This window comes from Pan troglodytes, chromosome 11, assembly GCF_028858775.2.
Source record: "Pan troglodytes isolate AG18354 chromosome 11, NHGRI_mPanTro3-v2.0_pri, whole genome shotgun sequence".
In the NCBI taxonomy this organism is placed as follows: Eukaryota; Metazoa; Chordata; class Mammalia; order Primates; family Hominidae; genus Pan; species Pan troglodytes.
The window spans coordinates 41,438,553-41,726,910 of NC_072409.2; the positions used below are offsets into that span (position 1 = coordinate 41,438,553).

A 288,358-nucleotide genomic window follows, 5' to 3' on the forward strand; every position below is an offset into this window, starting at 1 on the left:
ACTAGAGTGCTTTAGAGCGGTATTCCTGGATAAAAAGCACTGATGTCTAAAGACATGGAATTATCGTTCTCAGTAGAGCAACATCAGTACTGAGAAGACAAATTCATCATCTACTGGTACCTACTTCTATGCCTGCAATAGGTATTTTTGTCTCAATTTTTAAATTATTCTTCAGCTTCCCAGCTGCTAGAAGTGGAATAGTCATCTTTGTGAATGAAAATGACTAACCCCTCCCAACAATTCCAACTCCCTCCCAATCAAGGCTCAATATTTCTCATTTGTTTTAATTTCAAAGGAATATATATGATTGTAAGACCAGGCACCTGTGGCTCACACCTGTAATCCCAGCACTTTGGAAGGCTGAGGCGGGAGATCACCTGAGGTCAAGAGTTCGAGACCAGCCTAGCCGACAGGGTGAAACCTCATCTCTACTAAAAATACAAAAAATTAGCTGGGTGTGGTGGTATGTACCTGTAATCCCAGCTACCCAAGAGGCTGAGGCAGAAGAATCACTTGAACCCCGGGGACACAGGTTACAGTGAGTCAATGTTGTGCCACTACACTCCAGCCTAAGGAACAGAGTGAGACTGTGTCTCAAAAAATATATATATGATTGTAAAATGACTTCAGTACAACAGTGTAAGGCATATTGTTAAAGAAAAAAGTGCTAAACCAAATATAATATATACTTTATGGTGGGAAAGAAAAAGAGAGAATAAGAAGCTCTATTTCTACTTGGTCTGATATGCATAAATATATCTGGAAAGGTGCATAAAGAAACCAACAACGCATATTATAGGGATAGGGATGAGGGTGGAGAAGCGACCCACATATTTTCAAACCTTTCATTTGTTATATTTTTTGGAAGAGGTGTGGAACCAGCAACTTACCTGTTGAAAAAAAGTACTTTGTTTAAATTATGACAAAAAGGCCTGGCACAGCAACTCACTCCCGTAATCCCAGCGCTGTGGGAGCCTCAGGCAACAAAAATTAGCAAGATGTGGTGGTGTATGCCTATAGTCCCAGCTACTCAGGAGGCTGGGGTAGGAGGATCGCTTCAGCCTGGGAGGCAGAGGATGCAGTGAGTCAAGATCGCACCACTGCACTCCAGCCTGAGCAACGCAGTTAGACCCTGTCTCAAATTTTAAAAATAAATAATAAATAATTTTAAAAATTAAAAAATTGTTCCCTACTCAGCATCCTAATGTCCCTATCAATGCTAGAGATCATTGCCAATATTCTTATAGCAATTTTCAGCCAGGGCTTCTCAACCTCAGTCCTGTTGATTTTGAAGCCAGTTAATTCTTTGCTACAAGTTGTTTATCAGCATCCCTGGCCTATTCACCTAGGCATGAAAATCAAAAATGTCTACTGACATTTGTCAATGTCCCCTGGTCCGAAATCTCCCTGAGTTGAAGACCACTTTACTAGACTCTCTCTATGCATATTGCTACATCTGCATATCAAAATACACATATGGTAATTTGTGGCATTTTTCACAGCTTTTCTTCATTCTTAAATTCATTCTTCTAAAATATACTTTATTTTGAAAATGATAAAACAAAAGCTTCAACTATGAACTGACAAAATAGAGGTGAGTTGGTACCGGTGGGCCAATTCTTAACATGGACATTTTAAAATGCTGTGTTCCATATTACATTAAAATGATTTGCAATAAGAAATTGGAAGGGGGCGCAAAGGAGAGTGCAAAGCATGTACTGAGGTCTTTCTACAGGTACGTGATAGAACGCTGATTCAGCATGATAAAATGTACTTTGCAACAGTGGCCTTCAAAGTGTGCTAGAGCAAGCATACCCCAAGGAACCTGTGAAAATCATTTTTTAATTATTCTAAACAGAAAAAGTGGTACCCACTTAAACACAAAGTAAAACTTCATGGTAAGATCTGCTGTAAAGCTACTTGCTGTAGCCCACAGATTCAGTTTGTTCAACAACCTCCCTCATTGACAGAAAAAGTCAGCAAATAAGACTTAGGACAAAAATGTTTTCTATCAACCTCCATGTGAAAGACCACAGCTTTAATGACTTTACAATCCTTAAGCTTAATCACTGGTCAGTACAGATTTCCATATCAAGATCAAGTCATGAACTGTTCACAATAGCTATTCTATACTAAGATGCTGAATGTTTTCTTTCCAGTATGTCTTCCTATGAGGGAAATAAAATAGCAGGAAGTTTTCCTCTTTGCCTGTGAGGGGATTTATGAAAAGCCTTCTAATCTACAAGTGTTCTTCTGCAAAACTAAAATACATTATGAAGTCAAACAGGTAAATTAACAACAAAACCAAACTGATCTCAACAGTCTTGTTTCCAAAGTAAAATCTATTAAGAACAAGTAATATATAAGCACAAGAAATTACAAGAAATGAGGATCACAGTTAGTTACAGATGCAAAGTAGTATCTAGCATCCCAAGCTTTTGGACATAATAATTAAAATCAAATTAATAAGTTAGTTCAAATATTATGTACAATTTTGATAAGCTGGTCACGTGTTATTTGAATACACACCATATGTGGTAAATCTAAAAGTATATTACCTTTTCTCCTCCTTTAATATTTGTAGATACACGCCAATATGGGAAAAAATGTATTTCCATTTATGTACTAATAACAGAGAATAACAGAATTTCTACTGTGTATATTTCACACTGTTAAAAAAAAAAGTTGGCCGGGCGCAGTGGCTCATGCCTGTAATCCCAGCACTTTGGGAGGCTGAAGCCGGCAGATCATAAGGTCAGGAGTTAGAGACCAGCCTGGCCAACACAGTGAAACACTGTCTCTACTAAAAATACAAAAATTAGCAGGGCATGGTGGCGCACACCTGTAGACCTGGCTACTCAGGAGGCTGAGGCAGGAGAATCCCTTGAACCCAGGAGGCAGAGGTTGTAGTGAGCCAAGATTGTGCCACTGCACTCCAGCCTGGGCAACAGAGTGAGAGTCCATCTCAATAAATACATAAATAAATAAATAAATAAATGGCCAGGCGCGGTGGCGCATGCCTGTAATCCTAGCACTCTGGGAGGCTAAGGCAGGCAGATCACAAGATCAAGAGATCGAGACCATCCTGGCCAACATTGTAAAACCCCGTCTGTACTAAAAATACAAAAATTAGCTGGGTGTGGTGGTGTGCACCTGTAGTTCCAGCTACTCGTGAGGCAGAGCAGGAGAATAGCTTGAACCTGGAAGGTGGAGGTTGCGGTGAGCCGCGCCACTGCACGCCAGCCTGGTGATAGAGTGAGACTCTGTCTCAAAAAAAAAAAAAAAAAAAAAATTAGGGTATATTTTCCTTTAAGAAAGAAAAAAAATAAATTGCCAGAAGTTTAATTTATAAAAGTTTAATATCGACTTATTTATAAAAATGAAAAAAGTTTTAAAACAGATCCCATACAATTATCATGTGGTCTCCCTACTGATCAGGAACTACAGAAGACACTTAAGGAAGGGATGCTGGGTCAAAAACAAAGCCTAACCCGCGGGATGTATATTGCTCTAAAAATCTGATTTGCAGGAAAACTAGTTGCTTGTCCTAGGTTTAAGCTAATTATAAAATCCGTTTTCTTAGTGGTCCAGATATTTTGCCAATTTTTCCATCTCAACAGAACTTCTGTTGATTTCCACATTCGTTACAGTCAACAAACGTTGTCATTGGTTCACCAGCACTGCAGGCTTGCACCTGTGTGGAAGTGCAATTCTTCTTTTTACATTTGCCACATGTGAGCGAATCAGGCTGGGTTCCACCTATCTTGGCCATCTGATGCTCTCTGATGGCTTCTTTCGTCAAGTTTTTTTGCATCTCTTTGAGCTCATCACTAGCCATTTCTTCTGCTGTCATTCTAGCAAGTAAGTCAGGAGGAATATTCCCACACGGTGCATTTTTCCTTAAATCTGGATTCTTTGCATCTGTAAGATTTGATATCTTACTTTGGACTCTATTTTTGTACTTCATGCCTGTATTCCCTCTTTCTGGATCTATAGCTTCCTCAATTCGAGATCCTAATTCTTCCTCATCAGCTCCCATTTCAATGCAGTCATCTCCTGTTCGAAGAGCTGCAGCAAGCATCTCCCTGTACTTCATCCGCACAGAATCAGAAGCGCTTCTTGCCAAGGAACAGATGAAACAAATATCTCAAGCATTTGTCTTATCCTTTCTGCCGCTTACATTGCCGCTGGAGCTACTTTCTTTTGCTATTCTGCGATGTCATTACAGGTTCTATTTGCTTTTCGTTAGGGTCTTTCTCACTTGATGGCTTATCTGGCAACTTTTTCCAGGATTTGACGACAGACTTTGCTAAAGATGTAACTTCCTCATCTGCACTCTGCTTGAGACTAACATTAAGTAACATTCCAGTTCCTGTGGACCGCAGTAATTCCAGAACATTCTGAAGCTCTGTTAACAAACCCAGTGCTCCGGCCGTGTTCTTCTCCTGCACCATCTTGTCCATCTTCTTGGCACTGCGGGCCACCTCATCTTCCGTGGCTCCGGCAGGTCTCCCCTGTGCCTAGCCCGCTGGCAAGGGGAAGTGGGCGAAGCTGGAGCAGAGGAGAGGGCGCGAAGCAGCCCCGTCGAGGCAAGACCCACCACCGCAGGTCGGGCCTAGGCCTCCTCCTAGACCAATCCCGCCGCGGCTCTTCCTTCCCAGGCAGCGCCATCCCAGCTCCGCACCTTTCCAGCTTCATTCAAGTATGACTGACAAATAAAAATTGTATATATTTAGGATATGCAACATGATTTTTTGTTTTGTTGTGTTTTATACAAATAAGAAAACTGCAGTTCAGAGAAATATTGCATTTTGAATGCCTAACTTTTCTGTCAATGCTTTCAACATTGCTTTTCTTTACTTTTGATTGACAAATCATAAACATTTATGGGGTACAATGTGATATGTGTATATATAGGATGATTAAATCAAGCTAATTAACCTATCCATCACCTCACTTCTTTTGCTTACCACAGAACCATCAAGTCCAAATCTCTTTTTTTTTTTTTTTTTTTTTTTTGAGACAGGTTCTCGCTCTGCTGCCCAGGCTGGAGTGCAGGGACACAATCTCGGCTCACTGCAGCCCTGACCTCCCAGGCTCAAGTGATCCTCCCACCTCAGCCTCCTGAGTAACTAGGATGACAGGCTTGTACCACAACATCCAGCTAATTTTATGTTTTATTATTTTTGTGTGTGTGTGTGGAGATAGGGATCCCCTATGTTGCCCAGGCTGGTCTCAAACTCTTGGGCTTTAGTGATCCACCCACCTTGGCCTCCCAAAGTGCTAGGATTACAGGGGTGAGCCACCATGCCTGGCCTCTTCTTTTTTAATGCAGGCATTTCTTACTATAAATTTCCCTCTTAGAACTGCTTTTGCTGCATCCCATAAGTTTTGGTATGTTTTGTTTCCATTTTTCTTTGTCTCAAAATGTTTCATTTTCCCCTTTGATTTCTTCTTTTACCCATTGATTGCTTAGAAGCATGTTTGATTTCCATGTATCTGTGAACTTTCCCATTTTTCTCCCGTTATTGATTTCTAGTTTCATAACGTTGTGGTCCAAAAAGATACTTGATATGATCTATATCTTCTCAAATTTATTAAGATTTGATTTGTGGCCCAACATTTGCTCTGTCCTGGACAGTGTTCCATGTGTGCTTAAGAAGATGTGCATTCTGTTGTTGTTGGATGGAATGTTCTATTTTTGTCTGTTAAGTCCATTTGGTCTAAAGTTTAATTCAAGTCTAATGTTTTCTTTCTTACTGTTTTCCTGTCTGAATGTTCTATCTATTGTTGAAAATGGAGTATTAAAGTCTCTTGCTATTATTGTATTGCTGTCTATTCCTCCCTTTAGATCTGTGAATATTTGCCTTATATATTTAAGTGTACCCGATGTTGGGTGCATATTATTTACAACTGTTCTGTCCTCTTTATGAATTGACTCCTCTATCATTATATAATAACCATCTTTGTCTTGTCAGTTTTTGACTTAAAGCCTATTTTGTCTAGTATAACTACCCCTGTGCTCTTTGCTTCCCATTTGCATGGAATATCTTTTTTCATCCCTTCACTTTCAGTCTGTGTGTAGCTTTAAAGGTGAAGTCAGTCTCTTGTAGCAACATATAGTTGGGTCTTGTTTTTTCTTTTCTTTTTTTTTTTTTTTTTTTTTTGAGACTCAGTCTCACTCTGTCTCCCAGACTAGAGTGCAGTGGCACAATCTTGACTCACTGCAACTCTGCCTCCCAGGTTCAAGCAATTCTCCTGCCTCAGCCTCCCTAGTAGCTGCAACCACAGGCATTCACCACCACACCCGGCTAATTTTTGTATTTTTAGTAGAGACGGGGTTTTGCCATGTTGGCCAGGCTGGTCTCGAACTCCCAGCCTCAAGCAATCCACCCACATCTGCCTCCCAAAGTGCTGGGATTACAGGTATGAACCACTGGGCCTGGCCTTGTTTTTGTATTTTTTAAATCCATAAAGCCACCCTGTGTCTTTTGATCAGCAAATTTAGTTCATTTACATTTAAAGTAATTATTGATAGAGAAGGATTGATTATTGTCATTTTGTTCATTGTTTTCTGGTTGTTTGCAGCTCTTTCACTATTTTTTTCCTCTCTTGCTGTCTTTATTTGTGATTTGAGGATTTTCAGTAGTGGTATGCTTTGATTCCTTTCTCTTCATCTTAGTGTATCTGCTAAGTTTTTGCTTCATGATTGCTATGAGGCATCTTAAAACATCTTATAGTTATAATAGTCCATTTTAAGCTGATAACAACTTAACTTTGATCCTGTATAAAAGCTCTGCACACACACATACACATTGTTTTTGATATCACACTTTACATCTTTTATGTTGTGTATCACTTAATGAGTTATTGTAAAGTTACTCTTAATACTTTTGACTATATATGTACCTTTACCAGTGAATTTTATACTTTCATATGTTTTCATATGATTAATTAGCAGCCTTTCATTTTCAGTTTGAAGAACTCCTTTTAGTATTTCTTGTAAGGCAAGTTTAGTGGTAATGGACTCCCTCCCTCTGTTTGTGTGAAGAAGTCTTTATCCCTCCCTTATTTATGAAAGAGAGTTTTGCCAAATAATGTATTATTATTTTGGTTTTTTAATAGGATCATACTATAAACATTGTTCTGAAGTTTGTTTTTTTTGTACTTACAGTTATCCTGCACACCTTTTCATTACACACAGATACAACTATACACACAGATACAACTCATTCTGCTTAACCATCACATGTAACCATAATTTAAAATCTCATTATTGATAAACTTATAGATTCTTTTCAGTTTTTTATATTATAAACTATGCTACAGAAAAATCTTTGAATATGTGAATATAATATCCATGCTTGTGTGACTACTTTTGTAGACTATAAGTGGATTTATTGAGGCAAACAGTATGTACTTTTTTACAAAGCATAAATATTCCCAATTTTTTGGTCAACAAAATTACATCAACTTACCGGTAAATGAGGGGACCCACTTCTCCACACTCACACCAACCCTAAATATTATTTAATCTATTTAATTTTATAAAACTTAGAGGTTAAAAATAAGAAGTTATCTTACTTTAATTTGCATCTTTTGGATTTGAGAGAAGCTGAGCATCTTCTCCTGGAATCTTGTCTCCTTTTGTTCTCACTGTGAGAAAAATAGTGGCCATAAGGTGGAATCCCTGGAGGAAGTATGGCTTCCCCTCCTAACACCCTGACTTCATCAAAGTTTCATCACATCGGAGGAGGAGCAATGAGATATCAGTGTCATCTAAGACAGAGGTGGAAAATTGAAGTGCTGGAGGGCCCTATAGGAAAATACAAATGTTCAAGCAAACCTGTAGATAGCATAGAGGACTTTGGCAACTGGAGGGAGCATGTCTTATCAAAAGGAATTCACAGCTGGGTGTGGTGGCTCACATCTGTAATCTCAGCACTTTGGGAAGCTGAGGTGGGCAAATTGCTTGAGCCCAGGAGTTCCAGACCAGCCTGGGCAACATGGCAAACCTCACTTCTACAAAAATATAAAAATTAGCCAAGCGTGGTAGCACACACCTGTAGTCCCAGCTCCTCAGGAGGCTGAGGTAGAAGGATCGCTGGAGCCCAGGAGGTCAAGGCTACAGTGAACTGAGATCATGCCATTGCACTCCATCCTGGGTGACAGAGTAAGACCCTGTCTCAAAAAATAATAAAAAAAAGAATTCGTGTTTTAAAAATTGTTCATGGTTGGGCACGGTGGCTCATGCCTGTAATCCCAGCACTTTGGGAGGCTTAGGCAGGTGGACCATGAGGTCAGGAGATCGATACCAGCCTGACCAACATGGTGAAATCCCGTCTCTATTAAAAATATAAAAATTAGCTGAGTGTGGTGGCGCGCACATGTAATCCCAGCGACTCAGGAGGCTGAGGCAGGAGAATCACTTAAACCCAGGAGGCGGAGGTTGCAGAGAGCTGAGATCATGCCACTGTGCTCCAGCCTGGGTGACAGAACGAGACCCCGTCTCAAAAAAAAAAATTGTTCATGATTGTGTAGACTCTCACAGGTCAGTGCGTCAGATCTGCACAACTTCCACCAATTTGCAAAATGTACTGGATTTTGGATTCTGTAGCAAAGGAAAAAATTTCTGTTTAAAATTCTAATTTTCAATTAAAATTTTTGACTTTTAATTTTTAGAAAACATGTGAAATACATTTTCTTCATTACCTGAAAAGGGATACCAAGTAAGAACAAGCATGAATTTGTCCAGAAGTAAGTATTAGGAGTGTGCTAATTTTTATATTAACAGATACCTATACTGAAACATATACATTCTGAGAATTCTTAAACCTTTCATTAGGTTGAACCATGTAAAATTGCACTTTTGGAGGTCGAAAATTTTCAAATTTTTGGTAAACCAAAAACTTACCTATTTTTTTCTTTTTTTTTCTTTTTTTTTTTTTTTGAGACGGAGTCTCGCTCTGTCACCCAGGCTGGAGTGCAGTGGTGTGATCTCGGCTCACTGCAAGTTCCACCTCCCGGGTTCACGCCTTTCTCCTGCCTCAGCCTCCCGACTAGCTGGGACTACAAGTGCCTACCACCACACCCGGCTAACTTTTTGTATTTTTAGTAGAGACGGGGTTTCACCGTGTTAGCCAGGTTGGTCTCAATCCCCTGACCTCGTGATCCGCCCACCTCGGCCTCCCAAAGTGCTGGGATTACAGGCATGAGCCACTGCACCAGGCCTCCATAGCCTGTTTATTTTAAGATGTCCATACCTTTCCACAGGAAGGTGGGAACAATACCATTGAAGTGTTAAGACTCACATGAATTTGTTTATTTGTTTTATGATCTGATTCAGGCTCTTGCTCCATCTGTTTGTTCAGCTAATTGCCAATCAGTGTGGGAGTTTGGGTAGTAGTTTTGGTAGAAGCCTAAATCAAAGCAAACAGCTGTATCTCTTACATGAAACGTCTGCCTACAGGGTTGATTTTTTAAAAAAAAAAACAAGTTCTACTCTTCAGAGAAGGCTTTTCAGCTGTGAATAGAAATGACTAGGCCCTGGCCGGCAAAATGTTCCATGTTGCTCTGAGGTATGAAACATTACCTGTTTGGTGAAGCCACATTACGTAACTGCTGAACCTGGGACTCTCCAACCAAATGATTCATCAGTTTTATGGGGCCAAATGATTCATCAGTCAACATCATTATTTTGTCACCACCAATTAGCATTTGCAGGGTACCCACACAGAGATGACACTGGATTTGATGCTTGACAGAACACAAGGAAGACAAAGAGTACAGCTGATAAAGTAAACAGTTGGAACTATACATTTGAATATGAAACATAGCACAGACATACCTGTAAATCCATGCCTGCCTGAGCCACACGTGGTGGAATAAACTCACGGAAACTCACCATGGAGCTTCACAATGGTTCTTTGTGTTGCAACAGAGGATGAAGCAGGTGCTCTTCCACAAGGAAGATGTGAGAAAGGCTCCAGGTCCCCTTGGGAATCCCAGAATCAGACCCTAAAACTTTGGAAGGGCCTTTGTTGAACACTGAGTCAAACTCCCCAGAATCCTTTTACAGAACCCCTGTCCAGCAAGTGACCAGTGAGTCTCTAAAGACTTTGAGAATTTGCAGATTCTAGGGAAGACTTCATAAGTTCAGAGATGGGAATTTTGGAGCATTCTAGAAAGAAATTCTGGAATACAAACAAATTTGGAATTATCATAGGAAGGCTATTATGCAATTATTTTCCAGTTAATAGCTCTTAATAAGAGATCTAAGGTGGCTATTGGAGTTGAACCAAGACAATCTTCTTCCATTGTTGTCATTCTAATTTCAGAGTTCCTTGCTGTTTTATTCCTCCTCAATTCCATTTTGGACTAGTTAGAGATAGAATAGAAAGAAAAACTGAGCCACAAATTCCATTTTTCCCTGCTTAAAGGGTAAACTTCTGCCTGAGAAGCACACTCAAGTTTTCCAGAAGATTCCAACAGGGGAGTCCCAGTTTATAAGCAGGTTGTGTGTCTTTGATGTGTGGTCAGTCAGCTGTGTGGAAAACAAGATGTATTTTCCCCCAAAGACGGTGCACTTAGTGGTTGGGTACTGAGGCTTGTACATGACAACCTGCTTAACTGGGCGTGCACCTGAAGGGTGGTGCCCTGTCAATGACATACAATGCAGCCTAGCCCTTGTGGGCCACAGTATTTCCCCAGGTAGCCAGGCACACACCTGTCCCAGTGCAGTAGGATCAAGGCCTCCCTCCCTCCCTGCTGCCCAGTGCAGGGCATTGAGAGATGATGAGCTCTTCTCAGCACCATGTCCTAACGGTGCAGGCTGGGAAAGAAGAGAAATGAGATTGGGGGGTTCAGTTAGCCTCTGGTGGTGAGCGGGGCTGGAGTAATCTTCTTGTCTGTCCAAGTAGGTTTTCCATTCCTCCAGCCTAACAGATTTGTCTAGCATTCTTTCTTTGCTAAGGATTTGAAAGTAGCCTTGGTGGAGAATGCCCAGCCCTGTGAGGTTTTCTGAATGTTTATAGCCAGTAAGGAAGCAGAATGTAATGAGATGGAGAGCCTCTCCTGCCCATTTGGCGATGTGGGGTTTCTGGTCCCAGGACCAGGTGCACAGACTCAGGGACAATGACAAAGGCCAGAGTCTACAACTCTGCAGCTGGGGAAGCCACCCAAAGATGGGAGCCAAGGAGCAGGGGTGGAAGCTGGTGCTCTGTCCTCTCCTTTCCCCTCCAAGGATCCAGCCCCTGTCCAGCCTGGGCACTGGTGAGAATCAGGCCAGTGTGGGTGCACCAGGGTGTGCTCCTCTGTGGCAACCTGGGCGGTGGAAGGGAGCAAGCACCTCCAGGGTGGTAGAGAACGAAGAACGGTGTCTCCAGCCATTGGTGGCTCCAAATGGGGAATTTGGTGGGACAAGATGCACTCAAGAAGCTTTAAGAAAAATAAAATCAACTTTCATATTATTCATTGCCTTTCAAAACATATGCTTCTATACATCTCTGATGAAAAAAATCAATGACCCAATAAAAAATGGGCAAAGGATATAAGCTGTCTATTTTAGAAGATATACAAATAGCCAGTGTGAAATTAGAACAAAACGCACTAATGATCAAATATGAATCTCAGAAGCATTGTGCTAAGTGAAGGAAGCCAGACACAAAAACATACACACATCTATTCTATGAGATTCTAATAAAGGCAAAGCCATAGGGACAGAGCTGATCAGTGTCTGGCAGGGTCCAGGCTTCTGTTCTTCTTCATATTCTAAATAATTATTGTGATGGTGGTGGTGGTGACACAATTGTATGCATTTTGTACGTATGTATTCAAAACTCATCAACATGTATACTTAAATTTGGTGAATTTCATTGTACGTAAACTATACCTCAATAAAGCTGATAATTAAAAAAAGATTTTAAAGCCTAATCATGGATATTAAACAAACACATAGTTTAACCTTGTTAGCTCTTAAAAAAGGTCCTTTTTAGGTCTAAAAAAAGACCCAACTCCTACCTGTTATATTTTATAAATAAGAAAATGGAGTTCCAAAGAGATTATTATTATTATTATTATATTAAATATCACACAGCCTGCTAGAGGTCAAGCCACATTCCAGCACTCAGACCTGTGTTTTTTCAGTCTTGTCTTTCTTTCTCTTTCTTTTCCTCTCTTTTTCTTTCTTTTTCTTTCTTTCTTTCTCTTTCTTTCCTATTCTTTCTCTTTCTCTCTCCTTCTTTCCCTTCCTTCTTTCTTTCCCCTTTCCTTCCTTCCTTCCTCCCTTCGTTCCTCCCTCCCTCTCTCTCTTTCTCGCTGTCTCTTTCTCTCTCTCTCTTTCTCTCTCTCTCTCTCTTTCTTTCTTTCTTTCTTTCTCATTCATTTGTTCCCTTCCTTTCTTTCTTTCCAGAGAACCTGGACCACGACGCAGGGCCTGATGCCAGCTTCACTCTGGATCTGCAGAGTCCTTCCTGCAGTGACCACCATGACTCGTTCTTCAGATGAGACTCACCCAGGTGCAGTGTGCAACAAGAGATCTTTTCAGTCTTTCTCTTTTGCCATCCTCCCTAGCACATTGAAACTATAAACTGTGTTCTCACACAATCCAGAGGCACTGTAAAATACCTTGCAGATATATAGTACTTTAGTTTCCAACACATGCCCATTGTGCTCAAAGAGGCAGAGCCAGTGGGAGATACACATGACAAGATTTATTGCAGGGAATTGGTTTATGTAATTGTGGGGCCTGGCCAGGCAAGTTCAAAATCTGTAGGGTGGGCTCTCACGAAAACCATGCTAGGACTGTCCAGTACAGCCAAGCACATGAGTGGAATTTCTTCTTCCCCAGGGAAGCATCAGCTTTGCTCTTAAAATACTTCAACTGATTGGATCAGGCCCACTCAGATTATCTGGGATGATCTCCTTTACTTAAACCTAACTAATATGGACTTTCTTCATATCCACAAAATCCATGCATACCACCTAGATTCGTGTTTGACTGAATAACTGGGAACTGTAACCCACCCAAATTAACAAGCAAAACTGATCATCACGCCTATGTAGTAGAGAAGGAAGATATTGCCATTTACTTTTTTCTACTGGGGAACTAGAAGCAGAGAGAACTAAAATTATTTGCCTAAGGACACACAGCTAACTCACTTTTTGTTTTTCAGTTGGAGAATGGATTAGCAATTCCTACTTGGTGTGATGTTGTGAGGAGTTAATTAAATCCATTCCAGTTGTGTATGTACAGACCCTCAATTTTGTATAAAAAACATCAGCCAGGTGCAGTGGCTCATGCCTGTAATCCCAGCACTTTGGAAGACCGACGTGGGCAGATCACCTGAGGTCAAGGGTTCGAGACCAGCCTGACCAACATGGTGAAACTTTGTCTCTACTAAAAATACAAAAAAAAAATTAGCTGTGTGTGGTGGCACATGCCTGTAGTCCCAGCTACTTGGGGAGGCTGAGGCAGAAGAATCACTTGAACCCGGGAGGCGGAGGTTGCAGTGCACTCCAGCCTAGGCGACAGAGGGAGACTCCATCTCAAAAAAAAAAAAAATCCAGCTATTAGGTCATGTTCCACCTATAAAGTGAGCTGATTTATGAGTTGTGAGGGTTATAGACATTCTCTTTAACTACAGAGGGAGTACACGTTAAAATAACTTTTTTCAGCAAGTAGTTCCATTTCCAGAGATTAGTTTTATTTCTATTTTTATTTATTTACTTTTTTTAGATGGAGTTTTGCTCTTGTTACCCAGGCTGGAGTGCAATGGTGCATTCTCAACTCACTGCAACCCCCACCTCCCGGGTTCAAGTGATTCTCCTGCCTCAGTCTCCCGAGTAACTGGGATTACAGGCATGCCCCACCACGCCCGGCTAATTTTCGTATTTTCAGTAGAGATGGGGTTTCACCATGTTGGCCAGGCTGGTCTCAAGCTCCTGACCTCAGGTGATCTGCCTGCCTTGGCCTCCCAAAGTGTTGGAATTACAGGCGTGAGCCACCATGCCCGGCCCAGATATCAGTTTTATAACAATATTTTTAAACATCTATAAAAACACATGCACAAAGATATTCATTGCAGTGTTGTTTGTAAGTGAAAAAAATTTAAATGTCCATCAACAGGAGAAAAAGAGATTGTTAAATGAATTACAATGTGGTCTAACAGTAGAATGCTCTATATATATCGACAAAGAAAGGTGTCCATGGTATATTAGATCTAAAATAAAAGATCTCAATAGAAGATCTGTTAAGTCTATTAGATCTAAATAGAAGAGTGTGTGTTATTTGATGCCCTTTATGATGTTAGACATTTTTCTGCTGCCTTTGGTGGTGGGCAGCAGATGGGTCCTTTCTCATCATTAAAATGGATGCTTTGTCCCTGAGGAGGAACTCTAAGGTGGTGGGGGTGTTTGAGTTGAAACTTCCAAGGCTGCAGGCCTCCAATAGCTGCCCCATCCACACCATGACCTGTTCTCCCCGAGTGGGAACCTCAGCCATTATTTGGAAATCACCAACAGGAGTCGCTGTGCAGGAGCCTGGGGTTCCACGGTGCAGTGACGCAACTCCTTGAAAATGGAGACCAGACACCAGGTCACAATAGGGTAAGCTAGAGCAGAGCTACCTGACAAATGGTTAGGGCTGAAAACCTGAATTGGCAAGGCACATTCCATTCATGATGAAAGGTGCCAGGATGGCCAAGCGCAGTGGCTCATGCTTGTAATCCCAGCACTTTGGGAGGCCAAGGTGAGTGGATCACTTGAGGTCAGGAGTTCAAGACCAGCCTGGCCAACATGGTAAAACCCCATCTCTACTAAAAGTACAAACATTAGCCAGGTGTGGTGGTGCACGCCTGTAGTCCCAGCTACTCAGGAGGCTGAGACAGAAGAATCGCTTGAACCTGGGAGGCGGAGGTTGCAGTGAGCCAAGATTGTGCCACTGCACTCCAGCCTGGGCGACAGGGCAAGATTCCATCTCAAGAAAAAAAAAAAGGCACCAGTAGCCTTGGTCAGAATGTCTTCGGAGACAATGGGTAGCATGGTGTACTTTTACATAACATCATTCAGGATTTCTCTTTTTCCTGATGGGATCTGGAGAAGAGTAAGTGGCCATACTTTCTGAGATTCCCTCTATCAAGGGAATGAGATGGCTTCATGGACACCTCAAGACCCTCTACCTCACACCTACTCCCTTTTCCATAGTGGAATTGGGAGCATAGTTGACAATTCTATTATCCATAGAGGACTTCAGATTCATTTAAAGGTCCATGTGGAATCCTTGGAGCAGAGAGAAGACTTCTGTGGACCAAATGTGCAGGGATTTTACCCCACCAGCAAGGAAGCAATCATTGCTGCAGTGGACACCAGCTGAGTGTCTTCCAATTCAATCGCAGTATTATCTACCTGGAGTTAGCCTCAAATCCCACAGGTCGAAGGCTCAGTCCCACAAGACTGTCCCCATTTCAGACACCAGTCACAAGTCTAGTTCTCCAGAACTTCTGAACAACTGGCTTCAAGATGGAGTTCCCATGACCCTCTTTTTGGGTTTGGTTAATTTGCTACAGCAGCTCACAGAACTCAAGGAAACACCTATTTACAATTGCCCATTTATTTAAAAGGATATTACAATGGATGCAGGTGAAGAAATGCATAGGGCACGGTATGGGGTAAGGGGTGTGGCGCTTCCACGCCCTTCCTGGGTGCGCCCCCTCTTCGAACCCTGTCCTTTTGGGGTTTTATGGAAGTTTTATTAAGCAGGCATGATTGATTAAACTATTGGCCACTGGTGTTCAGCTTAGACTTAGACTTTTCTCCCCTCTCCAGGCATGGCTCAAAGTCCAAATCCTAACCCTGCCTTGGCCTTTCTGGTGACCAGCCCCCATCCTGAAGCTACCTAGTGGCTACCAGCCACCAGTCTACTTATTTGCATACAAAAACCCATTATTTTGGTGTTTCTAAGGATTTTAGGAGTTGTAAGTCAGGAATTGGGTTGAAGACCAATCACAGTCCACCCCTGGTCTTTGAACCAGGGTCTCTTACAACCAAAGGACATGCAACTCAAAAGATACTGCTACATTAGTGGAATCCAGTTCAGTCACTAATAATTAGTCCAGTCCATCAGACTGTATGAATGTCTGCCAGGGCAAGGCCATTCAGGTTTGCAGGCTTCCAGTCCATCTTGCCAGGTTCCAAAAGCGAGTGGTCTCGGCACACACATCTTTCATCCTTTCAGGCATCTGGGATCATTGAGCTAAGAGACAGTACCATCTCTTGCGCTGAGCTTCTTTCAAGGTGTTCATGTAATATTGGATTTCCCTCAATTTATAACGCATTTATTCATTTCTTTACACTCAGCTACCATTCCTTTCTCTCCATTAATATCCAAACTTTTCCACCTTTGGAAGGGAAATTAAAATTGCCACTGTCTGTACTCTCCTCACTCTGGGAGACCGAAGCAGGCAGATCTCTTGAGCCCAGGAGTTTGAGACCAGCCTGGGCAACATAGGGAGACCTCATCTCTTCAAAACATACAAAAATTATCCAGGCATGGTGGCATGCAGCTGTGATCCCAGCTATTAAGGAGGCTGAAGTGAGAGGATCACTTGTTCCCAAGAGGTCAATACTGCAGTGAGCCATGACAGCGTGTGTGACTGAGCGAGACCCTGTCTCAAAAAAAATTATATAAAATTTTATATAAAAAATTTATATAAAGGCCAGGCACAGTGGCTCACGCCTGTAATCCTAGCACTTTGGGAGGCCAAGGCGGGCTGCTCACTTGAGGTCAGGAGTTCAAGACCAGCCTGGCCAACATGGTGAAACCCCGTCTCTACTAAAAATACAAAAATTAGTCAGGCATGGTGGCACACGACTGTAATCCCAGCTACTTGGGAAGCTGAGGCAGGAGAATCACTTGAACCTGGGAGACGGAGGTTGCAGTGAGCCGAGATTGGGCCTCTGAACTCCAGCCTAGGCGACAGAGCAAGACTCTGTCTAAAAAAAAAAAAAAAAAAAAAAAAATTATATAAAGTCCAGGCACGGAGGCTCACACCTGTAATGCCAGCACTTTGGGAGGCTGAGGTGGGCAGATCACTTGAGGTCAGGAGTTCGAGACCAGCCTAGCCAACATGATGAAACCCCATCTCTACTAAAAATACAAAAATTAACCAGGCATGCTGGCCCAGCTACTTGGAAGGCTGAGGCAGGAGAATCGCTTGAACCCGGGAAGTGGAGGTTGCAGTGAGCCAAGATCACACCACTGCACTCTAGCCTGGGTGAAAGAGCAAAACTCTGTCTCAAAAAATAAAAAATTATATTAAAAATTATGTATTATGTTTTTGAGACAGGGGTCTCTGTCACACAGGCATATCTCTCTCTCTCTCTCTCACCACAGTGGTGGTCTAGATTGCAGACAGCAATATTAGCCTAGTGAGTGCTTCCCCCCAGTCCACTCCCACTCCCACTCAGATGAGGTAAGGTTACATAGGTATAAACTAATGAACCCAAATTTTGTACAACCCACTTCTATCAGGCCCTTAGAAATGCCGGCATAAAGTTGAGAAACACAGCTACAGTTTGTTGCTTAGGAGTCATCCCTGCTTTCTGCACTTGTACTTGTAGCCCTCATCCTAGGACCACTGCATCAGGTAGGGGAAAAAGAAACCTGAGGTGATGTGGAGAAAAAGGAAAAAATCATAGTCATTATACTAGTGTACTCTTCCCTTGTCAAGAATTGCAGTCATACCAGCATCCTCCCTGCCCCTCCTTTCCCAGCTCCACTAGAAAAATAGAGGAAAACTGAATGGGGACCCTTCTTTAGCCCCACTCCTGATACGTATAAGCGCACACTTGTGAAGGCAGGTCAGCCAACCCTTCATGGTCTTATCTCTCCCTGATTCAGATAACCAAGGCCCACTCCACTTCCCTCTCAAACTATAACTCTGAGGGGGACCTCTCCTTCCCACTGTCAGACAGCACGGGCTGTACCGTGTGTTCCTTCCTCTGGAGAAATGATGGTAGGCTTCCACATCTGTGTAGTATCTCCTGCTCTGGAGATCACCCTGAGTCCTTGCATCTCCCACCAGGTAAGCCAAGCCCAGTCCCGAGCCAGCGTCCATTCCCGTCAGAACCCGTGTGTTGCCCCCAGGGCCACCCCATCAGTCTCACTTGCCAGCTGTGTTCAAGGCCTTCCCGCCAGGGAGCCTATCCCGGAGCCATCGGCAGTGTCTGTCTGTCTTGCGGGCAGACAGAACAGTTCTTACTGGCATTTTGTGCCTGAGAGGGTGCAAGAGGAACGTGTCTAGACTCAGCCCATCTCTGCACTGCTGTAGTTCCCATAGCCGCTCATTTCACGGACCCAGGTGGCCACCCTGAGTGAGAACAGCAAACAGGGATATCTGCCAATTCCAGGCGACTTTCCAACCTGGAAGGGAGATTTTCTGATGGGCATTCGATGTGTTACTTTCATGCACCCTTCAGATTTCCACAGGGCCATGCCTCATATGGGCATCCCTTTAATAGACCAGGTTTCCATTGCCCCTCTGCCTGACCATGTCGCCAGGCCATTGGCCACTGCCCATGAGTCAGTGAAAACCAGACACAGAGGCTTCGCCACCGCTCAGTCACTGCTAGGAAAGAAGCATGCAGGTCGGCCACAGAGCTGATTTGCTTTTGACTTCCTTGATCAGAGTGGCAGCTTCCAAACAGAATGTTGTCCCCTTGCCTGGAACTGCCGTCCACAAACCAAGCAGTTGTTTATCACTCAGTTAAGAGGTATTTGTAGGGCAAGTGGAAATCGGTACCAGCAGCTCTTCAGATGGTTTCAAAGTCAATCTTGGAGGAAAAGAGGCCACCTGCTTGTGGGGATGGTGGGTGCCTCCCTGCATTCCCCCAGTAGCATGTCCCTGTATCAACTATTTTCTTTTTTTTTTTTTTTTTTACACCAAGTCTCACTCTGTCACCAGGATGGAGTGCAGTGGCGCAATCTCGGCTCACTGCAACCTTCACCTCCCGGGTTCAAGCGATTCTCCTGCCTCAGCCTCCCAAGTAGCTGGGACTACAGGCGCATGCCAGCTAATTTTTGTATTTTTAGTAGAGACAGGGTTTCACCATGTTGGCCAGGATGGTCTCCATCTCTTGTCCTCGTGATCCACCTGTCTCAGCCTCCCAAAGTACTAGGATTACAGGCGTGAGCCACCACGCTGGGCCAACCATTTTCTTTTCATGATGATGGAGCTCTTCTGGGTACTGGGTACTCAAGTGGAGAATCTGTCTCTCCAGGCACTCCAGCTTCTGCTGTCTTCTGTGTGGGCTTGGGTAATCTTACTGGTTCCCCTTTAGCATGTCTAATTAATATTGTTTTTAGGATGGTTCACATGCCTTCTGTTTTCCAGAAATAAGTAGGGAGAATATTCCCCACTCACATACAATGTCTGTTCCTATAAAACATTTAAGTAAAGGAAATACAACTACTTTACATGAAGGCAGTGTAAACATTCCAACTTTCTTAATCTTATCAATGCTTACATTTTTATGTTCTAGTCCCAGGAACTTCGCTCTCCATCCCCAGACCACTTTCACCCTCTCTTATATAAAAGGCTTTTGGTCTCCAGCAAGGGTCTGGCCAAGTGACTCTGGTCTCTGCTTACCTTGATTAGCCAGTCTATTGCCCCAGGCAATTCCAGGTGGGATTTCTCATAGTAATCTTTTTGCCTTTTAAAATTCCTCCAAACTGGGGAAAATACAGAAAACTGGTTTGCGATCCTTTAATATTGGGGAATGGGGGCCGGACTCCCTTTGGTCCATCCAACCTTTGATAGTATTGTATTAAGACCTTTCTTTCAACTCCATCAAGTTATTTATTCATTCCATTTTTAAATAACCGTCTAAAGATTTCCACCCTGCTGGGATGAGTCCCGTGACTCTCTCCTTTCCTTTTCCCCTGTGTTTCACCTTTATCAGTTTTTAAAAACATTCACCTTATTTCTTAATAACATTTTAAAATGTTTTTATTTTTTAAATTTAAACATTTCCACTTCCTGGGATGAACCTCTGACTCTCCCTTTTGCCTTTCCCCGTTCTCTTGTTAATTACCCTAATGTTTTATTAGCATCTGTAAGCCCCATGAGGGAAAGCTGTGAAATTACGTAAGGCTTCTCTGACCATAGCTGGATTTTACAGCAATAAAGTTACACGAGGTGCCCATGTAGAAGGGGTCCCCTTAACCACAGCATTTACCATGACCTGGGTAACAGGCACATTCAGCAGGTGAATATTCATTCATCAGAAAACCAGTCCCACATGGCTTACATATGAAGGATATCAATTGCTTCATCTGGGTTGCTCCACTTGGCATTTACAGGGGAAGAGGGACAGTTTCCCTTCTCAGGGTAAACAGACCTTACAGTGGCTTTTTTCCAATCCACCAGGTTGGCTGTTTCCTCGGAAATAACCTCCTCTGTGTCTGCATCATACATAGCCATCTGTGATGTTCAATAGTGAACTGTGGGTCCCTCATCGACCCAAACATGCTCTTGCACCCTGTAGCATACAAAACCAAAGACCCTGCTCCTAAGTCAGTTACTTCAGAATCCGCTTTAGTAAAAGCTAATGATACTGGTCTCCAAAATGAACAATTCCTTCCACCATACCCTCTGGTTTCAACAGTTACTTGGTTTTGTCCTCCCCCCACACTGACTACTTTCTTGGTAATCATGGGTCTCAGAGGTATTTCTGTTGTCCCTGCATAATTTTCTCCTTTGTGCGTAGCTTTGAGGCTAGTGGCCAAAGCTCAGACTCACTGAAATCTGAGCTTGGTCTAGCATCAAGCTCTGACCCAGCACTCTCCTTTATTTTCATTTCAGCTGTCAGAAAAAGAAAAATATGAAAAAAAAATTTTTTGAGACAGGGTCTCACTCTGCTGTCCAGGCTAGAGTGCAGTGGCACTATCATGGCTCACTGCAGCCTCAGCCTCCAAGGCCTCCACCTCCAGGGCCTCCACCTCAGCCTCTCGAGTAGCTGGGACCATAGGTGCATGCTGCCACACCTGGCTATTTTTTTTTTTTTTGAACAGTTTTTGTAGAGACAGGGTTTCGCTACATTGCCCAGGCTGGTCTCAAACTCCTGGGCTCAAGCAATTCTCCCACCTCAGCCTTCCAAAGTGCTGGGATTATAGATGTGAGCCACTGCAGCCAGCCCAGAAAAAAATGTTTAGGCGATTCAAGATGGCTGCAGGTTGGACATATAGGCAATAGATACTAGACCTGTAAGCTAAAGCTCAACCCTCCCCTGCAAGGCTGGAGTCTCAAATATTTCACTGGCAGGTACTGATGACAACATTGCCTATCAGATGAAGCCCAAAGGCAGGATAGAATCAATCACCCCCCTCCAGACCCTAAGATGCCTGCATACTTCCTAAGCCTTTCAACCCATAAACATTAACTGCTCATTTGCTTTATCTTAGGTACAAAGCAACTGAGCACCAGTCAGAATTGGAACAATGTCACCTTTGCTTTACTCTTCCCGTATATAAAAGAACACATAAATAGAATTGGAACAATGTCACCTTTGCCCCCTCCTCCCATTCCCAACATGTAAATAGTGCACGGCACACATTCTCAGTTTGCACTGAGTTTCTGTTTCTTGGCTATTAGTCCTCAAACTTGGCTCAGGATAAAAGTAAGTTTCTTTAAGTTTATAGTGCCTGTTATTTCAACTTTTGGTCTGCATAGCTATTACAGATAACAATAACCAAGGGATTGAATATTTTGCTTTTTACTTATCAGTTTGCATTTTCTTATGCATCCGGGGAACCAACCCCCTGAGAGTTGGATCCATCTCTAAATTCCACCGGTGGCCAAATGTGGTGGCTCATGCCTGTAATCCCAGCACTTTGGGAGACCAAAGCAAGAGAACTGTTTGAAGCCAAGAAGTCAGCTGCCGTGAACCACAGTGGCACCACTGCACTCCAGCCTGGGCGACAGAGCCAGAGATCTTGTCTTTAAAAAAAAAAAAAAAAAATTCTGGTTGACAGAGCAGGAGCACCATCATCTCAGACAAACACTGCCTCTTTAAGTTCCAGCTCCCTTTCTAGCCTCATGCATTTCAAGAAAATCACTTCTAACAACAAGCAGCCAGAAAAGCAGACAATGAAACACAGATAAGACAGCTCTGGCACAGAGCGGGGAGTGGGGGAAGTCTCTTGGGTAACTGCCAAACTTCACCCTCATACAATGGGCCCCAGTAAAACAGTGGGTCTTGATAAGCACATTCCTTTCCCTGCAGGGGCACTAAGATAGGAAAGCTAAAAGCAGACTCGGGGATACGCCTGCAGCTGCAGGAAGATGTATGGGAACAGACACACAACTCTCCCTCCCAGATAAGCACAACAAAGAGATATAGAAGCAGTCCAAGCCTCTGATAAACTCTCCCATCTTGAATCCTTAAAAACTCTTAGTCTGTAAGAGAGTAGGGGCCAGGCACGGTGGCTCACGCCTGTAATCCCAGCACTTTGGGAGGCTGAGGCAGGCGGATCACCTGAGGTCAGGAGTTCGAGACCAGCCTGGCCAATGTGGTGAAACCCCATCTTTACTAAAAATACAAAAATTAGCCAGGTGTGATGGTGGGTGCCTGTAATCCCAGTTAATTGGGAGGCTGAGGCAGGGAGAATCCCTTGAACCTGGAAGGCAAAAGTTGCAGTGAGCCGAGATCATGCCATTGCACTCCAGCCTGGGGGACAGAGCAAGACTCTATCTAAAAAAAAAAAAAAAGTCCTTTGACCTAACGGCCAGAATCGCCTCTCAGGTTTATTTTCTCTAAAATATCAAGCCACCTTTTGTGTTTCTTTCTTCTTTTGTTAATTCTTACACCAGTAATTTTTACCTTTAGTAACTCAACAGCTCCACACTGTGCATGACCATGTGGCCACCCAGGAATCAAAGGATTCTGGTCTTATCCCTACCCTTGCATCCTTTCTTTCACCAAACCATGTGTTTCCATGAGCCAGAGCCAGTCTAACAAATCCCACTCCTCTGACACCAGATGTGAAACTGGAAAAACTCAAACTGTGTTTTTCTCTGCTTTCACACCAAAACAATCAACACAGAAGACTTCTGTGACTAAATAGGTGGTCCCCACCAGCAAATGAGCAATCAGTTTTGCAGTGGACACCAGCAGGGTGTTCTTCAATTTAATTCTGACACTATCTACCTGGAGACAACATCAGATCCCACAGGTTGAGGGCCAAGACCAAACCCCCACCCCTGAACCCAGCCAAAAGCTTGCCCTCTGGAACGTCTGCCCGACTGGCTTCAAGTGCATGTTCCCACAGTGCCCTTTTTGGGTTTGATTAATTTACTAGAGTGGCTCACAGAACTCAGAAAAACTTACTTACATTTACTAGGTTATTATAAAGGATCCAGTTGAAGAGACGCGCAGGCCAAGGTACGGGGGAAGAGGTGCAGAGTTTCCACGCCTTTTCCATGTATTACCCACCAGGAACCTCCGTGTGTTCAGCCATCTGGAAGCTCTCTGAATCCTGTCCTTTTTGGATTTTTATGGAGGCCTCATTATGTCAGCATGATTGATTAAACCACTGGCCATTGGTAATCAATTGAACTGTGAGTCCCTCTCCCCTCCCTAGAGGTTTCGGGGGTGAGGCTGCAAGTCCTACCCCTCTAATCCTGCCTTGTTCTTTCCTGTTACCAGCCCCATGCTGAAGCTATTGAAGGGCTGCCAGCCACCAGTCAATCATTAGCAAACAGAAAGACACCATTTTGGTGTTTCTAAGGATTTTAGGAGTCATATGTCAGGAAACAGGGTCGAAACCAAATATATATTTCACAGTTTCACAAGTGGGATAGCAGGTGGGCAAGAATGGTTAAAGCAATAAACATGGTCAGTATATAGAATTTCAATGGCAACAATTTTCACAGAAAAGTTACTCTGCCTTTGGATTGAATGTCACTTCTCAAAGATATGCCAATTTTCATGGGAGAAATTTCTATAGATGGCTGACTATATCAATACTTGTGTTCGCTCGTTTAATTTTTTTTTATTTATTTATTTAGACAAGAATCTCACTCTGTCATCCAGGCTGGAATGCAGTGGTGCAATCTCAGCTCACTGCAACCTCTGCCTGCCAGGTTCAAGCAATTCTCCTGCCTCAGCCTCCCTAGTAGCTGGGCCTACAGGCACATGCCACTATGCCTGGCTAATTTTTGTTTTTTTAGTAGAGACAGGGTTTCACCATGTTGGCCAGGCTGGTCTCGAACTCCTGACCTCAGGTGATCCACCTGTCTCGAGCCCCCAAAGTGCTGGGATTACAGGTGTGAGCCACCATGCCCAGCCTCTCATTTAATTTTTAATACTACCTTATGGGGTAGTTGATATTGTCCACATTTTGTAGTGGATGAAACCAAAGCTCTGAGAAAGTAAGTCAGTTGTACAAAATTTATGCCTACCAGAAATGGGATTGGAAATAGCTACATTCCAAAGCCAGTGATAATTTGGGTCAAGGGGTACTGATAATTGTTGCTCCTATTGGTTCATTTTCTACTGAGCTTCTTTTTTCACTTACTATTATTACTTTTATTATTATCTTGTGATTTCATTTCACAAAATTATAAGTTTGCATTCCAAAAGCACCTAGTTCCTGGCTCGATCCTCATCTTTGCAGGAGATTCTGAAGCTTAATTGCTTTACATGTTTCAGACTAACCACTGAGCTTTTTTCATTTAAAAATATTTAATTGATAAAGATTGTATCTATTCAAGGTGTACAATGTGATGTCACTGTTTCAGTGCAGACATAGCTGTAACATAGAGAGCTTTTAAAATGAAAGCTTTTGGATAGTCTGTCAGTTTGGTTGTCAAAGTTTGGTATTTCCAGCAAACACTTATTTATCAACTCACTCTTTTATTACCACAATCAAAATAATAAATAGTAAGAAGGGATAGCATACATGATTTATTTTTCAGCGCTTCTCCAATCAAAAAGAAAAAAACAAAAGTATAAAAACAAATGAAAGATCACAGAAGTCCCCAATTTTCTTCTCTTTCATCAGTTGGGCAAAATAACCAAATGTCCATTTTCAGATGGCAACTCCCCTTTGTGCTTACAGAAAGGCTTTGTTGCCTGTTGGGTGCAAAGCTTCTATCTCTGTTACCTAAGGTATAATGCCCTAGGATCTCCTAGATCCTAGGGGAAATGGAACATTATTATCTCAAATGGATTTATTATGCTGCATATTCTTGGATATCTCTAGATCAGATACTAGGTTAAGATGCGTCTTACCTTAAGTAGCCTCTGTGCTCATTTGTACCATTAACTTCATGCATCCTAAACTGTTTTCTTCTCAATGTCCCTCCAGGGCTCCCTGGGGTAGGAGCAGCAGAAGAGGGCCCCACCTCCCTGGGTGTGAAAACTACTGGGATCAGGCAGGAGTGGGAGCCACCTGGCCGGCCATCCTGAGAAGTCACCTCTACAGGCTTCTTGCATTGCCCTAGTGGACTCTGGCAGAGTTCTAGCATTCCTGCGGATGGGGTGCTGAGGCTGTACAGGATGCTTGCTGAAGATGCTGGCTGGCTCCTGGTTGTGGGGACTCTCTAAGAAACAGAGGACATCGGCCTGATGCATGGCTCACACTTGTAATCCCAGCACTTTGGGAGGCCAAGGCGGGCACATCACCTGAGGTCAGGAGTTCAAGACCAGGCTGGACAACATGGTGAAACCCCACCTCTACTAAAAATACAAAAATTAGCTGGGCATGGTGGAGGGCACCTATAATCCCAGCTACTCGGGAGGCTGAGGCAGGAGAAGAATAGCTTGAACATGGGAGGCAGAGGTTGCAGTGAGCAGAGATCGTGCCATTGCATTCCAGCCTGGGCAACAAGAGAGAAACTCCATCCAAAAAAAAAAAAAAAGAAAGAAACAGAGACTTCTAAGCTCCCTGAGGCATTTCTAAGCATCTAAAGGACAGCAAGGAGGATCTAGGATTTGTGTGTTGTGGGGGCAGAGGAAGTTTCCCAAGTTCACCTGAGGCCCACTGAGCTCTAGGCCAAGTGCCAGTTTCCATAAAGTTGTAGCCAAATTAGCAACAATTCCTCTCTTAGCCTAAAAATTGCCATTCTGTGATGCTATTTACTGGGCATCTATCATACACTGGGGTCCCCAGTGCTATAGAACAAAGTCTTTGTCCTCAATTCACTTGGTTAAGGAGAAAGAATATGCAACTTAGTTTTGCTTGCCCTCCCGGTGTAACTAAAACACTTTCCTTATATCATTCAAATTATCATTTAGTTCCATTTCTCTCTTTGAACTTGGAGAAAAACTCTTTTTTACCACTATCTAATTTTTCTTGGTCAAATTTCTCTCAGTTTCCTCAGAGCCATGCAACCATCACCAGATGCTAACTCATGAATGTTGCGTATCAGCAACTTTCTACACAGAGTGCATGGAAATTTAGAAGCTGGGGAAGTGTGCATGAGGAGAAGGGTGCTGTGCAGAGGTGTGGGTGGGTTGAGAGGACACGCAGGCCATATCCGCAGTATAGAAGCTAATTAGCCTGGGAAAGGTCAGCTTGTATAGTCTTTGCTCCATTGATAGCAAACCTGAGGTGCTGGCTGAGGGAACACAGGCAGAACCACCCGACTCCAAGCCTTGCCAAATCACCTGTGCCTTCTGCCATCGCCCGACTCTTCCTCCTAGAGTGGGAGATAAGTATCTGGGCAGAGGATCTTATGAACAGAAAATGCATTTAAAACAAGCAATTGAGGCTGGGTGCAGTGGCTCATGCCTGTAATCCTAGCACTTTGGGAGGCCAAGGTGGGCGAATCACCTGAGGTCAGGAATTCGAGACCAGCCTGACCAACATGGTGAAACCCCGTCTCTACTAAAAATACAAAAGTTAGCCAGGTGTGGTACCAGGTGCCTGTAATCCCAGCTCCTCTGGAGGCTGAGGCAGAAGAATCTCGCTTGAACCCGGGAGGCAGAGGTTGCAGTGAACCGAGATAGCGCCACTGCACTCCACCCTGGGCGACAGAGCCAGACTCCATCTCAATCAATCAATAAAGCAATTGTTCCTCCTCGGATCAGAACTGTGAGTTTTATACTGAACTGTTACATGTTGTTTCCTCTTTCTATCTTAGCAACGATCAAAAAAAGATCAGATTCCTTTTGCAGAGGGTGGGCTAGTTCTCCTAAGGAGAAGCTGGGTCCTCAGTGGATCCTCTGGATTTGAGGATGAAGTTTAGAAGTGCTTGGGACCATAGCTGTGGGTCTGATTTGAGGACAAGAAAACCAAAACAAGGGGGCAGCACTGGTGTGGGGAGGTGGGAAGGAGAAAACAAGGAACATAAAAAACAAAACCACCAGTATGGAGTTTGTAGCTCAGAAAAACTTTCAAGCTTATACGGAGAAGATTTCCCTGTTTTGATTTATAAGGGGATCATACAGAGAATCACGGATGCTTGATTATCTGGTTCTATTTCCTTTCTGTGGTCTCAAATTTTTTTAAAAGAATATTTTATGTGTTTGTTTTTCAAATTGGTGAATGAATAGACCTCACTTTTTATAATACCTGGGCTTCTCAGAACCATGAGTCACTGACGTATTATCATTGGAGCCAGGCTTAAAATCTGACATTTAATTAGCACAGGTAAGAGGCAGAGCCTTTGTCTCCTAGAAATGATCAAGCACAAAAACACCCACGAAGAACCGGGCAAAAACGCCCTCCTGGAAGCTGGTGGGGTAGGAAGGTGTGGAGGCCCAGTCCTGCCTGGGCAGCCTGCCTGCTGCGTGACTCACCTGTCTTTTATTCCTTTCAGTGTGAATCCAGCTGAGCCTCATTCACACTGAAGTGGAGAGACTGCCCTGGGGAGCCTTGGGGCTTTACCTGCACGGCCTTGGTGCTCACATTCCAGCTCTCTTAGTAGCCTCTGGCTCCCAGAGTCCAGTTTGCCAAGCAAGTGATGGGCACTGGTGGAGGGACCAGGCTAGAGCCCAAAAGCTCAGCTTCCTTGTCTAAGCCCTGATGGCCTAACGTGCATTAAGTTATTTATTCACTTTAGAAAAGAGCCTGTCCCCACCCTTGATTCTGTATCTCCCACTGCCCTGACCACCCTCATCTATGCCCTGACCTAAAATGGGGCATAGAAGAGCCCGCATCTCTTAGGGCAGTGGTTTTCAAAGTGGGTTCCCCTGCATCCCTTGTGAAGTTTTGTTTTTTTTGTTTTTTTGTGTGCGTGGTGGTTGTTGTTGTTGTTGTTATTTGGGGAGGGTGGGGGACGGAGTCTTGCTCTGTCGCCCAGGCTGGAGTGAAGTGGTGCTATCTCAGCTCACTGCAACCTCCGCCTCCCGGGTTCAAACAATTCTCCTGCCTCAGCCTCCTGAGTAGCTGGGATTACAGGTGTGCACCACCACACTGGCTAATTTTTGTGTTTTTAGCAGAGACAGGGTTTTGCCATGTTGGCCAGGCTGGTCTGGAGCTCCTGACCTCAGTGATCCGCCCACCTCGGGCTCCCAAAGTGCTGGGATTACAGGCATGAGTCACTGCGCCCAGCCCACCTTGGCAAGTTTTTAGAAAGCAAATTCTGGAACCCCGTCCCAGACCTACTGAATCAGAAACTGGGGGATATGTTCAGCAACCTGAGCTTTCAGGAGCCTCTGGGTGATTCTGATAAAGCTGGTGTTTGAGAACGAGCATCATAGGGTTGTTGGGAAGATGACCTCAGGAGCACGTGTGAAATGCTCAGAACAGTGCTCACACCTAAGAATTCTTTAGCTATTGGAAACCCAGGAAGTCACAGATAGAGACGCTCTTCCTCTGGAGCAACCCCAGGACAGGTGCATCTGCAAGCTGAGCCTCTCACAGCACAGAGCCTTCTCTGTCTTCACCACTCACTAAAGTGACACAGGGTGTCAAGGGGAAAAAATGCAAGTTCCTACATTAGTAAGGAAAGACTTTATTAATACAAGATATTGCAACAAGGAGATGCTCAAAGCCGAAACCAGAAGTGTCTCAGGAAAAGGGTGGGTAAGCAATGCTTTTTTATGCAGAGACCATGGGACAGCTGGCTGTGAAAAGAATAAGGAGGGGTTGTAAAAGCTGCTGTGTGGGGATCTTGAAACTTTTTTGTTTTTTGAGACAGGGTCTCCCTCTGTTGCCCAGGCTGGAGTGCAGTGGTACAGTCATAGCTCACTGCACCCTCAACCTCCTGGGCTCAAGCCATCCTCCCACTTCAGCCTCCTGAGTTGGTGGGACTATACGCACGCACCGCCAAGCTTGGGCTATTTTTATTTATTTTTTGTAGAGACAAGTTCTCCCTATGTTGCCCAGGCTGGTCTTGAACTCCTGAGCTCAAGCAATCCTCCCGCCTCCGCCTTCCAAAGCGCTGGGATTAGAGACACGAGCCAATCACTAGGCCTGGCCAGGGTCTTGAAACTTAAAAGGCCGTGTCAAGCATTGCAAGGGAAACACAAGGCAGAAAATGTTGCCAGTACTCAGGTACATGAGGCAGGGATCTGAGGCTGAGATGGAGCAAAAAAGTCACAGTGTGGGAAGTTCCCAGGGAGTGTAGGGTCCAACTCTCTTAGTCAAGCCAGCCTTAAGTTATTTTATTTTATTTTATTTTATTTTTATTTTTTAATTTAATTTAATTTTATTTTTTGAGACAGAGTCTCACTCTGTTACCCAGGCTGGAGTGCAGTGGCATGATCTCGGCTCACTGCAACCTCCGCCTCCAGGGTTCAAGCAATCCTCCTACCTCAGCCTCCCAAGTAGCTGGGATTACAGGCGCCCGCCACTAAGCCCAGCTAATTGTTGTGTTTTGAGTAGAGATGGGTTTTCACCATGTTGGCCAGGCTGGTCTCAAACTCCTGACCTCAAGTGATCTGCCTGCGTTAGCCTCCCAAAGTGTTGGGATTACAGGCATGAGCCATCGCGCCTGGCCAGCCTCAAGTTATAATAAACACAAAGTTTTCATCATCATTGTCAAGAAACTGATTTTAATTTTGCCACGTGTACCAGGATGTTTATAGCCCCCACTGACAACAGGTCTTAATTCCTGGCCCCTGAAGCTGTTATCTTAAACAGCAAAGACTTTGTAAATGTGATTCCATGAATAGTTCTGAAATGGAACAGTTATCCTGGGTTACCTGAATAAGCCCTAAATGCAATCACAGTGTCTTTATAAGAGGGAGGGAGATTAGACACAGACAGAAGAGATAGCAATGTAGTCACAGAGATTAGAGTGATGTGGCCACAAGTCAAGGAATGCGAGCAACCACCAGTGCTGGGAGAGGCAGGGCACAGATTCTCCCCTAGAACCTCAGGAGGGAGGAAGGGAGGGAGCCCTATCACACCTGGTCTTTAGCCCAGTGATGCCTGTTTAGGACTTCTGGCCTCCATAACTGTGAGGGAATAAAGGACTCCTGTTTCAAGCCACCAAGTTTGTGGGGATTTGTTACAGCAGACACAGGAAACGAATACACCTTGTTTCTTGAAAGGACTTTTTGAGGTTTGAAGAATTTTTCAGATTTGGCTGAGAGTTTGTGGATTACTGTTTTAGAGGAGGGGAGAAATTCCACCATTTCTCTTGTGAATTGGTTTCCTTGTTACTTGCTATACAAAGATGCTTCACCATAGTTCCATTTAAATATATCTGTCCTGTTCGATTTGCTATAGAACTGAAATTACTGTAGTGAACCACATATTTAAATATGGAAAGGCTGAACCTCAGAAAGCTGTTAGGAAAGCTAAGAATGTGGAAGTGAATGCTCATGCTACACCAGAAGAGGAGAACTGGTACCGAGTAAGAGCTGAATTCTCATTGATTGATTTACGTGCTTGATGAATTGGCTGATAGTTTAACTCTACAGGAAAAGCACAGTTACAGTAACCGAGAAAAGTAGTTATTTCATAAGTGGTTTTATATGAACCTCAAATCATAAACAGGCTGTTTGCTATACGATTATCAATGGTGACAAACCATTTTGCAAGTGGACAGTTTGCTGGATAATGCTTCTTAAGAGTAATTCTTGGCTCAGTGAATTTAAACAAATCGGAGGGGGTTATTATACTGGGGAGAGGTGTTAAGTGATGTCAGGGTCTTGAATGCCACCACACTAAGTTTGCCAGTTCCCCTATGGTTTAAAATTTCCGGAGACTGGGTAAAGAATTACATCCTCTTTTATTTATTTATTTATTTATTTTTGAGACAGAGTCTCACTCTGTTGCCCAGGCTAGAGTGCAATGGCGCAATCTTGGCTCACTGCAACCTCTCCGCGATTCTCCTGCCTCAGCCTCCCAAGTAGCTGGGACTACAGGCATGCACCACCACACCTGCCTAACTTTTTTTGTATTTTTAGTAGAGACAGGGTTTCACTATGTTGGCCAGGCTTGTTTCGAACTCCTGACCTCAAGTAATCCACCCACTTCAGCCTCCCAAAGTGCTAGGATTACAGACGTGAGCCACCATGGCTGGCCTATATCCTCTTTTAATAGTGAGTAAAAGAAAGCTACACAGATGCACGTGAGAATATACTTTCACAGGCACTGCGTTTTAAATAGGAATCGGGAAGTTCTGCCAACTCCATTTTATTAAAGGCATAACCAAGGCTTGGTTGCTTCACTAACATGTGACTGTTCTAAAAATTATCACTCATCAAAATTATTTTGCAAAGAAATAGGAATAGAAGAGTAGGGAAAGAAACAAATATTTAAATATAACTGTCCTGGCTAGTAATACCACATTTCTGTAATGCATTTTTTTACAGATGTGTATAAATAGATATAAATAGGTGTCCTAAGTTGGAGCAATAACGTCTTCCACCCTCTTGCTTATTGGCTTTCTCCCATATTTCTTCTGCATTTACATATTTCTGGTATAATTTTAGATTTGGGGCACACTTGGTTTGAAAAGGGTCTATGTTTTCTCCACTACTTTTGTCTCACATTCCAAAAAACAAAGGGGATGCCATTCTTCAGGGCAGCACCTGCCACTCATCTGCTGTCAGGCTATTGCTTAAGGCACAGATCTTAATGGCCTGGCAGGTTTCTCCACCCTACAATCTTAGGGAGTTGTGGCCCAAGGGCAACTGTAAAACCCACGTATTAGAATAACTTAGCTTTCTTGTGATAGACTGAGTAAACAAATAGACAATGGCCATAGTATATGGCAATAGAACTCTGACCCACAGAAGAAATGAAGCATGATATCTGCAGAGACCAACTCAGAACAGTCAGGACTTACTCAGTGGCTGACAGCTTCCTCATTTTTGCCTCTGCTTCCAACCCAGGACAAACCAGAAAAACCAAATATACTCCACAAACAAATCACATAAGACGCTCCATCTCTAGTTATCCCTCCTTCAGCTTCTCCATGACGACACTCTGCAAAGAGGACATAGCTGAAGTTGCCCCCTTTTTCCCCTAAAGCTTTTCTTCTCCCTTGTCTTTGAATTGTCTCCTTTGTTATAGCAAGTTCTGAATATATGGCCTCTGTTTGTTCTTATGTGGTGGTCTTCATTTATTTCCACATGTGAATGATGATTGTGTTCAACACAATGATTAATTTTTTAAAAAGAAAAAAAAACAGCTATTTGCAGTACAAGATGGTTTTTTTTTTTTTGAGACGGCAAATTTGCAGTACAAGTACAAGATGCTTTTTTTTTTTTGGGACGGCATCTCGCTCTGTCACCCAGGTTGGAGTGCAGTGGCGCATGCTCTGCTCGGCTCACTACAACCTCAGTCTCCCAAGTAGTTGGGACTACAGGCATGCATCACCATGCCTGGCTAATTTTTGTTTGTTTGTTTTGTATTTTTGGTAGAGGTGTGATTTCGCCATGTTGCCCAGGCTGGTCTCAAACTCCCAGGCTCAGGAGATCCACCTACCTTGGCCTGCAATACAATATACTTTTGTATTTTTTATATAACCACCTGACAGCTTTGGCCCCTAGTTGTATTTGAGAGGGAAAAGCTGCTATTTATTTAAAGGAAGGACATACAATTATTAATAAATTGATTTTTAAAAAGATGTATTTGCCTGATGGTGCTTCTGAAAAGTTGTCAGTTTGTTTTTAATTTGTTAAAAGAAAATCCATAGCCAAATTAAATTTAAGAGAATTTAATTGAGCAAAAACCAATCCGTGAATCTGGCAGCCTCCACTGCCAGAGTAGGCTCAGAGAGACTCCAGTGCAGCCACATGGGGGAAGATTTATAGACAGAAAAGGGCAAGTGAGGCACAGAAACTGCAGGATTGGATACAGCTCCATGTTTGCCTTATTTGAACATGGTTTGAACAACTGAACCTCTTTGATTTACAGAAATTCGGGGATAGGCACAAGAGCAGGCTACAGTCTGTTTACACCTCCATTTAGATTACAATTCGCTATGTACAGAGAAACCTTTAGGCCAAACTTAAATCACATGGGGAGGCAGCTTTAGGCTAAACTTGATTTCACAAATTTTCAAATTAACAAGTAAAAACTGTGGATATTATTCAATTTAATCTTTAAGAGTTTATTAATCAATATGCATTATAACTTCATTTTTGTAAAAACAAAAAAAGATATGCCTAGAAAAGGGTTATGGAGAGGGGACAAGGGACGTTTATTTTCTAAAACATATTTTTTATAATGGATGTTTTTTATATAACTTTAAAAAGAATTAGAAACGTTTCTGAATTATTAATGATTTCCTTAAATCTTTAGCTACATATATTTCTCCATAAAGAGCAGTTCCTCAAACTGCAGCACCTCAACCCTGATATTACATATTTTTATTTTTATTTTTATTTTTTGAGACGGAGTTTCGCTCTGTCACCAGTCTGGAGTGCAGTGGCACAATCTCAGCTCACTGCAACCTCCGCCTCTCGGGTTCAAGCAATTCTCCTGCCTCAGCCTCCTGAGTAGCTGGGACTACAGGCGCCCACCACCACGCCCAGCTAATTTTTGCATTTTTAGTAGAGACAGGGTTTCACCATGTTGGCCAGGATGGTCTCGATATCATGACCTCGTGATCCAACCGCCTCGGCCTCCCAAAGTGCTGGGATTACAGGTGTAAGCCACCGCGCCCGGCCGGTATTAAACATTTTTAAAGTAAATTTATTAAATCTCAAAAGAAGCACACTTTGAATACTGAGGAAGAGACGTTGTAACCCATAAGCAGAGAGTAGGTAAGTAAAAGCAATTTCCACGACTCTCAGACTGGGCGTAGTGGCTCACGCCTGTAATCCCACCACTTTTGGGAGGCTGAGAGGGGAGGATCGCTTGAGGCCAGGAATTCAAGAGCAGCCTAAGGAAACTTAGCCAAACTCCATCTCTACAAAAGAAAAATTTTTAAAGCAATTTCACCATTCTCAACGCTTTTCTCTTTTTTATTAACCAAATATTTCTGTAACTCTTTTTTGTTGTTGTTGTTGTTGTTATTGAAAGACATGGGAGAAGGAAGAATTCCTGAATGCAACAGACTGGGAAGGACGCACCACAAAACGCTCCGCGGTCTCTGGACACCCTATCAGCTAGTCCCGTCCCTCCTGGTGTCCGGTCTCGACCATCCATCCCGTGTTTTGGGAGTGCCTTTCCTTACCAGATTCTTCTAAAGCCCTGATGCACCCATCCTTAAGTGGAAGGTAATGCTTTTGCCGGGGGCTGTGCGTTCTTCCACTCCGTCCCACCTTTGCCGTGGACTAAACAGGAGCCACCGAACGAGAGTACCCTGGCTCCCGGCCCTGCAGATTTTCACCAAAAACTCTAGGACTAAGTTAAAGTAGGGACTGAAATACCACACAGAGCTCGCTGTAAACCACCCGCTCAGCGCAGTAAGTCGGGATAGTCAGTAGATCTGAGCCCTTGAGGGAGGCGCCTCCCCCTCCTCCGCGCAGCCCCCGGGCGCCCGGCCCAGCTTCCCGCAGCCAGGGTCTATTGAGGTAGGCGCGCCCAGACCTGAGACGAGTTGGGACTGGGCTGCGTCACGCGCGGGCTCTAAGCGCCCGGGGCCCCGCCCAGTGGCCGGCACAGCCAATCGCAGCGCGGGAAGGCGGTGGGGGCGGGGAAGGCGCACTGGAAACTTAAATCCCGAGGCGGGCGAACCTGCACCAGACCACGGACGTCTGTAATCTCAGAGGCTTGTTTGCTGAGGGCGCCTGCGCAGCTGCGACGGCTGCTGGTGAGCGTCCCCGACCAGACCGAGGGACAGGGCGAAGGGGGACTGGAGGAGGGAACCCCCCCTTTAGGGACACTGAGAGGAGGCGGGCGCGACCCCTGGGAGTGAGAGCTTCTGCCCGGAGCTCTGCCAGCCTCGAGGTGGGGAACGGGGGAAGGCGGTTGGAGACCCCAGGGGGGCGCCGGCACCACTGGGAGGGCCCGGGCGGTGCAGGTCAGTCATCCTGTGGGCTGAAGCCGGACCGGACCGGGCGGCTTCATGCCCCCAGCCTGGCCGCGGAGCCCCCGCTCCCTGCGCCGCCGCAAACATTCTCGGGGCGCGGCGGCGCGTGCAGAGGGCGAGAGCAGGCGGTGCGGCCCCGGTCCTGGCCCGCCCGGAGCTCCGGGAGCTGCCTGCCCCGGTCCGGGCCCTGGCCCTGGGGCCCCTGGCTTCCAGCGGCGCGGCCTCGTGACCCTGCCCCGGTTTAGGGGAGCGAGTAGCACAGACCCAAGTGTGGGACGGCGGGAATAGTGGGTGCTCTCCTTCCCAGTGTCTCCTGGAAAGGGATTCCCGAAAGGTTTTATTCCAAAAGGAGAGGTTGGAAGACATAGCTCATCTCCTGCTGTGTATCAGCCAAGAAGGTGTGAGGTGGTGTTCCTTGGGGATCCGCTTGCATCTACTTGGGATGGTACGTCTTCATTAGTGAGGTTTTGCCTGGATGACCTCAGTACAATTGGTGCAAAACCTGGACCAACTCTTTCCTAGTTTTCTAGTTGTTGCCTTAAGCTTCTCACCCGTCAGGTATCTTTCACACCCTTCTTATACCCTAAATTATCGCATATGCTGTTTCAACGCCTCCAACTCTGCAGGCTGCTTTTAATTTTGGTGGGCCCATCAAATACCTCCACTTGGCCTGTTTCAGCCTCTTCCACAGTCCTTGGGGAAATGCTAGGGAGAATAATTGAAATATTTTTATTCCACGGGGGCTGTAAGATGGCTTTTTAGGATTGGTCTAATCAGATACTCATTTCTTTTCTCTTTCTAGGTTTTGAAACATGAATCTTTCGCTCGTCCTGGCTGCCTTTTGCTTGGGAATAGCCTCCGCTGTTCCAAAATTTGACCAAAATTTGGATACAAAGTGGTACCAGTGGAAGGCAACACACAGAAGATTATATGGCGCGGTTGGTAACATCTGAAACTGTCCAGAGGGACTCTGGAGAGAATGGTCCTTGCTGTTGGGAGTTGATAGCCAGAGAGTAGCTTCTAGACACCAGACCTTACCAGGCAATAACCTAACAGCACCCATTATAGGTGCAATATGGGCATATATCTCCATTGTGTCTTGGCTTGGAGAACAGCTCCCAGAGAAGTATCAACCCATCCCTGGCCATGGTTTCTCTTCCATTTCTGCCCGCACATCGGCTTGGTGAACATGGGTTGGGTAAGTAGACATAAAGTCCACCAGCTATATGTTTGCCTCTAGAATGAAGAAGGATGGAGGAGAGCAGTGTGGGAAAAGAATATGAAAATGATTGAACTGCACAATGGGGAATACAGCCAAGGGAAACATGGCTTCACAATGGCCATGAATGCTTTTGGTGACATGGTGAGTGTGGCAAGGATTGCTGAACTCTGTGCTGCTTCTCAGTTCTTCACCAAAATAGTCTTGCTTTTAACATTTTATTTACTTTTCCTTGAAGACCAATGAAGAATTCAGGCAGATGATGGGTTGCTTTCGAAACCAGAAATTCAGGAAGGGGAAAGTGTTCCGTGAGCCTCTGTTTCTTGATCTTCCCAAATCTGTGGATTGGAGAAAGAAAGGCTACGTGACGCCAGTGAAGAATCAGGTGAGACAGCGTCAGATTCAGACCCTGTCTCCACAGGAAAGCCAAGAAGGAATTGGTGTCATTGCTGTGGTAGATGGTGGCACAACATATGGTGATGGGTTTTTTGTATTTTTGGTTTTTGGTGTTTTTTTTGTTTGCTTATTTGAGACGGAGTTTTGCTCTTGTTGCCCAGGCTGGATTGCAATGGCGTGATCTCGTCTCACTGCAACCTCTGACTCCTGGGTTCAAGAGATTCTCCTGCCTCCACCTCCCGAGTAGCTGGGATTGCAAGTGCTCACCACCATGCCCAGCTAATTTTTGTGTATTTTTATTAGCGACAGGGTTTCACCATGTTGGCCAGGCTGATTTCAAACTCCTCTCCTCAAGTGATCTACCCGCCTCGGCCTCCCAAAGTGTGGCGATGGGTTTTTTTTTTTTTTAAAGAATATTCAGATAATTCAATTATGGGGTACTGTATTTGTATTGGTCTTGTAAATTGACAGCTTTTTTTTCTCCCTTTTTAGAAACAGTGTGGTTCTTGTTGGGCTTTTAGTGCGACTGGTGCTCTTGAAGGACAGATGTTCCGGAAAACTGGGAAACTTGTCTCACTGAGCGAGCAGAATCTGGTGGACTGTTCGCGTCCTCAAGGCAATCAGGGCTGCAATGGTGGCTTCATGGCTAGGGCCTTCCAGTATGTCAAGGAGAACGGAGGCCTGGACTCTGAGGAATCCTATCCATATGTAGCAATGGTAAATGGAGCTCCTTATCTTGTCATTCGTGCTCTGCTTTTGGAAAGTGGAACACTTTCAGAGATAACAGATACTTTTTTCAGAATTCACATTTTATATGGTAGAATCTACATCTGCAAACCGTGAGTATTGTCATTATAAATTATTAGCCTTTGGCCAGGCGTGGTGGATCACCTGTAATCCCAGCAGTTTGGGAGGCCGAGACAGGCGGATCACGAGGTCAGGAGATCAAGACAATCCTGGCTAACACAGTGAAACCCCGTCTCTACTAAAAATACAAAAAAATTAGCCCGGCCTGGTGGCGGGCGCCCGTAGTCCCAGCTACTCAGGAGACTGAGGCAGGAGAATGACGTGAACCCGGGAGGCGGAGCTTGCAGTGAGCCAAGATCGCACCACTACACTCCAGCCTGGGCCGCAGAGCGAGACTCCATCTCAAAAAAAAAAAAAATTATTAGCCTTTGCACAGTTCTCTGGTGAGATGGTCAACAGCTAATGGTTACCATATAAGTAACATTAGATGGTTAACACATAGCTGTTCTTGCTTTTACATAACATGGAGAATAAGCAAACCATTCTACATATAATAGAACTTTATCCATTGTGAAAAATTTTTTATGGACAGATTGACCTAGGGGTTCTCATTGAAGAAATGTCAACTAATTTTTCATTTTCAAATCAACGAATAGCATTTTATTTCATGGGACGATTTATAAGGGTGTTGATTTGGAAATCCTAGGTTGCAAATTGCTGAGTGTTTCGGTTCTAGAACTAATGTTCCCCAGGAGGTAGATGGTAGTGATAAGTCTCTCCCCCTTTAACTTTAAAAGGATGAAATCTGTAAGTACAGACCTGAGAATTCTGTTGCTAATGACACTGGCTTCACAGTGGTCACACCTGGAAAGGAGAAGGCCCTGATGAAAGCAGTCGCAACTGTGGGGCCCATCTCCGTTGCTATGGATGCAGGCCATTCGTCCTTCCAGTTCTACAAATCAGGTAAGTGTCATTTTATTATAGAAATTTAGGCAGAATTGGGAAGCATCACCGTGATTGATTCTTGGATATGACATCCTGCTTTGCAGGAATGTAGTATTTTGAGAGTGAGCATTTAACATAGTGATGTTTGCATTTGACATGAGAAAATACTTAGTTATGTTAAACTTCTCATAAATATTTTTAAATGGCTATGTAATTGTATAGAGACAACCTAATTTTCCAAACTATTTTCCAGTTGTTGGGCCTTTTTTTCTCAAAGTTTTTTACTACTGTAATTAGGACTGTAAAGAATCCCCTTCAAGTTTTTGTTTGTTTATTTTGGTGCTATTTTAGACTGACATCCTAGGAACAGAAAGGGATTATGCGAGTTGGTATTTGGGCTCAGAGATATCTAAATCACCTTAGCTGTAAACAATAGGTTTTATCTTTTGGATTTTCTTTTTTTTTGGTAGAAAATATCTTGAACTTAGTTGAAGTTAGTTGATTTCTAGTGAGTCGAGGTTGACTTTTTTCCTTTATCAGCCATTACTGTTTTCCGGCCAATATTGTTTGGGTCCTTATTTGGCATTTGTTTATGACATTTTACTGAATTTAGAGATGCCTCCCTTATGGAGGGTGGTAGGGTGGGTTACTGTCACATGTCGCTTGGAGCTTCTCACCCCAGCATTGATTTTACTCTCCCAGGCATTTATTTTGAACCAGACTGCAGCAGCAAAAACCTGGATCATGGTGTTCTGGTGGTTGGCTACGGCTTTGAAGGAGCAAATTCGAATAACAGCAAGTATTGGCTCGTCAAAAACAGGTATAAAACTCAAAATTGAAAAGGGAATTTTTGTTCCAAATCAGTATTTGGATACAAGTTCACAAAAGCTCAATTTCAAAATTCCAAAAGTCCTTCTTCTACTTAGAGTGAACACAGAAATATTAATGTTTGATTATAAGATTCCGTACCAAGCTTTTTGGAGTTATTGCTATGTATTTGTAATATTTTATTACTAAGTTTTGAAAATTTTTAAATTCTGAAACACATTAGGCCTCAAGGGTTTCAGACAAAGGACTGTGGACCTGTAGGTTTGAGAGCTGATTGCTTTTTTCTGTCTAATTTTTCAAGAAGGAATAGTAAGCAGAAACATCTGCCTCTGCTGGTTCTTTGTTAAGTCTGAGAGATCATCCGGGAGTCCAGTGGTCTGTGTGCATCCTTCTATTGTCATTGGATGCCCTGTCATCGAATTTCACTCCCCAGCTCTCAGGCTTTGAAGGTTGTCAGAATCTATTTTCTCACAATTAGCATTCTTTAATTGAGATGTGACATAAGGTAGTATGTGGGGACAGACTGCTACAGTGGAATTCCAGTTCTGCCTCAGTATCTTAAATAGTTAAGGACCCACAATAATCAATATATTCATTCATTCATTTGTTTATTTATTTTTTGAGACAGAGTGTCGCTCTGTCACCCAGGCTGGAGTGCAGTGGCACGATCTCAGCTCACTGCAACCTCCGCCTCCTGAGTTCAAGTGATTCTCCTGCCTCAGCCTCCCAAGTAGCTGGGACTACAGGGATGTGCTACCATACCCAGCTAATTTTTTTTGTATTTTTTAGTAGAGACGGGGTTTCACCATGTACGCCAGGCTGCTGTCGAACTGACCTCATGTGATCCGCCTGCCTTGGCCTCCCAAAGCACTGGTATTACAGACATGAGCCACTGTGCCCAGCCAGTTTTATTTTATTCTGAGATGGAGTCTTGCTCTGTCACTCAGGCAAGAGTGCAGTGGTGCAATCTCAGCTCACTGCAGCCTCCACCTCTCGGGTTCAAGTGATTCTCCTGCCTCGCCTCCCAAGTAGCTGGGACTACAGGCATGCGCCACCACGCCTGGCCAATTTTTATGGGGGTTTTTTTGTTTGTTTTTTTCTTTTGAGATGGAGTTTTGCTCTTCTTGCCCAGGCTGAAGTGCAGTGGTGCAATCTTGGCTCACTGGAACCTCTGCCTCCTGGGTTCAAATGATGATTCTCCTGCCTCAGCCTCCCAAGTAGCTGGGATTACATGCCCGGTTAATTTTTTTTTTTTTTTAATTTAGTAGAGGCAGGGTTTCACCATGTTGGTCAAGCTGGTCTCAAACTCCTGAAACCTCAGGTGATCCACCCGCCTCAGCCTCCCAAAGTGCTGGGATTACAGGCATGCACCGTGCCTGGCCAATTTTTATATTTTTAATAGAGACGAGGTTTCACCAGATTGGCCAAGCTGGTCTCAAACTCCTGACCTCAAGTGATCTGCCCACCTCGGCCTCCCAAAGTGCTGGGATTGCAGGCGTGAGCCACTGTGCCCAGCCTCAGGACATTTATAAATGGATATTAACAGCACTTAGAATAGTGCCTGACACATGGGAAGCACTGTTTAAGTATTAGCTATTATTATTAATGGAGCCAATTTTCCCTTGATTCCTTGTATAAAATGGAAAACCTGCTCCTCTTTCAGCTGGGGTCCAGAATGGGGCTCGAATGGCTATGTAAAAATAGCCAAAGACAAGAACAACCACTGTGGAATCGCCACAGCAGCCAGCTACCCCAATGTGTGAGCTGATGGATGGTGAGGAGGAAGGACTTAAGGACAGCTTGTCTGGGGAAATTTTATCTTGAAACTGACCAAACGCTTATTGTGTAATATAAACCAGTTGAATCATTGAGGATCCAAGTTGAGATTTTAATTCTGTGACATTTTTACAAGGGTAAAATGTTACCACTACTTTAATTATTGTTATACACAGCTTTATGATATCAAAGACTCATTGCTTAATTCTAAGACTTTTGAATTTTCATTTTTTAAAAAGATGTACAAAACAGTTTGAAATAAATTTTAATTCGTATATAAAGGTGGGCCTTTTTTTAATGCATTGGCTTTTTGTGTAGTCAGGAAATATAATTAAGCTCTGAAATAATAACTTCATGTGCCAATGGTATGTTAGGAGAAAGATGCTAGCAGAAAGCTGGCTTCCTGGCTCTTGAGTAGTTATAAAAATACAGACTTTATATCAGCTGCCCAGTTACTGTGTGTAACCCAACTCCTGAATCTACCAAAATTTGATAAACAATTTGGAAGGACAAACCTACATTTTTTTTTTTTTTTTTATGAGACGGAGTCTCTCTCACTCTGTCACCAAGGCTGGAGTGCAGTAGCGTGATCTCAGCTCACTGCAACCTCTGCCTCCCGGGTTTAAGCAATTCTCTGCCTCAGCCTCCCGAGTAGCTGGGATTACAGGCGTGTGCCACCACGCCTAGTGTATTTTTAGTAGAGAGAGGGTTTCACCACCTTGGCCAGGCTGGTCTTGAACTCTCGACCTCGTGATCCACCCGCCTCAGCCTCCCAAAGTGTTGGGATTACAGATGTGAGCCACTGCGCCCGGCCCCTAAATTGTTTTAGTAAAGAAGAAAGCAGTTGACTTTTTAGAAAAGGAAATGTCTTCTTCCTTTGACACATAACCTCAAGATGGTTAGGTTACGTGATAAAAAGTGAAGCCGCTTGTTACTGGAGCCTCTCTCAATTGCTGGTGACCACTTTGCAGTCTGAGGAAGACGCAGGTGCAAGTAAGTTACCAAGGGTATTTTGTTTTCATTCCAAGTCTCTGATGACATATTCCACCTAGCTCTTCTAGAAAAGCTTATTTGTTAACTAGTGTTAGCAAAAATAAATGGTGTGGTTAACAAATCTCAGGCATTTGACAGTAGCTGGAGAAATTTGTTCAAGGTCCACAAGAGATGAGGCTGGGCTACAAAAAGAGGCCTCTGGCCGAAGATGGATAAAAGATCACAAGTGAAAGGTCAGAAGTCACTAGGCCAGACTCTGGCTACCTAATCCCTGAATTAAAAATAAACTCAAAATGGGGGGGGAAAAGGCTAAGCATATAGTTACACAGGTAGTAAATACAAATAAAACGATATTTTTGCATATTTAAAATACTGGAAGAAAGTACACCAAACTTGTGGGTGAATTATGGGTGATTATTTAACTCGTTTAGTGAAAAGCATGTATTTTTATGAGCAGGAGAAAATAGTAAAGATATACCCACTTTCTGCAGGCTAAAGGAGAGCCCTGTGTGTGTTTTAAAAGCCCATGTTTCCAGTCAAATAAAAAAATACTGGGGATGAGCTGGTGAAATTTAATCGAAAGGTGATCCATTGTGAATGCAATGGGAGGGAAGGGGCATGTGGGACTGTGTATCCCAAAAACCCTTCGATAGCCTATGTCCACAGCCATCTCTGGAAAATCCAGTCTACCATATTCAGTCTTGAGTTTTCTCTGAGAAAGGATTCCTTCGTCTTTGCAGCAGCAGGCTAAGACGGTACTCTCCACAGATTCTTGGAACAACAACCCAGGCTCTAAGGAAACATCTAGGCACTAAATTGAATGAAAGAGTGATGGCTTTTTATTCAAATAAAAAAATTTCAAATCTGTCAAAACAGCACCCCTCGGAAAACTAAAATAGAGATATTTCAAGATTTTATAATTTTCAAAGACCTTTGAAATATTTTAAACTTGTGAAAAGTTACAAACCTGATGTGTTGTCTAAAAGCGTTTTTCAAACAAGCCAGTAGACTTGAAAAATCTAGTCTGAAGCACAGACTTAACCAATATTTGCTGGGGATATGCCCCCAAATCTGGCCATAAACAAAATCTCTGCAGTACTGTGACAGGTTCATGATGGCCATGACGCCATGCTGAAGGTTTACCAGAATGAGAGCAAGGAACACCTGGACCACCCAGGGCGGGAAAACGGCTTAAAGGTGTTCCTAAACCACAAACAATAGCATGAGCGATCTGTGCCTTAAGGACATGTTCCTGCTGCAGATAACTAGCCAGACCCCATGCCTTTGTTTCGTTTCCGGAAGGAATACTTTTAGTTAATCTATAATCTGTAGAAACAATGTTTATCACTGGCTTGCTGTCAATAAACATGGGTAAATCTCTGTTCGGGGCTCTCAGCTCTGAAAGCTGTGAGTCCCCTGATTTCCCACTCTGCATGCTATATTTCTGGGTGTGTGTCTTTAATTTCTCTAGTGCCTCTGGGTTAGGGTCTCCATGACCAAGCTGGTCTCGGCAAATATTTCCTATACTCGAACATCTAAATTGTTTGTTTTCTTACTTGAATTGCAAAGGAAGTAAGGAAGGGTGAAATAGAAATGACTGAGCATATTAAGAGGGAGGAGTTTGCTGATGTGGGAGTGTAGTTATGACACTTGGGCATCATACTAGAGGCTATGGACTTAGTAATAAGGAAACATCCACTCAGCCCTATGTGTGGTTCATGTGTATGTTTTGCCTATGAAAGTTGAAACTGTTTTCTAAATGTTATTTCCTTTTGTAACTGATAAAATTTCTAAAAAACAAAGAAGAAACTTCTCTGTATTAAAAATAACAAACATTAGTAAATGTATATATACAGTCATGTGTTGCTTAATGATGGGGATACATTCTGAGAAATGTGTCTTGGGTGATTTCATCGTGACTTGAACATCATAGAGTACACTGACACAAACCTAGATGGTATAGGCTATTACACACCTAGGCTATATGGTTCAGCCTGTTGCTCCTAAGCTACGCACCTGTGCAACACATCACTGTGCTGAGTACTGTACACAGTTGTAACACAGTGGTAAGTATTCGTGTATCTGAACAGAGAAAAGTACAGTAAAAATATAGGGTCATAATTTTATGGGACCACTATCATATATGCAGTCACTGACCAAAACATCACACATCACATGACTTGTGTGTATGGATATCTCAATTGTAAACAATTTCACAAATGTTCATTATCTCTTTTTAAGTAAGTTAATAAGTAAAACTATTACTAAGCTGCAACGTGTTCTTGTTCTGCAGTGTATTTATTCATTTGGATACAGTTGATCCTTGAACAATGCAGAGGTTAGGGGCACCAACCCTTGTGCAGCCAAATATTTGCATATAACTTTAATTCCTCCAAAACTTTTCTACTAATAGCCTACTGTTGACTGGAAGCCTTGCTGATAACATAAACAGCCAATTAACACATATTTTGTGTATGTATTGTAAAATACTGTGTGCTTACAGTAAGCTAGAGAAAAAAATGTCATTAAGAAAATCATGGCCAGGCACGGTGGCTCACACTTGTAATCCCAGTGCTTTGAGAGGCCGAGGCAGGCAGATCACGAGGTCATGACATCAAGACCATCCTGGCTAACATGGTGAAACCCCATCTCTAATAAAAATACAAAAACAAAATTAGCCGGGTGTTGTGGCCGACACCTGTATTCGCAGCTACCCAGGAGACTGAGGCGGGAGAATGGCGTCAACCCGGGAGGCGGAGCTTGCGGTGAGCCAAGATCGCGCCACTGCACTCCAGCCTGGGCAACAGAGCGAGACTCCGTCTCAAAAAAAAAAAAAAAGGCAATCACAAGGAAGATAAATTATATTTACTAAGTGAAAGTAGATCATCATAAAGGTCTTTATCGCTGTTGTCTTCACATTCAATAGGCTGAGGAGGAGGAGTAAGAAGCAGGGTTGGAGTTGCTGTCTTGGGTTGCAAAGGCGGAAGAAAATCTGTGTATAAGTGGACCGTCAGTTCAAACCCATGTTGTTCAAGGATCTACTATTTATTGGGCTCCTATGCAATAGCACTGTGCTAGGCTCTGGGGACACGAGTGAAGCAAATAGTCACACTCCCTCCCTTGCTTACATCCTTATGTTGCTGAGCCCATGCATAACCTCTATTCTTGCCACCATGTCCACTTTGTTCGTGAACCCCAGGGTGGCTGGGGAAAGAGGCTGACTGGTATCCAGAGAAAGGTCATCCTATTCACTCAGTTATTAAAATCCTCCTCTGCTGAGGTCACCCTTTTGTGAGAATTCACATGGGATACAAATATCTTCACTTGTTTTTTTTTTTTTACCCATTCAGAGATATCTGTTCAGATAGGCGTTCCCCAGACCCCTTTATCACCAATTTGCCAATCATGTTCATTACAAGTCTGTGGTCACCCAGCCAAATCATTAACCGTAGCCCATAGAATGGTATATAATCATACACCTGGCTATTTCTTCTTCCAAGCAAAATGAACAACCAAGTACACTGCTGAAAGTTTTGTTTCCCTTCACCTCTGTTCTTCAAGGATGTCTCAGAAACGTGCTGTAATCCCGCAGCATCCATTGGTTGGTGCCTGGATATTGTACAGAACCATCTATAAATCAGGCCCAAGTTTTCTCTTCCTCACCCAGTTGATGATAGGGAACTCTGAGGCCATAGGTGTGGGCTGGGAAAGAAAACATGATGTAGCAGGAGTTAGGACTGTCAGTGTTGGGACCACTTCTTCCTGTAACTTACCTGTGCCTTCAGGGCCTCCTCATGCCCCATCACACATACAGTCATCCCTTGATATCCATGGGGGATTGGTTCCACAACCCCCTGCAGATACCAAAATCCACAGATGCTCAAGTTCCTCATATAAAATGGTGTAGTATTTACATATAACTTACACACATCCTCCCTTATACTTTATCTCTAGATTCCTTATGATACCTAGCACATTGTAAATGTTATGTAAGTAGTTGTTATACTGTATTTTTTTTTTTTAGGGAATAATGACAAGTTAAAGAAGTCTGTACATGTTCAGCACAGACTATCCTTTTTAAAAAAAAAAAAAAATTGGGCTGTGCGCAGTGGCTCACGCCTGTAATCCCAGCACTTTGGGAGGCCGAGGCGGGCAGATCATGAGGTCAGAGATTGAGACCATTCTGGCTCGCACAGTGAAACCCCATCTCTACTAAAAATACAAAAAATTAGCCGGGTGTGGTGGTGGGCACCTGTAGTCCCAGCTACTCGGGAAGCTGAGGCAGGAGAATGGTGTGAACCCGGGAGGTGGAGCTTGCAGTGACCTGAGATCGCGCCACTGCACTCCAGCATGGGCGACAGAGCGAGACTCTGTCTCCAAAAAAAAAAGAAAAAATTTCTACCCGAGGTTGGTTGCATCCCACACAGTTTGAACTGTAAGGGCTCACAGATGCAAAGGCAGGAGCTCAGCTTCACTCACAGCAGGATTCCTAGTGCCAAGAACACCATAGGTGCATAGCAGGTGATCAAAATAATTGTATGTGGCTGAATCAGTGAGAGGTAAGAGAGAGGACTTGATCCTAGCTGCAAACTAAGAGACCTCATTAAAACCTAACGTGGCTGGGTGTGGTGGCTCACGCCTGTAAGCCCAGCACTTTGGGAGGCTGAGGGGTGGATCACCTGAGGTCAGGAGTTCGAGACAAGCCTGGCCAACATGGTGAAAACCCATCTCTACTAAATATACAAAAAATTGGCTGGGCATGGTGGCGGGTGCCTGTAATCCCAGCTACTTGGGAGGCTGAGGCAGGAGAATCACTTGAACCCAGGAGGCGGAGGTTGCAGTGAGCCGAGATTGCACCACTATACTCCAGCCTGGCAATAAGAGCAAAAGTCCGTCTCAAAACAAAAAACACCTAACATGTGAGGCCCAGCATAGTGGCTCAGACCTGTAATCCCAGGATTCTGGGAGGCTGAGGCTGGAAGATTGCTTGAGCCCAGGAGTTCAAGACCAACCTGGGCAACATAGCGAGACCTTGTCTCTGGGAAAAAAAAAAATTACCTGGGTATAGTTACAGTCCTAGCTACTCGGGAGGCTAAGGCAGGAGGATTGCTGGAGCCCATGAGTTTGAGGTTACAGTGAGCTATGATTGCACCACTGTATTCCAGCCTGGGCAATGGAGTGACACCCTGTCTGTCTTCAAAAACTATATATATATATATATATATATATATATATATATATATATATATATGGTGTATGTGTGTGTATGTATGTGTATGATATCAGAAAAAAATAACGTATTCATGGTGGGGGAAAAAAGAGCCTGACTTTTGAGGTGTATAAGCATGGAGTCGGGTTCAAATCAGGCTCTGATCTTTCTGGCTCTGTGATATGGGGCAGGGCATATTACCAAGCTCAGCCTCAGCATCTCTACCTGTGAAATGGGCTTGATTCAGTACCTACCACACAGGGCTCCTGTAGTATGTATGAATTAATGTTTGTGAAATATTTAGCATGGTGCCCGACACATGGTACTCAGTAAGAAACAACTATTGCTATTAAGTGCTTTGCACTTTGGTTTTCACAGAGCTAACAATTTTTACTGTCTAGCTTTGTGTCTTTGAAAGATTTTTGAGCTCTGAGAATGACCTTTTAAGACCTCAGCACTTCTGGAAGAGGTCACACTTTGAGCTTCAATAGCTAGCATTTTTGTCAATTAGTTAACAGTGTGCTGAAAGCAAGTCCCTGTAGAGAGTGTTCACGGGCATGAGCCACAGGGAATACAATGTGAGGCCTGTGGAGGTGGCAGCAGAGGATGTCAACAGGGAAAGCACAGAGTACCAAAGACAAAAGTTGCCCAGGACAGTTCTGTGTTAGCTACCTGGTGGCAGCCTGGACACCCAAAGATAGAGCTGAAGACACCTCTAATACAAGAGGCGGATGCCCCGGAGACGTGGCTGATTCCTTGGCTAATTTCCTCAGCCCCACCGTTGTGCAGCTTTGTGACTTCCTGGAGAGCCTACATGCAAACAGAAAAGTCCCAGGATAAAGAAATGTGGATATTCCACACATTTTAAAAAGACCTGGAGGGATGAAGAGGACAAGCTGTCCCAGTAGGCCCCGGAGTGCCCTGGTTTTAACACTAAATGTCCGACATCCTGATAACCCTTACTCCCAGGCAAATCAGGCCAGTTGGTCATCTAATTGGAGGTTATCAAAGGAGGTGGGTTTTAGCATCCTCTTTCCTTTCCTGTTACATTGAGACCATGGGGTGCTATTGAATAAACTTGATTCGGTTTCTTCAAAAAAAGCCAGAAATTGATCTAATAGGTTTTGCTCATATTTGGTAATTGAATTGGACTGTATACAGTCTGCATGTTTACCTTATTTTCCATTATATAATGGTACCAAATATCACAATGATTTTTAAAAATTAATGTTTTTAGTGGTGGATTACTAGGTGTTGAAATGCTTTATAATATACTTACGAAAACATTTATACAAATAATTTCATCCTCCACGTGACATTTAGAAAAGTTTAGTCTGGCTGGGTACAGTGGCTCACTCCTGTAATCCCAGCACTTTGGGAGGCCAAGGCAGGTGGATCACCTTAGGTTAGGAGTTCGAGACCACCCTGGCCAACATGGTGAAACCCCGTCTCTACTAAAAACACAAAAAATAGCCTGGTGTGGTGGCGCACACACGTAGTCCTAGCTACGTGGGAGGCTGAGGCAGCAGAATCACTTGAATCTGGGAGGCAGAGGTTGCAGTGACCCAAGATCACGCCACTGCATTCCAACCCAGGAGACAGGGTGAGACTCTGTTTCAAAAAGAAAGAAAAGAGAAGAGAAAAGATGAAAAGGAAATGTTTAGTTTGAAATTCCGTTACCGAAAGTTCTCGGGGGTTGGGGGAGGTGGGAGGCAATATCTTTTTGCTATTATATTTCTTATAGTGCAGTGTCAGTGAAACTATGTCATCCTTTGTAAAATCAATAAAATCCCTGTCAATTTATCTGGCCATTCGATACTTTATCATCTATAATTTTTCAAGACATCTATTTGGTTGAAGTGTCTTCATCAACTGATGGACTGTACATCAGTCTGGTTTGGCAGTTTACATTGTATTTTCCTCTGAGTTTATCTTCTCTGTTTCATGGACTTCACTAGGGTCAGTGGTTCTTAAGTTGGATGATAAGAAACCCCAATCTTCCATACAGGGTACAGTTTGGCCATTGGTTTTAACTCAGGTCATGGCATAGCAGTTGCATTTCTATGGAAGCAAAGCTAACCTTGGAAATGGACTCTAATCAAAGACTCCCTAACATCAAACAAGTCATAACCACATTAAGTAATGTCTTAAAGGCAAAAATCAATAGTAATTCACTTTGAGCATTTAAAGAGTCAGGCTCTCAGTCACTGTCTTTGAGATTATGAGAGCATAGTAGAAAACAGCTTGTCCAACTGCCTTATTTAATAGATGAGCTCATAGAAATGAAGTAACTCAGTCGAAGTGACATTGGTTTTCATGGCTAAACACAGGAACTGGAAAATAATGGGAGTATTGTTAGAGATTACAATAATATTGAAATTTGACTTCAAGCTAATGAGTCAAGTATGAAGATATTAACTTCACAAACTCAATAGCAAACATGTCCTAAGAGATAAGACAATTTTATTTAGCACTATCTTTTTTGTAAAAGATTTATAATAAGAATAAAGAAAACAAAGTTTGTATGCTAAGAGAACAATGCAATACTTCCATAATTTCTTGAACAACTGTAGTGAAGCCAGAGTATCCCAAGCTTCCCCAGCCTGAAACAGTCTACCACATGAACGTGAGGCTGTAGCCTCACACCTCCGAGCACCTCCTCACCATCCACATCTGCTCATACCGGTGTTTAGTCCCTACCTGAGTGTCACCCTCGTCTTGTCCACGAGGACAAGCCCAGTGGACTCAAGTGCAAGTCCATCTGTATTCTTGGGCCTCTCTCTCATGATGGTGGCTTTCACTGTGATGCTTCCATGCCCTTTGAGCCCTGAGTGCAAGGCCAAGGTGCCCCCACAGCTTCCTAGTTGCTGCTGAGTTCCCCACCCCCCAGATGGGAGGTATGCACCTCCCATTCTGGGTCTCAATAGATCACCTGGGCCCTGGTCCTCTGAAAGCCTATTGAATACAAGTAAGTAACACAAGGCTGTTTTGTTCATTACCCTATAATTCAAGAAATCCAATTTGCGAGACAGAATTGACTTGAGGCCAAAAACTCCAGGGTCATTCTGCCCCAACTTGAATCCTGGCACCACTTACTGCTATGTGATCTCAGATGCCATAACTAATCTCTCTAATTCTATTTCCCTGCACTTAAAATGCAGGCAATGCCCCTGGTTTGCCCTAGTGACTCAATGACTCTGTATTAAAGGGCTTACTGTTGGCCTGTCATGTCTCAATAAATGTGTTACTGTTCTTTCTCTGTGTTGACACTGGATGTACAATTGCAAATAAAACACACACTTGTCTTTGGGATGCTTGCAGTCTAGTGGGCCAGTTGGATTTATTTCAGTTCAACTATTGGTTAACAGATGAACAATAAAAAGTATTGCTGTAAAAAAGATGAACGTCCAGAAAGAAAGAGCCTGTCTGGTATACAAATAATTGTGATAAATACAACAAAAAAATGTGCACAGGGTAAAAAGTAACAGGGAGAGTGACCAGGAAACTTTAAAATTATAGTAATGTGATCCAGGCTACATTCACTGGCACTTCCCAAACACTCTCCACAGGGGAACCAGGATGGGATCAACCCTAAGACCTTCTCACTCATCCAACTAAAGGCAGTGAGGAATGGGAACAGACAGAAAGGGATGGTTTAAGCCAACACTCAAAGTGTTAAAATCAAACCAGTGGAAAAGGATCAGCTGACCAGGCTGAAGGGAGAGGTAAACTAACCAAATGAGGTACCACATTGCTCAGCGAGTCAGCAGCAAAAAGACAAAGGTCTCGGCTGTGGCTTCCACTGGAGTTTGGAGGTACGGAATTTTCCTCCTATGCAGTGGCCTTCAGTGTTGTGCTTGTCGATCCTTAAAATAATGTTGATCAGGTGCGGTGGCTCGTCCCTTAAACCCCAGCACTTGGGGAGGCCAAGGCAGGAGAATCCTTGAGGCAAGGAGTTTGAGACCAGACTGAGCAACATAGTGAAACCAAGCTTGGCTCTACAACGACAACAACAACAACAAACTGGCTGGGCATGGTGGTGCACGCCTGTAGTCTCAGTTACTCTGGAGGCTGAGGTGGGAAGATTGCTTGAGCCCAGGAATTTGAGGCTGCAGTGAAGTATGATCATGTCACTGTACTCCAGCCTGGGTGATAGAGTGATACCCTGTCTCCTAAGGAAAAAAAAATGTTAATAAACTGTTTAACGTCCCTCCCTACACTTTTAAGTTGACATTTACATTTATCATTAGTTTGTGATAAATAATGTATTTTCCAGGATAATGTAGACTGGCTTTCAGTACATTTTTGTCAGACTTTTGAGGCCAATTTGGCTCTTTTGCTTAATGGAAAATGGGAGTGTTTAGGTCTCAGGGTGTGCTCATGAGCAGGCTGGGATGGGTGGGAGGCTTTGGTGAAGTGGCAGAAGGGTGATTGGACTGGGAGGAAAAGAGGAACTTGCAAAACAGAGACACTTCAGGGAGCAGGTTAGCTGTAGGAAAGGGTACACACCTAGGACGAGGGCCTGGAAATTGGTCATCTAAAAGCTATCCATGGCCACGTAACCCCTGAAAAGTCTTTCCATATTACATGGGGTATACATACCCCAGTTTGAACACCAACGCTTAAGTTCTCTCAAGTTCACAGTATATGCCAGGATTGAGTGAATTAAAAAGTATAGCATCAGGGTAAACAATGATAGTGCTAGGCAAAATTACTCAAAACGTGGAAACAAAGTAAAGAGATTCCACTTCCATCAATGTCATGCTATAAGACGATTGACAAACCCATCCAAGGGTCTTCTGACTCTCAAAGGGTTTTGACTATTTATTTTTGATGTTATTACTGATAGGCTCAGATATTTTACAGCCCTGTAAAGTTAGAAATTATCTCCTGAGAAACTGATGAGTTGGTTTTCTTTTCCATGGTGGAAAAATGAGATCACCCCAACTGCTACAGGTTAATTGCCCAAATAGGACATTAACTAGGGCTGCATCTAATGTGCCAATATTAATTCATCCTTCCATTTTGTTCACATTGACTGTAATAATCCTAGTTTTTCAAATTCTCTTTTGAACCCACTTTATGGGTTCCCTTATTACCGAGATAAATAAAATGTTGGCATGTGCTCACTATCTCTTTGGATAAGATTATGTTTTTTGTTTGTTTGTTTGTTTTTGTTTTTTGAGACGGAGTCTCGCTCTGTCGCCTGGCTGGAGTGCAATGGCGCAATCTTGGCTCATGCAACCTCTGCCTCCCGGGTTCAAGCGATTCTCCTGCCTCAGCCTCCTGAGTAGCTGGGATTACAGGCACCCACCACCAGGCCCAGCTAATTTTTGTATTTTAGTAGAGACGAGGTTTCTCCATTTTGGCCAGGCTGGTCTCGAACCCCTGACCTCAAGTGATCCACTCACCTTGGCCTCCCAAAGTACTGGGATTACAGGCGTGAGCCACTGTGCCCGGCAAGATTATGTGTTGTTTTTTTATTGTTTTTTGTTTTTTGTTTTTTTTTAAACATTCAGAGAACTATATGTTGACAGAAATCTAAACAAAGTGTACAGAAGGTGCAAGGAAAGGTTTTGCAATACGGAAAGGAAACTTGGGGAAAACCTGGTGGAGACCATACCTGAGCTGAGTCTTAACAGGAGTTAGAATACCTATAAACAGGAATTAGATAAATGGCTGGAGGAGAAGGAGAAAGAGGCTATTTCAGACTGAGGGAGCCTCACAGATGATGGGAGCCCAATGATATGGGTGTAGAAAAATGCCAGGAGATAAGGCTGACAGGTGGGGAGAGGCCAGAGCCTGAGGCATTCATGTCATGCTAACGCACCAGAGCCTTTTCCTTCATGAAAACGGGATATCTTGAAGAATTTTTAGCAAGAAAGTGATGTAGTAAGATAGATTTGTATTTTAGAAAGACCATTTTTTCCCCCAAACTTTTAGGTTCAGGGGTACATGTGCAGGTTTGTTATATAGGTAACCTAGTGTCATGGGGGTTTGTTGTACAGATTATTTTGTCACCCAGGTACTAAGCCTAGTACCCAATAGTTATTTTTTTTGAATCCTCTCCCTCCTCCCACCCTCCACCCTCAAGTAGTCCCCACTGTCTGTTGTTCGCCTATTTGTGTCATTGAGTTCTTATCAATTAGCTCCCACCTATAAGTGAGAACATGCGGTATTTGGTTTTCTGTTCCTGTGCTAGTTTGCTAAGGATAATAGCCTTCAGCTCCATGAGTGATCCAGCAAAATATATCATCTCATTCTTTTCTATGGCTGCATACTATTCCATGGCATGTATGTACCACATTTTCTTTATCCAATCTGTCATTGATGAGCATTTAGGTTGATTCCATGTCTTTGCTATTGTGACTAGTGCTGCAGTGAACATTCACATGCATGTGTCTTTATGATAGAATGATTTATATTCCTCTGGGTAATATACTCAGAGATGGGACTGCTACGTTGAGTGATAGTTCTGTTTTTAGCTCTTCGAGTAATCGTCACAGTGCTTTCCACAATGGTTTGCACTAATTTACACTCCCGCCAACAGTGTAAAAGCATTCCCTTCTCTCTGCAACCTTGTCAGAATCTGTTATTTTTTGACTTTTTAATAATGGCCATCCTGACTGGTGTGAGATGGTATCTCATTGTGGTTTTGATTTGCATTTCTCTAATGATAAGTGATATTGAGCTTTTTTTCATATGTTCATTGGCCGCATGTATGTTTTCTTTTGAAAAGTGTCTGCTCATGTCCTTTGCCTACTTTTTAATGGGGTTGGCTTTTTTTTCTTGTTGATTTGTTTAAGTTCCTTATATTAATAGAGCCTGGATGTGAGACTTTTGTCAGATGCATAGTTTGCAAAAACTTTCTCCCATTTTGTAGGCTGTTTACTCTGTTGACAGTTTCTTAACTATGTAGAAGCTCCTACATTTAATTAGATCCCATTTGTCAATTTTTGCTTTTGTTACAATTGCTTTTAGTGAGAAAGACTAATTTTGTGTGAAGAGTACATGCATAAGTGGAAATGAACCCAAAGATGTACAGCAAACTGCTGAGAAATGGGAAGGGTATGAACTAAGGCAGTAAGCAGGCATAGAACAATCTGACATATAAAATAAATAGGGCACAACAGTTGCTTTGATGGAGTGGTGAAAGAGATAGGAGGTGAGAAAGGGCATAAGCAAGATTTGATCATTGACTATGCGATGGTGACAAGGAAAAAGAGGGGCTGACCTACATCAGCAATTCCTGCTTCTGGCATAGAGATGGTATCACTTCTGTTGCGAAGACTACAGGGACAGCAGGCAGCATGCTGTATATATTTCTAGCATGTGAAACGGAAGTAGGGCAAGGAAAAAAGTCCTTACGTTCCTACTTTTTACATGGTTCACACACATTGTAGAATAAACCCTTTGCCTGGGTCACGTAAAATTCTACCTTTTTATTATTATTATTATGCTTTAAGTTCTAGGGTACATGAGCACAGCGTGCAGGTTTGTTACATGGGTATACATGTGCCATGTTGGTTTGCTGCACCCATTAACTCATCATTTACATCAGGTATTTCTCCTAATGCTATCCCTCCCCCTGCCCCCCAACCCACAACAGGCCCCCATGTGTGATGTTTCCTGCCCTATGTCAAGGTTTTCTGTCCTTGTGATAGTCTGCTCAGAATGATGGTTAACAGGTGAACCAGCCGCCTCGGCCTCCCAAAGTGCTGGGATTATAGGTGTGGGCCACCGCGCCAGGCCTGTAGTTTTTTTTTTATATTTCAGTATTAGGTGCATATCTTTCAAAATAAATAAACATAAAAAGCCAGGCTTTTCCAACTGCGTCCTACACATTCTGCAAGATATTAATCATGTGTCAAGAATAAAAAGTGTTGTGTTCAAGTACGTTTGGGAAACATTGCTATTATATTATTTTCTTCTTGGAGAACCATAGAAAAACTTGAGAGGTTGGCGGGTTGGCGCAAACCAAGACCAAAACTGAACTGCAATCACTACCAAACCCCCACGAGTTTGCCCCTCCCCGCTTGCTAGCCTCAGTCCAGATTCTCCGGAAAAAGAAATCAGTCGTACGGGCTGTCGAAATGACGTACTTCCCGCGCGCCGCGAAGTCCTGATGCCAAGGGGCCAGTCGCGAGGTAAAGGAGGGGGTCTCTGAAGTGGGCGTGGCGTCGCTGGAGGCTACTCAGGCGCGGGACTCGTTCTCGAGGCGGGAGCTGAGGTGCGGGGCGGGGCCTCCTGCCCGGCGCCGGCCTGTGGGGAGGCGGGGCGGGGCACAGTCTCTTAACCGTGCAGCCCGCCCCTGACGCCGCTGGTAACTGCGAGAGTCGGGGTCGGTGCGGTTTGCTAAGTGGTCGGTTCCTGGAGCTGCGGTCTTCTGCTAGCCTGATCCGCAGCTTCAGCCTCCGCCGCCTCCTCAGCCCTCGGCGCCGCCGCTGGCGCCGCCGCCTGACCCGCAGGCAGCCGCGGGCCGCAGAGCCCATGAGGGCGCGGGCACCGCCGCCGCCTCCGCGGCGTCGCCGTCGTCCCGGAGCGCCCCGAGCTGGCGCGGGCATGGCCGTGGCATGAGCGTGGAGCCGCCGCCGGAGCTGGAGGAGAAGGCGGCGTCGGAGCCCGAGGCGGGAGCCATGCCGGAGAAGCGCGCGGGCGCACAGGCCGCGGGGAGCACCTGGGTGAGCGCGGGCGCGGGGCCTGGCTGCCTGAATCCCGGGGAGGCTGGGTGGGGGCACCCAGGGCCCGCGAGTCCGCCGCTCCGGGCAGGGGCTTCGGCTCTTGGAAAGTCGGTCCTTTTCTGGGGGGGGAGGCGAATTCATCACGAATACAGGTTTTTCCTAGTGACTGCTCATCGCAGACAAAACTTTACAGGATTTGGTTATTGTTTCAAAAGGCGCTAGACATGGGACAGTGAATATAAGTAGTAATTTGGTTATTTCGGAGTTCTCCGTCCCTGTAACAGTTGGATCGGAGTTTTCCGTCCCTGTAACAGTTGGTAACAGTTTTCCTGGCGCAGTTTCTCTCCAAGTCTACATGGAAAACAGGTAGGGAGCATTTGAATCAGACCGTCGACGGGGAAGTTGGCGGCAGATGCCGGGCAGCGCCTTGCTGCTCCTTCCGTGTTCTCCCGGCGTCGGAGGGGCGGTCCTAGCGATGGGGAGCAGAGTTTCCAGGGGGCGTTGCTGGGGACCAGCCGAGGAGCAAGTTAGGCCGGCCTCTTTCTCCAGTTTTACTTTTGCTTGAGGTCGAGATGGCTTCTGACAATAATACAGAAGCAATTGAGCCCTGACTTAACTGGCCTGGTTTCGGCAGAACAGGCCTTGTCTGTGTCAGTGGTTTCATATGGTGGAATATTAAGCCTAGAGGGTTTGTCGTTTCTTCAAGGCCTAAGTTTAAAAAGGATTTTTTTTTTTTTTTTGGTCTTAGGACCTGAAATATAGAGAATGTTACAGTGAATAGAAACTGACACAATGGGAAAGTTTTTCCAAAGAAAAGTAGAAATTTTATGGAAATTAAATACATGTTTTTGGCTTTAGATTTTTAGCTTACATATCTGATTTTGTGTTTAGTTGAAGAATGCTAAGTGTTTACATGAACGTATTTGGGGATGTAAATCCCTATTAGTAGGTTGGGAGGGCAGCTGAAGCAGAAGGAGCAGTAGGTAGAAGGGATCCGGCAGAGCTGGTTTTTAGTCCTGGTTTTGCCTGAACAGTGCGCACTCTGGACAGGGTATTGAAACAGCCTTGCCCCTCAGTGCCTCCTCTGTAAAATGAGGACTTAGTTGAAGTCCCCTCCCAGCCCAAGTGACTCCCTATTTTGAAAAGCATTTCAAAGTTAAGATCGCTGTAATATGAGAAGCTTATCTTGTCGAGGGAGAGAAATTCTGTATAATTGCTTGCTCTCATTTTGATTCGCGTTAAGTAGACTTGTCCTCTTCCTGCTTGCTACACAAAACTAAAGCACCAGTTCCTCCTCCTGTCTCATGAATTGATGGACAGTAATTACTAACCAGTGGCCCAGCTAGTAACCTGCGAGGTAGCTTCCTTCATCCCTTCCCATACTTACAACAATCAGAAAGTCTAGCTAAGTTTATTAGATACAGATTTTAGGTTTTTATTCTCTCCTATGCATTCTTATGCTCAGAATTTCCTCAGCATTTTTGACCCAGACTTTGACTATCTCTTTCAAGACCCTTGCTCACCCCAGCGTCAGTCCACCTTGCACGTGGCTGAGTAGTGTGTTCTAGCATGTAAAGATGATCATTACTGCTGTCCTTAATGTTTTTCATTGGCTCCTTATGGCTTACAGAATAAAAAATAAATTGGCAGGTTGAAGCATTATTAGTATAGTGATTAGACGAGCATGCTTGAAATCCCAGTTTCCACAGTTCGATAAGTTAACGTAACTCCTGATTAATAATGGCATTTACCTCAGAGGGTTGTGAGGGTTGCTGCAACTTGGCATCTAGTAAGCCCCTTAATACATACTAATGTTGTTAGTATTTTGTAATATTCTTTGCATGTATGATTGAATGATCACAATCTATAGGTGATCTGACCGTGATAAAAGTAGTTGTCTCCCATTTCCTAGTGTTGACAGGAACTAGACCCCAACCTAGAAATTAAAGTTGCTAAATTTATGTGCTTAAGAGCAGAAAGTTGTGAGGGATGTTTACTCAAAGAAACCTAGACTCAGTTTATTCCCCAGTTCTTTCTCCGTTGGATCCTGATGGTAACCTAATTTTGGGCACAGGTAGATTCCTGCCTGGTCTTTCCTCCTCTCTGAGAACGCATGGAGTTGATGTTAATTGTGATGAATACTGAGTTTTCTTGGTGTTTGCTGTAGATAGTGGGAAGGCTAGCATGAGCAGGTAGCAGTGTTTTTCTGAGTGTGTGGACGTTGGGAGAACAGTGAATGCTTTTAATCATATATGTTTGTGTCATATGCTAGTACCCCTGAATTATGTATTTTTCCTGTTTGCAGTTTCTGATGTCACCTCCGGGTGCTGTGTCCTATAGCCCCTATATGAATTGATTTCATTGTAATGTGTTGGAATGTCCTTACAGCTTGGTTTCAATGACACTCATGATTTCAGGTTCTTAGATGCTACTAGTAATCACAGGGAAGATTGTCCAGTTGATAACTTTTTTCTTTTTTGTTTTCTGTGTTTTTTTTTTTTGAGATAGGGTCTTGCTGTCATCCAGGCCGCAATGGCCAGTCATGGCTCACTGCAGCCTTAAATTCTTGGGCTCAAGCAGTCCTCTCACCTCAGCCTCCTGAGTAGCTGGGACAACAGATATGTGCTACCATGCCTGGCTTTTTTTTTTTTTTTTTTTTTTAATTTATTTTTTGTAGAGATGGAGTCTTCCTCTGTTTCCCAAGCTGGTCTCAAACTCCTGGGCTCAAATGATCCTCCTGTCTCAGCCTCCCAGTGTTGGGATTATAGGTTAGAGCCATGATGCTTGGCCTGACAACTTTTTTCTACCTTATTTGGCAAAGAGATATATTGACCAGAAAAAGATACTGGCAGAGAGATGTCATAATCTGAAAAATAAAAGAGAATCAAGTATTTACTCCAAGAGATCATTTCCTTCTAGAAAAGGGAGGTGTGTCGCCGGGCACGGCGGCTCACACCTGTAATCCCAGCACTTTGGGAGGCCGATGTGGGCGGATCACAAGGTCAAGAGATCAAGACCATCCTGGCCAACATGGTGAAATCCTGTCTCTATAAAAATACAAAAGTTAGCTGGGCATGGTGGCAGGCGCCTGTAGTCCCAGCTACTCAGGAGGCTGAGGCAGGAGAATCGCTTGAACCTGGGAGGCAGAGGTTGCAGTGAGCCGAGATCGTGCCACTGCACTCCAGCCTGGCGACAGACTGCACTCCAGCCTGGCGACAGAGCGAGACTCCATCTCCAAAAAAAAAAAAAAAAGGAGGTGTGTGTTAGCTGTTTGCGTTGCTGTAAAGGAATACCTGAGAATACCTGAGACTGGGGAATTTATCAAGAAAAGTGGTTCTTTAGGCTGTACAGGAAGCTTAGCACCAGCATCTGCTTCTGGTGAGGGCCTCAGAAAGCTTGCGATCAGGACAGAAGGCGAAGGGGAAGCAGCTTATCACGTGTGGGGGAGGGAGCAAGAGAGAGAGGGGAGGAGGTGCCAGGCTCCTTTTAGCAATGAGATCTTGGCCGCGTGCGGTGGATCACTTAAGGTCAGCAGTCGGGGACCAGCGTGGCCAACATAGTGAAACCCCGTCTCTACTAAAAATACAAAAATTAGCCGGGTGTGATGGTGCATGCCTGTAGTCCTAGCTACCTGGGAGGCTGAGACAGGAGAATTGTTTGAAACTGGGAGGCGCCACTGCACTCCACCCTGGGTGACAGAGTGAGACTCTGTCTCAAAAACAAACAACAAACAAAACCAATCAGATCTTGTGGTAACTAATGGAGCGAGGACTCACTCATTACTGTGAGAAGGACACCAAACAACTGAGAAGAGATGAGCCCCCATGACCCAAACAGCTGCCACTAGGCCCCACCTCCAACACTGGGGGTCACATTTCAACATGAGATTTGGAGGAGACAGATATCCAAATGCTATCTGCCTTAAAAACAAATTGGGTAGTTTGGTTTTCTATTCTGTGGAAGAATTTGTGTAAGATTGGTAGTACAGTTCTAGAACTTTATAGTTCTTGGCCTTTTGGAGATTAATTCTAGAACAGCGTAGGTTTTCTGTTTGATTTTTAGTTCTGTCAGTTTCAGTAAGTTGTGTTTTTTTGGGAATTTGCCCATTTTATCTAAAATGTCAAATGTCAAATTAGTTGGCATAAAGTTGTGAATAATGACCTCGTAGGCTCTTTTCACCTTCTGTAGGGATTCTTGGTGTGCATTTCCTTTTTTTTTTTTTTTTTTTTTTTTGAGACGGAGTTTCACTGTTGTTGCCCAGGCAGGAGTGCAATGGTGTGATCTTGGCTCACTACAGCCTCTGCCTGCCGGGTTCAAGTGATTCTCCTGCCTCAGCCTCCCATGTAGCTGGGATTACAGGCATGTGCCACCATGCCCGGATAATTTTGTATTTTTAGTAGAGATGGGGTTGCACCATGTTGGCCAGGCTGGTCTTGAACTCCTGACCTCGGGCGATCCACCTGCCTTGGCCTCCCAAAGTGCTGGAATTACAGGCGTGAGCCACTGCGCCTGGCCCTTTTTTTTTTTTTTTTTCTTTTTTAAGAGGTGAGGCCTCACTCTGTCATCCAGGCTGGAGTGCAGTGGCGCACAATCATAGCTTGCTGTAACCTTAAACTCCTGGGTTGAAATGATCCTCCTGCCTCAGCCTCCCTAGTAGCAAGGACTATAGGCATGTGGCACTATGCCTGGCTAGTTTTTAAATTTTTTTGTAGAGATTGGGTCTCACTGTGTTGTCCAGGCTTGTCTTGAACTCCTGGCCTCAAGTAATCCTCCAGCCTCAGTCTCTCAGAGTGCTGGGATTATAGGCATGAGCCACCATGCCTGGCTGGTACTCTGCATTGATAACTTGTGCTTTGTCTTTCAAAAAATATTTAATTTTGTAGGATCTTCTGGATAAATATTCACAAATATTGCATGTGTTGATAATTTTATATCTTATTTTGATGTTAAATGAACTAGAATATCCAGGAAAGTATTCAATGGTAATGGTAAAAGTGCATACAACCTCCTCTACATAACAGGAATACATTAATTTTTTCTTACTGTTAGGTATCCTTTTGGCTGTATACACGTAAACGTGCTTTATTACCCTATGCAAGCATTTTTGAAATTTCTCAGTTTCAGCTGGACGCGGTGGCTTACGCCTATAATCCCAGCACTTTTGGAGGCTGAGGCAGGCGGATCACGAGGTCAGGAGATTGAGACCATCCTGGCTAACGCGGTGAAACCCCGTCTCTACTAAAAATACAAAAAATTAGCCAGGCGTGGTTGTGGGTGCCTGTAGTCCCAGCTACTTGGGAGGCTGAGTGAGGAGAATGGCGTGAATCTGGGAGGTGGACCACGCTTGCAGTGAGCGGAGATCGTGCCACTGCACTCCAGCCTGGGCGACAGAGCGAGACTGTTTCTCAAAAAAAAAAAAAAAAAAAGAAATTTCTCAGTTTCTTACATGTGTTCTCTCTTCCCCTTTCCCTCTTCCCTTCCTCCAGTTCAGCATGTCATAGAACTTTCACAAGTGGTTATGAAATCTTAGATATGCTATGGAGAAAGAGGTTATGGCATAGCAAGAGCATTATTCTGTGAGAATTGGAGAGAAATCTATTCTTAATGTGTATTTATTTATTTATTTATTTTTGAGACAAGAGTCTTACTGTTTCATCCAGGCTGGAGTGCAGTGGTGTGATTATGGCTCAGTGCACCCGGGGACTCCAGGGCTCAAGTGATCTTCCTGCCTCAGCCTCCTGGTAGCTGGGACTACACATACGTCCCATCATGCCTGGCTAATTTTTAAATTTTTATTTGTAGAGGTGTGCTCTTGCTTTGTTGTCCAGGCTGGTCTCGAACTCCTGGCTTCAAAGAATCCTCCTGCCTTGGCCTCCCAAAGCATTGGGATTGCAGGTGTGAGCCACCGTGCCCAGCATTAGTCTGACTTTTTTATAGTTAGCTTTGTATTTGCTAGTCTTTTTTAAACAACCTTATTCAGTTTAATTGACATAAAATAAACTGTATGTGTTTGGAGTGCACAGTTTTGTGTTGTGACATGTCTATACACCTGTGAAACCATTATCATAATCAAGATAGTAAACATATTCATCACCCTCAAATGTTTCTTTTTACCTCCCTCTACACCTCCATTTCCAGGCGATAATTTATCTACTCTGTCACTATATATTGGCTTGAATTTTCTTCCTTTTATTTATTTTTTATTTTTTTTTATTTTTTTGAGATGGAGTTTCACTCTTGTTGCCCTGGCTGGAGTGCAGTGGCGTGATAACGGCTCACCACAACCTCCGCCTCCTGGGTTCAAGTGATTCTCCTGCCTCAGCCTCCCAAGTAGTTGGGATTACAGGCATGCGCCACCATGCCAGGCTAATTTTGTATTTTTAGTAGAGACGGGGTTTCTCCATGTTGGTCAGGCTGGTCTCAAACTCCCGACCTCAGACCATCCGCCCGCCTCGGCCTCCCAAAGTGCTGGGATTACAGGCGTGAGCCACCGCCCCCAGCTGGTTTGAATTTTCTAGCTTTTTTTTTTTTTTGTTATTTTATAAATACAGCATATTCTCCTCTTTGGCTTTTAAAAAGTTCAGCATAAATTATTTTGAGATTTATCAGTGTTATGTAAATCGGTAGTTCATTCTTTTTAATTACTGAGTAGTAGTCCATTTGTGGATGAACCACGATTTGTACATTCCCTTGTTGATGGACTTTCGGCTTCTCACCAGTTTTTGGCTATTACAGATAAAGCTGCTGTGAACATCTGTGTGCCAATCTTTGTACAGAATACACTTTTTAAAAAGTAAATAGGAGTGAAATGGCTGGGTCATATGGTAGATGTATTTAACTTTTTAAGAAACTGTTGGCTGGGCATGGTGGCTCATGCCTATAATCCCAGCACTTTGGGAGGCCGAGGCAGGAGGATTGCCTGAGCCCAGGGATTTGAGACCAGCCTGGGCAACATGGTAAGACTCCGTCTTTAAAAAAATAATAAAATAAAATAAATTGCCAAACTAATTATTTTAAAAGTAATTGTACAGTTGTACATTGCAGCTAGCACTGTATGATAATTCTAGTTCATCCATATCCTTACCAACACCTGGCCAATTTTAGCCCTTCCAATTGGTGTTTAGTGATGTCTCATTGTTCTTTTAATTTGTGCTTCCCTATGGCTAGTGGCATTCAGTATCTTTCCATAAGTTTTTTTTTTTTTCCTCCTCCGGCAGAGTCTCACTTTGGTTGCCCAGGCTGGAGTGCGGTGGCGTGATCTTGGCTCATTGCAGCCTTGACCTCCTGGGCGCAGGTAATTCTCCCACCTCAGCCTCTCGAGTAACTGGGACTACAGGCGTATGCCACCATACCCAGCTAATTTTTAAATTTTTTATAGAGATGGGGTCTTACTATGTTGCCCAGACTGGTCTTGAACTCCTGGATTCAAGTAGTCCGCCTGCCTCAGCCTCCCAAAGTGCTGGGATTACAGGTGTGAGCCATGTGCCCAACTTCCCTAAGCTTATATGTCTTCTGTATATCCCTTTTGGCAAAGTATCTGTTCTTGTCTTTTGCCTATTTTTTGTTGTTGTTGTTGGTTGGTTGTTTTCGTGTAATTGAGTTTTGAGAGTTCGTTATATATTTGGGATGCAAGTCCCTCGTCAAATGATTTGCAAATACATTCTCTCTAGGCCGTGGTCCATCTTTTCATTCTCTCAGCAGTGTCTTGAAGAACAGGAATTTTAAACTTTGATGAAATTTATCAATTTGCTCTTTTATAGATCAGGGTTTTGGTTTCATATTTAAGAAATTGTTGCCTAATCCCAAATCATAGGAATTTCCTTCTATTTTTTCTTTTTTTTTAGACGGAGTCTCTTTCTCTGTCGCCCAGGCTGGAGTGTAGTGGCACAATCTCTGCCCACTGCAATCTCCGGCTCACTGCAATCTCTGCCTCCCGGGTTCCAGTGATTCTCCTGCCTCAGCCTCCCGAGTAGCTGGGACTACAGGCATCCGCCACCACGCCTGGCTAATTTTTTGTATTTTTAGTAGAGTTGCAGTTTTAGTAGAGGCGGGGTTTCACCGCGCTAGCCAGGATGGTCTCAATCTCCTGACCTCGTGATCCACCTGCCTCGGCCTACCAAAGTGCTGGGATTACAGGCATGAGTTCAGTCTCCTGACCTTAATATCCATCCACCTCAGCCTCCCAAAGTCTGGGATTACAGGCGTGAGTCATTGTGCTTGGCCTTCCTTCTGTGTTTATGGAAGCTTTATAGTTTTAGATTTTACAATTGGGTTTGTGTTTAATTTTGATTACATTTTTATATGGTGCAAAATAAGGATGGAAATTATTTGTTTATGAACAGTTGTTCATCTGCTGAAAAATATGTTTTTATTCATTGAATAGCTTTTACATCTTTTTTTTTTTTTTTTTTTTTTTTTTTTGAGATGGTGTCTTGTCCCATCGCCCATGCTAGAGTGCAGTGGCGCAATCTCGGCTTACCACAACCTCCACTTCCCAGGTTCAAGCGATTCTTCTGCCTCAGCCTCCTGAGTAGCTGGGATTACAGGCGCATGCCACCACACCTGGCTAATTTTTGTATTTTTAATAGAGACAGGGTTTTACCATGTTGGCCAGGCTGGTCTCGAACTCCTGACCTCGTTATCCACCCGTCTTGGCCTCCCAGAGTGCTGGGATTATGGGTGTGAGCCACCGTGCCTGGTCTACTTTTGCATCTTTGTCAAAAATCAATTGTCCGTATATTAGTCAGTCTCTGAACTCTTTATTCTGTTCCTTTGATCTATTTGTCTTTACATCAGTACCCTGCAGTCTTGATTACTGGAGGTTCATAAGACTTGAAAACTAACAGTCCCCCAATCTTGTTATTTTTTAAAGTCATTTTAGTGATTCTGGGTCTTTGCATTTTAGAATTAGCCTGGCAATTTCCACAAGAAAGCCTTTTGGGATTGTTATTGGTATTCTTTTGCCGTGAAGATCTGTTTGGAAAGAATTGATCAAGTCTTCTGATGCATGAATGTAGTATCTCTCCATTTATTTTAGATCTGTAATTTCAGCTGAGTTTTGTAGTTTTCAGTTGACATGTCTTTCCCATCTTTTGTCAGATTATTCCGTTTCATATTTCTTGACGTTATTGTAAATGGTATCATTACATAAATGTAATTTTTTAAAATTTAAATTCACAATTGTTTGTTGCCAGCATATAGAAATACGGTTGATTTTTAAAAAATTGTTTAATTGTGGTAAAATATACATAGCAAAGAAGTTACCATCTTAACCATTTTTAAGTGTAGACTTCAGTAGTGTAAGTATATTCACATTGTTCTGCAGCCAATTTCCAGAACTACTTCTTCTTTCAAAACAAATTCTATACCCATGAAACAACAACTTTCCATTTTTTGCCACCCTCCCATTCCCTGACAACCACCATTCTCCTTTGTTTCTATGTGTTTGACTTACTTTAGATACCTCATATACATGGAATCATACCATATTCATCCTTATCTTTTTGTGATTGACTTATTTCATCTTGCATAATGTCCTCAAGGTTTGTCCATGTGTGCCGTGTGTCAAATTTTCCTTTTTTTTTTTTTTTGAGACATGGTCTCTCTCTCTCTGTTGCTCAGGCTGGAGTGCAGTGGCATGATCACGGCTCAGTGGAGCCTCGACCTCCCCAGGCTCAGGCGGTCCTCCCACCTCAGCCTCCCGAGTAGCTGAGAGTACAGGCATACACGAGCAGGCCCAGCTAATTTTTGTATTTTTTGTAGAGCTGCAGTTTTGTCATGTTACCCAGGGTGGTCTCAAACTCCTGGGCTCAAGTGATACACCCGCCTTGGCCTCCCAAAGTGCGGGGATTACAGGCATGAGCCACCATTCCTGGCCTCTTTGCCCATTTTTAAATTGGGTCATTTGCGTTTTGTTTTATTGTTGAGTTGTAAAATTCTTTATACATATATTCTGGATATTAACTCCCTGCTATGGTGCGAATGTCTCACTTTGAAACTTAATTGCCATTGTAATAGTATTAAGAGGTGGGACTGTCAGGGCTATTGAAGAAAATGGTTAAAAAAAAATAGTGGGAACTTTAAGAAGTGATTAGGCTGTGAGGGCCCTGCCCTTAATTAATGGATTAATGCAGTGAGTTTTGTTATCCTGGTAGTAGGTTCCTTATAAAATAATGAGTTTGGCTCCCCTTTGTCTCTTTTTTGTCTTTCTGCCTTCTCCCTTGGGATAACGCAGTGAGAAGGTACTGGCCAGATGCTGTTCCCTCTCTCTTGAACTTCTCCTCCTCCAGAACTGTGAGCCAGTAAATTTCATTTCATTATAAATTACTCAGTCTGTGGTATTCTATTATAGCAGCACAAAATAGACTGAGACACTCCCTTGCAGGTAGTTGATTTGCAAATTTTCTCCCATTCCGTAGGTTACCTTTTGACTCTGCTGATTGCATCCTTTGATGCACATAAGTTTTAAATTCTGATAAAGTCCAGTGTATCTATTTTGACTTTGTTGCCTGGGTTTTTGTTGTCATATCCAAGAAGTCATTGCCAAATTCATACTATGAAGCTTTTGCCCTGTGTTTTCTTCTAAGTTTTATAGTTTTAAGCCTGATGATAGGTCTTTGGTTCATTTTAAAAGTTTGTGGTTTGAGAAAGCCCAACTTCTCTCTCTCTCTTTTCTAGTATTTTTAGTGTCATATATAAGAATCTATTACCTAATCCAAGATTTATCTCTTTTATGTTTTTAGCTCTTATGTGTAGGCCATTAATCCCTTTGAGTTAATTTTAATATATGGTGTGAAGTAGGGGTCCAACTTTACTCTTTCACATGCCAAAAATTAGTTGCTCTAACAGCATTTGTTCAAGAGACCATTCTTTTATGGCACCCTTGCTCAAAATCAGTTGGCCATACATGGCTTATTTCTGGAGTTTCCATTCTGTTCCATTGGTGTATGTCTATCCTTAAGCAAGTACCACACTGTTTTGATCACTGTAGCTTTGTAGTTTTGAAATCAGGAAGTGTGTGTTTTCCAATTTTGTAATTTTTCAAGATTGTTTTGGCTGTTTGGTGTTCTTTGCAATTCCATATGAATTTGAGGTGATCCTGAATTCTGAATAAGGACCTCCTTTTTTTTCTTTACTTATTTTTTTGAGAGAAGGTCTTGCTGTGTTGCCCAGGCTGGGGTGCAGTGGTGTAGTCGTGGCTCACTGTAATCTTAAACTCCTGGGCTTTTCCATTTCTGCAGGAAAGTCTTTGGGAATTTGATAGGGATTGTATTGAATCTGTAAATCACATTGAATAGTATTGATAGCTTAGTGATAGTAAGTCTTCCTTCCTGTGGACATAAATGTTTTTATTTAGGTGAAATTTGTTTTCGGTAACGATTTGTAGTTTTCAGTGTATGAGTCTTTCACCTCCTGGGTTAAATTTATTTTTAGGTATTTTTTTTTCTTTTAGATGCTGTTATAAATGAAATCACTTTCTTAATTTCATGTATGTATAGAACATATCATGTGTTTGTATCGTTTTTCTGCATTGTCTAATCTGCAGTTATCTTATTAGGCACATTTGGAGCAGTGCTCATTGTAGGACTAATTATTCTCCACTACTCAGGCAAGGTTTTCCTGATTTTGTACTCAGCACTATGTGAGTGAAGAAAGTTTTTTAAGGTTAGATGGTGGAAACATGCATAGGCTCAGAGTGACATCTGGCCAGATCTGTATACTGTTCAGATGTTTTTTCCCTGGTTTTTGATAGTTATGTCACATGCATGTGCTTATCAGTACCCTGCTGAATTCTTGAAGTGGATCTTCTGCAGATCTCTGGGCTTCTCTCTATCTCTCTTCCCTCCATTACTCTGTTCTGCCTTGATCTCCATTAGCTCTCACTTTCATGTCAACTCAGAAAGGTGTCCTCCAGGCTTTGTCTGGGTTCTTCCTACCAGAGCAGAGGCCTAGAATCTGTATCAGGCAGTAAGCTGGGATAATAGTACAGCACATCTTTTCTTTCCTGATTTTCAGGGATCTCTGTCCTTCATTGCCTGGCATCCAGTGTGTCTTGGTTGTATAAAGCAGAAGGGTAATTTTGATTACTGTTAACTATTTTTTTTTCCACTTTGTTAAAGATTGATTTTGTGGCTCTTTCTTGAGATGGATGAAAAACTCAGCTTTTCAGACTTTTTTTTCTACTATCCATTTATATTAATTTTACATTAACAGTTGTCTTCTCTCTGGCTTAAAAGTTTCTTCCTCTTACAAAATCAGTATTTCAATATGAATATTACTATTTTGCCCCATACTCAGTGGTTTTCTACCTTTTCTTTCCTTTCGCATCAGCCCTGGGCCATCCTTTTAATATTTTTGTGGAGAACACTCTCATGTCTACTGTGACATTCATTAAGGTGAGTGGGAAGGGGCACTTCCTAGGAAAGGCACTATGTATGATGTAAAAAAGTTTTTTCCCTCACCATCTTCATTTTCCTGTGCTTCCCACGTCCCTTTCTGCACTTACTTCTTTTGAAATGTACTGTTCTACTAGAAATCATATTAATATTGTTTATATACAGTATTAGACCTTTCCAATGAGGCAGAATAACTAAGCACCTAAAAACCTGGATGTTTTCCTGCCTTTTAAATTTAATCTTCTTAATTAAGTGAGTGTATCTCACCTGGTTTTGCTATTTTTTTTTTTTAGAATTCATGAATATTCTAATGAATGTTCTAAGGAATGTGATATGCTTTTATTGACTATGACTCATCAATTCTCATGATAGTTTTGAAGTAGGTGATAGAGCAGTGCATGATTTAATGGTGAGAAACATCAGTGCATGGAGATAAATTGACTTGCTGAAAGTGACCAGGCTGAGTGAACAGTGGAGCTGGGACTTTCCTCATCTCTGTTCTCAAATCTAATTTTTATTTGACAGCTTAGTTCCTTATGTTGCCTATATAGGCAATTTTGTTTTTCGTATTCAAGAGTAGAGGTAGGAAGAAGACTCCTGAGTTGTCTGAGCATTGTTTTTTGTTGTCATTTGTGTGCTGTCACAGAGTTAGGCATTGTCATGTAGTCACTCCGTGCCTAAATAGCTCCCCTGCTCTACATTGTCTATTGTTAAATTAGGTCAAGCCACGAGGAGATCTGAAGAAAAACTTAAAATTCTGTGGATAATGTGCTTCTTGGTAATTACTATTCATCTGACTAACTGCTTCAATTTAAAAATAGCAAAAGTATGAATTTTATATATTAGTAGTTCTTTGTGCATAGATCTTTGAAGTACTTAAGTAATTAATGAAAGTATCTTTTGCACGTAATGTAGAATACCTCTTTATACTGTGATGCAATAGAAGTACAGAAACTTCATTTAAGATCTGTAGCATGGTAATATGTTCCCTGAAGAAAAATAGTGGCTTTATATTTTAAATTATTAGTCAGCCAGATACATGTGAGTATCATGGGTCATGAAAAAAGAGTCATAAAATGTTGTGTGGTGAAATGTGAAGATTATTTTTAGCTTTAGGCATCTTGGATACTGCTTTGGAGAAATCTTCAGTTCTTAAATTACCATTCTTTTGTTATATACTCCTTGGGTGGGAAACTTATGGAGGCCAGTTAATGTACACTAAAACAAAGCCCATACCCATTGACCTGGCAGTCACTCTTCAAGGAACTTACTGTAAGGCACTATTGGGACAAGACCACAGAGGTATATTTGTAAAATATGTATGTGCTAATTGTATATATTCATGAAAGATTGTAATTTAAAAGGGACTTGGTGAAACAGTTGTGGCACATACATTAGGTGGAGTACTAAGCTGCCGTTAAAAGTGATGAAATGACTATATGCCTATTGATATGAATATGGTGAATTTATTTTTATGTAAATCGGCTACACAACTTTTATCACATTAAAAATACATTTATATATTTGCATGGAAAAATGTCTGGAAGGGTTTATACCAAACTTTAAAACACTAGTGATCATTGCTGATATTGAGATTTTTGTTGATTTTAATATAATTTCTTGCCTGTTTCTTTATTTTCATTTATATGTTTTCTACTAAACATGTATGAGTTACAAAGCCAAAAGAAAAAAAATAAAAAGACCAGTGGAAAGGATACATGACTACTGGAAGTTAGACACACCGTTGCCTCACAGACTTCCTGGTCCTGAGTGTTTGGGTTGCCTCAAGCTCTTTCTTGTTTTCTGACCTATCTTCCGTCCTTCCTCATTGCCTGTCTAAGGATCCCCCTTTTGTGTGAGTTGATCCTGCTTTCAGATATATATGCACTAGAGGCTATAAGGGGCCTTAGATGCCAGTCCTAGTTTTCTCAGTATATGTATGAGAGCACTAAAGGCCAGAAAATTGGTTAAAGACAGGAAGCTATTAATAGTTAGCAGCAGAGCCAGGAATAGAACTCAGGTTTCCTTGCTTCTACTTGAGAATTTTTTCCATATTATGTGTGCTCTTCGTAAGTAGGGTGATCAGACATCTCAATTTATGCCTTTTGTCTGCACTTAATTCTGTTTTTTTTTTTTTGAGACAGAGTCTCACTCTGTTGCCCAGGCTGGAGTGCAGTGGCGGGATCTCAGCTCGCTGCAACCTCCGCCTCCCGTGTTCAAGTGATTCTCTTGCCTCAGCCTCCCAAGTAGCTGGGACTACAAGCATACACCATCACCCCTAGCTAATTTTTGTATATATATATATTTTTTTTTCAGTAGGGACGAGGCTTCACCGTGTTGTCCAGGCTGGTCTTAAACTCCTGACCTCAAGTGTTCTGCCTGCCTTGGCCTCCCAAAGTGCTGGGGTTACAGGTGTGAACCTCCGTGCCCAGCCTATGCTTAATTCTTAAAAAGGACCCCCTTTTATTCCTTATTTACTTGAGACAAGGTCTTGCCCTGTTGCCCAGGCTGGAGTGCAGTGGTACGATAATGGCTCACTTTAGCCTCAAACTCCTGGGCTTAAGTGATTCTCTCACCTCAGCCTCTGGAGTAGCTAGGACTATAGGTGTGCACCACCATGCCTGGCTAATTTGTTTTTTTTTTTTTTTTGCAGAGATGGGGTCTCACTATGTTGCCCAGGCTAGTCTCAAACTCTTGGCCTTAGGCAGTGCTCCCACCTCGGCCTCCCAAAGTGCTGGGATTACAGGCATTAGCCACCATGCCTGACCCGTCTTTTACTCTTAAAAGTGTCTTGGCCGGGTGCAGGGGCTCACACCTGTAATCCCAGCACTTTGGGAGGCCGAGGTGGGTGGATCACGAGGTCAAGAGATCGAGACCATCCTGGCTAACACAGTGAAACCCCATCTCTACTAAAAATACAAAAAATTAGCCGGGCGTGGTGGCGGGCACCTGTAGTCCCAGCTACTCAAAAGGCTGAGGCAGGAGAATGGCGTGAACCCAGGAGGCGGAGCTTGCAGTGAGCCGAGATCGCGCCACTGCACTCCAGCCTGGGCAACAGAGCAAGACTCCATCTCAAAGAAAAAAAAAGGTTCTCGTTTGTGTGATAAATGTTTACCCCGCTCATAAGGGAAACAGGCATAATGGAAAGTGTCATACAGACTAACCCTGTAACCAGGATCCATGAATAGAAATTGGAATGGTTGGAAGGAAAGGCTGTTTGTAGAGTAAGGTGCTTTTCATATGTTGAATTGAAGGTGTTGCCAGGACATCTAAGTCATTATTTTCTAGTCGGTAAAAGTAGCTGAGACGTCATTTAGAGAGGGATATGTTTGTGAGCATTTTTTGTTTGGAGATGATAGTTGAAGCTGCATCAAGACAGTCCGTTCATTTTTAATCTTATTGGGGGAGGATTAGTGAGCTCAGCTTAGGAAGATGAAAGAATGGGCTACCCAGTATGATATGCGTGCCTGAGGACACATGTTGATCCCATATATGGATGTGCACATGTGACTGCTTTGATTTTTGTCTAGTGTAGACATGCCTGAACATTTATGTTTTGAAATATGGGATACTTTGTTAAATTTCTTTTCTTTCCTTCTCCTTTATGTCACAGACCATGAAACAGCTTTTTTTGATAGTGGCTGGAAAGTGTCGGGTAGTACTGATACATGCAAGGCTGGTTGATGAAGAGCACAGTCTCTAGGAATTAGGAGTACCTCAATTCAAAGGCTGCCTGTGTAACTATGCATAGCTTATTACTTCCTTTCTTCACAAGTTTAGACAAGTTTGATCATGGGAACAATGAGAAACTATGCTCATGATTGTTCTTCAGGAAGATTTATCTGATGCAGTGCCTGAGTGTGGAGAGACACAAGAGTTAAGTGATTGATAAGGAGGCAAAACCTTGGGAGAAAAGAGCTTCTGGACCAGGGTCTTGACCTAGTGGAAAAAGATTGGCTGGATGTGGTAGCTCACACCTATAATTCCAGTACTTTGGGAGGCAGATGCAGGAGGATTGCTGGAGCCCCAGAATTTGATACCAGCCTAATGTCTCTACCAAAAAAAAAAAAAAAAAAAAGAGGCTGAGCTTGGTGGTGTGTGTCTGTAGTCCCAGCTACTTGGGAGGCAGAAGGATCACTTGAGCCTGGGAGGTTGAGGCTGCAGTGAGCTGTGATCAGGCCACTGCACCCCAGCCTGTGCAACAGAGCGAGACTCTGTCTTTAAAAAAAAAAAAAAAAAAAAAGGAAAAAGGAAAGTGATTAATGTGAGAGATGTTAAGGAACTAGTAGAGGAGCTAGAAGCAGATTGAATTTTGGGGAATGAGAAAATGTAATCAGGTAAAAAATCAGTACAGTACTATCACTAGAGAAGTCAGGAGGAGAAATTAATTACTATGATTAGTTTTCTTTTGGTTTTGTTGATTTTGAGAGTGCTAACTGCACTTGGATGTGAACTCTTTAAAAAATATTTTGGCCAGGTGTCGGGGCTCAGGCCTGTAATCCTAGCACTTTGGGAGGCTGAGGCGGGCGGATTGCCTCTCTTCAGGAGTTTGAGACCAGCCTGGCCAACATAGTGAAACTCCGTCTCTACTAAATATACAAAAAATTAGCCAGGTGTGGTAGTGGGCACGTGTAGTCCCAGCTACTTGGGAGGCTGAGGCAGGAAAACCCCTTGAACGAGGTTGCAGTGAGCCGAGATTGCGCCACTGCACTCCAGCCTGGGCAACAGAGCGAGACCCTGTGTCAAAAAAAATTTTTTTTTTTGTAGAGACAAGGTCTCACTAAATTGCCCAGGCTGGTCTTGAACCCCTGGGCTCCAATGATCCTCCTGCCTTGGCTTCCCAACATGTTGGGATTACAGGCATGAACCATTGCGCCTCCCCCCCTACCCCCTTTATTTTTTCCTGACATGTGTTTTTGAGGCTGGATGGTGAGAAAATCTAGAGATAGGAATCAGGGAGAGATGTTGGAGGTAGAGACACTGGTTATTTGTATCAAAGTTGTAGTGTCAACTGAGCCCATAAGATTGAAAGAGAGCAGGAGATTGAGGGGTGGGAGAAGTGATACTCTAAAGAAACTCTTGGGAATGCTGACATTTCTGATATTTTGCTCTCCTGATACATGCTGTTCATCCTTATTATTGATACTTGCTCTTGATCCTTCCTAGTGGTGGGCTTCCTATTTTCAGCATTCAGACTATACATGCCTTGTACCTTTTCTTAACTGTGGCTCCACCCTGACTTCTCATGACTCCTTAGACTGCCTTTGAGGAAGATTATAGCTGTTGTTAAATGTGTGATATCTGTCTCAAGATCTTCAGTTGAACTGAAAGATTGCAGTATAGTGGGAGTATTTTCTTTGTTTTTAAAAGCTTTTTTTTTTTTTTTTTTTTTTTGAGACGGAGTCTCACTCTGTTGCCAGGCTGGAGTGCAGTGGTGTGATCTCGGCTTACTGCAACCTCCGCCTCCTGGGTTCAAGTGATTCTCCTGCCTCAGCCTCCCAAGTAGCTGGGACTACAGGCTTGCGCCACCATGCCCAGCTAATTTTTGTATTTTTAGTAGAGACGGGGTTTCACCATGTTGGCCAGGATGATCTCGATCTCTTGACCTTGTGATCTGCCTCCCAAAGTGCTGGGATCACAGGCATGAGCCACCACACCCGGCTTAAAAGCAATTTTAAGTTAAGATTACACAATGATCATCTTTAGTATTTCCTCCCAATTAAGGCATCTTATCTAGATTTTACTTTATAGGAATGGTCACATTTTGTGTCTGGGACTAATAACATGCTGCTACCACCCCCTTCTAAAAATTATCTCGTGAAAAGCTAGTGATTAATTCTCTTACTGAGGTGGTTATCTTGTCTGTCCATTAGCCTCTGAACTCTTCTTGGCCATCCATGTGGAATTAGAAAGCAGGCAGAGCCAAGGAGGAGGAACAGCCATGACACTGCATGTCCAGGGGAAATGACAGTCTATCTCCTTTTGCTTTCAAGTTGCTGATATTTACTGTGTATTGTGATCTTTGAGTTGGCCATCATGTGTGGGAACAGCTTCCAACCTTATCTTTTTTTGATGGACAGCAGATGACCTGATTGATTGAGAAAAGCCAGGTGCCTAGTTCATCTGAACTTTTTGGGTCATATTGAGAAAGTAGGCGAAGGGGTTGGTAGAGACTGCCCTTTTGCTCAAGTACACAGTAGCAGGTTAGAACTCCTTAGTGTGGGGAACAGGGTTAGTGGTCAAGTGAAGGCCTACGCTTTGCTTTGCCTGAGGAACTAGCTACATTTGACTCCTGTCACTTACTCAGGTTGCTGCAATGCAGGCTGGCTGCCATATGTATGTACTGATTCTATTTGTGGAAACATTTGGGCTGTATAAGAAAAGTAATGTATTACAGTGGTTAGTAGCACATACTCTGGAGGTGTGTGACTATCTTGGTGGAATACCAGTTCATGCACTTACTATGTGAGTTGGGAAAGTTGCTTAAATTCTCTGCATCTGAGTTTGTCATCTATGAAATCGGGATAATAATAGTTGCTATCTCAAAGGTTGTAGTGAGGATAAAATGAAGGTATGTATATATAATGTGCTTTGATTAGGGCCCCGCATAATATCTGTTGCTGCTATTGTTGCTGCTGTTATAGGATAATTATACTTTTTGCCCAGATATTGCTCAGGGGTCTTTGTAATATACTCAATAACCTCTGTCCTTTTCCTTCAGAGCGTATATTTCCATTTATAATTTTACATTCCGTGAAATGAGAGCAAGGACCGTATCCTGTTTCTCACCATTGTCCCCAACACCTAGCTGGTATAGTCAAGGTTAACAAATGTTTGTTGAGTGAATGAATCGTTTGGAGTTGAGTATTTTCACTCTTAAAGAATGTTGGACATATACACCTACTATGTACCCACAAAAAAATAAAAAAAAATCTTGGTAGAGATAAGAATATTTACAAAAACAGTTCTTGGCCTCTTAGTTTGCATTAATTTGGGTGGTGGTTAATAAATTGTTTGAAAAGTTGTGAAAAGCAGTTATTTTGTAAATATTTAATGAATGCTGCTTGGTCTGTCTAATGAGATAGGCATGCCGTTTATTCAACCATTTAATACAGTGCTGAGAAAATTTTTATAATTTTTATAGAAAAGTTATTTTATCTGGAGAGATAACCAGTAAAATTCTTTTTTCTGCTTGTATTCCAATATTATTATTAGGTAGGGGGAGAAATTGCAAAGTCTTCAAGTATATAGTCATTTGTTTGGTTTTTAAAATGGTTCATCTTCTTCATCCTTATGTTTATGTAAAAACTTTCAGATAAAGAATTTTTTTTTTTTCAAGATGAAGTCTCGCTCTGTCACCCAGGTTAGCGTGTGGTGGCAGGATTTCGGCTCACTGCAGTCTCCACCTCCCAGGCTCAAGTATTCCTCTCACCTCAGCCTCCTGAATAGCTGGGACCACAGGCATGTGCCACCAGGCCCAGCTAATTTTTGTATTTTTAGTAGAGATGGGGTTTTACTACATTTCCGAGGCTGGTCTTGAAGTCCTGAGCTCCTTTGCCTCCCAAAGTGCTGGGATTACAGGTGTGAGCCGCTGTGCCTGGCCCAGATAAGTAATTTTTTAGATGGAACATTTTACTAACCAGATAGCTATAAGTGATTTGGCAAAAAATAGCAAATATGTGAATTATGAAGATATTGGCAGCTTACAGTGAAACATACTTTTTTATATATGTCTTCACTACTAATACAGAAATGACTGTGAGTCTTGTGGCAGTACTTTTTTTGTTTGTTTTTTTGAGACGGTGTCTTGCTCTGTCGCCTAGGCTGGAGTGCAGTGGCGTGATCTTGGCTCACTGCAACTTCCACCTCCCGGGTTCAGGTGATTCTCCTGCCTCAGCCTCCCGAGTAGCTGGGACTACAGGCGTGCACCACCACACCTGGCTAATTTTTATATTTTTAGTAGAGAGGGGGTTTCACCATGTTGGCCAGGCTGGTCTTGAATTCCTGACCTCAAGTAATCCACCTGCCTCAGCCTCCCAAAGTGCTGGGATTACGGGGATGAACCACCATGCTTGGCCTTGTGGCAGTATGTTCAAATTAGGGAGCACTAGTTTTCCATTTGAATATATTTTAGAATAATTTTTTTTGTTGTTTAGAAGTACAGTAGAGTCAACAGTTTAGACAGTTATATTCTTGATTTCTTAACTTGCTCATAAAAATAAAACTTGAATATTTCATTTTAAATAAGTTAGCATTGTGCAAAATGCCTATACATGATGTATTTGATAATAAGGGGATTTATTATTGCACATAAGAACTCCAGGAATAGAGTGCTTAGCACAGCAGCTTAATGATATTGCTGAGGACCTGGACTCATTATATTCTTATTTGCTCTTCCCAGTGTGCTGGCTTTTGATCTTCAGGATTGACCCCTTGTGGTCTCAAGATGACTGAGCAACTGTAGCATGTCATTACACAGCAATGCCCCCAAATTGGAAGTAAACTGTTTTGTTATGCGTCCCTTAGAGAGTGAAAAACCGTTCACAAACCCTCCCACATGTCTTCCCTTATATCTCATTGACCACAGTTGGGCCATGTAGCTCATTCCTGTCTTAAATCATGGAATTATTATGGTTGAATTAGATTCATCTCCAGGACCTAGTGAGCTCTCTGGCCTGCAGTCTCAAGATGGTGACCATGGTCAGCTTAAGCATGCAGTTAATGGAACATGAACAAAACTGAGAAGATGTTAGCAAGCGATCCTCCTCAGCCTCCTGAGTAGCTGAGGAGTGGGCAGTGTAGGAAGCCAGCCTTTTCTGCCACAACAAATGTCTGTTATCTCTGAGTTCAGGATACGTTTAGAGAAATATTACTAGAGCCTGTCTTTGAAAGAGTTGTGTATTATAGGAGGAGGATGTGTGCTAAATGGAAAAGAAGCTATAGGGATATGGCAGTGAAGTACCTGCCTCTGCTCAGGCAAGTCATGGGATATCAGCAGCTGCTCAGATAATAAATTATATGGGTATATTTGTGATATACCCATATAATTGGTATTTGTGAACTCTGCATTGGGTTCTATTTATTCAAAGTGGAGTTGGCGCCAGGCGCAGTGGCTCACACCTGTAATCCTAGCATTTTGGGAGGCTGAGGCAGACGGATTGCCTGAGCTCAGGAGTTTGAGACCAGCCTAGGCAACATACTGAAACCCCATCTCTACTAAAATACAAAAATTAGCCAGCTGTGGTGGCACGCACCTGTAGTTTCAGCTACTGGGAAGGCTGAGGCATGAAAATGTCTTGAACCCGGGAGGCGGAGGTTGCAGTGAGGTGAGATTGCACCATTGCACTCCAGCCTGGGCAACAGATGGGGAGACTCTGTCTCCAAAAAATTAAAGTAAAATGAAAACAAAGTGGGGTGGGGTTGGCAAACTTTTTTTGTAAAGGACCTGGTAATAAATGTTATAGGGGTTTTTTGGCCATATGTTACTCAGCTATGCCAGTATAGCACAAAAGCAGCCATAGACAGACAATATGTAAATGAACGAGCATTGCTAAATATCAGTGAAACTTTATAAAAAATAAGCAGTGGACTAGATTTGAACTGTGGGCTGTAGTTAGCTAACCCCTGCTCTAATGTATTTTTTTTCTTTTTTGAGACGGAGTTTCGCTCTTCTTGCCCAGGCTGGAGTGCACTGGCAGGAACTCGGCTTACCACAACCTCTGCCTCCCGGGTTCAAGCAGTTCTCCTGCCTCAGACTCCCAAGTAGCCAGGATTACAGGCATGCGCCACCACGCCCAGCTAATTTTGTATTTTTAGTAGAGATGGGGTTTCTCCATGTTGGTCAGGCTGGTTTTGAACTCCTGACCTCAGGTGATCCACCTGCCTCGGCCTCTCAAAGTGCTGGGATTATAGGCGTGAGCCACCGTGCCCGGCCTCTAACATTTAATAGTACTAATTTTTCCTCTGTCCCTTTCTTTTTCTCCTTCAGGATGTTTTTATATTCTTGTCCATTTATTTTTTAAAATAAAACTTTTTTATAGAATAGTTTTATATCCACAGAAAAATTGCAGATAGCATAGAGTTTTCCTATACTCCATACCCATATTCCCTTATTATTAACATTTTACATTGGCATGGTACATTTGTCAAAATTAATGAGCCAATGTCCATGCACTATTATCAGCTAAAAGCAGCCAGGCATGGTGGCTCACACCTGTAATCCCACTACTTTGGGACGGTGAGGCCAGAGGATCACTTGAGACCAGGAGTTCAAGACCAGCTTGGGCATCGCTCTTCAAACAAGCAAAAATTACCAGGCATGGTGGTGTGTGCCTGTAGTCCCAGCTACTTGGGAGAGTGTTTGGAAAAAAAAAGAAAAAAAAAAAATCCACTGCCAAAGAAAAAACCCCTAAAGTCCATACATACTTTACTGAGATTTCTTGTATTTTACTGAATGCTCTTTTTCTGTTCCAGTATCTCATGCTACTACATTACATTTAGTTGTTGTGTCTTCTTGGGCTCCTGTGGACTGTGACAGTTTCCTAGGTGCTCCGTGTTTCTGATGTCCTGGACAGTCTTGAGGAGGACTCATCAGGTGTTTTGTAGAATGTCTCTCAATTGAGATTAATCTTGATGTTTTTCTCATGATTAGAGTGGAATTACGGGTGTTTGGGAAGAAGCCCATAGAGATGAAGTACCATTTTCATTATATCATATCAACAGTATGTGCCACTGTTGATGTTAACCTTGATCACCTGGCTGAGATACTGTTTATCAGATTTCTCCACTGTAAAGTTGCTCTTTTACCCGTTTCTATACTGTACACTTTGGAAGGAAGTCACTATGTGCAGCCCACACTTTCAGAATGAGTAGTTATATTCCACCTACTTGGGGGCAGAGTGTCTGCATAAATTATTTGGAATTCCTCTGCATGGGAGATTTGCTTGTTCTTTTCTATTTAATCATTTTATCAGTATGAACTCATAGATATTTATTTTGTACTTTGGATTATCCCCAAATCCAATATTGCTTTATTTTCTTGTTCAAATTGTTCTAGCTTTGGCCATTGGGAGTGCTTTAACATATATAACCCTATCTTTGTTTTTTTTTTAAACACTTATGTTCCCGGACCAAACTGAGAGTTGGGCTGCTATTTCTTAAGGCCCAATAATGAGATGCAGATGAACTGGGGAGGAAGAAAGTTTTTATTTCTGCAATGGGTTACAGGGAGAATACCTGGAAATTATCACCAGGCCAAATCAATATTACAAAGTTTCCGTAGCTTATATACCTTCTAAGTTATATGTCTACCTGTAAGTGTGCATTCATCTTAATGATTAACTTATTTTGTTCCATAACTAAGGTCTGAGTCTTGAAGACCTTCCTCTGGAGCCTCAGTAAATTTATTTAATCTAAATGGGTCCAGGTGCTGGAGTGATTACCCTTATCTTGTCTCCTGCTAAATCACGGAGGTTTGGGAGTTCCTTCACACCCCAATAAACTTGTTTGTGGAGGCCTGGGAAGTTTCTTTAGACCCCCAGTAAAACTTGTTTAATCCTAAATGGGCCTTAAGAATTCCTTCATTATTTTGTCATGCTTTAAGGCCCAGGAAAGGCCTAGGCAAAACTCTTGGTGGCTTTTGTTAAATTCCAGCCTTTGCATAAGGGTACTGGCTCTTCCCCCCCCCCCCCCCCCCCCCGTCGCGCCCTCCGAGATGGAGTTTTGCTCTGCTCTGTCACTGAGGCTGGAGTGCAGTGGGGCAGTCTTGGCTCACTGCAACCTCCGCCTCCTGCGTTCAAGCGATTTTCCTGCCTCAGCCTCCAAAGTAGCTGGGATTACAGGCACCTGCCACCACACCCAGCTAATATTTTTGTATTTTTAGTAGAGATGGGGTTTCACCATTTTGGCCAGGCTGGTTTCGAACTCCTGACTTCAGGTGATCCGCCCACCTTGGCCTCCCAGAGTGGCTAGGATTACAGATGTGAGCCATCGTGCCCGGCCGGCTCTTTCAGCTTTTAACATTTAACTTAACTACTCAGTCTGTACAGAAACAGTTGTTTTGGGGGCCTGAGTTAGTGAGACCTGGCCTGCCATGCTTATATTCTGGGATTACAAGATACTCCACGCTCCTCTTACATATTTCCCACTCTAGTCCCAGAATTAACTGTTTCTCCAAGGAGCCCTGGTTTCTTTTATTTGAGAATGGCATTTGAAACCAAGATGTGTCACACTAGATATGCTTATTGCTGTTGAGTTTCTAGGATGTAGTTTCTTTCAGGCTCTTTCAGCTGATAGAGTGAGGAAACAGGTGTATATAATACACACATTTGTAAGTATTTCCATTTGTGACCATCTGTATCTATATGAAGTTAAAAATGAGTTCATAATGATGTGCCCAACTCTAATCCATGATTACATGGATCATTCTTGCTTCCTTCTCTTGTTTATTTGTAACCTTCCACTCCAGCAGTGAGAAACCTGGCTCCCACCATCTGCCATCCAGTTTATTTAATTGGTCAATCCACAGCATACATGGTTCCAGAATTGTTAATCTTTATTTCCATGGGGTATAACTTTCAACCCATAGCATAACAGTGTTTAAGTTACAGAAATGCCAGGTGGTCGATCTAGGTCCTGTTTCTCGCCACACAGAAAGCCAATCACTGAGTTGAGTATTGCCAGGGAAAAAGCCTTTTTTTTTTTTTTTTGAGATGGAGTTTCGCCTTTGTTGCCCAGGCTGGAGTGCAATGGTGCGATCTCGGCTCACTACACTGCCTCCTGGGTTCATGCGATTCTCCTGCCTCAGCCTCCCGAGTAGCTGGGATTACAGGCGTGTGCCACCACGCCTGGCTAATTTTGTATTTTTAGTAGAGATGGGGGGTTTCCCCATGTTGGTCAGGCTGGTCTCAAACTCATGACCTCAAGTGATCCGCCCATCTAGGCCTCCCAAAGTTCTGGGATTACACCCAGAGCCACTGCGCCCGGCCAGAGAAAAATTTTGCCTTTTTATTTAGGTGTTGCCTACTGAAGAGAATGGGAGATCAGGTTCGAATCTGCCTCCTCGACCAACTAAAACTGGGGAGTTTATGTACCGAAAAAAGGAATGTAACTATGTGTGAGGAAAACAGCAATTAGGAAAAGGATAAGGAAGCAGTCCTGACCTATGAGGGGAAAGAGGTGTCTGGGGTCTCATTGTCAAATGGTGATTTGGTGAGTTTCAGTCCGTTGCCTGAGGAAAGAACTCATTGGAGACAAATATAAGTTTTAGGTTTTAAAACTGGAAGGGTCAGTTTCTATGTTTATTCAAAGACCTGTACACATAATTTCTATGGGGAAATTGAGCCAGTTTCATTTATGCGCAACTTTTTTTGCCTCCAGTCTTAAAGAAAAAAAAAACTGATAATATTTGTTGCTTATGATAAAATTCCAGCTTCCAAATGAAAAAAAAAAAAAAAGACTCCACTATTTCCCAGAGTTGCTTGGATCACTGCCTTTCCCCATACCCCCTTTAGTGAGGTTGTTTCATGTGTTTGTACTGCAATTAGATTCTTTTGCTACATTCTGCATTCCATCCTGGGATTCTCCACCTCTGAAATGTTTTCTAAAAGTTAACATGTACTGAGGCTCACTCTTGTTCTCTGAAGTTCTGCTGGTTTTGAAAAATGCGTGGTGCCGTTTACCTATCATTAAAATATCATACAGAACAATTTTACTACCTGAAAGTGTCCTGTGCTTCATCCATTTAACCCTACCCTCCAACTCCAGCTACCACTGATCTGGTACTATCTATAGTTTTGCTTTTTCCGGAATGCCCTTTAAATGGTATCTTGCAGTTTGTAGCCTTTCAGACTTGCTTCTTTCATTTAGCAATATGCATTTCAGATCCATCCTTCTAACAATCTTGTTGTTTTAATTTGCATTTTAAAATGACAGTGACACATAATGAACATCTTTTCTTTTCCTTTTTTTTTTTTTTTTTTTTTTGAGACGGAGTTTTGCTCTTTCATGTGGGGTCAACTGCAAAAGAAAAGAGGACCCTCAAACACAGGCTAATTTTTTTGTTGTTGTTTTTGAAACAGAGTCTCACTCTGTCACCCAGGGTGGAGTGCAGTGGCGTGATCTTGGCTCACTGCAACCTCCGCCTTCCGATTTCAAGCATTTTCTCCTGCCTCAGCCTCCCAAGTAGCTGGGATTACAGGCGTCCGCCACCACAACCAGCAAATTTTTTTGTATTTTTAGTAGAGATGGGGTTTCACCGTGTTGGCCAGGCTGGTCTTGAACTCCTGACCTCAGGTGATCAAGACCTGGGCCTCCCAAAGTCCTGGGATTACAGGCGTGAGCCACTGCGCCCGGCAATGATCATCTTTTTATAGGCATATTTGCCATCTGTATATCATCTTTGAGGAGACTGTTGCGGTCCTGTCACCCCTCCCCCTTTTTCTTGTTGACGATCGGGATTTATTACCTCATTTAACAAGAAATCTGATGGAAAGACAGTTCCAGGATTGGTCCTTGATTTTGCGTCAAGGACCAGGTTCTTTCCATCTTCAGTGTGTTGATTTGTCTGGCTCTCATGGTCTCAAGATGGCTGCCATAGTTCAGTTACAGGAAAGGGGTCCCAATCCAGACTCCAAGAGAGGATTCCTGGATAGACCTCAAACAAGAAAGAATTCAGGGCAAGTCCCTAAAGTGAAAGCAAGTTTATTAGGAAAGTAGAGGAACAAAAGAATGGCTACTCCATAGACAGAGCAGCCCTGAGGGCTGCTGGTGCCCATTTTTATGGCTATTTCTTGATTATATGCTAAACAAGGGGTGGATTATTCATGCCTCCCCTTTTTAGACCTATAGGGTAACTTCCTGACGTTGCCATGACATTTGTAAACTGTCATGGCACTGGTGGGAGTATAGCAGTGACGATGACCAGAGATCACTCTCATTTCTGTCTTGTTTTTGGTGGGTTTTAGCCAGCTTCTTTACTGTAACCTGCTTTATCAGCAAGGTCTTTATGACCTGTATCTTGTCCTCCCTATCTTCATCCTTTGAGTTAGAATTCCTTAACTGTCTGGGAATACAGCCCAGTAGGTTTCAGTCTCATTTACCCAGCTCCTATTCAAGATGGAGTCGCTCTGGTTCACACACCTCTGACAGTTCTAGGCTTCACATACAGTTAAAGTATTCCAGAGGCAGAAAAAGAATCTCTGCTCTCCTTTCTCTCTATTGCATTTTAAAAATTGAGATACATTCACGTACCATACAGTTCATCATTTTAAAAGTATACAGTTTGGTTTTTTAATATATATTCACGGTGTTGTAGAACTATCACTGTCTAATTCTAGAACATTTTCATCTCCCCAAAAAGAGTCCCTATATCTATCCATTAACTGTCACTCTCCATCTCTCCCTTTTCTCAGATCATTTGCCCGTTTTTTAATTGGGTTGTTGTATTAGTGACTTGTAAGGGCGCTTTCTATGTTCTTAAGTTCTTTATCAGATAAGATTGTTGCAGATACTTTCTTCCAATCTGTGGCTTATCTTTTCATTCACTTACCAGTGTCTTTTGCAGAGCAGAGGTTTTTAATTTTAGTGAAGTCCAATATATCAACTTTTTCTTGCATGTGGCATGACTTTAGTCTTGTACCTACAGACTCATCTTGAAACCATGTGACCAAGTTCACTTATATTTTCTCCTAATAATCCTCTAGAAGCTAATAGTTTTGCATTTTATTTTTAATGCATGATGTAGTTTGAGTTACTTATTTTTATTTTAGTTTATATGCATAACATAGTTTTTAAAGTTTCAGTTCAGTAGCATTAAGTACATTCACATTGTTGTGTACTCATTACCACTGTCTGTCTCTAGAATTTTTTCATCATCCCAAACTGAACTCTGTGCCCATTAAGCAATAACTCCCTAGCCCCTGGTAGTCACTATTCTACTTACTGTCTATGAATTTAATTACTGTGGGTACCTCATATAAGTGAAATTATGCCATATTTGATTTTTTTGTGACTGGCTCCTTTCTTTTCCTTTCCATTTCCATTTCACTCTTGTTGCCCAGGCTGGAGTGCAGTGGCGCGATCTCGGCTCACTGCAACCTCCGCCTGCCGGGTTCAAGTGATTCTCTTGCCTCAGCCTCCCAAGTAGCTGGGATTACAGGCGCCCGCCACCACGCCTGGCTAATTTTTTTGTATTTTAGTAGAGACGGGTTTGCACCATGTTGGCTACGCTGGTCTCAAACTCCTGACCTAAGGTGATCCACCCACCTCGGCCTCCCAAAGTGCTGGGATTACAGGCATGAGCCACCGTTACCAGCCGTGACTGGCTTATTTCACTTACTACAACGTCCTTAATGTTCATCCATGTTGTGACAGTCAGTTTCCTTTTTTTTTTTTAAGGTTGAATGATATTCCATTGTATACATGTACCATATTTTGTTTAAACATTCATAAGTTGAACACTTGGGTTGCTTCTACGGTTTGGCTGTTGTGAGAGAATTCTGTGAATTTGGGTATATAAAAATCTGTTCAAGTCCCTGCTGTTGTTTCTTTTGAATAGATAGCCAAAAGTGGAATTGCTGGGTCATGGAGTAATTCTATTTTTAATTTTTTGAGTACCTGCCAAACCGTTTTCCATAGGGGCTGCACCATTTTACATTCCTACCAACAGTGTGCGGGGCTTCTAATTTCTTCATGTCCTTGCCAGCACTTATTTTCTTATTTAAGAAAAAAATCACAGCTACTGTAGTCTGAATGTGTCTCCCAAAATTCATGTGTTGGGAACTTAATTCCCAGTGCAGGAGTAATTGGGAGGTGGCGCCTTTTGGGAAGGGTTTATGTCATGAGGGCTACACCATTATCAATGGATTAATGCTGCTATTAAAAAGGGCTTGTGGGAGAGGGCTCACCCGCTTTTGCCCTTCCACCTTCTGCTTTGTGAGGATGCTGTAAGACTGTCCACCCCAGATGCTAATACCTTGTTTTGGACTTCCCTGCCTCCAAAACTGTGAGAAAATATATGTCTGTTATTTATAAACTACCCAGTCTCAAGTATCCTGTTACAGCAGCACAAAACAGATTAAGACAGTAGCCATCCTAATGAGTATGTGGTGATACCTCATGGTTTTGATTTGCATTTCCCTAATGATAAGTGATGTGTATCTTTTCTTTTTTCTTTCTCTTTTTTGTTTTTTTGGGGGCAGATTTTTGGTCTGTCTCTTAGGCAGGAGTGCAGTGGTGCAATCTTGGCTCACTGCAAACTCCGCCTCCCGGATTCAAGCAGTTCTCCTGCTTCAGCCCCCAGAGTAGCTAGGAACACAGGCATGCGCCACCATGCCTGGCTAATTTTTGTATTTTTACTAGAGACAGGGTTTCACCATGTTGGCCAGGGTGGTTTCAAATTCCTGATCTCAAGTGATCTGTCTGCCTCAGCCTCCCAAAGTGCTGGGGTTACATACATACATGAGCCACTGCGCCCGGCCTATGTGTATCTTTTCATGTGCTTCTTGGCCATTTGTGTATCTCTTTTAGAGAGGTCTATTCAGTTTCCTTGCCTGTTTTTAATTGAGTTGTTATTTTGTCTGTGAGTTGAAAAAGTTTATTATATATTCTAGGTATTAATCTCTTATCAGATATGTGATTTGCATGTATTTTGTGCCATTCTGTAGATTGCCTTTTCACTGTCTTGATAGTATCCTTTGATATATGAAGGTTTTTCATTTTGATGAAGTTTGATTTTTATGTATTTTTTCTTTTGTTGGCTGTTCTTTTGGTGCCATATCCAAGAAGTCATTGTCAAATCCAATACCAGGAAGCTTTCCTCCATGTTTTCTTCTAAGGGTTTCATAGGTTTTGCTTTTATGTTTAGATTTTTGGTCCATTTTGAATTAACTTTTATATATGGTTTAGGGTAGCGATCCAACTTCATTCTTTTTAATGTGGATATCCAGTTTTTCCATCACCATTTGCTGAAAGACTGTCCTTCCTTTCTCATTAAATGGCCTTGGTACCCTTGTTGCATATCATTTGTGACATATATGTATTTACTTCTGGGCTTTTTATTTCCAGGCTTTTAATTTATTTTTTTAAAAGACTAGGCCAGGCGCAGTGGCTCATGCCTGTAATCCCAGCACTTTGGAAGGCTGAGGCGGGCAGATCACGAGGTCAGGAGATTGAGACTATCCTGGCTAACATGGTGAAACCCCATCTCTACTAAAAATACAAAAAATTAGCCGGGCATGGTGGCGGGCGCCTGTGGTCCCAGATACTCGGGAGGCTGAGGCAGGAGAATGGCATGAACCTGGGAGGTGGACCACGCTTGCAGTGAGCGGCAATCGCGCCACTGCACTCCAGCCTGGGCGACAGAGTGAGACTCCGTCTCAAAAAAAAAAAAAAAAAAAAAAAAAAAAAAGACTGGGCTTTGCCATGTTGCCCAGACTGGACTTGAACTCCTGGGCTCAAGTGATTCTCCTGTCTAAGCTTCCTCAGTAGGTAGAAATACAGGCACACACCACCATGCCCACTTGGGCTTTTTATTCCGTTGGTCTATATGTCTGTTTTTATGCCAGAACCACACTGTTTTTGATTGCCATATGTTTATACTAAGTTCTGAATTCAGAAATTGTGAGATAATTTTTTTTCTTTTTCAAGATTGTTTCGGCTATTGGGGATCCCTTAAGATTCTATATAAATTTTAGGATGGAGTTTTCTCTTCTTGCAAAAAGCATCATTGGGATTTTGATAGGACTGGCATTGAATCTGCAGATCACTTTTGGTAACAGTGATACCTTAACTATATTAAATCTTTAAATCCATGAACATGGGATGTCTTTATGTTTATTTATATCTTCTTTAATTTCTTTCAGCAGGGTCTTACAGTTTTAAGCATAGAGGTCATTCACCTTCTTGGTTAAATTTATTCCTAAGTATCTTATTCTTTATGATGCTATTGCAACTTGAATTTTTATTTTTATTTATTTATTTATTTATTTTGAGGCTGGGTGTCACTCTTGCCCAGGCTGGAGTGTAGTGGGGTGATCATAGCTCACTGCAAACTTGAACTCCCAGTTTCAAGTGATCCTCCCACCTCAGCCTCCTGAGTAGATGGGACCACAGGTGTACGCCAGCATGTCTGGCTAAGTTTTTTGATTATTATTATTTTTTAAACACAGTTTCACTGTCGTTGCAGGCTGGAGTGCAGTGGCGCAATCTCGGCTCACCACAACCCCCGCCTCCCAGGTTCAAGCGATTCTTCTGCCTCAGACTCCCATGTAGCTGGGATTACAGGCAGGCACCACCACACCCAGCTAATTTTGTATTGTTAGTAGAGACAGGTTTTCACCATGTTGGTCAGGCTGACCTCAAACTCCCAACCTCACATGATCTGCCTGCCTCGGCTTCCCAAAATGCTGGGATTACAGGAGTGAGCCACTGCGCCCAGCCGTTTTTTGATTATATTAGTAGAGACAAAGTCTCACTATGTCGCCTGGGAGGGCCTCAAATTCCTGAGCTCATGCTGTCTTCCTGCCTTGGCCTCCCAAAACATTAGGATTACAGGTGTGAGCCACTGCACTCAGCCCAATTTGAATTTTTTAAGTTTCATTTTAACATTGTTAATCTTTAGTGTATAGAAATGCAGCTGATTTTTAATGTTGATTTTGTATCTTGTAACTTTGTTAAATTCATTTATTAGTTGTAACAGGTTTTTTGTGTGTGGAATTTTTAGGGTCTTATGAGATCTTGTCATCAGCGAACAGAGATAATTTTACTTCTTCATTTCCAGTTTGGATGCCTTTTCTTTCTTTTTCTTGCCATATTACTCTGGCTAGAATTTCCAGTATTGTATTATACTGAATAGAAGTGGGGAAAGTGTGCATCTTTGTCTTGTTTCTGATCTTAGAGGAAAAGTTTCCAGCCTTTTTCCAGCCTTTCCCCATTGAATATGATGTGAAGTATGGGTTTTTCATATTTGGCCTTTATTATTTGAGATAATTTTATTCTTTTCTTAGCTTTCTAAGTGTTTTTATTATGAAAGTGTGTTGAATTTTGTCAGATGCTTTTACCGCATCAATTAAGATGATTATGTGGGTTTTTCCTCTTTATTTTAATGTGTTGTATTACATTGATTGGTTTTCATAGGTGAACTGTTATTACATTCTTAGAATAAGTCCTTGGTTATGGTGTATAACCATAATAAACTGCTTAATAAACTGTTGAATTTGGTTTGCTAATATTTTGTTGAGGATTTTTGCATCAATGTGCATAAGGAAAATTGGTCTGTAGTTTTCTTTTTTTTTTTTTTTTTTTTTGAGATGGAGTCTTGCTCTGTCACCCAGGCTAGAGTGCAGTGTGGCATGATCTCAGCTCACTGCAACCTCCACCTCCCAGATTCAAGCAATTTTCTGGCCTCCGTCACCTGAGTAGCTGAGATTACAGGCACGCACTACCATGCCCAGCTAATTTTTGTATTCTTGGAAGAGGCGTGGTTTCACTATGTTGGCCAGGCTGGTGTCGAACTCTTGATCTTGTGATCCACCCGCCTCGGCCTCCCAAAGTGCTGGGATTACAGGCATGAGCCACTGTGCCTGGCCCTATAGTTTTCTTGTAGTGTCTTTGTCTGGCTTTTTTAGAGTATGGCAGTACTCCCTGATCTGTGATTTTGCTCTCTGTGGTTTTGCTTTCCATGGTTTCAGTTACCCGAAGTGGGCTGAGGTTTGATAATCCTAAATGGAAAATTCCAGAAATAAAAATTCGTAAGTTTTAAGTTACACGTCACATTCTGAGTAGTGTGATGAAATATTTTGCCATCTTCATCTTGCTCCATTCCTTCGTCCAGCATTTACACTCTATATGCTGCCCATCTGTCAGTCAGTCAGCCATCAGTTATCGGATGGACTGCTGTATCACAGTGCTTGTGTTCAAGTAGCCCTTATTTTATTTAATAATGACCAAAAGCACAAGAGGACTGTGCCTAATTAAAACTTAAACTCAATCATAGGTGTGTGTAGGAAAAAACAGTATATACAGATGGTCCCAAATTTGATGGTTGGACTTAAGATTTTTCAACTTTACCTTGATGCAAAAGCAATAGGCATTGAGTATGCACCTCTACTTATGATTGGGTTGTCTGGATAAGCCCATCATAGGTTGAATATATCATAAGTCTAAAGCGACTTTCAAGTTAGTATATTTTCAACTTACAGTCGGTTTATTGAGACGTGACCCCTTTGTAAGTCGAGGAACAGCTGTATAGGGTTTGGTACTTTACGAGGCATCCACTAGGGATCTTGGAATGTATCCCCCTTGGATAAGGGGGCAACTACTGTAATGCTGGCTTCAGAGAGTGAGTTAGAAAGTGCTCCCTCCTCTTCATGTCTTGGGAAGAGGTTTAATTCTTTAACTCTGCTGGAATTCTGGGAGGTTTTTGATTACTGATTCAGTCTCCTTACTAGTTATAGGTCTATTTATATTTTCTGTTTCTTCATGATTCATTTTTAGTAGGTTATGTGTTTCTAGGAGTTTGTCCATTTTGTTTCATTTATCCAGTTTGTTGGCTAATTGTCTATGAGACTCCCTTATAATCCTGTTTCTGTAAGGTTGACCATTATTATCTTCTGTTCCATTTCTGGTATTAGTAATTCAGGTCTTCTGTTTTCTTGGTTTGTCCATTAGTTTGATATTTTCATTAAATCAATTTTGGTTTTGTTGATTTTCTCTTCCCTTTCCTTTTTCTGTTTTTTGTTTTGTTTTGTTTTTTGAGACGGAGTCTCGCTCTGTCACCCAGGCTGGATTGCAGTGGCACGATCTCTGCTCACTGCAAGCTCCCCTGCCTCCTGGGTTCAAGCGATTCTCCTGCCTCAGCCTCCCAAGTAGCTGGGACTACAGGCATCCGCCACCACGCCTGGCTAATTTTTTTTTATTTTTAATTTTTAGTAGAGATGGGGTTTTACCATGTTAGCCAGGATGGTCTCGACCTCCTGACCTCATGATCCGCCTGCCTCGGCCTCCCAAAGTGCTGGGATTACAGGCCACCGCGCCCGGCCTCCTTTTTTTTTTTTTTTTTTTTTTAAGGCAAGGTTTCACTCCCTTCTCCCAGACTGGAATACAGTGGTATGATGATGGCTCATTGCACCCTCAACTTCCTGGACTCAGGCGATTCTCCCACTGCAGCCTCCCAAATAGCTGGGACTATAGGTGTATGTGCCACCATGCTTGGGTAAACTTTTTCTTTTTTGTATTTTTAGTAGAGACAGGGTTTCACCATGTTGCCCAAGCTGGTCTTAACTCCTGGGTTCAAGTGTTCTGCCCGCCTTGACCCCCCAAAGTGCTAGGCTCACACTGCACCCGGCCTGATTTTGTCGATTTTTCTATATTGCTTTTCTATTCTGTATCACGTTTGTATATGCTCTGATCTTTCTTTCCTTGCTTTGAGTTTAGTTTGCTCTCTTCTAGTTTCTTACCGTGGAAAGTTAAATTATTGATTTGAGATCTTTTATAACCACACATCTACAGCTGTACACTTCCTGTTAAGCGCTGCTTTAAGCTGCATTCAACTGGTGTGTTACATTTTCATTTTTGTTCAAATGAAAGTTTTGTAACTTTCCTTGTGATTTCTTTTATCTGTTATTTAGGTGTATGTTTAAATATTTTAATATTCATGAATTTTCCAAATTTTCTTAAGTTAATGATGTCTAATTTCATTCTGTGTGGTCAAGAACATAGTTTGTATAAATTAACTCCTTTAAAATTTATTCAAACTTGTTTTACAGTCTTCTCATGTGCACTTGAGGATTTATATCATGTTGGGAAGAGTGTTCAATAAATGTCTGTTAGGTTTAGTTAGTGTACAGTGTTACTGAAGTCTTCTATTTCTTGCTGATCTTCTAATTGTTCTATCAGTTACTGAAAATGGGTATTGAAGTCTCCAGCTATTGTTGATTTGTGTATTTGTGCCTTTTATTTTTAGAGAGTATTGATGCCGGTAGGTGAGGACGATGGCTTTTTTTTTTTCCTAAACGAGACTGGAATCTCACTTTGTGGCCTAGGCTAGAGTGCAGTGGTGCAGTCATAGCTCATTGTAGCCTTAAACTCCTGCGCTCCAGCGATCTTCCTGCCTCAGTCTCCTGAGGAGGTGGTACTACAGACACATGTCACCATGCCTGGTTAATTTTTAAATTTTTTGGAGAGATCGAGTCTCACTGTGTTGTCTATACTGGTCTTGAACTCCTAGCCTCAAGTAAATCTCCCACCTGCCGCCTGAGCCTCACAAAGTGCCAGGATTACTGGCATGAGCTACTGCACTGGGCCTATTTTTTTTCCCCCCTAAGAGATGGGGTTCTTGCTGTGTTGCCCAGGCTGGACTTGAACTCCTAGGCTCAGGTGATCCTTCCAAATAGCTGGGACTACAGGTGCACACCACCGCTCCTGGCTGAGAATAATTTGATGTTGCATTGTATAAATGTTTTTAATATTGATTCTAAAGGGGTCCTATAAATCAATATGAAAGATTAAAGTCACCAATAAAAAATTGACAGAAGATGAATAGGCAGTTCACAGAAAAAGAAATGCAAATTCCTAATCATAGGAAAGAAGCTCAGCTTCATTGGGAGTAAGGGAAATACAAAATAAAATTAGATAACCATTAAAAAAATCAAATTAGCAAAAATTTTAAAATTATTATTATTTGAGATGGAGTCTCACTCTGTCCCCCAGGCTGGAGTGCAGTGGTGTGATCTTGGCTCACTGCAGCCTCCGCCTCCTGGGCTCCAGTGGTTCTCCTGCCTCAGCCTCCTGAGCAGCTAGGATTACAGGCACTTGCCGTCACGCCTGGCTAATTTTTGTATTTTTAGTAGAGATGGGGTTTTGCCATGTTGGCCAGGCTGGTCCTGAAATGCCTGCCTCGGCCTCCCAAAGTGCTGGGATTACAGGCATGAGCCACCACACCTGGCAAAAAATTAAAAAATTATTATGCAGTCTTAGGATATGGCAGGACAGGTATCCTCCAGAATTGTTAAGGAGACTGTAAGTTGTTCTTTTTTTAAAATGTTAATGAGACTGTAAGTTCTTTTCTTTTTAGCAATCTGTTTAAAGCTTTTTTTGTGGTTACCTTTACATATTATTAGGAATACCTCCCCATATTCATCACCCTACTGCAGCAAGGCCAATCTTGTTTTACCTGCATTTTCTGTATACTGGTTTATGTCTTGACTGCATTGAATCCAGGTTTTTTGTTTCACTTTGTTTTTTCAAAGAATACTTCTTAAGTGGTGGTATTTTTTTGTTGTATTACATCATGTGGCAAATGATCTCTGTCTGTGATGTTATGATTGATCAGGTTTCAGGTGTTATCAGTTTGATTATTCCCTTGTACCTTGTCAGCTTTTACCCAGTGATTTCAGTGGCCATTAATGGTCATGGCCTAGATTCACTATTTCAGTAAGGCTGTGAAGTGGCAGGATTCTAAGTTAATTATTCCTTTCTTCATTCGTTAGCCGATGTTTTTTTTTTGGGACAGAGTTTCGTGCTTGTTGCCCAGGCTGGAGTGCAATGGCGTGATCTTGGCTCACTGCAACCTCCTCCTCCCAGGTTCAAGCCATTCTCCTACCTCAGCCTCCCTAGTAGCTGGGATTACAGGCACCCGCCACCAAGCCTTGCTAATTTTTGTATTTTTAGTAGCGATGGGGTTTCACCATGATGGCCAGGCTTGTCATGAACTCCTGACCTCAAGTGATCCGCCTGCCTCAGCCTCCCAAAGTGCTGTGATTATAGGTGTGAGCCACTTCCCCTGGCCCAGAGTTAATTTTTGCTGTTACAGTGTTTTAGCTTTGTGCATATGGCACCTCATAGTTTAGGGATAAAGTAGAATTGTTGCTTCAAAGGGTAAATATGTAATTTGTCTAGATGTTGCTGAATTTTCTTGCATAGTGGTGTACCATTTTTCATTCCTATTTGCAGTTTGTGTTTCTTTTCAGTTGCTTCATCAATAGTTTACAAACGTTTGAATTTTTGAATTTTTAATGTCTGATACTGAGAACTTGTGTTTGAATTTAGCTTAATTTTGCATGTTTCTTAATACAAGTGAGGCTACTAAGGGACATTTGATTTCAGTGAACTGGTTCATATTTCTTGCCAATCTTTTTATTGGGCTGTTAGTCTTTTTCTTAACATTTTTAGAAGTTTTTTATATGTTAGAGATAGTTGATTAGGTGACATAAGATGAAGTATTTTTTTGACTCCTAATTAGTGAAACTTTAAAATTATAATTGGATTCTAAATTAGAATGTGTATATTCTTTGGCCCTGCAACTTCACTTCTAGAAATTTATCCTAGAATGCTAATAAAAGGATATTAATAGTCCCACCATTTTCACCCTTATGTGTATAGCCAAGGGAACTGGAAACATGTTCATACAAAAACTTGTACATCAATGTTTATAGCAGCATTATTCATAATAGCCAAAGATGGAAACAACCCAAGTGTCTATGAATGAATGGATAAACAAAATGCAGTATATCAATGCAGTGGAATATCATTTAGCTATAAAATTGAATGAAATACTGACACATGCTACAACATGGATGAACCTTGAAAATATGCTGATTGGAAGAAGCTAGACACAAAAGGCTACATGTTGTGTGATTCCATTTACGGATTCTATTTATGTATGATCCCAGAATAGGCAAATCCATAGAGACAGAAAGTAGATTAGTGGTTCTGAGGGGAAGTAGGGGGAGAAGGAAATGAAGAATGTCTCCTAATAGGTGTAGGGCTTCTTTTGGGGGGTGATAAACATGTTCTGGAGTTAGATAGTGGTGATGGTTGTATAATCTTGTGAATATTCCAAAAACTGCTGACTTGTGTGCACTTGAAAATGGTGAATTTTATGAGATGTGACATATTTTTAAAAAATAAAATGTATAACCTCATTCTAATCATGAGAGAATATTAGATTAATTCAAATTGAGGGACACTCTATAAAATTATTGGTGAAGAGTATACTAGTATTCCCTAAAAGTATCAAGATCATGAAAGTAAAAAAATAAAAGTCTTGGGAACTGACTTAGATTGGAAGAGCCTAAAGAAATGTGAGAACTAAATGCAGTGTTAAATCTTTGATTAGATTCTGAACCAGAAAAAGAAAATGGGAAAAATGGCAAAATTCAAATAAGGTATGTAGATTAAAGTTTTGTAGCAATGCTAATTTCCTGGTTTAGATAATTATACCATGGTTATAGAAGATTTTAACATTTGGGGAAGCTGGGTGAAGGATATACAGGAACTCTTGGTTTTTGCAACTTTTCTGTAGGTTTAATATTATTCCAAAATTTAAAAAGTTAATTGCAGCAGTTTTAAATAAGTGAAAATTCCATGTACTCCTATCAATATTCGATTGGTTAAAATTATGGCACATTCATACAATGAGATACTGAGTAGTTAGCTATTAAAAAGAATGTGGGCCGGGTATGGGGGCTCATACCTGTAATCCCAGCACTTTGCAGTAAGCTGAGATCACGCCACTGCACTCCAGCCTGGGCAACAAAGCGAGACTTCATCTCAAAAAAAAAAAAAAAAAAGCTAATTAAGAAACAACCCTTATACTTAATGGCTTAAAACAACAACCATTTATTACAATTCTTTGGGTTAGGGGTTTGAGTGGAACTCAGCGAGAGTTCTTCACTGATTTCTCTCGGTGTGTCTCATGCTTCTGCAGTCACCTGCAGGCCTGATTGTAATTGGGTCGTCTAAGATGGCCTTGCTCCTATGTCTGACAGTTGGTGATGGCTGTTAACTGGTTTGTTTGTGAGGCCTTGATAGGGAGAGTTTCTTATCCTCTCATATGCCTGTGGCAGGAAGATATTTCTCCTTGTGGTAGTCTTGATCTTTGGCAATCTAGGTTCAGAAATCCATGTTTTGTCTTCACCTGACTGTTGGTTAGAGGAAGTTGTCAAACCAGCTTTGATCTAGGGACATGGAGAAACAGCTTGAACCTTTTGATGGAATTGGCAGCAAAGTCATATTGTGAAAATGTGTGTGTACAGGAATGAGAGCAATTTGTAGCTCTTTGTTTTTGCAGTTCTTTGTTTTCGCAGTTTTCCACAGGAGTGATGGAATAAGATTTGTATTTTTAAAAAGTTCACTCTGAGTGTAATATCACCACAAGTTTGGAGGGGACAGGGAAAACGAGTCAAGGCAGGGTTAACAGGTCATTGTAGTAATCTGTGGGAGAGATGATAAATAAGAGCGTGCAAAGACATTATTGCACACTTTTCATCCTCTGCTTCTAAACATCTCTGGAATTGGGATATCTCAAGATATTCCATACGGATTTAAAGTCATCCGAGCTGCCCCTCAGGCCTTTGAGCATGTGATACCCATACCCATCTCTCTTATTATGTAGGTAAAGAAACTTCAGCCCTAGAGAAGTTAAGTTGCTAAGGAACACGTAATTCGTAAGGGACAGAGCAGTCAGATCTTGGAAACTTAGTTTCTTGAAGATCCAGTTGATTTTCTACTAAAGCTCCAGTGATTTGCGTCGATGGGATAGATCGAAAGTCTATAATCTTTTTTTCTTTTAAGATAGAGTCTTGCTATGTCACCCAGGTTGGAGTGCAGTGGCGGGATTTCGGCTCACTGCAAGCTCCGGCACCCGGGTTCAAGCAATTCTCCTGCCTCAGCCTCCCGAGTAGCTGGGACCAAGTAGCCCGCCACCATGCCTGCCTAATTTTTGTATTTTTTAATAGAGGTGGGGTTTCACTATGTTAACCATGCTGGTCTTGAACTCCTGACCTTGTGATCTGCCCGCCTTGGCCTCCCAAAGTGCTGAGATTACAAGCTTGAGCCACCGCGCCCAACCGAAAGTCTCTAATCTTAGCACCTTCCCCTATTAGGGAAAGTGAAGGCATCAAAGATAACACAGAATGAAGTTTTATTTTAAATGACAGAGGTAGGCCCTAAATTTTTTTACACATTTTTACACATTTTTTTCTATACCATTTTAAGATAATAGATTTCTTATATTTCTTTGCTAATTTTCATAATAACTTTCTTTTTTAGCTACAAGGCTTTGGCCGACCAAGTGTGTACCATGCTGCTATTGTCATCTTCTTTGAATTCTTTGCGTGGGGCCTGTTGACAACTCCAATGTTGACTGTAAGTATTGCTGAACTGGGTTTGTGTTTTATAAGAGAAAGAGATAAGTTCTTAGGCATGTATCACTGTGTATGTCTAGATACGTGTTTGGGAGTAGCTCTTGATAGTGATTTAAAACAGCTTGTTTCATTGTTTTTTTTTTTCCATTGTGGTTTCTGAACCACATGTAACATAAAACACCTCTTTAAATATTCCTGGGTAGCACTGCACTCCTATTGAAGTAAACTTGGGGGTGCTGTTATACAAATGAACTGTATATGTTTAGGAAGATCTTTAAGATACTCTACAGCAGCAACTCCCAAACTTTTTTAGCACTAGGGACTGGTTTCGTGGAAGACAATGTTTCCACAGAATTGGGTTGGTTGGGGGATGGTTTCAGGATGAAACTGTTCCACCTCAGACCATCAGGCATTATTAGTTAGATTCTCATAATGAGCGCAACTTAGACCCCTCACATGCACAGTTCAGAGTAGGGTTTGCACCCCTATGAGAATCTAATGCCGCTGCTGATCTGACAGGAGGCAGAACTCAGGTGGTAATGCTCGCTCGCCTGCTGCTCTGTGTGGCTGGGTTCATAACAGGCCATGGACTCATAGGGTCCTGTCCTACAGGAAATTGCAGAGCATTGTTGAAGTCTGTAACTTCTTTAGGAGGATGTTAATGGTCTTTGACTTAAGAACATAGTAAATAGCAGATTGGTGAGTACTTTGTAACAATGAGTAATAATTGTAGGAATGTCTAAATTTCAGTTTTTCGTAGCTTATCTATAGCCATTTCTTCAGAGGTGGTATTGAATATCTTAGCAAGAACTTGTACGTTTCATCTATGATGTGGTTAGAAGGAAGAGAGATGCCAAAGAAAAGATGGCGGGGGCAGATATTAGGTGGCTTACAACTATTTAACACTTAATTTTAATAAAATATTTTAAACTGGAGTTAAGTTTCAGTTGTCTTAATTATTCTTTAAAAATTATTGATGGGCCGGGTACAGTAGCATATGCCTTTAGGCCCAGCTATTCAGTAAGCTGAGGCAGGAGGATTGCTTGAGCTCAGGAGTTCAAGTCTAGCCTGGGCAACATAGCAAGACCCCATCTCTAAAAAAACAAAAATCAAAAAAAAAATTGGAGCTTAACTCTTCCTAATCATCATTTTGCCTTACTAAAGAATCTCTCTGGGTATGGATAATCTTTGTTCTTAAATAAGGTTTAGACAGCAGAGAACTTTAGACGGTGGCTGTTAGCCCGTTAGCCTTACATAAGACTTTGCTGTGAACCTTTTAAAGTTTTTAATTGTTCTGGCACATTTAAAATACAGTTTGAGGCCTGGTGCGGTGGCTCACGCCTGTAATCCCAGCACTTTTGGAGGCCAAGGCTGGTGGATCACCTGAGGTCGGGAGTTCGAGACCAGCCTGACCAACATGGAGAAACCCTGTCTCTACTAAAAATACAAAATTAGCTGGGCATGGTGGCGCATGCCTGTAATCCCAGCTACTCAGGATTCTGAGGCAGGAGAATTGCTTGAACCCAGAAGGTGGAGGTTGCAGTGAGCTGAGATTGTGCCATTGCATTCCAGCCTGGACGACAAAAGCAAAACTCCATCTCAAAAAAAAAAAAAAAATACAGTTTTATTCATTAAAATTATAACTTGGGTGGAACACAGGACTTAAAAATTGCCTGCATCCTTAATCCTTTTTTTCTTATTGCAGTAGTTTTTCCTTCATAGTAGGAAACCTATAGTAGGTTATTAGTTATTAGTTAATGAGGATAATTAGTCCCATTTTGAGTTTCATGAGATTCTAATTTTCCTCACTGTTTGCATAGTGCTGCCTGGGATATAGTTGGTGCTTAATAAATATATTCTTTGAACAAATACATGTGTTTGTTCAGGACACATTTTTAATATGAATATAGATAAACCAAATCACTTTTTTTCCCATTTAAAAAAATTATGGTAAAATACACATAACAAACTTACCATTTTCACTGTTTTGAAGTACACAGTTCAGTAGTATTAGATACATTTCATTATGTTGGGTATCTGTGACCACCATCCATCTCTAAAACTCATTTCATCTTTTAAAAGTGAAACTTTAGGCTGGGCGCAGAGGCTCACGCCTGTAATCCCAGCACTTTGGGAGGCTGAGGCAGGTGGATCGCTTGAGGATGGGAGTTCGAGACCACCCTGACCAACATGGTGAAACCCCGTCTGTACTAAAAATACAAAATTAACTGGGCGTGGTGGTGCACGCCTGTAATCCCAGCTACTCGGAAGGCTGAGGCAGGAGAATTGCTTGAACCTGGGGGATGGAGGTTGCAGTGAGCCAAGATCATGTCATTGCACTCCAGCCTGGGCAACGAGTGCAGAACTCTTTCTCAAAAACAAACAAACAAACAAACAAACAAAAAAACCCAACTCTGTGATTATTTGACTATGCTATAATGTGTGTAGGTGTGAATGTCTTTTTTGTTTATTTTACTTGGGGTTTGTTGAGCTTCTTGTTTCTGTAGATTAATGCTTTTCATCACGTTTGGAAAGTTTTCGACCATTATTTCTTCAAATATTTTTACTGTCCCTTTACTCCTTTTGAGACTCTCCTTATAGGTAAGTTCCCACCCCACCCCCCCGACAGAGTCTTGCTCTGTCACCCAGGCTAGAGTTCAGTGGCGTGATCTCAGCTCACTGCATCCTCCACCTCCTGGGTTCAAGCAATTCTCCTGCCTCAGTCTCCCGAGTAGCTGGAATTACAGGCGTGTGCCACCACGCCCGGCTAATTTTTGTATTTTTAGTAGAGACGGGGGTTTCACCATGTTGGCCAGGCTGGTCACGAACTCCTGACCTCCTGATCCGCCCGCCTCGGCCTCCCAGAGTGCTGGGATTACAGGCATGAGCCACCGTGCCTGGTCATAGGTAAGTGTTTTACACTTGATAATGTCTCATACATCTCTGAGGAGCTGTTTGTTTATTTATTTTTTTATTTTTTATTTTTTGCCAATTGTTTTCTATGCTTTTGTTTGAATAATTTCTATTTATTTGTCTTCAAGGTTACTGTTTCTTTCTTTGTTCATCTTAAATTGTCTGTGTTGTCACTTTAGTGGATTGTTGATTTTGATTACCAGATTTTTAACTGCAGCATTTCCACATTTCTTTTTTATAATTTTTGTATTCTATTTGAAATTTCCTATTCACTGAGTGATTCACATACTTTTTTTTTTTGGAGATGCAGTCTTTCTCTGTCACTCAGACTGGAGTGCAGTGGCATGATCTTGGCTCACTGCAACCTCCACCTCCTGGTTTCAGGCGATTCTCAGCCTCCCGAGTAGCTGGGACTATAGGTGTGTGCCACCACGTCCGACTAATTTTTGTATTTTTAGTAGAGACAGGGTTTCACCATATTGGCCAGGCTGGTCTCGAACACCTGACCTCAAGTGATCTGCCTGCCTCGGCTGGCCTCCCAAAGTGCTGAGATTATAGGCGTAAGCCACCACACCTGACCCATACTTTCCTTTAATTCTTTTTTTTTTTTTTTTTTTTTTTTACAAGTGGTGTCTCACTATGTTGTCTAGGCTGGTCTCAAACTCCTGGGCTCAGGCAGTCCTCTTGCCTCAGTCTCCAAAAGTGCTGGGATTACAGGTGTGAGCCACCACACCTGGTCTCTTCTAATTCTTTAAACATGGATTCGTTTGGTTCTTTGAACATATTTATAGTACCTGCTTTGAAGTTTTCGTCTGCAATATTCAACATCTGGGAACACTCAGAGACTCCTCGTGTTGACTCCCTTTTTTACCTGAGTGAGTTATATGTTCTTGTTTCTTTGCATATTGCAATCATTTTTTGTTAAAACCTGTATATTTAGATAATATAGTTTTGCAATTTTGGATTTTTTTTTTAAGAGACAGGTTCTTGCCCTGTTGCCTAGGCTGAAATATAGTGGCACAATAATAGCTCACTGCAACCTCAAACTTCTGGGCTCAAGCAATTGTCCCGCTTCAGCCTCCTGAGTAGCTAAGACTACAGTTGTGCACCACCACGCTTGGCTAAAGCTTCAACTTTTTTTCTTTTTCTTTTTCTTTTTTTTTTTTTTTGAGACAGTCTGTCTCTGTTGACCAGGCTGGAGTGCAGTGGCGCGATCTTGGCTCACTGCAACTTCCGCCTCCTGGATTCGAGCGATTTCCTGCCTCAGCCTCCCGAGTAGCTAGGATTATAGGTGCCCGCCAACATGCCTGGCTCTTTTTTTTTTTTTTTTTTTTTTTTGTATTTTTAGTAGAGACAGGGTTTCACCGTGTTAGCCAGGATGGTCTCGATCTCCTGACCTCGTGATCCGCCTGCCTCAGCCTCCCAAAGTGCTGGGATTACTGGCGTGAGCCACTGCACCCGGCCTTTTGTTTTTATTTTAGAGATGGGGTCTTGCTATGTTGTCCAGGCTGGTCTTGAACTCCTCCTCACCTCAGGCAGTCTTCCCACCTCAGCTTCCCAAAGCATTGGGATTACAGGCATGTGCCACTACACTTGGCCATGGGTTTTGATTTTTTTTCTCACCTTGAAGGTTGTTTTTGTTTTGCTTGTTTAGTAACTTGCTTGGACTAAATCTTTGAAGTCTCTACAGTATGCAGCTGCTGATGTCTCTTTTCAGTTTTTATTTTTATTTTTATTTTTAAGATTGGCTTCCTTGGGTTCTCTGTCTCCATTATTTAGGGATCAGTCAGATTGGTAAGAGATTATAGTTAAACACCTCGAGCCAGTAAACTTTCAGCTCCCTACTAATGGATCTGTATGTGAGCTGGAAGTGCATTCTTACTTCAGGCCATTTTCAGTTCTTCCCTGGCTTTTGCTCTCTGCCAGATTCTCTTGAAATCTCTGTATGTGCAGCTTCTGATGGCCAAGGATGTATGAGTGGCTTGAGTGTGTTCCAGTCTCTTATATGTGTGTGTATCGTCTAGAGTCAACCAATTTGGGGAGAGCTTTTCAAGCCTCTTGTGGCTGTCTCACCTCCTACAACTACGTGTTATATCCCTGGCCTAATCCACTAGTCTTCCGTGTTTGCCCCATTAACTTGACAACACTCCAAATCCAACGAGTCCTCTCAGGCAGCAGCATGCCCTGCTTAAACTAATACCCACAGAGCTGGGGTTGGGGGAGGGGCAGGAGTCTGGTAGCAGCTCAAAACTGAAAACCACCATTTCTGCCTGAAGTTCAGTAACTTAATAAATAAATGCTCCCAGTTTGTTTTATGCCTTTGGTTGAATTCCAGAGCACTGAAATAGGTTTATACAGCTGTACTGAAAGATAATTTGTTAATCTTTTTATACTGTCATGTCAAATGTGAGAAGTCTGACAATTTTTTTTTCTTGTAGATATTGGGTTTATAATACTTTTTTTTTTTTTTTTTTTTTTTTAATTCAAGGCCAGGCGTGGTAATCTCAGCACTTTGGGAGGCTGAGGTGGGCAGATCACGAGGTCAGGAGTTCGAGATTAGCCTGGCCAACATAGTGAATCCCCGTCTCTACTAAAGATATAAAAAGTAGCCAGGCATGGTGGCATGCGCCTGTAGTCCCAGCTACTTGGGAGGCTGAGAAAGGAGAATCGCTTGAACCCAGGAGGCAGTGATTGTGGTGAGCCGAGATCATGCCATTGTACTCCAGCCTGGGCAGCAGAGTGAGACTCTGTCTCAAAAAAATTAAAATTAAAATTAAAAAATAAATGAAAGAAATTTAAATCAAACCATTAGAGGGTTCCTATAATATTTCTGAGTAATATAGTTAGAAAATCCAGTGGATTAGCTGATATCTCAATACTTTATGCACTTTTCAATTTCTGTATTTCCCTGATTGTCCTAAAAACCAGAAAATAGGAAAGCTGTTCTCCTACCCTCGAAATATAAAATTATAGGATTTTGAGCTGTGTTAGGAGTTTGATCTGAGGAAAATATGATTCTATAGAATGATATATTTTCCTAAAGTTTCCTCATGGCTAAAATAAAATAGGAACCAGATACCTTTTTGTGTAAGCTTTTAATGGAAGTATAATGTGTACAGAAAGATGTACAAATTATAAATACACAGCTTGATGAATTTTTATACAGTAAGTACACTTATATATCCAGTACTATACCACACTCCCAGAAACAATCTTAAGTAATTTCTGTCCTTGTCGCATTTCTAATATGACAGTTTGGCCTTTGTGTTTGTGTGTTTAATATTATATAAGTGGAATCATACAATGTATACTCTTTGTTGTCTGGCTTTTTTGGCTTAGTACGTTTATGAGATTAATCCATGTTGTATGTAGCAACATTTCATTGTTGTATAGTGTGTTCTTACATAACCACATATGATTTTCTGTTATCTTGGGCAGGAAAGGATTAATTCAGCAGGCCCAAGTTGCTCAAGTCTTTCATGTTCCCAAGAGGACCATTTTCTGTGACTGTTCCTTGACAGGCCAGAATTGAGCTGTTGGAATATTTTGCATTTTGTGTGATTGAATCTTTGAACTTGACTGTTCCAGTTTGTGCAAACAGCATTATTTATGGTGAACACCTTTCCTTCTCATGAACTAGAGAGCTTTGGTAGCTGGTCATTCATTGTGTGCCTTGAAGATCACCCGCCAAGAAAAACCCTGGGCTCCTAGGCTTTTGTGAGCTTCCATAGCCGACAACACTTCACATAATGTTGTTATAGTTTCTCTTTTTCTTTTCTTTTCCTCCGAGACAGAGCCTGGCTCTGTTGCCCAGGCTGGAGTGCAGTTGCGCTATCTCGGCTCACAGCAGCTCCGCCTCCTGGGTTCAAGTGATTCTCCTGCCTCAGCCTCCCGAATCCCGGCTAGTTTTTGTATTTTTAGTAGAGATGGGGTTTTGCCATGTTGGCCAGACTGGTCTCAAACTCCTCGCCTCAAGTGATTCACCCGCTTCGGACTCCCAAAGTGCTTGAGCCACTGTGCCTGGCCATTGTTACAGTTTATTGCTGGAGGGATTAAATGCTTTATGTGTGACTCCACTGGGAGAGGACTCTTAGAAGCATGCACCTGGCTTCCTCCAGACTTTGCCTGATGTCCCTTTTGCCTTTGCTGATTTTGCTTTGTGTCCTTTTGCTGTAATAAACTGTAAGTATAACAGTTTCAGAGTCCTGGAATCCTCTTAGCAAATTGCTGAACTTAAGAGATGGTCCTGGAGTCTATTGACACAAATCCATTCTGGTGTTGGACATTTGGGTTTCCGGTTTTTGCCTATTACAAATATTGCTGTTGTAATATTTCTTGTATATATCTTTTGGTGAACATGTATACGTGTTTCTTGGAGTATATATCTGGGAGTAAAATTGCATGGTTGTGTTCAGCATCACTATGTAGTGCTAAAAGTTTTCCAGAGTGGGTGAACAATTTACTCTTCAGCCAGGCAGACTCCATGTCTTCACCAGCAATTTGAATTCTGGTAGGTACATTATGGTCTTAATTTGCATATTCCTAACGACCAATGAAGTTAACCCCCTTTACGTATAACATATATTTATTGGCCATGTGAATATCTTTTTGTTAAGTGTCAGTTCATGTGTTTCATCAGTTTTTTAAAAATTGGGTTGTGTCCCTTTTTCTTATTTGTAGGAGTTCTTTATATATTCTAGGTACAATTTTTTTCATGTGTACGTTTGTCTCTATATGCACACATATACTTATTATTGATATCTTTTCCTTATTCTTGGATTGTCTTTCTTCCTTTTTTTTTTTTTTTTTTTTTTTTTCGAGATGGAGTCTTGCTCTTGTTGCCTAGGCTGGAGTGTGCAGTGGTGCAATATGGGTTCACTGCAACCTCTGCCTCCCGGGTTCAAGCAGTTCCCCTGCCTCAGCCTCCCAAGTAGTTTGGAATACAGGCACGTGCCACCAAGCCTGGCTAATTTTTGTATTTTTAGTAGAGATGGGGTTTCACCATGTTGGGCAGGCTGATCTTGAACTCCTGACCTCAAGTGATCTGCCTGCCTTGACTTCCCAAAGTGCTGGGATTACAGATGTGAGCCAGAATGCCCAGCCTGGGATTGCCTTTCTGTTCTCTCTCTCTCTTTTTTTTTTTTTTCAGGGTAGGTAAAGTATTTTTATTATAAATTTCAGGATCTAAAAAATGATTTATTACATTTGCTAAGATTAAGGTGACCTTTAAACCAAGCCACGTGTGCCCTGCATAGTGACGTCGTGACCCTCGGGCATGGAAAAAGACACAGGTCTACCCAGATAACCCGGATAACCTTCTGAGGTCTCTTCAGCCCTTTTCGCTAGTGGTCACCCACCACTATGGTTACTTGCCAGCAACATCTCTATTGCTGGATGGTCCCTGTGTATAACCCTGGTCTAGTATATTTTTTCCAATATGTGACCTCAGTCTTACTACTGACTAGTTCTGTGGGTCTCTTGCTAGGTGGTAAGGATTTTTATACTTGGGCTTATAGAGGCAGTTAGATCATAACTTTTATGAAATATACAGTGTCCTAAATATCACTGAAATAAAAAGTAGGAAAAAGAAGCTTGAATTTTAAGACTGAGGCTGCTCTGAAGATTCTAGTTTGGCTTTCAGAGTTCAAGAATGGCGGCATCTTCACCTGAATTCTTCAATGTCAGGGCCTTTCTGTTCTCTTAATGCCTTTGGATGACACTAATTTTAATTGAATTTAAGTTTTTATGTAGTTGAATTTATTTTTGCTTATGGTTAGTGTTTTTAAAAAATCCTGTTTAAGACAACTTTTTCTACCACAAACCTTAATTGGTTTATTGTTCTCATGTAGTCCTATCATCCAAAAAGATCATTGTGTTTCGTAGGGGGTCAGTATTCACTTTGGTTGCAGAAGAATATATAGTTGAACCAGCATCATTTATTGAAAAAATTCTTCTTTCCCCACTGTACTGTGTCACCTTTGTCATAAATGAGACAACCGTCCATATATGGGTTTGTTTCTAAATTTTTTAGTATTCTGTTGAGCTATATTTCCTTGTGCCAACACCATCCTGTGTTAACTTCTATAGTAATATGTTTTTTTTTTGGCGGGTGGGGGGAGCCATGGAGTCTCACTCTATCACCCAGGCTGGAGTGCAGTGGTGCGATCTCGGCTCACTGCAACCTCCGCCTTCTGGGTTCAAGTGATTCTCCTGCTTTAGCCTCCTGAGTAGCTGGAATAACAGGCATGCACCACCATGCCTGGCTAATTTTTGTATTTTTAGTAGATACTGGGTTTCACCATGTTGGCCAAGCTGGTCTCGAACTCCTGACCTCAGGTTATCTGCCTGCCTCAGTTTCCCAAAGTGCTGGGATTGCAGGTGTGAGCCACTGCGCCCAGCCATAATATCTTGTATAAATTCCTTAGTGTGGTTCATTTTCCTCAAGATTGCCTTGGTCTAAGCCTTTTTTATGTCTGTATATATATATTTTATAATCAGCTCTTCAATACCCACAAAATAATCTGCTAAGAATTTTTATTATGATTGCATTGACTATAGATTGATTGTGGAAGAATGGACATATTGTTTTCTGCTTTTTTTTTTTTTTTTTTTCTTTGATTGAGAGTCTCACTCTGTTGCCCAGGCTGGGGTGCAGTGGCTAGATCTCAGCTCACTGCAACCTCTGCCTCCTGGGTTCAAGTGATTCTCCTGCCCCGACCTCCTGAGTAGCTGAGACTACAGGCATGTGCCACCACAACTGGCTTTTTTTTTTTTTTTTTTAAATAATAAATATGGGGTTTCAGCGAGGCTGGTCTTGAACTCCTGGTCTCAAGTGAGTATGTTGTGGAGAAATACTTTGAGACTGTCCAGATATCTTGTTCCTTTTCTGTTGTCCTACTAATTTTAGCATCCATAAATGCTTGTCTGCAACAGTTTTTACTGTGGTATTTGTCTAATGACATCTGTTTCCCTATTTTGTTCAAGATCAACCTCGGCGAAACCCCATCTCTACTAAATTAACCAGGCATGGTGACGCACTCCTGTAATCCCAGCTACTCGGGAGGCTGAGGCAGGAGAATCGCTTGAACCCGGGAGGTGGAGGTGGTGGTGAGCCGAGATCGTGCCACTGCACCTGAGCCTGGGTGACAGAGTGAGACTTTGAATCAAACAACAACAAAAAGACAGTATGTCTGTTCTTTCCCAATTATTCTGTGGTCAATGCAATCATAATCAAAATTCTTCGCAAGTTATTATGTGGCTATTGAAGAGCTGATTATAAAATATATGGAGACATAAAAAAGACTTAGACTAAGGCAATCTTGAGGAAAATGAGCCACACTACAGAATTGGTCATGGATGAAATCATGGGGCGTTGAAGCTGTCTTCTTGAGTTGAGTCAGTTCCTGAGTTGGGGCCACAAGATCAGATGAGCCAGTTTATCGATCTGGGTGGTGCCAGCTGATCCATTAAGTGCAGGGTCTGCAAAATATCTCAAGCAGTGATATTAGGAGCAGTTTGGGGAGGGTCAGAATCCTGTAGCCTCTAGCTACCTGATTCATAAACCATAATTTCTAATCTTGTGGCTAATGTTGGTCCTACAAAGGCAGTCTAGCGTCCAGGCAAGAAGGAGGTCTGCTTTGGGAAAGGGCTATTATTGTCTTTGTTTTAAAAAACTATAAACTAAGTTTCTCCCGAAGTTCATGCTATGCCCAGGAATGAACAAGGACAGCTTGGAGGTTAGAAGTAAGATGGAGTCGGTTAAGTTAGATCTTTCACTGTCTCAGTCATAATTTTGCAAAGGCTGTTTCAAGTTTACAGTCAGGCTGTAGCCAGTTTTCCACCTGTAGTCTAGATACCTGTGGTTACTAGAGTGTAGTTCTTCAGCCCAGGTGGAAAGCCTTATTCCCTAAAATTTAATGCAGGGACTGGTTATAGGCACTCTTGCTCTGTGAAAGTGCGGATATTCTAGAGTACTGAAGTACTCTATAGGATTATGTGGTCATAGGACTTTGTGCACTTTTGGCAGCCATAAGAGATCTGGGGCACCATCCTTTTTGAATCTCATTCCATTCAATCCTGCAAGTATCCCACTTAGAAGTCCCACAGTTTTCAGAGAACTATGCTTGTGATTGTTATCCTGGTGCCATATCTGTAGGTCAACAGCTTTGAGAGGAAGACACCAGGGAGCTTACTGTGTGACCTTTTAGTACCCTTTCATTTATGGCTATTTTTTCCTACTCCTCTGATTTGGGAGGTTTCTTTCTGGGTTCTGGAAAATGAACTTCTTCAAGGTCTTCTCTTTCACCTTCAAGTGCTACTTTTCTTCAGCTCTTTTTTTGTTGTCAGTCTTTTCTCATCTGTTCTGTATCATCCAGAAGCGCCTTATGATTCTTGGCTTTCTAGGAATGCTGTAAATTTAATTTCATGTTTTTTCTGTTATATCTATGGAAGTGGAGAAACACAGCTCTGTGTATGTTTATTACATGTAGATATTTCTAAGCTTTGTTGTACTGGAAGACAGTTCATTTCTTAAAACTTTATGGTTATTGTTTTAAAAGTGATAAGTGTCATTTTTTTTTCATTTAAAATGTTTCCTATTTTTTTCAGGCAAATGCCATTTTATTTTATGTTTACTGTAGTCCTTCTCAAGAATACTTAAAAGGGATATTTTCCTTGAGTTATTTTTATTTATTTATTTAGATAGATAGATAGATACAAGGTCTTGCTCTGTTGCCCAGGCTAGAGTGCAGTGGTGCAATCATAGCTCACTGCAGACTTGATCTTCCGGGCTCAAGGCAGTCTTCCCACTTCAGCTTCCTCAGTAGCTAGGATTACAGGTGTATGCCACTGTGCCTGGCTAAGCTTGAGATTTTTTTTCATACAGAGATGTTAAAAATGAAAGCTTTGATCTTCTCTATTTAATACACCTTTTATTATTAGGTTTACTTTATTCTGATAACATTTGTTGCCTTTTGTAGCTAAATTATTTACATACTTTATTTTGGTTTTTAAACTTCATCATAAGCCTGAGTAGAATATATCTGTTTTATTTACAACTGCTTTATTTTATGAAGGTTAGCCTTTTAAAATTATTAGTGACTTGTTTTACTTTTTTCTTTAGTAAGATTTCACTGTTTCCTTTTTTGGGGGAGGGTGGGTAGAAAACAGTAGAAAAGTTTTTAAAAGCATGGATTGAACATTTTTAGAGGAATTGCCTGCATGGTAGCTTGATTGCTCAGAAATGGGCCCATATGGTCAGAAATTACATGAGATCTATTTAGTGTGCAACTCATTAAGTATGTATTTTGTCATTCATCCATAGATACGGTTTTGCCAAATTAAAATGATGATCTCTTATTCCTAAACTGCATCACCTGTACAAAGGGAATGCAGGTTTGCATCATTTTCCATGTAGAATTCTAGCAGTGGTCTGAGGTCGAGAGGGTGAGGTTTGAGGTGGGGGCAGGGAAGGATCAGCACTGCTGCTCCTTTGACAGCATGAGAGAACCCTGGAGGTGTTGGTGCAGTGTTGACCAGCACTCACTCCACCCTGTATTTCCCACTGAAAGAAACTAAGAGGAAGCCTGTGGGGAAAGGGAGTCAGAGGAATGTCGATAGTCTCTTATCTCTGATCTGATAGAGTATAGAAGGGAGAATGTGGGACTGAGAGACAATGGGTTAATAATGGACATGATCAGGCTGGGAGCGGTGGCTCACGCCTGTAATCCCAACACTTTGGGAGGCCAAGGTGGATGGATCACAAGGTCAGGAGTTCAAGACCAGCCTGGCCAATATGGTGAAACTCCACCTCTACCAAAAATACAAAAATTAGCTGGGCGTGGTGGCAGGTTCCTGTAGTCCCAGCTACTCGGGAGGATGAGGCAGGAGAATCGCTTGAACCTGAGAGGCGGGGGTTGCGGTGAGCTGAGATTGCACCACTGCACTCCAGCCTGGGCGACAGAGTGAGACTCCATCTCCAAAAAAAAAAAAAGTTGACATGATCCGATAAGCATTTTTTAAAAATACGTTTTTGTTTTGCATTTTACCATGTTTTTGTGATGCATGTGACAAATCAAGTTATTCAACAGTTCTAGTCTTTATATTCTTTAAAGAAAATTTCTGTATCTCTGTGACTTACATTTATTATTTTTGGAAGATTTTTTCTTATAACTTTGGTATTTCACTTGAAATATTTGGTGTCCTTCATTTGCGTTTCTTTTTCTTCAGTACAGGCAAGTAGAGTTCAAATGTCAGTAGCTGAGATGACAAACTTTTTCTAAACCTTAAAAATAATGTTGTTAGAGGAAAGGTTGGAAATAATTTGTGAGTAGATTTTAATTTCCGTTTTTTAAAGACTTAATTTTTTAAAGAGTCATTTAAGGTTCACAGCAAAATTGAGAGGAAGGTACAGAGATTTCCCCTGTATCCCTTCCCCTACATATGCATACCCCCCCCCCTTTTTTTTTTTTACTATGGACATTCCTTTCTAAAGGGGTACATTTGTTTTATTTGATGAACTTACATTGACATACTGTTATCACCCAAATTCTGTAGTTTAGGTTTCACTCTTGGTATTCTATATGCTGAGTTTTGATAAATATATAATGCATGTATCCACCATCATAGTATCATACAAAGCATTTTCATTGCCCTAAAAATCCCCTGTGCTCTGCCTATTCATCCCTCCCTCCTTCACAGTCCCTGGCCACCACTGATCTTTTTATCGTTTCCATAGTTTTACCTTTTCCAGAATGTCATATACTTGGAATTATACAATACAATATGTAGCCTTTTCAGATTGGTTTGTTTCACTTAACTATGTGCATTTGAGGTTCCTCCATGTTTTTTAGTGGCTTGGTAGCTCATTTCTTTTTAGTGATAGTCTGGATGTACCACAGTTTGTTTATTTATTTGTTTTGATTTTATTGATATTTTATAATTTTTCATTGCAGGGCTCATTTATGTAGCATGCCATTAAGAGAGGCAGAAAATTTTTCCTTTAACTTAAATTTGAATTTGTCTTGATGTTTGTTTGCTTTTTGTAGGTTCTACATGAAACATTTTCTCAACACACATTCCTCATGAATGGTCTCATTCAAGGTGTAAAGGTAAGAAAGAATTTTTATGTGGTTTGTAATGAACCAAAGTCGGGAATCCTTGGTAGTTTAACTCTGGAAGTTTTAGTGGGACTTTGGGAAACAAATACTATTTGTTCTGGAGACTGAAATCTAAATTTTTAGCTGGGTTATTAAAAGTCACTTTAAAATACAACACAAATACATAAGGCATAGAATGGTTTACTGGCAAATAGCAGTGTGAATACTCTATAGGCCTAACTTCATTTTTATTATTGTGTACACAAAAGGGCTTAATTATTATGTAACTTTTAACTTCTCTGCCTATCAACAGAATGAAGTGGGCAATTGCTACCATCTCCTTTTTAGGTATACTAAAAAGAAGTATATCTGAGGAAGAAGGAAGCCAAGCTGGTAACACTGGCCATGGCTTTGTAATAACTCAGCCACTTGATTTAATTAGTCTTAATTCATTATGTCGATTTTAATATGATATATATAAAAACGGCTTTAAACCGTTTTCCTGTTTGCACCGAGAATACTCACCAGCGGTGCTGCATTTACTCCAAGATAACTTTGCCACAAAACATGTTGCTTTTATTATTATTTTTGCATTGCTTTAGTATATAGACTTTGGAAACAAAAGACATCATTCTATTGATAGCATTCTTTTTCCTCATTTTTTATTTTTTTTGAGATGGAGTCTCGCTCTGTCACCAGGCTGGAGTGCAGTGTGGTGAGATCTCGGCTCACTGCAGCATCCGCCTCCCGGGTTCAAGCAATTCTCCTGCCTCAGCCTCCCGAGTAGCTGGGACTACAGGCATGCACCACCACGCCCAGCTGATTTTTGTATTTTTAGTAGAGACAGGATTTCACCATGTTGGTCAGGATGGTCGCGATCTCTTGACCTCGTGATCTGCCTGCCTTGGCCTCCCAAAGTGCTGGGATTACAGGCGTGAACCACCGCACCTGACTGTTCCTCATTCTTTTAAATAATTTTTTTTTTTTTGAGATGGAGTCTTGCTCTGTTGCCCAGGCTGGAGTGCAATGGTGCAGTCTCAGCCTACCGCAACCTCCACCTCCTGGGTTCAAGCGATTCTCCTGCCTTAGTTTTCTGAGTAGCTGGGATTTCAGGTGCCCACCACTATGCTCAGCTAATTTTTGTAATTTTAGTAGAGATGGGGTTTCACCATGTTGGCCAGGCTGGTCTCGAACTGCTGACCTCAAGTGATCTGCCCACCTTGGCCTCCCACAGTCTTGCAATCACAGGCATGAGCCACTGCGCCTGGCCTGTATTCTGTTTTTGGTAGTGGTGTTTCCAGTTACAAACTATAGTAACACTCTATCACTGAAAATGTCAAATCCTAGAAAACGCAGCACTTCTACCTGTGATGTTAACATTGTTCTCGAACAGTTACCAGCTGAAGATTCATTTGATGAATCCACTTTTTTGAAATAGACAATTCTGATGATTCAGGTGATTCTGATGTTAGTTCTGTTTAGAAATAACTCCAAGAACACTTTTTATATTTTATTTTCACATTGAAAAATCAATCATATTTGCTTCAGCCTCAAAGAGTGTGTGTATGTAAAATCATATGAATGCTGGCAGTGAGCTGCACTTGTTTTTTCTAAATAGGAAAAGAGTTAAATAGGGGTTTAAAGTATAATAGTATTTTTTAGTCTCTTATAGTAAAGCATATGAGTATAGGGTCTAATTTGTGCTTTCCAGTTTAGATAATGTCAATCTATGCATAATTATACGTTGTACTGAACAACATACTTAAAATTATTCCCAAGGCTGCACGCGGTGGCTCACGCCTGTAATCCCAGCAGTTTGGGAGGCCAAGGCAGGCGGATCACGAGATCAGGAGATGGAGACCATCCTGGCTTAACATGGTGAAACCCCATCTCTACCAAAAATACAAAAAATTAGCTGGGCGTGGTGGCGGGCTCCTGTAGTCCCAGCTACTGGGGAGGCTGAGGAAAGAGAATCACTTGAACCTGGGAGATGGAGGTTGCAGTGAGCTGAGATTGCGCCACTGCACTCCAGCCTGGGCGACAGAGCGAGACTCCGTCTCAAAAAAAAAAAAAAAATTATGCCCTAGTAATGTGCTGAATTTAGCCATTGTAGTTCGTTATTTTTCATAGCTCTTAAAAAACATTCATATAATAAATAATGTTAAATATTAATAAATAATATTTATTATTTGCCTGTTTTCAAAAATAATTTGAGGATATTTATATGTAAAACGGCATTTTATTTATTTTTTATCATTTGGGTACTTTTTTTTTATAGCTGTATGTCTTTTTACTAAAGAAAAGCCAAGTTCAAATGCCCAACAGTAATTATGTTGAACACTTAGTACACATAAATAGACCAAAGGCTACTGAGAACACTGGACTTAGATAAAAGTGTTACAGGTATAACTACAACTTAATTTATGAATAAATAAGAAAAAAGTCCCTGGCTGAAAAGGATAGTGGAGATTTATTTCTCAATATTCTTTAATTTGGACCACCCCCACCAACTGAGCCGACGTCCCAGGGTTAGATCAAAATGACTGCTCTCCCCACCAGCAATTACAGTATTTGACACCACTAGCTCCACTGGTTCAGAGGAGAGAGTGTTTGGCCCGTGGCTCTACCTGGTTCCAGCTTCAGGAGGCCAACCCATGCCTTTGGTCACCTGAGACTTTTTAAACAGCATTGGCACTTGTAGCTGGTCTGAACCATTTTGAATGCTACCACCCAGCAGAGAGGAGGCTCTCATTAGATTCTAAATCTGCTATTTAAATTACTTTTCAATTAAAAAAATAAACTTATTAGAATAATGCCACCTAGGAATGTTGTTAATCTCTCCATTCAGCTTTTGGCTGATATATGAGACTACAAATATTAAATATAGCCTTTCCCACAGGTGCAGCTTCTGGGGATTGGTCTACAGTGTTCAGAAAGACACATTGCATAAAAAAAAGTCAGGCTAGGTCAGACACGGTGGCTCACGCCTGTAATCCCAGCACTTTGGGAGGCCGAGGTGGGCTGATCACCTGAGGTTGGGAGTTTGAGACCAGCCTGACCAACATGGAGAAACCCTGTCTCTACTAAAAATGCAAAATTAGCCGGTTGTGGTGGTGCATGCCTGTAACCCCAGCTACTTGGGAGGCTGAGGCAGGAGAATTGCTTGAACCTGGGAGACGGAGGTTGCAGTGAGCCGAGATCGTGCCATTGCACTCCAGCCTGGGCAACAAGCACGAAACTCCGTCTCAGAAAAAAGAAAAAAAAGTCAGACTACTGCAGGAGCTCCAGTGGCTTCTTCTGCAAATGAGGGCTTGGCAATTATCAGTGGACGGACACAGAGTGTCCAGCACCAGGCCATGGGCCTTCCTGCTTCCTGAGTTTCACAAGTAGGATGCACATGAGGGGTGCAACCCATACCTCTGTTGAAGGAAGGCTGTAGTACTTTCCAGGACACAGCCTGGACGAATGATGCCAAACTTTCTATGCACAGATGAGTCAACCACAGTTGAGCCAAGGTAACACTCAGGGATCTGGCTATCCCTAGTTTGTCCCCCATCATTGACCAAGGACAACTGAGGCCAGAGGTCTTATAACTCCATGGCATTCAGAGAACTGTCCTGGGAGCTGAGGTCAGCACTAGTGAGAGCAAGAGGATGCTCATACATCTTGGCCAAGTCTTGCATAAAGGCATAATCTGGAATCCGGATACCTTGTAAGAGGAGTAAAGGGGTTTAGGTCGTTGTTGAGCTCCTCTGAACGTTCCATCACCAGGGACACTGGTCCTGGCACTAGGTCTTTCAGGAGCTCCTGGGGTACTACTCTCATACAGCCAGTAACTTGGCCTTCCTGCAGCCCTTGAGACGGTACACAATGCGCAGGGCCACTGAGCAGCTTGCCGGGCAGGACAGGCCATGTGGCATATTGGTGGGATGGCTACCATGGTGCTGGTGTGCAGCTCAGCCATGGCTGAACACTCTGGGCTTGCCCCCTCGCTCTGTCCCACACTGGCAGCCACTGTGGCCCTCGGATCCCCCTGGACTGACTACAGATAACAAATACAGCCTTTCCCACAGGTGCAGCTTCTGGGGCTTGGTCTACAGTGTTCAGAAGGACACATTGCGTAAAAAAAAAGTCAGGGTAGGTCGGGCACGGTGGCTCATACCTGTAATCCCAGCACTTTGGGAGGCCGAGGTGGGCAGATCACCTGAGGTTGGGAGTTTGAGACCAGCCTGACCAACATCGAGAAACCCTGTCTTTACTAAAAATGCAAAATTAGCTGGGTGTGCCAGAGACATCCTCCCATTTGGGTACTTTTTATTATTTAACAAACACTGGATACATAAACAAGTGAAACACAACCTGGACATGATTTACAGACTTTCTGTTTCCAGTTAAAACAGAGAACTATGACTAAAGTATTAGTAGCATACAGAGTTTATGCATAAGTACATTTCTAAATAAAATTCCCAATTTGCCACTCTTTTGTTTGGAATAATCCTCACAAAACCATTAGAATCCTAAAGTAAAAATACATTTATTACTTACATCAGAAACAACGAATTCAGAATGGAAAGTAGTTAAAAATCTGAAATGTTTTTTCTCATAAACTTGGAAAGAAACAATGAATTCAAAATGGAAAGTAGTTAAAAATCTGAAATGTTTTTTCTCATAAACTTGGAAAGAACTACCTTCTACTTCCATAAATACATTATGCTTTATAACAATGTATTGTGTTGCCACATACAACAGACCTTTATGAACTGCTAATACAACTTTTCAGTCTCACTCTGAACAATTCTAGATTGTTGAGAAACCTTTTGTTGCTGTTGTTGAAGTATATTCTACAAATATAAAAGAAAAAATTGTGAAATAACAATTAGGGTAAAATTTTAAATTTAGCAAAAAATATTCTACATTAAACTTAAATAGTTTAAAAATCAATACTTTAAAAATTTTGTTTTTAACAACTATTATGACAAAATTTAGGTAATTTGTGTTTACCACTAATGTGCAACAATATAATCCTACCAGTGGCTGAATAGGAAATTTTAGCAATATTCAAGACTTGTCTTTTTTTTTTTTTTGAGACGGAGTCCCACCCTGTCGCCTAGGCTGGGGTGCAGTGGTGCGATCTCGGCTTGCTGCAACTCCCCGCTGTCCGGGTTCAAGTGATTCTCCTGCCTCAGACTCCCAAGTAGCTGAGATTACAGGCACACACCACCACACCTGGCTAATTTTTGTATTTTTAGTAGAGACGGGGTTTCACCATGTTCGCCAGGCTGGTCTCAAACTCTTGACCTCGTGATCCTCCCGCCTTGGCCTTCCAAAGTGCTGGGATTACAGGCGTGAGCCACTGTGTCCGGCAAAGACCTGTCTTATTTCTTGGTGGTTTCAATATCCACACAGATTATCCTTCCAATAATAGTGGTCTTTCAGTTCCTTGATCTATTTCACTCCACTCTGTTAGCCATTCACTTATAATAACTCTAACCATTACACAGTATTAATAACGGCAAACTTTCTAAGGGATAGGTACTCATTATTCCCTTTCATAGGTAAGTAAATTGAGAGAGAAAGATAATTTGCCCATTGTTTCACAGCTGCAATTGCTCAAACCAGAATTTTATCCCAAAAAGTATTGCTTCCAGCATCCAAACTCTAACCATTATACATATTGTTTCTCTATATATCCTAGTATTCAACCACTACCTCCTTACCATTCTAGCTTACTCTATTTTTTACTACAGCTCAGTATATCAGCACTGAAAACCCATCCTACCTGCCTTTCACTGTCACCCCTACCCCTGTATCCTCACTTTCATCTTTCTTGGCTTAAATTCTGTGGTCAATCATTATAATTACTGCTTTGCATATAAAGCGTGCCCTCTTTTTACTCTGTCACACTTGGTTGGCTAAACCCCAACACTTGAAAATTTAATCCTCCAGCTACTCTGTCTGTAGGCAATACCTTTTCCACCATCTAATGACCTTAACTGTGTCACTAAATAAATAGAAGCAATGCAAAGAGAAATTTCAGTCTGCCATCACCACATCTACTATCCACCTACATGTATCTGTTCTCATATACTCTACTTCCTCTCCTGTTTCTAAGGATGAACTGTCCTTGTTCCTTGCTAAAGCCAGCTTCTTCACATATCTCATCCATTCTCAAGAATTCAGCAGTTATGCCTTTTTTCCCCAGTATTTTAAATTTTCCCTCTAAATTATTCCTACCAGCATACAAGCATTCTAGTTCTCCAATCTAAAAACAAAACCTCTTTTCCTTTTCTCCTCAGGCTACTACCCCATTTCTTTCTTTGCCATGCTATCTTACATTCATTACAAGTAGACTTCCACACTCACTTTTCCACCAGAATTATTCCGAATCTTTTTCCTTCTTTTTTTTTTTTTTTTTTTTTTTTTTGAGATGGAGTTTTGCTCTTGTTGCCCAGGCTGGAGTGCAATGGCACGATCTCGGCTCACTGCAACCTCCGCCTCCTGGGTTCAAGCGATTCTCCTGCCTTAGCCTCCCGAGTAGCTAGGATTAGAGATGCGCACCACCATGCCCGGCTAATTTTGTATTTTTAGTAGAGACAGGGTTTCACCATGGCCAGGCTGGTCTTGAACTCCTGACCTCAGGTGATCCGCCCGCCTCAACCTCCCAGCGTGCTGGGATTACAGGCGTGAGCCACCATGCCTGGCCCCTTTTTCATTCTTAAAAGGCTTTCTTTACTTGCTTTCTTCACTTGACCTAGCATAGTTTTCTTTCTACCTGTTAGGCCACTCATTCTCAGTCTTCTTATACTCTAATTCATCTCTAGATGACTTATAATACCTAATACTGTGTAAATAGTTGTTAAACTGTATTTTTTAATTTGTATTTTTTATTGTTGTGTTCTTATTTTTAATTGTTTTCTTCCAAATATTTTTCACCCATGATTGGATGAATCTACAGATATGGAGCCTCCATATACAGAGGGTTGCCTGTGTAGAGATTTAAACTAGTTGCATGGACAATGGGCAAATGATCCAAACTAGATCGGTGATATTTCTCCAGAGGAATTTTCTGCTAGTGGTATTGCGATTTTCTCAGTCTACTGGGGTTACTTAACTTGTAGTAAGCCTAGGATTGCAAAAACTGTCCTGCTTACTACATTGAGACACCTTACTAAGAATTGGTGAGAGAACCCAGATGACACTATATGAACAACTCCTTCCCTGTGTCCATCTAGCTATGCCTGAAGCTAAACTTACCCACAGCTTCTTTTATATAAAGTATTAATAATAATCCTTCTTTTGTACGAGGAAGCTCTCTTCTTTCATTTGCCTATTAAACTTTCCCCTCCTTCACCCACCCATGTGTGCCCATGTCCTTAATTTTCTTGGTGCAAGATGATGAACTGCAGGTATTTCCCCAGACAACGAAGCTGCTTCACTTTGAGTCCCTCCTCTTATCAGTTTACCTGTGTCTGCTGTCCTGGGTTAATCAGTTGGTGGCTGATAGGGGATTGGAATCTGTTCCTTTTTCTTTCCAATTATGTGAACTTGGAGACTTCCGAAGTTGATTTTCTCTGAAAAGTTCTATTCAATTCACCAAACGTATTTGAAAACCAGTGTTTACCAGGCCCTGTGATAGGCACCACGGGTACAGAGATAAGAAGAAATGTCATCCTTCTGACCTTAATCTCAATTTTGAATCCAGTAGAGAAGGTAGACAAATAACAAGTGATTTAATGGAGTGCTGAAATTATAATAGAAGAGCTAAGAGACTAGATAGAGGAGGAGGTGCTTCTCTCCCAGGGTTGGGAAGAATCACTAGCAGTTTCCAGGCTCCAAGTGTGGGATGGATGTGCATGCAAAGGCCTGTTGGCACGCAGGAACATTGTATGTCCAGAAAACTGGAAGTATCGCATGCAGCCACAGCAGAGGATGTGTGTTAGGAGCCGGGTTTTGGAGTGTCCTATTTATGTGATGTGCTGAGGAATTTTTAAGATGTATCATGAAAATTCAGATACACAAAAGAATAGTGTGATGAATACCTGTGTACTCATCACCTATTTCATTATTCATCAGCATTTTTCTACTCTTGTCCATCCCTGCTCTCCCCACCCTGCTGCTTATCTGTAGCATTGAAATAAGGTGGCCAGCCAACAGAGTGACTGGCAAATAGTGGGCAAGCAGTGAATGTGAGTTCCTTGACTTCCTTTGCTTCTGTGTGGTGTTATCTATGTCAGGCTCTCTTCCCCTTAGTTTCAACTGTAGTTGTTGTTCAGGTTGGATTATCTCCTTCTTCCTAAACTCATCAGGCAGAGAGAACTTTACTTTGATTGACAAAGTTGACAAAGAATCTAGTTTTCTTTTGATCATTAAGCATATGTACACTCCTCTTCTTTATCCCTGTGAGGCCCTGGGGATAGTATATGGTGTACATTCATTTGGGTGTCATTGTACCAGTTAATGCAGTTTTGTGCGGAATTGATATGCCATATATATTTATTAAAGTGATTCAAATTTCTAGCTTCTTCCCGTATGCTTGGTGTGTGTTCATCTTAAGGGTCAAATGTGGGTATATATATATCATGTCATCGCTCTTTTCTAATTTCTTCTGGAAAACAAGCTTTTTTACTTCTTCCTTCCCTTTCTGATAGAACATTTACATTTTTGGTTATAATTTTATTTTAGATTTTATTTTAATTAGACAACAGTTTTGCTCTTGTTGCCCAGCCTAGAGTACAAAGGCGTGATCTTGGTTCACTGCAGCCTCTGCCTCTCGGGTTCAAGTGATTCTCCTGCCTCAGCCTCCTGAGTAGCTGGGATTACAGGCGTCTGCCACCACACCCGGCTAATTTTTTGTAATTTTGTATTTTTAGTAGAGACGAGGTTTCACCATGTTGGCCAGACTGGTCTTGAACTCCTGACCTCAAGTGATCCACCCGCCTCGGCCTTCCAAAGTGCTGGGATTACAGGCATGAGCCACCACGCCAGGCCTAATTTTATTTTTTTAGTTGTAGTTTGTATTTAATGTTTCAAAGTATTATTCTGTTTTGGGGGCAGTACAATGAATTAGAGCTAATACATTTAGAAAATATGAATTACAGGTAATTGAGGGATCAGATTATAAAACTAACCTTTGCTTTGGTTTCCTCTCCAGGGCCTGCTCTCTTTTTTGAGTGCCCCACTCATTGGTGCCCTGTCTGATGTGTGGGGGAGGAAGCCCTTTCTCCTCGGCACTGTATTCTTTACCTGCTTCCCAATCCCACTGATGAGGATCAGCCCATGGTGAGTGACTTGGCCCTTCACCTCCTGACTGCTTGTTTTGAGTCACATGTAAATTATATTTGCAGAGCACTTCTTAACTATTACAAAGCAGTTGTGCTTGTGTTTTCATTTGATCTCTCTGGTAATACTGAAAACCAGTTTGGACAGTTGTCATTACATCCATTTTATAAATGGGGTAGTGAAGACATTCTAGAATTAAGTCTGAGATAAGTTACTTAGGTGAAGAAATTTTATTTTTTCACATTGCTAGAAGAAACATGCTAGATACTAGAAACATGCTAGAAGAAAACTTGGATGAAATAATCTTTAACCTGGTATAGGGAGAGGCTTTCTAATTCTAAATCCAGAGCCAGTAAAGGATTAATAAATAATGTCTACAAATACCAAAAAACGTTTGCATGGACAAAGTGTACCATAACATCAAAAGACAAATGACTACAAAAAATCTTTATCACATGTAAATCACCATACTTCACTGATAAAGGGTTAATCCTGAGGCCGGGCATGGTGGCTCACGCCTGTAATCCCAGCACTTTGGGAGGCTGAGGAGGGCGGATCACCTGAGGTCAGGAATTTGAGACTTGCCTGACAAACATGGTGAAACCCTATCTCTACAAAAAATACGAAAATCAGCCAGGCGTGGTGGTCCACATCTGTAATCCCAGCTACTCGGGAGTCCGAGGCAGGAGAATTGCTTGAACCAGGGAGGCGGAGGTTGCAGTGAGCTCAGGTCGCGCCATTGCACTCCAGCCTGGGCAACAAGAGTGAAACTCCGTCTCCAAAAAAAAAGAAAAAAAGGGGGTTAATCCTTACTTTGTAAATGTTTTAAAAATTGAGGGGAAAAGATTAGAAATCCTATAGAAAAGTGGGCAAAAGTCATGCACAGACTCTTTACCAAAAGATGTATAAACATGAAAAGATGTTCGTTCAACTTCACTCATGGTAAGAGAAACGTAAATTACAACTACACTGAGATACCATTTCTCACCCATCAGATTGTCAAAAGCTTAACCGTACTCTCTACGGATAAGACTGTGGAGAAACAGGCATTTTCATACATTGTTGGTGGGAATGCAAAATGTTTTAAGTCCTATAGAGGGAAGTTGGCAGTATTTAATTAAATTATATATACACATACCTGTTGACACAGCAAGCAAGCGCAGGGATAAATAAGAATTTATCCCTTAAGAGTCACCTCCAGGCCGCATGCAGTGGCCCATGTCTGTAATCCTAGCACTTCGGCAGGCCCAGATGGGCGGATTGCCTGAGCTCAGGAGTTTGAGACCAGCCTGGGCAACATAGTGAAACCCTGTCTCTACTAAAATACAAAAAATGAGCCAGGTGTGGCGGTTGCCTGTATTCCCAGCTACTCAGGAGGCTGAGGTACGAGAATTGCTTGAACCTGGGAGGCAGAGGTTGCAGTGAGCTGAGATCATGCCACTACATTCCAGCCTGGGCAACAAAGGGAAACTGGGCCGGGAGCTGTGGCTCATGCCTATAATCCCAGCACTTTGGGAGGCCAACGCGAGGTCGGCAGTTCAAGACCAGCCTGACGAACATGGAGAAACCCCATCTCTACTAAAAATACAAAATTAGCTGGGCATGGTGTCACATGCCTGTAATCCCAGCTACTCGGGATGCTGAGGTCCTGAACCCAGGAGGCGGAGGCTGCGGTGAGCCGAGATCACGCCATTGCACTCCAGCCTGGGCAACAACAGCGAAACTCCATCTCAAGAAGGAAAAAAAAGTCACCTCCAGTGATACGAATTACAGGTACACATGATTACTTGTCAGCATTATTTATAGTTGCAAAATATTGGAAGTTGCTTGGACATTCAAGCATAGGAAATGGATTGAATAACACATGATGGAGTCAAATATAACCGTGAAAAGAATGAAGAAGGCCGGTCACGGTGGCTCACACCTGTAATCCCAGCACTTTGGGAGGCCAAGACGGCGGATCACAAGGTCAGGAGATCGAGACCATCCTGGCTAACAGGGTGAAACTCTGTCACTACTAAAAATACAAAAATTAGCCAGACGTAGTGGCACATGCCTGTAATGCCAGCTACTCAGGAGGCTGAGGCAGGAGAATTGCTTGACCCCAGGAGGTGGAGGTTGCAGTGAGCTGAGATCACACCACTGCATTACAGCCTGGGTGACAGAGAGAGTGTTTGTTTCAAAAAAAAAAAAAAAAAAAAAAAAAAACAAGAACAAATGTTTTAGGAAGATACTTTTAAGATATGTAAATAACTTTTTTTTTTTTTTTTTTTTTTTTTTTTGACAGGGTAGGGTCTTGCTCTGTTACCAAGGCTGGAGAGCAGTGGAACAGTCATGGCTCACTGCAGCCTCTACCTCCCGGGCTGTAGCCATTTTCCCACCTCAGCCTCCCAAGTAGCTAGGACTATAGTCATAGTCTGGCTGGAGTGCAATGGTGCAATCTCAGCTCACTGCAACCTCCGCCTCCCGGGTTCAAGCGATTCTCCTGCCTCAGTCTCCCGATTAGCTGGGATTACAGGCATGCACCACCACACCCAGCTAATGTTGTATTTTTAGTAGGGACGGTTTCTCCATGTTGGTCAGGCTGGTCTCGAACTCCCGACCTCAAGTGATCCACCCACCTCGGCCTCCCAAAGTGCTGGGATTACAGGCGTGAGCCACCGTGCCAGGCCCATGTTAGTTTTTTAATATTTTTTAATATGAGTGTGCATATAGTTGTTAGTATGTTATTTTATTATCTCTTAAATGACTACAGGATCTGTGGTTATATCTCCTCTTTCATTGCTGGCATTATTTTTTTGTTTTTTTGTTTTTTTGTTTTTTTTTGAGACGGAGTCTCACTCTGTTGCCCAGGCTGGAGTGCAGTGGCGCGATCTCTGCTCACTGCAAGCTCAGCCTCCTGGGTTCATGCCATTCTCCTGCCTCAGCCTCCCGAGTAGCTGGGACTATAGGAGCCCACTACCACGTCCGGCTAATTTTTTTGTATTTCTAGTAGAAACGGGGTTTCACCATGTCAGCCAGGATGGTTTCGATCTCCTGACCTCGTGATCCACCCGCCTCGGCCTCCCAAAATGCTGGGATTACAGGCGTGAGCCACCGCACATTGCTGGCGTTCTTAACTTGAATCTACTCTATTATTTTAGCATCAGAAGATTATGAATTTTACTGATTGTATTAAAAAACAATTTTAAGCCAGGTGCAGTAGCTCAAGCCTGTAATCCCAGCACTCTGGGAGGCCAAAGCAGGCAGATCGCTTGAGGTCAGAAGTTTGAGACCAGCCTGGCCAACATGGTGAAACCTCATCTCTTCTAAAAATCCAAAAATTAGCCGGGTGTGGTGGCGTGCACCTGTAGTCCCAGCTACCTGTGGCAGGAGAATGGCTTGAACCCAGGAAGCGGAGGTTGCAGTGAGCCAAGATCACACCATTGCACTCCAGCCTAGGCATGGTGAGACTCTATCTCAAAAAAAAAAAAAACAAAAACAAATTATATTGATTTTCTCTTTTCACTTTTATTGATTTCATCTTTTACCTATTATTTCCTGTCCTCTGCGTGCTCTGATTTTATTTTGCTCTTTTTCTGGTTTCTTTAGGTGAAAGCTTAAATTATTGATGTGAGACTTTTCTTCTTTTCTAATATATGCTTCTAACGCTGATTATTTCCCTCTTCACAATGCTTTATCTGTATCTTACCACGTTTTATATGTTTTATTTATATTTAGGTCTTTATTATTTTTAATTTCCCCCAAGATTATAACTCATGAGCTATTTAGAAGAATGCACTTCAATTTCCAAATGTTTGAGAACTTTCCTTTCCTTCCCATTTTTATGTAATTAAAGCTTATACTATAGACACATTAGATTAAAATTCAATTACACTTGTTTAGTTACATTGTATAGGTTGTTCAAGTATCATTGGAGCAAACTTTTCAAATATTAACTTTATGTAGTGGTTGTCAGTCTTTTGCACTTGTAGAGTGGCAAGTAAAAAATACCCTTGAAAATATGGCCCTCAGGCCGCTGGAGAAGCTCACAGAGACAGAAATAGTGGGAATTTTTTGAGTCCTCAGTGCTCATTACTTTCTAGGCCAGCACACAGGGATCCAACAAAGCCAGCGTTAGTGTTCATTAAAGGGCAGTGGGATAGAAGGATAGAGAATGCCCTGGTATCACCTAGCTGGTTCTAATGACCCATGCAGGATCCCATGGTATAAGCTGGCTTGTAACATAACTCGTTCAAGACTCCTGTGCATTAATGAGCGAATCTGTATTTGAACATGTTCACATGAACAGATTGGAAGAGACGATAAATTTATCATGAGCAATCCCTTTAGGATTGGTTTTAGGAACTTACTGATCCTGTATTCATCTTGGGCATTTGTCTGTTGTATTTGCTGTCACAGAATGTCTTTTAATCCCAAATACACTTCTACAGATCCATCCAATACAAGTCCCTAGTCGTGATCTTTGGAATGAAGTAATACATTTCAAAGAACATTAGAAGGAAGGACTATGGCAGGAGAGATGGAATTGGTCCTTCAGAGGACTGGGATGAAGATGAGAAATGAACCAGCATTAGGACAGCCTTAGTCTCAATACATTTGCCTAACATAAGTTCAAAGGGCACAGTTGTGTGCACAAAGTATCCTTGATGACATCATAACTCAGAATTCAGTAAAACAGCTCATCAGGTCCCTCACAGGGGATGTGCTAGGGTGGTGGCCACTCTTGAGACTCTGTGCCCAGTGATGAAAAATAGTATGAAGGTTGTTTAAAAACGAAAAATAGAATTACCATACTATTCAACAATCTTACTTCTCAGTATATAACCTGAAGAATTAAAGGCAGGATCTCAAAAAGATATTTGCACACCCATGTTTATTGCAGCATTATTCACAATAGCCAAGAGATAAAAGCAATCCAAATGACTTTGGTGGATGAAAGGATAAAATATGGTGTATATATGTGTATTTGTGTAAATATATGTAAAGACTAAGCAGCCTTCAGAAAGAAGGAAAACATGTCACATGCTAGATAGAACATGGGTGAACCTCAGGAACATTATGCTAAGTGAAATAAGCCAATCACAAAAAGACAGATTTTTTTTTTTCATATGAAATATTTAAAGTAGTCAAAATCACAGTAGTGGTTGCCAAGAGCTGGGAGTGGGAGTGGTGGTGGTGGGATTAGTGTTTAATATGTACAGAACTTTAGTTTTGGAAGATGAAAAATTTCTAAAGATTAAGAAGTAAGAATATACTTAACGTGTTAAGTATATTCACAATGATGTAAACATACTTAACATTACTAAACTGTATACTTTAAAATGTTTTAAATGATTTTTTAAAAAAGCAGCAGCATAGGAATAAATCTTCATGACCTAGCACTAGTTCATGATTTCTTAAATATGACACCAAAAGCACAAGTAACAAAAGAACACATAGATAAATTGGACGTCATCCAAAGTAAAAAAGTTTTGTGCTTCAAAGAATACTGTCAAGAAAGTAAATGATGGCCAGGTGCGGTGGCTCAGGCCTGTAATCCCAGAATTTGGGGAGGCCGAGGCAGGCGGATCACGATTTCAGGAGTTCGAGACCAGCCTGGCCAACATGGCAAAACCCTGTCTCTACTAAAAATACAAAAATTAGCCGGGCGTGGTGACACATGCCTGTAATCCCAGCTACTGGGGAGGCTGAGGCAGGAGAATCCTTGAAACCAAAGGCAGAGGTTGCAGTAAGCCGAGATCACGCCACTGCACTCCAGCCTGGGCAAAGGAGTGAAACTCTGTCTCAAAAGAAAAAGAGGCTGGGCACAGTGGCTCACGCCTGTAATCTCAGCACTTTGGGAGGCTGAGACAGGTGGATCACGAGGTCAGGAGATCAAGACCATCCTGGCTAACATGGTGAAACCCTGTCCCTACTAAAAATACAAAAAAAAAATTAGCCAGGTGTGGTGGCACGCACCTGTAGTCCCAGCTACTCGAGAGGCTGAGGCAGGAGAATGGCGTGAACCCGGGAGGTGGGGCTTGCAGTGAGCCAAGATCGCACCACTGCACTCCAGCCTGGGCAACAGAGCAAGACTCTGTCTCAAGAAGAAAAAAGAAAGGACAACCCATGGAATGGGAGACTATTTCTGCAAATTATATCCTGTAAAGGATTTAAAAATATATATATATTTTTTCTTTTTCTTTATATATATTATATATATAATATATAATATATAATATATAACATATATAATATATATAATATATAATATATAACATATATAATATATATAATATATAATATATAACATATATTATATATATTATATATAATATATAATTATATATAATATATATGTAATTATATATATATTACATATATATATAATTCACAGTAGCCAAAAAGTGAAAACAACCCAAATGTTCATCACCTGATGAATGAATAAGTTTCAGGATATCCACCAATGGAATATTATTCAGCAATAAAAAGGTTTGATGTAATGATAGATGCTAAAAACATGGATGAACCTTGGAAATATTTAAAGTAAAATAAGACAGGTGTGAAAGACATATATTGTATGATTCCATTCATATGCAAGTCCAGAGCATGTAAAGCTATATAGAAAGTCAGTTCGTGGTTATGTAGGCCTAGGATGTAGATCGGTGAGGGGCAGGGGGGGTGATAGCTAAAGGACAAGGGTTTTTTTTTCTTCTTCATTTTTTGAGATGGAGTCTCACTCTGTCACCCAGGCTGGAGTGCAGCTGCACAATCTCGGCTCACTGCAACCTCTGCCTCTCCAGTTCAAGCGATTCTCCTGCTTCAGCCTCTCATGTAGCTGCGATCACATGTGTGCCGCCATGCCCAGCTGATTTTTGTATTTTTAGTAGAGGCGGGGTTTCACCATGTTGGCCAGGCTGGTCTCAAACGCTTCACCTCAAGTGATTCACTCACCTCGGCCTCCCAAAGTGTTGGGATTACAGGCGTGAGCCACTGCACCCAGCCTAGGGGTTTTCTTTTTGAGGTGATAAAAATGTTCTAAAGTTTATAGTGATGATGCTTGCAAATTCTATAAGTAGACTTAATGCAGTGATGGTTGCAAATTCTATAAATATATTTAATGTGGTGATGGTTGCAAATTCTATGAAAAACCCAAATTGTACAATTTCAATGAGTGAAAGCATGCTATGTGAATGTCTTCATAAAGGTTTTATTTAAAAAATGAGCAAACGGTAGAATGTTAACATGGCCCACGTCTATGTGGTGTCTATATTGGTTTCTATTATATGTTTTCTATGTGGTTGAAACATTCCTAATAAAATGTGCATAGTTTTTTAAAAAAGAAAACACATCAGTGGACGTGAATGCAGGATGTCTTATGAATGCTCACACAGAAGCTCCCATTCCTGAGGAATGCAGGGAAAAGCAGAAGATGGAGTAGGAGTTGGCATGGCCCAGCTAGCTCAGATGACACACGATGGTCCCAGTGGCATGACTTGGTTTGTGTGATTTGTGCTTTGGGGTTTTATTTTGGCACATTATAAAGGAGTAAAGCCTGTATACAGTCAGTTTCTGTCTATTCTAATGAAGGGCAAGGGGATGAAGGGATTTACCTTGACTAACCATCCACTTACATTGATTAGGAATCTTGTGATCCTATCGTCACCCGTGAGATTTCTATGTTGTTTGTGTTTAATGTCAGAGAATATCTTTTAATCGCTCATACAGTTTATGCAAATACCGTATACGTGATAAACGTCCCTACAACATGATCTTTGGAATGAACTAAGACAAAGGAAATTCTGAGGAAGGACCATGGCATGAGAGGTGGAATTCATCCTTCCGAGGACTGAGATGAGGACGGAAAATGAACCATCGGTAAATACAACCTGAGTCCGGATACATTTGCCTAAAATGAGCTCAAAGGGCACACGTGTGCAGACAAAGCATGCTCAATGACATCATAACTCAGAATTCAGTAAAACCCAGCGTATCAGCTCCCTCACAGGGGATGTGCCAGGGTGGGGGCCACTGTTGAGAGTCTGCACCCAGTAATGGTCAGGGACTCAGTGACAATGACTCTGGCAGCCCTGGCCGGGTATCAGCCAATTGGCCAGGAGGGGGCAGCCTGGCCCAGATCCCCCAAACCAGGTGACTCTCACTAACATTGCCCAGGGCACCAAGACCTGAAGGACATCATGGGATGCTGAAGTTAGAATCAAAGTGCAGCTACAAAAGGGCAGCCACCTGGAGCAAGTCCATCCTGGTAGCTGTCAGAAAGCACTGCATGTTTACTAACGGGGGCCGGCCTTGCTCACATTGTCAGATGTAGTTTCTCAGGAGGCCATGGCTTCTTCAGGGATCTGTCGTCCAGTGGTGAAGGGAGTGGTTTCTGGAGGCAAACCTGCCCGGGGCCGCCCCAACTGCACTGGCTCCCAGAGAGTGACCTGGCTGCATGAGCAGGGAGGCCAAACCCACCGAGAGCCTCAGCATACCCCCAGCACCTGCTGTGAGCAAGCTGCTTGGCTTCCCCAAGTGTGAATATGACGATGTCATGGGTGTTTACAGATTCCCTTGCACTGTGTCCCACAGCAGTCCTGGTTCACGTGTGATACACTGCACTTGGCGTGGAGGTGTGCTGAGAGTCGTAAAGAGCCGAGCCTTTCTTCATTCTTTCCCATGGCTCTGATACAGTTTCCAGATACCAGTCAGGAAGGAAGTTCCTGAGATGATAGACCTTGTCCTAGTCACATAGGGCTGCTAGGACAAAGTGTCCTAGACTTGGTGGGTGGGGGAGGCGGTGCGTATTAAGAAACAAAATGTATTTGTCAGTCTGGAGGCTGGAAGTCCAACGTTAGGGTCACAGCAAGGTGAGGTTCTGGTGAGGGCTCTCTTCCTGGCTTGCAGATGGCTGCCTTCTCACTGTGTCCTCATGTCAGGGAGAGAGAGAGAGCGCTGGGATCTCTGCTTCTTACCATGGCCCTAATCCCATCATTAGGGCCCCACCCTCATGTTCTCTTCTAACCCTGAATAACTCCCAAAGGCCCCATCTCCAAATACCATCACGTTAGGAGTTAGGGCTTCAACACAGGAACTGGAGGTGGGGGGGACACATGTTAAGTCCATCAGAGCCCCCCAGTCAGCCCCACTGTGCCCATTTAGGGGCAGATTGTAGGGCTCAGGCGGGACACAGAGGTGGAGGAAGCATAGGTTCTGCCTCTTGGAAATGGCTCAGCCAAAACAAGGACAGGGACAGTGGGGCAGAAAACAGCTAGTGGGGTAAACCAGCAGAAGCCCCGAGGTGTCACTAAACCAAGGTATCACTTTCACACTTAGGTGAGGAAGTTGGCTGAGCACCCAAACACGCCAGAGTACAGACCACATTCCCTTCAAACATGGCTCACTTAACATTCCTAAACCCTGCAAAGGGGAGGTGTTACCTTGTCTCCTGAGGATGGCCCTGAATGTAGAGGAGTCACGGGAGCTGCCCACATCACCCACCAGTGACTCTTCACTCCCCACATTTTCCCCAAGGGCCTGTTGTGCCCTCAGCTGGGGAAGCCCTGCCGAGATAAACTCTCCTTCCCAAAGGCGAAAGCGGGTGGCAGGCCTCTGACACTGCCCACATGGAGCAGAAGGGATGGGGCAGAGAGGCATCTGTCTGGCTGACTGCTGTGTTCTGTGGGCAGATGGGACCAGAGAGAACCCAAACATGGCTCCCTTTGTCACTTGGCAGAGGGACCAGGCCGCCATATACCAGAGAGCTTTGCCCCATCAGCTTCTGCTGCTGGGCCAACTCCCAGCACCATGACCACAGCTCTGCATGCAGGCAGTGCTGGGACCAGTGCTCTGGCAGTCACAGTGGTCCTGAGCCAACAAGGGCCCTGAGGAGGAATCAGAACTCAGACTGTGGAGAAGAAGGTGTTGGCCAGGAGGGAACCAGGGCAGGTGCTGGGTCCTGTCCATGCTGGGATCTGAGATTCTGAGAGGTGGGTTAGGGGTAAGGGGGCAGAGGTCGGCCACATGGGGTGAGGGGAGTTCAGCAGAGATGGGGAGGACAGGACAACCTGGGAAAAAGCAGAGTATCCTCCCCAGCCTCAGTCCCTCTCCTGATGCAGTCCTCATCTCACTCATAGACTCCAGAAGTCTCCCTTCAGTGAACACCTGGCCCCCGACTCTCAGGGCACTTCCCAGACGGCCAGTGCCGCATCCCAGGCAGCCCCTGCTCTGCCCTTGGGGTCTGTGCCTGGCAGAAGGGCGACTGAGCCTCGGCCCCTCTCGGCCTGGGCCCCAGCTTCCCCTGGCCCTGGGACCAGCAGACACACCCACCTTGCGCCTGGCAGGCTGGTCATGCTTGTTCCCGTTGGTGATGGTGTGTTGGGAGGGAACTGTTTTAGATGCCAATGTAAATCTGTGTCTACATCAATTCCACATGAGTTCAGTCATCATATGGGAAGGGAATCATAGCTGTGGGGGGGGCTCCATGCAAGACCCTGAGGGCCCCTGAGGCCATTCCATGTGGCCACAGCAAGGAGCATCTGCTTCAGCCAGTTGGACAAGACTCTCTCCTGCCCAGAAACAGGCAGAGGGACTTCCCCTGCTCTGCACCCCTCATCATATCCCAAACACACTCATGTGGACGGTCACCTCAACGTCTCCCCTCAGCCCAGTGCCCGTGCTCTTCCTGATGAGGGTTAAGCAGGAGCGGCCGCCTCTCCCCATGTCCATGTTGCAGGCAGCTGCCTTCTCCTCAGCTCCCACCGAGCAGAACAAAAGCCAGCCAGCTCTCTCCATCCCAGGATTTTCCAGGGATACTGATAATGATGGGAGGCCCCGAGAAGCCTCCCTAAAGCAGGCGGGGCCTTGTGAGTGGGTGGTGGGAGGGATCAGGGCTTCCTCAGCATCTGTCAGTCCCCGGAGCATCTGAAGGGGCCCCCTATACCAGGAGGAAAGAGTGGGGCCAGCCCCTGTGGGTTCCCAGTGCCTGGCCTCTCCCAGTTCCTCAGCCCTGAGGCCTCACAGACACCCTCCACAAAGCAGCACAACGCCAAGGGCAGAGGCAGCAGCCCTCAGAGCATTTTCCAAAACAACTACATTTATTCACATTTACACAGAAGGCCCCCAAGGCACTGCTTCCCACCCCCCAGGCCCTCCCTTCTCGCCCTCCCCATTCAGCCACTCTCTCCCTCCCCTACCTTCCTCCCTTCCTGCCCTCCCCGTTCAGCCACCTTCTCCCTCCCCTCCCTCCCCTCCTTCCCCTACTCTCCAAAGCTAAGGCCCAGCAAGATCAGCACTGGAGGAGAAGCAGCCTTTGCTTTGGGGCACCGGGTGCCATGAGGGTCCGAGAGTTCAGACCCCCACCTTTGGGGACTGGCATCAGAGAGTCTGCCCCATGGCGGCCCCTACTGGCTACAATGCCGCTTCTTCTTCCTCCTGGAGGCCAAGGGGTCACCCTTTCTCTTTTGAGACTGTGAGGGGCCACCCAGCCCCCAAGCCAGGGATTGCTCCCCAGAGACCCTGAGCCCAGGCCCTGGGTGCGGTGTCTTTTCAGCAGGGGATGGGCTTCCAAAGAGAGGTTGCTTCTTGGACTTGCTGGTGGGAGAGGGTGCTGGGCTGAGGCCTCTTTTCTGAGCAGATGGAGACTGAAGAGCTCCCTGGGATCCTCGCCCTCCTGGGCTGAGAAGGCCCGAGGAAGGGACAGGGCTCTGGGACAGCCTCCAGGGCCTCAGCCTGTGGTGGGAACCCACGACATAGACCATGCCAGGGAGTTCCGTCTCCTCACTTGACCCCTTAGCCAGCCTGTGTGACTCCTTGACAGGAGAGTCTCCAGGGAGACCCAAGGCATCCTTGGTCCCCAGGCCGGGGCAGGTGGGTCTGTGGTCCTGGGGAGGAGAGGTTGGCCGGACAGCCTTCAGCCTGGGGGAATCCTGACATCCCAAAAGCACAGCAGGGTCTTTGGACCTGGCCATGCCAGTGCGCACTCTGCCCTGTCCCTGAGGGTCCTGGGCAGCCGTCTGGGGTGGGGAGGTTTCCACGCTGACCCTTTGTTGGGGGTCAGGGACCTCTCTCGCTGCTTCTTGGCCAGCTGCAAACTTAGAAGGACTTGAGTCCAACCGGGCCGTGCCATGTCGAGGGGCTGCCCTCCCGCACTGTTTCTCCTTCGAGGACAGGAGGCGCTTCTCCACTAGCTGCGGAAGGAAAGGGGGCACTTACTGGCGCTGCCCCAGGTGTGAGCAGGGCCCAGAATGGTGGAGACCAGGGCACTTGGGTGGGAGGCAGGGAAGCCTGAGGCAGCTGGGCTTCGTGTCAAAGAGAGAGGGTGTGGCTCTGCCGGGCATCCCGTTGGGCCTCACTGCAGCTTGCATCCTGACTCCCCTCCCTGGCTCCTCTCCATCCTACTCCCTCTGAACCTGCATCTTCCCACCCCGGAGTGGCTCCCCAAGAAGCTGAGCATCCCCAGCAGGGTGGGCTTAGACAATCGGGTGGGCCTTGTGTGCCGGGTCCCTCCTGCCCCTGGAGTACCTGGGTTCCCCTCCCTCCGCTGCTCTACCTGGTCAAGGGTGAGTCCTTCCTCCTGCTCCAGCTCCTGGCTTAGGGCCAAGAAATCCATCTGTGGATCTGGGGAAAGCAATTCTTCCAGGAATCGGGGGTGAATGACGGCCTCCACCTGGAAACAGAAGGAAGAAGGTGTGAACTTCCTGGGGAGGGAGTAACCTGGAGCCAAGGACACCCGGAGGAGATGCAGAAAGCGGGGAGGGCCCCATTCCCACCCTCCTGGGGCTGTTTCATATCATGGCGACCACCAGCTACACGCACAGACCACAGACCTCGTAGCATACACACATACAGACAGAGACACACAAACCACACACAGACACACAGACCCATGTACAACACAGGAAAAGACAGACACAGGTAACATACACACTCCACACTCACACCCACACAGACACACAAAGACACAGTAACAAATCACAGACACAAACACACAGCAACACACAGACACACACAGTCACATACACAGACACTCAAATCCATGGAAATACACATACTACTGAGTAGCTAAGGAACAGAGCTTAATTCCAAGGACCTGGAAGTGCCACCCCCTGGAATCCTATAGACCACAGCACTCCAGGCAAGCCCACCTTGGTGACAAAGTCTTCCTGGGAACACAGCTTGTCAATGTAGCTCAGGAGGCCCGGGTCTGAGGTCATCCCGTCCTCTTCCTGCGGCTGCTCCACTTTGCCCTTTTCCCGTTGTCCCTCAGGCTCCCCTGTGTCCCCAGGGTGAGACCCCAGCAGCTCCTCCATGATGTCCACATACTCCTGCACCACTTCAGGGGGGATCTCCTCAGGGACCTTGGTCTCCGCTGGCCTCTGGGGCCTGGGTGGTGGCAGGTGGGCCTTGGTCTCTGCTGGCCTCTGGGGCCTGGGTGGTGGCAGGTGGGCCTTGGTCTCCGCTGGCCTCTGGGGCCTGGGTGGTGGCAGGTGGGCCTTGGTCTCCGCTGGCCTCTGGGGCCTGGGTGGTGGCAGGTGGGCCTTGGTCTCCGCTGGCCTCTGGGGCCTGGGTGGTGGCAGGCAGGCAGTTGGGGCCTTGGGGCCATCCTTGCTGGGAAGGTACACTGAGGCAGAGAGGGAGGAGGATGGGTGTGGTGAGGGCCGCTCCTCCTGCCTGCACCACACAGGGGAGGGCAGGGCTTGGGGATGTGAAGTGGGTCCCAGCTGGGTCAGGACCACTTGAACCACAGCGCCCCGGAGGAGACGCCGCAGGAGGGGCACATCTGAGACAGCATCGCTTGGGAGGAAGTTTGGAGCCACCGATATGCCGTGTACTCTCCCCGCTCATCCCTGCTTCCTGGGCAGAGCATACGTGGAGTTTTGGACAGGCAAGGGGAGAGAGTAAGTAGGAAACTTGACCCGGTCAATACCCTGCTTCGTGATCACGGGCCACCCATGAAGTAGGTATTGACCTGGTCAATACCCAACATACACTCCCGGAAGCTGTCCTGTTGGAGGGAGCAAATCCCCCTCTTGAAGGGAAGCATGGGGTGTGGGGACAGTGGCCTCCCTTGGCCCCTTTGGCCTTTGCCATGGCTCCTGTGGGAATGTGGGAAGCTGTACCTGGCTGCTTGACCACCTCAGGGGCAGGGGGTCCTCGAGGTTCAAGCCTCGGCGGGGCTGGAGGAGGCAGGCTCTGGGGCCCCTTCATCCACTGCGATTTCTGAATCTGCATCTCCTCCTCAGCCTCAAACTCCAGGAACCTGGGGGTGAAGGAGGCCCAGGCTGTGCTGAGAGGGTCCAGGCCCCCTCCCCCCAGGACCAGGCAGCAGCCGAGGGCCGGGTTGGGAGGGAGTGCCTCCAGCAGGCTGTCCAGGCCCTCACTGGGACCCATACCCCAGTCCCAGGAGGGAGCTGCTCCCAGAGTTCTGGGCTCACCCTCCCTCACCCGGCCCCTGCAGAGCCCATGGCATCAGTGGGGCCTCCTGACTCAAGTCAGGGCCACGAGGTCCAGGAGGGTCCCGGGAACCCCTCCTCCAGGTATCAGCTGGCCGGGGGTGGGGTTGATGGCAGAAGGCGTCAGGGATGATGCCCAGATGCAGGAGTCCTGAGGCTGGGACTGTGGGCCCCTGAAGGATAACCCAGGGACACAAGGCCCGGGAGACCCCTGGTCAGGAGGAAGCAAAAGCTGAGCCCAGAGGACAGGGCCCGTTTCCCCTGAGGCTGCTGTCTGTCTGTCTTTACGGACGGTTCTGCCCAGGATCAAAGGCAGTCAGGCCAGAGAGGGGTCTCATGGTGTCCCAGGTACAGGTCTCCCCTGACCCAACTCCCTGGCCAGGCTGGGATGGGAGAAAACCGACTTCTGGCCACTGCTGTGAGGAGCCTGCCCCCCACTCTGTCTTTAGTCACTAGCGCCCCTTCTCCCCATCCCCACAGCTGGAGGAGACCCCCTTTGGGCTGCGATGCTGGCTGCTCCCGCCATGACCCCCAGTGTCAAGGCAGCGGTTGGCCCCAGGCCAGGCAGGGGGTGCTTCCCAAGAGGGCGGGACAGAGACCCCAGAGCACTCTAGGTGGCAGGAGCAGCTTCCTGAGGGAGCCAGGGGCCCAGGGCGTCCTGTGTTTGTCCACACCCTCCTCATGCTCCACGCTGAGAAGCCACCACGGCCACCGGGCCTCTGTCATTCACTCTCACCCCGCCACACGGGTCCTGCCCCCAGGACCCCAGACTCACTTTTCCGCCATCTCGTAGAAGATCATCCGGTCAAAGTTGCTCGTGTGCTGCCATTCCCGCATGGCCCGCCACAGTCCCTCCTCCAGCGTCATGGTGGGCTTCCGCCGGGCCAGGGATCGGAGAACTGGGCTGTAAACCAGTGCAGTCAGTCCCAGTCTGTAAGCCCACCCTCCATCCCGAGCCCACCTGGTCCCAACACCTGGCTCCTGTCCTCCCCACACTTGTCCTGCCATCTGTCCCTGTCCTGTTCTCCCCCATGTGGGCTCCTCAGCCTCCAGGACACACCCCCAAGATCCAACATCAACAGAAGCCACTGAGTGGCCTCTCCGACTGCCCCTCAAGTCCTCGGTGTTATGATGTTGACAAGTGAACTCAGTGCTATGGGTGGAACATGTGTGTCCCCAACATTCCTGTGCTGAAGCCCTCAGTGCCAGTGTGTCAGTATTTGGAGGCAATCGGGGTTAGAGCAGGTCATGAGCGTGGGTCCCAGTCATGGAATCCGAACTCTGATAAGGGCAGGAGGAGACACCAGGGCTCTTGCTCTCAGCCACAAGAGCACACAGTCAGAGGCAGCTCTCTCCAGCCAGGAAGAGGGCCCTGACCAGACACCCAATCCGCTGTCACCTTGATCTGGGACTTCTGGCCTCTGGAACTGGGAGACATGAATGTGTCTTGATAAAGCACCCAGTCTATGGGATTCGTTACGGCAGAGCCTGAGCTGACTGAGACAACATGCACACAGAATGACCTGGGAGCGAGGGTTAAAGTGCAGGTTCCTGGGCCACAGGACTGAGCATTTAACCAGCTTCCTGGGGACTCTGGAGCAAGGCAGCCCCTGGGGACACAGCCTCAGGGTCCTGGAGCTTGAGGAGCAGGAGCACACGTCCAGAACCAAAGCAGAGCGGTGTCCAAGCCACTGCAAGCAGCCAGGCACAGCTTCCCACATTCCCACAGGAGCCAAGGCAAAGGCCTGTGAGCCCGGGGCGGCTACACTCCAAGAATCAGGGTCCCCAGTGCACCGGGACTCCGCTCCAAGGGGGGATGCAACCAGTTCCAGGGTGTGGGGGCAGCGAGACTGTTGGGGAGGAAGATGGGGCCGCCTTCACCTACACCCCAGGCAGGGGACTCCCCTAGGGGAACGGCCAGTGTGTTGCACGGTGGATATGCTCAAGCTCCTGTTTGCTCATCAGCGGGAAACACAGGGTCACAGAGGTGCCGCGGGGTGCAGAGAGGCAGGGACTGGGAATGAAACCACAAACTCTCCCAGATGCTGATGTTGCTGCCTCACAGTCACCACAGTCCACGGCTCTGGGCTGCTGGGCTCGTGGTGCACTCAGAGCTATCACTGGAGCCCGTGGCTTTGGGGAGCACTCTCCTAGATGGCCTAGTCCTGATAATGGTAGTAATGGGGACAGTAATCATAATTGCTGTCATGTAATATGTCATAGTGTGTGCCAGGCACTGTGCTACGTATGTCATATGTGAGCTCAAGTCATCTCTTTGCCATCCTCTGAATGAAGCACCATTGTCCTTTTTTCTAGGGGGGACTGACGGTGAAGATGCAAATACCTGCCCAGCATCGACCCTAGTGCGGGTCCCAAGACCATCCCCCTGTGCAGGCTCCACCACCGCTGTGCTAACTGGACCGCGGCAGAAGAGTGTGGGTGTGTGCCAGGTTTCTGCTGGGCCCTGCAGCTCCTCCCCCCAGCCCCATGTGATGTGCCCCTGGCCATTGACACTCAGTTCGAGGGAAGGCACTGGGGTGTACACTCAAAGACCTAAACCCAGGGTGGGTGCGGTGGCTCACGTCTGCAATCCCAGCACTTTGGGAGGCTGAGGCGGGTCGATCACAAGGCCAGGAGTTCAAGACCAGCCTGCTTAACATAGTGAAACCCCGTCTCTACTAAAAAATACAAAAAAATTAGCCGGGCATGGTGGCGGGCGCCTGTAATCTCAGGTACTTGGGAGGCTGAGGCAGGAGAATCGCTTGAACCCAGGAGGCAGAGGTTGCGGTGAGCCAAGATCGCACCATTGCACTCCAGCCTGGGTGACAGTGCGAGACTCCATCTCAAACAAACAAACAAAAAAGACCTAAACCCAAACCGTGGCTCACGTCACACCAAGAACCCTCTCTGACCTGGGTCTTCTGTAAACATGGTTGTGAAAATTATTGAAAGTAAAAGCCGGGCACGGTGGCTCATGCCTGCAATCGCAGCACTTTGGGAGGCCGAGGCGGGAGAATCACCAGGGCAGGAGATTGAGAGCATCCTGGCTAACATGGTGAAACCCCGTCTCTACTAAAAATACAAAAAAATTAGCCGGGCATGGTGGCGGGCACCTGTAGTCCCAGCTACTCGGGAGCCTGAGGCAGGAGAATGACGTGAACCTGGGAGGTAGAGCTTGCAGTGAGCCGAGATTGCGCCACTGCTCTCCACCCTGGGCGACAGAGTGAGACTCCATCTCAAAAAAAAAAAAAAGAAAAGAAAAGAAAGTAAGTATTGGGGCGGGGCATGATGGCTCATGCCTGTAATCTCAGCACTTTGAGAGGCTGAGGCGGGCAGATCACCTGAGGTCGGGAGTTCAAGACCAGCCTGACCAACATGGAGAAACCCCATCTCTACGAATACAAAATTAGCCAGGCATGGTGGCACATGCCTGTAATCCCAACTACTCAGGAAGCTGAGGCAGCAGAATCACTTGAACCCGGGAGGCGGAGGTTGTGATGAGCTGAGATCGCGCCATTGCACTCCAGCCTGAGCAACAAGAGTGAAAGTCCATCTCAAAAAAAAAAAAAAAAAAATTAAGGATTGGCTGGACTCACGGGACAGTGACAGGCAGTTGACATGAGGCCCCTGACAGTCTGTCCTGAGCCGCAGCCAGATTAATGTTGCTGAAAATGTACCTTCCCATAGCACAACCCATCACCCTTACAACCACCCTGCAAGCTCCCCTGAACAGTGTGACCTCCTGTCCATCCAGCAGCCTCTTTATGAGTGAGCTGCAGGACAAGCTCCGGCACCCCAAGGACACTCACATGAGGAAGCAGGAAAGCGCTTCAGTGTCAGGACTCTGGGGAAGGTGCCTCCGGGCCAGGGGCTTGTAGTGCTGCCAGAGTCGGAAGTTCTCATAGACACTCTTGGGTTTACAGGAGTCGTCCGGCGGGGCCTTGGCCTGGGAGGGAGCCAGGCTGCCCTCTCCATGAGCCCCTCGTGGCCATGGCCCAGCGTTCCCTGGGGACACGATGGGGGCCACCTGGGCAGCCGGTGGTGGTGGTGGAAGAGGAAGGCCATGGGACCAGCCTCCCTCACAGGCCTGGGTGCCCCCAACCACCTGGGCAGATGTAACGGGCACCCCAGGAGCAGCTGCCAGGAGTAGGGGAGGTGGACACATGACACCTCCACAGAGGGTGCCTGGAGCCTGCCAGACGAGGGGGGCCTGAGTTAGGATCAAGGTCTGTGCCTGAGGGGGCTTCACAGGCCCCACTTCTGTCCTTATCTGGACAAAGACGTTGGAAGCCCCGGCCCCACTCAGGCCGCGGCCATCCTGTCCTGCCACTAGAGGGGTGCTGGGGAAGGCAGAGGGCACCAGAGGGCCGGCTGGAGGAACCACTGCAGTCACGAGGGGCGGCCTGTGTGCTGGGCCGGGAGCGGGTGTGGCAAAGGGCAGAGCCGTGAACACAGACAGGGAGGTGCCAGGGTTCACGGTCACGCCGGGTCCCAGCACTGGGTATGCTGTGGAGACAAAGGAAAGAGGTGAATGAGCTGGGGTCTCCAGGTCCACACTAGTCACTGGGGAATCAGGGGAGTCCCAACAGCTGAGGGCATGTGACAGGGAAACTGCAGCTTGCAAGTGTCCCTGAGTGTGCATCAGATGCTCTGTTCCTCCACGGCAGAGTCGCTCCACTAGAGAGCCTGGCGCCAGTCACCAAGACTCCCTGACCCTTGTCTGCCAAGAAGAAACAGCCAAGCCTTTGCTGTCTCTGAGGGTCTCCCTTGGGTGTCCCTGGCAGACTGCACCAGCCTCACAGGCATCTCCCAAGCCATGGGTCAGGGATGAGTCTCTCGGTGGCTTGGTGGCTCTCAGTGTGCTCAGCAGCAGGTGAGGGGCCTACCCCAGGGCAGTGCTCGGCATTCAGAAGGCCAGAAGGCCGACAGGAAACCAGAAGTTTCCGAATATTATGGCCCCATCTCCTCTTCAGTCTTCCTTTCCCTGAAGCTCTTGTAAACCCCTTTCTTTCCTAGCTCAACACAACAAAAGAAAACCACTGGATAGGCCGGGCGTGCTGGTTCATGCCTGTCATCCCAGCACTTTGGGAGGCCCAGGCGGGTGGATCACCTGAGGTCAGGAGTTGAAGACTAGTCTGGCCAACGTGGTGAAACCCCGTCTCTACTAAAATACAAAAATTAGCTGATGGTGCGTGCCTGTAATCCCACCTACTCAGGAGGCTGAGACAGGAGAATTGCTTGAACCGAGGAGGCAGAGGCTGCAGTGAGCCGAGATCGTGCCACTTCATTCCAGCCCGGGTGACAGAGTGAGACTCCGTCTCAAAAAAAAAAAAAAAAAAGAAAACCACTGGATGGAAACTCGCCCAAGCCAGCGCCCTAGGAACCCTGAAGATAACCCATAACACATCACGCCCAGCATGCAAGTGATTGTCCTGGCACCACCCACACAAGTGTTAAATAGGGGTCAGATTCAGGCCACCCATTCCTCAGTGCTCAGTGGTCCCAGCTGCCACTCAGGAAGCTCAGTTCCCAGGGAGCAGATCTGAGAAGCAGTGGTGGAGTCCCCTGAGATATTGTCATTGTGTAGCCAGCAACAGCTGCACATGACTAGAACACAGCCAGCAAATGGTGAGCAGCAGGGCTATCAGGGGAGGTGTCTAGGGATTTTCTTTTTTTTCTTTTTTTCTTTTTTTTTTGAGACGGAGTCTCGCTCTGTCACCCAGGCTGCAGTGCAGTGGTGCGATCTCAGCTCACTGCAACCTCTGCCTCCCAGGTTCAAGCACTTCTCCTGCCTCAGCCTCCTGAGTAGCTGGGATTACAGGCGCCCGCCACCATGCCCAGCTAATTTTTGTATTTTTAGTAGAGACGGGGGTTTCACCATATTGGTCAGGCTGGTCTTGAACTCCTGACCTCGTGATCCACATGCCTTGGTCTCCCAAAGTGCTGGGATTACAGGCGTGAGCCACTGCGCCCGGCCAGGGATTTTCACAGCTGCTAGCCATGTTACACTAAATAGTGGGACAGGGAGCCCATCTCTGGTCCTTCTCCTTTGAGCTCCCAGTAACTGAACATAGGGACCAACGAAGAACCAGGGGTTCTTGGGCCACAGGCCAGGTGAGGCAAAGTTGTCTGGAACTCATCCCTGTTCACTAGGACCTCATGCAGTCTCTAGTCAAGGGGAATAAGGGATACAGCACATGCACCTCATCAGTCAGGACACACATCCTCATTTGAATAATAATAATAATAATAGGACTGTCTTCCTATTTGTGCGCTACTCTCCTTCCTCTACTGAAAAGGAAACCAGCCTTTTCAGACCCTTCCACTGAGAACCAGCAAGAATCCACACCTGTCGCCCGTTCATGAGGTAGTATAAATGGAACAGGAGCAAATTCTTCACCTCCACAGTAACACAAAGTACAGAGGACGGGCCATGAGTTAGCTGACGAGAGGAAGTGGGTCTGAAGACCTGAGCTTCCACCAAAGGGCAAACAATTCAGAACAACTCAGGAAACCCAGGCCCTGTGTTGCCTGAACTTCCCCATTCTGCCCCCACCCCTGTTAAATCAAAGCCAACAGCTACCTGAACTGATGGAGAAGCCATCTCTGGGGAGGAAGCTGAGAGGCTCTGGGCTGTGGCAGTTACAGTGGCCCCCAGCCTTGCCCACCCAGAGGCTGTCACTACATGCTCTGTCACAGCCAACCCACCCAACAGTTTTCTGGCTGAGACCACTTCTCCCCACTCCTCTCTAAGAACTAGAAAACTCCAGTCCAAATCCCTCTAAACACTATGGAAGGGCACCTTCCAGGTGCCTGAAGACATGGCACAGGGCTCAGGCTTGCCCATCATTCTCCCTGGGCCACCAGCACAACACGATCCCACCACTCCCTACAAACACAATGACGTGACCTGTCCCCCTCTAGAAAGGATCAACTCATCCTCTCCATCCTTTCCACTACACGGTGTATTCCCCCAGGCATCTTGGTCCGCCTCTATGGAGCCCTCCTCCCTAACCACAGACTCAGGGTGCCATGGCCATCCCCAGGTGTGATGTCCTTGGGGACATCCAGTGCTCCCTCCCTCAACATCAGCCCTATAAGCTGTCCCCAGGGACAGTTCAAATTTGAATTCCCAAGGAGTTGAGGCAAGGCAGGCTCGGATAATGCCCCATCCCTACAGGCTCACCTCCATTTGAAGCCATCCCCTCAGGCTGGGCACTGACCACCACTGTCTGGCAGCTTCCGCAATGAAAAAAGTCAAGGGCAGGACCCAGAGAGTGACCTGACTCAGCAGATCCTCCTGAGTCCAAGTGGAGCAGGGATAATTTGCATATAAACAGGTTTGGAACACAGGACCCCAGACATTCTGCAGAGGGGGAGGGGCAGTGGGCAGCCGGGCTTGGCGGGGGTGGGGGACATTCTGTGAAGGGCTCTGGCCAGTAGGCAAGAACCTGAGGTTCCCTTCCAACTGGACGGCAGCAACACAGACAGTGTGCGCCTCTTTAGGCAACTTTTAAATTGTCCTTCTGACTCACAGCAAAAGCTTCTACCTGATGTCCCCTTTACTTCCATTCTTTATCAACAGACCTACTTTTGTGCCAATCAACCCATGCTTCTTCCCACTTTGGCTCTTTCCCACTCTTGATGAATTTCAACAGGGGCCACACTTACTTAACAAAATTCAGAACACGTTTTCAGTCTGAGAAACACAGGGGTTCTTAGGAAGGCAGGGGGACTGAGTGTTTGAAATCAGAATGGCCTCAGCTGATCCAGGCTATTAGGTGGCTGTGTGCTCATCATTGTTTAGGAAGCAGTCCTTGTGCCCCCAGGTCATGTATGTTGCTGGAATCTGTCCACACCAGTAGGCCAGCCTTACTTCCCGTCCCCTTTCTTAGGAAGACTCAGTCCAGGAAAGAGTGGCTATGTGACCTACAGCACCGAGACCAGAAATCCTTTCATTTTGTTTCCCAGCATATTGTGCTGGTGTTAAATGTTTATTTTGTATCTTTTACATGATTTTAACTTAACTAAGCAATACTTTTGCATGGTTCCAAATTCAAATTGTGCACAGTGGAATAGGCAATGACCAGCCTTCCTCCCACCTCTTTTCTCTGGCCACCACATTTTCTTTCCTGGAGGAAATAGGTGTTATCTGATTCTTTTTCATCTTTCCAGAGATATATTATGCAATCAAAAGCATAATGAAGCTATTTTTGCTGTCTAAAAATATTTTCAGTTTTTTGGGGGTAAAAATTAATATATTAATATGTTCTAGTATTCTTCTGATATTTGCAGTGACTGTATTTGTCCCAGTAATGTGGTTCCTCTCTTTATTTCTGTAGGTAAATTGCTAGAATGAGATGTTGGACTGTTTTTTAAAATTAAAAATACATGAAAGAACATAGTGGCCAGATTTAGCAAGTATGAATAAAGAATACCAAGTGGAATTTGAATTGAAGATAAACAGTGAATTAGTTTTTACTATAATTATGATCCATATGACATTTAGAGTACACTTTTACAAAAAAAAATCTGTCCTTTATCTGTGCTATTCACATTTCACTGGGATCTTGCACTTTATCTGGTAACTCTTCCCAAAAAAGTGTAACATATTAGGCAATTATTGTTAACTCTCCACTGTGAGAGTGCGAACTTGCAGTAAGGAGACTCAAGTGTGAATCTTGGCTGCACCACAAAAAGATTCTGCACCACAACCATTGCAGAAAACAATAGCAGGCTGATTTGATGAAAGGAAGTCAGGAGTAGCCATTATACCGTTCTCAGCTTCCAGGTTTAGTGGCAGTACGCACAGTTTTAAGGGACAGGAGAGCAGAACACCGTCTTTTTCTTTCCTGACATAAAGTGGCTTACAATTCCTAGAACTCTGGTTTCTCCAGGAGTTAGAAATCCACAACCCACGTCCATTCTGAGACAAGCAAGGATGCTAACCACCAATGTCCCATCCCCATTCTCATGCATCCCCTCGCATGTGTGAATCCTGGCTGGAGTCTCTCAGCTCGTTGCTGTCCTCATCTTCATCACAAGTGTCATCACATGTGGTTCTCAGCATGGGAATTATTGTAGCCTGTCTTTAAAAAAATCTTCATTCTCATTTTCACACAGAGAATTGCTGTTTATCAGCGTCAAAATGACAGGAAAGAGCACTCATGTTCTGTGTTGTGAACAAGGGGAGTGTTAGGAAACTGGTCAGAGGAGATGAGGAGTGAGTACTCAGAGCACAGCAAGAAAATCTGAGACACAGATGTCACTCCCTGCTGGGCAGCAGTCTTTTGCACTGATGGGTGGGTGTTGGGGAAGGGAAGAGGCCTTCAGCCGGACCAGTGCACACTGTGAACATTCACTGAAACACACCCTGTTGGCACTTAAGAAGCATTTGCCCCTTTCGAAGACATTTGGACTCAAGAAGGCAGAGTTGCAGAAAACGTGACAGGGGCCACACTGCAGGGGCAGGCAGTGGATTGCAAGTCTCAAGCCCAGGGTTCTCCCCTCCTCGCCTGGGTTGTGTGAAAAAGTCATTTCCTAACTCCTGTCCAATATCCTCATGAGTTCTCGGTTTTGTCCCAACAATAAAACTGAATGGTCCAGCGAGCATTTCTATGAAATGCCTCCACAGTGGCCACTGGGAGGGGAGTGACCTCCACACAGTGACTGCCTGTCTGGATGCTCCCAGGCCTTTTGTCCTCCGAGACAGAGTTGCCTCCTTACATGCAGCCCTCTTCTGCTGTGCAACTCTACCTCGATCTTAGCTGAGAAGATCAACGGAGAGCAATTCAAGCAAAATCATGGTAAACTTACCAAAACCAAACCAAACAAACAGTAAATGCTTTGGAGATCTTTCTGAGGACTCGATCTTTTATCATGGGGCAAAAACTTAAATGATTTTCAATCAGTAACTTCATCTAAGAGGGATGTTGAGGCAAAATATCACACTCAGGCACTGAAGAAGGGCAGAATTCTTGTTTGCTTCCTCCCTTGTCAAGTTGGTCAGTCAATGCTTTCTCAAGATGCTCACACATGGCTTTGATACAGGATTTGAATGAGTCTTTTTCTGAGCCACTGATACAAAAAGTATATTGTGGAAGTGTCTTGTTTCAATTCTGCAATCGCTTCTGTATGTGTTTGAAGTCCTAGACCCCAGGAGGAGAGACAATCAAATTAGCCAAAGGTAATTTGTGAAGACTGGCCATAGAAGGTGGTGGCTAAAAGTCCTCTGGCCCCTGCTCTCTGAGCATGCCCACAGAAAGTCCTGGGCCACACTGACTGCTGAGAAACATCATCTCAGGGCTTGGATCCCCTGTTCAGAGGACAGATGCTCTTCCACCCAATCACTGAACAGTAGAGGAATGGCGGCTCCATGCTGTGTCTGGCAGAGCTCTCAGTCTCTGCACTTGAGGCCCTAGGCCGTCATAGACGTGAAGGCTCTTCAGTGTCATCATGTGGAGACAGACGGTAGGAATCCTGCAAATGAGCAGAAAGGATCTGATGATGAAAGTGTTCTGAAGCTACTACAGACTCAAGTCAGTGAGTTGCTTCTGTACTAGGTTTTTTTTTTTTTTTTTTGAGATGGAGTCTTGCTCCCACCTTGAAGTGCAGTGGTGTGATCTCCTCTCACTGCAGCCTCCGCCTCCTGGGTTCAAGCAATTCTGCCTCAGCCTCCCAAGTAACTGGGACTACAAGTGCACGCCACCACGCCTGGCTAATTTTTGTATTTTTGGTAGAGACGGGATTGCACCATATTGGCCAGGCTGGTCTCGAACCCCCGACCTCAGGTGATCTACCCGCCTCGGCCTCCAAAAGTGCTGGGATTACAGGCGTGAGCCACCGCGCCCGGTCAGACTCTCTCGTTTCTAGGAGGGACGGTCTTGGAGGCTCCAAGGAGAAGGCGTCGCCTGGCCCCAGGAAGCACCCAGGTGCAGCGTCCCTCCATTTCCCCATCTCCTGCGGGGCCCTCCCAGGGTGGGCTCCAGGCCTGCCCCGCTCGCCTGCGCAGGAGCCTCGAGGTGGGCGGGGTTCCAGCGCGCAGCTGGCCGCCCTCAACCGCTCCCAGCATCGGTTGCCGGTGGTTCGGGGCAGGGAGACGACGCAGCGCGAGCGGAAAGGGCGGTTACCCAACGGCCTTAGCTCTCATGGCGTCCTCCGTGGTGTTACCTAAAAATAAAGTTATTTGTGATTAGAAGGTAATCGCCTCCTGGTCATGCTTCCGCTGGTCACCAGTGTCTGCGGGGCGACCCCATCCTTGTGGCCAGAGAGGGCCTGTGGCTGCGCTCAAGGCGGGAGCGGTCCTTAGTGGGGCCCTGCGGGACGCCCAGGCCGTGCTCCTTTCCCTTGCTCGCCTGGCCTTGAAGTGAAGGGGGAGGTTTAACAATGCAGTGGGAACCCCAAAGTTTGTCTCGGCCGTGCTGCTCACATTCCAAACAATGCAAAAGGTTGAGGAAAACCTCAGCAGTTGAAACCGTGATGCATTTCAGCAAAGAAGTAGCTCCTGTCCTCGTAAAATCAGTGAAGTTCTCACGGACGACCTCATTGAGTGAGTTGTGAAGCTTGTTGCCTTAATCAGAATGATCAGCCAGCATGCATGCTCTAATACGCTCGTTTGTCAATGATACGAGCAGCTGCAAAGTGGAAGAACAGGCCTTTACTCATAGTCTGTTCACAACTTGTTCCACAAGTTGGTTGTGGAAGCAAGAGTGTGGCCAAAGTCAAGAAAAGCTTCTATGAGAATCGCTTACTTATGTGGAATTTAAATAAAAAGTAGTGTATATTATTATTCGTAAATTGTAGACTACACATGTATTATATCTAAAATTTACTGCACACACGTGTGCGTCTTGGGCAGTTGGTCAGTGTGTGTACTTGAGAATGTGAGAAAGATTTGTTTTGCATTTTGGGGGGTGTGAGATTTGTGGGGGTGGCTGTGTGTATGTGAAAATGTGTTTATATGAATGCTTAGTTTGGAATTTGTTGCGTATTTAATTCGTGAGAATCTAATATGTATTCACCTGTGTGGGTTGGTGGTGTCTGTGTGGAGATTGCAGATTAAAGAAGGTCATAATTGGGCTGGGCATGGTGGCTCATGCCTGTAATCCCAGCACTTTGGGAGGCTGAGGTGGGCGGATCACTTCAGGTCAGGAGTTCAAGACCAGCCTGGCCAACTTGGCGAAACGCCATCTGTACTAAAAATACAAAAATTAGCCAGGCGTGGTGGCATGCACTTGTAGTCCCAGCTACTCGGGAGGCTGAGGCAGGAGAATTGCTTGAACCCGGGAGGCGGAGGCTGCAGTGAGAGGAGATCACGCCACTGCACTTCAAGGTAGGAGCGAGACTGCATCTCAAAAAAAAAGAAAAAAGAAAAGTAAAGAAGGTCATTCATAACTATTCATAACTGCTTTTGTGAGAGTGTGTAGGTGTGAGTGTTTATATTTGGAGGATATGAGGTGTAATATGTGTATACAAGAAGAATTGGGGTTCGATATTTGTGATTTGGGTTGTGAAGATGTATTTTCCATAAGTTTTCTGAAATGAATGTTAGGGATTTGTATTTGTCTAATGTTTGGCAGATCTGGAAGAATTATCTTGTTGTGCATGTGGGCAATAATAGAGAAAGTGCTTGTGTCTATTTTTGTGGATGTACACTGTGGTTTACATATTTGGGGAATGTAGGAAGACCATTTGTGTGCTTAGGATATGTTGCATCATTGTGTGTGTTTCTTTTCACGATTTTCAGGGGTTGTGTATGGCCATTTCAATGTGTGAGGGCAGATCCATGACTATTGGGGGACTGGTAGAATGAATGTGTGCAGTTGTGAGGTGGACTTTGTATGATTCCGTGTCTTGGAAAATGGAGGAGTTATTTCTGTGTGAGCATTTAGAGGTGTGATTACATATGTGCAGGTATTGTGGGACTGGATGTGTATTTGGGGATATGAGGTGGCATGTTTGCATATTTGTGGCGTGTTAGTTAATTGCAGGTATATTTAGGGCATGTAGGGAACTCCATGAGTATCGAGTGTGTGTGTGTGTTCAAGGGCATGGCAGTTTGGATGAATGTTTTGTGGAGCTTTGTGCTTGTATTTTTCAGTAAGTGGTTATTAGGGTTATATATTCTGGGAATGTAGTATATGTGTCTCTGATAGAGAGATGGGGTTCTGTGTTTATACAGGAGAGTGAGAGAATTGAATTTATATGTATTAGAGGTATGTGATACGGTTATTGGTTAGTACTTGGCGATGTGAGAGACACTCCCCTCGTTTACAAAGCAGTGCCCAGCTGGTTTGTGCGAGTGGAGAATATGGTGGACCAGTTCCTAAGGAACAATGACCTATGCTACCGGTGAGCAGTAAGATGTGTTTCTTCATAATGTCTTTTGTCATGTGGTTAGTGTGGTTTACACTTCCCCCAAGTTATAATTTTTTTTTTTTTTTTTTTTTTGAGACGGAGTCTTGCTCTGTCGCCCAGGCTGGAGTGCAGTGGCGCGATCTCGGCTCACTGCAAGCTCCGCCTCCCGGGTTCACGCCATTCTCCTGCTTCAGCCTCCTGAGTAGCTGGGACTACAGGCACCTGCCACCAGGCCCGGCTATTTTTTTGGATTTTTTTAGTAGAGACGAGGTTTCACCGTGTTATCCAGGATGGTCTCGATCTCTTGACCTCGTGATCCGCTTGCCTCGGCCTCCCAAAGTGCTGGGATTACAGGCGTGAGCCACCGGGCCCGGCCCCAAGTTATAATTTTAATAGCCATCTTTTATTGTGTATTATAATACACCATGTTGGCCAGGCTGGTCTTCAGCTCCTGATCTCAAGTGATCTGCCTGCCTCGGCCTCCCAAAGTGCTGGGATTACAGGCGTGAGCCACCGTGCCTGGCCTTCTTTAGATAATTTGAACCAGTTTATAACAAAAATTTTAAAATAGACTACAACAAAGTAGAAGACAGACCACGACATAGAAAGTAGAATGAAGTTAAAATTCTGGGCTAATACAATTATGCTGGCTAAACATCGTTAGAAGCAACAAGGTATAACAGAGAATGTAGATTTTGAAGTCAAACACATTTGTTCACCCCTTCCTTACTGTATAATGTTGAGCAAGTTGCTTAATTTCTGAGATGTAACATCCTCCTCCACAAAATGATGTAACAATTATGTTGTAGAGTGTTGTGAGAATTAAATAAAATGACATTATGTGTATTCTGGATGATACTTAATCTATTTTCTTTCCTTTAAGCTGTTATTTGAGATAAAAGGGAGACAGAATTATGCAAATTTTGTTGGTGAATATAGGCTTTGTTTCCGTGATTCTTGGAAGTGTGGTTCCTGGACCATCAGCATCAGCATCACCTGGGAAGCAGTTAAAAATGCAAATTATCAGCCGGGTGCAGTGGCTCACACCTGTAATCCCAGCACTTTGGGAGGCCGAGGCGGGTGGATCATGAGGCCAGGAGTTTGAGACCAGCCTAGTCAACATGGTGAAACCCCGTCTCTACTAAAAATACGAAAATTAGCTGGGCGTGGTGGTGGGCGCCTGTGATGCCAGCTAGTTGGGAGGCTGAGGCAGGAGAATTGCTTGAACCTGGGAGGCAGAGGTTGCAGTGAGCCAAGATTGTGCCACTGCACTCCAATCCAGCCTGGGTGACAGAGCGAGACTCCATCTAAAAAAAAAAATAGAGATGGGGTTTCACTATGTTGGCAAGGCTGGTCTCGAACTCCTGACCTCAAGTGATCTGCCCGCCTTGGCCTCCCAAAGTGCTGGGATTAGAGGTGTGAGCCACTGTGCCTGACAACAGACTTTAGTTTAAGATAAAGTTCTTTTTTTTGTTTGTGTTTTTGAGACGGAGTCTGGCTCTGTTGCCCATGCTAGAGTGTAGTGGCGTGATCTCGGCTCTCTGCAACCTCTGCCTCCCGGGTTCAAGCAATTCTCCTGCCTCAGCCTCCCGAGTAGCTGGGACTATAGGCATGTGCCACCATGTCTGGCTAATTTTTGTATTTTTAGTAGAGACAGGCTTTCACCGTGTCAGCCAGGATGGTCTCGATCTCCTGACCTCGTGATCTGCCCGCCTCAGCCTCCCAAAGTGCTGGGATTACATACAGGCGTGAGCCACCGCAACCGGCCAGAATAAAGTGATTTAAAAAAAAAAAAATTACTTTGGACCTTTAAAATAAGACCATACTATTAAAAAAAAAAAAAGTCCACACTCTTTTATGTTCAGCAAATTCATACTAAAATATTCCGTTTTTGTAGGATAAAGGCCAAGAAAACTTTACATATGCTACAAGTTTATTACATGTATTTACATGGCTCTTTCTTCCCTAGTTACTTAAACTTTCACATTATACAACTCTCCAAAGCAAGCTTCCTCTCCCCAAGGCAAGCTTTGCAGAAATGATGAGGTCGTATTACTATCAGAATAGCTTAGGCAGTGCCATAATATAAAAATGTTTTGTTTTGTTTTTGAGATAGAGTCTCGCTCTGTTGCCTGGGCTGGAGTGCAGTAGCGAGATCTTGGCTCACTGCAATCTCTGCCTCCTGGGTTCAAGCGATTCTCCTCCTTCAGCCTCCTGAGTAAGCTGGGATTACAGGCATGTGCCACTGTGCCTGGCTAATTTTTGTATTTTTAGTAGAGATGGGGTTTCATCATGTTGGTCAGGCTGGTCTCGAATTCCTGACCCTGGATCCGCCTGCCTCGGCCTCCCAAAGTGCTGGGATTACAGGCGTGAGCCACCGTGCCCAGCCATAAAAATGTATTTTGAAAGCTATTGAGTGACCGTTAAATGATGTTTTATTTTTTTTTAAATGGTTTTGGGCTGGGCGCGGTGGCTCACGCCTGTAATCCCAGCATTTTGGGAGGCCGAGGCGGGCGGATCATGAGGTCAGGAGATCGAAACCATCCTGGCTAACATGGTGAAACCCCGTCTCTACTAAAAATACAAAAAATTAGCCGGGCATGGTGGTGGGCGCCTGTAGTCCCAGCTACTCGGGAGGCTGAGGCAGGAGAATGGCATGAACCCGGGAGGCAGAGCTTGCAGAGAGCAGAGATTGTGCCCCTGCACTCCAGCCTGGGCGACCGAGGGAGACTCCATCTCAAAAAAAAAAAAAAAAAAAAAAAGGTTTTGGTGTATTTGTTGGCAGACACCTATCCACTGCATTTAGAGAAAGGGACATTGGGGTATACTCTGCCTCGTTCTAATAAACCCCAAGTGCCCTTTCCAGTTTCACCACTGTACAATTTACTAAAATGCAACTATTAGGAAAACTTCACATTTTCTTTTGGCAGTGCATCAGGTTGTTGGCATATTACTGGTTTGAGTGCTTCTAGTATACTGAACTTTCAAAAGTTTACCTACTTCTTAATCCTGTGTCTTAGCTAGATGTTTACAATCTGATTCACTTTCAGCAATCTATTATCCATGAATAATAATCTTATATTACTATTTTCCCCCAACATTCAATAGAAAAAGTTGATGCCCTTGCTAGTCCCCAAATCTAAACTTGAATGGTTTCACTTAAAAGTTACTCATTTGAGGCTGGGTGTAGTGGCGCATGCCTGTGATCTCAGCACTCTGGGAGGCCAAGGCAGGCGGATCACTTGAGGTCAGGAGTTTGAGACCAGTCTGGCCAACATGGTGAAACCCCGTCTCTACAAAAAATATAAAAATTAGCTGGGCGTAGTGGTGCACGCCTTTAATCCCAGCGACTCAGGAGGCTGAGGAAGGAGAATCGCCTGAACCCAGGAGGCAGAGGTTGCAGTGAGCCAAGATTGCACCACTGCACTTCTGTCTGGGTGACAGAGCAAGACTCTGTCTCAAAAAAAAAAAAACTCATTTGAGAACCCTTAATAGTTAGTACAATTATTAATTTAGTTACTTTAAGTTGCACTGATGCTATCATTACATCACAGTGCACCCAACACATAAAACAAATGAGATGAAGTCAATTTTATTTTTTATACTAATTAACAGTTCTACACTAATACATTAATCCCTTGGTGTATTTGTTTTAGACCAGTTGACAACTATCTGTAAACATAGCTAAATGTAAACATTAGTACTTTATCTTATTTTGTACCTGTACTTTAAGTAAGGTTTTAAGTTAAAATGTCATTATTGCCTTATCGGAAGAATTAAAGGAAACAGCTTGGTGGTTTGGGAAGAACACTTGGTGATGGAGGTTCACTACATTTGGCCCTGGCAAAGTTCTGATTAGCTTGAGATTTAAAAAGTAAGCTGGGACCTGAAAAGTTCAGAGTTCCAATTTTGATTTTTTGGAAAATTTTTGTTATTTCCCCCATCTTGCATGGCCTGCCCTGCAGCTGCTGATGAGTTATATCCCTGTCTTCTTTCTTTTTTCTTATGAAGAATCTTCATTGGGGGATTCTGACTCTTGGTCTATTAAGCTGTTGTTGATTCTACTAACATTTCTAGGTTGAGGGGCTGGAACGTTACACCTCTCTCTACCACTTGTCTTCAGTTTCTTTATCACTTGTCCTCTTTCTTAGTGTCAAGTTCAGGACAATAGGTGTTGCTTTCTGACAGATCCTTTCCTTTGTCTCAATACAGAAGTTTTCATGGGCTGAGCTGCTGAGTTCAGCCTGGGAACTGAGGCCAACATCGGAGTCTCCTCGGCACACAAGTTTGAAAGAAGTCCTAGTGACTTCAAGCTCAGAACCATGGACGGCAGGGCTCCCTCTGGATGTGGAATTCTCTGTCCCTTTCTAGGGAGGGAACAAAGCCCACAAGCCCCGGTGAGTGAACTGCTGACCACCCCCGCAATTTAAAACATATCCTTTTGTCTCTTATCTTTGCAAAAATAACACGGCATAAAATTTATTCCTAGCAGCCAGCTACCTAGAGATACCACTTTCCTGTCTCTGCCCATCCATATTATGTCTCCCTGTTTTCTTCTGAAGCCCGCCAAAACCTGTTTTGTAAACTGCTTTCTCCTTACTCAATATACAGTGGGCTTTTTTTTTTTTTGAGATGGAGCCTCCCTCTGTTGCCCAGCTGGAGTGCAGTGGTATGATCCCAGCTGACTGCAACCTCCGCCTCCGGAGTTGAAGCAATTCTGCCCCCTCAGCTTCCCAAGCTTCCCAAGTAGCTGGGACTACAGGCACAGGCCACCTCGCCCAGCTAATTTTTGTATCTTTAGTACAGACAGGCTTTCACCATGTTGGCCAGGCTGGCGTTGAACTCCTGACTCAAGTGATCCACCTGCCTCGGCCTCCCAAAGTGCTGGGATTATAAGCGTGAGCCACCGCACCTGGCCTATAGTGAGCATTTTCTGTCAATCATAAATATTCTCCCATAAAATGACTTTAAATATGCGCAATAAATTCTACCAAAAGGCTGGTTGTGGTGGCCCATACCTACAATCCCAGCACTTCAGGAGACCGAGGCGCAAGGGTGGCTTCAGCCCAGGAGTTCAAGACCAGCCTGGGCAACACAGAGAGACCCCCATCTCCACACACACACACACGCACACACACACACACACACACACACACAAATTAGCCAAGGGTGGTGGTATGAATCTGTAATCCCAGCTACTCAGGAAGCTGAGGCAGGAGGATTGGTTGATTCCAGGAACTGGAGACTGTAGTGAGTCATGATCATGCCACTGTGCTGCATTCTGGGCAAAGAGTGAGACCCTGTCTAAAAAAAAAATTCTGGTCGGGCACGGTGGCTCATGCTTGTGATCCCAGCACTTTGGGAGGCTGAGGCGGGGGGATCATGAGGTCAGGAGTTTGAGACCAGCCTGGCCAACACAGTGAAACTCCGTCTCTACTAAAAATACAAAAAATAGCTGGGCGTGGTGGTGGGCGCCTGTAATCCCAGCTACTTGGGAGGCTAAGGTAGGAGAATCACTTGAACCCGGGAGGCAGAGGTTGCAGTGAGCCGAGATTGCACCACTGCACTCCAGCCCAGGTCACAGAGCTAGACTCTGTCTCAAAAAAAAAAAAAAAAAATTTTACTAAACGAATTTCCATGATTTAGAATCAGTCGCCTATTGTTAGTTATTTATGTAGCTTCCAATTTTTCTACCACAAATAGCCTTGCTAAACATCCCTGAAAATTAACATATGCATATATCCTGGATTGTTTTTCATTTGAATACATTTCTAGATGTGAATGAATGAGACCAAATGTAGGTAAGAAATGGAAAGGTTTGGGTGGGCCCGGGTGCGCTGACAGCAGCACCACAACAGCTCAGTGACAACACAGTGGCGGGGACCTCATCAGCGCCCAGTCCTTTCTTGATTTACCGCGTTGCTTCCTCCCTCTTCTCCCTAGTAATTATTATTCAGAGCTTCCCAGAATAAAGCCGGGGCCCTGATTTTACCTAGACAAACAGTGCCACAGGTTTCCCCGACGGAAAGACTGAACCCAGCAGAGAGAAGCAGGTGAGGGTGGGAGTTCCAGAAGGGAAGGGGCACAGGTGGGGCCTGGATCCAGATTATGGATGGATGCCCCTCCCAGGTAGCACCCAGGCCCAGCCCTGCCCCTCCCATGCATGGGAGTAGCAGGAGGTTGTGATAGTGGCCCTGACAACAGGTAGCCGGCCCTCTTTTATGCCATTGACCATGGAGTGCTGTAGTCTCTGTCTTCCTTCTTTCTCCTCACCCTCCCTTGCCCCACACCTTTGGTCCTCCTCCCTTCCCCCTTCACCAGGTCTAGGTGAGTGGGATGAGCCCAGCCTCCACAAAGGCCTCGGGCTGGGGAGCCGCTGCACACCGCAGGCATCTAGCTATAGGAGTGTCCAGGTTGCAGCTTGGGACCAGCCCTTGGAGGAAGAAGTCTAACTCAGTGCTCTTTACCTGCACACTGTAATGGGGTGACTGGTTTCTTTTGGTGGTGTTTTTCTTTTTGACGGAAGGGGTTCCGGATATCAGAAAGAACTTCTTTTTTTTTTCCCAGAGACAGAGTCTTACTCTGTCATCCAGGCTGGAGTACAGTGGCACAATCTCAGCTCACTGCAAATCCGACTTCCAGGTTCAAGCGATTCTTATGCCTTAGCCTCCTGAGTAGTTGGGACTACAGGTGTGCGCCATCATGCCTGGCTAATTTTTGTATTTTTTGTGGAGACAGGGTTCACCATGTTGGCCAGACTGGTCTCAAACTCCTGGCCTCAAGTGATCTGCCCGCCTTAGCCTCCAAAGTGCTGGGATTACAGGCGTGAGCCATTGCGCCAGGCCAGAAAGGAGTTCTTGGGACAAGACATCAAAACCAGCTGTTAGCCAGTTCCCCTATCCTTGCTTTCTGTTTCACTGGTTGTTCAGGGAGTGAAGAGACGAAGCTTTAAGTGCAAGTATGATGCAGGTCACTCACTCACCTGGCATTTCGTGATGTTTTTTCCTTATTCACTTTCCCTAAGTCTGATTCTCCTGTTTATATCCTTCACTGCTGTATAAACTTCTCCAATGCAAGGGACCAGCTCTTACATTTCTTATGTTGTTTCCCAGATAGATAGATGGATACCTATAGATATATATAATATAAATAATATATGATACATATTTGTATATATTGAATATATATATTTTAATATATGACATGCCCACTTGTATACTACTGCTTGGGCAAGATAGATAGCTAGGAGTAAAACAGCAGTTGTCCTACGTGGCAGTCAGCTGCTTCTCCTGCTCACTGCCACATGAATCATCACTAATGGGAATGTCCCCTGAGCACTACTGAGAACTGGGGGGATATATGGTTCGATACTTTACCTGGATTACTGCCCTTCACCTGGCTGAATGCCACCTCCTTAAGTCTCAGCTTAACTTTCACTTCCTCTGGGAAAGTAGTTCTGATTTTCCCCCACAAAACTAGAAAACATAAGTCCACAGGAATCCCACTGTTGAATGAACTAAGGAAAATGGGTGATTTTTAGTAGAGACGGGGTTTCACCATGTTAGCCAGGCTGGTCTCAAACTCTTGACCTCAGGTGATCTGCCCGCCTTGGCCTCCCAGAGTGCTGGGATTACAGGTATGAGCCACCGCGCCCGGCCTAGGAGACTTTTTGAAATGCAAAAAAACAAAAACACCATTACAACAGCTCTACCCTGTGTACATGCTTTAGAAAATAATGCTATTTACCTTAATTTTCACATTTTCAACAAAGAACAGGCACGATTTGCTAGTGAACAGGACCCCAATTTATTGTTTCCCTTATTACTATATTTCTCTACTGTTCTTATGATTCTACTTTAAGAAGACATTAATTTAATACTATGGAGTTGTAATTTATTATATTGGATACCTAAAAGGGGTAGAATCAGGTTGAACAAAGAATTTTCTTGGCATAATTAGTACAAATGTTTTGTTTATGAAGTGCAGCAATATCTCCTTTAGACCCAGGCAAGAGGGACCCTGCTGTGAACCCTGGCACCCCAACACATTTTATGCACCCCAATACCTATGTTGCTTTGTTACAGGCAAATGGTGCTTTCGTCTCTCAGGACCCCATGCCCTGTGCTGGCACAGCATGACCTAAAGCCCTAAACACCAACGCTTATGTGCAACACTGCTCACCAAGGGATATCTCTTGACCTATGCTCCCAACACACAAGGCACCTGCATACAAAGGTCATGAGAGTTTGTGGGTTGTATGCCACTGATGTCAAAGCAGATACTGTTCCAATTAGAGGAAGGATTCCAGAGGAGGAAGCACTTAAGAAAGAAAAAAACATAATTGCCTGCCAAATCCTTACACGTGGTTAGCATGAAAGCAATTAGCTCTTGCCTAATTGAAATATTGGTATGCTGAGCATTCATGTTCTTTTCACATTCCAATTCTGATTCCTGAGGTACTTAAATCACTTTGGTATTCACCACAGTTGCGTATAGCACCTGAGAAACATTTTCTAACACTGAATGATGCATGCTATTCTTACATTTGTATGTATGTAGGACTAGATGTAACAAGCATCTATACTGTCAGTAGAGCATAAATTATGTGCCGATTTCAATTATAATAACATAAGTGGGCCGGGCGCGGTGGCTCACGCCTGTAATCCCAGCACCTTGGAGGCCAAGGCGGGCAGATCATGAGGTCGGGAGTTGGACACCAGCCTGGCCAACATGGTGAAACCCCGTCTCTACTAAAAATACAAAAATTAGCCTGGCATGGTGGTGCATGCCTGTAATCCCAGATACTCAGGAGACTGAGGCAGGAGAATTGCCTGAACCCAGGAGGCGGAGGTTGCAGTGAGCCGAGATCGCGCCACTGCACTCCAGCCTGGGTGACAGCGTGAGACTCCGTCTTGGAAAATAAAATAACATAAGTGAAGGCCCAAAAAAATAATAATCATGCAATATGTATTTTATTTTATTACTCATCCCCTAATCACCAGCTTATCATCAGAGCATCCAGACACATTCAACCATAATCACACTCAATTATCTTGACATTTTGCCTTTTTTTTTTTTTGAGACAAGGTCTCGCTGTGTTGCCCAGGCTGGTCTCAAACTCTTGAGCCAAGCAATCCTTCTGCCTCAGCCTCTTGGGTAGCTGAGTTTATAGGTGCACACCATTGCACTAGCTCCATTTTTTTACCTTAGGAGAAATAGAGCTTTAAACCAATTTTAAAAGTTTAATGTTCTGTAATCCCCGCACTTTGGGAAGCTGAGGTGGGCAGATCACCTGAGGTTGCGAGTCTGACACCAGCCTGGTCAAAATGGTGAAACCCTGTCTCTACTAAAAAATTACAAAAATTAGCTCGGTGTGGTGGCCCATGCCTGTAATCCTGCTACTTGGGAGGCTGAGGCAGGAGAATTGCTTGAATTGGGGGGGTGGAGGTTGCAGTGAGCCAAGATCATGCCACTGCACTCCAGCTTGGGCATCATCAGAGCAAGTCTCCGTCCCCTCCAACCCCCCGCCAAAAAAAAAAGTTTAATGTTTTAGAAGGGCGCATTTGTCAAGCTAGGAAGATAGAGCATGTTTTCTCTGACAGTTTAATTCGATTTGCAACTTAAATACCTGGATATAGGATATTTGGGCCTTCTTTTGCATTCTTAGTCTGGGCCCTGCAAGTGTTAGGGGAAGGTCTGAACTACTCTAATGGTTTGATTTTATTTTTAAAATTTTTTGAAATGGAGTCTCACTCTGTCACCCAGACTGTAGTGCAGTGGTGTGATCTTGGCTCACTGCAACCTCCGCCTCCCAGGTTCAAGTGGTTCTCCTGCCTCAGCCTCCCAAGTAGCTGGGATTACAGATGTGCACCACCACACCTGGCTAGTTTTTGTATTTTTAGTAGAGACGGGGTTTCACCATGTTGGCCAGGCTGGTCTCGAACTTCTGGCCTGAAGTGATCCTCCCTCCTCAGCCTCCCAAGAGAGCTGGGATTACAGGTGTGAGCCACCGTGCCTAGCCATAGTTTGATTTTAAATACCAATAACCTTGATATTTTTGAAAGCCTACTTGTTTATTACTTTTCTCTCTGGTATATTGCAACTATTTTTTTAAGAACAACTCAGCAAAATAAAATTCCTGTTTATTGTTGGACAACATTGTTTCACGCATATATCAAACAGGCCAAAAAAACCCCCAGCAACTTTATAAACAAAAAAAGGGGAAAAAAAGGCCGGGCGCAGTGGCTCACGCCTGTAACCCCAGCACATTGGGAGGCTGAGGTGGGCAGATCATGAGGTCAGGAGTTTGAGACCAGCCTGGCCAACATGGTGAAACCCCGTCTCTACTAAAAATACAAAAATTAGCCAGGCGTGATGGCATACGCCTGTAATTCCAGCTACTCCGGAGGCTGAGGCAGGAGAATCGCTTGAACCCGGGAAGTGGAGGTTGCAGTGAGCCAAGATCGTGCCACTGCACTCCAGCCTGGGCAACAGAGCGAGACTCTGTCTCAAAAAAATAAAAGGAAAAAAAAGAAGCCTTTTATCTCTGGCCTTTTTGTTTTTGAGATGGAAACTCACTCTGTTGCCCGGCCTGGAGTGCAGTGGCACGATCTCGGCTCACTGCAATGTCCGCCTCCCGAGTAGCTGGGATTACAGGCGCCCGCCACTACGCCCAGCCAATTTTTTGTATTTTTAGTAGAGACGGGGTTTCGCCATGTTGGCCAGGCTGGTCTCGAACTCCCGACCTCATGATCTGCCTGCCTCAGCCTCCCAGAAAAAAAAAAAGGCCTGAGATTACAGGTGTGAGCCACTGCGCCTGGCCTGTTTTTTAGTTAGTTTTTTTTTTTTTTTCCGAGACAGAGTTTCACTCTTGCCCAAGCTGCAGTGCGATGGCGGATCCTGGCTCACCACAACCTCCGACTCCCGGGTTCAAGCGATTCTCCTGCCTCAGCCTCTCCAGTAGCTGGGATTACAGGCATGAGCCACCACGCCCGGCTGATTTTTTGTATTTTTAGTAGTGATAGGGTTTCTCCATGTTGGTCAGGCTGGTCTTGAACTCCCAACCTCAGATGATCTGCCCGCCTCGGCCTCTCAAAGTGCTGGGATTACAGGCGTGAGCCGCCATGCCAGCCGGCCTTTTTAACCAAATCATATAAACCAACTATTTATAGTACAGCTAAGTACATACACAAAAAAGTTACTGCAATGGTGGGAATAAGATTGTTTTTCAGGGCTGGGCGTGGTGGGTCACACCTGTAATCCCAGCACTTTGGGAGGCTGAGGTGGGCGGATCACGAGGTCAGGAGATCGAGACCATCCTCGCTAACACGGTGAAACCCCGTCTCTACTAAAAATACAAAAAATTAGCCGGGTGTAGTGGCGGGCGCCTGTAGTCCCAGCTACTGGGGAGGCTGAGGCAGGATAATGGCTTGAACCCGGGAGGCAGAGCTTGCAGTGAGCCGAGATCGCGCCACTGCACTCCCGCCTGGGAGAAAGAGCGAGACTAACTCTCAAAAAACAAAACAAAACAAAACAAAAAAACTTGTAAGAAAAGCAAAAACGACAACAGAAAAACAATCTTTTTTTTTTTTTTTTTTTTTGAGACAGAGTCTTGCTCTGTTGCCAGGCCGGAGTGCAGTGGCGCGATCTCGGCTCACTGCAAGCTCCGCCTCCCGGGTTCACGCCATTCTCCTGCCTCAGCCTGCCGAGTAGCTGGGACTACAGGCGCCCGCCACCGCGCCCAGCTAATTTTTTGTATTTTTAGTATAGATGGGGTTTCACCGTGTTAGCCAGGATGGTCTCCATCTCCTGACCTCGTGATCCGCCCGCCTCGGCCTCCCAAAGTGCTGGGATTACAGGCGTGAGCCACCGCGCCTGGCCCTTTTTTACAAGTTTTTTTTTTTGTCTCCTTTGAGATTATAATGAACATGGTCACACCACAAGTAAAGTCAGAAGTAGGACGGAGAACGGTCCGAAGGCTGGTTTGGTCATCCGAGATCATTAAAGGTGGCTGACCCTAACAATATGTACAAAAATATAAAATGTAAATTAAAAATACAAGCAAATTTCTTTTTTTAAAGTACTTTTAAGAAAAAAAGCAGGCCGGGCGCGGTGGCTCACGCCTGTAATCCCAGCACTTTGGGAGGCCGAGGTGGGTGGGTCACGAGGTCAGGAGATCGAGACCATACTGGCTAACACTGTGAAACCCCATTTCTGCTAAAAATACAAAAAATCAGCCGGGTGTTGTGGCGGGCGCCTGTAGTCCCAGCTACTCGGGAGGCTGAGGCAGGAGAATGGCATGAACCCGGGAGGAGGAACTTGCAGTGAGCCGAGATCGCACCACTGCACTCCAGCCTGGGTGACAGAGCAAGACTCTGCCTCAAAAAAAAGAAAAAAGAAAAAAAGAAAAAAAGCAGGGCCTTGGAAGTTTTGGTTCTTTTTTCCTCCCCTGTTGCAAATTCTTACGGTTTAGGGTGGGTGGTGGAGAGTGTGTGTCATCTGTGGGTGGCACTGCCCATGGTGGGGGGGCGGGCCTCAATACTGGAAGGTGACTACGTTTAGATTCTGAGACAGGAAATGGAGGGTGAACGGGTCATGGCGGCCTTTTTTTTTAGTTTAACTTTTCCTTTTTTGCTGTCTAGTCATCCTTGTCGGTCTTCTGCTTCTTGGTATCGACATCATCATCCTCATCATCTTCAGCTGCCCGCTTGCCTGTAGCAGACTCAGCTTCCTCGTCTTCATCTCCATCCTCTTCCTCACCATCACCTTCTTTTTCCTCCTCCTCTTCCTCCCCACTTTCTTCCCCTTCTTCATCTACCTCATTGTCAGCCTCCTGCTCCCCATTTTCCTCATTAGCATTCCCGTTAGCAGGGGCGTCTCTTCCATTTTCCGCCGCTTTCACAACTTCCTTCTTCTCCTTTAAGTCCTTGGCAATGATTTCAGAGCTGGTGTCTACAGCTGCATCTGACATGGTGGGGCACGCCGGTGATCTGATGCAGGGGATTAAAAAGAAAACGAGAGTTCACGGACTCCGGCGATAAAGCTGCCAGAGTCTGCGGCGGAGGCAGCCGCGGCCAGCAAGGAGCTGGACAAGGAACAATGCAAAGATGGCTTTTCAGAGCAGCCAGTCGGGATCTTGAAACTATTAAGGCCTAAAATCATTAGCACTGTTTTCTCCCTCTAAGACATATGTGGCTTTTCACTTTATTTTCAACTGAATGCTTTTGCTGTTTTGGGTTTAGCAAGCTTTTGGTCTTAAAAATATCCAACAATGCAGTTAAGAGGCCAAATGACTTTATGCATGAAACATTGTTAAGATGAGGAATTTTCCCATAGAAAGGTGACCAGATTTGAGGAAATTATTTAGTCAGTATAAACATTTCTCTGGATGTAAACAGTACAGATTTTACTTTCAGGCTTTCCTAATAAAGTTTCTAACAGACCTGGAAAGGAGAAGGAAGAGTAACATCTGTTGCAAAACCCCAGTTACGTGTAGGACAAATAAGAATCTGGGAGAGAGGTGACTTGCTCAAGTGACACACCGATTTGGGATATATTAGGGAGAACCATTAATTCTTGTCCATAAGGCTTGATTTAGAATTGTTTTTTATTTTAATGGAAGTTCTGTAGAAAGAAAGGAATACTTGGAAAAATTGAGCCACTTGTAAATACTTGGAAGATGAGAAAAGAGAATGGTTTAAAATCTTCTTACCATATCCCTATTCTCCTCCTCTTCCTCCTCATCATCAGAATCACAATCAGTCAGTCAAGGTTGGCACTTTATTAGTGTGAACAAGGTCAGTATGAAAACACAAAGTATAGGGAAGTTGTGACACCCAATGTGTACAATTTCTAAGTCACACCTCTCTGTTTCACATTTATTTATTTATTTCTCAGTTTCACTTTAATGTGGTTATAGGACCACCAGGTTCGATTGCCTGTTGCATGGTAACAAACCAATGCACCAGAACAGTGGAGATTGCAGCAGAGAAAGAGTTGAATAACTGTAGGGCAGCCGAACGAGAAGACAAGACGAGAGGAAACTTCAAATCTGCCTCCCTGAGAGGTTATGGGGATTTTAAGGGGTCTGGACAGGTGATGGGCTAAAGTATGGGGATTGCTGACTGGTTGAGAAGTGGGGAGTGAAGTCATGGGACCAGGAGATGCTGAGTCGTTTTCTTGGTAGGGGTTTTCAGACGGTTGGCATCAGCCATTCTGCTGGAATTCAGGATCTGAAAAACACCTTAAGCAATTCTTGGGTAAAAAGGTCCAGTGTCAGATTCTATCTATGGGAGCAATGGGGGAGCAGGTGGTCAGTGTGCTGCATGACCCTCGATTAGTTAGCAGCTGCAGGGAAATGAGTCAGAGCACACCAGTGCATGCTGGTTGATGCCTGACTACGATACAAGCCTAAAGCCTGGCTTGTAATTCTCATTAACCCTGTGAGGGTGGGTTTTCCCTTGGGCTTTTGCCCCATTCTAAGCAACACTTCTATGGATATTTTTGACTACATGTTTTTTGTAGTGCACACTGGAAAATATTCTGTGTGCTCAAATTAATTTTTTTCCAAGACTGTTTCTCATTTTAATATCCCAGAGCTTCTCTTGCATTTTAGGCTGCAATGGGTGAAGAAAGTTATATCTTCATTCCTTTGTCAAAAATTTATTGAGTGCCTGGGCACTCAAGTGCTGTAATCCCAGCACTTTGGGAGGCCGAAGCAGGAGGATAGCTTGAACCCAGGAGTTCAAGACCAGCCTGGACAGGAGGATCACTTGAGCCCAGGAACTGGAGGCTGCAGTGAGCCATGATTGCACCACTGCACTCCAGCATGGGCAACGCAGCAATACCCTGTCTCAAAAACAAAAAAAAACATTTATTGAGTGCTTACTCAATGGTAGTTAGGCACTGGCCTGGGCACTGGAAAACAGAGAAATATAACATGTCCCCATCTTTCTCAGCATAAAGCTTATCAGACTGTGTCCATTGTGTTTATTTAAGAATATATTTCCAATACTAGTATTTCTGTTTATAGCTATCCATCTTACCTCACCCCCTTCCCCCAGATAAAAAATAAGCAATGTTCAATTTTAAGACACTATCAAGGCCGGGCACGGTGGCTCACACCTGTAATCCCAGCACTTTGGGAGGCCAAGGTGGGCAGATCACCTGAGGTCAAGAGTTCGAGACCAGCCTGGCCAACATGGTGAAACCCCATCTCTACTAAAAATACAAAAATTAGCCGGGTGTGGTGGCAGGCTCCTGTAATCCCAGCTAGTCGGGAGGCTGAGACAGGAGAATCGCTTGAACCCGGGAGATGGAGGTTGCAGGGAGCTGAGATTATGCCATTGCACTCTAGCCTGGGCGACCAAGAGTGAAACTCTGTCTCACACACACACACACAAAAAGACACTATCAAGTTACAGAAATCAAGGCAGTGTGGTATTGGAGAAGACTTAGACATATAGATCAATGGAACAGAATGGGACCCACACATAGATCCTCACAAATATGGCCAATTGATTGTTTTAAATTGCGGTAAAATACATGTAACATAAATTTACCATCGTAACCATTTTTAAGCATACAGTTCAGTATGGTTTAATATATTCATATTGTTGTGCAACTAATTTCCAGAACTTTTTCGTCTTGCAAAACAAACTCTATTTCCGTTAAACAACAACTGCCCCTTTCTCCTTTCCCCAGCTCCTGGCAACCCGCATTCTACTTTCTCTTTCTATAAGCTTGACTATGTTAGGTACCTCATATAAGTAATCATATAGTATTTGTGACTGGCTTATTTCACTTAATGTAATGTCCTCAAGGTTCATCCATTTGTCAGAAATTCTTTCCTTTTTAACACTGAATAATATTCTCTCGTTTGTGTATACAACATCTTGTTTATCCATTCATTCATACATGGACACTTGGGTTCCTTCTACCTTTTGGCTATTGTGAATAATGCTGCTATGAACATGGGTATACAAATATCTGTTCGATTCCCTGCTTTCAATTCTTTTGGGTATTGTTGTACTGTGAAATATATATTTGGTCTTTGTTCCGATTTCCTGGCATACAACTCCTAAGATCCTTGGAATCTCCAAAGTGATGTCTTTTTGTGTGCTAATGAGTTGCCAGATGGCTGGCAGCTCCTAGGTAGCTTCAGGATGGGGGCTGGTCACCAGAAATGATTAGAAGGTTGGGACTTTTGGCCCTAGCCCCATCCTTTAGAGAGGAAAAAGGGGCTCAAGGTTAAGTTGATCACCAGCGGTCAATGGTTTAATCAATTATGCCTACCTAACAAAGCTTCTATAAAAACTGCAAATGACAGGGTGTGGGAAGTTTCTGAATAGTTGAACTCATGAAAGTTCCTGGAGGGTGGCATGCCTGGGAGGGTATAAAAGCTCCACGTCTATTTTCATCTCTTACCCTAGGCATCTTTTCATCAATACCCTTTGTAATATTCTTTATAATAAACTGGTAAATGTAAGTTAAAAGTTAAGTGTCTTCCTGAGTTCTGTGAGCCACTCTAGCAAATTAATCGGACCAGAGGTGGGGATCCCCCATTTATAGCCAGCCAGTAAGAAGTGCAGGTAAAGTAACCTGGGGCTTGCAATTGGCATAGGAAGTGGGGGGCAGTCTTGTGGACTGAGCACTCAACCTGTGGGATCTGATGCTCTCTCCAAGTAGATAGTGTCAGAATTGAATTGAATTAGAGGACACCCAGTTGGTGTCCATGCTGCAGAGCTGGTTACTTACTTGGTGTGTGGGGAGAACCCCATACACATCTGGTGTCTGAAGTACTCTGTGTTGGTGAGTATAGCAGGATAAATCAAGTTTGGTTATTATTAGTAGTATATGTTATTTAGCATACATTATTATTAATATACACCCAGAAGTAGAATTGCTGGATCATAGTGTAATTCTCTCTTTAATTTTTTGAGGCGCCGCCATACTGTTTACCTTAGTGGCTACACCATTTTACATTCTCATGACAACAGTGCTCAAGAGTTTCAGTTTCTCCATATTCTCAGCAGTGTTACCAAAAAGGGGTCCTGACCCAGAGCCCAAGAGAGGGTTCTTGGACCTCTCCCAAGAAAGAATTCACACAAGTCCATAGAGTAAAGTGAAAGCAAGTTTATTAAGAAAGTAAAGGAATAGGCCGGGCACGGTGGCTCATGCCTGTCATCCCAGCACTTTGGGAGGCCGAGGCGGGTGGATCATGAGGTCAGGAGTTCGAGACCAGCCTGGCCAACATGGTGAAACCCTGTCTCTCATAAAAATACAAAAATTAGCTGGGCATAGTGGCGCACGTCTGTAGTCCCAGCTGCTTGGGAGGCTGAAGCAGGAGAATTACTTGAACCCAGGAGGCAGAGGTTGCAGTGAGCCAAGATCGCGCCACTGTACTCCAGCACTCCAGCCTAGGTGACAGAGCAAGACTCAGTCTCAAAAAAGGAAAACAAAAGTAAGGGAATAAAGAGTGGCTACTCCATAGGCAGAGCAGCGGCATGGGCTGCTTGACTGGAGTATACTTATAGTTATTTCTTGATGATATGCTAAACAAGGGGTGGATTATTCATGAGTTTTCTGGGAAAGGGGTGGGCAGTTCCCAGAAATGAGAGTTCCTCCCCTTTTTAGACCATATAGAGTAACTTCCTGACATTGCTATGGCATTTGTAAATGGTCATGGTGCTGGTGGGAGTGTCTCTTAGCATGCTAATGCATTATAATTAGTGTAAAATGAGCAGTGAGGACCACCAGAGGTCAGTGTCATCACCATCTTGGTTTTGGTGGGTTTTGGCCGGCTTCTTTACTGCAACTTGTTTTATCAGCAAGGTCTTTGTGACTTGTATCTTGTGCTGACCTTGTATCTCATCCTGTGACTCAGAATGCCTAACCTCCTGGGAATGCAGCCCAGCAGGTCTCAGCCTTATTTTACCCAGCTCCTATTCAAGACGGAGTTGCTCTGGCTCAAATGCCTCTGACACCAAACACTCATTATTTTCTGTTTTTTGTTTTGTTTTACAGTAGTCATTCTGATGGGTATGAGGTGATGGCCAATTGATTTTTGACAGAGGTGCAAAAGTAATTCAAAGGAGAAAGGACAGTCTTTCCAAAACCAGTGTTGGGATAATTAGTCATCCTGCAAAAAAAATGAACCTTGACCTAAATTTCACCTTATACACAGACTAACTAAAAATTGATTTTACACATAAATGTAAAAATTCAAAGCATAATATTTAAAAAAGAAAACAGAAGAAAATTTTCATGAACTGAAGTTAGACAAAAAGTTCTTAGATATGATGTCAAAAGCCAGATCCACTAAAAAACATGACAAATTGGATTCATAAAATTTAAAACCCATGCTCTGCAAAATACACTGTGAAGAGAATAAAAATACACACCACAGACTTGGAGAAAATGTTGAGAAATCACTTATCTGACAAAGACTAGTATTCAGAGTATATAAAGACCTCTCAAAACTCAACAGAAGGAAAATAGAGTTTAAGTAAAAAATGGGTAAAAGACTTGAGCAGATACTTCATCAAAGAAGTTATATCGATGGAAAATAAGCACAAGAAAATATTTTCAACATCATTAGCTATCAGGAAGTGCAAATTAAAACCATAGTGAGGCTGGGGACAGTGGCTCATGCCTGTAATGCCAGCATTTTGGGAAGCTGAGGCAGGAGGATTGCTTGAGCTCAGGAGTTCCAGACCAGCCTGGCCAACATAGTGAGACCCTGTCTCTACTAAAAATCAAAAATAGCTGGGCATGTCTCTACTAAAAATAAAAAATAGGTGGCATACCGCTGTAGTCCCAGCTACTTGGGAGGCTGAAGTGAGAGGATTACTTGAGCCCTGGAGATTGAAGTTGTAGTGAGCTATGATAGCACCACTGCACCCCTGCCTGGGTGACAGAGTGAGACCTTGCCTCCCAAAAAACAAACCAAAAAAACCATAGTGAGACACCACACCATCAGCTAAAATAGAAAAACTGACCTGACCAAGTGATGTGGAGAATGTGGAGTAACTAGAACTTGCACACATTTCTGGTGGGAATGGAGAATGATGCAGTCACTCTGGAAGAACACTTGGCAGCCTTTTATAAAGTTAAACATATACTTACTATATGACCCACCAGTCCCACTCCTAGGTATTTACCTTAGCAAATGAAAAGTTATGGCCGGGTGCGGAGGCTCATGCCTGTAATCCCAGCACTTTGGGAGGCCGAGGCAGGTGGATCACAAGGTCAGGAGATCGAGACCATCCTGGCGAACACGGTGAAACCCCCTCTCTACTAAAAATACAAAAAATTAGCCGGGTGTGGTGGCGGGCGCCTGTAGTCCCAGCTACTTGGGAGGCTGAGGCAGGAGAATGGTATGAACCCAAGAGGTGGAGCTTGCAGTGAGCCGAGATTGCGCCACTGCACTCCAGCCTGGGCGACAGAGCTAGACTCTGTCTCAAAAAAATAAATAAATAAACATAAAATTTAAAAAAAGAAAAGTTATATCACATGAAAACTTGTATAGCGGTGTTTCATAAAGCTTTGTTTGTAATACCCCCAAACTGGAAACACTGAAAACTTCTCCCACTGGTAAATGAGTAAGTAATCTTTGGTACATCCATACAGTGAATGGAAGACTACCCGGCAAAAAAAGGGACCCAGCAACTTGATTGATCTCAAAGGTAACATTCTGAGTGAAAGAAGCCCATCTCAAAGGTTTACATATTGTATTATTTCATTTATGACAACCTCAAAAAGATGCAACTATAAATGTTAGGGAACAAATCGGTGGTTGCCAGGAGTTAGTGGGAGAATGTGGCCTTAAGGGAGCAGCACGAGGGAGTTTCTTAGGGTGATAGAGCTCTTTTGTATCTGCATTGAAGCAGTGGCTATATGAATCTGTGTTTTTTAAAACTTCAGGAACTGGCCAGTCATGGTGGCTTATGCCTGTAATCCCAGGACTTTGGGAGGCCGAGGCTGGAGGATCACTTGAGCCAAGGAGTTTAAGACCAGCGTGGGCAACATGGCAAAACCCCATCTCTACAAAAAATAGAAAAATTAGCCCGGTGTGATGGTGCATGCTTGTAATCGCAGCTACTTCGGAGCCTGAGGTGGGAGGATCGCTGGAGCCCAGGAGGTGGAGGCTGCAGTGAGCTGTGATCATGCCAGTGTACTTCAGCCTGGGTGACAGTGAGACCCTGTTTCAAAATAATAATAATAATAATAATGATAATAATAAACTGATAGAACTGTACACAAGAAAAGTCAATTTTACTGTAGGCTAACTTAAAAATAAAATTAAAATATATAAAATAATGTTTACATGAATACAATAAAAATTTAACATAAATAACATAGTTATGCAAAAAATAACTTCACAAAAGAATTTCCAAAAGAAAAAAGTTATAGTGAGAAGAATGACATTGTTTTACAATCTTGCAAAGAATTTTTTCTGCCTTAACAGAAGACACTGGATTCAATTGTATATATGTAATTCTATGTATCTTACAGGCTCAGCAAAGCTCTACTGTACACTCATGAGACAATGAAAGTAAATTAGACAAGTCATTCCCAGTATTTTTTTTTTTTTTTTTTTTTTTGAGATGGAGATTCACTCTTGCCCAGGCTGGAGCGCACTCATGTGATCTCAGCTCACTGCAACTTCCACCTCCCAGGTTCAAGCAATTCTCCTGCCTCAGCCTCCCAAATAGCTGGGATTATAGGTGTTTGCCACCACACCTGGCTAATTTTTGTATTTTTAGTAGAGACAGGGTTTCACCAAGTTGGTCAGGGATCCTGACCTCCGGTGATCCGCCTGCCTCGGCCTCCCAAAGTGCTGGGATTACAGGTGTGAGCCACTGCGCTCGGCCCCAGTATTGTTTTGAGAATACTTTTGACCTCATAGACCGTTCTCCTAAAAAAAGATTTGGGGATTCTCCAGGGTTCCCTATGCCACACTTTGAGAACCACTGGCCTATGTTATAACTTTGCACTAAAGGAAGTACTTTTCTTCTTATGATTGGTTTTAGGGAAAATATTACTTTATCCCTCATAGAAAAAAAGCATTTAACATATTTATTGATTGAATTATGATATATAGGCATAATTTTAAAAGTCAAATTCAGATGTTTCTTTCTTTTTTTTTTTTTTTGAGACAGAGTTTGCCCAGGCTGGGGTGCAATGGCGCGATCTTGGTCACTGCAACCTCCACCTCCCGGGTTCAAGCCATTCTCCTGCCTCAGCCTCCCAAGTAGCTGGGATTACAGGTGTGTGCCACCATGCCCCACGCCCGGCTAATTTTTGTATTTTTAGTAGAGACGATGTTTCACCACGTTGGCTAGGCTAGATATACAGATGATTCTTATACTTAAATGGTCACTTTGTTTATGATTTCCAGCAATAACCAGCCCTAGGAACCTTAAAAAACCTTCCTTAAAGTTTTTTTTTCAGGCTGGGCGCAGCGGCTCACGTCTGTAATCCCAGCGCTTTGGGAGGCTGAGGTGGGAGGATCTCCTTAGGTCAGGAGTTTGAGACCAGCCTGGCCAACATAATGAAACCTCGTCTCTACTAAAAATACAAAAATTAGCCAGGCGTGGTGGTGCACATCTGTAGTCCCAGTTACTCGGGAGGCTGAGGCAGGAGAATTGCTTGAATCTGGGAGGCAGAGGCTGTAGTGAGCCAAGATTGCACCACTGCACTCCAGCTTGGGCAACAGAGAGAGTCTCTGTCTCAAAAAAAAAAAAAAAAAAAAGTTTTTTTTCAATTATAGGAGAGTAGATGTTTTCACCATATGAGAGTAATGACTTACAAATTATTTACTGTCAAAACTTTAACATAGCCATTTCTTTTTTTTTTCCACCCCGAGACGGAATCTTGCTCTGTTGCCCAGGCTGGAGGGCTGTGGCCTGATCTTGGCTCACTGCAACCTCTGCCTCCCTGGTTCAAGCAGTTCTCCTGCCTCAGCCTCCTGAGTAGCTGGGATTACAGGCACACACCACCATGCCCAGCTAATTTTTGTATTTTTAGTAAAGACGGGGTTTCACCAGGTTGGCCAGGCTGGTCTTGAACTCCTGATCTCATGACCCCTGACCTCATGATCTGCCTGCCTCAGCCTCCCAAAGTGCTGGGATTACAGGCATGAGCCACCACACCTGGCTGCCATTTCTTTTTTAAAGTGAATAATGGGATTTCTTGTAAGGAGTGGCCTATCATGGGTGAAAAGATGCTTGTATACCCCATTTCAGGTTATACTGCAGTGTTTGTTTTGTTTTGTTTTGTTTTGTTTGAGACAGAGTTTTGCTCTTGTTGCCCAGACTGGAGTGCAATGGTGCGATCTCAGCTCACTGCAATCTCTGCCTCCCAGGTTCAAGTGATTCTCCTGTCTCAGCCTCCCGAGTAGCTGAGATGACAGGCATGCATCACCATGCCTGGCTAATTTTTTGTATTTTTAGTAGAGATGGGGTTTCTCCATGTTGATCAGGCTGGTCTCGAACTCCTGACCTCGGGTGATCCCCCCGCCTCGGCCTTCCAAGGTGCTGGGATTACAGGCGTGAGCCATTGCACCCGGCTCATACTGCACTATTACGTGAGCAGTACTATTCTTCTTGGAAGCCATTTGCTGTCTATAAGTCAGAAAGTTTTACTTCCTAAGAAACTTCATGAAATCTATAAGCAGCTTCTTTGAAGATGGCCTTTTGTAATCTGCGTATGACCCCTGATTCTGAAACTGACTAGGACTGATTGCAGCATCAGGAAGGAGGAATTTCCTGCCTCTGTGAGGGTTGGGCAATGCAGAGGTTGGGGCAGGTGCCACCACCCTGGGGCTTAGACTCAGTTAGTTTGCCTGGGACCCAGCTCTGTGAGCTTAACCAATATCTCAGAGTAAAGGCTATTAAATAGGACAATCTGATCTGGTCTAAACTAATTTTGGCCTGGTACAATGGCTCACGCCTGTAATCCCAGCACTTTGGGAGGTCAAGGTCAGAGGATTGCTTAAGCCCAGGAGTTTGAGACCAGCCTGGGCAACGTGGCAAAACCTCATCTCTACTAAAAATAAAAAATTAGCGGGATGTGGTGGCACACACCTATAGTCCCAGCTATTCAGGAGGCTAAGGTAGGAGGATCACGTCAGCCCGGGAAGTTGAGGCTACAGTGAACCAAGATGGTGCCACTGCACCCCAGCCTGGGAGACAGAGGAAGACCCTGTCTCAAACAAACAACACAAGAAAATCCCATTATATTTGGAGTTGGCTGTGTTTCCCTCAGTAGGCAGGTTCATTATTGAGAGTTGGAGGCTTACCATCTAGCTAACATTTGTGGATGGTTAGACTGCTTTTCCCTGCCAGTCTCTTGGAAGCAGTCAAGGCAACCAGGCCTTTAGTGGAAAAAAGGAGAAGAGACAGGAATACCAGAGGCAGTCCCTTAACCTTGGATTTCTCAGCCTCCATAACTGGAAGAAATACATTCATTTTATTTATAAATTACCTGGTTTCAGGTATTCTGATATAAGTAACAGAAAATGAACCAATATAGTACCTATGGTCCAAGATCTTTAAAGGGAGCTCCTAGGTCCAATATCTGGAAGAAGTGTTACAACTAAACAACAAAAAGATTAAAATATGGGTAAAGGACTTAGACATTTCTCTAAAGATATACAAATAGTCAACAAGCACATGAAAAGATATTTAGCATCCTTACTTATTAGGGAAATGCAAATCAAGACCACAGTGAGGTACCACATCATACCTACAAGGATAACTATAATTTTTTTTTTGAGATGGAGTCTCACTCTGTCGCCTAGGCTTGAGTGCAGTGGCGTGATCGCAGCTCACTTTAAAAAGAAGGAAATTTTGGCACATGGATGAACCTTGAAAACATTATAGTAAGTTAAATAACTCAGTCATAAAAGGAAAAATACTATATGATTCGACTTATAGGAGGTACCTAGAGTACTCACAACTGGGCAGACAGAAAGTAGAATGGTGGTTATCAGGGATTTGGGGGACAGGGAGTGGAAAGTCTATAATGGACTTGGAGTTTCAGTTTGGGAAGGTGAAAAAGTTCTGGAGATGGACAGTGGTGACGGTTGTCCCAAAATGAGAATGTACTTAAATATTACAGAACCGTGTACACTTGGAAATGATTAAAATGGGCCAGGCGCGGTGGCTCACGCTTGTAATCCCAGCACTTTGGGAGGCCCAGGTGGGTGGAACGCTTTGGGAGGCCCAGGTGGGTGGATCACCTGAGGTCAGAAGTTCGAGACCAGCCTGGCCAACATGGTAAAACCCCATCTCTACTAAAAATACAAAAATTAGCCAGGCATGGTGGTGCATGCCTGTAATCCCAGCTACTCGGGAGTCTGAGGCATGAGAATCGCTTGAGCCCGGGAGGCAGAGGTTGCAGTGAGCCAAGATTGTGCCCCTGAACTGCAGCCTGGGCAATAGAGGGAGACTGTGTCTCAAAAGAAAAAAGGAAATGGTTAAAATGATAAATTTTTGTTATGTATATTTTGCCACAATTTTTAAAAAGAAATGAGGTATTGATACTTCATTGACAATGTAGATGAATCCAGAAAACATTATGACAAGTGAAAGAAGGCAGAAATTGAAGTCATATGTTGTGGTATGGTTCCAATTATATGGAACGTCCAAGATAGGTAAATTCATAGAAACACAAAGCAGATTGGTGGGTACCGGGGGCTGGGGGAGGAGGGAACAGCGAGTGACTGCTTGATGGGTACGGGGTTTGGTCTCCTTTGATGTGAAGAAAATATTTTAGAACTACAGGTGATGTTTGTCACAACCTTGTGAAGATACTAAATGCCTCTGAAATGTGTGTTTTAAATTGGCTAATTTTATATTATGTGAATTTCACCTCAATTTTTTGCAACAGAGACTCCTTCAGGGTGAGCAAAGGCCTGGAAACCTGTATGCAGTTAAAGAAAAGGAAAGAAAGATAATCAGTGCATGCAGTTGTCAGCTGGCTGGGACCTGAGGAGAGTCACTTGTGGAGGCAACTGGTCTTTATCCCTATTGTCCGGTACAAGGCAGGCATTAATCCTGTGATCCTTATCTGAAGCTCAGGTTTGATTTTATTCTTTTCTTAAGTACCTAGTGTTATCCCCAAGCTTGTAATAATAGTTTAATTGTTACAGCCAATATCTCACCTTCAGAAGTAAGATGCTTAGGAAACCAAGACAAGGAACTGTGTGTTGCAAACAGCATCACCCTGGAGAAGAGGTGGCAGGAGGTGACCTACAGAAAATGGAGCAATAGCCTAGAGCAAGAAACACAGAATAAAAGAGAAATGAGGGGTTAGGCAACCTCCTGGAGCACCAACGGGACAAGCACATATTCAGGGGCCTCCTAACAGACTCGACTTCCAGCATCCTCAGATGGGGCTAGACACGTTACATAGACATTCAAGTGTAGAGAACTCAGGGACTTCTGATTTATATCAAGAAATGCATACACAGCAGACGTGTGCCTGTGGAGTGGAATTCTGGAAAAGCTCACAGCCCAGAACATAATGCAGACTCCCCCAGCCACAGCACCTTCCAATCCTGAGAAGAGTGCTGATTCTCCATCTGAGCACCCATTCTCCTGCAACATCAGGGGAGAGGATTTCACCTAAGGGTCAGACCAGCATCTCCAAACCCAGCTCCCCACCTTTGCCTGTTGGTGGCACTTGTGGGAGAAGGGGAGATGATATGAAAAGAGCCACAACAGGAGTCACCTGGATAGGGTGGAGCTTGATGGAAACTGACATTTGTGCCCATTGGAGGCAAATGTAGAATTTGGTATCTTCCGTAGCGTCAGGCACATGAAACTCTCCAGTGCCCATGACTTTTGACAGTGACTTCAGAGCACATCTGGGAGACCCATGTGGCCCAGGCTCCACACAGAGGATACAGAGGACCAACTGTATACCACTTCATGTGATGTTGGAGTGCTGTTCTGCACGCCTAACTTTATGGCTTGGTGGATCAGACAATGCCCAATGTATGATGGAAAGCTCAGGTTGCAGGGCAGCTAGGTGGCCCATGCTTGAGCAGTCTCCACTAAGTCCCAGGAGCAAGCCAAAACTGCTTCTCAAAAGGAGAGTAGTTATCAGCGGAAGATGGCATGCTCCACAGTTCTAGGGTCCACACTGATTTGCCTGTAGAGGCCTGCCAGTGGCTTCAGATAGTATCCCTATCTGCCACTGACACTTCAAGCACCATTGGATCTCCTGAAACATAAAGCCCAAGTGGGAGAGCAGCTTGCACAGCAGCCTGGACCTGTTGCAGAGCCTGCTTTTATCCTGGGCTTAAAACTAGCAGCTTTTTGGGTCACTTGGCAAATAGGTCAGAGAGTAACACACTCAATTGAGGAATATGTTGCCTCTAAAATCCAAAGAGGGCCTAATGGTGTTATGCCTCTTTTTTTGGTTGTACAAGGGGCTAGATGCAACAACTTATTCTTCACTTTAGAAGGGATATCTCGACCACTAGACTCCTAGAAATTTTGCTGAAGTGAAAGGCCCTTGAATTTTTATAGGATTTATTTTCCACCCTCTGACATGCAAATGTCTTAGTAATAAGTCTAGAATAGTTGCTACTTCTTACTGCTTCCAGTCAGCATTATGTCATCAATGTAATGGACCAGTGCGATTGATATAGAAGGGAAAGGCAACTAAGATCCCTTCAGATTAAATTATGACATAGGGCTGGAGAGTTGGCATACACCTGAGGTAGGACAACGAAGGTGTATTGCGAGCTTGCCACCTGAAACCAAACTGTTTCTGGTGGTCTCTACTAACAGACATCAGGAAAAAAAGTATCTGCCAGATCAATAAGTGCATACCAGGTACCAGGGGATGTATTAATTTACTCAAGCTATGAAACCACATTTGGAACAGCAGCTGAAATTGATGTCCCCACCTGATTAAGTTTCCAGTAATTTACTCTCATTCTCCAAGATCTATCTGTTTTCTTCACAGGCTAAATAGGGAAGTAGAATGGGAATGTGATAAAAAGTACCACCTCTGCATCCTTCAAGTCCTTGATGGTGGTACTAATCTCTGCAAGCTCTACAAGAATGCAGTATTGTTTTTGGTTTGCTGTTTTTCTAGATAGAGGCAGGTAAGTGGCTTCCACTTTATAGCGTAATTGCCCTCACTCTTCAGGTCAGGAAACCAGTGTAGGGATTCTGCTAATTGTTGAGTATGTCTATTCCAATTATTCTGCAGCTACAGAGATAACGAGACTGGACCCACTGCAAGACAGACCTAAACTAAAACTCCATTGATCACCTAACCTCCCTAAGCCCCTACTCTCACTTGTGAACCAGAGTGATGCATTGGTTTTCCTGGGGTACCCTGAGTCTGAGTTCAGAACCAATGTCCAGTAATTCCCCCAAAGTCTGATTATTCCCTTTTCCCCAATGCACAGTCAGTCAACTTGGTAAAGTGCTATAGGTCCCTTTGGGGAAGGCTGAGAGAAAAATGAACAGTATACAATTTTGGTAATGCAGTGGGGACACAGCCTCCTCATTATTTAAGGAGATATGGGTCTGCAAACTGGCCCAAGTCTTGGAATTGATTCAGGAGCTGTGACTCCATTTTTTTGATTCGAGTTAGACTTTTATTCACTTGATTCTTCTTTTTATACAGAACAGATAAGAATTTAGTAGGCTTTCCATCTCTTTTATTTCTATGGATACTATGACCAGCTAGCTAATGCCATAAGTCTCTGTAAATCAGACTTTCTAACTACAGTTTTGACTTTACTGTCCATTACAGTAACCATGTTCACCTTGTCTTTGGTGATTAAATGCTGCCACTTGGCCCCTGCCATCCTGGGATCCAGTTACTCTCCTTATACTTAAGAATCCCATTCAGTGGCAGCAGTTCCCACTGTAATTTCTGACCTATACAGAAGAGCAACCACAGAGCTCTTTAAAAATATTGGAACTCCCTCACAAATTTATTTCTCGTGGTCATAACAGAAAGTGTGTCCTGAGCTAGATGTGGTAGCTCACACCTATAATCCCAGCACCTTGGGTGGCCAAGGTAGGAGAATCGCTTGAGCTCAGGAGTTTGAGGCCTGCTTGGGCAACGTAGCAAGACCTTGCCTCTATAAAAATTTTTAAAATTAGCCAGGTATGATGGTGCATATAGTCCCAGCTACTCAGGAGGCTGAGGCAGGAGGGTCCCTTGAGCCCAGGAGTTTGAGGGTACAGTGTGCTATGGTCACACCACTGCACTCCAGCCTGGGCAATAGAGTGAGCCCTGACTCTAAAAAATAATAATAAATAGAAAAAGAAAGCATGTCCTCTTGTTAAAGATTTTTCAATGACACTTGTTCAAGGATGGTAAGGCTGACTTTTTCAAGATCATCAGAATAGATACAGGGACCAATGCAATAGCATTTTACAGCGAGGGAGAGAGATTGGGCTCAACTCTGAATACAGTTTGGGTAAGTGAGAATTTATTGCCAAGGAGTAGGGTGGGGGTCAGTGGATTGAAAATTACTAAGAGGAAACTTCAAGAGTAAGGAAAGATTCTGGCTTAACTGACCTAACAGGATTCTTGCTGAAAACAGGCTGGGGTGTTGAGACACTACCTGGGAGATGGTGGAGGATGAAGCCCTGATCAGATATGGAGGATGATCAGATATTGAGCATGGAGGTTCTTTTTTTTTTATGCTTTAAGTTCTAGGGTACATGTGCACAACGTGCAGGTTTGTTACATACGTATACATGTGCCATGTTGGTGTGCTGCACCCATCAACTCGTCATTTACATTAGGTATTTCTCCTAATGCTATCCTTCCCCCCTCTTCCCATCCCACAACAGGCCCCAGTGTGTGATGTTCCCCGCCCTGTGTCCATGTGTTCTCATTGTTCAATTCCCACCTATGAGTGAGAACATGCGGTGTTTGGTTTTCTGTCCTTGTGATAGTTTGCTCAGAATGATGGTTTCCAGCTTCATCCATGTCCCTACAGAGGACATGAACTCATCATTTTTTATGGCTGCATAGTATTCCATGGTGTATATGTGCCACATTTTCTTAATCCAGTCTATCATTGATGGACATTTGGGTTGGTTCCAAGTCTTTGCTATTGTGAATAGTGCTGCAATAAACGTACATGTACATTTGTCTTTATAGCAGCATAATTTATAATCCTTTGGGTATATACCCAGTAATGGGATGGCTGAGTCAAAATGGTATTTCTAGTTCTAGATCCCTGAGGAATTGCCACACTGTTTTCTACAATGGTTGAACTAGTTTATAGTCCCACCAACAGTGTGAAAGTGTTCCTGTTTCTCTACATCCTCTCCAGCACCTGTTGTTTCCTGACTTTTTAATGATCAGATAGCCTCCTATTTTTTAACTATGAGTTGGAATTTGCTGCTTTTGATATGATAAGAAAGTTCAAAATTTCTCTTCCTTGCTTTGTTGTGTGTTCTAATTCTTTTCTGCCCATCCCCCAGTAAAGAAAAGGCTCAGTATGATTTCTTGAATAGATTGTTTAAGCTATTTTCAAAACAGGACTTGGTCAGGGGCAGGTAGTCTTAAGTGTTCAGAAGCCACTGGATGGAAAATTGTGAGCACATAAGTGTTTTTCTTGGTCAACCATGTCATTTTATAACCAAAGTTTGACTTGACATACTGGAATTAATCCACACGACTTTGAAAAGAATAAACTCTTTAAAAAGAGAGCGAGAGCTCCGAGGGTGTTATGAGAGTCACTGTCTGAAACCCTATTGATCATATTGTGGCAGAAGAAATAGAGTCCTGCCATGAATTATAATTTTCAGGTTAAAAAATAAAAGCAATTTGTAGGACAGTTTGAATAATTTAGTACAATTGTTAAAAATACAGACATGCACATTCCTGTATGTGCATTTTTAAATGTTCACGAATGATATAAGCCAGATATATTTCTTAGAGGTGCTTGAAAAAAGTTATTTCTTCTTGGGCTTTATTATCTCAATTTTAAAAAATTAAGATGCATAATTCTCATAACAGATTCAGAAGAATATAGTTCAAGAAAAAAAATTTAAGAACTCATAAAGGAGAAGGAGGAGGAGGAAGAGAGTGTGAAACAGGAGCCTCAGATAACTTGGTAAAGGCATGTCTCCCATTTGGGAACTGATGTTCCTAAGATCCGCACTGACGCTGCTCAGCCGGTCCATCACACAGCAAAGGCGTGAGGAAGGGTCACTGCCCAGCTGGACTCCAGGGTGGTCCACGCATGACAGTCACACCGAACCTTCATGAGGATGTGAACTGTTGGCTCCAATTTACCATTCCCAGCAATTCCACTCAGATATTTGTATACTAATGTTCACAGCAGCGTGAACTCCACAGCAGGTGGAGTAATGTTCCATTGTGTGCATATGCCACATTTTGTTTATCCATTCATCTGTTGATGCACATTTCGGTTGTTCCCACCTTTGGGCTATTATTAATAATGCTGCCGTGAACATTCCCAAGAGAAATAGGAAGACGGCTTTGCTAAGAACTAAAAAAGGGATGGACAACAAGGGCATATACCCAGGGGCAGTGTTCTACCATGACAGCTTTACTGAGAGCAGAGTAGTTCTGCTCAGAATCAGAACACTTGTTCCCTATAGCCCCCCTGATTGCCCCACAACCACCACCGCATACTCCCCTTATCCCAACCATGGGCAGCAGATTGAGCTATTAACAGAAGTGTCCTTTCACTGGATTTCTCAACCCTTTCCTCATCGTCCACATAGAGAAACAGTAACAGATTGCTACTCACCCAACACCCAGGGCAAGTCCAATGCAGGTAGGAGTAACAGCAAATCCTTCAACTTCTTGATTCTGCTCTTAAAAATCTTAACAGAGGCCGGGCACGGTGGCTCACACCTGTAATGCCAGCATTTTGGGAGGCTGAGGCGGGTGGATCACCAAGACCAGCCTGGCCAAGATGGTGAAACCCCGTCTCCACTAAAAATACAAAAATTAGCCAGGCGTGGTGGTGGGCACCTGTAATCCCAGGTACTCGGGAGGCTGAGGCAGAGAATTGCTTGAACGCGGGAGGCAGAGACTGCAGTGAGCTGAGATCGCACCACTGCACTCCAGCCCAGGTGACAGAGCAAGACTCCATCTCAAAAAAAAAAAAAAGACTTAACAGAGCATTTCACGGTGAAGGGCCATGAGGGAACATCACCTGGGTGATGGTAACATTCTGTATCTTGATAAGGATTTGAGTTATACAAGTATATACATCTGTCAAAATTCAAAGAATGTACACTCAAGATCTGTGCATTTCATTATATGTAAATGTTACATAAAATGTTGTAAACAAATATTGAACAAATATACGCATGCTAAAGTATTTAAGAGGAAGTACTGGTGTCTGCAAAACAAAAATTTTTTTTCCATTTTCTGTGGTAAAATATACATAATATAAATGTATTATTTTAAGTGTACAATTCAGTGGCATTAAATACACTCAGAAAGTTGTGCAAACATCCCATTTATTCATTTCCACAGATTTTTAAATTCTCATTCCAAACAGAAGCCCTGTACCCAAAGAGCAATAACTCCGCATCCTCCAATCCCCACTCTCTGGTAACCTCTATTCTACTTTCTGCCTGTATGAATTTGCCAATTCTAGGTACCTCATATAAGTGGAATACAGTATTTATCCTTTTGTGTCTGGCTTCTTTCACTTAGCATAATATTTTCAAGGTTCATTCATGTTTTACATGTATCAGAATCTTGTTTTTTCAGGTGGAGTAATGTTCTATTGTGTGCATATGCCACATTTGGTTTATCCATTCATCAGTTGATGCACATTTCGGTTGTTCCCACCTTTGGGCTATTATGAATAACGTTGCTGTGAACACTGGTATACAAATATCTGAGTGGAATTGCTGGATCATATGGTAATTCTGCATTTAACTTTTTAAGGAACTGCCAAACTGTTTTCCACAGAGCTGTAACATTTTACATCCAAACCAGCAATAGGACCTGGATAAAAGGTGGCTAAGGCACAGTTAAATAAAGTACTGTTAGTTGCTGCCCATTTGCATCAGGTTTCTAGTGGCAAATAATCTAGCCGTGTCCTTGACTGGATCTCCCAATGATTCTTTTCAGTCATTTGAATGAGTATGGTGGTGGTGACACTGGCAGGAGGCTGGAGGGTACTTTAATTAACACGCGAACACACACAAATCCATTGCACCCCACTAAGCCGCCCAAACACACACGAAACACAAAAACTATCCTTGCTAGGGAAACACAGCCCTGGAACAAACCCCCTGGACCCCTTGTCACCACCAGCCCATCCTGTAAGAAAATGATGGTTGAAGCTGCAGTGACAGAATTGGAGAGATGCTCTGTTAGACAAGTCTGTCAGCTGAAAGGGGCAGAAACCATTGTTGAACCGCTTATATGAGAGGAAGACCTGGGTGGCACAGGCCTGGCTGGACGCAGGGCTCACAGAGCGTCATCAGCACTTCATCTCTTCCCCCTGCGAGACCTGCTGTCCTCTGCGTTGCACACCCCCCCCCCGCCAGGCTCATCCCTGTATCCTCCTTGGAGGAAAGTGCCAGGCTGGTGCTACTTGGCCCTGCCTGGGTCACACGCCTGCCTCGGGATGTGGAGGATGGTCAGCCCAGCCACAGCACATGGATTGCTATGTGAAGGATGATGTTCCACAAGAAAACCAGGACGGCTTCACCAGGGAGGCAAGAGCAGCAGATGCCCATGACAGAGGGTGTATACTCTGAATAAAAGAATTTGGATTTTTAAAAAGAGACAGGAAGAAAAGGACTTCCAAACTCTAGAAAGTTTAAAACTAATAGAATGAAACATATTGTGTATAAATGTAAAGCTCTTTGTTGAGATTAAATATATGTATCAGTTAAATTTTATTTAAACATATATATACACATATACACACACACACATACATATATATGACCCAAGTACAGGATAAAGATGAAATTTATAAGTACTCTTTAAAAATCTTAGTTTTGGGGCTGGGCGCGGTGGCTCACGCCTGTAATCCCAGCACTTTGGGAGGCCAAGGCGGGTGGATCACCTGAGATCGGTAGTTCGAGACCAGCCTGACCAACGTGGAGAAACCCTGTCTCTACTAAAAATACAAAGAATTAGCCGGACGTGGTGGCGCATGCCTGTAATCCCAGCTACTCGGGAGGCTGAGGCAGGAGAATCGCTTGAACCCGGGAGGCAGAGATCGCAGTGAGCCAAGATGGTGCCATGTCACTCCAGCCTAGGCAACAAGAGCAAAACTCCATCTCAAAAAAAAAAAAAATTAGTTTTGGGATACCAGTAATTTCAGTATTATTAACAACCTGACTTGGGCACCCCAAAAGTTTGCAATAATGGCATTAAATGGCTGGATAGAGAAAGAGATGGTGGCGTGAATGCCTGCTTCCTGGTGTCATGTCTGGAATTTCATGTCCAGTCCTGAAAGCTGCATTTTAGGAAGGGTGCTACTGAGCGTCCAGAGAAGACAGCATTTCGCTTGGTGAAGGGAGTGGGCTTATGATGCATGGCAGGAGGAGTAATGTAGAAAGAAATAAGCTTTGCGGTGCATAGTGTAGAGAAATTCCTGCTTTGCGTCAAACAGACTGACCAGGCAGGCCTCACAGTTTTGCAAAGCCCTGGAAGCACAGGCTTGGCTGCAGATGTTGGATGACTTTCCAGACCAGTTTTGGAAAAAGCTCTTGAGGATCAGAAGCTCCTGGGATTTCTGTTATCACCTGATTTCATGGAGAGAGACAGTCCAGGGCCGGGAATTATGTGGCATCTATGTGTTCCCCAGTTGTGGGATCCATCTGGCCGATGGTTATGGTGGTCAGTGACTTTCAGAGGCCTGGAATTCATGACAGATGCTTTTGCTAATGTGCTTGGTGCCCCACTGAGGCTGCTGAGCAGTGCTTACCATGCGCCCGATGTCTCTTCTGTGTGCCTCTGAGAGCAAAAGTGGCCTCAGAGTCTGAAGGAGGGCAAAGTGGCCACAGCTGCAGACACAAAGTCCAGACTAGCTCTTGACCACATCCAAGTGCATCCTGCATTAAGCTCAGGCACATCAAACCTGCCCAATCAAGGTCTGCCAAAGGAAGGAGTCTGCAAATGACATTTCTCATAATCAAACACACTCTTAATTTGTTTTTATATTATTCACTCAATTTTTTGATAAATTATTATAATTTTTAAAATTATGTCTAGTAGTTTTATCAATTGCTGAGAAGAGTGTTGAAGTCCAACTTATAATTGTGGATTTGTTGATTTCTTCTTTCAGCTTTATTGGTTTTGGTTTATGCATTTTAAGGCTCTGCTCTTGGTGTGTACACATGTAAGACCATTTTGTCTTCATGGTAAATTAATTTTTAAAAATCATTATGTAATGTCCCTCTTTGCTCCAGTAATTCTTTGCTCTGAGGTCTACTGTATTAGTATTAATATAGCAACTTCTACTTTTAAGTTAATATTTGCATGGTACACTTATTTTAATGCTTTTCATTTTCTTTCTTTTTTCTTTTTTTATTATACTGTAAGTTTTAGGGTACATGTGCACAACATGCATGTTAGTTACATACATATACATGTGCCATGTTGGTGTGCTGCACCCAGTAACTCGTCATTTAACATTAGGTATATCTCCAAATGCTATCCCTCCCCCCTCCCCCCACCCCACAACAGGCCCTGGTGTGTGATGTTCCCCTTCCTGTGTCCATGTGTTCTCATTGTTCAATTCCCGCCTATGAGTGAGAACATGTGGTGTTTGGTTTTTTGTCCTTGCAATAGTTTGCTGAGAATGATGGTTTCCAGCTTCATCCATGTCCCTGCAAAGGACATGAACTCGTCATATTTTATGGCTGCATAGTATTCCATGGTGCATATGTGCCACATTTTCTTAATCCAGTCTATCATTGTTGGACATTTGGGTTGGTTCCAAGTCTTTGCTATTGTGAATAGCGCTGCAATAAACATACGTGTGCAAGTGTCTTTATAGTAGCATGATTTATAATCCTTTGGGTATATACCCATTAATGGGATGGCTGGGTCAAATGGTGTTTCTAGTTCTAGATCCCTGAGGAATCGCCACACTGACTTCCACAATGGTTGAACTAGTTTACTTTTCATTTTCAGTCTACCTATGTCATTGTATTTCAAGTGAGTTTTTGTAGATCCAGCATAATGTTGTATCATGCTTGGTTTTTTGTTTTTTAGTCCACTCTGCCAATCTCTGTCTTTTAATTACTGTACGTAGACCACTTGAAGAATTGCCTTGTAGCAATTCTGATATATGAGGGCTGAAGTCTGCCATTTTGTTATTTGCTTTCTGTTGGTTTCGTATCTTTCTTTCTTTCTTCCTTCCTTCCTTCCTTCCTTTCTTTCTTCCTTCCTTCCTTCCTTTCTTTCTTTTTTGCAATGGAGTCTTGCTCTTGTTGCCCAGGCTGGAGCACCTGGGTTCAAGCAATTCTCCTGCCTCAGCCTCCTGAGTAGCTGGGATTACAGGCGTGTGCCACCACACCTGGCTAATTTTTGTATTTTTAGGAAAGACAGGGTTTCACCATGTTGGCCAGGCTGATCTCAAACTCCTGGCCTCAGGTAATCTGCCCATCTCAGCCTCCCAAAATGCTGGGATTACAGGTGTGAGCCACCGCATCCGGCCAGTTTCCTATGTTTCTTGTTCATATGTCTCATTTCTTCCCTCTCTGTGGGTTATTTGCATATTTATTAGGATTCTATTTTGATTTATTTATAGTTTTTTTTTTTTTTTTTTTTTTTTTTTCGAGAGGGAGTTTTGCTCTTGTTGCCCAGGCTGGAGTGCAGTGACGCATCCTGGCTCACTGCAACCTCCACCTCCCAGGTTCAAGCGATTCTCCTGCCTCAGCCTCCTGAGTAGCTGGGATTACAGGGACATGTCACTACGCCCAGCTAATTTTTGTATTTTTAGTAGAGATGAGGTTTCTCCATGTTGGCCAAGCTTGTCTCCAACTCCTGACCTCAGGCGATCCACCTGCCTCGGCCTCCCAAAGTCCTGGGATTACAGGCATGAGCCACCATGCCCAGGCTTATAGTGTTTTTGATCATACAGCTTTGGATAGTTTTCTGAGTGGTTGCTCTAGATATAACAATATACATATGTAACTCATCACAGTCTACTAATACTGATGTTTAACCAATTCTAGTGTGGTTTAACAACCTTTTCTACATTTACACCCCTTTACTCTCTCCACTTTTAAAATAAAATTTCTGTGGCATTTCCTCCATATACATTGAACACCACATTAGGTGTAGAGTTTTTGCTTTAACACTCAATTATCATTTAAGAAACTCATGAGAGGTTGGATAGTCTGTCATATTTGCCCTTATTTTTACTCATTTTTGATGCTCTTTCCTGTCTTAAGTTTCAACTTGTGAGCTATTGTGTCTGGCCTCATTCTTAAAGGATATTTTCACTGGATGTAGAATTCTGGGTTGACAGTTCTTTTTTTTTTTTTTTTTCTGTACTTAAAAATTGCTTTCTACTTTCTTCCAGCTCCAGGGTTTCAGATTGAAAATGTTGGGCCAGGTGTGATAGCTGATGCCTATAATCCCAGCACTTTGGGAGGCTGAAGCAAGAGGATCACTTGAGCCCAGGAGTTCAAGACCAGCCTGGGCAACATAGGGAGACCCTGTCCCTACAAAAAATACAAAACTTAGTTGGGCATGGTGGCATGTGCCTGTGGTCCCAGCTGCTTGGGAGGCTGAGGCTAGAGGATCACTTGAGCCTGGGAGGTTGAGGCTGAAGTAAGCCATGATTGCACCAGTGCCCTCCAGACTAGGCCACAGAGTGAGACTCTGTCTCTGTCTAAGAAAAGAAAGGAAGAAAGAAAGAAAGAAGAAAGAGGAAGGAAGGAAGGGGAAGGAAGGAAGGAAGGAAGGAAAAATAAGTAATTTAAATTGAGGCTCTGCAAGTAATGTGTTGTTTCTCTCTGATGCTTTCAAGACTTTTTTCTTTGTTTTTTTTTTTTTTGTTTCCAGAAACTTAATTATTATGTGTCTTGGCATCAATGTCTTTGGGCTTACCATGTTTGGGAATCACTCAGATTCTTCAATCTGTAGATTTATGTCTTTTCCCAAATTTGAGACATTTCAGCCTTTATTTTTTCAGACACTTTTTCAGTGCCTCTCTCTCCTACTGGATCTCTGTTAACACAAATGTTAACCCTTTAGTTATTGTCTTATAGATCCCTGACATGCTGTAATTGTTCTCTTTTCTTACCTTTTTTTCTGCTGCTCACATTGGGTAAATTTTATTGATCTGTCTTCAGGTTCATTGATTTTATCCTCTTTTATGTCCACTATACTATTGAGCATATCCAGCAGGCTTTTTATTGTGGTTATCATATTTTTCAGTTCTCTAACTTGCATTTGGTTTCTTTTTGTAATTTTTGTTTCTTTGGTGAAATTTTCTATTTTTTTACTCCAAAAAAATTGCAATTGCTTGTTGAAGCATTTGATAGCTGCCCGAAAACCCTTGTTAGATAATACTCTATCTGATTTCTCTTGGTGTTAGTATCTGTTATTTTTTTCTTGTTTCTGTAGGATTTTTCTGATTCTTGGCATTTTTTTAATTGTATCCCAGATATTTTCTATATTATGAGACTGTGAATTCTATTTAATCTTTTTTAAATTTAATCCATTTAATCTTTTTTAAAATTGCAATTGCTTGTTGAGGCATTTGATAGTTGCCTGAAAACACTTGTTAGATAATACCCTATCTGATTTATCTTGGTGTTAGTGTCTGTTATTTTTTTTCTCATTTCTGTGGGATTTTTCTGATTCTTGGCATGTCAAGCATTTTTTAAATTGTATCCCAGATATTTTCTATATTATGAGACCATGAATCCTAGTTAACCTTTTTTAAGTGGGTATAGTGCCAGGGTCAGGTGGGTGTGTTTGTTCAGCTTCCTAATAGACTCCTCCAAACCATCCTGGTAAAAATGGGGCACTGACTCACACTGCATTGTTGCAGATGGGTGGGGTGAAAGTTCAAGTCCTTCTTCATCCCACAGTCATCTTCCTGGTCAAAGTGGGACGCTGACTCACACCACCTTGTTGCCTCTGAGTGTGACTATGTGACCAGCTCCCTGACTGGCTCCACTGCCTTCGAGGTTGTGGGGTGGGAGGGAAGGTAGGAAAGGTGGAAGGCTGACTCACACCACCTTGTTGCTGTGAGTAGGAGTGGAGGGTCAGCTTGGCTCTGCATATTGTTGATATCAGGAAAGGGGAGAAGCAAAACATCAGCTACCCTTCCTTATGGCACTCTATTCTGCCTTGTTGTTGCCAAGTGGAGGTGAAGGGTCAGCACCCAATGGACCTTCATGACAGGGCCTGGAGGGGTGAAGCCTCATTGTAACCAGCTCTGCCTTTTACTGCATTGTCAAATTTCATTGCTGCTGGGTGGGGGTGAAGGCTCAGCTCACTGTTTGACCCCACTGACACTACCCCTGTGGGGGAATCAGAGCACTGTCTGCTTCCAGGCAAGGCATGGAATCTCGGCTCCTCCTGCCACCCACTTCTGCCAGGCAGAGGATGCAAGATTAGCTCTGTGCTCGGCCCTGCCAATACCACCAGATTGGGAAATCAGAGTTCCCTTGCTTGCTTCCACAGGGTAGAGGGTAGTACAGCTTTTCTGTTGGTGTTTGGCTGGTGTAGGGCTGATATTGCTAAAAGCTTTTCTATTCATAGCCCATCCATTCCAAGACCTTTGGCTAAAGAGAACACACTTTTCTTAAGGCTTTTGTTTCATTGTCTGTGCCTGTTGGTAGTTCTGGGTTGGAGGTTTCTGTAGTGCCCTGTCCATGGCATATGAGAAGCAGAAGGAAACAGAGAACTCATCACCCTGCAGTTCATCAACTCTTGATGTCTCTGGACAGCCCATCTTCTTCCATGTATCTTTTCAGAGTTTTGCTATGCTTGTTTATTGTTTTGTTTCCAAAGATTTCTATGTGTAGTAGGAAGGACTTTTATTTTTTATGTCGTTAGTTTTTCTGAACTTTCAGAAAGAGATGTGAAGGTTTCTGAATTTTCTGAAAGAGGTGTGAAAAGCCTTTCAAACTTCACAGAGCTCCCTTCTATTGGTTGTGTCTAGGGCTCAAAAATATGGCAACTTGGCTTTCTGAGATGTTCTGCCTTTATTCTCCTCCGTCCCTTTAGTCTAAACCTTCTCTCTCTGTCATCTTTGTTGTCCCTATCCTGCTTGATTTTCATTACACTAGAAGCAGTCTCTCTTCAGTGTAGGGCCCTGCCCTAAAAGGGATCCCTGGCAGGTGATTTCAGAGGAGCTACACTGCTCCATCCCCTTCAGCTTATCTTACACAAGCCCCTTGAGCCCTACTGGTATTGGAGAAAACAAACCCCTCCTTTTAGAGTTGCTGTTCTGGAATCATCCCACCAATGCTTTCCTTGCTTCCTCCTACACAAGATGTCACTTGTAGTCAGGTGGCTTGTCTCCACACCCCATATTTTGGGATTCATGAAAACATCCTGTCACCATGTTTTTAAAAAATATATTGTCCTTGGTGTTTCGTGTTTAGTTTTGTTTCGATGTCTAGCTGCTTTGTCTTTCCTTTTTTTAATGTGGCAATGCAAAGAAACTAAACAACTTTACTGCAACTGTTGTCTTGCAGAATTCTGTCTTCTCATTCTTCATCTCCTATTGTCCATTCTTCTCATGACAGCCAGTGTGGTGTCTTCTCTGCATTGTTCCTTCATGGACAAGGTAACATCACTAGTTTTCATGGATTATGCAAATCAAAGAGAGAATTCTCGTTTTAAGTCACTGACACATTTAAACCACCCCTCCTACAAGTTCAGCAATGATAATTAAGGTGAAGAAAAACTTCAGCTAGTCTTTTGAGGCCACAGTGTCCAAGGACAAGATGTACTTTTTAAATTTGAAATTTCTATAATGGCATTGACATTTTACAATAAGACGTAACTAAAATATGTAAGCATGCAGTTAAAACAATCATGGAATGCTCTTGCTACATGACTGAGACCAAGAGATTGATTCTTTCCTACTGATGCTTTCAGGAATATTTTCAATTAGAGGCTTGATATTTCCATAGTTTACAGTGATTAGAGATTAAAATGTATAATACTATCACCTTTTTAAATAAAATGGGAGTACATTTATAATAAATTAATATAATCTCCGTAATTTGCTAATTTACAATGGAAAAGAGAATCAAAAGATAATTCAAAATACCTGATTAAAGGAAGCCTACTATTTTAAAAAAGAAATGCCTAATTTTTTATTGGTGCTCAAACTTAAAAGGAATTTATCATATGAAATATGCAAAAGGAAATAATGCGAAATGTACTGGCCAATGGCTGCTAATATGGCTTTATGGTGAATCATAGTAGACATGTACGCTCGACCTCCAAATAACTAAAGCTGCTTCTGTCCAATATCTCAGAAAGTCATTTTTATTTTAAAAATGCAGATCTAGTAACTTTTCTCATAACCTTTAACATCCCTTTTTCACAGAGACTGTCTTAATGAATTTAGGCCTTTTTTGGTGAACACATTCTTTAGTCACCTCAATCTATATAAATATTAAATAGTTAACTATTGAAAGCCTGAACACTTGTATTAAAAATATTATTTCCTAATATTATTTTTTAGATTTCTGATTATATGTTATTACAATGAGTATACACACACACACACACACACACACTCCCAAAATAGTTCATTTTATACAGTCCAAGCTCTTGTGTAAATTAACAAGGAAGGCTTAACATTTATGTGGAAATGCAGAAGACGTAAATAACCAAAACAACTTTATTAAATAAAACAAAGCTAGAGGATTTACATTTTATTTAAATAATTAATATAAAACTACAGTATTTACGATAGTGTGATATTGGCATAAGAATGGACATATAAATAAATGGAGGAGAATATGAAGTCCAGAAACAGAAAATGAACATTTATGATCTGAACAACTGATTTTCTACAGAGGTGCCAAGATACCTCAGCAAGGGAAGGATAGTCTTTTCCATAAATAATGATGGAACAATTAGATATTTGTAGAGGAAAAAAAGTTGAAGCCTTACTACATGTTCCATATCATACACAAAAATTAACACAAAATGGATTATAGTCTTTTTCTATTGGTTTATACAACTTTATTGAAGAAAAGTAAATCAATTACCAGCAGAGCTATTGGTTGATCACTCATCCATTCACAATTTGTATCATTTACAACATAATATCTATTGGATGCACCTAAAGCTGTGCTTAAAAGAAATTTAGAACATTAAATGTTTATATTAGAAAAGGAAAAGTCTCAAATTAACAATGTAAGTTTCTACCACAAGACAGAAAAAGGGAAGCAAAATAAACTAAAAGCTAGAAGAAGAAAGGAAATGATAAAGATAAGAGGAATCAAGAAAATTGAAAACATAAAAACAAAAGAGGAAATCAACCCAAAAGTTGTGGGGGGTTTTGGAAGAGATAAATAAAATTGATAAACATCTAGCAAGATTGACAAAGATGAAGAGAGATGTAAATTACCAACGTTAGGCAGAAAACAGGGGTTCTAACTATAGAACCTACAGACATTAAAAGCTTAATAAGTGAATAATATGAACAAGTCTATCCAAAATTCAATAACTTAAATGTTCTAATTGCTTGAAAAACACGAAGAAGACTCACCAACTATAAAATAGATAATTTAAATAGTTTTATATTAAAGAAATGGAACTCATAGTTTAAAACATGCTGAAAAGGAAATCTCCAGGCATAGATGTTTTCCTTGGGTAATTATACCAAACTTTTAAAGATGAAATGACATCAGTTTTACATAAATTATTCCAGAAAACAAAAGTGGAGAGAACACTTCCCAGCTTATTTTACAAAGCCAACATTATGCTGATATCAAAGCCAAAGACAGTACAAAGAAGGAAAACTATAGACCAATTCTTCTTCTGAACATGGACACAAAGTTTACAACAAATATCAGTAAATCATAGCTATTAATACATAAAAAGAAAGATACACTACAACTAGGTGTGGTTTATTCAGCAAATGCAAGGCTGGTTCAATATTTGAAAATCAACCAATGTTATCTGCAATTTTGACAGACTAAAGAAAAAATAAAACACCACAGGATCATATCAGTTGATGCGGCAAAAGCATTTGACCAGATCAAACATCCATTTATAATAATAACTCTCAGAAAACTAGAGCTAGAAGAAAACTTTCTCAACCTAAAAAACGAGGAACCACAAATTAACTAAAGCTAGCATCACACTTGATGGCTAAAGTCTCAATGCTTTTCCCCTAAAATCAGGACCAAGGCAAGTGTGTCTGATCTCCCCACTGCTATTCAACATAGTACTGGGAATCCTGGCCATTACAATAATGGCCAGGTAAGAAAAGAAAAGCTATACAAATTGGAAAGAAAAAATAAATCTATCCTTATTTGCAGATTGCATGGTTGTCTAGATAGAAAATCCCAAGGAATCGAAAAAAAAAATCTTAAAACTAATAAGTGGGTTTAGCAGGATCACAAAATGCAAAGCCAACACATAAATATCAACCATATTACGTATTAGCCAAAAACAATTGGAAACTGAAATAAAAAACATAATGTTATTTACAGTTGCTCCAAAAAAGCTCCCCACTACTATTCAACATAGTACTGGGAATCCTGGCCATTACAGTAATGTAAGAAAAGAAAAGGCATACAAATTGGAAAGGAAAAAATAAGTCTATCCTTATTTACAGATTGCATGTTTGTCTACACAGAAAATCCCAAGGAATCTACAAAAAACAAAAAAAAATCCTAAAACGAATAAGTGAGTTAAGCAAGATCACAGAATGCAAACTCAACACATAAATATCAACCATACTACATATTAGCTAAAAACAGTTGGAAACTGAAATTAAAAAAACATAAGCTTATTACAATTGCTCCAAAAAAGCGAAACAAATCTAACAATGTTCCTCTTTTTAAGGCCATAGCTCTTGTTGGGATGGTCTTTTTTGCCAGGCTCTGGTAACATTTCCTTCCCCTCACATCAACCCTGGCGGTGATAATGACTTCACTGTCACTAGTCACAGGGCGCCTCACCAACTCTGCCCAGGCTTTGTAAAAGTCCCTTTTATTAGATGTCTTTAAGTGTCCCATTGTTTCTTTTTTTGTTTGTTTTTGAGACGGAGTCTTGCTCTGTCGCCCAGGCTGGAGTGCAGTGGCGCGATCTGGGCTCACCGCAAGCTCCGCCTTCTGGGTTCACGCCATTCCCCTGCCTCAGCCTCCCGAGTAGCTGGGACTACAGGCGCCCGCCACCAGGCACGGCTAATTTTTTGTTGTTGTTGTTGTTGTTGTTGTTTTAGTGGAGACAGGGTTTCACCGTGTTAGCCAGGATGGTCTCGATCTCTTGACCTCGTGATCCGCCCGCCTAAGCCTCCCAAAGTGCTGGGATTATAGGCGTGAGCCACTGCGCCCGGCGTAAGTATCCCATTGTTTCTTAACAATTGACTATGCCAACGTGAGGATTTTTATCTCTTTTATTCCTTGTTATTATGCCAGCATCTACAATGATGCCTGTCACACAGCAGGTTTTCAATAAGTGTCTGTTGAATGAATATATGTTTGGACCACTTTCTTTCCATTAAAACATGAATAGTAATTCTTTAAGCATTGTGTTTTTCTTTTTTTAAAAGAAATTTATGGTGCACCGTTTGATGTTTAACCTTAAGCATTTCTATAAATCGGTTACCAAAAATGCTTGCTATCTGGTGTTGGAGTGGATGTGAGGAAACAGCATAAACTGATACAAGCCTCTTTGAGGACTCCCTGTTAGCATCTGTTACATGTTCATTTGTACACATTTTAACTGCACAATTCTATCATTTTGGCGCTTGTGCAAAGAAATAATCTCACAAATATCAAAAGATGCATGAACAATGCTATTTGCCACATATTATTTATAATAGTAAAAACTGGAAACAAACATCCATCACAAAGAATTGATTAAATAAACATGATATTCCCTACAATGTAGTTAAGGAACAGAAAGATTTCCTTCTCTATAGCCTGACCAGATAACTCGATTAGGAGACAATTTTACATGTTAAAAGAAAATTGTAAAGAAGTTGTAACCATGTTTTTAAAAACGCATTGTTTGCTGTAGCCTAAAGTGCAGAGTTAGGCATCAGTGGACAATTGGTCGTACTTGGGAGGTGGGCTGGATATTAGGAGGGGGAGCTACATTATACCTTTATGCACTGCTATAATCAAATTTACAGTGTCTAAATTTTTTAAAGAAACGTTTAAATGTATTTACTTTAAATAATAAGCAAGGGAGTCCGGACGCGGTGGCTCACGCCTCTAATCCCAGCAGTTTGGGAGGCCAAGACAGGCGGATCACCTGAGGTCAGGAGTTGGAGACCAGACTGGCCAACATGGTGAAACCCTGTTTCTACTAAAAATACAAACAATTAGCCGGGCGTGGTGGCGCGCGCCTGTAATCCTAGCCACTGGGGAGGCTAAGGCAGGAGAATCTCTTGAACCCGGGAGGCAGAGGTTGCAGTGAGCTGAGATCGCGGCATTGCACTCCAGCTTGGGCAACAAGAGCGAAACTAGGCTTAAGAGCCTTTTTCAGTACGGAACTTAAGGAGAATAAAATAACAAGTTAACAAGTTGCCAAGTTGCCAAGCTTACTACAAAGCGAACAAATATGGTTGGGTTGACTGTTTATTATACTGTTACCTTTAGTCTTTACGAGTTCAAGGATTTTTATATGGAAGACTGTATTTAATAAAACAGAAGCAGGGTATTTGAGTATTAATAAGCCAATTAAGTTGTTTATAGAAAATATATTTTTTTGTCCTTCCCCCCAAAAAGCACACATTGTACCGAGTAAGCTTCATTTTTGCACAGACGGAAAATTCCGTCTGATGAAGAGGCACATCCACCGGGAACGACCCCAGGCAGGGAGACCAGTTTCTTTCCCGCTGTCCCGGGACTTTGCCGGGAAATTGCTTCAAGACCGCGGACCGCAAGGAACGGACCCCGCCCGAACCCCAGCCCACAGGGCCCCCAGATCTCGCGGAGCGAAGCCTGAGGACGCGCTCGGACGCGGGCCTATGGGGACGTCCCCAGTCTTGGCGGAGCCAGGCGGGAGACGCGCGGAGGAAGCGGCGCGGCAGGGCGCTCGCTGCAGCCCCCTCTGCCAGGTACCCCCAGGAGACTGGAGCCACGCGGGTCCGGGGGCGGCTTCGCCCCGCTAAGCACCCCGAAGCCGGGCTCCTGGGTGCCCCGCCAAGATTCAGAGGTCAGGGCCTCTATGTCTGGGCGCGTCCCCTGTCCCTGCGCAGCGGCATCTGGGGGTGTCCCTTCGCCCGCGGCCCCCAGGAAAGTTGCTGGGAAGCAAAGCTTCACGCGTGTGTTCACGGGGATCGCACTGACTTCGTGACCAACCCTTGGGTGAATAGGTGCCACTATTTAAATTTATCTCACGGAAGAAATTATTGATGTTACGGAATAATGTTGAGCAGATACATGCTCAATATGTATAATTTAGTAAAAAGATGTTCCTATGATATTATGACCGTATTTCCCTGGTTTGGTTAAAAAAATCAACAGGTGCTCATGTAAAGTTTAAGTAGGGACATCTCTGGGAGATCCATGATTTGCCTGATAGCCATTTTTTTTTCTTTTTTCTTTTCTTCTTCTTTTTTTTTTTTTTTTTTTTTTTTTTTGAGTCGGAGTTCCGGGTTCAAGCAATTCTCCTGCCTCAGCCTCCGGAGTAGCTGGGACTGCAGGCGCCCGCCACCACACCCCGCTAATTTTTTGTATTTTAGTAGAGACGTGGTTTCACCGTGTTGCACAGGCTGGTCGCGAACTTCTGAACTCAGGCAATCCGCCCGCCTCGGCCTCCCAAAGTGTTGGGATTACAGGCGTGAGCCACAGCGCCCGGCCATAGCCATTTTTTTCTTATTTTGCGTTGTGCGTATTTTTTGGTTTTTGTTTCTTTTGTTCCCCTTTCCTGAAACCCTGTTGGTCAGGGTCACAGGTACTATTCTTTTATAGTAATGCTGTGCTCCGTGTGCAAGTATTTCATTCACATTTCACAGCCTTATTCCCAAGACATATTTGTATGTACCTTAACGTCTAGGGGCTGCTTTGAGTTGAAAAGGCAAACTGATGGAGGGAGGATCCTTGTTTTTCTTTCTTTCTTCCTTTGTATTGAAAAATGTTTAAGCACACAGAAACGTAGGAAACGGTAAAATGAGCATCTATCTATAGCCATGCATGTCCTTGATTTAAGAAAAGTTAACCTTTTGCCATATTCGCTTTGTTAGTTTTTGCTGAAAAATTGTAAAGTGAATTAACTATCCTTTCAATGTTAAATGCTTCCCTGTGCATGTCTTTATAAAAACGAGTATTTTCCAATATAACTCCACTTAACAGTTAAGAATAACGGCAATGTTCTTTAATATTTATAATTGCCAGTACACATTCACATTTCCCAAATTGTTTCCAACGTGTTTGGCAGCTGTTTTTTCCAATCGGGATTTGATGGAGGACCACGCACCGTATTCGACAGCAAAGTTCAAACTTAACCCATAACCTCTAGGGGCTCTGGCAGAACCTGGCCAGGCGAGGCAGTCAGGGACATCTTCCAATCATCCAATAGAGAAAACGCTGCGAAGTAAGTCGTGGCGTGGAGGTTTCTGGGAAACGTAGTCTTAAATCCGAATGGCTCGCGCGCCACACTCTAGGAAAGGGTCTTCTGGATGACGTCTGCGCATGTGCAAGCTTAGCTCGCTGCTTCACGCCTAGCTAAGGCTGAGAGGTGGTCCCGGGGCCCTTGGGTGTCGCGGGCGGGGAAGGTGCTCACCTGAAGTGGGACGCGGGGAAACCGGGTCTCCCCACAGCCTGTCAACTTCTAGTGAGAATGGGGCTTGTGATTCAGAGGGTGAGAACGGGAAGCCCGGGGGGACCCCAGGATCGACCCCCTCACGCTAGAGGTCCCGGGGACGCAGGTGGAGCTGCGCCCCCTTTAGGAACAGGTGTTCAGTGCGAACCTTGGGGAAAGCCCATGCCCGCGGCGGCAGAGGAGAGCCCGTTTATAAACGTTGACCAAAGTGCCAGAACTCGTGGGCGCTGTGTCTGTGGCAAGACCCCGAGCTGTGGAGACCGAAAGAGCTGCGTAAATTCCAGCTTTGTCACCTGTAAGCGGGGGGCGAGGGCGGGAACCGGGTAAGAGGTTTCTCGCCTGAAAATGAGGGTGTTAATGCCTGCTTCATGGCGTTGTTTTGAAACTTAGGTAAGTCATACACTTGGCTGTAAAGCAAACAGCCAAGTGCAGTTACTAAACCCTGAGTAAGTGACAGCTGCTATTGTATTTAGAAGACACTTTGTTCTTTTCATTGGATGACTCACCTAAACCTCACAAGTACTCTATGAGGCCGGCATAACCGTCTGCATTAAAAATAACAACCGAGGTTCAGGTTGGAGGAACAGTGCGCCCACGTCACAAGCTAGCAGTGAGGAAATTTAGGTTCAAGGGCAGGTGTGATTTATTTCCGGTCTCAGGTGCTGTCGAATATCACACCTGCCTAAAACCAGCCCTGCAGTCTTTACAGCACTGAGCAAAGTGACATGACCCAAAATACACAGGGAAATAATGGGAAGTGAATGTGGGTAGAACCTTACCTTGTGTCAGATATATTTTAGGCTTTCTGGTAGTGTCTGGTCAGATCCGTTGGGTCACACGAAGGCTCCTAGCCACTCTGGCACTACCAAGCTGTCTATGTTTTCAGTCCAATGTATTGAATTCCAGAGGGCCAGGTTTGTGTCCCTAAAATTTGTGTCCCAGGCCCTGGTCCCAGCTCCCAAGAAATAATTTCACTGTAGAGCAAAGCAGCTCTTGTGAATTAGGAAGCAGGGGGCCACTGGGAACAGGAATCTTTCCTAGAAAGAGAACACCCCTCTGACCTTACCACTCTCCAGCGCTTCCGAGCAGAGGCAGAAAAGCCCAGACAGGACGGAGCATAGCCAGAAACAGTGCTTGATCCACCCGCCAGAATGAGCTGGATCTGGTGATGTCATTATCTCCAGAAACCACTAGAGTCTGTGACAGTGGAATGCCTGGACCAGCTTTGAGAAGACCAAGGGGAGACAGGAGGCCACTTCAAAGGAGAGCTTGTGGGGAGGTCTAGGGGTAAGAGGTAAGCAGGCAGAGGGTGGAAATCCTGTTTCCTCCATCTCTAAACAACTCCCACTCTTGAAAGACACTGCACTGCTCTCACACCTGTCCATAACCACATGTGACACTAGTCACGCTAGTCTTGATATCTTAACCTCACAGAATTCCACCGTGATGGTTCACGAAAGGTGTTTATGGTCATCTACTTGTGACTCATTTGAAACCATTAAGAGATTGGACCTCAGAGTGTCCATGAATTATCCAGACCCACTTAGTTTGTGTCAGATCCACGAGTCAAACACAGTGCCATTTAGTCCGTCACAGGTCCAGGTCATCCATGTTTTAGTAGCTTGTTCTTTTGTATTGATGGGTAGTGATCTATTGTCTTTTCCTTGTAATGAAGAGGTAAAAGTTTTAGTTCACACAATACCAGAGTTAAAAATTTCACTGGTGTCTGTATTACAAAAGTGGAAATAACCCTAAAAATGAAAGTAAATTTGAGCTTTGGTAGTCAGATAATCTTTTTCATAGTCTTGTGTTAGACAACAAATCTTTCCCAGATAGCAAACTCTAAGAAAACTGCCATAGTTACCACCCTACTAGAAACTTAGTTTCCATACCCCAAACATTTGTCAGAGAACCTGCCCACTTTCAGTCACGTTTATATTCTTATTCTAAATTGACCCAATTTTCCATGTATCAAAATGACTGTATTGCCTTCTAGAATTCAAGCCAAAGGGGAGAGCAATGTTAGTGGTCCTTATTCTACTGACTTACTCTTTTGTGTGTGTGTGTGAGACAAGGTCTCGCTCTGTCACCCAGGGTGGAGCGCAGGCATGCTCACTGCTCACTGCAACGTCTGCCTCCCAGGCTCAAGCGACTTTCATGAATCAGCCTCCCAAGGAGCTAGGACCATCGGCAGATGCCACCAAGCTTGGCTAATTTTTGTATTTTTAGTAGAGATGGGGTTTTGCTACCTTGGCCAGGCTGGTGTTGAACTGCTGGACTCAAGTAATCTGCCCACCTCACCCTCCCAAAGTGCTGGCATTACAGGCATGAGCCACCACACCTGGCCCTGACTTACTCTTGAAGTCATGGATTTATGTCCAGTGCCCCTCTCCCAAACTAGTTTTTTAAACCTTTGACCACTCATGTATGTCAGGATCTCTACTTAGTTATTGCATATTACATGGTGCAAAGCATCTTATAAACAGGGATTCATGATAGACTTTTTCTTCTAAATCAGATCACTGATTCTAGTCTGCAGTTTATCAAGATAAGGTGATGAGTTATTTAAAGATTTTACCTTAGGTACTAAAGAATTAAAGTAGATGAAAATATACCAATATTATTAGGATTTAGTGAGAATCACTGAAGCTAAGTGGCTAGACTGTTAGTTCTAAAAAAAAAAAACTAACAGTGATTTGATATATTTTTAACTAAAATGTAAGCTGGAAAGCAGTGTGCTAAAGTCAAATTATGTGGTCTAAGCCACCCTCTGTACAACAACTTTAATTCTACTTTCTGTACTTCCACTTTTTTTCTGTGTAACTGTTTGAAAACCTCAAACACCCTTGTTCTAATTCTACACTATTCCTGGGAATCCTTTCTCTTTGGTGTATTGACCTAATTTTATATTCTAACATGCTTTTTCCTCTCAGACACAATAACCAACTATTCAAAGATGCCATCTAATACGCTATGCCACTAAGTATTGTGGCCAGAGAGTGATTTTAAGTGTAATAAATTATCTTAAAATTGAAAAGAGCTTAAGCCAGAAAAAACAAATATTATGTCTTACATAGAGGCATGGATTAAACCAATTTGTGAATAGTCCAGGCAACTTATAAAAATGCTTTAAGACATATCAAGACTGACTTGAATCATTTAAGTTACGCAGAGATGTAACACTATGTGAATAGAAGAGTTAAAAACATACTAGTCACAATTTTTTTTTTTTTTTTTTGAGACAGAGTCTCACTCTGTCGCCCAGGCTGGAGTGCAGTGGCGCGATCTTGGCTCACTGCAACCTCCGCCCCTCAGGTTCAAGCAATTCTCCTGCCTCAGCCTCCAAAGTAGCTGGGATTACAGGTGTGTGCCACCACACCCAGCTAATTTCTGTATTTTTAGTAGAGATGAGGTTTCACCACGTTGACCAGGCTGGTCTTGAACTCCCGACCTTCTGATCTACCTGCCTTGGCCTCCCAAAGTGCTAGGATTACAGGTGTGAGCCACTGTGCTCGGCCCACTAGTCACATTTTAATTAAAAGTTTATTAGGTTTTCTTTTAATGTAAACATGAGAAATAAAAACCACATAAATTGTAGCATTTACCTTTTGAAAATAAAACTGCAGTCAATACTTCAGTCTCTAAGCTCTGCACTCCATAAATGATAATTTTTTTAGGAGGTAAGGTTCCTAAGGTTTATGGACATAAATTATGATACCTGCCTCCAGGTTAACATGCGGGATAATAAAATGTATTAGATCATCTACTACTATTAAGGTCCAGTTCCTTCAAATTTGTTACATGTGCATTAAAACTGATCCTATTCTGTATCACATCTAGAGAAAATAATTTTGGGTGATCAATGCAGATGAAAGCCCTGCAAAGAACTACTTCAAAAGAGAAAAGGGCACTTTATAAAAATACAATTCCAAAAGGCTTAGTGTAATTTTAAGCTTTGATACTTGTAGAAGTATCAATGCTACAAATATTTACAAAGCATCACTGAAAGGTTTGTTATATTTCTTTTACCTTTATTTAGTTTTGCCATTTTTTAGAGTGACAGGGTCTCGGTATGTTGCCAAGGCTGGAGTGCAATGGCTATTTCCAGGCACAATCACAGTGCACTGCAGCCTCCAATGCTAGGCCTCAAGTGATCCTGCCATTTAAGCCTTATGAGTAGCTGGGACTACAGGCATGCCTAGCTCCTGAATATTAACCTTTAATTTTTTGTTTCAGTCCTTCTTGAAGATAGCAGATATTGATGAGACAAAAAGTTAAATGCTTAATATTCAAATTCTGCAAAATGAAGCCAGAGGTGGTGGTACACACCTATAGTCCCAGCTGTTTGGTAGGCTGACGTGGGAGGATTGCTTGAGGCCAGGATTTCCAGGCTGTGGTATGCTATGACTGTGCCTCTGAATAATCATTGCACACTGTACATTGGGTAACATACTGAGACAACATCTATTTAAAAAAAAAAAGAAGAAATACAATTAAAATTTCAAATGATATTTTGTAAAGGTTTATAGCCTGCATATGTATGCTTCAGTGCTCTGGAGGGCACAAGCATACTATGTTAAAGCTAAAAACTGTCCTGAAACTTTCAGGACACCTCATGTTTTATCATTTTTTATTACCACTGGATCACCATGTTGCTTGGCACTATGAAAACATCTTTTAATACCTTTATTTAAAAAATAAGAAAATTTATCAGCAAATGAGAACCATTATAATTCACAAGAAATACACCACAGACCCTAATAAAAGTAGATAATCAATAACCAATATTTTCTCTTTTTATGACCCCAAACATGCTAACTGCTAATAAGAAGTGCTTACAGAGGATATGAATGGCAAATGTTATCCAGAAGCTTTTGCTTAAAATGATTGCCAGTAACTAGTAGCTTCGATTCTAAGAGTAGGAAGGAAGAGCCCCTTCAGTACCTGACAATGCTGCATCTGCTCCTAGTGGCTTTATGAGTTGTTAAGAGTCCTATGTTTTAATGGTAATATGATGCTAAATGCATATGCAGCAATATTGGGGGAAAGAAAAATATAAAAGAAACAGAAAAGTTATCTTTAAAATCTAAAAATTTAAACCATTGTTTTAAACCCTTACATAGTTCACTGCTATCAGCTCACATAGGAGCCTTCACTTTGGAGTGGTTTTTATAACTCTCTTTACATTAAAAGGGACAGAAGAGTGTAAGAGTGTGTTGTTGCATTGACAAGGTCCCATTCTTTTCTATGAAGTGCAATCCTAGTTGTCCTTGAGTTAACTTGAACTGTAGGTGTTTCTTCTTTTGAAAGTACTTTTCTAGTTCTTCAGCAGGAAAGGTGATATTTTCCTGTCTTTTTTGATGAGGGGTTCAGATGTTATATAACCCTTCACTTCTTCCTTCAGGAGAGGATGGCCTTAAGGCACTGAAGATCAATTAAATCATCAGAACTCAAAGACCTTTTCCTTTTGTTGGCAGTACCATAGAAGTCTTTGTCTTCCAACCTTGAAACAACCTAAGAAAGACAATCAAATAGAAAAGAGGTACAATTGGCCGGGCGCGGTGGCTCACGCCTGTAATCCCAGCACTTTGGGAGGCCGAGGCGGGCGGATCACGAGGTCAGGAGATCGAGACCATCCTGGCTAACACGGTGAAACCCCGTCTCTACTAAAAATACAAAAAATTAGCCGGGCGTGGTGGCGGGCGCCTGTAGTCCCAGCTACTCGGGAGGCTGAGGCAGGAGAATGGCGTGAACCCGGGAGGCGGAGCTTGCAGTGAGCCGAGATCGCGCCACTGCACTCCAGCCTGGGCGACAGAGCGAGACTCCGTCTCAAAAAAAAAAAAAAAAGAAAAAAGAAAAGAAAAGAGGTACAATTTCAAAAAGGATTCCAACCTGTAACAATCACCATTGATGATAAGCCACACATGCAGACTCCCTTAGATAGTTCAGTAACAGCTATTTTGGCTGAGGTTTACAATGCCAAGTTCTGTCAACTCTCTAAGGTAGTCTCCTTTAAGGGCTATAATTAGATTGCTGGAGCAAAGGGGGAACTTGTTTTATTAAGTTATTTAAAAATTGGGCTCCTAAAGATGTCACAGTATTGTGACAGTCTTCTAATAGCAGTATCATCTGTTACCTGTGCACTTGTTCCTTAAACATAATGAATGCACACTTTTGCAAAAGTTAGTTTATGAATGTATTCAAATTCTACCCAATCTGTAGTAGTTATTATATACTCAAAGCAAATTTTAATGAAGCAGGTATGTGCTGGACTGCATTGGAATGTCAAATAAGTCTAATGACTAAAGCATCAAAAGGTGTTACTTCACTTGGACATTAATTATGGTAGAAAATGTATTATTTCAAAATACTTCCCAGGTACTACCGAAAATGCCTATTTTAAATGTTCATCCATGTCAGTTGTGAGTAATTTTGCTGTGTACTTACCGAAAGTCACAAACCATAAATATTACTTTGCCCCATAAAAGTTATCATTTCCGGTAGAATCCCATGTACTTCCTGCATCCAGTACTTGAGACACACATACCTTATACAGTCTAAGTGCAGGTCTCTTGGCTTAGGCACTAATGCTTTGTCTAACAAACTCATGGGACTCACTGCACTGTGGTATATACAGTAGAAAATGATATAAATTTGTAAACTAAATGATAACAAATAGTAAAGAATGTTAAGTGCATTATATATGTAGATATTAGGAATACAACTGCAAGAAATCACTTATGTATGATTATTTGAAAGGGTATCAGTTCAAAAGGAAAACCATTAAGGATGAATTAAACTTGATTAAAATATTCTGAATTATGGTTACAGAAGAGATGATATCTATAACTTTTAAATAATGTGAATCTTTGTATAAACCATAAAATACATGCCAAAAAGGTTAATAAGCTCTTCAGTATGTTAATTTTGAAGCTTTTCATTTTTCTAATCACTTCTTAATATGATCTAGTTGCAGATGTTGGCATTGGTGTTTGACTGAAAGCCCACTTAGTACCTTCATAGCCTTACCTTCAGTTCCCATGCTCTTTCTATGTCAAGAAGACAAAATGGCAAATATAGGCTACTGTCGTGTGCCAAGGCACAAAGGTCAAAGTAGCTTTTGGTATAAACACTGCCAGGAACATCGACATCATTATTAATGAAGTGGGAGAATTGGTTTCCCAACTCAAGCCTGGGGAAGGAGAAACACAACAAAACCAACACAGGACAATGTTAGTCAACTGGGCTATCTTCAAAAACATTATTCTCATGTAAGAAATGTGGTAAAGCCGTCATATGCTCTAGTTTATTAGAACACATAAAAGAACTCACACTGTACAGAACCCTATCGATGAAAGAAACACAAGAAAGCATTCAACTTTCCCAGTTCTCTTTGAAAACTTAGAAAAACTTGTATTGGAAAAAATAATGAATGTAAAAAACGTGTTAATGAACTTGATTTTCCCACATCTTTTCAAAGGCATAGTTGAATTTTAATACGTAGAAAAACTACATAATCTTAAGAAACATAGTCAAGCCTTCAGCTTTTTCATTTCTTTGAAAACATGAAAGGATTCAAGGGAGAAAACCCTTATAAATACAAACATGTGGTAGGGTCATCAGTTGTTCCAGTTCCACATGAAGACAAGAACTCGTTTCTGAAATAAAACCTATGAATGTATAGAATGCAGAAATGCCTTCATTTACGTGATATTTGCTCCAAGACCTATGATAACACACATTGTAGACTGGCCTTATAAATATAAGAAAGCACACTGGATTGGAACCCCAGTAGACTACAAAATACAGGAAAGTTTTCAGTTTTAACGATTTCTTCAAAATTTATGTGAAAACTCCCCCTACAGGGAAATCCTATCAGTATTCCTAAATTGGAAAGCCTGATGCAAATTGATTATTGTATAATCTTCAAAAATGCACATAAGTAAATCTTATACTACTTATGAATATTTTGTGTTTCTCAGCGATTCTTTGAGAGAGTCTCTCTACTTATTTCCACTTCTTTTGCAAGAAAACATCGAGGTTAGAATTTTGTAGATACTCTCTAAACAATACTATATGAGTTTAACAGCCAGTGTTTTTTTGTTAAGTCAGTTAATAAAATTTTTCTCCATTTATTTAAAAATATCACAGTGAGCTACTAGAATGGCTCTAAATTCTGCTTTCAAACAAATGAAGGCTATGCAGTTGGATTCCTACACTAATGTCCAAACAGGACACAGCTGCTTGCAGTCCATTCTGCATCCAGCACCCCAAGTTTGGGACAAGCAGAAAGGTGACAGCCTCTAATGCACCCATGCTGATGATATAGGGCTCATTCTTCAGAGTTCCCTTAGTGCAGCTGCACAACTCAGACTCCATGCTCACTCACAGAGCACCACAATAGTGATCAGATGAGAGAAATGGTGGATGCCATTTACTAGTCGTCACTATTACAGGGCAGTAATACTCTTTAAACTTAGGAAAGTGGAAAGATCAAAGAGAGACATCTTGGCTAGACGAAACCCGTTTTATGATATGCCTTTTGGTAGGGTGTTGGACTTGCACAGTGTATTAGTCTGTTTTCATGCTGCTGATAAAGCATTTATGCTGATAAAGCATAAATATCCGAGACAGGGCAATTTACAAAAGAAAGAGGTTTACTGGATTCACAGTTCCACATGGCTGGGGAGGCCTCACAATCACGGCAGAAGGCAAGAAGGAGCAAGTCATGTCTTATGTGGATGGCAGCAGGCAGAGAAAAGCTTGTATAGGGAAACTCCTTATAATACTGTCAGATCTCATGAGACTTATTCACCATCACAAGAACAGCATGGGAAAGACCTGCCTCCATTATTCAATTACTTCCCACCAGGTCCCTCCCACAACACGTGGAAATTCAAGATGAGATTTGGGTGTGAACACAGCCAAACCATATCATTCTGTCCTGGTCCCTCCCAAATCTCATGTCCTCACATTTCAAAACCAATCATGCCTTCCCAACAGTTCCCTAAAGTCTTAACTCATTTCAGCATTAACTCACAAGTCCACAGTCCAAAGTCTCATCTGAGACAAGGCAAGTCCCTTCTGCCTATGAGCCTGTAAAATCCAAAGCAAATTAGTTACTTCCTAGATACAATGGGGGTACAGGCATTGGATAAATACAGTCATTCCAAATGGGAGAAATTGGCCAAAACGAAGGGGCTACAGGCCCCATGCAAGTCCAAAATCCAGCAGGGCAGTCAAATCTTAAAGCTCCAGAGTGATCTCCTTTGACTCCATGTCTCACATCCAGGTCTTGCTGATGCAAGACATGGGTTCCCATGGTTTGGGCAGCTCTGCCCTTGTGGCTTTGCAGGGTATAACCCCCCCTCCTAGCTGCCTTCATGGGCTGGCATTGAGTGGGGTTTTTCCAGGCACACGGTGCAGGCTGTCAGTGGATCTACCATTCTGGGGTCTGAAGGATGGTGGCCCTCTTCTCATAGCTCCACAAGGCGGTGCCCAGGTAGCAACTCTGTATGGGGGCTCCGACCCCACATTTCCCTTCCACACTGCCCTAGCAGAGGTTCTCCATGAAGGCCCCACCCCAGCAGCAAACTTTTGCTTGGTCATCCAGGCCTTTCCATACATCTTCTGAAATCTAGGTGGAGGTTCCCAAACTTCAATTCTCGACTTCTGTGCACCTGCAGGCTCGACACCACATAAAAGCTTCCAAGGCTTGGGGCTTCCACCCTCTGAAGCAACAGCCCAAGCTGTATTTTGGCCCCTTTTAGTCATGGCAGGAGCAGCTGGGACACAGGGCACCAAGTTCCTAGACTGCACACAGCTGAGGAAACCCGGGCACAGCCCACAAAACAATTTTTCCTCTTAAACCTCCAGGCCTGTGATGGGAAGGGCTGCCACAAAGGTCTCTGACATGCCCTGGAGACATTTTCCCTGTTGTCTTGGTGACTTACATTTGGCTCCTCATTACTTATGCAAATTTCTGCAGGTGGCTTGAATTTCTCCTCAGAAAATGGGATTTTCTTTTCTATCACATTGTCAGGCTGCAAATTTTCCAAACTTTTATGCTCTGTGTCCCTTTTAAAACAGAATGCCTTTAGCAACACCCAAGACACATCTTGAATGCTTTGCTGCTTGGAAGTTTCTTCTGCCAAATACCCTAAATCATTTCTCTCAAGTTCAAAGTTCCAGAAATCTCTAGGGTGGGGTGAAAATACTGCCAGTCTCTTTGCTAAAACATAACAAGAGTCACTTTTGCTCCAGTTCCCAACAAGTTCCTCATCTCCATCTGAGACCACCTCAGCCTGGATTGTCCATATCATTGTCCATATCATTATCAACATTTTGGTCAAAGCCGTTAAAGAAGTCTCTAGAGAGTTCCAAACGTTCCCATATTTTCCTGTCTTCTTCTGAGTCCTCCAAACTGTTCCAACCTCTGCCTGTTACCCAGTTCCAAAGTTGCTTCCATATTTTCGGGTTTCTTTTCAGTAGCACCCCACTCTACTGGTATCAATTTACTGTATTAGTCTGTTTTCACACTGCTGATGAAGACATACCCAAGACTGGTCAATTTACAAAAGAAAGAGGTTTATTGGACTTACAGTTCCACATGGCTGGGGAGACCTCACAATCACTGCAAAAGGCAAGGAGGAGCAAGTCATGTTTTACACGGATGGCAGCAGGCAAACAGACGAGCTTGTGTAGGGAAACTCCCTCTTATAATACCATCAGATCTCATGAGACTTATTCACTATCATGAGAACAACACAGGAAAGACCTGTCTCCATTATTCAGTTAACTCCCACTGGGTCCCTCCCATAATATGTGGGAATTCAAGATGAGATTTGGGTGGGACACAGCCAAACCATACCACACAATGTTTCTCCCGAGTTGGAAATGAAACTCTAAGGTGTTCAGCATCTGTCACCCCGGTCAGAAGAGAATGTGGGGACGAGTTGAATGCACTGAGAGAAGAACAGGCTGGGAGCAGCCCTCTACCACATGATTATTCAGCTGCCCTGGCCAAAGGTGTTTTCTCATTTTTTTTTTAAATTTTAAGAGACAGGGTCTTGCTCTGCCACCCAGGCTAAAGTGCAGTGGCATGATCCTAGCTCACAGCAGACTCAAACTCCCAGCCTCAAGTGATCCATTCACCTAAGCCTTTCAAGTAGCTGGGACTACAGGCTCATGCCACTGAGCTGGGATATTTTTTTTTTTTTTAAGTTCTTTTTGTGGAGACAGGGTCTCACTTTTTGCCCAGGCTGGCCTTAAACTCCTGTGATCAAGTGATACTCCCACCTTGGCCTCCCAAAGTGCTAGTATTACAGACATGAGCCACTGTATCCAGCACTTTGTCAAATGTTTAAATAAATATAAAACTAGAGTAATCTTACCACTTTCACAGTAATTCCTGTAAAGACTTAATTGTATAAAAATAATCAATACCTGAACAACACATTTGGTTTCTTGGTTTTAAAATTTTAATGTTTTATCCACTGGCTAAGTCAACAAATGCTTGATGTTCTCTGGTATGAAGAGTAGTTAAGATATAAGCAGATATGTTGTTTTCTCATTTGTTTAACTGAAAACCTGACTAAATCTCCTTCCAGCATTAATTTCCTATTCATATAACCATAAGGCTATAGAAATGTAAGTCAGATAATGTTTTAATAATCAGCTAATCAGGACTTAATTTACTATAGGAATATATGCACTTCATAAACTCTTTTATGTTTTTCCAAAAACATATTTTAATTGTGTAAAATATAGTGTTTTATAGAATCATCATGTTTATTAATAGAGGCTTAGTTATCGAAGAAAACCATTATGCCTACAGATATATCTTCTCAGTTTTTGTTGTTTTTTAAATGGCTGAATAGCATACCCTTTACAGGAACAGCAAATTTTCTGAATAGGAGCTGCTCAGTTTGAATTAAATGTGTATATATATATAAAATATATATATACGTTTTATATATTTATATATAAACAAATATATATGTGTGTATGTATGTGTATATGTACATATGCATATATATATATTTGTTTACCAATAATGGTTTTTAATTTTATTTCAATAGTTTTTGAGGTACAGGTGGTTTTTGCTTACATGGATAAGTTCTTTAGGGATGATTTAGGAGCTTGTGGTGCACCTACCACCTGAGCAGTGTACACTGTACCCAATATGTAATCTTTTATCCTTCAACCCCCTCCCAACCTTCCTCCCCAAGTCCTCAAAGTCCACTATATCATTCTTATGCCTTTGCATCCTCATAGCTTAGCTCCCACCTATAAGTGAGAACATATGATATTTGGTTTTCCATTCCTGAGTTACTTCACTTTGAATAATGGCCGCCAGCTCCATCCAAGTTGCTGCAAAGGCCATTATTTCATTCCATTTTATGGCTCAGCAGTATTCCGTGGTGCATATATTCTATATTTTCTTTTGCTCACCATTAATTGATGGGCATTTAGGCTGACTCCATATTTTTGCAATTGCAAATTGTGCTGCTATTAGCATGCATGTGCATGTGTCTTTTTCATAACTTATTTTCCTTTGGGTAGATACCCAGTAGTGAGAGATTGCTGGGTTGAATAGCAGTTCTACTTTTAGTTCTTCAAAGAATCCCCACACTGTTTTCCATAGTGGTTGTACTAGTTCACATTCCCATCAGCAGTGTAAAAGTGTTCCCTTTTCACCAAATCCAAGCCAACATGTATTTTTTTTTTTTATTTTTAAATTATGGCCATTCCTGCAGGAGCAAGGTCATATCACATTGTGGTTTTCGTTTGCATTTCCCTGATAATTAGTAATGTTCCTGAAAGAAAATATATTCTAACAAGACAAATAGATGTCAAAAAGTTTTAAGAAAAATCTGATAGACACTAATTTTTAAATGGTTCAATTTACAGTCAAAAAGAGACCATTATAAATAATCAACAGAGGGACAAGATAAATGTATGTTAAGTACTTTGTTGTAATGTTTTTCAATTTCCAAAGATCATGAACATTGCTACTGTTTGGAGCATAGTTCCTGGTGCTTCTGCGTTCACAAACAGCATTGTGTAGAACTGGGCATCTTGGAGCTGGCCTCTGCCACCACTGCTTCTGGAGCTCACATCTATGGAAACCTGCACATTTCCCTGTGTATTTTCTGACCTTGTAACTAGAGCTAGAGCCACCCACCGCCGCCAGATTAGTTGCAGGTTTTGAGAACAATTTAGCTGCCATTATAGCAGAGCTAAGTGTTCATAATTATGAATTTTGCTTCCTTCAAGAAACCAGTTTATACAGTGATGACAACTGTAGTGATTAAAGGCACACTAGCTTCTTCAACTTTCAAAGTACACCTATTTGTTTCAAATTCATTTGCTGTTATGTCCTTTGCTAAAATGGCTATTAGCAATATCACCATGACAACTCAGTTTATATACTATTAGCAAAGTGGTAATTTAGCAGCCATTTCAACAGAAACAAACCATCACTAGTCTCTTCTTAGTCACAAGAAGCCTCGCTTCACTTGTAAATATACAGTGTGGTAATTCTGAATGACAGTCTTCTAAAAAATTTGTTGGTACACTGTAGGTGTATGTATTTATGGGGTATATAAAATATTTTGATACAGGCCTACAATGTGTATCTGTAGGGTAAATGAAGTATCCATCACACCTCAAGCATTTATCCTTTGTTTTACAAATAATTCAATTATACTATTTTAGGTACTATAAAATGTACGATTAAATAATTATTGACAGTAGTCACCCTGTTTTGCTATCAAATACTGGACCTTATTTATTCTTTCTAACTATGTGTGTGTGCCTATTAACCATTACTCTTTACCCCCCATCCCCCATACTACCTTTACTAGCCTCTGCTAACAATTCTACTTTAGCTCCCACAAATAAGTGAAAACATGTGAAGTTTGTCTTTCTTGCTTCGCTTATTTCACTTAACATTTCCATCCATGTTGCTGCAAATAACAGGATCTCATTCTCTTTTATGGTTGAATAGTAAGTACTCCATTGTGTATATGTACATTTTCTTTGGCTACTCATCTGTTGATGGACACTCGGGATGCTTCCAAATCTTGGCTGTTGTGAACAGTGCTGCAATATCCATGAGAGTGCAAGTATCTCTTTGATAATACTGATTTCCTTTCTCTTAGGTATATACCCAGCAGTGGGATTGCTGGATCATATGGTAGCTCTATTTTTAGTTTTGAGAACCTCCAAACTGTTCTCTATAGTGGTTGTACTAAATTACATTCCCACTAACAGTGTACGATGGTTACCTCTTCTCTATATCCTCACCAGCATTTGCTATTGCCTGTCTTTTGAATAAAAGCCATTTTAAATGGGGTGAGATGATCCCTCACTGTAATTTTGATTTGCATTTCTCTGACAATCAATAATGTTGATGTTGAGTATCTTTTCATATACCTATTTCCCATGTGTATGCCTTTTTTATTTTTGAAACAGGATCTCACTTTGTCACTCGGGTTGGAGTGCAGTGGCACAATCACAGTTCACTGCAGCCTCAACCTCCTGGGCTCAGGTAATTTTTGCCCTTAATTCTCCCAAACAGCTGAAACTACAGGCACATGCCCCCATGCCTTGCTAATGTGTCTTCTTTTGAGAAATGTGTATTCAGATATTTTGCCCATTTTAAAAATCAGATGATTAGATTTTTTTCTACTGAGTTATTTAAGCTTCTTAAACATTCTGGTAATTAATCCCTTGTCAGATAGTTTTCAAATATCTTCCCCCATCCTGTGGGTTGTCTCTCCACTTTGCTGATTGTGTCTTTTGCTGTGCAGAAGCTTTTTAACTTGATGTGACCCAATTTGCCCATTTTTGCTTTGGCTGCCTGTGCTTATAAAATATTATTCAAGAAATATTTGCCCAGTCCAATATCCTGGAGAGTTTTCCCAATGTTTTATTTTAGTTTTATATTTGAGGTCTTTGATTTAAATCTTTTTTAAAATTTTTTTTTAAGAAATAGAGACAGAAACTCACTGTGTTGCCCAGGCTGGTCTTGAACTTCTGGGCTCAAGCAATCCTCCTCTCTCAGCCTCCCAAAGTGCTGGGATTACAGGCGTGAGCCTCTGCACCAGCCAAGATTTAAATCTTTAATCCACTTTGATTTTATGTTTGCATAAGATGAGAAATAGAGGCCTAGTTTCATTCTTCTGCATATGGATATCCAGTTTTCCCAGCACCACTTATTGGCGAGACTGTCATTTCCCCATTGTATGTTCTCGGCACCTTTGTTGAAAATGAGTTCACTGCAGATGTATGAATCGGTTTCTGGGTTTTCTATTCTGTTCCATTGGTCTATGTGTCTGTTTTTATGCCAGTGCCATGCTGTTCTGGTTACTATAGCTGTACGGTATAATTTGAAATAAGATAATGTGATTCCTCCAGTTTTGTTTGTTTTTTGCTCAGGGTAGCTTTGGATATTCTGAGTCTTTTGTAGTTGTATATACATTTTAGGATTCATTTTTAAATTTCTGTTTCTGTGAAGAATGTCATTGGTTTTTGCAGACTTGTGGAGGCACCACATTGGTGGTCTTGGATCAGACCTGGAGGAATTGTCTGGATTAGCAGGCAGAGACTGACTTCTTCCCTTACTTTCCCACAAATGAAGTCTCTCTCTCTTTGTGCTAGGCTGCCTGGAGTTGGGAGAGGAGCAATACAAGCACCCCTGTAGCCACCACCACTGGGACAGCACTGGGTCAGACCTGAAGCCGGCACAGCGCTGTGACTGCCCAAGACCCCCACTGTAACAACAACCCAGCTGCCACCTATTTCACTCAAGGCCCCAGGGCTCTCCAATTAGCAGGTACTGAAGCCAGCCAGGCTTCTGTCCTTCCCTTCAGTGCAGTAAGCTCCCCTGGTCCCTAGATGCATTCAAAGGTGCTGTCTGAGAGCCAGGGCTGCAGTCATAAACCTTATAAATCTACCTGGTGTTCTGTTCTACCATCGCTGAGCTGGCACTGAATCCACCCGGCAAATCCCTTCCCACTCTCCCCTCCCCTCTCCCCAGGCAGGGTAGTCTGTTCCCACCTACGACGTCATCACAGTCTCATGCGGATTACTGCCAGCTCACCACTGATGTTCACTTAATGCCTCAGGGCTCTCAGTCAGCTTGTGGTGAATGCTGTCTGGCCTGGAACTCACTCTTCAGGACAGTGGGCTCCCCTCTGGCCCAGGCCAAGTCCAGAGATGCCATCTAAGAGCCAAGGCCTGAATCAGGGACTCCAACAGTCCACTGGGTGCTCTTCTCCACTGTAGCTGAGCTGGTGTCTAAGCTCCAGAAAAATCCTCTTTACTCTGCCTTCGGCTTTTCTCAAGCAGAGGGAGTCTCTCCTCACAGACACCACAGCTGGGAATGTGCCGGGTCACACCTGATGCCAGCACATCTCTGAGTCTCACTCGAGGCCCATGGCATGTACTACCTGGTTACCACTGCTGATTATTCAAGGCCCAAGGGCTCTTTAGTCAGATAGTGAAGAATCCTGCCATTACTGAGTCCTTCCCTTCAAGGAAGCAGGTTCCCTTCTAGCCCAGAGTTTGTCTAGAGATGTTATCCCAAAGCTGAGACCTGAAAGGGGGGTCTCATGACTCTGACCAGTGCCCCTCCTACTGTAAGCTAGTATCCAAGATGCAAGACAAAGTCCTCTTTCCTCTCTCCTCTCCTCAAGCGGAAGAAAGAGGTCTCTGTCAGAGCTGCGAGCTGCACTGTCTAGGGTTGGAGGAGGGGTGGGCAAGCACTCCATAGCTGCCCTAGCTGCTGTCTCTCTAGGTCACATGCCCCCAAATACACTGGCTCCAAGCGCGGCACAGCACTAGGACTTGCCTAGGAGTTGCAGTCCTTGTGGCTTAGACAGCCTTTCAGGTTTATTAAGGACCCCGAGTACTTTATCCTGCAGTAGCCAGGCTTTCCACAACTCAAGTTCCAACCACTGGGATAAACAATTCCCTTCTGGCTAGCACTAGTGTAAATGTTTCCTCCGTGGGTGGGCACTAGTGTAAATGTTCCCTCCGTGGGTGGGCACTAGTGTAAATGTTTCCTCCGTGGGTGGAGGCATCAGATGAGTGCAACCTTGTTTTGCTTTCTGCTACAACAAGGCAGCACTGAGTTCAGTGCAAAGTCCCACAGCTGCTGTGCTCTCCCTCCGCCAAGCACGGACTCTCTCCTCGCCACAGGTCCACTGCTGAGGCTATTCCTGTGGGGAGCACAGCTGGCAGAGATTTCTACTTAGCCATCAGGCTCCACTTCTGTGGCTGCATACATTCTGAATGACAGTCTTACCTACAGGCAAATGTAAAACAAACAAACAAACAAACAAACAAAACCTCGCGCCACTGCCTGTCACGATCTTGATCTTCATATGAGGTGTTCCTTCATATTTTCCTAAGCGTCACCCACAAAGCCATTCTCACTGTCCAGTGGGCACTCTGAGAGCCTTTGCTAAAAATGCCTCCCTGGCTCACCCTGCCTACCAGCTCCAAGGCCCTTCCCTTTACAGCAGTCATGAGGCCAGACTGGAAGAAAGACCCCATGAAGCTCATGTTTCTGTGTCCAGTTGGTGCCATCTGTGAGCAACCCCCTGACTCAGCAAGATTTATTGCACTCTCATAGGTAACTCAAGGACCCCAAAGTGCTGTTGTGGTTGTATGAGTGCCCTAGGAAGCTCTTGAGTGAGGTGAGCATTGGGTGATGTCCAGCAATGCAATGTTTCTCAGACTGCCTGAGGAGAGCTTCTAACTCATCAGCCCAATCCCTAAACACAGGCAACACTCCTGGGGGAGGGGATAGGGGCACAGGGATCTGTGGCTATTCTGTATGTCAAGGTTTCTATAAAACAGATCTTCAGATAAAGGCAGCGGAAACACCAGCAAGAGCAAATGCACAATGTATGACTCAGGGTGAAGCTACACATTTTTCACAGTCTAGAGGCCCTAGACCTGTCAGCGGCCAATTATTTCAAAGGCCAGACATGTGCACCTTAAAGAGAGACTGGAACTTGCAGACGGCCTCTAGAAAGCCATAAAGATATTTACTGTACTATTATGTTCTGGTAGTATACTTGGAAGATAACTGCCAAAAATCACCAGAAAAATACTTTTCAGTTTATGAGCAGATTATTACAAGAGCAATTTACCAAGACCTACCAATGAACAATGAAAACTATGAACTGTTATTCTAAAGCTAATAGAAAGATGTGGTTTTCATGTCCATTTCCATCATCTGCACAATGTAACCTTTAAAAATATTTCTTAAAGTGTTAAGTTTATGGGAGCAAAAAAAATATTGAAAAATTATCAGAAAGTTCACAAAAACCTTACAAACTCACATGTCATCAGATTAAATGTTCTCAGAGAGCCTGCAGTTTTTCACACTCCCTGCAACCTCATGGTCATCGCTCCACAGCAAGATAAATGGCTGACAAGACAATCCTCTTCTAGTTTGGTTGGACAAATGTCAATATCAGCATAACTTTCAAGTCTTTCTATGTAAATCTGCAAAATAGAGCACTGGCCTTTGATTTAGCTTAGTTTGAGTGCTGTAATAAGAACTCTTAGGAATGACAGGTTTCTTCTGGTTTTGACCAGAAAGTAAGTGCCTTTTATTCTTATGTTCTACAGAGACTTTGCTTGATCAGGCAGAGCAAGAGGCCATATCACAATCATAGGTCAGATACTTCTGCTACCTACTGTGCCCATAGAAATGTACAGCCCAATTTTAGTCACAAGAATGATGGTCATCTCAGCCAAGGGCATCATGAAAAGAGGCAGCGTTGTCACCTTCACACTCATAAAAGGCAGCACACACACAGGCCCAGTGTGGATTTAAAGTCATTCAGTAAATCGTCAAGTGCCTACCACATGTAATGTCTGACACCTAGCTGGTAGGCAGATGGGAACTTTACAAGTACGTCAAGCTTGAATATGTAAAACCCATGTGATAGTGAGCAAATGTTAATCTTTTCACAAAAACTTACCCTTCTATATAGGGCAGTAGCTTAAAAAACTGCGGTCAAGAGAGCCCCCCAGTGGCTGCTGTGCAGAGCAGCATGGCAGGCGCAGGTCTCTGAGGTTGTAAAACGTTCCCCATAGTCAGTTGCTGGCTTGATAAGGAACGCACGTGTATAAAGAATGGTCCTTCTTACAGCCCCTATTTTTCACATCTTCATGATCACATCATAAAAATTGTTCTGTCTTACATCGTCTGCAACTTAGACAATTCTGTTGGTTTTAAGGTGGAAACAGCTGCCAGTCTATGTATCCCTGGGATTCCTCTAACCCTGCTAAGCAGTTTGTGAGATAATCTCATGAATTACTTTACATCTATCAATCATCTGTCCTACAAAGAACTGGGCAAACCTTCTTGGAAGGCCAGAAGGTTTTGCAAAAGCTTTTGGAAAGGGTTATGGCTGAAGGCAGCCTGATCCTCTTACCTTGAGTTAATAGTAAAAAGCAAATAACAAGGGAATGTAGAGGAGTTTATCTAAGTAGCTTGTTTTCTCATTGTTGTCCTAAGACTGACCTTTGATCATTCGCATGCAGGACTGCTCTCTCTGGGGAGGGCGGGAGAAAGGGAGCAGAATCTCTGTAAAATGTGATGTTCAATAACCATTTGTTTTTGAAAACATTTTTGAGGTTGGTAGCTTAGATCTGGCAATGTTCTCCCATCTAATAACCATCAGACAAGAAATAAACTTGCTTAGAGTAAACTTTTTTCCTTTTGTTTTGATTTAAAGAGTTCAAGTAGCTCATGGATATACTCTTCTGCAGAGCACCCTCTGAGGTAACAACACCTCGCAGCTCACCTTTAATCTTTACTCAGCTGTTCACTTTGCCCAGAGAGTGGGAGAAAATCTTCACAATCTATATATCTGACAAAGGACTAATATTCAGAATCTACTACGAACTCAAACAAATCAATCTCATCAAAGAAAAAAAACAAACAATCCCATCAAAAAGTGGGCTAAGGACATGAATAGACAATTCTCAAAAAAGATATACAAATGGCCAACAAACATATGAAAAAATGCTCAACATCACTAATGATAAGAGAAATCCAAATCAAAACCACCTTACTCCTGCAAGAATGGCCATAATCAAAAAATCAAAAAATAGTTGATGCTGGCATGGCTGCAGTGAACAGGGAAAACTTCTACACTGCCAGTGGGAATGTAAACTAGTACAACCACAATGGAAAACAGTGTGGAGATTCTTTAAAGAACTAAAAGTGGAACTACCATTGGATCCAGCAATCCCACTACTGGGTATCTACCCAGAGGAAAAGAAGTCATTATATGAAAAAGATACTTGCACATGCATGGTTATAGCAGCACAATTTGCGATTGCAAAAACGTGGAACCAACCCAAATACCCATCAATCAACAAGTGGATAAAGAAACTGTGGTATATATCTGATGGTATACTACTTAGCCATAAAAAGGAATGAATTAATGGCATTTGCAGCGACCTGAATGAGATTGGAGACGATTATTCTAAGTGAAGTAACTCAGGAGTGGAAAAACCAAACGTCGTAGTTCTCACTCATAAGTGGGAGCTAAGCTATGAGAATGCAAAGGCATAAGAATAACACAATGGGCTTTGGGGACTTGGGGGGGAATGGCGGAGGGCAGGGGGGCAAGGGATAAAAGACTACAAATGGGGTGCAGTGTATACTGCTCAGGTGATGGGTGCACCAAAATCTCACAAATCACCACTAAAGAACTTACTCATGTAACCAAACACCATCTGTTCCCCAATAACCTATGGAAATAAAAAAAAATCAGCAAAAAGCAAGAAAATTCGTTATGCGCATGGAAACCTAAGATAATTAACATTAAATTTAAATATGTTGAATCAATAAGAGAATTCGGCAAGAAGCAATGTTAACTGATAAAAACCAAAAGCTTTTCTCTAACACCTGCAGCACCGGGCTCGACCCGCCTTAGAACCCTCAAGCCTGGGGGCGCCAGGACAGGGCTCACAGGTCAATGGGTCAGGTAGGCTGTAAAGAGACAAGATGGAGGTTCCAGGTTGAAAATGTATAAAATTGTAAAGTAAATTCAAAGTTATATCATTTCAATGCTAAACACTTCAGTAGTGATCCCTTTTTTTAAAAAAAAATCAATTTTTCTACAAAATTCTTAATTTTTTTCACAGTTCACAAAAGTAATGGTACTTTTTTTCAATATTTGCAATTCCCAATCCATATTCAGCTTCCCAATTGTCTCCGAAAGTCTTACGGAAAAAAAAAATGTTGGTTCAACTGGGAACCAATGGAGGGCTACTCTTTGTATTTGTCAGTAGCGTTCAAGTTTTAACCTTTAACTTCTCCCTGTTCTTAGAGAGCCTGAGCGGGAGACTTCATAAAAACTCCATCCCCGCCAATTCTGAATCGCCGAAACGTGAGGAGTCACTTCGAAAGCGGACGCAAGACTTATGGGAAATGTAGTCCTGAATGAGTCTGGTTCGCCGCGCAGCACTCCGGGATGGGGCTACTGGGCTCCTTCTGCGCCTGTGCAGCCAGAGCCCCGCCTCCTCATTTGGGTTCTCCAGGCTCCCGGGAAGCGGTTTGGGAAGCTCGGGGGTCGGCTCGGAAAGTAGAGGGGGCGCAGCTGGGGCGGGAGGACAGCGTTTGTGCCCGGAAGCGGGAGAGGAAGGGGGAAGTTTGTGGGATCCCCGCCCCCTGTGTCAGTGCATGCGACCGGGCGGGCCCTCGGCCTTCCCGGCCGGTGGAGAGGGACTTCGGCCGCTGGCTCCTGGGGCGGCTGAGGCTGAGCGCTGGTCCGGAGCAGGTGCCGGGTGCGGGCCGCGGTGTGCGGGACGGGAGCCTGGCGCGAGCGGCGGCGGCGGGGGGAAAGCGCATTTGTAACGCGGGCGACAACGTGCCCGAAATCCCCGGACGGTGGGTCTGCATCGAGACCCCGAGCTCTGGAGCTGGAAAAACCCGGGTAAGTTCCAGCTCTGTCAACTGGAAGCCGAGGCGAATGCAGGGACCTGGATGAGAGTCAGGTTTCTTTTCTCAAAGTGAGGGTATCAATAATGACTGCTTCATGGCGTTGGTTTAAAACTTTAAGTCACCACCTGTAAAGCAAACAGCCGACTGTAGGCTACTAAGCCATGAGCGGACTGCTGCTGTTATATTTAGAAGACACTTTGTTCCATTCGTTGGCTGCCATACCTCACAACCACATCTGCATTAAATATAACTGAGGCTCAGGTCACAAGCTAGCAGTGAGGGAGCTGGGGTTCAAAGGCAGGTGTGATTTATTTCCCGTTTCAGGCGCTAATATCACACCTGCCTAAAACCAGCATTGCAGCCTTCACAGCACTTAGCAGAATGGCATGTCCCCAAATACTCAGGGAGTGGTTGTAGATGGAATCTTACCATGTGTCAAATGTAGTCTGGATTTCTGGTGTGTCTTCAGATCTCTTGGGACAGGTTCCTGGCCCCTTCTGCATTGTCAGGGTGTCTCTCTTTTAAGTCTGATGTAAAGAATTCTAAGAGTCAGATTTTTGCCACTAACATGGTTTCTCAGGTCAGGTCGCAGGCTCCTTGAACAGAGCAGCCCTTGCGAGGTGGGAAGCAGGGGTCTCTGTGAACAGTTTTACCTGGAAGAGAACACCCCTCAGACCTAGACCTCCCGAGCTTCAGAGCAGAGGCAGAAGAGCCCACAGAGGAGCAGATCCTAGATGTGTATGGTCAGAAGCAGTTCTTGATCCTCCTTCCCAGAACGAGCCAGACTTGGTGAAGCCTCCAGAAGCCACCACACAATGGGTGACAGTGGGTGGTTTGGGCCAGCTTTGAGAAGAGCAAAATGGGCTAGGTGGTGGCCAGGGACAGGCTGCTCAGGAAAGGCCGCATCATTGCATAGGTCTGAGGGTAGGGGTAACCGGAGATTCTGTCCCCAGATCCCAAAGTAGCCCCCAGTCCCTTTGTTCTCCACTCTTTACAGATGCCAGACTGCTGTTAACATATGTGACACTGGAGACTTTGTCCCTACCTCATAGAATCCCAGCATGATGATACATGAAGGGTTTTCCGTGGCTATCTACTTCTGATTCTTTTGAAAGCTTTAAAGACATTGGGCATGAAAGGTTCAGTGAGTTTCCGGGGATCCCTCGTTTGTGGTAGAGCCAGGAGAAAAACAGTTCCGTTCATTCTTTCACAGGTGAGTCACCAAAAGCATCTTATCCAAAGGGCCTTTTGAGAAATACATCCCAGTTAAAACATCTAAAACTCTTTGCCTTAAAGTATCTCATCTCTTTTATAAGACTTTCTGTGGATTGTCTATACCAAGGGTAAATAATATTACTAAGAAAAATAGTTAAATGATGCACACTGAATATTTTTCTGCTAAGTTAATTTTGTGTTTTGGAGACAGAGTCTCATCCTGTTGTCCAGGCAGGAGTGCAGTGGCACAAACATGGCTCACTGCAGCCTCTACCTCCTGGGCTCAAGTGATCCTCCTGCCTCAGCCTCCCAAGTAGCAGGGACCACAGGCGCATGCCACCACACCTGGCTAATTTTTTAAGTTTTTATTTTCTGTAGAGACAAGGTCATGCCATGTTGCCCAGGTTGGTCTTGAACTCCTGAGCTCAAGCTGTCCTCCCTCTTTGGCCTCCCGAAGTGCTGGGGTTACAAGCGTGAACCACAGTACCTGCTAGGTTAATTTTAATGAAAGAATAGTGTCTTACCCAGTGGTGTACTTTAATTCAACTAATCCTGTATTGTCTTTATTTTTGTGTGTGTGTTGGAAGCACATGTGCATTGTTAAATCAATTGGGAAAAGTTTATGTTCACTCAATAAAAAACAGCAGTTTAAGCCCCATAATTATTTCACAGTTGTCGTAGACAGTGCCACCTCTACGTGGTGCTTCTCATGCCTTTTCAAGGCCTGAAGGGCCCTGTTACCTTAGGAAGGTTGCTCTCCAACTGGGTTGCTGAGATTTGGGGAGGCGAATCTAGGAGCTGTGAGGTAGGTGAGACCGTGTGACATCCTCTTTCTGTCCCCCCAGCTGAGGCTTTACAGTTCTCTATACTCTCCCAAGAGCCACAGAAAATGGACACATTTCAGGTAAGCTTTTTATTCATTCCCCACTTTGTATTGTAATGGATTTTATGAGGTTTAGATAGGCCCTTGCATTAAATGGAAAAGGAGAAATAGATCAAGTAAATCTTGAGGGAAAATATATACAGTTTTACCATGAACTCTGCTGTCAGCTTTGTCAGGGTTAGTAGGTTCCCTCCAATTACCAGTTTGCCAAGATGTCATGTTAGTCATGAATGCACATGAATTACATTAAATACTTTTTATGTATCAGAATAAATCTATAGCTGTGTCCTTGAATCTGTAAATATTGTGAATAATATAATGGATTTTCTAAAAGTAACTTGAATTCCTGTATAGACCCTAGTTGCTAATGAGTGTAGTAAGTTGCTTCTTACATGTTTTCCTAGCACTTTATGGTAATAATTTAGGATTTTTATTTCTGTGTTCACAAATTGGATTAAACTATACTTTCCTGTTTCCCTGTTCAGTTAGGGTATCATGGTTGTCTCATGAAAGGAAATGGGGCACTTTTTCTTGTTTCTTCTTTTCTAATAATTTAGAAAAATGAGAACATTGTGTTATATGTAGATTTTATGAAACTCACCTATGAATTTGGACCTTGCAAAGACTTTTTTTTTTTTTTTTTTGTGTGAAGATTTTGATTATTGAATAAATGTATTAGTCAGTTCATTAGTCAGCTTCTTATAAGCTTATACTGGAGTTGTACTTTTTCAATATAATTTTTGCCATTACATTTTCATAGAAAATTGTAATCATTTACTTTTTTTATTATTTTTTTAGATTTAGTAAATGTTTATTGTTGGTTAACCGTTATCAAACAAGATTTTTCTTTGTCAGCATGCATTAAGTTATAGATGTACAGAGAGACAAGGTATAAACCAAGAGAAAAATAAAATGAGATACTAAGATATTTTACTTTAAAAACAACCTTGCATACACAAATTATAAAAATTTATAATTTTCACACCGCTTTACCATCCTTGTGCTAATATACTTTAACACTGAAGATGCAACTTGCCTACTTACTTAGCACTTTACTTAGATATATTTATTAAGATGCAAAAGTTTTCATAATATTGTATGTTTACTAAAACTGGAAAGATTTTTCAATTTTAATACAAAACGTATTTGAAATTTTCGACTAAGATTCTGAGCATTTTACTTTTACATTTTATTTTATGTATTTTACTACCCAGGGTCTAAAAGAAGTCAAGACAGGCCTTAACTAAAATGAAAGAGCAAGACTAAAATAATCATCATAAATGCTGTCTTTTCTTTATACTTTAAAACATTTCTTTAAAATGTTTTATTTCAATAGCTTTTGGGGTACAAGTGGTTTCTTGTTACATGGATGAATTATATAGTGGTGAATTCTGAGATTTTAGTGCACCCGTGGTCTGACAAGTAGTGTACATTGTGCCTTATAGGTAGTTTTTTATGCCTAGCACCTTTCCCTAGCCTCCCACCCTCCCCTTCTTGGTCTCTAAAGTCCATTATGTCACTCTGTATGCCTTTGCATACTCATAACTTAGCTCCCACTTATAAGTGAGAACATACGGTTTGGTTTTCTACTCCTGTGATACTTAGAATAACAGCCTCCAGCTCCATCCAAGTTGCTGCAAAAGACATTATTTCATTCCTTTTTATGGCTGAGTAGTATTCCATGGTGTATAGGTACCACATTTTCTTTATCCACTCAGTTGATGGGCACTTAGGTTGGTTCCACATCTTTGCAATTGTGAATCGTGCTGCTACAAACGTGTGCTGGTTTCTTTTTCATTTATGATGACTTCTTTTCCTTTGGGTAGATACCCAGTAGTGGGATTGCTAGATCGAATGGTAGATCTACTTTTAGTTCCTTAAGGAATCTCCATACTTTTTCCATACAGGTTGTCCTAATTTACATTCCTACCAGCAGCGTATAAGCATTCCCTTTTCTTCACATCCATGCAAATATCCATTGTGTTTTGACTTTTTAATAAGGGCCATTCTTGCAGGAGTAAAGTGGTATCTCATGGTGGTTTCAATTTGCATTTCCCTGATGATTAGCAATGTTGAGCATTTTTTTCATGTGTTTATTGGACATTTGTATATCTTCTTTTGAGAAATGACAATTCATGTCCTTTGTCCACTTTTTTATGGGATTTTCTTTCTTGCTGGTTTATTTGAGTTCCTTGTAAATTCTGGATACTTTGTCAGATGTCTCGTTTGTAAATATTTTCTCCCATTCTGTGGGTTGGCTGTTTACTCTGGTAATTATTTCTTTTGCTGTGTAGAAGCTTTTTAATTTAGTTAGGTCCAGTTAATTTATTTTTGTTTTTGTAGCGTTTGCTTTTGGGGTATTAGTCATGAGTTCTTGGCCTAGGCTGATGTCTAGAAGAGTTTTTCAAATGTTGTCTTCTAGAATTTCTATGGTTTCAGGTCACAGATTTAAGTCTTTGATCCATCTTGAGTTGATATTTGTATAAAGTGAGAGATAGGGATCCAGTTTCATTATTCTGCATGTGGCTTGCCACTTTTACCAGCACCATTTATTAAATAGGACAGGAGTCCCCAATCCACAGGGCCACGTGGTCTGTTAGGAATGGAACGGCACAGCAGGAGGTAAGCCGCAGGCTAGTAAGCATTACCACCTGAGCTCTACCTCCTGTCAGATCAGCAGCATCAGATTCTCATAGGAGAGGGAACCCTATTGTGAACTGCACATGCAAGGGATCTAGATTGGGTGCTTCTTATGAGAATCTAACTAATGCCTGATGATCTGAAGTGGATCAGTTTAACCTTGAAACCATCCCCACCCCACCACCGCTGGTCCATGGAAAAATTGTCTTCCAGGAAACCAGTTCCTGGTGCCAAAAAGGTTGGGGATTGCTGAAATAGGATGTCCATTCCCCCGTTTGTGTTTTTGTATGCTTTGTCGAAGATCAGTTGTTGACTGTACATATTTGGCTTTATATTTCTGGGTTCTCTATTCTGTTCCATTGGTCTGTGTGCCTGCCTTTATACCAGTACCATACTGTTTTGGGAATTATAGCCTTGTAGTATAATTTGAAGTCTGGTATTGTGGTGCCTCCAGATTTGTTCTTTTTGCTCAGGATTGCTTTGACTATTTGGGCTCTTTTTTATTCCGTATGAATTTTAGGATTGTTTTTTCTAATTATGTAAAAGATGTTGGTATTTTGATGAGAATTGCATTGAACCTGTAGATTGCTTTGGGCAGAATGGTCATTTTCACAATATTGATTCTTCCAATCCATGAGCATGGGATGTGTTCCATTTGTTTGTGTCACCTGTGATTTCTTTCAGCAGTGTTACGTAGTTCTTGTAGAGATCTTTCACCTCCTTGGTTAAGTATATTATTAGGTTTTTTTTTGGTGGTGGTGTTTTGTTTTTGCAGCTGTTGTAAAAGAAATTGAGTTCTTGATTTGATTCTTAGCTTGGTTGTTGTTGGTATAGCATTGCTGCTGATTTGTTTACATTGATTTTGTACCCTGAGACTTTACTGAATTCATTTATCAAATCTAGGAGTCTTTTGGAGGAGTCTTGGATTTTCTAGGTATATGATCATATCATCTACAAACAGCAGTAGTTTGACTTTTTCTTTTCCAATTTGGATGCCCTTTATTTCTTTCTCTTGACTAATTGCTCTGGCTAGGACTTCCAGAACTATGTTGAACAGGAGTGGTGAAAGCGGGCATCCTTGTCTTGTTTCTGTTCTCAGGGGGAGTGCTTTCAACTTTCCCCATTCAATATGGTGTTGGCTGTGGGCTTGTCACATATGGCTTTTATTATTTTGAGGTAAGTCCCCTCTATGCCTAGTTTGTTGAGAGCTTTTATAAAGGTACACTAGATTTTGTCAAATGTTTTTTCTGCATCTACTGAGATGATTATATGATTTTTGTTTTTAGTTATGTTTACATGATGTATCACATTTATTTACTTGCATATGTTAAACCATCCCTGCATCCCTGAGGTGAAACCTACCTAATCATGATGTGATTTTTAATGTGCTATTGTATTCAGTTAGCTAGTGTTTTGTTGAGGATTTTTGCATCTATGTTCATCAGGGATATTGGTCTGTTGTTTCCTTTTTTGTTGTGTCCTTTCCTGGTTTTGGTATCAGGGTGATACTGGCTTCATAGAATGATTTAGGGAGGATTCCCTCTTTTGCAATCTTGTGGAATAGTTTCTGCAGGATTGGGACCAGTTCTTCTTTAAATATCTGGTAGAATTCAGCTGTGAATCCATCTGGTCCCAGGCTTTTTGTTGTTGTTGGCAATTTTCAAATTTTTAAATTACTGATTTAATCTCTCTACTTGTAGTCTATTCAGGGTTTCAGTTTCTTCCTGATTTAATCTAGGGGTGTTGTATGTTTGCAAGAATTTATCCATTTCCTCCAGGTTTTCTAGTTTGTGCACATGAAGGCGTTCATAGTAGTCTTGAAAGATCTTTTGTATTTCTGTGGTGTCGGTTGTAATGTTTCCAGTTTCATTTCTAATTGAACTTATTTGGATCTTCTTTCTTTTATTGGTCAATCTAGCTGAAGGTCTATCAGTTTTAGCTTTTCAGGAACCAGCTTTTTTGTTTCATTGATATTTTGGGGTTTTTTGTTTGAATTTCATTTAGTTCTACTTTGATCTTTATTTCTTTTGTCCTGCTAGCTTTGGGTTTAGTTCCTGTTTCTCTGGTGCCTTGAGGTATGGCAATAGGTTGTCAATTTGTGCTCTTTCAGGCTTTTTGATATAGGCATTTAACACTATAAACTTTTTTCTTAGCACTGCTTTGCTATATCCCAGAGGTTTTGATAATTTGTGTAATTATCATTCATTGAATTTGTAAATTTCTATCTTGATTTTATTGTTAACCCAGAAATCATTCAGGAGCAGATTATTTCATTTCCATGTATTTTTATAGTTTTAAAGGTTCCTTTTAGAGTTCATCCCTAGTTTTATTCTGCTGTGATCTGAGCAGATACTTGATATGATTTCGATTTTTAAAAATGTATTGAGACTTGTTTTGTGGCCTATCATATGATCTGTCTTTGAGAATGTCCCGTGTGCTGATGAGAAGAATGTATATTCTGCAGTTCTTGGAGAGCATTTTGTAAATATCTGTTAAGTTCGTTTGTTCTAGTGTGTTGTTTAAGTCGATTGTTTCTTTGTTGGCTTTCTGTCTTGATCTGTCTAGTACTGTCAGTGGTCTATTGAAGTTTCCCACTATTATTGTATTGCTGTCTATCTCATTTCTTAGGTTAGTAGTAATTGTTTTGTGAAACTGGGACCTCCAGTGTTAAGTGCATATAAATTTGGGATTGTAATATCTTCTTGTTGGATTGATCCTTTTATCATCATATGGTGACCTCCTTTGTCTTTTTTTTACTGATTTTCTTTGAAGTCCGTTTTGTCTGATATAAGAATAGCTACTCCTGCTTGCTTTTGGTTTCCATTTGCATGGAATATTTTTTTCCTTCCCTTTACCTTGAGTTTATATGAATCCTTCTATGTTTGGTGAGTCTGTTGAAGATAGCGGATATTTGGTTTGTGATTTTTTTAAAATCTGTTTTGCCATTCTGTATCTTTTAAGTGGAGCATTTAGGCCATTTACATTCAATGTTAATATTGAGATGTGAGATACTGTTCTCTTCATCACATTGCTACCTAGTTTGCTTTTTTCATTGAATTATTGGTTTATAGGTCCTGTGAGTTTTAAGCTTTCAAGAGGTTCTGTTTTGGTGCATATCAAACTTTTGTTTCAAGGTTTAGAACTCTTTTTAGCATTTCTCATAGTGCTGGTTTGGTAACGACAAAGTCCCTCAGCATGCATTTGTCTGAAATAACTTTATTTCTCCTTCATTGATGAAACTTAGTTTTGCTGGATGCAGAATCCTTAGCTGACAGGTACTCTGTTTAAAGAGGTTGGAGATAGGACCCCCAATCCCTTCTTTCTTGTGAGGTTTCTGCTGAGAAGTCTGCTGTTAGTCTGTTAAGTTTTCCTTTATAGGTTACCTGATGCTTTTATCTTAGTGCTCTTAGAATTTTGTCCTTCATGTTGGCTTTAGACAGCCTGATGACTATACGCTTTGGTGAAGATCTTTTTGCAGTGGATTTTCCAAGAGTTCTTTGACCTTCTTGGATTGGGATATGTAAATATCTAGCCAGGTCAGTGAAGTTTTCCTCAGTTATTTCCTCAAATAAGTTTTCTAGACTTTTTGTCTTCTTTTCTCCCTCAGAAACATCAATTATTCTTAGATTTGGCCATTTTACATAATTTCATATTTCTTGGAGACTTTGTTCGTTTCTTTTTATTCTTTTTTCTGAGCTTTTTGTGTTATGTATCATGCCGCATCTCTGTGTACAGCTGCACGAGATAATAATGAACAGATTTTCATTCCTGTAAAGATTCACTTCCCAGCTGGGCACTGTGGCCCACGCCTGTAATCCCAGCACTTTGGGAGGCCAAGGTGGGCGGATCATGAGGTAAGGAGATCGAGACCATCCTGGCCAACATGGTGAAACCCCATCTCTACTAAAATACAAAAAACTAGGTGTGGTGGCCTGCACCTATAATTCCAGCTACTCGGGAGGCTGAGGCAGGGGAATTGCTTGAACCCAGGAATGCGGAGGTTGCAGTGAGCCGAGATCGCACCATGGGAAACGTATGCAGGAATCCTATTTGTAATAATTTTACCTAAAAGGGTACTAAGCTTCCTCAGTATATTAAGTAACAATGTATGTGTATGATTGTAAAATAAATACAAATAAGAGCATGAGAACAAATATGTGTGCTAATTATGCATTTCAAAAGTAAGGCAGAATTAGGGCCATAATAAGAATCCCTTATAGCATTTTGTTTTAAACTCTCAACAGTAAACATAATGAGTTAGTTTCCGAAAACGTTTTCCTTTCCTTGATTCTGAACACTCAGATTAATTAGAAATGCGCTGTTACAGGCATCAGTGTCATTCCAGGACGTGACTGTGGAATTCAGCCAGGAGGAGTGGCAGCACATGGGCCCTGTTGAGAGGACCCTGTACAGAGATGTGATGCTGGAGAACTACAGCCACCTCGTCTCAGTGGGTGAGCACAGCTTACCATGGGGTTCCCTCCAGAGTGCAGTTCTGTTTCTCCTCTCTTTCTCTCTCTCCATACCGTACCATGTGACTCCCTCTACAGTGCAATTCTGGTTTTCCTTTTTTATATTAGTCACTTTTATTGAGGTGTACTTAACAGAAAATAAAATTCAGCACCTTTCAGTGTACAAATCAATGAGTTTTTAAAAATGTATACATTGATTACCACAATCCAAATCATGGTTTGGAATATTTTTATCACCCCCAGAAGATTCTTTGTAGCCCTTTGCAGTGAGTCCCCCTCCCTCCATCCCTTCCTCCACAACCCCTGGCAACTACTAGTCTGCTTTCTATTGCAATAATTTTGCCTTTTCTCAAATTTCATATAAATGGAATCATAAATTATATACTCCCTTTTGTCTGGCTTTTCTTTAGTATAATGCTTTTGAAACTCATGCACATTTGTGTATAAGTGGTTAATTATTTTATCCTAAGTAGTGCCGCTTTGTGGGTATATACTGCAATTTATTATCCTTTATCAGTTGGTCAACATATGGAATTTTTTCCCAGTTGGTGCTTTTCTGAGTAAAGCTGCTATGAACTTTCACATACAAGTCTTTGTGTCAACATATGTTTTCATTTCTCTTGTGTAAGTACCTAGGAGTGAGCTTGCCAGGTCTTTGGTAAGTTTATCTGTCTGTAACTTTATGAGAAACTGCCAAATGTTTTCAAACTGGCTCCACAGTTTTTCATTTTCATGAACAGTGTCTGTGAGTTCTCATTACTCTTTGGTTACCATTATTTGGAAAATTTTGCTGTTTTTAACAGTTCTAGTTGGGTTTTAATTTGCATTTTCCTGATGACTAACAACATTGAACCTCATTTTATGTGCTTTTTAGCGATTCATAAATCTTTAAGTGACCAGTCAAATCTTTAGCTCATTTTTGTTTCGTTTAGTTTTTAGTATTTTGTTTATTTAGTTGAAGAAGTTCAGACCTTTATTAGATATACGTTTTACAGACTTTTTCTTGCCATCTCTTGCTTGTCTTTTTAAAGAGAAAATGTTTTCAGTTTTTAATTTTTTGCATATATTTTAAGAAACCTTTTTTATATTGAAATAATTATAGATTTATGGGAATTAGCAAAAATTGTGTCCTCACTTTAGCTTACCCCAAAGGTTACATGTTTTATAACTATAATACACTATCAACACCAGTAAATAGACACTGGTACAATGTGTGTGAATAGCTCTGTGCCATGTGGAGATTGATGTAACCACCACAGTTACAATTCAGAACTGCTCTATCACCACAAAGATCTCTTTGGTGCTACTCATTCATAGTCACACCCATGCCGTCTCTCACATTGTTCCTGATCTCTGCTGACTACTAATCTGCTAGCTCTATAATTTTGTCATTTTGAGACTGTTATATAAGTGGAATCATACAGTATTTGATGTGTTGAGACTGGCTTTTTCACTCAGCGTAATGCTCTTGAGATCCAAGTTGTAGTGTATCCGTAGTTCATTCCTTTTATAGCTACGTAGTATTTCACTATATGAATATCATTGTTTAGCCATTCACCTATTAAAGGACATTTTGGTTGTTTCCATTTTGGGGCTATTATAAAGTTGATGTGAACATTCATGTTCAGATTTTTTGTGAACATAAGTTTTTCTGGGATAAGTGCCATGGAGTGTGATTGTTGGATTGTATGGTAAGTTATGTTTTATTCTTTAAGAATGTGCCAAACTATTTCCCAGAGTTGCTGTACCATTTTGCATTTCCACCAGCAATGTATGAGGGATCCAGTTATTCCCTATCCTTTCTGGTACTAGGCATTGTTGCTATTTTATGTATTAGTCGTTGAACAGGTGTATAGCAATATCTCATAGTGATCCTAATTTGCATTTCCCTAATGGCTACTGATAATCAAATATCTTTTCATGTGTTCACATGCCATCTGTGTATCCTTAGTAAAATGTCTGTTCATGGCTTTTGTTCATTTTTTAATTGGAAGTTTGTGTGTTTTACCATTGACTTTTGGGAATTTAGATAGTCTAGATATGAGTTTCTTTGTCAGATGTGTGGTTTGCACATTTTTATACCAGTCTGTAACTTGTCTTTTCATCCTCTTCATGGGGTGTTTTGTAGAGCATAAGTTTTTAATTTTGATGAAGTCCAGTTTATCAGTTTTGTAAAAATGTTGTCCTATCTAAGAACTCTTCACTAAGTCTTTGGACCAAAGGTTTTCTCCTATTTTTAAAAATTGTGTAATATATTTTACATTTTAATTATGGTGCATTTTGAGTAAATTTTTGTATAGGGCATGAAGTGTAAGTTGAGATCTTTTTTTGTTTGTTTTTGCCTATGGATAGCCATTTGCTCCATGCAGCACCATTACCCTTCATTGAATAGCTTTTTCACCTGTGTCAAAAATCAGTTGGCTGTACTTGTATAAGACTATTATATTCCCACATTATATTTCTTTTTCAATATTGTTTTAACTATTCTAGTTACTTCACCTTTGCATATACATATTGTAATAATATCATTATGTTAAAATCTTACTGGGTGTTTGATAGGAATTAAAGCTATAAATCATCAATTTTGTGACAGTTAACATCTTTACTATTTTGAGTCTTGAGGCTTATAATCCATAAACACAATATATTTCTCCATTTACTTAGATCTTGATTTCTTGCTTCAGTGTTTTGTGGTTTTCAGTATAAAAGTCCTGTACATGTTATATTTATACCTCAGTATTTCATTTGGTTGAGTAATTGTTAATGGCATTGTGTTTTAAATTTCTGTTTGCTTACAAAGGTTGCTAGTTTATAGAAATGTAATTGATTTTTGTATGTTTGTTCTTTTATGCTGAGATCTTGCTGAACTTTGTAGGGAGGCTTTTTGTAGATTCCTTGGCATTTTTTAACATAAGCTATCATGTCATCTATGTATAGGGTCAGTTTACTACTTTCCTTTCTAATCCATATGCTTTTTATTTCCTTTTCTTGTTGTATTACACTGGCTAGGACTTCTAGTACTGTGTAGAATAAGAGTGGTAAGAGTAGTCATCCTTGCCTTGTTCCCAACCTTAAGGGGAAAACATCTAGTCTTTCACCAAATGATCTTTTGTAGATATTCTTCATCAAATGGTGGAACTTCTACTGTATTCCTAGTTTTCTGAGAATATTGATTATGAATGGATATTGAATCTTGTCAAATACTTTTTATGTATATACTGCTGTGATTACATGGTTTTTCTTCATTACTCCATTAATGTAATAGACTTTGTTGACTAGTTTTCAAATATTGAACCAGCCTTATATACTTGGAATAAACCTTACTTGGTAATGTCATAGAATTCTTTTTATTTATTGTTTGATTCTATTTGCTAATATTTTGTTAAGTAGTTTTGCATTTATGAGAGAAATCGGTCTGTAGTTTTGTACTACCTTTGTCTGGTTTTCATATCAGCATAAGTCTGGCCTCATAAAATTAGTTGGAAAGTGTTCCTTCCAATTTTCTGGAAGAGGTTGTATAGAAGTGGTGTTTATTCTTCATTAAATGTTTGATAGAGTTATCTAGTGAAACCATCTGGGCCTAGAGACTTCTTTTTGGGAAGTTTTACAAATCAATTTATTTAAGTCATATATATGGATATTCAAATTATTTCTATTAGGTGAATTGTGGTATTTTTGCTTTTCTAACAATGAGTCCATTTTATCTCAGTTGTCACATTTATATGTGTAAAGATGTTCAGACCATTCCATTATTATCATTTTGATGTCTTCAGGATCTGTATTTATAGACCTGTTTTATTCTTTATATTGGTCATTTCTGTCTTCTTGCTCTTTTATTTTTTTGTTCACTCTTCCTAGAGGTTTTACAAGGTTACTGCTCTTTTCAGCCAACCAGCTTTTTCTCTCATTGATCTTTCTCTTTTGTTTTTTTGGTTTTAATTTAGTTGATTTCTACTCTTAACTTTTTACTTTTGCTTATGTTAGGATTATCGTGCTCTTTGTCTAGCTTTTTAATGTGAGATCATGCACTATTAATTTGAGACTTTTTCTCTTTTCTAACGTACACATTTAGTGCCATAAAAAATTCAGCACTGCTTTAGCTGCAACATGCAAATTGCATATCGGGTTACTAAGATGTGTCTCTTATTTATGTCTAGAAGACATATTTCTTCTTTGATTGAACACTCATTCATATAGTATGAGACTGTATGAAGAAATGCAATTAAAACTTAACAACTGTTTAATTAATATCCACTTTTTGATAGACACCAGTGCAGTTCTCAAGTTATTCAATAGCACAGCCTTAATTTTCATAGGGTGATTTGAAGAGTTTCTGAGGTTAAGAAAACCTTTCTGTTAAAAAAAAATTGTAATTTTTTTGAAGCTGGGTGAAGGATACATGAGGGGAGGGGTTCACTGAACTCTCTTTTTTACTTTTTCAAAGAAAATTTTCAAATTCAAAGGAAAAGATAAGTGTTGCTTGAGAAAAACTCTAAGGATGTCTAGGAATAAGCTAAATAAGGAAATATAAACACTCCAAGCAGAGAAAAGAACAAGCACAAAGACCCCTAGTAGAAGAAAAGATAGTGAGTACAGAGACCTGAAAAAGAACCAGTACACCTGGAACAAAGAAAGCAAGAAGGAATATGGTACAAGATGTGGAAGTGGACCAAGTGAATATATATTATTGAGGCCATATTCTGGGTTTAAAGCAATAAGTAGTCATTGAGGGCTTTAAGTAAAATAGTAATCAACCATATCTGCTAAGAAATGTAATTTTTTGGCACTAAAAGAAATTACAGGTGCATTAATTTTTACTCAGCAACATATACAGTACTCAGCAACAATACCTGCATAAACACAAAATGATATATACACAAGGTTATTCATTGCAGCATTGTTTGTAAGAGCAATAGAATATCAACAACCCAAATGTACATCATTGACTAATTGGCTAAAAGTGTGTTACTTCTACACACAAATGAAGACTATGCAACTATAAAATGGACAAGAGCCTGTATACAAATAAGGAGTGATACTCAGTAAATATTAAGTCAAAAGAAGCAGTAGAATGGTGTGCATAGGAAGCCATCTTTGAGTAAGGAAAGAGAGAAGAATATACGTAACTGTTGATATTTGCAAAAATGAAACACTGGGAGAAAAATCAGAAAGTAATAAAATTTAGCAGGTGGGGGGGGTGAGTGATTAGAGCAGGAATGGAAGTGAGACTTTTAATATACCTTTTTATACAATTTGGATTTTTGAACTACATACATGTTTTGCATATTGAAAGATTACACTAAATTTAAAAGGCAGTTCTTAAATGTGAAAGTTTTAGAGACTGATGGTTCCAGATAAGATTGATTACAGATACTTCTTCCTGTTCCTCCCTTTAAGTACAGCTAAAACCACTAGACATTATATACAAAACACATAAGAAGACTTTGAACAGTGAGAGAAGGACACAGACAAGCTAGGGACATTGGAACCCAAGAAATGACACCTCTTTCTCAGTTTTATTTTTGCCTAATGTATCCGCCTGAAACACCAATTGGTACAGACAAAAAAAAAAAAAAAAAAAAAAAGTCCCAAGTAAAGCCTGCTTCCTCTAGACAAAAGAACAGGAAAGCAACCACCCAGAAAGACAGAAAATTTTAGACAACTGCCCTACCCTAGCTAAACACTACGGAAAAAAACTGCAGCTCTCTCCCATCACCAAAAACTGACTTCCACCCTGGTTCTAGAGTATCAGAGTACTCCTCTAGCTCTCTAATGGGGTGATTTCAGATGAGGCCTAGTGGTAAGCCAGGACTCTTCCTACCAACTGACAGTAAAAAGTTGCCTGGATAGGCCAGGCGCTGTGGCTCACGACTGTAATCCCAGCACTTTGGTAGGCCGAGGTGGGTGGATCACGAGGTCAGGAGTTCAAGACCAGCCTGGCCAACATGGTGAAACCCCATCTCTACTAAAAATACAAAAATTAGCCAGGCGTGGTAGTGGGTGCCTGTAATTCCAGCTACTTGGGAGGCTGAGGCAGGAGAATCACTTGAACCCCGGAGACGGAGGTTGCAGTGAGCCAAGATCACTCCACTGCACTCCAGCCTGGGCAACAAGAGCAAGACTCTGTCTCAAAAAAAAAAAAAGAAAAGAAAAATACATCAGGCTAACACTAATCAAAATTGAAATAACTATTAATTTCAGACAAAGCAGACTTCAGAACATGGAAGATCATCAAGGATGGAAGAATATTACATAGTAATAAATGGCTCAATTCTCTAAGAAAACATAACAGCCCTAGACATTTATGCAGTTAACAACAGCTTCAAATTATATGAGGTAAAAAACTGATAGAACTAAAAAGAGAAATACACAAATCTACAATTAAAATAGGGAGATTTAAACACCGCTCTGTCAGTATTGGTAGATCAAGCAGGCAGAAAATTGCTGAGGATATAAATGACCTGAACAGCAGTGTCAGCCAACTTGGATCTACTGACATTTTTAGACTACAGCAATAGAAAAATATACATTCTTCTCAAGTGCATGTGAAACATTCATCAAAAGAGACATTCTAGGCCATAAAGCACACTTTAACAAATGAAAAAGTACAGAAATCATAAAAAGTGTGCTTTCAAACCATACCAGAAATCAAATACAGAAAGATAGCAGGAGCATTTCCAAATATTTGGAAATAACCAACACACTTGTCAACACATGAGTCAAAGAAAAATTCTCAGTATAATTTTTTGAAAACGAAAGTACAAGAAATTTGTGAAATGCAGCTAAAGCAATAATCAGAGGTTAATTTAAGTGTTAAGTGCACATAAAAGAAAAAGGCAGGGCACAGAGGCTAACACCTATAATCCCAACACTTTGAAAGGCCAAGGTGGACGGATCACTTGAACCCAGGAGCTCAAGACCAACCTGGGCAACATAGGGAGATTCTGTCTCTACAAAAAAATATAAAAATGAGCCAGGTATGGTGGCATGTGCCAGTAGTTCCAGCTACGTGAAAATGAATAACAGAAGGAAGACTAGAAATGTTACAAATATGTGAAAAATTAACAAACTCTTTAACTACCAAGGGGTCAAAAAATCATAAGACAAATTAGAAAATACCTTGAGAGAGATGAAAATACAACATAGCATACCTTCTGGATGCAGTAAAACCAACAATAAGATGGAAATGTATAGCTATAAACGCATACATTAAGGAAGAAGAAAGATCTCAAATCAATAACCTAACTTCACGTCTTAAGAAACTAAAGAAAGAGCAAACTAAACCTAAACCTAGCAAAAGGAAACAATGCTAGAGATTAGAAGAGAGATAATGAAAGAATAGAAAAACAATAGAGAAAATCAATGAAACCAAAGTTCTTTTTTAAAAAACCAACAAAATTGATAAACTTTTAACTAGATCAGTTCAGAAAAAAAGGCAAGACTCAAATTACTAAACTCAGAAATGAAAATGGGGACAGTATTAGCAATTCTACAGAAATAAAACTGATTATAAAGGAATGCTGTGAACAACAAATTAACCTAAATGAAAGAGACAAATTACTTGAAGTACATAATCTACCAAAACTGAATCATGAAGAGATAGAAAGCTCAAATAGACCTGTAAGTAGTGTCTAGTACCATTCACCAAGTAAAGGAACCAAGATTCCTTGGGCAAATGGTTGATTCTAAGGGCTAGGCGAGAAATGTACAAGATGAGTGTGGGGCATCTTGTAGAACCAGAAAGTAAGGAAATTGCTCAAAAAACAAAACTATGGGAGTGTCTCAGTCCATTTTGTGTTGCTAGAACAGAATACCTGAGACTGGGTAATTTATAAAGAAAAGTTTGTTTCGCTCACAATTCTGGTGGCTGGAAAATCCAGGATTGGGCAGCTGCATCTAATGAGGGCATCATACTGCTTCAACTTATGGTGGGAAGTGGAAGGGGAGGGGCCATGTGCAAAGAGATCACATGGCAAAAGAGGAAGCAAGAGAGAAACCAGGCTCTTTAACAACCCGTTCTCACAAGAAATAATCTATTCCTATGAGAGTGAGAACTCAACCCTTTGGGAGGGCATTAATCTGTTCATGAGGGATCTACTCCCATGACCCAAACATCTCCCACTAAGCCCCACCTCCCAACACTGCTACATTGGGGATCAAATTTCACCTTGAGTTTTTGCAGGGATGAACCACACCCAAACCATACCATTCTGCCCCTAGCTCCCCAAAACTCATGTCCTTCTCATATACAAAATATAATATTCCATCCCACTAGTCCCAAAAGCCTTAAGTTTTTCTAGCACCACCTTAAAAGTCCAAAGTCCAGCTACAAGCCTGTAAAATCAAAAATAAGTTATTGGGCAGGCATGGTGGCTCACACTTATAATCCCAGCACTTTGGGAGGCCAAGGTGGGTGGATCACCTGAGGTCAGGAGTTCAAGACCAACATGGTGAAACCCCGTCTCTACTAAAAATACAAAAATTAGCCAGATGTGGCATGCGCCTATAGTCTCAGCTACGCGGGAGGCTGAGGCAGGAGAAGCGCTTGAATCCGGGAGGTGGAGATTGCAGTGAGCTGAGATCAGACCATTGCACTCCAGCCTGGGCAACAGAGCAAGACTTGGTCTCAAAAAAAAAAAAAAAAAAAAAAAAAAAGTGTTTTACTTCCAAGATACAATGGTGGAATAGGCATAAGGTCTGAAACCCAGCAGGGCAGACATTAAATTTGAAAGCTCCAGAATAGTCTCCTTTGACTCCATGTCCCACATCCTCAGCACACTGGTGTGAGGATTAGCCTTCCAAGCCCTTGGATAGCTCCACTCTCATTGCTTCTCTCTGCCCAGCTTACATTGCTGCTCTCACAGGCTGAAGGCAAATGCCTGCAGCTTTTCAAGACTGAGATTGCATGCTACTGGTGGCTCTACAATTTTGGGGTCCTAGCAGTGGCCCTAATCCTGAAGCTCCACTAGGCATTGCCTTAGTGGAGACTCTGCAGTAGACCTAACTCAAATTTTTGCTTGGCCTTGCCCTAGCAGAGGGTTTCTGCAGTGGCTCTGCCCCTGCAACAAGTCTCTGCCTGGGCCTATAGGGTTTTTCATACATACGTTGAAATCTCAGTGGAGTAACACACACCTCCATGGCTCTAGCATTCTGCAAGCCTGCAAAATTAACACTACACGGACCCCAAGGCTTACTGCTCATGCCCTCTAGACATAAGCCAGGGGATGTAAGGCTTTCGCAGCACAAGCCTTACCTGGAGCCACTTGACCCCATGGCTGTTTCAGCTGAAGCAGCTAGGATGCAGGAAGCTGTGTCTCAAGGTGTCCCAAGTGCAGCAGCCTGGCCCTTTCCCCTGAAACTATTCTGCCTTCTTAGGCTTCTGGGCCTGGAATGGGAGAAGCAACTTGAAGATATTCAAAATGACTTCAGGGTCTTTTTCCCATTGTTTTGACCTTTTGCTTATTCTAATCTCTTTAGCAAGCAGTTGCTCAGCCACATCAATGGATATCTTTTCTAAAAATTCTCCTTCATTCTCTTCCACATGGCCAGGCTGCAAATTTTCCAAATCCTTCTACTTTGCTTCCTTTTAAATTATAAATTCCATCTTTAGATTATCCCTTTGCTAGTATAACTCCAGCATAAGCTGTTAAAAGTAACCATGCAGCTTCTTGAGCACTTTGCTGCCTAGAAAGTTCTTCCACCAGTTATACTAGTTCACCACTCTTAAGTTCTGCCTTCCATAAAGCCCTGAGGCATGGAGACAATGCAGCCACCTTCTTTGCTACTGTGTAAAAAGGATGGCCTTTTTTCCAGTTCCTAATACATGCTTCCTCATTTCCATCTGAGATCTTAGCAGAATGGTCTCTACTGTCATATTTCTAGCAGCATTTTGTTCACAACCATTTAACCAATTTGTAAGAAGTCTGAAAGTTTCCTTTGTTTTCCTGTCTTCATCTGAGCCTCAGTAGAACCACCCTTAACACTCCATTCATGGCAATACTGGCCTGCCCCTCCAAATTTTTCCAGCCACTACCCATTACCCAGTTCCAAAGCTACTTCCGCATTTTCAGGTGTTTGTAAAGCAACAACCCACTCCTTGGTACCAATTTTCTCTCTTAGTCTGTTTTGTGTTGCCGTAACATAACAAGTGAGACTAGGTGATTTTTAAAGAAAAAACATTTATTTAGCTCACAATTCTGGTGGCTGGGAAGTCCCAAATTGGACAGCTTCATCGGGTGAGGATGTCATGCTGCTTCAACTCATGGCAGAAAGTGGAAGGGGAGCAAGCATGTGCAAAGAAATTGCATGGAAGCAAGAGTGTGAAACTGAGGAAGCCAGAATCTCTAAATAACTCACTGTCACAGGAACTAGTACATTCCTGTGAGAGCAAGAACTCACGCCCATTGAATGGTGTATTAGTCCATTCTTATGCTGCTATGAAGAAATACCTGAGACTGGGTAATATATAAAGGAAAGAAGTTTAATTGACTCACAGTTTCACATAGTTGGGGAGGCCTTAGGAAACTTGCAATTATAGTGGAAGGCACCTCTTCACAGGGCAGCAGGAGAGAGAATGAGTGCCCAGTGAAGGGGGAAGCCCATTATAAAACCATCAGCTCACGTGAGAACTAACTCACTATCACGAGAATAGGATGGGGGAAACCGTCCCTATGATTCAATTTTCTCCACCTGGTCCATCCCATGACATGTGGGGATTATGGGAACTACAATTCAAGATGAGATTTGGGTGGGGACACAGCCAAACCATGTCAGAGGGCATTAATCTTTTCATGAGGGATCCAGCCCCGTGACCGAACACCTCCCACGATGCCCCACCTCCCAACACTGCATTAAGGATCAAATTTTAACATGTATTTTGATGGGGACAAACCATACCCAAACCATAGCAGGGGATACGTCAAAGAACAGGGGAGCCAACTGAAAGATCTCCCAGTAGCCAAAATTGCAACAGTTTGAGTAATAAAATAAACAACACAGTATTGGTTTATAACCCAAAGTGTGAAAAACTCGTGAGTCCATATTGATATAAATAATTGAATAAATAAGAGAGAATAGAAAATCTCCCAAATAGAAAAATTCCTAATAATTTATGTAGTTACTCCTCTTCAAGGAAGTGGAGCATAATTCTCCACTGCTGTAGTGGACTGTGCCTGGTGACAGTCTTCTAAAAAGTATAGTATGCATACTGGAGAAAAGGAATAACTATAATGGAAAATCCTGGCGTCCATTACCTCCACCAGGTGATCAAAGTTATCGTCAGTGATAAGTCTGTTGATGGCATATTCCCTTGATGAGATGTGATGAGAATGGTAAACACTTTACCTCTGTGGTCTTTCTCTGAGGAATACATAACCCCACTTTAGTTATGAGGAAAACATCAGATAAACCAAAACTGAAGAACATTCTACAATGTCCTTTAAACTGTCAAGGTGATCCAAAATACCACAAAACATTTATAGTTTACAGGAGCCTACAGAGACAGGATGACTGAATGTAATGTGGGATCTTGGATGAAGCTATAGAACAGGAAAAAGACATTAGGTAAAAAGGAGCTCTGAATAAAGTGTGGACTTTATTTCATAATGTATCAGTATTATTAGTTATGAAAAAACTGCCATCGGAATTTCTGATGTTATATGAGAAAACTGGTAGTTTCAGTTGTTAATAGTGAGGGAAATTGGTTGCTAGGTATACAAGAATTCTTTCCATCCTTGCAACTTTTCTGTAAATCTAAAGTTACTCTAAAACTTTTTAAAAAATCATTACATGTGCACAGCAGCAGAATAGAGAAGACAGAGAGAAGAATTGCTGAACTTTATGACAGAACAATAGAAATGAGTCATTCTTTACAGAGAAAAAACTAGACTGAATAAAAATGAACAGAACCCCAGAAACTACAAGAAAATCTCTAACGTTTGTGTAATTTGAATCCCATAAGAAAAGGCTAAAAAAAAAATTCAAAGAAATCATGGCTAAAATTTTCACAAATGTGGCAAAGGACATAATCCTAGAGATTCAAGAAGCTGAGTAAATTCTATACAGGATAAACCCAAAGGAATTCATGCCAAGAAGCATAATTATGAAACTTCTGACAACTAAAGATAAAGAAAAAAATCTGACAAGCAACTAAAGGGAAACAATATATTACTTCTGGGGAAAAAGAATTTGAATACAAGTGGATTTCTTATTAGAAACCACAGAGAACACATTTTTCGAGTGCTGAAAGTAAAGAATTGTTATCACAACTCTTTATCCAGCGTAAATATCTCTTGGAAATGAAGGGAAAATTGAGACATTCTCAGATGAAGGGAAACTAAGAGTTTATTGCCAGCATACCTACCCCGAAAGAATGGCAGGAAGGAAGTTCTTGGAACAGAAATCATAAAAGGAATCTTTCAAGCATCAGGAAGGAAGGAAGAACAATGGAAAGAGTAAAAATGCTGGTAGATACAATATGCCTGCCTTCCCTCTTGAGTTTTCTAATTTTGTTTGATGGTTGAAGGGAAAAATTGAACATTCTCTGATGTGGTTCTCAATGTATATAGACGAAATAGTTAAGATTATCATATTATAAACAGGAAGCAGATAAGGGACTTAGAGTCCCTTCATCTTTACACTCCACCTGAACTAGCAAAATATTGATACTTGTCACAGTGAACTGTGGTAATATGTGTATAATTTAATATAGAGAGTAACCACTAAAAAAACTACATTAAATGGTATACTCAAAAATATTACAGAAAAATAGATAAGTAAAAAATGGAATTCTAAAAAAAATGTTCAAGAGAGAAGATCAGGGAAAAATGAATAAAAATTCAAGGGAACAAAAAAAACATAAAATGGCAGCTTATCAAAAATTACGTTAAATGGTCTAAATATACTAATTAAAAGACAGATTGAAAGAGTTGGTTTTTAAAATTCACCTAAATATATGCCATCTACAAGAAATTCACTTAAAAAATAATAGGTAGATTGAAAGTAAAAGAATAGAAGAAGGTATACCATGGAACATTAATCATAAAAAAGCAGGATTGGCTATGTTAATATCAGATAAAACAGACTTCAGAGCACAGAAAATTATTGGTAACAGAGTGATGTTACATGTCAGTCTGCCAAGAAGACAGCAATTTTTTTTTTTTTTTTTTTTTTTTGAGACAGAGTCTCGCTCTGTTGTCCAGGCTGGAGTGCAGTGGCACTATCTCAGCTCACTGCAACGTCCACCTCCTGGGTTCATGCCATTCTCCTGCCTCAGCCTCCTGAGTAGCTGGGACTACAGGCGCCTGCCACCATGTCCAGCTAATTTTTTTTTGTATTTTTAGTAGAGACAGAGTTTCACCGTGTTAGCCAGGATGGTCTCAATCTCCAGACCTCGTGATCCGCCTGTCTCGGCCTCCCAAAGTGCTGGGATTACAGGTGTGAGCCACGGTGCCCAGCCTAAAGACAGCAATTTTTAAATCCTAAATGTTTCAACATTCTGAGAGATACATCTTATGCAACTGTAGTACAATGTCAGTATCAGGAAGTTGACATTGGCACAACAAGTATATAGTTCTGTGTTATTTATCACATATATAGATTGGTGTAACCACCACTACAGTCAAGTCAACAGAACTATTCAGTCACCACAAAGAGCTTTGTCCTACCCCTTTATATAAAGTCAGCCCAACTCCTTTTACTATCCCTTAACTCATGGCAGTCACTAACTTGGTAAGCTATCATTTCTTCTTAGACTTTTCAGCCCCTCCCTTTCTCCCTTTTCTCCCCTCCTTCTGAAACTTCTATGACACAATTGTTAGATATTATGTTATAGTCTCACAGGTCCCTGTGGCGTTAGTCTGTTTTCTGTCTGTTGTTCAGATTGGGTAATTTCTACTCTTCTATATTAAAATTCATGGATTATTTCCTCTGTCCTCTTCATTCTGCTGTTGAACCCATCCACTGAGTATTTAGTTATTTTTCAACTCTAAAATATCTACTTCATATATCTTCTCTTTCTTTGCTGAGACTTTCTATTTTTGTTTCATGTTTCTTATTGTTCGTTTAAACATTTATATGATGGCTTATTTAAAGTCTTTATCAGATATTTTTAACTTCCATGCCATCTCAGTGTTGGCATCTATTGATTGTCTTTGCTCAATCAAGTTGAAGTTGTCTTAGATCTTGGTATGACAAGTGATTTTAGATTGAACCTATTTGGAAATTATAAGATCTGTGTCTGATTTAAATCTTCTCATGTAGCAGGCATTCTCTGACACCACTGTGGCAGGGGAGGTTGGGGGGTGCTGCCTTATTATTAAAAGGTGGGCTGAAAGTCCAGGTTTCCTACTCAGCCTCTGTCGGCACCTAGAGGAGGAGGGATTGTCACTACTGCTGAATGGTAGTGGTGGTTCAGCATCCCCATTATGCCTTCACTGATAACACCCTGCATGGTAGGATCTGGAGTGCCTCATTACTGCTCCCCATGGGGCTTCTACTGACACTGGGGGGCAGGGGACCTTGTCACTGCCTGGCTTGGAGACATGTCTCAGCCCCCAGTCAGCCCTCTCTCACATGACCCTGGTGGAACATTAAGGGAGCCTTCTTACAGCCTGGTGAGCACGGACATTTGAGTTCCCCACTTGTCCTTTCATGGCAGCAGTAGAAGTGGAGAACATATTTTTTATTTTGTGTTTGGCTGAATTAAGAACAGTCGTTGTCTAAAAGTTTTCAATCTTGTTAGGCTGCCTCTTTCCTGAACCTCTGGCTTGAGAGCACAAGCTTTGGGTTTTATGTTTTGTCTTGTTTTTCCGTCTCCACATTCATGTTGTTTGTTGCCAGCTTCTCCAGCTTCTAATCTGGAATATATGAGGCCAAAGAGAAGTGCAGGGAACTCATCATTGTCATTCCTTGAGTCCTGAAGTCCTTGAACAATCTGCTGTCTTCTCTCTACCTTTCAGCATCTTATGTTTTTAAATATATAATATCCATAGTTTTTAGCTATACATGCCAGAAAAGATAGGAGAAAGTACCTCTACTCCATATTTCTAATAGAATATGGCTTTTTTATTTTAAATTTTTGGCTCTTTGAAAATTTTTTTACTATTATTGCTTTCTCAATGCCTATTTGGAGAGCAAGATTTTTTAATCCTTTTAAAGTTTATTTAAACTTGTTTCAGGGCCCATCTTATGATTTATCCTGGTTAAATGTTTCATATGTATTTGAAAATAATGTGTTTTCCTTTTGGATCAGTGTTCTGTAAATGGAGGTCATGTTGGTTGATAATATTCTTCAAGTCTTCTGTACTCCTTCTTATTTACTTGTAATCTACTTCTATAAATTATTGAGAAAGGAGTTTTACTGTCCAGCTACAATTGTGGATTTGGTTATTCTTCCAGTTTCATCAGGATTTGCTTTATGTATTTTGAAGTAGTGTTATAAGATGGAAAAACATTTGTGATTGTTATATCCTCTTGATTAATTATTCCCTTTATCATTATGCAGAATTTCTGTTTATATGTGCTATTTATATATTATAAAACCCATAATAAATAATATTGTCTAAAAAGATAACTTGAAAGATAATGTTCTATTTAAAGAAAAGAATTCCAAGAATGAGAAAAGTATATTTTGTTTTCATCCTCTTTTTTCCAGTTTATGGTGCTCTTTATCTCTATAAATTTTTTTATATAAATCAGAAATTTTCATAGTACCATTTTTCTTCTGTCTGGAAAATTTAACGTTTCTTGTAATACACATCAGTTGCTGATAAATTGTTTCAGCTTTTTTTTGGTCTGAAACATCTTATCTTTGCCAAGTATAAAATTTTAGGTTGATTTTTTTTCTTTAAGTACTTTAAAAGTATCACTTCACTGTCTTCCAGACTGTAAAATTTCTAACAAGAAGTCAGCTTTAATTCTCTTTGTTCTTCTGCATATATTATGTCTTTTTCTGTCTACATAAAATTTTCTTTTTTTCAGCAGGTTTTAGCAATTTGATTATAATGTACATTGGTGTGATTTTATGTTTCCTCTTGGCATTTATTTAGCTTCTTGGATCTGAGGGTTTATATAGGTCGTTAAAATTAGGAAATTTTGGCCACTGTTGCATCAGAATTTTCTCTCCTTTTCCTTTTTTTCTTCTGGAATGCTGATTACATATATGTTAGACTACAAATTTATTTAACCACAGGTCACAGATAACTCTGTTTATTATTTTCCAGTCTCTCTATGTGTTGCCCAGGCTGGTCTTGAACTCCCAGCTTCAGGCAGTCCTCCTGCCCCACCCTCCCAAAAAACTGGGATTACAGGTGTCACTGTGCCTGGCCATATGGGCCATTTCTTATTTGGTTGTTACTGATTGATTTTTCTCCTTGTAAGAGTCTTGTATCACTGCTTCTGTTCATACCTAGTAATTTTGTATTGGGTGCTAGATATTGTGAATTTTACATTGTGAGTTGCTAGATTTTGTTGTATTCTTTTACATATTTCTGAGCCTTTTCTGGGATGTAGTTAAGTTACTTGGAATTAGTTTGATCATTTCAAGGTACACTTTAAGCTTTGTTGTGTTGGATTCAGAGCTCACTTTAGAACTAATTTGGCCCCTCTACTAAAGCAGTACCGTTCTGGTTATTCTACCATGTTGGTCATTAATTAGGAGGTTTTTCTACCCTGGTTGGTGATGATATAAACTTCCTGCCTTTGTGTATGCTGTAGTGATTTTTCAGCCTATTCTTTTTCACTGGTCTTTTCCTAACCTTGAGTGATTCTCTTATATGCTTATACAGGTCAGTACTCAGGAGACCCTTCTGCAGATCTCCAACATTTTATATCAGTATAGCTCTTTCTTCGCTGGCATTTACTCCCACAAATTCTAGTTGCCAGGGCTTCCTTAAACATCCAATTTTGTCACATCAGCTTACCAAGTCTGCCAGGCTCTGTTTTGGTATTCTTTTTCCGCTCTGGTTTGGCAACTCTCTCACAAGTAGCCTGTGATAATCATAGGGCTCACCTCATTGTTTCTCTACTTTCAAGGATCCCTGTCTGCACTGCCTCTTGGCTAAAACCTAATTACCATTTTTTATATTTTGTTTGGTTTTTTAGTTGTCTGTTATGGAAATCAGTTCCTTTTACCCTGTTACAGCCAGATATGGAAGTCCTTATGAAATCTCTTCCTCGATAACCAAGACATTGGCCATTTTAGAATTTTATGTTACTTAGGTGTGCAGTTCAGGGGTTCAAGGAGATTGATCATTTATGAGAATAAGAAAATGTTTTTTGGCCAGGTACAGTGGCTTATGCCACCGTACTTTGGGAGGCCAGGGTGAGACGATTGCTTGAGGCCAGGAATTCAACTCTATCTTTACAAAAAAACTTTAAAAAATTAGCCAGGTATGGTGGTGCACACCTGTAGTCCCAGCTACTCAGGAGGCTGAGGCAGAAGGATTACCTGAGCCCAGGAGTTTGAGGCTGCAGTGAGCCATGGTGGCACCACTGCACTTCAGCCTGAGTGACATAGGGACCCTGTCTCTAAAAAAAAAAGTAAGAAAAGAAAGAAAATGTTTTTCGTGGTTACTTCCCCAAGGAAGGTCCAGTGAGCACCCTGAATATGCCCCTTCTGAAGCTGTACCTTCTTCACATTCAGAAACAGTAGAACCTATGCAACTAATGCAAATGCTAAATTGTTTCCCATTTATAGGGTACTGCTTTACAAAACCAGAACTGATCTTCACATTGGAACAAGGAGAAGATCCATGGTTATTAGAGAAAGAGAAAGGATTTCTAAGCAGGAACTCCCCAGGTGAGTTACTGAATTCAACAAGAAGAAGGTTCTCTGATTCACTAGGAGTACTCACACAACTCAGCATATAGTCATAATAATGGTTAAAATTTACACACTGAAAAAATACAAACAAAAATCAGCAGAGATAAAAGGTGCATGGGGCAAAGTTCATAGGAAACAAGCTACAAGCTTCTGAGAGTTCAGATAGTTCCCCAAGCACAGTTTCCTAAACAATGAATTTTGAAAACATATGTAAAATGTTGTCTACCCAGAACTGGTGCCCAGGGTTTTTATTGTGGGCTAATCATGTAGACACCCTCTGTCTAGCATCTGCCAAAATTACAGACTGTGAGATGGAAAACTAGTGTTCCCTATCATATTGTTTGTGCAGGGCTGGCACGGTGAGACCCTCGGCAGTTATGAGAATCTTGTTTCTAGATGCCAGCCAAGGGCAAACCTTACAAGAAAGCCTTTCTAAGAGTAGCAGTCTCAGGCCTGCTGAATCAACTCTTTTATTAATTAATTAATTTATTTATTTACTTATTTATTTTATTATTATTATACTTTAAGTTTTAGGGTACATGTGCACAATGTGCAGGTTAGTACATACGTATACATGTGCCATGCTGGTGCGCTGCACCCACTAACTCATCATCTAGCATTAGGTATATCTCCCAAAGCTATCCCTTCCCCCTCCCCCAACCCCACAACAGTCCCCAGAGTGTGATGTTCCCCTTCCTGTGTCCATGTGTTCTCATTGTTCAATTCCCACCTATGAGTGAGAATATGCGGTGTTTGGTTTTTTGTTCTTGCGATAGTTTACTGAGAATGATGATTTCCAGTTTCATCCATGTCCCTACAAAGGACATGAACTCATCATTTTTAATGGCTGCATAGTATTCCATGGTGTATATGTGCCACATTTTCTTAATCCAGTCTATCATTGTTGGACATTTGGGTTGGTTCCAAGTCTTTGCTATTGTGAATAATGCTACAATAAACATACATGTGCATGTGTCTTTATAGCAGCATGATTTATAGTCCTTTGGGTATATACCCAGTAATGGGATGGCTGGCTCAAATGGTATTTCTAGTTCTAGATCCCTGAGGAATCGCCACACTGACTTCCACAATGGTTGAACTAGTTTACAGTCCCACCAACAGTGTAAAAGTGTTCCTGTTTCTCCACATCCTCTCCAGCACCTGTTGTTTCCTGACCTTTTAATGATTGCCATTCTAACTGGTGTGAGATGGTATCTCATTGTGGTTTTGATTTGCATTTCTCTGATGGCCAGTGATGGTGAGCATTTTTTCATGTGTTTTTTGGCTGCATAAATGTCTTCTTTTGAGAAGTGTCTGTTCATGTCCTTCGCCCACTTTTTGATGGGGTTGTTTTTTTCTTGTAAATTTGAGTTCTTTGTAGATTCTGGATATTAGCCCTTTGTCAGATGAGTAGGTTGCGAAAATTTTCTCCCATTTTGTAGGTTGCCTGTTCACTCTGATGGTAGTTTCTTTTGCTGTGCAGAAGCTCTTGAGTTTAATTAGATCCCATTTGTCAATTTTGGCTTTTGTTGCCATTGCTTTTGGTGTTTTAGACATGAAATCCTTGCCCATGCCTATGTCCTGAATGGTAATGCCTAGGTTTTCTTCTAGGGTTTTGATGGTTTCAGGTCTAATGTTTAAGTCTTTAATCCATCTTGAACTGATTTTTGTAGAAGGTGTAAGGAAGGGATCCAGTTTCATCTTTCTACATATGGCTAGCCAGTTTTCCCAGCACCATTTATTAAATAGGGAATCCTTTCCCCATTGCTTGTTTTTCTCAGGTTTGTCAAAGATCAGATAGTTGTAGATATGCGGCGTTATTTCTCAGGGCTCTGTTCTGTTCCATTGATCTATATCTCTGTTTTGGTACCAGTACCATGCTGTTTTGGTTACTGTAGCCTTGTAGTATGGTTTGAAGTCAGGTAGTGTGATGCCTCCAGCTTTGTTCTTTTTGCTTAGGGTTGACTTGGCGACGCGGGCTCTTTTTTGGTTCCATATGAACTTTAAAGTAGTTTTTTCCAATTCTGTGAAGAAAGTCATTTGTAGCTTGATGGGGATGGCATTGAATCTATAAATTACCTTGGGCAGTATGGCCATTTTCACGATATTGATTCTTCCTACCCATGAGCATGGAATGTTCTTCCATTTGTTTGTATCCTCTTTTATTTCCTTGAGCAGTGGTTTATAGTTCTCCTTGAAGAGGTCCTTCACATCCCTTGTAAGTTGGATTCCTAGGTATTTTATTCTCTTTGAAGCAGTTGTGAATGGGAGTTCACTCATGATTTGGCTCTCTGTTTGTCTGTTATTGGTGTATAAGAATGCTTGTGATTTTTGTACATTGATTTTGTATCCTGAGACTTTGCTGAAGTTGCTTATCAGCTTAAGGAGATTTTGGGCTGAGACAATGGGGTTTTCTAGATATACAATCATGTTGTCTGCAAACAGGGACAATTTGACTTCCTCTTTTCCTAATTGAATACCCTTTATTTCCTTCCCCTGCCTAATTGCCCTGGCCAGAACTTCCAACACTATGTTGAATAGGAGTGGTGAGAGAGGTCATCCCTGTCTTGTGCCAGTTTTCAAAGGGAATGCTTCCAGTTTTTGCCCATTCAGTATGATATTGGCTGTGGGTTTGTCATAGATAGCTCTTATTATTTTGAGATATGTCCCATCAATACCTAATTTATTGAGAGTTTTTAGCATGAAGGGTTGTTGAATTTTGTCAAAGGCCTTTTCTGCATCTATTGAGATAATCATGTGGTTTTTGTCTTTGGTTCTGTTTATATGCTGGATTACATTTATTGATTTGCGTATATTGAACCAGCCTTGCATCCCAGGGATGAAGCCCACTTGATCATGGTGGATAAGCTTTTTGATGTGCTGCTGGATTCGGTTTGCCAGTATTTTATTGAGGATTTTTGCATCAATGTTCATCAAGGATATTGGTCTAAAATTCTCTTTTTTGGTTGTGTCTCTGCCTGGCTTTGGTATCAGGATGATGCTGGCCTCATAAAATGAGTTAGGGAGGATTCCCTCTTTTTCTGTTGATTGGAATAGTTTCAGAAGGAATGGTACCAGTTCCTCCTTGTATCTCTGGTAGAATTTGGCTGTGAATCTATCTGGTCCTGGACTCTTTTTGGTTGGTAAGCTATTGATTATTGCCACAATTTCAGCTCCTGTTATTGGTCTATGAATCAACTCTTATCTACACAAAAGCTATGCAGATCCCTGGCATAACGTAGAGTAAGACAAACATATTTGCCATATCAACTAATGTTAAGTGGATTAAACTCACCTATTAAGAGAAAACGCTATTAGATTTTGTTAAAGAGGTATATTTTAAAAATAATTTGAGAAGTTCAAAATACGCTTATGAATTGCTAAGGCAATAAACTAAAATAATTCAGTGTTTATTTGCTTTAAATTCCTACCTCTATAGCGTAATCTTGGAATACTTTATCCTATACTTTATCTCTTCTGTTTGTAAACTCAATAACACTAAAGTTAAATTCAGGTCAAAAAACAGAGAAGAGAAAGGGCATTTTGATAATGCTAAAATAGTTTTAAAAGGATATTTTAAAAGTAGACAACTTTAAAATATATTTAAGAGTTTTGAATATTTGTGCACTAAATTTTCATCAGGTTTCATAAAACAAAAAACTGCAAGTGTTCTGAGGAAAAATGGAAACATATTAGGTCACATAGACTTTAATTTACCTCTTTGATTTCATACCAGAGCCAGTGGATCACAACTGAGTTCCTAGACTAGTGCCCAGCAAATAAGAACACAGGTGAAATTCTACCTGCTGCCTATTTTGGTCAGGAAAGATTTTTCTAGAACACAGCCATAGCTATTCATTTATGTGCTCATGCTACGAGGTAGAATTGAGTAGTTACAACAGAGACCACATGATCAGCCCAGTGGAAAACATTTACTCTCTGGCCTTTTACAGAAAAAGTTTACTGACTCCTGCTCTAGAAGTTATAAATAACATATTTTATAAAAATGAATCTGATGTGTCTTTCAAAACTCTGCTCTGGAAACAGAATGAACCCTTTTTAAAATGACCATGGGTCCCTGACAAAATATAAAAGTATTTTGTGCAAAAATGAATAAATCCACAAAGATATTATTGTCCAGTAAAACTGCAAATTGCAAACAATGTAAGAAGAATGAAAGTCTATCTTAAACTCCATAAGGAATATATATCTTTAAAAACATATTTAGTCAAAGAGTAAATGAAAATCAAAATTGTCTAATATCCAGAAAATTTCAAAGGTAAAAAACATGCATATTAGAACCTTTGGGATATAGATAAAGCAGTGCTTAGAAAAACTTTTAGTCTTATATTAGTCTTATGTACTTGTTTTTAAAAGTGAGAAAGTTTTCAAAGAAAACTAAGCAAAGCAAAAGATGTAATAAAAATAAGACTATATTAGTATAAATTTTAAAGCCAGAAGTGGTTCTTGCAATAAAAATAACTGAATAAAATAGTCTCAATTCGAAAAAGGGGGAAAGCACTATTACTCAAAGTTTTGATTTAAATTCCTACTTCTGTGGTATAGTTTGAAATACTTTAGTGTATGCCTTATCTCTTCTTTTTGTAAACTCACAATCTACTTGATAGATGTGTTAAAAGAAAATGAAACACTGTGCCAGAGAGCACATAGCTATGAATGTGCTCCATTCCCACCTGGATTATAACCCACTAAAAAGAATGGTCTCTGCTTTACTCTTCTATATATTGAGTCCTTGCAATATAACATGTAAGTATTTTTAATAATATTGTGTATTAACTTCAAAGCCACTCGGGAGAGATGTTTCATATTGATTCATTCAAAAAACATGATCCCTAAATGCAAACACCCCAGTCAAATTTCTGAGACTTTTGAATAATCAGGTGTAGGTTAGCATTGAGTCTGAGCACTTGTGTAGGAAAGAGGAGGTAATTTTGAGGCACACTGCTTTTTAACAGTCACTGTCTTCATATAAATTACAGAGAGATATAAAGTATATCAGAATGAAGGTTATATTTTGGAAAGGAGAGCAAAGCTGCATAAAATAATTAATGCTGTTGATTAAAAAGTGAACTATTGGCCAGGCGCGGTGGCTTACGCCTGTAATCCCAGCACTTTGGAAGGCTAAGGTGGGCAGGTCACGAGGTCAGACGATCGAGACCATCCTGGCTAACATGGTGAAACCCCATCTCTACTAAAAACACAAAAAATTAGCCGGGTATGGTGGTGGGCACCTGTAGTCCCAGCTACTCAGGAGGCTGAGAATGGCGTGAACCCGGGAGGTGAAGCTTGCAGTGAGCCGAGATCGCACCACTGCACTCCAGCCTGGGTGACAGATCAAGGACTCTGTCTCAAGAAAAAAAAAAAAAGTGAACTATTATTTTACGTACAACTAAGAGAAAATGCCATTTAACCATGCACGTGCCGTAAGTTTTAAAATACTTCCTAATTTGAATGATGATAATTTTTTCTTAAAAAATCGTGAGTGTCAGATATATGAGTACTATCCATATATTCCTTGTTAAAATGAATACTATAGACAGTAACTACTTTCAGATTTTAAATAAATGTTCCTTATATTTGTGGGAAGACACAAGAAGCCTTTTGTATGTGTGTGTAATTTGGGAAATGCTTTGCATTGCCTGAAGGACATCTAGAGTCTACATAGGTCTAAGGCTAAAAAGCAGAGTGATTCAGAGAAAGAATATAAGATTATTGCTGAAAATATACTATTTACTGGTGATATCCTGTCAAGACTAGAGCAGAAAAGACTGTGGGCTGTTGCAGTGAGAGCTACAACATGTAATGAGCCTACAGTTAGTGTAAAACCTTCTTTTCCTGAATATCTCTTAGGTCACTAAGGCAGTATATTTAAGGCCTTGGAATATTTTTAGCACAAGGCTGACATTTTTGCATGGAATGTGGGTAGCAGTAGGGCAATAGCAGTCAAATATACACAGGAAATCTATGATAAATAAATATAAAGGATATGTGTTAAGTTTCTAAGTCCAGGTTAAAATATATGATCCATAAGGTTCACATAGTCAATAAAAACTAGCAGTGTTAAAAAGTAGATTGAAAGCAGAATTAAGGATTGGACAAAGACAAAGCTGGTTTTAGGGAAATGAGTGAGCAAACTGAAAAGACAAAAGTTAAGATTTGATGATCTAAAAAGATTCACTATTGGCCGGATGTGGTGGCTCATGCCTGTAATCCTAGCACTTTGGGAGGCCAAGACAGGTGGATCACCTGAGATCAGGAGTTCGAGACCAGCCTGGCCAGCATGGCAAAACCCTGTATCTACTAAAAATACAAAAATTAGCCGGGCATGGTGGCACATGCCTGTAATCCCAGCTACTTGGGAGGCTGAGACAGGAGAATCACTTGAACCCAGGAGGCAGAAGTTGCAGTGAGCCAAGATCACGCCACTATACTCCAGCCTGGGCGACAGAGCAAGACTCCATCTCAAAAAAAAGAAAAAAAAAAAAAAGATTCACTATTGAACAACCCTGACATAATAAACCAAGTCACCAGAGCTAGGGCAGAGCGGTGAATCCAGTCTAGGTGGAAAAATGACTTTAACTCCCATCAATTTTACATTTCAACTTACACATGTGTGTTCCTTTGATGATAATGCAGACAGAATTAAAATGTTGTCTATAGTAGTATTTCTTTTAACATGAGGAAATTGGTGTCATTATAAATTTCTTTTGTGATGTGTAGAATGGAAATGGAGCTCCAACTGAACTATTGCAGGCTAATGATTATCCTACCATTGTAGTTTATATTTGTATAAGAATCTAGACTAGCGTTACTCCCTACGGCAAACCCTGTCTCAGATAAAACCACTAATCCATTGATTTTTGTTGTTGTTATCTACTTCATGTTGGTAATCTTTTTTTATTCATCCCATTCTCTGATTTTCCTGTTCCCAGGATCCAGTGCTCTTACGTATACACCATTCTCAGTCATTTTGTTGATTTATATCCTCTTCTCTATTCAGTTTTGAAAATTCTATTTTAAGATGCCAAATACGTATATATATACATTTCCCATTTCTTTTTCTACTACAAAAAAAAATTTAAGCTAAAAAGGGAATATAGGGAATATGTACTTGAAATTACTTTATTGTTGAGAAACTGAGCCAGAAACTAAGGAATCAAATACATAATAGGGCATATATATACATATATGTCCCATTCCATAAGAAATGTGTTAAATATCATAAAGTTTGTTTAATTTTATCATTTTTAGAAGACTCCCAACCTGATGAAATCTCAGAGAAGAGCCCAGAAAATCAAGGCAAACATTTGTTGCAAGTTTTATTCACCAATAAATTATTGACTACAGACCAAGAAATTTCAGGAAAACCACATAATCGAGACATAAACATTTTTCCTGCAAGAATGATGCCTTGTAAATGTGACATTGCGGGGTCTGCTTGCCAGGGGCTCAGCCTGATGGCCCCACACTGTCAGTATTCAAAAGAAAAGGCTCATGAGCATAATGTTTGTGACAAATGGCTCATCAGTATTAAGGATGGCAGAACTAACACTCAAGAGAAATCTTTCGCTTATAGTAAAATTGTGAAAACCCTCCATCATAAGGAGGAAGTTATTCAACATCAGACAATTCAGACTCTGGGGCAAGATTTTGAATATAATGAAAGTAGAAAAGCTTTTCTTGAAAAGGCTGCCCTTGTTACATCTAACAGTACCCACCCAAAAGGAAAATCTTACAATTTCAATAAATTTGGGGAAAACAAATATGATAAATCAACCTTTATTATTCCTCAGAACATGAATCCAGAGAAGAGTCACTATGAGTTTAATGATACTGGAAATTGTTTCTGTAGAATCACTCACAAAACTCTCACAGGAGGGAAATCCTTCAGCCAAAAGTCACACATTAGAGAACATCATAGAGTTCATATAGGGGTGAAACCCTTTGAATATGGAAAAAGTTTCAACCGTAATTCAACCCTCCCAGTGCATCAGAGAACTCATGCAACAGATAAATACTCTGATTATCACCCATGTACAGAGACATTCAGCTACCAGTCAACTTTCAGTGTACGTCAGAAGGTTCACATAAGGGCAAAACCCTATGAGTATAATGAATGTGGGAAATCCTGCTCTATGAATTCACACTTGATTTGGCCTCAGAAAAGTCACACAGGAGAGAAACCCTATGAATGTCCTGAGTGCGGGAAAGCCTTCAGTGAGAAGTCACGCCTAAGAAAACATCAGAGAACTCACACGGGAGAGAAACCATACAAATGTGATGGATGTGATAAAGCTTTCAGTGCAAAGTCAGGCCTAAGAATACACCAGAGAACCCACACAGGGGAGAAACCATTCGAATGTCATGAATGTGGGAAATCTTTTAACTATAAGTCAATCCTCATAGTGCATCAGAGAACTCACACAGGGGAGAAACCTTTTGAATGTAATGAATGCGGGAAATCTTTCAGCCATATGTCAGGCCTAAGGAATCACCGAAGAACTCACACAGGGGAAAGACCATATAAATGTGATGAATGTGGGAAAGCTTTCAAACTGAAGTCAGGCCTGAGGAAACATCATAGAACACACACAGGGGAGAAGCCCTACAAATGTAATCAGTGTGGAAAAGCTTTCGGTCAGAAATCACAACTCAGAGGACATCATAGAATTCACACAGGGGAAAAACCCTATAAATGTAATCATTGTGGGGAAGCTTTCAGTCAGAAATCAAACCTCAGAGTACATCACAGAACTCATACTGGGGAGAAACCCTATCAATGTGAGGAGTGTGGAAAAACATTCAGGCAGAAATCAAATCTCAGAGGGCATCAGAGAACTCACACTGGGGAGAAGCCCTATGAATGTAATGAATGTGGAAAAGCTTTCAGTGAGAAGTCAGTCCTAAGAAAACATCAGCGAACTCACACTGGGGAGAAACCATATAATTGTAGTCAGTGTGGGGAAGCTTTCAGTCAGAAATCCAATCTCAGAGTACATCAGAGAACTCACACAGGGGAGAAACCCTATAAATGTGATAAATGTGGGAGAACTTTCAGTCAAAAATCAAGCCTTAGAGAACATCAGAAAGCCCACCCAGGGGATTAAATGTATGCATATAAAGAATACGAAAAAACTCTGAGCTGGAAATCAAACCTCACAATACATAAATGAACACACAGGAGAGAACTGTTAACATAGTGAGCACTGGAATTTCCTCTACAATTTCAGCCTCCACCAAATATCAAAGAATAGAAGATAAATTGTTGAAATCTATTTTATATGGGCCTTCTCTCAGCCAGAGCACAGTCTTCTATGGATATACAGAACTCACACAGCAAAGAAACCCTATAAACATAACGAATATGGAAAATACTCTTGTGAACTCACTCCTCAGAAAACTCACGCTGCAGAAAAGCTCTGAGAAAGTAATAAAAATGTGAAAACTTTGTGCCAACAATCAAAACTCATTCACCATCAGAGAAATCACACAATGACAAAAGCTAGAATATAATAAGTGTGTGATAAACTTTAATGGAAAGTCAGTACAGCAGAAAATACATTCAAGATAGAGACCTCATAGTATATTAAAACAAACAAGAAATGAAGTTAATGGATGTGGGAAATTCTTCTGCCATGTCAACCCTCATTTTAACCTACACAGAGGTAATCCCTATATGTCATATAATAACTATTGAAATGTTCACTAGTAATCATTTTCACTTCTCCCTCATGCCACACCTGGCCTAAATTTCTCAACCACTCTCTCATCTAAACGGGGTCATATTGTTACCCTCTAGCTAGTGGAATATGGGGTCAGTGACAGGTCTTAAATACATCAGTCAAATTCTCAATATTTTCTTCTATCCCTCATTAGAATGGAATGGAGGAAAACCTTGGGACTCAGGCTCTGATGATGGAAAGTACAAGATGGTAGGAACCCGGGTCAGAGAAGGATCCTGTGGCATGGAGTTTTCTCCTCCCTGTACACAGTTGGACTTTTTGCAGTGAGGAAATAAATGTGTTCTCTGCTGAACTTCTAAAGGTTTGGGTATACTTGATACTGACAGAAACTCAACAACCCTCACATAATAAAACTTAGGAGTATGATTTTTCAGGACATCTGAACTCAGTGTATGTCAGAAAAGTCACATAGGACAAATCTCGGACAGCATCCTGAATGACCATGGCTTTTATCCCCAAAGTCTTCCTCATCAGACAGGTAATATCATAAGAAATCTGACATTTTAACAAATATAGGAAATTCTTCACACACACAGACACACACTCACACATACACACCCAAAGTCTCATTAAATATATGATAATTTAGTTTTGAATGTGTAAAAGTTTTCAACAAATTATCATATTTTATATCAGAGCTTGTTACAAGGAGAAAATCTATCAATTTGAGAAAGGTAAGTAATAGCCTTTATCTAGATATTGCTTTATCAGAACTGTTGTTTCACATATAATATCAAAACTTTTAATGAAATATAAGACATTCACTATAATAAAAAGCTTAAAAAGAACAAAAAAACTGCATAAACTGAAAAGCAGTGTTGCAAATATATGAATGTTTTGTGAGTTATTGTTTGTGTATGTATATATGCATGGTACTTAACCAGGTATTTGTTTTATGTTTCTTACACCTCAACATTGCTGTAAGAGAATTGTGTTCCCCTTGCTTTATAACTACTTTGACATCAGCTACAATTTGCCACATGAATATTAATAACAAACCTTTTACAGAAAATATCTGATACCACATTCCCTTTCTCCTGCTGCCTTCTAACATGTGTGTCTAGTAAAGGCCATTGTTACTAAACTGCCTTTTTTCAAAGAAGCCAGTGTCAACCAATATATTTCTCTCTCTCTTTTTTTCTATGTGTGTCTCTCACACACAAATACACAAGCAAATATATATATATATATCTTCAACATCACTGATTCTTTCCTAGCAGTGTTGAGTATAATAATGGACCCTTGGAAGGCATTCTTCATTTATGGTACTGTGTTTTTCATTTTTAGCATTGTAATTTTATTATAGTTTTTATCTCTCTGCCACAGTTACCTACCTGATACTGCATGTTGTCTAGTTTTCCCACTGGAGTCACTTTATATGGCATTTGGCATTCTTTCTCTCAGTTAAAAAAACTGCTTGGATCTTTGTTTCTCTCTACAACCACCTAGTTTTCCAGATAGCTTTTTGCCCTGTGGCTTCAGATATCTGGTGCATTGAAGAAAAGTTAAAGTCTTCCCAACTATTTTCTTGTTTTATGAATAGAAGCAGTGCTCTTGCCTGCTCTCTATTTCTCTGAGTTGTAACTGAACATCATCAGTGGTTTTTTGACAAATGTTCCAGGGTAATTTGATGGGAAAATGATGATTGTTTTCAAAAATGATGCTGCTGGGCACGGTGGCTCACGCCTGTAATCCCAGCACTTTGGGAGGCCGAGGCAGGCGGATCACAAGGTCAGGAGATCAAGACCATCCTGGCTAACACGGTGAAAACCCATCTCTACTAAAAATACAAAAAATTAGCCAGGTGTGGTGGCAGGCGCCTGTAGTCCCAGCTGCTCAGGAGGCAGAGGCAAGAGAATGGCGTGAACCCAGGAGGCAGAGCTTGCAGTGAGCCAAGATCACGCCACTGCACTCCAGCCTGGGTGACAGAGCAAGACTCCGTCTCAAAAAAAAAAAAAAAATGATGCTGAGATAATTGTATTACTCCATTCTCTCACTGGTGTGAAGAAATCCCCAAGACTGGGTAATTTGTAAAGGAAAGAGGTTTAATTGACTCTCAGTTCTGCATGGCTGGGGAGGCCTCAGGAAACTTATGATCATGGCAGAAGGCAAAGAAGCAGGCATCTTTTTTACAGGGCAGCGGAGTGAGTGCAGCAGGGTAAATGCCAGATGCTATAAAACCATCAGATCTCATGAGACTCAGTTGCTATCACAAGAACAGCATGGGGAAAACTATCCCCCATGATCCATTTACCTCCAGCTGGTCCTACCCCTAACACCTGGGGATTATGGGGATTACAATTCAAGATGAGATTTTAGGTGGGGACACAGGCAAACTGTATCAATAATGATACTTGTATATTGTAAATGCAACTTGATCTTTACAACATGATTTAAAACTTACTCAAAATAAATCACAGATCCAAACAAAATCGCTAAAAGTACAAAATTTATGATAGAAAACAAAAGAAACTGACCGGATATGGTGGCTCACCTGTGTAATCCCAGCACTTTGGGAGGCCAAGGCAGGAGGATTGCTTGAAGCCAGGAGTTCAGGACCATCCTGCACAACATAACGAGAGCCTATCTCTACAAAAAATAAAATTAACCAAGCATAGTGGCACATGCCTGTAGTCCTAGTCCTAGCTACTTGGGAGGCTGAGGTGGGAGGATTGCTTGTGCCCAGGAATTTGAGGCTGTGGTGAGCTGTGATCATGCCACTGTACTCCATCCTGGGTGACCGAGCAAGACTTTCTGTCTCTTAAAGGAAAAAAAAACAATGTTTATAGTACAGAAAATGCAGTTATAATGGACCAAAAAAAAAGGAAAACATTAAAATAGATATTTCACTAAAGATATATAGTTAGCCAATAAATACTAGAAACAATGTCCAAAGCTTTGGTCAGCAAGAAAGTGCATGTTCGTGTGATAGCAATACAAATCCATTTCATAGTTCCTTATAAAGATAACAGTACCTTACCTACAACCAGCAATTTTCATTCTAGGCATTTACCCCAGAGAAAGACAAAGAATTATATGCAAATGTTCATAGAATCTTTACTCATAATAACCCCAAATTGTAAATAATTGGGTTATTTATCAACAGAAAAATATGTAAACAGTAATATTACCATATAATGGAATACAGCTGTACAAGGAAGAAACTGCAAATGCATGCAGCAACATTGATAAATCTTCAGATTGTGCGGAGCAAAAGAAGCCAGGCACAAGAGGGTAGAGCTGTATTATATCCTATTTATATAAAGTTCTATGAAAGACATCAAGTCTAGAGGGATAGAAAGAAAGTGGACCATTCATTGCCTAAGGCTGGGGGCAGCGGGGTGTGAGGATACACTGGTTAGAGGAATAAGGGAATTTTTTTATTATGATGGAATGTTCCATATATAAATGTTGGTGATCTTTACAGAGCTGTATAAGTTTTTAGAACCCATCAAAATATACTAAAAATGTGTCTACTTTGCATAAAGTATACCTCTATACAGTTAACTTGTAAAATAATAAAAGTGAGTTTAGGGTCCCCAGTATGTTATGAGACCCAGCAGATTCTCAATTTACTAAATGGCTTATTGACATCACTAGATTATTCATTCCCTTTCTTCCCATATGGCTGTGACCTTGGAAAGTCAGTTCTTTAATATGTCTCAGTCTCCTCATTACCATAATAATGGTAATTACCTACAATCCTTTCTGAAAGAATTGTCTGAGTTCATCTGTGTCTGTTCCTTAATACGTGGCACAGAATAAGTGAGCAGTAGGTAATAATTATTACCATTATATATTTTACCAGTATTATTAAAAATCAGAGACCTGTGTTCCTTAAAAGAGCCTCAAGAAAGATTATAACTCATAAAACAAAAAGATAAATTAGGCCTAAAGGAGATTCAGCCATGATGTGATGGGGGTGTGTGAGTTCCTCATACTATAGTAACATCAATTTTTCTTTAACACTCTGGTGAGACCGTTTCTGAAAGTTTTAAAACCTTGAGCCTTTTATTCTTCTGTCAACTGGCTGACATGACTTAGCCCAGTTTGTTGAGTTCCCAATAAATTGCTTTTCCACAAAAAGCTCCTGCATGACTTCATGCACCCCCAGCCTTCCTCTCCTGGAAGTTTTAAGAATCCAGAACTAAGCTGGAGTATTGTCAACCTTGGGTTTTTTTGTTACATTCCAGGATAGAAGTTACACACCAGATATCTAAATACTCTAGAGAAAAATCATTTCAGGTATTGAAGGATAGCACACACCCACCCCTTAGCTTTTTTCAGCATATAATGGCCACTCTTGCCCTGAGTTCTGTTTCCTGGTTACACTCGAGATGATTTCAGTTGGGTCCCGTGATGCGTTTTACACAGGAACTGCATTCTGAGTTATCTAGGCAGTAGAATCACATCACGACAACTTCTAAAAGAAAAGAGAATTCAGAGACTGGCAGTTGAGTTGGCCCCATCATGGGCAAAAAGAGTGAAGTTTCACATTAGCTATGGTTTGAATGTGTCCCCCCAAAGTTCGTATGTTGGAAACTTAATTCCTATTGCAACAGCGCTCAGATGTGGAACCTTAAAGAGGCGATTAGGTCATGAGTGCTCTGCCATCATGAATGGATTAATTTCTCTATCACATGAGTGGGTTCATTATCAAGACAGTGACTTTGTTATAAAAGCAAGTTCAGCCCTCATGCTCTCTCATGGGCACTCTCACATGTGATGCCTTCTGCCATGTTATGACATAGCAAGAAGTCTCTCACCACATGTGGCCCCTTGATCTTGGATTTTCCAGCCTCCAAAAGTGTTTAAAAAAAAACAACAACAACTTTTATTCTTTATAAGCTACCCAGTTTCTGGTGTTCTGTTAAAACAACACAAAATGGACTAAAACAGCAATCTTCACACGTCAGGACCTGAAAAAAAAAACATCATTTCAAGTAGTAAAGGGAACCCTGCCAGTGTGTAGAGTTCATGGGGGCATGACTTGGGCCAGGTTTTGAGAACTCATCTTCCGGGTTAGTGTAGAATTTTAACAAGGATTCTGAGAGGAGACTGAACTCATAAAGGCCATTCCATATTCCGAAGGGGAACATTTTTATCAGTGATACGGATATGACAGTACTGGTGAGGTGAGGTGAAGTTGAGCTGAGTGATGACACATAGGCAATATTTCATTTGGTAGTATAAGTTCTTTTTATATCAAAATTACTGGAACAGGACAGAAGACAGACAATAGTCACAACGTATAGGAAAACAAATACTGAAGTTTATATATAAGTATAAAACAAAACCATTAAGTTGCCATCAGTTTAAACTGCCAAACCTTTTTCCCTCACTAATACTTTATATACACATCTTTTTAATGGGGAGTAGGGGGCTCAGCTCATTTTTCCATTTGCATCATATGCTTTGGTAACGTCCTTGGAAAAAGCAAAATTGAGTGTTCACATCACCATAAGAGGATAAATAATGTGTGATGCTGGGACTGCAGGCCAAGTGCTTGTCTTCCAGAAGCACCATGCCAGCCAAAAGTCCTGGGCAAGATGTGCTTGGTACGGATAACATAAAGATTGATGTCTTCAAACAAACCAACCAGGTAGCAAGCAAAGCCCCAATAGCCAGGATCTAAAGAAGCAGATCAGATTACAGTGTTTGAGCAACTTCCTGAACCCATATTTGGAAAGGGCTCTTGAGGCTCCTGGGATTTCTGGTACCACCTGATTTCTTGGAGAAGGTCTAGGGCAGGGAAGGATGTGGCATCTATGTAACCCCTCAAGGGGTCTCCATCTTGGAGGTGGTTGTGGTAGTCAGGGACTTGCATTGGCCTGAGATCATGGCAGGTGCTTTTGCTGGTGGGCTTGATACACCACTGAAGTTGCTAAGTAGTGCTTCTTAGCACCTGCCTTCCCTTCTGTGTTGTGTCCAAGAGCAAGAGTGGCCTCTGTGCCTAAAAGAGAGTAAATGTGGCTGCAGCTGCAGACACGAAGTATGACTTTAGCTCTGGACCACATCCAATTGTACCCTGCATTAAGCTCAGGCATATCACACCTGCTCAATAGAGGTTGGTCAAACAAAGGAGTCAGCAAATGACATTTCTAATGAACACATTGGTAATTTGTTTTTATATTATTCTATTTTTTCTTGAAAGAAATGAATACAACTTTTTAAATTAAGTCTAGCTTAGCCAGACTCCTTGGCATGTTTTTCCAATCTTTTTGTATTATTTAGCTTTAAATTTCCCCCCTTACTCCTACTTTTTCTGTATCCCATGAGTGTTTATATTTTTATTTTTCATCTTCATTTGTTGCTTTTTTTTTTTTTTTTTTTTTTTTTGAGACAGGGTCTCGTCTCTCATCTTGTCACCCAGGCTGGAGTGTGGTGGTACAATCAGCTCGTTGCAGCCTTGACCTCCTAGGCTCAAGTGATCCTCCCACCTCAGCTTCACGAGTAGCTAGAACTACAGATGTGCACCACTGTGCCTGGCTCATTTTTGTATTTTTTGTAGAGACCGGTACTCTGTCTGTTTCCCAGGCTCGTACTGAACTCCTGTGCTCAAGCAATCCTCCTGCCTCAGCCTCCCAACATGCTGGGATTACAGGCATGAGCTACCATGCCTGGCCTATTTGTCTCAAGTATTTTCTATTTTTCCTTGTAATTTCATCTTTGACCTGTTTCTTGCTTGAGGACATCTGTTTAATTTCCACAAATTTGTGAATATTCCCATTTTTCCTCTGTTATTCACTTCTAACTTGTTTTAGAAGAGGTTTTGTATGATTTTTTTTTCAATCTATTGAGGCTTCATTTGGGTACTAACACATAGTCCATCCTGGAGAATATCCCATGTGCACTTGAGATTAATATGTATTCTGTTATTGTTGGGTAGAGTGTTCTGTATATGTCAGCTCTAGTTGGCTTATCATGATGTTCAGGTCCTTCCTTATTTGTCTTCTACCTGGTTGTACTATTCATTACTGACAGTAAGGTACTAAAGTCTCCAACTATTATTATACAACTGTATTTCTCCCTTCAATTTTGTCCATTTTTGCTTTATATATTTTGATGGTTTGTTATTAGGTACATAAATGTTTATAATTTTTATATCATCTTGCTCTACTGAATCTTTTTATTAATATATAATCTCCTTTGTCTCATGTAAACATCTGATTTAAACTTTATTTTGTCTGATAATATAGCTACTTGCTATCTTTCAGTTACCACTTGCATGAAATATATTTTTCTATCCTCTCACTTTCAACCAATTTGTGACTTGGAGTTAACATGAGTTTCTCATAGGCAACATAGAGTTGGATCTTGTTTATTTGTTTTTGGTTTTTTTTGTGAAACGGAGTCTCGCTCTGCCACCCAGGCTGGAGTGCAGTGGCGCCATCTTGGCTCACTGCAAGCTCCCCCTCCCGGGTTCATGCCATTCTCCCGTCTCAGCCTCCCCAGTAGCTGGGACTACAGGCGCCCGCCACCTCGCCCAGCTAATTTTTTGTATTTTTAGTAGAGACACGGTTTCACAGTGTTAGCCAGGATGGTCTCGATCTGCTGACCTCGTGATCCGCCCGCTTTGGTTTCCCAAAGTGCTGGGGATTACAGGCGTGAGCCACCGCGCCCGGCCGGATCTTGTTTTTTCAATCCATTTCTGTGAGTCTCTTGATTGGAGGATTTGATACATTTATATTTAAGGTAACTACAAATAGGCTGGCGGAGTGGCTCACACCTGTAATCCTAACACTTTGGTAGGCCAAGGCAGGCAGATCACTTGAGGTCAGGAGTTCGAGACTAGCCTGGCCAACATGGTGAAACCCCATCTCTACTCAAAGTACAAAAATTAGGCAGGCGTGGTGGTGGGCGCCTATAATCCCAGCTACTCAGAGGCTGAGGCAGGAGAATTGCTTGAACCCAGGAGGCAGAGGTTACAGTGAGCCGAGATTGCACCATTGCATTCCAGCCTGAGCGACAGAGTGAGACTTCATCTCAATAATAATAAAAAATAATAAATAATAAAGTAACTACTAATAAAGAGAAACTTCTATTATTTTGGTACTTGTTATCTATATACCTTATAGCTTTTTGTTCCTCATTTCCTACGTTAGTCATCTTTTGGGTTTAGTTAATTTTTTTTGTAGTGAGACATTTAAATTCCCTTCTCATTCCCTTTGTGGACATTCTGTACCTACTTTCTGGTTACCATGGGCATTACAATTACCTTCCTCAACTTATAACACTCTATAGAATGTTATAACTTGTAAATTAACATACATACAAAACAGCTTAACAACATACAAAAAACTTGCCCCTATAAAGCTTTATTTTCACTACTTTTCAGTTGTTGATGTCACAAAATTACATATTAATGCATTTTGTATCTAAAAACAGACTAGTAATTTTTTAAATATTAGTCTCATAAGTCATGTAGAAAACAAAAAGTTACAAACCAAAGTTATAGTAACACTTTTATGATTGTATATTTCCCTTTTTCAGAGATCTTTATTTCTTCATATGGCTTTGAGTTACTATGGTTCATTTAAGCCTGAAAGAGTCCCGTTAGCATTTCTTGCAGGGAGGCCTATTTGTAATAAATGCCCATAGTTTTTGTGTGTGTGTGTGTGTGTGTGTGTGTGTGTGTGTGTGTATGATAAAGAACCTGGTTTTTTATATACAGTGAAATGTTTACTACAGTCAAGCAAATTAAAAGACCCATCATCTTACATACTCTCTTTTTGTGGGAATAGAACCTAAAATATACTCTCTCAGCAAAAATTCCAAATACATTAAAATATTATTGACTATACTCCTCATGCTGTACATTAAATCTCTAGACTTATTCTACATACCTGCAAACTTGGTATCCTTTGACTCACCTCCTCTCATTTGCTCCTCACTCCTATTAACCCCCTGGTAATGACCATTTTATTCTCTGTCTCTATTCTACTTTTTTTTTTTTTTTTTTTTTACATTCTACGTATAAGTGAGTGAGATCATGCTGTATTTTTCTTTCTGTGTGTGGCTTATATCACTTAGCATAATGTTCTCCAGGTTCATTCATGTGTGGCAATTGGCAGCATCTTGGGCTAATATTCCATTGTATGTATGTGTATACACATGCCACAATTTATCCATTTACCCATTGACATTTGGGTTGTTTCTATATTATGGCTATTGTGAATAATGCTGCATTGAGCACGGGTGTGCAGATATCTCTACAAAGTGCTGATTTTGTGTTCTTCAGGTATATACCAAGCAGAGGGATTTCTGAGTCAAATGGTAATTCTATTTTTAATGAAACCTCCAATACTTGTTTTCTGTAATGGCTACACTAGTTTTCATTCCCACTAACAGTATACAAAAGTTCCCTTTTATCTATACCCTTACCAACACTTGCTATTCATCTTTTTTTATTATAACCATCCCAACAGGTGTGAGGCGATATCTCATTGGGGTTTTGATTTTCATTTCCCTGATGATTGGCGATGTTGAGCACATTTTTGTATCCTTGTTAGCCGTTTGTATGTCTTTGGAGAAATGTCTATTCAGATTCTTTGCCCAGTTTTTAATTGGGTTCTTTATATTATTTTCATTTTGAGTTTGCAAGTTCTTTATATATTTTGAATATTAACCCCTTATCAAATGTATGGTTTGCAATTTTTTTTTTTTTTTGTAATCTGTAGGCTGCCTTTTTTTTTTTTTTGCTGGGTTTTTGTTTTGTTTTGTTTAGCTGTGCAGAAGCTTGGGCTTATTTTTGCTTTTATAGACTGAGCTTTTGATGTGATATCCAAAGAATAATTTCCAAGGCGATTTGTCAAGAATCTTTCCCCCTTTGTTTTCTTCTGGGACTTTTATGGTTTCGGGTATCCCATTTAGGTCTTTTATCCATTTTGCATTGAGTTTGTGTATGGTATATGATAAGGGTTTGATTTAATTCTTTTGCATGTGGATATCCAGGTTTCCTGCCACCATTTATTGAGACTATCCTTTCCCCATTGTGTATTCTTGGGCCTTTGTTGAAAATTAGTTGATCACATATATTTGGGTTTCTTTCTGGGCTCTGTGTTTTGTTCCATTGGTCAGTGTTTCTGTTTTTATGTGGTTTTGCTTGCAATACTTTTGTAAAGAATTTGAAATCAGGAAGTATGATGCCTCCAACTTTGTCTTTCTTTCCCAGAATTTTTTGGCTATTCAGGGTCTTTCTAGCTGGCAATCATGTTCAACATATGTAAATCAATCAATGTGATACATCACAATAACAGAATGAAAAATAAAAACCACATAGTCATCTCTATTGATACAGAAAATGTATCTGACAGGGTCCAACATACTTTATTAGTAAAAACTCTCAACAGTTTAGGTACAGAAGAAAAGTTGCTCAACATAACGAAGGCCATTCATGAAAAACCCAGAGCTAACATAATAATCCATGGGAAAAACCTGAAATCTTTTCCACTAAGATCTGGTACAAGGATCTGTTTTTCTTCTCAATTGCTGTGGGGGTCTTTTGTGGTTCCAAATGAATTTTAGAATTGTTTTTACCATGTCTCTGAAAAATTACATTGGAATTTTGGTAAGGATTATGTCAAAACTGTATATTGCTTTGAGTAGTACAGACACTCTAACAGTATTAATTGTTCCAACTTGGTACCCTTTGACTTACCTCCTATTTGCTCCTTACCCCGAGAAACCCCCTGGTAACCATTTTATTCTCTGTCTCTATGTACTCAACTTTTTTTTTTTTTTTTTTTTTACATTCCACATGTAAGCGAGATCATGCTGTATTTTTCTTTCTGTGTGTGGTTTATTTCACTTAGCATAATGTCCTCCAGGTTTATTCATGTGTGGCTAATGACAAGATCTTTTTTAAGGCTGAATAATATTCCATTGTATGTATGTGTACCAGGAACATAATACATCTTTCCATTTATTTGGGTGTTCAATTTCTTTATTAATGTTTTATAGTTTTCAGTGTACAAATCTTTCACTTTCTTGGTTAAATTTATTCCTAAGTATTTTTTTTCTTTTTTATGCGATCATGTGTTCTCAAATTTTTTTGGATAGGTCATTATTGGTATACAAAAATGCAGCCCATTTTTGTATGTTGATTTTATATTCTGCAACTTTACTGAATTCCTTTATTAGTTCTAACAGTTTTTTGGTGGAATCTTTGGAGTTTTCTTCTTACAGGATCATGTTAACTGCAAATAGAAATAATTTTACTTCTGCCTTTCTGACTTATATCTCTGATGAGCATAGATGCAAAACTTCTTAATAAAATACTCACACACTGAATTCGACAATGTTCAGTTGCCTCTTATTTATTTTTCTTGCCTGATTGCTCTTGTTGTTACTTCCAGTACTACTTGAATACAAGTGGTGAGAATGGGCATCCTTGCCTTGTCTTAGAGGAAATCTTTCTTAAATCTTAGAGGAAAGCTATCTGTTTTCCTCCATAGATTATGATGTTGGCTATGGGCTTTTCCTAAATTTCCCTTATCATATTGAGGAAATTTCCTTCTATACTTATATTGTTGAGAGCTTATAATCAAGAAATTATATTGAACTTTGTCACATGCTTTTTCTGCATCAATTGAGATGATCATGTGGTTTTTATTTTTTATTGTTTTAATGTGATGTGTCACATCGATTGATTTGCATGTGTTAAATCAGCCTTGCATGCCACAGATAAATCTAACTTGGTCATGCTGTATAATCATTTTGATCTATTGTTGAATTCAGTATGTGAGTATTTTATTGAGAATTTTTGCATCTATGCCCATCAGAGATATAGGCCTATAGTTTTCTTGCACTGTCTTTTGTTTCATTATCAAGGTAATGCTGGCAACATAAAAATGTATTTGGTAGTATTGCTTCTGGTTATATTTTTGGAAGAGTTTAAAAACGATTGGTATTAATTCTTCTTTGAATGTTTGGTAAAATTCAGCCATGATGGCATCTGGTCCTGGGCTTTTCTTTGTCAGGAGGTTTTTAATGTCTCCTTCAGTCTCTGTATTTGTTATCAGTCTGTTCAGGCTTTTCATTTCTTTCTGATTCAATGTTGGTAGGTTGTATTTTTCTAGGATTCATCCATTTTCCCTAGTTTATCCAGTTGGGTGGCATGTAATTGCTCATAATAATACCTTGTGATCCTTTTTATTTCTGAGGCATTTGTTGTAATATCTTCATTTTATTTATTTGAGTCTTTTTGGCTATGAATTTATTGGTTTTATTTTTTAGAGAAACCAACTATTAGTTTTTTTAAATTTTTTCTATACTTTCTCTGTTTCCTATTTGATTTATTTCTGCTCTGATCTTTATTATTTCTTTCCTTCTGCTAACTTTGGTTTTAGTTATTCTTTTTCTAGCTCCTCAAGGTGTAATGTTAGGCTATTTCTGTGAGATCTTTCTTTTTAAATGTAGCTGTTTATGGCTATAAACTTCCTGCTTAGAACTGCTTTTGTGGTATTCTGTAAGTTTTAATATGTTGTATTTCCATTTTTGTTTGTCTCAAGATATATTTAACTTCCCTTTTGATTTCTTCTGTGATCCATTGATTTTTGGGAGTGTGTTGTTTAATTTCCACATATTTATTAATTTTCCAGTTTTCTTCCTGTTATTTCTAGTTTCATAACATGGTAGTTAGAAATGATACTTGATATAATTTCAGTCTTCTTAAATTTTTTCAGACATGTTTTGTGTCCTAACATATGATCTATCCTGGAGAATGTTTCAGTTCATTTGAGAAGAGTGTGTGTTTTGCTACTGTTGGATGGAATGTTCTGTGTATGTCTGTTCGGTCTATTTGGTCTAATGTGTAGTTCAGGTTCAATATTACCTTGTTAATCATCTGTCTGGTTGATCTCTCCAGTTTTGAAAGTAGGGTATTCAAGTCCCTACTATTATTATATTGCTGTCTATTTCTCTATTTATGTCCACTAATATTTGATTTACATATTTTGGTGTTCCAATATTAGGTACATATATATTTATAATTATTATGTCCTCTTGATCCCTTTATCATTATGTTATGAACTTGTCTCTTGTGACAGTTTTTGACTTGAAGTCTATTTTGTCTGATGTTAGTATAGCAACTCTTGCTCTTTTTTGGTTGTTATTTGCATGGAATATCTTTTTCCATCCCTTCATTTTCGGCCTATGTATGTCTTTCTAGTGAATTCTTATAATTTTATGTTTCTTTGGCATTTATTCTAAATCTAGGTTGGACTTCCTCATACTAGAAGCAGGGGTCCGTCACCCCTGCAATAGTTTCTAGTTATCTACCTCTTTATTGTTCCTCATCATGGTTGATAGAGGTATCTGCCTTATACAACCACCTCCTGGTGACCACCTCCCTATGGGACAGTAGATACAATGTTCTTGCTTTGTACCACTGACCCCTACACGCCACATGGATCATACAGATATGGAGTGACCACCTCTAAGTGATAACCTGCCTTCATGGAACTCATGCCTGATTGCTCTAAACCTACCAGTTAGAAGGCTCTGTGGGAAAACTTCTTGGGTAACACCGTGGGTCCCAGTAAATGCCTCAAACCACAGGTCCATGTCTCTCTCTTTTGCTCCCCACCCACTGGTTGTGTATGCATCTCCCAGATGGCTCCCCAGTTCCCATTGTCCTATGAAGCATGCTTTCCTCTTCTCTCTGGGATCAGGAAGTAATAAACTACTTCTGTTACTTCCTGTGTTTTGTTGTATTGCCTCCTCTGTGTCTCACCTAACCAACACACAGTAAAATAAATTCTGTCCTGGTCAGGGCTCTCCTAGAGAGTGGCTGTCTTGGCAGGAATAAGCTGAACACAGGATAGACAAGAGCATCTACCAGTATAAACAAGTTTCCTGTGAGAGGGACACGTGACCACAGGTCAAACACTTAGGCATTAGACTGTCTGCCAGAATAAAGAAGTATCCTAAGAAAGGTACAATGTAAACAACCATCACCAAATCCTTTGGAGTTCCATCATTAAAGAGCTAGAGTCTGTATAAACTCTCTTGAGAGAGATCTCAAGAGCAAATTAGAAAGAACACACACACACACACAATAGTTCTTAAAGCTAAAGTGAGTTTCTTATAGGCAGCATATAGTTTGATCTTTTTTTTTTTTTGTACTTTAAGTTTTAGGGTACATGTGCACAATGTGCAGGTTAGTTACATATGTATACATGTGCCATGCTGGTGTGCTGCACCCATTAACTCGTCATTTAGCATTAGGCATATCTCCTAATGCTATCCCTCCCCCCTCACCCGACCCCACAACAGTCCCCAGAGTGTGATGTTCCCCTTCCCGTGTCCATGTGTTCTCATTGTTCAATTCCCACCTATGAGTAGAGAACATGCGGTGTTTGGTTTTTTGTCCTTGAGATAGTTTACTGAGAATGATGATTTCCAGTTTCATCCATGTCCCTACAAAGGACATGAACTCATCATTTTTAATGGCTGCATAGTATTCCATGGTGTATATGTGCCACATTTTCTTAATCCAGTCTATCATTGTTGGACATTTGGGTTGGTTCCAAGTCTTTGCTATTGTGAATAGTGCTGCAGTAAACATACGTGTGCATTTGTCTTAATAGCAACATGATTTATACTCCTTTGGGTATATGCCCAGTAATGGGATGACTGGGTCAAATGGTATTTCTAGTTCTAGATCCCTGAGGAATAGCCACACTGACTTCCACAATGGTTGAACTAGTTTACAGTCCCACCAACAGTGTAAAAGTGTTCCTATTTCTCCACATCCTCTCCAGCCCTGTTGTTTCCTGACTTTTTAATGATTGCCATTCTAACTGGTGTGAGATGGTATCTCATTGTGGTTTTGATTTGCATTTCTCTGATGGCCAGTGATGATGAGCATTTTTTCATGTATCTTTTGGCTGCATAAATGTCTTCTTTTGAGAAGTGTCTGTTCATGTCCTTCGCCCACTTTTTGATGGGGTTGTTTGTTTCTTTCTTGTAAATTTGTTTGAGTTCTTTGTAGATTCTGGATATTAGCCCTTTGTCAGATGAGTAGGTTGCAAAAATTTTCTCCCATTTTGTAGGTTGCCTGTTCACTCTGGTGGTAGTTTCTTTTGCTGTGCAGAAGCTCTTTAGTTTAATTAGATCCCATTTGTCAATTTCGGCTTTTGTTGCCATTGCTTTTGGTGTTTTAGATATGAAATCCTTGCCCATGCCTATGTCCTGAATGGTAATGCCTAGGTTTTCTTCTAGGGTTTTTACGGTTTTAGGTCTAACGTCTAAGTCTTTAATCCATCTTGAATTAATTTTTGTATAAGGTGTAAGGAAGGGATCTAGTTTCAGCTTTCTACATATGGCTAGCCAGTTTTCCCAGCACCATTTATTAAATAGGGAATCCTTTCCCCATTGCTTGTTTTTCTCAGGTTTGTCAAAGATCAGATAGTTGTAGATATGCGGCGTTATTTCTGAGGGCTCTGTTCTGTTCCATTGATCTATATCTCTGTTTTGGAACCAGTACCATGCTGTTTTGGTTACTGTAGCCTTGTAGTATAGTGTGAAGTCAGGTAGCGTGATGCCTCCAGCTTTGTTCTTTTTGCTTAGGATTGACTTGGCGATGTGGGCTCTTTTTTGGTTCCATATGAACTTTAAAGTAGTTTTTTCCAATTCTGTGAAGAAAGTCATTGGTAGCTTGATGGGGATGGCATTGAATCTATAAATTACCTTGGGCAGTATGGCCATTTTCACGATATTGATTCTTCCTACCCATGAGCATGGAATGTTCTTCCATTTGTTTGTATCCTCTTTTATTTCCTTGAGCAGTGCTTTGTAGTTCTCCTTGAAGAGGTCCTTCACGTCCCTTGTAAGTTGGATTCCTAAGTATTTTATTCTCTTTGAAGCAGTTGTGAATGGGAGTTCACTCATGATTTGGCTCTCTGTTTGTCTGTTATTGGTGTATAAGAATGCTTGTGATTTTTGTACATTGATTTTGTATCCTGAGACTTTGCTGAAGTTGCTTATCAGCTTAAGGAGATTTTGGGCTGAGACAATGGGGTTTTCTAGATATACAATCATGTTGTCTGCAAACAGGGACAATTTGACTTCCTCTTTTCCTAATTGAATACCCTTTATTTCCTTCTCCTGCCTAATTGACCTGGCCAGAACTTCCAACACTATGTTGAATAGGAGTGGTGAGAGAGAGCATCCCTGTCTTGTGCCAGTTTTCAAAGGGAATGCTTCCAGTTTTTGTCCATTCAGTATGATATTGGCTGTGGGTTTGTCATAGATAGCTCTTATTATTTTGAGATACGTCCAATCACTACCTAATTTATTGAGAGTTTTTAGCATGAAGGTTGTCAAAGGCCTTTTCTGCATCTATTGAGATAATCATGTGGTTTTTGTCTTTGGTTCTGTTTATATGCTGGATTACATTTATTGATTTGCGTCTATTGAACCAGCCTTGGATCCCAGGGATGAAGCCCACTTGATCATGGTGGATAAGCTTTTTGATGTGCTGCTGGATTCAGTTTGCCAGTATCTTATTGAGGATTTTTGCATCAATGTTCATCAAGAATATTGGTCTAAAATTCTCTTTTTTGGTTGTGTCTCTGCCCGGCTTTGGTATCAGGATGATGCTGGCCTCATAAAATGAGTTAGGGAGGATTCCCTCTTTTTCTATTGATTGGAATAGTTTCAGAAGGAATGGTACCAGTTCCTCCTTGTACCTCTGGTAGAATTCGGCTGTGAATCCATCTGGTCCTGGACTCTTTTTGGTTGGTAAGCTATTGATTATTGCCACAATTTCAGATCCTGTTATTGGTCTATGCAGAGATTCAACTTCTTCCTGGTTTAGTCTTGTGAGAGTGTATGTGTCGAGGAATTTATCCATTTCTTCTAGATTTTCTAGTTTATTTGCGTAGAGATGTTTGTAGTATTCTCTGATGGTAGAGAATTCTCTGATGGTAGAAAAATTCTCTGTTTATATTTCTGTGGGATTGGTGGTGATATCCCCTTTATCATTTTTTATTGCATCTATTCGATTCTTCTCTCTTTTTTTCTTTATTCGTCTTGCTAGTGGTCTATCAATTTTGTTGATCCTTTCAAAAAACCAGCTCCTGGATTCATTAATTTTTTGAAGGGTTTTTTTTTTTTTTTGTCTGTATTTCCTTCAGTTCTGCTCTGATTTTAGTTATTTCTTGCCTTCTGCTAGCTTTTGAATGTGTTTGCTCTTGCTTTTCTAGTTCTTTTAATTGTGATGTTAGGGTGTCAATTTTGGATCCTTCCTGCTTTCTCTTGTGGGCATTTAGTGCTATAAATTTCCCTCTACACACTGCTTTGAATGTGTCCCAGAGATTCTGGTATGTTGTGTCTTTTTTCTCATTGGTTTCAAAGAACATCTTTATTTCTGCCTTCATTTCGTTATGTACCCAGTAGTCGTTCAGGAGCAGGTTGTTCAGTTTCCATGTAGTTGAGCAGTTTTGAGTGAGTTTCTTAATCCTGAGTTCTAGTTTGATTGCACTGCGGTCTAAGAGACAGTTTGTTATAATTTCTGTTCTTTTACATTTGCTGAGGAGAGCTTTACTTCCAACTATGTGGTCAATTTTGGAATAGGTGTGGTGCGGTGCTGAAAAAAGTGTATATTCTGTTGATTTGGGGTGGAGAGTTCTGTAGATGTCTATTAGGTCTGCTTGTTGTAGAGCTGAGTTCAATTCCTGGGTATCCTTGTTGACTTTCTGTCTCGTTGATCTGTCTAATGTTGACAGTGGGGTGTTAAAGTCTCCCATTATTATTGTGTGGGAGTCTAAGTCTCTTTGTAGGTCACTCAGGACTTGCTTTATGAATCTGGGTGCTCCTGTATTGGGTGCATATATATTTAGGATAGTTAGCTCTTCTTGTTGAATTGATCCCTTTACCATTATGTAATGGCCTTCTGTGTCTCTTTTGATCTTTGTTGGTTTAAAGTCTGTTTTATCAGAGACTAGGATTGCAACCCCTGCCTTTTTTTGTTTTCCATTTGCCTGGTAGATCTTCCTCCATCCTTTTATTTTGAGCCTATATGTGTCTCTGCACGTGAGATGGGTTTCCTGAATACAGCACACTGATGGGTCTTGACTCTTTAGCCAATTTGCCAGTCTGTGTCTTTTAATTGGAGTATTTAGTCCATTTACATTTAAAGGTAATATTGTTATGTGTGAATTTGATCCTGTCATTATGATGTTAGCTGGTTATTTTGCTCGTTAGTTGATGCAGTTTCTTCCTAGTCTTGATGGTCTTTACATTTTGGCATGATTTTGCAGTGGCTGGTACCAGTTGTTCCTTTCCATGTTTAGTGCTTCCTTCAGGAGCTCTTTTAGGGCAGGCCTGGTGGTGACAAAATCTCTCAGCATTTGCTTGTCTGTAAAGTATTTTATTTCTCCTTCACTTATGAAGCTTAGTTTGGCTGGATATGAAATTCTGGGTTGAAAATTATTTTCTTTAAGAATGTTGAATATCGGCCCCCACTCTCTTCTGGCTTGTGGAGTTTCTGCCAAGAGATCTGCTGTTAGTCTGATGGGCTTCCCTTTGTGGGTAACCTGACCTTTCTGTCTGGCTGCCCTTAACATTTTTTCCTTCATTTCAACTTTGGTGAATCTGACAATTATGTGTCTTGGAGTTGCTCTTCTTGAGGAGTATCTTTGTGGCGTTCTCTGTATTTCCTGAATCCGAATGTTGGCCTGCCTTGCTAGATTGGGGAAGTTCTTCTGGATAATATCCTGCAGAGTGTTTTCCAACTTGGTTCCATTCTCCCCGTCACTTTCAGGTACACCGATCAGATGCAGATTTGGTCTTTTCACATAGTCCCATATTTCTTGGAGGCTTTGTTCGTTTCTTTTTATTCTTTTTTTCTAAACTTCCCTTCTCACTTCATTTCATTCATTTCATCTTCCATCACTGACACCCTTTCTCCCAGTTGATCACCTCGGCTCCTGAGGCTTCTGCATTCTTCACATAGTTCTCGAGCCTTGACTTTCAGCTCCATCAGCTCCTTTAAGCACCTCTCTGTATTGGTTATTCTAGTTATACATTTGTCTAAATTTTTTTCAAAGTTTTCAACTTCTTTGCCTTTGGTTTGAATTTCCTCCTGTACCTCGGAGTAGTTTGATCGTCTGAAGCCTTCTTCTCTCAACTTGTCAAAGTCATTCTCCGTCCAGCTTTGTTCCGTTGCTGGTGAGGAACTGCGTTCCTTTGCAGGAGGAGAGGCTCTCTGCTTTTTAGAGTTTCCAGTTTTTCTGCTCTGTTTTTTCCCCATCTTTGTGGTTTTATCTACTTTTGGTCTTTGATGATGATGTACATCATCATCCATGTACATGTACAAAACATGATGTACATCCACATTTTGGTGTGGATGTCCTTTCTGTTTGTTAGTTTTCCTTCTAAGAGACAGGACCCTCAGCTGCAGGTCTGTTGGAGTTTGCTAGAGGTCCACTCCAGACCCTGTTTGCCTGGGTATCAGCAGCGGTGTCTGCAAAACCGTGGATTTTTGGGAACCGCGAATGCTGCTGTCTGATTGTTCTTCTGGAAGTTTTGTCTCAGAGGAGTACCCGGCCGTGTGAGGTGTCAGTCTGCCCCTACTGGGGGGTGCCTCCCAGTTAGGCTGCTCGGGGTTCAGGGGTCAGGGACCCACTTGAGGAGGCAGTCTGCCTGTTCTCAGATCTCCGGCTGTGTGCTGGGAGAACCACTGCTTTTTTCAAAGCTGTCAGACAGGGACATTTAAGTCTGCAGAGGTTACTGCTGTCTTTTTGTTTGTCTGTGCCCTGCCCCCAGAGGTGGAGCCTACAGAGGCAGGCAGGCCTCCTTGAGCTGTGGTGGGCTCCACCCAGTTTGAGCTTCCCAGCTGCTTTGTTTACCTAAGCGAGCCTGGGCAATGGCAGGCGCCCCTCCCCCAGCCTCGCTGCCGCCTTGCAGTTTGATCTCAGACTGCTGTGCTAGCAATCAGCGAGACTCCATGGGCGTAGGACCCTCCAAGCCATGTGCGGGATATAATCTCCTGGTGCGCCGTTTCCTAAGCCTGTCGGAAAAGTGCAGTATTAGGGTGGGAGTGACCCGATTTTCCAGGTGCCGTCTGTCACCCCTTTCCTTGACCAGGAAAGGGAACTCCCTGACCCCTTGTGCTTCCCGAGTGAGGCAATGCCTCGCCCTGCTTTGGCTCGCGCATGGTGTGCTGCACCCACTGGCCTGCACCCACTGTCTGGCACTCCCTAGTGAGATGAACCTGGTACCTCAGATGGAAATGCAGAAATCACCTGTCTTCTGCGTCGCTCACGCTGGGAGCTGTGGACCGGAGCTGTTCCTATTCAGCCATCTTGGCTCCTCCAGTTTCATCTTATTTCATTATCCATTCAGCTACTTTATGTCCTTTGATTGGTGAATTTAGTCCAATTACATTCAAGGTTATTATGGATAGGTGAGGATATACTACTGCCATTTTGTATTTTGTTTTCTAATTGTTCATGAGCTCTTTGACTTTGAGTGGCAGAGTGCAGTAGTGACATGGCTCAGGGAATGAACAGGTGCTTTAGAGGCTCATGCCGCAGAGTGTGGGGCAGAGAATCAAGTTAGGTCACAGGAGTGTCAGTGCAGTGGCAACTCAGGCCCCAGGGAACAGGGCACCACACAATGGTGACTCCAAATCTTGGGATAGTGGAACATCATAGTAGCCCAGGTTCTGGGAGACAGGCTACAGTGGCGGCAAGTACCCTGGAGTGGCAGGGCACAGCTATAGTTCATGTCCCAAGAGGCAGGTGCCACAAAGATGACTCCATTCCCCAGGTGGAGCACCTCAGCAGCTCAGATTGCAGGGAGTGAACCTAGTTTCTAGAGAGGCATCACACAACACAACTGCAGTTTTGGTTCCTGGGGAGCGGGGGCTGCACAGCTCATCTGAGGTTCTGGTTTCTGGGTAGCCACGGGGTACCATGACACTTCAGCCTCAGGAGGTGGGGCTGTACAGCATAGCCACGGCTACAGTTTCCAAAGAGGTGGGGCACTGTGTCAGCTCAGCCCCAGGAAGTGGGGCTGCATCACTTAGCCACAGTTCTGATTCCCAGCAAGGCAGGGCACAGACTCCACTCATGACCAGAAAGGCCAGACACAGCAGCAACTGGGACCCAGGAGGATGGAGCAGCTGTGTGTTAGTCTGGCCCCAGGGAGTGGGGTACAGCAGCAACTCAGCTTAAAAATGGTGTATCACTGTGCAACCCAGGCTCTGGGGGTATGGGATGCAGTGGCAGCAAGCCCCAGGAATGAAGGGCACAGTGTCTTCTAAGGTCCCCGAAGTAGAGCACAGAGCAGCAGTGGCTCCAGTTCTAAGATGTCATAGCACCATAACAGCTCAGGCCATGGAGACAGGGTGCAGCTGCAGCTCCCTCTTTGGGAAAAGCACCAGGAACATCTAGTCATTCATCTTTCTGACATATCTCCATCCAGATATAGGATTCTTGGTTGACAGGGTTTTTTTTTTTTCCTTCAGCATTTTGAACATATCAACTCACTGCCTTCTGGCCTCCAAAATTTCTGCCAGTGATCTTACTGGCATACCTTGTGATATGGTTTAGATGTTTGTCTCTTCTAAATCTCATGTTGTAAAAAGAATAATAAGCAAAAAAAAAACACACACACACACACACACACACAATACATTTCATGTTGTGATGTGATTCCCCATGTTGGAAGTGGGGCCTGGAAGGGGAGGTGATTGGATCATATGGGTACATTACTCATGAATGGTTTAGCACCATCCCCTTGGTGATAAGTGAGTTCTTACTCTGAGTTCACACAAGATCTAGTTGTTTAAAAGAATGTGGCACCTCCTCCCTCTGTGTCATGGGAGGAACCCAGTTGGAGGTAGCTGAATAATGGGGGCAGTTATCCCCATGCTGTTCCTGTGATAGTGAATGAGTTCTCATGATATCCCATGGTTTTATAAGGGGCTTTTCCCCCTTTGCTTGGCACTTCTCCTGCCTGCTGTCATGTAAAGAAGAACGTGTTTGCTTCCCCTTGCATCATAATTGCAAGTTTCCTGAGGCCTCCCCAGCCATGCTGAACTGTGAGTCAATTAAACCTCTTTCCTTTATAAATTACCCAGTATTCAGGCAGTTCTTTATAGCAGCATGAGAACAGACTAATACACCCACCTTGAGTGGCCATCACCACCAGCATGAATACACACAGAGGGTGCACACAGTCCTGCGCTCATCAGCGTCCCACCCCTGTGCTAACACCACAACTGGCATGAATGTGCACACAACTGCTGGAGGGGCCTCCACCCACCCCCATGCCATACTACCATGGCCACTTCTGTGAATGTCCACAGAGAGGCTCGCACCCGCAGAGAACTGGCACCCGCTGGCACCATGCTGCAGCTGATGAGCATGGACCACAGTGTGCTTCCATTGCCACTGCTGCTAACATACGCAAATGAGGATGGATCCTGCTGCCACCACCCTACAAAGTGCTTTGGCTGGGACCTCCCATCAGAGTGTTGTGACCTTTGGTCTGGGAGCACCACAGCCCCTCCAGCACAGCAGGTTCCTAACGTCAAGGAGCCAGAGAACAAAGCTAGGGCCTGATATAAGTCCCCCAGAGTTAGAGCATGCAGTCCAGGAGTCCTGAGGTGAGTCTTGGCCCCCTAAAATCTTACAGTAACGAAGCCAGTCAACTCAACCCACCTTATGCCACAATCAAACGCATAAGGTCATCAAACAGGATAAAAGAAAAAAAAATCTAAAAGACAACAACTTAAAAGACTGAAAGAACATCAGCCCACGAAGATGAGAAAGAACCAGTGCAAGAACTCTGACAACTCAAAAAGCCAGAGAGTATCTTCTTTCCTCCTAATGACTGCATTAGTTCTCGATCAAGGGTTTTTAACCAGGCTTAAATGATTGAAATGACAGAAATAGAATTCAGAATATGGATAGGAATGAAGATCATTCAGGAGAATGATGAAACTCCATCTCAGGAAGCCAAAGCTAAGATTCACAATACAACAATGCAGGAGTTGACAGGCAAAATAGCCATTATAGAAAAGAACATAACTGACCTGTTAGAGCTGGAGAACACACTACAAGAATTTCATAATCCAATCACAAGTAATAATAGCAAAATAGACCAAGGTGAGGAAGGAATCGCAGAGCTTCCAGACTGGCTTTCTGAAATAAGTCAGACAAGAATAAAGAAAAAAGAATGAAAAGGAACAAACATAACCTTGAAGACATACGGGATTATGTAAAGAGATCAAATCTATGACTTATTGACATCACTGAAAGAGATTGGGAGAACAGAAACAACTTGGAAAACATATTTCAGGATATCATCCATAAGAACTTTGCCAACATAGCTAGAGAGATGAATATTCAAATTCAAGAAATGTAGAGAACCCCTGCAAAATACTTCACAAGAAGATCATCTCCAAGACACACAATCATCAGATTCTCCAAGGTCGGCATGAAAGAAAAAATGTTAAAAGCAGCTAGAGAGAAAGTACAGGCCTACAAAGAGAAGCACATCAGACTAACAGCAGACCTCACAGCAGAAGCCCTACAAACCAGAAGAGATTGGGGGCCCATGTTCAACATTCTTAAAGAAAATATATTCCAATCAAGGATTTCATATCTGGCCAAACTAAGCTTCATAAGTGAAGGAGAAATAAGATCCTTTTCAGACAAGCAGATGCCGAGGGAATTTGTTACCACCATACCTGCCTTATAAGAGCTCCTGAAAGAAGCACTAAATATGGAAAGAAAAGACTATTACCAGCCACTACAAAAACACATTTCATTACACACACCAGTAACACTATAAAGCACCATGCAAACAAGTCAGCATATTAAATGACTAACAATATGATGACAGGATCAAATCCACACATATCAATACTAACCTTGAGTGTAAATGGCTAAATGCCTCAATTAGAAGGCACAGAGTGGCAAGCTAGATAAAGAAGCAAGACCCAATGGTATGCTATCTGCAAGAAACCGATCTCCCAAACCTACCATATATATGCACGCAACACAAGAGCACTGAGATTCATAAAGAAAATTCATAGAGACCTTCCAAGAGACTTGGACTCCCATGTAATTATATGAGAGACTTCAACATCCCACTGACAGTATTAGATCATTGAGGCAGAAAATTAACAAATATATTCAGGACCTCAACTCAACCTGTTAGACCAAATGTACCTGTTAGACATCTACAGAATGCACCACCCAGAAACAACAGAATATATATTCTTCTCATCACCATGTGGCATTTAGTCTAAAATCGGCCACACATTTGGACATAAAACAATCCTCAGCAAATGTAAAAGAACCAAAATCATACCAACCACTCTCTCAGACCACAGTGCAATAAAAACAGAATTCAAAACTAAGAAAATAGCTCAAAACCATACAATTACAGGAAAATTAACCTGCTCCCAAATGACTTTTGGGTAAATAATAAAATTAAGGTAGAAATCAAGAAGTTCTTTGAAATTACTAAGAACAAAAATACAACATACCAGAATTTCTGAGACGCAGCTAAGGCAGTATTAAGAGGGAAATTTATAGCACTAAATGCCCATATCAAAAAGTTAGAAAAATCTCAAATTAATAGCCTAAAATAATAACTGAAAGAACTAGAGAAGCAAGAACAAACCAACCCCAAAGCTAGTCGAAAACAATAACCAAAATCAGAGCTGAACTGAAGGAGAATGAGACACATACACACACACAAAAAAAATATTCAAAAGATCAATGAAACCAGGAGCTTATTTTTTTAAATTAATTAGACCACTAGCTAGACTAATAAGAAAAGAGAGAAGATCCAAATAAAAACAATCAGAAACAGCAAAGGGGATATTACCATAGACCCCACAGAAATGCAGATAACCATCAGAGACTATTATGAACACCTATATGCACATAAACTAGAAATTCTAAAAGAAATGGATAAATTCCTGGACACATACACACTCAAGACTGAACTGGGAAGAAACTGAATCCCTAAACACACCAATAACAAGCTCAAAAACGGAATCAGTAATAAATAGCCTACCAACGAAAAAAAGCCCTGGACCAGATGGATTCACAGCCAAATTCTACCAGATGTACAAAGAAGAGCTGGTACGATTCCTACTGAAACTATTCCAAAATATTGAGGAGGTGGCACTCCTCCCCAGTTCATTCTGTGAGGCCAGCCACATCCAGATACCAAGACCTGGCAGAGACACAACAAAAAAAAGAAAATTTCAGGCCAATATCCTTGATGAACATTGATGCAAAAATCCTCAACAAAATATTAGCAAACTGAATTCCACAGAACATCAAAAAGCTAATTTGCCACAATCAAGTAAGCTTTATCCCTGAGATTCAAGTCTGGTTCAATGTACACAAATCAATAAATGTGGTTTATATGTCACATAAACAGAACTAAAGACAAAAACCACATGATCATTTCAATAGATGCAGAAAAGGTTTTCATTAAAATTCAGCATCCCTCCATGTTAAAAAAAAAAAAAACTCTCAACAAACTAGGTGTTAAAGGAACATACCTCAAAGTAATAAGAGCTCTCTATGACAAACCCACAGCCAACATCATACTGAATGGGCAAAAGCTGGAAGCATTCCCCTTGAAAACTAGCACAAGATAAGGATGCCCTCCATCTCTCATCACTCCTGTTCAACATGGTATTGGAAGCCTAGTCAAGGGCAATCAGGCAAGAGAAAACAATAAAAAGCATCCAAGTAGTAAGAAAGACTATCGCTGTTTGTAGATAACATGATTCTATATCTAGAAAACCCCAAATTCTTGGCCCAGAAGCTGCTTAAGCTGACAAATTCAGCAGACTTTCAGAATACAAAATCAACCTACAGAATTGACTAGCATTCCTCTACACCAACGACAGCCAAGCTGAGAGCCAAATCAGGAGCTCATTCCCCTTCACAGAAAGAATAAAATACCTAGAAATACAACTAACCAAGGAGGTGAAAGTTTTCTACAATGAGAATTACAAAACACTGCTCAAAGAAATCAGAGGTTACACAAATGAATAACATTCCATGCTCATGGACAGGAATAATCAATATTGTCAAAATGGCCATACCATCCAAAGCAGTTTACAGATTCAATGCTATTCCTATCAAACTACCAATGACATTCTTCACAGAACTAGAAAAAACAATGTTAAAATTCATACGGAACAAAAAACAAGCCCAAATAGCCAAGGGAATCCTAAGCAGAAAGAACAAAGCAGGAAGCATCACACTACCCAACTACAAACTATACTATTGGGCTACAGTAACCAAACAGCATGGTACTGGTACAAAAACAGACACATTGACCAATGGAACAGAATAGAGAGCCCAGAAATAAGGCTGCACACGTTACTGCCATCTGATCTTTGACAAAGCTTAGAAAAGCAATGGGGAAAGGATTCCCTATTCAATAAATGGTGCTGGGATAACTGGCTATCCATATGCAGAAGATTGAAGCTGGACCCCTTCCTTATACCATATACAAAAATCAACTCAAGGTAGATTAAAGACTTAAACACAAAATCCAAAACTATAAAAACCCTGAAAGACAACTTAGGGAATACCATTCTGATCATAGGAGCTAACCAAAATTTCATGAGAAAGACTCCATAAGCAATTGCAACAAAAGTGAAAACTGGCAAATGGGATCTAATTAAAGGACTTCTGCACAGCAAAAGAAACTGTAAACAGAGTAAACAGACAACCAACAGAATGACTGAAAACATTTGCGAACTATACATCTGACAAAGGTCTATTATCCATCATCTATAAGGAACTTAAACAAATGTACAAGAAAAAAAAACCTCATTAAAAAGTGGACAAAGAACATGAACAGATACTTTTTAAGACATACATGTGACCAACAAGCATATTAAAAAAGCTCATCAATATTACCAATCATTAGAGAAATGCAAATAAAAACCACAATGAGATACTATCTCACACCAGTCAGAATGGCTATTATCAAAAGGTCAAAAAACAACAAAGGCTGTCAAGGTTGCAGAGAAAAGGGAACACTTATACACTGTTGGTGAGAGTGTAATTCAACCATTATGGAAAGCAGTGTGGCAATTCCAAAAAAAGCTAAAAACAGAACTACCATTTGACCTAGCAATCCCATTACTGGGTATATACCCACAGGAATATAAATCATTCCATCATAAAGACACATGCACGCATGTGTTCATTGCAGCACTATTCACAATAGCAAAGATATAAAATCAACCTAAATGCCTATCAATGGTAGACTGGATAAACAAAATGTGTTGCATAAACACCATGGAATACTATGCACCCACAAAAAAGAACAAGATCATGTCCTTTGAAGGAACATTGAGGGAGCTGGAAGCAATTATGCTTAGCAAACTAATGCAGGAACACACACAAAAAAACCACTTGTTCTCACTTCTAAGTGGGAGCTAAATTATGAGAACACATGGACACATAGAGGGGAACAACAGACACTGAGGCCTACCTGAGGGTGAATGGTAGAGAGGAGCAGAAAAAGTAACTATCGAGTACTACTAGGCTTGTTACCTGGGTAATGAAATAATGTGTACAACAAATCCCCAAGACGTCAATTTACCTATCAGCAAACCTGCACATGTACCCCTGAACCTAAAAGTCTTTAAAAATGTAGCTATTAAAATTATAATATAAATTTATCATTGAAAAATGTTAACACATTAATTTTTAAATTTTTTGCTTAAAAATTCTGTATAATTGGCTTCAGTGTTCAGAGGGAAAAAATGTTAAGGTGTTTATGTGCAGACCATGGTCTAAAATCCAATTCTGAAAAGAGCACATCTTATAGGAAATTTAGACTCAAAATGTACATTCATTTTTCTTTTTTATCTTAATTGTTATGTTCCAGCTAGTGAGGGATATCTGACCAGCCTTTCTTTAGGAAAAAGGAAAGAGAAAAGGAAGTAAAGTAGAAAATTGCCTGTCGACTTACTGCATGTCATTCTTTAAAAAAAACATTTCATTACCCATATTTTCTTCTAGCACTGTCACATTTTTCTCTTTTGGAAAATGGTAAAAATTTTCATAGATTTTCACTTAATTATTCTTGAGAATAAGTCCCAACTAAGTAAACTGCATACTTCAATTCACTGTTAGACTTTAGCAAGGTGGTAGAATAAATATCAGATTTATTTTATGTAGGGAAATATTAAAATGTGAAAATTTTTAAAGCTATATAGAAATGAGTATAAAATTTTAACAAGTAGCTTTATGAATGTATAAGGGGATGTCAAGTACATGAAAACACTGTTAGAGTGGTAAAATATTTTTCTTTAAAGATTTTTCCTATACTAATTTAATCTTCCTTTTCCAATTATAAATACATATCTCTAAGATAATTTGGAAGTATAAAACTGCCAAATGTATTTTCCAGAAAGACTAAGGATTCCTGCGGTTTTTCAGCTCCTACCACTTCCTCTTTCCCTCCTTCCTCAGGATGACTGTTTGGATGAGCATGGGGAGACCGGAACCTCCTATAGTGTTAGTAAGACCATATATTTATATAACCTTTTTCAAAGGCCATTTGGAAATATCTATCATACTTTTAAATGTACTAATTTTAACTGAACAGTTCTCTAGTTTTGGAATGTGTACTGTTAAGGAAAAAATACTCGTAATAGTTATTGAACATGGTTTGTTAGTCCATTCTTGTGTTGCTATAAAGAAATACCTGAGGCTAGGTAATTTATAAAGAAAAAAGGTTTAATTGGTTCACAGTTCTGCGGGCTGTACAGGAAGAATGGCACTGGCGTCTGCTTCTGGTGAGACCTCAGGAGTCTTCCAATCATGGCAGAAGGTGAAGGGGAACCCAGCGTTATCTCATGGTGAGAGGAGAAGCAAGAGAGAGAGAGAGTGGGGAGGTGCCACACACTTAAACAACCAGATCTCATGTGAACTCAGAGCAAGAACTCACTTATCACCAAGGGGATGGCACTAAACCATTCATGAGGGATCTACCCCCGTGATCTAAACACCTCTCATCAACACCTGCCTGCAACACTGGGGATTACATTTCAACAGGAGATTTGGAGGGAACACAGACCCAAACCATATCAGATGGTACGGAAGACTGTTCAGGAGAGGACTATTGAGATAGGTGTAGGGACCACTGTGGCATTGTAATGGTGTTTTGCAGTAGGGGAGAGAGATTGGGCTCAACTCCGAATTCAAGGAAGAGTGAGAATTTGTAGCCAAGAAGCAGGGTCAGTGGATGGAAAATTACTAAGAGGAAACATCAGGGATAAGGGGGAATTCTGGCTAAGCCAATTAACAGAATTATTGCTGCAGGCCGGCCAGGGTGATCAGACGTCACCTGGGGGATAAGAGTATGAGGAACCTCAGTAGATGTCAAGGATGGCTAAACTGACTTAGCAGGATTCTTGCCAAAATTAATTTGTAAAAGAGCTCAGAGGAGTCTGAGTAGAGTTTGGTCAAGGAGAGAATCTTTCTAAGTACCACAGAACTAATCACCCAAATGTGCAAAGTCATATCGTAACTCAGGGGCCCCAGGTTTTCCGCACATGTAACTGTTGCACCTTCAGTTCTTGTTTCAAAAAGTTCCAGGAAGGAGCTCAGCCCCCAAAACGGGTTGGATCCAGACATGCCTGAGTTGGAGATGGACTTTGGTGAACTCTCCTCATTACCACACTAGAAACCCTGCCCAAGGAGGAGCTTGTTTGCTATTTCCTTTTTTTTTTGAGACGGAGTCTTGCTCAGTTGCCCAGGCTGGAGTGCAGTGGCACGATCTCCACTCACTGCGAGCTCTGCCTCCTGGGTTCACGCCATTCTCCTGCCTCAGCCTCCCAAGTAGCTGGGACTACAGGTGCCCGCCACCACGCCCAGCTGATTTTTTTTGTATTTTTAGTAGAGACAGGGTTTCACCATGTTAGCCAGGATGGTCTCGATCTCCTGACCTCGTGATCTACCCACCTCGGCCTCCCAAAGTGCTGGGATTACAGGCGTGAGCCACCGTGCCCGGCCTTATTTGCTATTTTCTATACATACCACGTATGTAGAAACATGATCAGCGACTGTGCCTGTGCTGCCCTTACTCCACCTCTACATACAATGACTCAGCTAAGCAGCCTAATAAATGCCCTGTTTTCATTTTTGGGGAAATTATCCCGTGTCCTTACTTGTTGCAAGTAATAAAATCCCCTTTTTATAATCCTCCTTGGTTGTGGTCACTGGACTGTCACCCCCCACCCCAAGCAATTGAACCCCTTCATTATGTGGGTAATGACAAATATATTCAGTGCACATCATAACAGTGAAAACTGGATGTAAACTAAAATTCCATCAGAAAGGGATTGGTTTTAAAACATGATACACTCATACAATGAAAAAATATGCAGCTAAGGAAAAAGAATGAGGTAGTCCCAAGTATCCAGGCCATAAAATGATGTACATGTAAAACCAAATTATAAATAAATCATTTGGTTACTTCTTGGCTTTAAAAAAAAATTTGTGTGTGTATGACTACATTAAAACCTGTCTAGAAAGCTAAGTTCCTATTAACATTAGTTGCTTCCAGCGAGTGGGAGGAAGCTGTCATTTTCCACCCAGCACTGTTTTGTTTTTGTTAAACTGAGTAGTGTTTAATTAAAAATAAAGGTTTAGACTTCCAGTTTTACCTTGGAGATGTAGAGGGCTGAAGGTGTTACTCCCACATTTAAAACAAGGCACCCACAGGAAGAAACAGGACTTGAGCATTTGCTTACCTAGGACTGTGGCTACCAAGACGCTATTGAAACCTGAACGATTCAGCTGAATTTTTAACTGAAATACTAAAGGCTAAGCATAGGCTACTGTGAGAGCAAAGCACTGGAGGTAGCAGATGCGGGGAGGGGGCTGCAGCCTTTCAGGTTGTGCTTCAGGAATCTCACCAGGTGCTTACAGAGATTGTTAGAATGTTAAGAAAGTTTCCACTGGCTGCAGCTGCTGCTATCCAGAACCGCTCTCCTATTTTCCGTGTGGAAGTGCCTGTAACCTTTGGGTTATAGTAGAAAGTTACTGCAGCTGACTGACTAAAAGGAACCACAACAAAAGCAGTCCTAGGTAAGCTAAAGGACAGAGCAGTATATTGGTAGTTGTCAATATAGCAGTGCTAGCCCTCTCTACATAAATAGAGAAATGGGGTTAGCCATAGAGGTTAAAACTACCTGGTTATCCCATGTATTAACATTAACTGGCTCTTGGATACACAGCCATATTTAATGCTTTACGATCTAGCCTTTCCAGTACAGGCACTTTCTGAAAAACCTTTGTCCTCATTGGGGTCATTTTGTTGTCAGGTTTTTGTGTTTGTTTTTGTGGGTATTTGCCTCATTCTACCCCTGAGCTTTTGGGTAGACAGATGTGATTCAAAACTCTGTTCTAAGGTGTTTATTGTAGCAGAGTAATGGGTTTGCAGTAATAAGTCATACTTTTCCACTGAAGAGGAGGGCTTGGGAATCCCTGAGACTAGCTAAAGTTAAGTTGTTGGAAGAATTCCTTGACTGGAAATTTTACCTTTGTGTTTTGTCGCTCTGTTTCCTGAAAATAACTCAGGGGTGCTCCTGGTTTGTCCATCTATTGCTTTGATTCCTTGGATCCCACTCATTCTTTCACTTTAAGAAAAAACAAATAATTGTTGCATAGGCCTCTGTATTTTGCAGCTGCCCTTATATAAGAAGCACTTTCACCCCCCCCCAAAAAAAATTAAGAATAATAGAAAATCAGTAAGGATATAATGTGCACTATATCAATTTAAATTAATTGGCCTTTGAAAAGCACAGTATTCACTAACAGAATATACACTATTCTCAAGTACTCATGGAACATTCTTCATAACAGATCATACTCTGAGCCATAAAACAAACCTACACAAATTTAAAAGAATAAAAAAATCAAAGTACTAAAAAGCACTTTTTGATGCCATAAAGTAATTCACCTCAAAATTAATTTTTAAAAATATAATAAATTTTAATTTAAACATCACACTTTGAAAAGCCCATGAGTCAAAGAGGAAGCCTAAATGAAATTTTTAAAATATTGTAACCATAATGAAAATAAAAATAGAACATAAAATTTCTGAGATGCAGTTAAACAGTGCTTACAGGGCTGTTTGAGCATTACTTGCTTATTTTAGAAAAGAAGGATCTAAAACAACCCAAGCTTCCACCTTATGAAACTAGAGAAAAGAAATTAAATTCAAAGGAAGCAGAAAGGAGGAAATAATAAAAATTAAAATATAATGAAATTGAAAGCAGAAAAATAGAGAAATCAAAACAAAAAGCTAATTCTTTGAAAAAAAATTATTATTGGCATACCTCTAGCAAGACTGACCGAGATAAAAAGAAAGATGCCACAAATTAACAATATAAAGAATGAAAGAGGGGACATCACTACTAACCTCACAGACATTAAAAGGAGAATAAGGAAATACTAGGAACAATTTCATGACTATAAATTTAATAACTTAGGTAAAATGAACCAATTCCTTGAATTGGTTCAAACTACCAAAACACGTTGAAGAAAATGAATAACCCAAATATTCCTATATCTATTAATGAAATTGAATTTGTAGTTAAAAACACTTACAAAAAGAAAACTCCAGACCCAGGTGGTTCCACTGGTGAATTATGCTAGACACTTAATGAAGAAATAATACCAGTTCTACACAATCTCTTTCAGAAAACATTAGAGAGCAACAACTTCCTATTCGTTTACTGAGTCCAGCATCACCCTATAACCAAACCAGTAAAAAACATTCACAGAAATCTATAGAACAATATCATTCATGAATATAGATGCAATAAATATAGCAAATGATATATTAGCAAATCGAATACATCACAACCACATGGGGTTCATCCCAAAAATGCAACCTAGTTCAACATTTGAAAATCTGCGTTCAATAAAAGTGGTTGGGAAAACCGGATAACCACACGCAAAAGAATGAAGTTGGACACTTCATTTACACGGTATACAAAAATTAACTCAAAATGGATCAAGGGCCTAAATATAAGAGCTAAAATTATAAAACACTTAGAAGAAAACATAAAGAAAAAGCTTCTTGACATAGGATTTGGCAGTGATTTCTTACATATGACACCAAAAGCACAGGCAACAGAACAAAATGATTAATAAATTGGACCTTGAAACTTCTGTTACATTAAAGGACACTACCAAGTGTGTGAAAAGACACACAATGAAAGAAAATATTTGCAAATCATATACGACATAAGGGATTAATATCCAGCCTATACAAAGAACTCCTACAACTCAACAATAAAAAACAGCGTACTTCAAAAATGGGTAGAGGACTTGAATAGACATTACTCCAAAGACAAATAGACAATAAGCACTGAAAAGATGCTCTGCATCTGTATTAGCCAGGCCTTTTATTTTCTCTATTCTGATGATTTTACATCAGGACCCTTGCTGACGTTGGGGGGACTGCCCTCCCAGGGCTAGAAAATTTCTTGAAATAGTAGTCAATTTGACAATGAGGGCACTTTTCAAATACAAACGGACAAGTCTAGAACTCATGCTCCAAACACCTCCTTTATCAGGCTGTCACACTCTGAGCCAGTATCCCCTGCACAAAACACCTCAGAGCTGAGTACCAGAAAACTAGCGGAAGTCCCTCTGTCCCAAAGCCTGCTGAAATGATTCAAACTAGCCAGTCCTAAGCCTGATTACCATGTCTTGCCCATTCCTTCCCAAATGAACCATGGTAAAGGCTCGTACTGATAGTTCTCTTCTCTCCCTCTGCCTCTTGGCTGATTTTGGTGCTTCCCTGTGTGGACCCCATGGTGCGGTATACCCCTTTTTCTTTCCAGTGGCTGTTGTGTCCTAATCTATTGGCCTTACTATATCTCAAATTTTCCATTAATACACTGTATTTTAAAACTTCACTAATCATTAAGAAAATGCAAATCAAAGCCACAAGACACCACTTTGCACCCATTAGAAAAGCTGTCATAAAAGTTCATTATAAACAGAAAATAAGTTGATGAAGATGTGTAGAAATTGGAACTGTTTTGCACTGCTGGTGGGAAGGTAAAATGGTGTAGCCATTGTGATAAACAGTACAGTGTTTTCTCAGAAAATTAATAGAATTACCACAAGATCCAGCAATGCCACTTCTAGGTATATACCAGAAATAACTGAAAGCAGCATGATATGGTTAGGCGTTGTGTCCCCACCCAAATCTCATCTTGAATTGTAATCCCCAGGTGTTGAGGGAGATACCTGGTGGCAAGTGATTGAACTATGGGGGAGGTTTCCCCCATGCTGTTCTTGTGATAGTGAGTATTCTCAGGAGATCTGATGGTCTTATAAATGATAGCTTTTCCTGTGCTCTTCTCTCTCCTGCTGCCATATGAATAAGGTCCTTGCTTCCCCCTCACCTTCCACCATAATTGTTCCTGAGGCCTCCCAGCCATGTGGAACTGTGAGCCAAATAAACCTCTTTCCTCTGTAAATTACCCAGTCTTGGGTATTTCTTTATAGCAGTCTAAAGACAGACTAATACACAGGGACTCAAACAAATATTTTTACGCCAATGTTCATGATAGCATTACTAATAATAGCCAAAAATGGAAATGACCCAAATGTTCACTGACAGATGAATGGATAAACAAAATATGATGTATACATATAATGGAATATTATTCAGCCTTAAAACAAAATGAAATTCCAATATATGTAACAACATGGATGAACCTTCAGGACATTTGCTAAGTGAAATAAGCTAGACACAAAATGACAAATATTTTATGATTCCTCTTAAATGAGGTACCTAC

At 42.1% G+C, this 288,358-nt stretch overlaps 5 protein-coding genes and 3 pseudogenes across 30 annotated transcripts; 3 read left to right on the plus strand and 5 right to left on the minus strand.

Moving 5' to 3' along the window:
* Positions 1 to 3,325: 3,325 nt before the first annotated feature.
* Positions 3,326 to 7,990, minus strand: LOC107976729 (transcription elongation factor A protein 1-like; annotated as a pseudogene).
* Positions 7,991 to 35,043: 27,053 nt separating this feature from the next.
* Positions 35,044 to 44,557, plus strand: CTSV (cathepsin V). 2 transcript variants are annotated; one of them, XM_520130.5, is made up of 8 exons: positions 35,044 to 35,159; positions 36,181 to 36,316; positions 36,619 to 36,741; positions 36,836 to 36,982; positions 37,486 to 37,710; positions 38,538 to 38,703; positions 39,388 to 39,505; positions 41,177 to 44,557. In XM_520130.5, the coding sequence occupies exons 2-8, from the start codon at positions 36,191 to 36,193 to the stop codon at positions 41,274 to 41,276; spliced, it is 1,005 nt and encodes a 334-aa protein (XP_520130.2). In that variant the 5' UTR covers positions 35,044 to 35,159; positions 36,181 to 36,190; the 3' UTR covers positions 41,277 to 44,557. The 2 variants fall into 2 exon arrangements, with proteins under 2 accessions (XP_520130.2, XP_009455239.1); XM_009456964.3 differs by having other exon boundaries at positions 35,088 to 35,296.
* An 11,118-nt stretch (positions 44,558 to 55,675) lies between these two features.
* Positions 55,676 to 197,878, plus strand: LOC104007940 (major facilitator superfamily domain-containing 14C). 17 transcript variants are annotated; one of them, XR_010148909.1, is made up of 10 exons: positions 55,683 to 56,172; positions 96,615 to 96,710; positions 110,668 to 110,730; positions 119,870 to 119,997; positions 127,708 to 127,857; positions 136,749 to 136,871; positions 152,001 to 152,185; positions 172,683 to 172,873; positions 174,771 to 174,912; positions 177,804 to 197,878. XR_010148909.1 is itself a non-coding variant. In XM_054658314.2 (5 exons), the coding sequence occupies exons 1-5, from the start codon at positions 56,065 to 56,067 to the stop codon at positions 136,756 to 136,758; spliced, it is 405 nt and encodes a 134-aa protein (XP_054514289.1). In that variant the 5' UTR covers positions 55,684 to 56,064; the 3' UTR covers positions 136,759 to 137,402. The 17 variants fall into 17 exon arrangements, 1 of the variants encoding a protein (XP_054514289.1); XR_010148911.1 differs by adding exons at positions 121,364 to 121,770; positions 167,712 to 167,902 and having other exon boundaries at positions 55,684 to 56,172; positions 172,683 to 197,878; XR_010148905.1 differs by adding an exon at positions 167,712 to 171,672 and having other exon boundaries at positions 55,676 to 56,172; positions 126,732 to 133,877; positions 136,749 to 136,882; positions 172,683 to 197,878.
* Positions 114,099 to 116,884, minus strand: LOC112208011 (threonylcarbamoyl-AMP synthase-like; annotated as a pseudogene).
* LOC466297 (NUT family member 2F) lies at positions 131,382 to 142,004 on the minus strand. The gene is given in 8 exon segments (XM_016961265.4): positions 131,382 to 132,167; positions 132,530 to 132,646; positions 133,125 to 133,600; positions 134,100 to 134,239; positions 135,208 to 135,336; positions 138,242 to 138,938; positions 141,619 to 141,751; positions 141,753 to 142,004. Coding segments are annotated over 8 exon segments (2,730 nt in total).
* Positions 145,624 to 151,920, minus strand: LOC107976727 (proline-rich nuclear receptor coactivator 2-like; annotated as a pseudogene).
* On the minus strand, positions 160,318 to 160,859 carry LOC129135966 (prothymosin alpha-like). Its single transcript, XM_054658316.2, has one exon. The coding sequence runs from the start codon at positions 160,756 to 160,758 to the stop codon at positions 160,426 to 160,428; it is 333 nt and encodes a 110-aa protein (XP_054514291.1). The 5' UTR covers positions 160,759 to 160,859; the 3' UTR covers positions 160,318 to 160,425.
* A 12,348-nt stretch (positions 197,879 to 210,226) lies between the features above and the next one.
* On the plus strand, positions 210,227 to 253,815 carry ZNF782 (zinc finger protein 782). Of its 9 annotated transcripts, XR_010148919.1 has the most exons (7): positions 216,269 to 216,712; positions 217,718 to 217,933; positions 218,781 to 218,839; positions 225,786 to 225,912; positions 243,626 to 243,727; positions 251,024 to 253,437; positions 253,649 to 253,815. XR_010148919.1 is itself a non-coding variant. In XM_054658306.2 (6 exons), the coding sequence occupies exons 3-6, from the start codon at positions 218,825 to 218,827 to the stop codon at positions 252,877 to 252,879; spliced, it is 2,100 nt and encodes a 699-aa protein (XP_054514281.1). In that variant the 5' UTR covers positions 216,269 to 216,712; positions 217,718 to 217,933; positions 218,781 to 218,824; the 3' UTR covers positions 252,880 to 253,815. The 9 variants fall into 9 exon arrangements, 7 of the variants coding, with proteins under 7 accessions (XP_016816742.2, XP_054514280.1, XP_054514281.1 ...); XM_054658306.2 differs by having other exon boundaries at positions 251,024 to 253,815; XR_010148918.1 differs by lacking the exon at positions 217,718 to 217,933 and having other exon boundaries at positions 216,287 to 216,712.
* The last annotated feature ends 34,543 nt before the right edge of the window (positions 253,816 to 288,358 follow it).

Excerpts from the sequence above, each read along its gene's own strand:
- ZNF782 (XM_016961253.4), top strand. The coding sequence starts at position 216,251 with ATGGGGCTACTGGGCTCCTTCTGCGCCTGTGCAGCCAGAGCCCCGCCT. Across the intron at positions 216,713-225,785 it reads CTGGAGCTGGAAAAACCCGG|GCATCAGTGTCATTCCAGGA; the intron begins GTAAGTTCCAGC and ends GCGCTGTTACAG. Across the intron at positions 243,728-251,023 it reads TCTAAGCAGGAACTCCCCAG|AAGACTCCCAACCTGATGAA; the intron begins GTGAGTTACTGA and ends TATCATTTTTAG.
- CTSV (XM_520130.5), top strand. The coding sequence starts at position 36,191 with ATGAATCTTTCGCTCGTCCTGGCTGCCTTTTGCTTGGGAATAGCCTCC. Across the intron at positions 36,317-36,618 it reads ACAGAAGATTATATGGCGCG|AATGAAGAAGGATGGAGGAG; the intron begins GTTGGTAACATC and ends GTTTGCCTCTAG. Across the intron at positions 36,983-37,485 it reads TGACGCCAGTGAAGAATCAG|AAACAGTGTGGTTCTTGTTG; the intron begins GTGAGACAGCGT and ends CTCCCTTTTTAG.
- LOC129135966 (XM_054658316.2), bottom strand. The coding sequence starts at position 160,758 with ATGTCAGATGCAGCTGTAGACACCAGCTCTGAAATCATTGCCAAGGAC.
- LOC104007940 (XM_054658314.2), top strand. The coding sequence starts at position 56,065 with ATGAGCGTGGAGCCGCCGCCGGAGCTGGAGGAGAAGGCGGCGTCGGAG. Across the intron at positions 96,711-110,667 it reads TGACAACTCCAATGTTGACT|GTTCTACATGAAACATTTTC; the intron begins GTAAGTATTGCT and ends TGCTTTTTGTAG. Across the intron at positions 110,731-119,869 it reads GTCTCATTCAAGGTGTAAAG|GGCCTGCTCTCTTTTTTGAG; the intron begins GTAAGAAAGAAT and ends TTTCCTCTCCAG.